Consider the following 254,550-nt stretch of genomic DNA (forward strand, 5'->3'; position numbering starts at 1 on the left):
CTACTTACAGCCTCCCCATCTACTTACAGCCTCCCCATCTATTTACACCCCATATCAGGAGACCCCCGGACAGCCTCCCCATCTATTTACAGCCTCCCCATCTACTTGCAGCCTCCCCATCTACTTGCAGCCTCCCCATCTACTTACAGCCTCCCCATCTACTTACAGCCTCCCCATCTACTTACAGCCTCCCCATCTACTTACAGCCTCCCCATCTACTTACAGCCTCCCCATCTACTTGCAGCCTCCCCATCTACTTGCAGCCTCCCCATCTACTTACAGCCTCCCCATCTACTTACAGCCTCCCCATCTACTTCCATCTTCTGCTACGGACACAAGGACAGAGACACGGAACATTCATTATATATTGTTATGTCAGGTGATACAGCAATACAGGTGGAAGCCATGTGTCTGATCTCATTGTCCTATGTACGACCATCATGGCTGTGTGACACTACTGTCCAGTCCACCAGAGTTCATGACATGTAGATTATGTTTTAGCCCTCACATCCGACTGTCCGCAATGTGGGGACTCCAAGGTCCATTCATCATTAGAGTTCTATTGACCTACTTCTCTTCCTTCATGGGCCTTGTGCCCATCTATGGCCGAGCCCCATCCACCTGTTGTGTCCTGACAGTAAAGCGGTTCACATGCACTGGGATGGGCACCACGATTTTTGGGTTGCGGACAGGCTCGCCTGTGCGGCTGCTGACATTCCCAGCTTTGATACGTTTCCATTTGGCTCTGCGGTTCTGAAACCAAATCTTCACCTGTACCTCACTGAGCTTGAGGCTGTGGGCGATCTGAGACCTCTCGGTGAGAGACAGGTACTTCTTGCAATGGAACTCTTTCTCCAGCTCCAATAACTGCTCGCTGGTGAATGCTGTCCTACGTCTCCGGCTTTTCCCTGGAGTTCCTGTCCCATCTCTCCCCTGCTCCGGAGAGACGCTCTTTCCCTTTATCCTGGGCCTGTCCGGGCTGTGGTCCAAGAGATTCTCTTCACAGCTGTCCCCACTGCTATCTTCATCATGGTCACTACAGCCTGGATCCGAGCTCTTCCCCTCCAGCTTCTCCTCATCGGAGCTGTACAACTTCCCATCACCTGTAGGTACAAAGTAAAGGTGGGATCAGGTCAGGCCAAGTAATGAGTAGCAGGGACTGTACAGCATACCATGGGACACAGCAGATAGTTACACATAGGGTGGATCTTACTCCTAGATCACCTGTCCGAATGGTGGGAAGGAGGAAGCAGATGCTCTATGGTCCTGTCCTCTAATACATGACTATGGTCCTGTCCTCTAATACATGACTATGGTCCTGTCCTCTAATACATGACTATGGTCCTGTCCTCTAATACATGACTATGGTCCTGTCCTCTAATACATGACTATGGTCCTGTCCTCTAATACATGACTATGGTCCTGTCCTCTAATACATGACTATGGTCCTGTCCTCTAATACATGACTATGGTCCTGTCCTCTAATACATGACTATGGTCCTGTCCTCTAATACATGACTATTGGTCAGAGCTGTGGAGAGACCTAGTAACTACCGAGCCGCTGGCTCCTCCCGGCCATTACAGCACCATTGTGTAGATTTGGTTTAGATTTACAGGAGATGTATTCTCCAACAATATATCGGTATGTTCCTATGTCTTACACCAATAACCAGAAATGGGCAGCCCCGTTACCACGGAATATCTGTCATTGGTAAATGAGGTACCAGGGCATGTATAAACGCAGAGGTGCAGATCAGAATTAGGACAGATGGAATACATCGATATTGGGAATAGATATCCCTCCCCCTGATTGTAAATCAGGGAACTAGATGTGCTAGATATTGTTATATGTATCTGGCACAGAAGGTATTAGGGCTAATAGTCTATATAAATAACTGAGACATGAGCCTAGAACATCGTGATGTAACGTCTCACTGAGCAGGGATATCCCAGAACATTGCTTATTGTACCTACTATCCAAATAGAAACTGGAGAAGAAGAAGAATGGTGGAGCTTCAGATGACCTGTTTATTAATGTAGCCTAGAGCTGGGGCAGCCAACCCTAGCCCTCGAGAGCTACCAACAGTGCATGTTTTCCAGGTCTCCTCACAGAATCACAAGTGAGCTAATTAGCTCCATCTGTCTATCTTTTAAAACGTGTCAGTGATTAATGAGTGCAGCTGTGCAGCAGCTAGGTTGTCTGGAAAGTGTGCACTGTTGGTAGCTCTCGAGGGCTAGGGTTGGCTACCACTGGGCTAGATAGTGACAGCACGCAGTTATGTGGCACATAGTGACAGCACCCAGTTATATCGCACACAGTGACAGCACCCAGTTATGTCGCACACAGTGACAGCACCCAGTTATGTCGCACACAGTGACAGCACCCAGTTATGTCGCACACAGTGACAGCACCCAGTTATATCGCACAGTGACAGCACCCAGTTATATCGCACAGTGACAGCACCCAGTTATGTGACACACAGTGACAGCACCCAGTTGTATCGCACACATTGACAGCACCCAGTTATATCGCACACAGTGACAGCACCCAGTTATATCGCACACAGTGACAGCACCCAGTTATGTCGCACACAGTGACAGTACCCAGTTATGTCGCACACAGTGACAGCACCCAGTTATATCGCACACAGTGACAGCACCCAGTTATGTCGCACACAGTGACAGCACCCAGTTATGTGGCACACAGTGACAGCACCCAGTTATGTCGCACACAGTGACAGCACCAAGTTATGTCGCACACACAGTGACAGCACCCAGTTATGTCGCACACAGTGACAGCACCCAGTTATGTGGCACACAGTGACAGCACCCAGTTATGTGGCACACAGTGACAGCACCCAGTTATATCGCACACAGTGACAGCACCCAGTTATATCGCACACAGTGACAGCACCCAGTTATATCGCACAGTGACAGCACCCAGTTATATCGCACAGTGACAGCACCCAGTTATGTGGCACATAGTGACAGCACCCAGTTATATCGCACACAGTGACAGCACCCAGTTATGTGGCACACAGTGACAGCACCCAGTTATATCGCACAGTGACAGCACCCAGTTATGTCGCACACAGTGACAGCACCCAGTTATGTCGCACACAGTGACAGCACCCAGTTATGTCGCACACAGTGACAGCACCCAGTTATGTCGCACACAGTGACAGCACCCAGTTATGTCGCACACAGTGACAGCACCCAGTTATGTCGCACACAGTGACAGCACCCAGTTATGTCGCACACAGTGACAGCACCCAGTTATGTCGCACACAGTGACAGCACCCAGTTATGTCGCACACAGTGACAGCACCCAGTTATGTCGCACACAGTGACAGCACCCAGTTATGTCGCACACAGTGACAGCACCCAGTTATGTCGCACACAGTGACAGCACCCAGTTATATCTCACACAGTGACAGCACCCAGTTATATCGCACACAGTGACAGCACCCAGTTATGTCGCACAGTGACAGCACCCAGTTATGTCGCACACAGTGACAGCACCCAGTTATGTCGCACACAGTGACAGCACCCAGTTATGTCGCGCACAGTGACAGCACCCAGTTATGTCGCGCACAGTGACAGCACCCAGTTATGTCGCACACAGTGACAGCACCCAGTTATATCGCACACAGTGACAGCACCCAGTTATATCGCACACAGTGACAGCACCCAGTAATGTCGCACACAGTGACAGCACCCAGTTATGTCGCACACAGTGACAGCACCCAGTTATGTCGCACACAGTGACAGCACCCAGTTATATCGCACACAGTGACAGCACCCAGTTATGTCGCACACAGTGACAGCACCCAGTTATGTCGCACACAGTGACAGCACCCAGTTATATCGCACACAGTGACAGCACCCAGTTATATCGCACAGTGACAGCACCCAGTTATATCGCACAGTGACAGCACCCAGTTATGTGACAGAACTTGTTCATGTCGATGTTTGGTGTTGACCTATTGACTGTCGAATTAAAGACAATGTAGATCCTTTATATGGGGGGACGGTCCCCCGCATGCTTATTAGCAGTACAGATATAGGGCAAGATGTACAACCAACCAATCAGCTCCTGTCATGTTACAGGCTGAGTTTGACAAATAAAAGTTAGGAGCTGATTGGCTGGTGGTTTATCACTCTCCATTTTATCACTTTTCAAGGCTCAGTACATCTTGCCCCATGTGACCCCAGGGCATGGTACTCTCCCAGAATGGCCAGGAGGGTCCCGGAAATAGGTCCCCCTACCAGTCTCCCAGAAAGGGCAACCCTCCCAGAGAGCCGCCCGGCTCCCGCCTTCCCCCCCCCTCCCTCGGTAGGGGGTCCATGGGTCAAATGATCTAAATTGCATAATGTTAGTCCTGAAATAACGGCACTGTGGGTGGCATGGCTAAAGTGACATTGCACATTATGCCACACACAGCAATGCCCATTACATATTATGCCATATACCAAAATACCCATTACACCACACACCATAATGCCCATTACCCATGATTCCACACACCGTAATGTCCATTATATATTATGTCACATAGCTGTGCTTACCCATATGCTCATTGCCAGCAGTTACATTCTCCTTGCCGGGGGGTTACAAGCTCCTTTTCAAGGGGGGCGATTACATGCTCCTTGCAACAGGGATGACATGCTCATTGCGACTGGGATTACATGCTCTTTTGCCATAGGGATTACAAGGTCTTTGCCCCAAATAAGGGCATAGACGTAAAGACCAGTGGTTCCCAAAAAGTGTGCCCCCAATATACAGAGAAGCCTTGACGCGGCTTGGGGGCATATCATACACCTGCGCAGGTATATGTAACCAATATCTCTGCATTCTATTATCATGTAGTGTTCTAGACTGGTTACTAATACTATTCAATGTGCCGGGGGAACCAATGTCTTGTTACTTACTGTGTGCCGTGGCTCCCTGGGGTGCCTCGGGACACTTGCAGGGGTGCCTCGGGTTGTTGGTCCAGGACCAATTAAAATGATTTATGATCAATTATTTCTGGACAAGACCAGTGCTGGTGGCTGCCAATCATAAAATGTGTCCAATCAGAACCAAATCCTGCCCTTTACCACAGAACTGAACCTAAGAAGCACATATACACACAATCTACTTACTTTGTATATATATATATATATATATATTTTATGGGCCATGGAGTGCCGTGGAAATATTCTGATACTCTAGGGTGCTGTGATTCATAAAAAGGTTGGGAATCCCTGTGTCACCAACCAACTAGTCGCCTTTTCAGATACGTCAATATGAGCAGCTCCGGCCGTGACTGGGGTCCACTTCGGACACACGAGTCCCCTCTATGAGGTATACTGCCACCAGCAGGCTTGATTTAGCGCTGTCAAAATTGCACAAGATACGCCTTGCTCGCACCTGACCACACAATACAGTATAAAACAAAGGTAACGCTGACCACTCTTCTTTGGCTTAAAGGTCCTAAGAACACAGAATCAGAAATTGGGAATATGTATTATTTATTCCTAGAAATACTACAGAGCTTTAGTGATAAAAATGGTTACAAGATATTACAATGATTGTTAATGGTACACACATGGATACAACTCAAACAAAATAAAAGGGAAAAATGACAGAACACTGGGCCAGATTCTCTAAGCTTCAAAAGTGATAAAATGAAGAGTGATAAACAGCCAGCCAATCAGCTCCTACCTGCCAGGTCACAGACTGTGTTTGAAAAATGGTACTGGTTCTGTAGTGGGGGGGATTTTCACCTGAATCAAACGGGTCGCTTCCAGCCAGCTTGCTGTTCCCCCAAGAAATAACAAGCTGCTATATGAGTGGTTTGTACACATTCCCCAAGTGATAAGAGACCTTTAGTGGAGGGGCGGAGCACCTTTGGTTTGTTGCCTGGACACTATTGCTCTAACCCCAATCTGGTTTATGAGGGGTCTCAGATCTTATCTGACATCCTAACTTCAGAGAATTCTACAGATGGTCACTCTAAGGGAATGTCCACAGTGCTTACACTCGGCAGGGGTCACATTAAGGTTACACACATACTACATGACATGCCCTGATCTCACACATAATAATAGCAGACATGGTTGTACAAACAAGACCAGACATACATTGATCTCACACATAATAATAACAGGAGGCATGCTTTATTCCATCCATCACCTGATCGGATCGCGACACCCTGGTATAGACATACAAACAGGAGGGGGGATAGATGGATGGGAGGGTAGGAACATATAGAGAGGGACAGATGGGAGGGGCATAGATAGCGTGACAGATGGGAGGGGGTATAGAGTGAGTGACAGATGGGAGGGGGTATAGAGTGAGTGACAGATGGGAGGGGGTATAGAGTGAGTGACAGATGGGAGGGGGTATAGAGAGAGTGACAGATGGGAGGGGGTATAGAGTGAGTGACAGATGGGAGGGGGTATAGAGTGAGTGACAGATGGGAGGGGGTATAGAGTGAGTGACAGATGGGAGGGGTTATAGAGTGAGTGACAGATGGGAGGGGGTATAGAGTGAGTGACAGATGGGAGGGGGTATAGAGTGAGTGACAGATGGGAGGGGGTATAGAGTGAGTGACAGATGGGAGGGGTTATAGAGTGAGTGACAGATGGGAGGGAGTATAGAGTGAGTGACAGATGGGAGGGGGTATAGAGTGAGTGACAGATGGGAGGGGGTATAGAGTGAGTGACAGATGGGAGGGGGTATAGAGTGAGTGACAGATGGGAGGGGGTATAGAGTGAGTGACAGATGGGAGGGGGTATAGAGTGAGTGACAGATGGGAGGGGGTATAGAGTGAGTGACAGATGGGAGGGGGTATAGAGTGAGTGACAGATGGGAGGGGGTATAGAGTGAGTGACAGATGGGAGGGGGTATAGAGTGAGTGACAGATGGGAGGGGGTATAGAGTGAGTGACAGATGGGAGGGGGTATAGAGTGAGTGACAGATGGGAGGGGGTATAGAGTGAGTGACAGATGGGAGGGGGTATAGAGTGAGTGACAGATGGGAGGGGGTATAGAGTGAGTGACAGATGGGAGGGGGTATAGAGTGAGTGACAGACTGGAGGGGGTATAGAGTAAGTGACAGACTGGAGGGGGTATAGAGTGAGTGACAGATGGGAGGGGGTATAGAGTGAATGACAGATGGGAGGGGGTATAGAGTGAGTGACAGATGGGAGGGGGTATAGAGTGAGTGACAGATGGGAGGGGGTATAGAGTGAGTGACAGACGGGAGGGGGTATAGAGAGAGTGACAGACGGGAGGGGGTATAGAGTGAGTGACAGACTGGAGGGGGTATAGAGTGAGTGACAGATGGGAGGGGGTATAGAGTGAGTGACAGATGGGAGGGGGTATAGAGTGAGTGACAGATGGGAGGGGGTATAGAGTGAGTGACAGATGGGAGGGGGTATAGAGTGAGTGACAGATGGGAGGGGGTATAGAGTGAGTGACAGACGGGAGGGGGTATAGAGTAAGTGACAGACTGGAGGGGGTATAGAGTAAGTGACAGATGGGAGGGGGTATAGAGTGAGTGACAGATGGGAGGGGGTATAGAGTGAGTGACAGATGGGAGGGGGTATAGAGTGAGTGACAGATGGGAGGGGGTATAGAGTGAGTGACAGATGGGAGGGGGTATAGAGTGAGTGACAGATGGGAGGGGGTATAGAGAAAGTGACAGATGGGAGGGGGTATAGAGTGAGTGACAGATGGGAGGGAGTATAGAGTGAGTGACAGATGGGAGGGGGTATAGAGTGAGTGACAGATGGGAGGGGTTATAGAGTGAGTGACAGATGGGAGGGAGTATAGAGTGAGTGACAGATGGGAGGGGGTATAGAGTGAGTGACAGATGGGAGGGGGTATAGAGTGAGTGACAGATGGGAGGGAGTATAGAGTGAGTGACAGATGGGAGGGGGTATAGAGTGAGTGACAGATGGGAGGGGGTATAGAGTGAGTGACAGATGGGAGGGGGTATAGAGAAAGTGACAGATGGGAGGGGGTATAGAGTGAGTGACAGATGAGTGACAGATGGGAGGGGGTATAGAGAAAGTGACAGATGGGAGGGAGTATAGAGTGAGTGACAGATGGGAGGGAGTATAGAGTGAGTGACAGATGGGAGGGAGTATAGAGTGAGTGACAGATGGGAGGGGGTATAGAGAAAGTGACAGATGGGAGGGGGTATAGAGTGAGTGACAGATGGGAGGGGGTATAGAGTGAGTGACAGATGGGAGGGGGTATAGAGTGAGTGACAGATGGGAGGGGGTATAGAGTGAGTGACAGATAGGAGGGAACAGATAGAGAGGGATGGATGGGAGGGGGTATAGAGTGAGTGACAGATGGGAGGGGGTATAGAGTGAGTGACAGATGGGAGGGGGTATAGAGTGAGTGACAGATGGGAGGGGGTATAGAGTGAGTGACAGATGGGAGGGAGTATAGAGTGAGTGACAGATAGGAGGGAACAGATAGAGAGGGATGGATGGGAGGGAGTATAGAGTGAGTGACAGATGGGAGGGAGTATAGAGTGAGTGACAGATGGGAGGGAGTATAGAGTGAGTGACAGATGGGAGGGAGTATAAAGTGAGTGACAGATGGGAGGGAGTATAGAGTGAGTGACAGATGGGAGGGAGTATAGAGTGAGTGACAGATGGGAGGGGCAGATGCTATGGGGTCGGTAGTTTTAGAGGCCCTGGTTTGTTATTTGAATATCTTCCGTTACTGTAGCTTACACAGCCCCCACCCCCACAACAATGAACAAGGCCACTCACCCGAATCAGACCCTGAGCTGTTTGGGGACCAATTGTAGGAAATCTGTGATCACCATCAGCAGCCCTCTTACAGGCCAGACCCCCCCCCCCCCCCCCCGGACTGTCTCTCAACGCAGCCTCCAGTCCCCTGAGGATCGGCCCCCACTGTAGCCTCCAGCCCCATCCAGGACCAGCTCCTGCGGAAGACCCCAGACCGCGGAAGACCAACTCCCACCGTGGCCTCCAGACCTCCCAAGGACTCGTTCCCACTGCAGTTGTAGGGGGTTGGGATCATTAGGTCGACACCATTAGGTCGACATGGTTCTAGGTCGACATGGTTCTAGGTCAAAAGGTCATTATTTCGACAGGTCATTATTTAGACAATGTGTAGGTCGACAGTAAAAAGGTTGACATTGGGGTTTTCACAGTTTTTTTAACCTGAATGCCAAGACAGTCGACATGGACACAGTTTAGAGTGCACCGCATCCCCTCACATCGCTCGCTTCGCTCGGCACACTATTTTATTCTCCCAACACACCCCAAGTGGATGGTAGGGCATGAAATACCACCTGTCGGCACGTCAGCTCAAAATACAGTGAAAACCCCCATGTCGTCCTAGACACTGTCGAACTAATGACCTGTCGAACTAATGACCTTTTGACCTAGAACCATGTCAACCTTTTCCCATGTCGACCTTTTCCCATGTTGACCATTATGCTGTAGACCAAATGACCGTATCCCAGTTTTAAGCCCCCTCCCCAAACTTATGCTGGCTGTCCAACCAGTCCAGTTCCTGGCTCTGCACGCTGTCTGACACCTGCAGTAGTGCAGGTGGTGTGTGGCTGACAGACTCTACAAGCACAAGCAGTGAGCTTCTGTCAGCTGCGCACCACTGGTGCAGCCGATAGCTTCCCTCCCTCCCTCCCAATAACTAGACAGCCGGAGCCTCTACCTGGCCTGGGGATGATAAATAAAAATATTTCAAAAAATAGAAAATATAGAGGTAGCAGGGGATTGTCTGGGTGTGGCCAGTACTGTCTGGGTGTAAGCAGTGCAGTATGAGTGTGGCCAGTACTGTCTGGGTGTGAGCAGTGCAGTATGGGTGTGGCCAGTACTGTCTGGGTGTGAGCATTGCAGTATACGTGTGGCCAGTGATGTCTGGGTGTGAGCAGTGCAGTATGGGTGTGGCCAGTACTGTCTGGGTGTGAGCAGTGCAGTATGGGTGTGGCCAGTGAGGCCTGTGTGTGAGCAGTGCAGTATGGGTGTGGCCAGTGAGGTCTGGGTGTGAGCAGTGCAGTATGGGTGTGGCCAGTGAGGTCTGGGTGTGAGCAGTGCAGTATGGGTGTGGCCAGTGATGTCTGGGTGTGAGCAGTGCAGTATGGGTGTGGCCAGTACTGTATGGGTGTGAGCAGTGCAGTATGGGTGTGGCCAGTGAAGCCTGTGTGTGAGCAGTGCAGTGTGGGTGTGGCCAGTGAGGTCTGGGTGTGAGCAGTGCAGTATGGGTGTGGCCAGTGATGTCTGTGTGTGAGCAGTGCAGTATGGGTGTGGCCAGTACTGTCTGGGTGTGAGCAGTGCAGTATGAGTGTGGCCAGTACTGTCTGGGTGTGAGCAGTGCAGTATGGGTGTGGCCAGTACTGTCTGGGTGTGAGCATTGCAGTATACGTGTGGCCAGTGATGTCTGGGTGTGAGCAGTGCAGTATGGGTGTGGCCAGTACTGTCTGGGTGTGAGCAGTGCAGTATGGGTGTGGCCAGTGAGGCCTGTGTGTGAGCAGTGCAGTATGGGTGTGGCCAGTGAGGTCTGGGTGTGAGCAGTGCAGTATGGGTGTGGCCAGTGAGGTCTGGGTGTGAGCAGTGCAGTATGGGTGTGGCCAGTGATGTCTGGGTGTGAGCAGTGCAGTATGGGTGTGGCCAGTACTGTATGGGTGTGAGCAGTGCAGTATGGGTGTGGCCAGTGAAGCCTGTGTGTGAGCAGTGCAGTGTGGGTGTGGCCAGTGAGGTCTGGGTGTGAGCAGTGCAGTATGGGTGTGGCCAGTGATGTCTGGGTGTGAGCAGTGCAGTATGGGTGTGGCCAGTACTGTCTGGGTGTGAGCAGTGCAGTATAGGTGTGGCCAGTGATGTCTGGGTGTGAGCAGTGCAGTATGCGTGTGACCAGTACTGTCTGGGTGTGAGCAGTGCAGTATAGGTGTGGCCAGTGATGTCTGGGTGTGAGCAGTGCAGTATGGGTGTGGCCAGTACTGTCTGGGTGTGAGCAGTGCAGTATGTGTGGCCAGTGAGGCCTGTGTGTGAGCAGTGCAGTATGGGTGTGGCCAGTGAGGTCTGGGTGTGAGCAGTGCAGTATGGGTGTGGCCAGTGAGGTATGGGTGTGAGCAGTGCAGTATGGGTGTGGCCAGTACTGTCTGGGTGTAAGCAGTGCAGTATGAGTGTGGCCAGTGATGTCTGGGTGTGAGCAGTGCAGTATGGGTGTGGCCAGTACTGTCTGGGTGTGAGCAGTGCAGTATGAGTGTGGCCAGTGATGTCTGGGTGTGAGCAGTGCAGTATGGGTGTGGCCAGTACTGTCTGGGTGTGAGCAGTGCAGTATGGGTGTGGCCAGTGAGGCCTGTGTGTAAGCAGTGCAGTATGGGTGTGGCCAGTGAGGTCTGGGTGTGAGCAGTGCAGTATGGGTGTGGCCAGTGATGTCTGGGTGTGAGCAGTGCAGTATGGGTGTGGCCAGTACTGTCTGGGTGTGAGCAGTGCAGTATAGGTGTGGCCAGTGATGTCTGGGTGTGAGCAGTGCAGTATGCGTGTGACCAGTACTGTCTGGGTGTGAGCAGTGCAGTATAGGTGTGGCCAGTGAGGTCTGGGTGTGAGCAGTGCAGTATGGGTGTGGCCAGTACTGTCTGGGTGTGAGCAGTGCAGTATGGGTGTGGCCAGTACTGTCTGGGTGTGAGCAATGCAGTATGGGTGTGGCCAGTGAGGCCTGTGTGTGAGCAGTGCAGTATGGGTGTGGCCAGTGAGGTCTGGGTGTGAGCAGTGCAGTATGGGTGTGGCCAGTGATGTCTGGGTGTGAGCAGTGCAGTATGGGTGTGGCCAGTACTGTCTGGGTGTGAGCAGTGCAGTATAGGTGTGGCCAGTGATGTCTGGGTGTGAGCAGTGCAGTATGGGTGTGGCCAGTGAGGCCTGTGTGTGAGCAGTGCAGTATGGGTGTGGCCAGTGAGGTCTGGGTGTGAGCAGTGCAGTATGGGTGTGGCCAGTGAGGTCTGGGTGTGAGCAGTGCAGTATGGGTGTGGCCAGTGATGTCTGGGTGTGAGCAGTGCAGTATGGGTGTGGCCAGTACTGTATGGGTGTGAGCAGTGCAGTATGGGTGTGGCCAGTGAAGCCTGTGTGTGAGCAGTGCAGTGTGGGTGTGGCCAGTGAGGTCTGGGTGTGAGCAGTGCAGTATGGGTGTGGCCAGTGATGTCTGGGTGTGAGCAGTGCAGTATGGGTGTGGCTAGTACTGTCTGGGTGTGAGCAGTGCAGTATAGGTGTGGCCAGTGATGTCTGGGTGTGAGCAGTGCAGTATGCGTGTGACCAGTACTGTCTGGGTGTGAGCAGTGCAGTATAGGTGTGGCCAGTGATGTCTGGGTGTGAGCAGTGCAGTATGTGTGGCCAGTGAGGCCTGTGTGTGAGCAGTGCAGTATGGGTGTGGCCAGTGAGGTCTGGGTGTGAGCAGTGCAGTATGGGTGTGGCCAGTGAGGTATGGGTGTGAGCAGTTCAGTATGGGTGTGGCCAGTGATGTCTGGGTGTGAGCAGTGCAGTATAGGTGTGGCCAGTGATGTCTGGGTGTGAGCAGTGCAGTATGCGTGTGACCAGTACTGTCTGGGTGTGAGCAGTGCAGTATAGGTGTGGCCAGTGATGTCTGGGTGTGAGCAGTGCAGTATGTGTGGCCAGTGAGGCCTGTGTCTGAGCAGTGCAGTATGGGTGTGGCCAGTGAGGTCTGGGTGTGAGCAGTGCAGTATGGGTGTGGCCAGTGAGGTATGGGTGTGAGCAGTTCAGTATGGGTGTGGCCAGTACTGTCTGGGTGTAAGCAGTGCAGTATGAGTGTGGCCAGTGATGTCTGGGTGTGAGCAGTGCAGTATGGGTGTGGCCAGTGAGGCCTGTGTGTGAGCAGTGCAGTATGGGTGTGGCCAGTGAGGTCTGGGTGTGAGCAGTGCAGTATGGGTGTGGCCAGTGATGTCTGGGTGTGAGCAGTGCAGTATGGGTGTGGCCAGTGAGGTCTGGGTGTGAGCAGTGCAGTATGGGTGTGGCCAGTGATGTCTGGGTGTGAGCAGTGCAGTATGGGTGTGGCCAGTACTGTCTGGGTGTGAGCAGTGCAGTATAGGTGTGGCCAGTGATGTCTGGGTGTGAGCAGTGCAGTATGGGTGTGGCCAGTGAGGCCTGTGTGTGAGCAGTGCAGTATGGGTGTGGCCAGTGAGGTCTGGGTGTGAGCAGTGCAGTATGGGTGTGGCCAGTGAGGTCTGGGTGTGAGCAGTGCAGTATGGGTGTGGCCAGTGATGTCTGGGTGTGAGCAGTGCAGTATGGGTGTGGCCAGTACTGTATGGGTGTGAGCAGTGCAGTATGGGTGTGGCCAGTGAAGCCTGTGTGTGAGCAGTGCAGTGTGGGTGTGGCCAGTGAGGTCTGGGTGTGAGCAGTGCAGTATGGGTGTGGCCAGTGATGTCTGGGTGTGAGCAGTGCAGTATGGGTGTGGCCAGTACTGTCTGGGTGTGAGCAGTGCAGTATAGGTGTGGCCAGTGATGTCTGGGTGTGAGCAGTGCAGTATGCGTGTGACCAGTACTGTCTGGGTGTGAGCAGTGCAGTATAGGTGTGGCCAGTGATGTCTGGGTGTGAGCAGTGCAGTATGTGTGGCCAGTGAGGCCTGTGTCTGAGCAGTGCAGTATGGGTGTGGCCAGTGAGGTCTGGGTGTGAGCAGTGCAGTATGGGTGTGGCCAGTGAGGTATGGGTGTGAGCAGTTCAGTATGGGTGTGGCCAGTACTGTCTGGGTGTAAGCAGTGCAGTATGAGTGTGGCCAGTGATGTCTGGGTGTGAGCAGTGCAGTATGGGTGTGGCCAGTGAGGCCTGTGTGTGAGCAGTGCAGTATGGGTGTGGCCAGTGAGGTCTGGGTGTGAGCAGTGCAGTATGGGTGTGGCCAGTGATGTCTGGGTGTGAGCAGTGCAGTATGGGTGTGGCCAGTACTGTCTGGGTGTGAGCAGTGCAGTATAGGTGTGGCCAGTGATGTCTGGGTGTGAGCAGTGCAGTATGCGTGTGACCAGTACTGTCTGGGTGTGAGCAGTGCAGTATAGGTGTGGCCAGTGAGGTCTGGGTGTGAGCAGTGCAGTATGGGTGTGACCAGTGCATACCCTCCAACATCTGAGGGGAAGAATTCGGTACACAATAGGAAAGGGGGCGTGACCACTGGGAAAGGAGGTGTGGCCACTGGGAAAGGGGGCGTGGTAAAGCCTCCTTTCCTATACTTTCAATAGTAAGGTTTGTGTGCAGCCTGGCTGAGCACCCTGCCCAGCACCTGAGCTCATGTCACATGGGCCCTTATTCTGATCGGTGCGGATATATCCGCGTGCGTTCGGGCCGCCGATGTTTTGTGTCTGCGCATGTGCAGAGGCGTCTCTGCGCATGTGCGAGCGGGGCGTACGGCCAAATCCCGCATGATATGTGAACACTCCGAACAGGGGGTGGAGAGGGGCGTGAAGGGCTATTTGGGCTCATTACCATATGCATACGCCCCGCGTTTCATGGGAGTTCCCATGCAAACGCTGGGCGTACGTATGGTAATGCGGCCGTGACGCACGTGTAGGGGGCGGACATATGACATCGCCGGATGTCAGCTGCCCACCCAGATCCCTGCTTTTGCACGGAGAAATGTCCTTGTGGTCTGAGGTTGCGGGAGCTGGTGGACCACTCGGTCCTGCATTCGATGGTCTGCGACCATCGAATGATGGGGGAGGTTCCCTTAGATGGAGGAGGCGTATTCCATGAAAAATACACGTGCGGTCCGTTCGGCCAGCTTCTTACCGCATACGGACGGAGTTGGCGATCCGTATGGAAGGCGGGGTTTCGCACGCACGGTCCTGGCCGCATAATCGGCTCCGGCCGCACCGATCAGAATAAGGGCCATGGTTTGGTGGGCTGTTGGCATATTAAATAAGTATATTTAATATACATTTAATAAATAAGTATATTAAATATACTTATTTAAAATGCCAGCAGCCCACCAAGCCACCACGTGACATGAGCTGCAGCCTGCAGCAGGTCATGCGTCACACCACGATTTTAGAAGAGTCACTCGTCAAAACACGGAGCCGTGGAAAGTAACAGCCAGAGCCACACTTGCTGCACTTCACTTACAGTGTGTGCTGGCAGCTGACTCCGACCTCCGATGATATCGCTGGCGGCCGTGCAAGATGATCCCCCCCACAGTGTGTCTGGCGAGCGCCGGGGCTGGCCACCGTACCCCTCACTCAGTCAGCACTGCAGTTGATTTGCGCCTTTCCCATGAGTGTCAGGGTGCGCGTTGCCGGCGAGTGACGTCATGACGCACGTCACCGGCCCGCGCATTGCACTATTGGGAACAGGGTGAGCAGGGGGAGGAGAGGAGATAGTTTAGCCGGCGCAGTCTGTTGGTCCAGGCAGCCCACGGAGCCGGGGAAAGGATGAAGGTTAGCTACATTATGCGGCGAATGTGACCGCTGAAAAAGAGGTGTTGTGTGCAGATACGTGTGTTGTGTGTGTGTGTATGTGTTGTTCTCTATACTTACCCTCTTCCGGCCCGGCCACCCCGTTAATCATGATTCCCGCTGACTCCCCGCAATCCACCGATGCACAATCACTCCCCGGCAGCAGCGTTCAGTCCCCCTCCTCCGGCACTCGCCTCGGACAATGTACACAATTAGCATAGTGCTGCTGGGGGAGCAGGAAAACCATGTGATTCTCCCCCAGCGGCAATGCGCTGAATTATGTACATTGTACATTACGTACACTGCTGGCGCCGGGGAGTGACCGTGCATCGGTGGATTGCGGGGAGTCAGCGGGGATGGTGATGGGACATGGGCGCGGTGGGCGGCCCGGAGGAGAGTAAGTATAAAGCACAACACACACACAATCAACAACTGTATTATCCCGCCGCCGGCTACGCTGACAACGTACCTTAGACTACATTGAAAACATAGCATAACCGCGCGCCGTGATAATACACAAGCTTTTTTTCAACTGTAGGCAGGTATGTGGGGTTATATGATTGTTCTGCTCAATGTTAGACGCTCTGGAATACCTGGCGCCCATGGGTAGTACCTTCCATCCAGGGTGCGGGTCATACACTTGTTCCACCGCATCCCATCGCATCTTGTGGTGCCTAAAGTACCCTCTTCCAGCACCAGATGTTGCATGCCATCTGCGATGGCACATTGGGTTCTGAAAGAGGGCGGGCAGTTTCAGTAGCTCAGCACTGTGAAGGAGTGGTAGCGGGTGGCGGGGGTCAGTGGTGGCAGCAGAATTTGAAAACATAGTTTAAAACACTGGGTGACCCTCAGATATCTTGCAGTGCTGCACTTCGTTACTGCTCCACTTACCATGTATCGGCCCGGTGCCGCACTCCGTTACTGCTCCACTTACCATGCATCGGCCCGGTGCCGCACTCCGTTACTGCTCCACGTACCATGCATCGGCCCGATGCTGCACTTCGTTACTGCTCCACTTACCATGCATTGGCCCGGTGCCGCACTCCATTACTGCTCCACGTACCATGCATCGGCCCGATGCTGCACTTCGTTACTGCTCCACTTACCATGTATCGGCCCGGTGCCGCACTCCGTTACTGCACCACTTACCATGCATCGGCCCGATGCTTCACTTCGTTACTGCTCTACTTACCATGCATCGGACTGGTGCCGCACTCCGTTACTGCGCCACTTACCATGCATCGGCCCAGTGCCGCATTCTGTTACTGCTCCACTTACCATGCATCAGCCCGATGCTGCACTTTGTTACTGCTCCACTTACCATGCATCGGCCCGATGCCGCACTCCACTAGTGCTTCGCTCATTATGCATCGGCCCGGTGCCTCACCATCCACTACTGCTCCACTTGCCATGTGTCAGCCCAGTGCCTCACCATCCACTACTGCTCCGCTCACCATGCGAATTGGCCCGGTGCCTCACCAACCACTACTGCTCCACTCGCCATGAATCGTCCCGGTGCATCACCATCCACTACTGCTCCGCTCACCATGCATCGGCCCGGTGCCTCACCATCCACTACTGCTCCGCTCACCATGCATTTGCCCAGTGCCTCACTTTGTCAACCATTTCCAGGAGTTACCAAAGTACATGCAGCAGGTCATATGTTACACAAGGGAGGAGCCTATGTTATACCACTGCCATAGAGTCTGCTAATAATGCAGCCCTGGGACTTTCTGACCATTGCATAGTCCACCTTCTCCCGATGTACACTAAGAAGATAAGGTCTGCAAAGGTCCAGGCCGGCTTCACCTGCACAGACTGTTGAGTCTTTGTTACCTCTGCTACTGACCTAGATGATGTAGTTACATCCTCAGTCAGCTTCTGTGAGGATCTGTGTGTACCATCCTACAACAACAACAAGCCATGGTTCGGCCGTCATCTCAGAAAGCTCCAGCAGGCAGCAGTGGGGAAAGGGCCCTGTACAATAAGGCCAGGAACTGCAAAAAAGCGATACACCAACAAGCTGATGAATAACCTCTCAGCCAATGACCTCTGGCAGTCTGGAAAGGCATGCAAGCCATTACCAGCTTTAAGAAATCACAAAGCTGAACAAGTTCTACTATAGATTCGACAAGGAAACACCGAGCATCATCCTTTCTCCCCATCACCCTGACCATCAGTTCCAGATGCTTCAGGTGGACCAAGGTGAGGTAGAAGCATTTGTTCAAAAGGCTCAAACTAAAAAAGGCTGACGACCCAGACAGAGTGTTGCCCTCTACTCTAAAGACCTGTGCTGCACAGCTTTCCCTCATCTTCACGGAGATCTATAACGCCTCAGATGAAATGTGCATGGCCCCCGTCTGCTTCAAATGCTCAATTATTGTCCCAGTCCCCAAGAAATCATCTGCGAAGGACCTAAATGACTACAGACCAATTTCACTGACACCAGTGGCCATGAAATCATTCGAAAGACTGGCACTGAGCCATCTGAGAGAAGCGACCAACTCCCATCTTGACTCTCTGCCGTTTTTGCCTACCGAGCAAATAGAAGCATCGAGGATGCAGTCAGCCTAGTGCTGCACTATATCCTTCCCACCTGGACCACCCCAGGCACCTACGCGAGCGTCCTATTCATCGACTTCAGCTTGGCATTTAATACAATTGCCCCCTGTATCCAGCAGCCCAAACTTATCTTCCTAGGAGTCCCAGAACCAACATGCTCCTGGATTGTGGACTCACCATGCATCGGGCCGGTGCATCAATCCACTAATGCTCCACTCACCATGCATCGGGCCGGTGCATCAATCCACTACTGCTCCACTCACCATGCATCGGGCCGGTGCATCAATCCACTAATGCTCCACTAACCATGCATCGGGCCGGTGCATCAATCCACTGATGCTCCACTCACCATGCATCGGGCCGGTGCATCAATCCAGTAATGCTCCACTCACCATGCATCGGGCCGGTGCATCAATCCACTAAAGCTCCACTCACCATGCATCGGGCCGGTGCATCAATCCACTGATGCTCCACTCACCATGCATCGGGCCGGTGCATCAATCCAATAATGCTCCACTCACCATGCATCGGGCCGGTGCATCAATCCACTACTGCTCCACTCACCATGCATCGGGCCGGTGCATCAATCCACTACTGCTCCACTCACCATGCATCGGGCCACTGCATCAATCCACTAATGCTCCACTCACCATGCATCGGGCCGGTGCATCAATCAAATAATGCTCCACTCACCATGCATCGGGCCGGTGCATCAATCCACTAATGCTCCACTCACCATGCATCGGGCCGCTGCATCAATCCACTAATGCTCCACTAACCATGCATCGGGCCGGTGCATCAATCCAGTAATGCTCCCCTAACCATGCATCGGGCCGGTGCATCAATCCACTACTGCTCCACTCACCATGCATCGGGCCGCTGCATCAATCCACTAATGCTCCACTCACCATGCATCGGGCCAGTGCATCAATCCACTAATGCTCCACTCACCATGCATCGGGCCACTGCATCAATCCACTACTGCTCCACTCACCATGCATCGGGCCGCTGCATCAATCCACTAATGCTCCACTAACCATGCATCGGGCCGGTGCATCAATCCACTAATGCTCCACTCACCATGCATCGGGCCGGTGCATCAATCCACTACTGCTCCCCTAACCATGCATCGGGCCAGTGCATCAATCCACTACTGCTCCACTCACCATGCATCGGGCCGGTGCATCAATCCACTAATGCTCCACTCACCATGCATCGGGCCGGTACACCAATCCACTAATGCTCCACTCACCATGCATAGGGCCAGTTCATCAATCCACTACTGCTCCACTCACCATGCATCGGGCCAGTGCATCAATCCACTAATGCTCAACTCACCATGCATCGGGCCGGTGCATCAATCCACTACTGCTCCACTCACCATGCATCGGGCCAGTGCATCAATCCACTAATGCTCCACTCACCATGCATCGGGCCACTGCATCAATCCACTAATGCTCCACTCACCATGCATCGGGCCGGTGCATCAATCCACTAATGCTCCACTCACCATGCATCGGGCCGGTGCATCAATCCACTACTGCTCCACTCACCATGCATCGGGCCAGTGCATCAATCCACTAATGCTCCACTCACCATGCATCGGGCCACTGCATCAATCCACTAATGCTCCACTCACCATGCATCGGGCCGGTGCATCAATCCACTAATGCTCCACTCACCATGCATCGGGCCGGTGCATCAATCCACTAATGCTCCACTCACCATGCATCGGGCCGGTGCATCAATCCACTAATGCTCCACTCACCATGCATCGGGCCGGTGCATCAATCCACTACTGCTCCACTCACCATGCATCGGGCCGGTGCATCAATCCACTAATGCTCCACTCACCATGCATCGGGCCGGTGCATCAATCCACTGATGCTCCACTCACCATGCATCGGGCCACTGCATCAATCCACTAATGCTCCACTCACCATGCATCGGGCCGGTGCATCAATCCACTAATGCTCCACTCACCATGCATCGGGCCACTGCATCAATCCACTAATGCTCCACTCACCATGCATCGGGCCACTGCATCAATCCACTAATGCTCCACTCACCATGCATCGGGCCACTGCATCAATCCACTACTGCTCCACTCACCATGCATCGGGCCAGTGCATCAATCCACTAATGCTCCACTCACCATGCATCGGGCCACTGCATCAATCCACTACTGCTCCACTAACCATGCAACGGGCCAGTGCATCAATACACTAAGGCTCCACTCACCATGCATCGGGCCACTGCATCAATCCACTAATGCTCCACTCACCATGCATCGGGCCACTGCATCAATCCACTAATGCTCCACTCACCATGCATCGGGCCACTGCATCAATCCACTAATGCTCCACTCACCATGCATCGGGCCACTGCATCAATCCACTAATGCTCCACTCACCATGCATCGGGCCGGTGCATCAATCCACTAATGCTCCACTCACCATGCATCGGGCCACTGCATCAATCCACTAATGCTCCACTCACCATGCATCGGGCCACTGCATCAATCCACTAATGCTCCACTCACCATGCATCGGGCCGGTACACCAATCCACTAATGCTCCACTCACCATGCATAGGGCCAGTTCATCAATCCACTACTGCTCCCCTAACCATGCATCGGGCCGGTGCATCAATCCACTACTGCTCCACTCACCATGCATCGGGCCGGTGCATCAATCCAGTAATGCTCCCCTAACCATGCATCGGGCCAGTGCATCAATCCACTACTGCTCCCCTAACCATGCATCGGGCCGGTGCATCAATCCACTACTGCTCCACTCACCATGCATTGGGCCGGTGCATCAATCCACTAATGCTCCACTCACCATGCATCGGGCCGGTGCATCAATCCACTAATGCTCCACTCACCATGCATCGGGCCGGTGCATCAATCCACTACTGCTCCACTAACCATGCATCGGGCCAGTGCATCAATCCACTAAGGCTCCACTCACCATGCATCGGGCCACTGCATCAATCCACTAATGCTCCACTCACCATGCATCGGGCCACTGCATCAATCCACTAATGCTCCACTCACCATGCATCGGGCCACTGCATCAATCCACTAATGCTCCACTCACCATGCATCGGGCCGCTGCATCAATCCACTAATGCTCCACTCACCATGCATCGGGCCGGTGCATCAATCCACTACTGCTCCACTCACCATGCATCGGGCCACTGCATCAATCCACTAATGCTCCACTCACCATGCATCGGGCCAGTGCATCAATCCACTAATGCTCCACTCACCATGCATCGGGCCACTGCATCAATCCACTAATGCTCCACTCACCATGCATCGGGCCGGTGCATCAATCCACTACTGCTCCACTCACCATGCATCGGGCCGGTGCATCAATCCACTACTGCTCCACTCACCATGCATCGGGCCAGTGCATCAATCCACTAATGCTCCACTCACCATGCATCGGGCCGGTGCATCAATCCACTACTGCTCCACTTACCATGCATCGGGCCGGTGCATCAATCCACTAATGCTCCACTTACCATGCATCGGGCCGGTGCATCAATCCACTAATGCTCCACTCACCATGCATCGGGCCGGTGCATCAATCCACTACTGCTCCACTCACCATGCATCGGGCCACTGCATCAATCCACTAATGCTCCACTCACCATGCATCGGGCCACTGCATCAATCCACTAATGCTCCACTCACCATGCATCGGGCCGCTGCATCAATCCACTAATGCTCCACTAACCATGCATCGGGCCGGTGCATCAATCCAGTACTGCTCCACTCACCATGCATCGGGCCAGTGCATCACCATTGTGATGAGAGGTCACTGGTGGGGCAAAGGGGGTGGTGAGCGGCTGCTGGTGGGGCACAGAGGGAGGTGAGAGGCCACTGGTGGGGCACAGGGGTAGGTGAGTGGCCGCTGGTGGGGCACAGGGGGAGGTGAGTGGCCGCTGGTGGGGCACAGGGGGAGGTGAGAGGCTGCTGGTGGGGCACAGGGGGAGGTGAGAGGCTGCTGGTGGGGCACAGGGGTAGGTGAGAGGCTGCTGGTGGGGCACAGGGGGAGGTGAGAGGCTGCTGGTGGGGCACTGGGGTAGGTGAGAGGCTGCTGGTGGGGCACAGGGGAAGGTGAGAGGCTGCTGGTGGGGCACAGGGGTAGGTGAGAGGCTGCAGGGACAAAGGAGGAGGTGAGAGGCTACTGGTGGTGCACAGTGCTTGGGGGGGATTAGAGGCTGCTGGTGGGGACATAGGGGTAGGTGAGAAGCTGCAGGGACACAGGTGTAGGTGAGAGTCTGCTGGTGGGACACAGGGGTAGGTGAGAGGCTGTTTGTGGGGCACAGGGGTAGGTGAGAGGCTGCTGGTGGGGCACAGGGGTAGGTGAGAGGCTGCTGGGAATCAGGGGTAGGTGAGAAGCTGCAGGGACACAGGTGTAGGTGAGAGTCTGCTGGTGGGGCACAGGGGGAGAGAAGAGGCTGCCATAGGTATGGTGCCTTGCAGACAGCGATACAGACAAGTGTACAGTGCCATACAATCAGAACACAAATGGGTACAGTGCCTCCAGACAGCAAAATAGCCATTGGTACAGAGTCCTCAGGACAGTGTGACCACAATGGGTACAGAACTCTGCATATAGTGGAACAGACATGGGCACAGAGCCCTAATGTCAACAGAATATACATGGGTATGAAGCCCTACAGACAGTGGAACAGACATGCTCTCACTAACCTACCCTCTCACCTTCGGTTCCTCATGGCTGTTAATCTCTCAACTTCACTTTCTCCAACTGCTCCTCCCCCCTTCCATCCCATACCTATCCTGACCACTCGCCCCCACACCCCCACCCTCCCAACGACCCCCCCTCACTTCTGCAATCCCAAAAACCTTATCCACATAAATACACAACCCACCCCCCCTCTTTCCTGTGCACTATGGAACGCCAGATCCATCTGCAACAAACTCCCTGCCATCCATGACCTATTCATCTCTAGAGCATTCCACCTCCTTGCTATCACCGAGACCTGGCTCTCCACCTCTGATTCTGTCTCTCCAGCTGCTCTCTCCCACGGTGGCCTCTCTTTCTCTCACACTCCCAGGCCTGACGGTCGCCAAGGTGGCGGTGTGGGATTTCTCCTCTCAGCCTCATGCACCCACAGTGTCATTCACCCTGAACCCTCTCTCCTTTTCTCCTCCTTTGAGTCTCACTCTATCCGTCTGTACTACCCCTACCACCTCCGTGTCGCTGCAATCTACCGCCCCCCTGGCCCTATCTCCCAATTTCTTGACAACTTCGCCGCCTGGCTTCCACACTTCCTCTCCTCTGACCTGCCATCTGTCATTCTTGGTGACTTTAACATCCCCTTGGATAACCCCGCTGATCCTGGCACCTCCAAACTCCTCTCTCTCTCTGCTCCTCTCTTGGCCTATCTCAGTGGACTACCTCTCCCACCCACATCCAAGGACACTCCCTCGATCTCGTCTTCTCTCGCTCTTGTTCCCTTACTGACTACACTATCTCGGCTTTTCCTCTTTCTGACCATCACCTCATCTCCTTCTCCCTCACTGCTTCCCCCTCTCCCACCCCCCCTCCCAAGCGCATTGTCTCACGGCATAACGTCAACACACTTGATCTTGCTGCCTTCTCAAACACGCTGAGTCCTCTTCTCGCCCCAATCGCCCTCATGTCCTGCCCGAACCTCGCCGCCTCCCTCTATAATTACACCCTATCTTCGGCATTGGACTCTGCCTGCCCTCCCTCCTCTATCCCCTTTCGATGCTCCAACCCCCAACCGTGGCACTCGCCTATCACCCGATTCCTTAAAAAGTGCTCTCGCACTGCTGAGCGCTGCTGGAAGAAATCACGCTCCCTTGCAGATTATCTCCATTTCAAATTCATTCTTTCCTCCTTCAGCTCTGCCCTTGCTCTGGCCAAGGAATCCTACTTTAAGTCCCTCATCCTTTCCCAATCATCCAATCCCCGCAGGCTCTTCGCCACCTTCAACTCCTTGCTCTCCCCCCCCCCCTCCTCCAGCTCTTCCGTCCTCCATCGTAGCCGCTGATTTTGCTACCTACTTTTCAACCAAAATCTCCTCTCTCAGGACTGCCATCACTGCTGCCATGACCTCACCCTCTCCCTCCTCCCCTCCTACATCTCCACTTCCCTCCTTCCAACCCCTGTCCACTCTATCCTTCAATCCGCTTCTCCCTCCACCTGCCCGCTCGATCCTATCCCCTCCAATATTATCCGTCCTCTCGGTCTGTCAGTCTGCTCTCACCTGGCTCACCTCTTTAATCTTTCCCTATCCTCTGGGATCTTCCCTTCCTCCTTCAAACACGCTCTTGTCTCCCCAATTCTCAAAAAAACAAATCTGGACCCCAACTCTCCATCCAACTACAGGCCCATCTCCCTCCTCCCTTTTGCCTCCAAGCTCCTAGAACGTCTGACCTATAATCGTCTCCTAAGCCACCTTACTGCTAACTCCATTCTAGACCCCCTCCAATCCGGGTTCCGCCCTTTACATTCCACTGAAACTGCCCTGACTAAAGTCACTAACGATCTACTATCGGCTAAATCCAAAGGCCTCTTCTCTATCCTCATCCAGCTTGATCTGTCGGCTGCCTTTGACACTGTTGACCACCCTCTCCTGCTCAACACCCTCCGCTCTTTTGGCATCACTGGCACAGTCTTCTCCTGGTTCACCTCATACCTCTCAGATCGCTCCTTCTCCGTCTCCACTCCGAGCTCCTCCTCTCCCACTACCCCGCAGCCAGTCGGTGTTCCCCAAGGGTCAGTCCTTGGCCCTCTCCTCTTCTCCCTCTACACCACCTCTCTGGGCACCCTCATCAGCTCCTATGGTTTTCATTACCACCTTTATGCTGATGATACCCTAATCTATCTCTCCTCCCCCGACTTATTCCCATCACTCCTGTCCAAGGACTTCGAATGCCTCACGGCCATCTCAGCCTGGATGACCCAACGCTTCCTGAAACTAAACATGGCTAAAACTGAACTTCTAATCTTCCATCCCCCGAACATCCCCTCTTCTCCCACTATCCCCATCAGCATTGGTGAAACCGAGATCACGTCCACCAACCAAACGCGCTGCCTCGGTGTCATCATTAACTCCTCCCTCTCTTTCACCCCCCACATTCGTGCTCTCTCACAGTCTTGCCACTTTCACCTACGCAACATCTCACGCATCAGACCATTCCTCTCCACTGACGCAACCAAAATTCTCATTCACTCTCTTGTCATCTCCCGCCTTGACTACTGCAACATCCTTCTCTCTGGGCTACCTCTCACCCGCCTCGCACCTCTCCAATCCATTCTTAACGCTGCTGCTAGGCTCATCTTCCTCTCCCGCCGCTCTACCTCCGCCTCCCCCCTCTGTCTATCTCTTCACTGGCTCCCCATTCCTTTCCGAGTTCTCTTTAAACTCCTCACCACCACCTACAAGGCTCTCTCCTCCTCCACAGCTCCCTACCTCTCTTCACTGATCTCTATCCACACTCCCTCCCGTCCTCTTCGCTCCATCGCTGACCGCCGACTGACCTCTCACCTAATCACCTCCTCCCACTCCCGTGTCCAAGACTTCTCTTGCGCTGCCCCCCTGCACTGGAACAACCTCCCGCCACCCATCAGGCTTTCTGATTCCCTTACCTCCTTCAAGCGCTCCCTCAAAACCCACTTTTTTCGACTAGCCTATCCCTCCTCCTAACCTTTTTTTATCCTCCTATCCTGCCTCCGTTCCCCTCCGTTCCTACTTATCCTATTGTATTTCGTTCGTCCACAACCTATTTTTAGCATGTTAACTCTTATGAGCAGGGCCCTCCTTCCTCACGTACTCACCCTACCTCATTACCTCACCTGTGCTCCTGTCCTGTTTTTCCCTTCCTCTACTTCATCTTCAGTCTCCTCGACAATTTTGACACCTACTTCTGAACTGATGCTGATTTTAGTTCTACCAGCTATACCCCTATTTATACTGTATTTTTCAACACACCCTGTACGTTACCTTGTCATTTGTTTTTTTGTTTGCTATGTACGGCGCTGCGGACACTTTGCGGCGCCTGATAAATAAACGTACTACTACAGTGGAACAGACATGGGTACAGAGCCCTACAGACAGTGGAACAGACATGGGTACAGAGACCTACAGACAGTGGAACAGACATGAGAACATAGCGCTACTATGAGTGCATTAGCCATGGGTACAGAGCCCTACAGTCAACAGAACAGACATGGGTACAGAGCCCTACAGACAGTGCAACAGCCATAGGCATGGAGCCCTTCAGGCATCAGAAAAAGACATGGTAAAGAGCCCTAATGTCAACAGAATATACATGTGTACAGAGCCCTACAGACGGCAGAACTGACATGGGTACACAGCCTTACAGTGCAACAGCCATGGGTGCAGAGCCCTTCAGTCAACAGAACTGACATGAGTTTGGAGCCCTACAGGCAGTGGAACAGTTGTATGTATGGAGCCATTTAGACAGTAGAACAGCCATGGGTATGGAGCCCTCTGGACAGTGAGACAGCTATGGGTACAGAGCTCTACAATAAGTGGAACAGCCATGGGTACAGAGCCCTACAGTCAACAGAACTGACATGGGTACAGAGCCCTACAGTCAACAGAAAATACATTTGTACAGAGTCTTACAGACAGTGGAACAGCCCTGGAGCCCTACAGTCAACAGAACTGACATGGGTACATAGCCCTACAGACAGTAGAAGGGGCAGACTAGATGGGTCAAATGGTTCTCATCTGCCATCAAATTCTGTTTCTAGAAAAACCATGGGCACAGTGCCCTACAGTCAACAGAACTGACTTGGGTACATAGCCCTACAGACAGTAGAAAAGCCATGGGAACAGAGCCATACAGTCAACAGAATTGACATGGGTACGGAGCCTTATAGACAGTGGAACAGCCATGGGAATGGAGCCCTATTGTTAGTGGAACAATCGTGGGTATGGAGCCCAACTGGCAGTGGAACATTTGTGGGTATGGAGCCCTACTGTCAACACAACTGACATGGGTACAAAGTCTTATAGAGAGTGGAACAGCCATGGGTGTGGAGCCCTACTGTCATTTGAACAATCTTTGGTACAGAGCCCTACAGACAGTGGAACTACCATAGGTTCGGAGCCCTATAGTCAACAGAACTGACATGGGTACGCAGCCCTACAGGCAGTGGAACAGACCTAAGTAGGGAGCCCTACAGGCAGTGGAACAGACATGAGTAGGGAGCCCTACAGACAGTGGAACAGCCATGGGCACAGAGCCCTATAGATAGAGGAACATCCATGGGTATGGAGCCCTACAATCAGCAGAACCAACATAAGTACTAAGCCCTATACACAATGGAACAGCCATGGGTACAGAGCCCTCCAGAAGGTGTGACAGCCATTGGTATGGTGCTCTACAAACAGTGGAATAGACATGGGTACAGAGCTCTACAGTCAGTGGAGCAGCAATGGGCACGGAGCCCTTTAGACAGTGGAACATCCATGGGTATAGAGCTCCACAGACAGTGGAACAGCCGTGGGTACTGAGCCCTACTGTCAGCAGAACAGACATGGGTACAGAGACCTACTGGCAGTGGAACAGCCATGGGTGCAGAACAGCAATGAGCATGGATCCCTACAGTCAACAGAACTGACATGGGTAAGGAGCCCTATAGATAGCGGAACAGACATTGTACAGAGCCATACAGACAGTGGAACAGCCATGAGTACAAAGTCCTACAGTCAACAGAACTGACATGTGCAATGAGACCTAGAGATATCGGAACAGACATGGGTACAGAGCCCTACAGCCAGCAGAACAGACATGGGTACAGAGCCCTACAGCCAGCAGAACTGACATGAGTACAGAGCCTTACAAACAGTAGAACAGACATGTGTACAGAGCCTTACAGCCAGCGGAACAGACATGGGTACAGAGCCCTACAGCCAGCAGAACAGACATGGGTACAGAGCCCTACAGACAGCAGAACAGACATGGGTACAGAGCCCTACAGCCAGCAGAACAGACATGGGTACAGAGCCCTACAGCCAGCAGAACAGACATGGGTACAGAGCCCTACAGCCAGCAGAACAGACATGGGTACAGAGCCCTACAGCCATCAGAACAGACATGGGTATAGAGCCCTACAGCCATCAGAACAGACATGGGTGCAGAGCCCTACAGCCATCAGAACAGACATGGGTACAGAGCCCTACAGCCTTTAGAACAGACATGGGTACAGAGCCATACAGACAGTGGAACAGCCATGAGTACAAAGTCCTACAGTCAACAGAACTGACATGAGTACTGAGCCCTACAGCCAGCAGAACAGACATGGGTACTGAGCCCTACAGCCAGCAGAACAGACATGGGTACAGAGCCCTACAGACATCAGAACAGACATGGCTACTGAGCCCTACAGCCATCAGAACAGACATGGGTACTGAGCCCTACAGCCAGCAGAACAGACATGGGTACTGAGCCCTACAGCCAACAGAACAGACATGGGTACTGAGCCCTACAGCCAGCGGAACAGACATGGGTACTGAGCCCTACAGCCAGCAGAACAGACATGGCTACTGAGCCCTACAGCCATCAGAACAGACATGGGTACTGAGCCCTACAGCCAGCGGAACAGACATGGGTACTGAGCCCTACAGCCAGCAGAACAGACATGGGTACAGAGCCCTACAGCCAGCAGAACAGACAGATTTTTTTATATTTCTGCTAACAAATGGCCCAAAATTACCTCAAAGTAGATGAAGAACCAAATCAAACAAATGAGATGGAAAAACATTAGACTTTTTTTAATTGTGGAAATTGATCCAAGTCACGTCTGTGAGCGTCAGTAAGTAGTTTGCGATACTTTAGACTTTTCAGTCAGGTTTTTAGTGTACGGGATGACGGTCAGGTGGAAGTGGACGATCCGCCTTATTAAAAGAACAGGGATCTATCACAGTCTGATGGTCACATCACATTGGTGGAAGTGGATCATGCATGAAAACCTCAGAAGAAGAGCTATCAATGCTCATCGTGCTGGGAAAGGTTATTAAACCATGGACTCCACCAATCACCAGTCCGACAGACCAAAGGTGATCTCTAAGCAACTGAAGGCCTTTCTCACTGCTGCCATTCATGTTCATGAGGACACTGAACAACCATGGTGTGCATGGCAGGATTACAAGAAGAAAGCCGCTGCACTCCAAACAGAACATTGCTGCCCGTCTGCGGTTTGCTGAAGATCCCCTGGACAAGCCAGAAGGCTCCTGGTGTTAGGAGAACCCTGCATTCCAGCATAGAACCCTCATATCATGTGATACACGGTGGTGGTGCTATCATGGTCTGGGCCGGCCTTGCTGCATCTGGACCTGGACAACTTGCCATCATTGATGGGACAATGAATTCTGAATTATACCAGAATATTCTAAAGGAAAATGTCATCTGTCCATGAGCTGCACCTCCAGAGAACGTGGATCATGCAGCAAGACAACAGCCCCAGGTGCATGAGTCATATGGCCACAGAATGGCCACAGAAGAGTCAATGTCCTGACCTTAGTCCAATAGAAACATTGTGGAAGGACCCGACATGAGCAGCTCATGGGGGGAAAACCCCAACATAACAGAGATGGAGAGGATTGGGGTATAATGGCTCCTAGCCCATGTCCAGGACAAATCCCACAATGACCAGAGATGATGTAGTTATTGCTGCACAAGGGGTCACCCCGGATACTGACAGCAAAGGGTCCCCGACTCCTGTCTTATCGGATCATTGTCATCATTGGTTTGATTTAGTTCTTTATTTATAGGTCTTGTGTGATAATCAGAGGCCAAATGTCAGCAGAAATACAGAAAATCCTGAAGGATACACAAACGTTCACGCACCACTATATACTGTACTGCTCACCATTGTATACAGTATCGCTCACCACTATATACTGTACTGTTCACCATTGTATACAGTATCGCTCACCACTATATACTGTAGCGTTCACCATTGTATACAGTATCACTCACCACTATATACTGTAGCGTTCACCATTGTATACAGTATCGCTCACCACTATATACTGTAGCGTTCACCATTGTATACAGTATCGCTCACCACTATATACTGTAGTTTTCACCATTGTATACTGTAGCGTTCACCACTATATACTGTAGTGTTCACCATTGTATACAGTATCGCTCACCACTATATACTGTAGCGTTCACCACAATATACAGTATCACTCACCACTATATACTGTACTGTTCACCATTGTATACAGTATCGCTCACCACTATATACTGTAGTTTTCACCATTGTATACTGTAGCGTTCACCACTATATACTGTAGTGTTCACCATTGTATACAGTATCGCTCACCACTATATACGGTACTGTTCACCATTGTATACTGTAGCGTTCACCACTATATACTGTAGTTTTCACCATTGTATACTGTAGCGTTCACCACTATATACTGTAGTGTTCACCATTGTATACAGTATCGCTCACCACTATATACTGTACTGTTCACCATTGTATACTGTAGCGTTCACCACTATATACTGTAGTTTTCACCATTGTATACTGTAGCGTTCACCACTATATACTGTAGTGTTCACCATTGTATACAGTATCGCTCACCACTATATACTGTAGCGTTCACCACAATATACAGTATCACTCACCACTATATACTGTACTGTTCACCATTGTATACAGTATCGCTCACCACTATATACTGTAGTTTTCACCATTGTATACTGTAGCGTTCACCACTATATACTGTAGTGTTCACCATTGTATACAGTATCGCTCACCACTATATACTGTACTGTTCACCATTGTATACAGTATCGCTCACCACTATATACTGTACTGTTCACCATTGTATACAGTATCGCTCACCACTATATACTGTAGCGTTCACCATTGTATACAGTATCGCTCACCACTATATACTGTAGCGTTCACCATTGTATACAGTATCGCTCACCACTATATACTGTAGCGTTCACCATTGTATACAGTATCGCTCACCACTATATACTGTAGTTTTCACCATTGTATACTGTAGCATTCACCACTATATACTGTAGTGTTCACCATTGTATACAGTATCGCTCACCACTATATACTGTACTGTTCACCATTGTATACTGTAGCGTTCACCACTATATACTGTAGTTTTCACCATTGTATACTGTAGCGTTCACCATTGTATACAGTATCGCTTACCACTATATACTGTAGCGTTCACCACAATATACAGTATCACTCACCACTATATACTGTACTGTTCACCATTGTATACAGTATCGCTCACCACTATATACTGTAGTTTTCACCATTGTATACTGTAGCGTTCACCACTATATACTGTAGTGTTTACCATTGTATACAGTATCACTCACCACTATATACTGTACTGTTCACCATTGTATACAGTATTGCTCACAACTATATACTGTAGTTTTCACCATTGTATACTGTAGCGTTCACCACTATATACTGTAGTGTTCACCATTGTATACAGTATCGCTCACCACTATATACTGTACTGTTCACCATTGTATACAGTATCGCTCACCACTATATACTGTACTGTTCACCATTGTATACAGTATCGCTCACAACTATATACTGTAGTTTTCACCATTGTATACTGTAGCGTTCACCACTATATACTGTAGTGTTCACCATTGTATACAGTATCGCTCACCACTATATACTGTACTGTTCACCATTGTATACAGTATCGCTCACCACTATATACTGTACTGTTCACCATTGTATACTGTAGCGTTCACCACTATATACTGTAGTGTTCATCATTGTATACAGTATCGCTCACCACTATATACTGTAGCGTTCACCATTGTATACAGTATCGCTCACCACTATATACTGTAGCATTCACCATTGTATACGGTATCGCTCACCACTATATACTGGAGCATTCACCATTGTATACAGTATCGCTCACCACTATATACTGTAGCGTTCACCATTGTATACAGTATCGCTCACCACTATATACTGTACTGTTCACCACTATATACTGTAGCGTTCACCATTGTATACAGTATCGCTCACCACTATATACTGTGGCGTTCACCATTGTATACAGTATCACTCACCACTATATACTGTACTGTTCACCATTGTATACAGTATCGCTCACCACTATATACTGTACTGTTCACCATTGTATACAGTATCGCTCACCACTATATACTGTAGTGTTCACCATTGTATACAGTATCGCTCACCACTATATACTGTACTGTTCACCATTGTATACAGTATCGCTCACCACTATATACTGTACTGTTCACCATTGTATACAGTATCGCTCACCACTATATACTGTAGCGTTCACCATTGTATACAGTATCGCTCACCAATATACACTAGAGCGTTCACCATTGTATACAGTATCGCTCACCACTATATACTGTACTGTTCACCATTGTATACAGTATCGCTCACCACTATATACTGTAGCGTTCACCATTGTATACAGTATCGCTCACCACTATATACTGTAGCGTTCACCATTGTATACAGTATCGCTCACCTCTATATACTGTAGCGTTCACCATTGTATACAGTATCGCTCACCACTATATACTGTACTGTTCACCATTGTATACAGTATCGCTCACCACTATATACTGTAGTGTTCACCATTGTATACAGTATCGCTCACCACTATATACTGTAGCGTTTACCATTGTATACAGTATCGCTCACCACTATATACTGTAGCGTTCACCATTGTATACAGTATCGCTCACCACTATATACTGTAGCGTTCACCATTGTATACAGTATCGCTCACCACTATATACTGTACTGTTCACCATTGTATACAGTATCGCTCACCACTATATACTGTACTGTTCACCATTGTATACAGTATCGCTCACCACTATATACTGTACTGTTTACCACTGTATACTGTAACGTTCACCACAATATACAGTATCACTCACCACTATATACTGTACTGTTCACAACTATATACTGTTCCGTTCACCACTTTATACTGTACTGTTCACCATTGTATACTGTATCACTCACCACTATATACTGTACTGTTCACCATTGTATACTATAGTGCTCACCACTATATACTGTAGCATTCACCATTATATACTGTAGAGTTCACCACTATATACTGTAGAGTTCACCACTGTATACGGTAGTGTTCACCATTTGATACTGTATCACTGACCACTGTATACTGTAGATTTCACCATTTTATACTGTAGTGCTCACCACTATATACTGTACTGTTCACCATTGTATACTGTAGTGCTCACCACTATATACTGTAGCATTCACCATTATATACTGTAGAGTTCACCACTATATACTGTAGAGTTCACCACTGTATACGGTAGTGTTCACCATTGTATACTGTATCACTGACCACTGTATACTGTAGATTTCACCATTGTATACTGTAGTGCTCACCACTATAAACTGTAGCATTCATCACTGTATACTGTAGTGCTCACCAGTATACTGTAGTGTTCACCACTATATACTGAATCACTCACCACTGTATACTGTAGCATTCACCACTGTATACTGTAGCACTCACCATTGTATACTGTAGCATTTGTCACTGTGTACTGTAGCGCTCATCACTGTAGAATGTAGCATTCACCACTGTATACTATACCGCTCACCACTGTATACTATAGCCTTCACCACTGTATACTATAGCATTCACCACTGTATACTATACCGCTCACCACTGTATACTATACCGCTCACCAATGTATACTGTAGCTTACCACTATATACTGTAGAACTTACCACTGTATACTATAGCACTCACCATTGTATACTGTAGCTTACCACTGTGTACTGTAGCCTTCACCACTGTATACTATAGCACTCACCACTGTATACTATAGCATTCACCACTGTATACTATACCGCTCACCACTGTATACTATAGCATTTACCACTGTATACTATACCGCTCACCAATGTATACTGTAGCTTACCACTATATACTGTAGAACTTACCACTGTATACTATAGCACTCACCACTGTATACTGTAGCACTTACCACTGTATACTATAGCACTCACCATTGTATACTGTAGCATTCACCATTGTATACTGTAGCATTCACCACTGTATACTGTAGCACTCACCATTGTATACTGTAGCATTCACATGTACTATATAAACCCATCCCCCAAACAGCACGAAGTTTTAAAAATTACTAATCATATTCAATAAATAGTGATAAATAGGTATACAATAGTGATCTCTATTGTACACCTGCCACTCACCTGCACCCTGAGACTGCTGGGTATTGTACACCTGCCACTCACCTGCACCCTGATACTGATGGGTATTATACACCTGCCACTCACCTGCACCCTTATACTGCTGGGTATTATATACCTGCCACTCACCTGCACCCTGAGACTGCTGGGTATTGTACACCTGCCACTCACCTGCACCCTGAGACTGCTGGGTATTATACACCTGCCACTCACCTGCACCCTGATACTGATGGGTATTATACACCTGCCACTCACCTGCACCCTGAGACTGCTGGATATTATACATCTGCCACTCACCTGCACCCTGAGACTGCTGGGTATTATACACCTGCCACTCACCTGCACCCTGAGACTGCTGGGTATTATACACCTGCCACTCACCTGCACCCTGAGACTGCTGGGTATTATACACCTGCCACTCACCTGCACCCTGAGTCTGCTGGGTATTATACACCTGCCACTCACCTGCACCCTGAGACTGCTGGGTATTATACACCTGCCACTCACCTGCACCCTGATACTGCTGGGTATTATATACCTGCCACTCACCTGCACCCCGAGACTGCTGGGTATTATACACCTGCCACTCACCTGCACCCCGAGACTGCTGGGTATTATATACCTGCCACTCACCTGCACCCCGAGACTGCTGGGTATTATACACCTGCCACTCACCTGCACCCTGATACTGATGGGTATTATACACCTGCCACTCACCTGCACCCTGAGACTGCTGGATATTATACATCTGCCACTCACCTGCACCCTGAGACTGCTGGGTATTATACACCTGCCACTCACCTGCACCCTGAGACTGCTGGGTATTATACACCTGCCCCTCACCTGCACCCTGATACTGCTGGGTATCATACACCTGCCACTCACCTGCACCCTGAGACTGCTAGGTATTATACACCTGCCACTCACCTGCACCCTGAGACTGCTGGTTATAATATACCTGCCACTCACCTGCACCCCGAGACTGCTGGGTATTATACACCTGCCCCTCACCGGCACCCTGAGACTGCTGGGTATTATATACCTGCTACTCACCTGCACCCCGAGACTGCTGGATATTATATACCTGCCACTCACCTGCACCCCGAGACTGCTGTGTATTATACACCTGCCACTCACCTGCACCCTGAGACTGCTGGGTATTATATACCTGCCACTCACCTGCACCCCAAGACTGCTGGGTATTATACACCTGCCACTCACCTGCACCCTGAGACTGCTGAATACACCTGCCACTCACCTGCACCCCGAGACTGCTGGGTATTATATACCTGCCACTCACCTGCACCCTGAGACTGCTGGTTATTATATACCTGCCACTCACCTGCACCCTGATACTGCTGGTTATTATACACCTGCCACGCACCTGCACCCTGACACTGCTGGTTATTATATACCTGCCACTCACCTGCACCCTAAGACTGCTGGGTATTATACAGCTGCCACTCACCTGCACCCTGAGACTGCTGGTTATTATATACCTGCCACTCACCTGCACCCTGAGACTGCTGGTTATTATATACCTGCCACTCACCTGCACCCTGAGACTGCTGGGTATTGTACACCTGCCACTCACCTGCACCCTGAGACTGCTGGTAATTATACAGCTGCCACTCACCTGCACCCTGAGACTGCTGGGTATTATACACCTGCCACTCACCTGCACCCTGAGACTGCTGGGTATTCTATACCTGCCACTCACCTGCACCCTGAGACTGCTGTGTATTATACACCTGACACTCACCTGCACCCTGAGACTGCTGGGTATTATACACCTGCCCCTCACCTTCACCCTGAGACTGCTGGTTATTATATACCTGCCACTCACCTGCACCCTGAGACTGCTGGGTATTATACAGCTGCCACTCACCTGCACCCTGAGACTGCTGGTTATTATATACCTGCCACTCACCTGCACCCTGAGACTGCTGGTTATTATATACCTGCCACTCACCTGCACCCTGAGACTGCTGGGTATTGTACACTTGCCACTAACCTGCACCCTGAGACTGCTGCGTATTATATACCTGCCACTCACCTGCACCCCGAGACTGCTGGTTATTATATACCTGCCACTCACCTGCACCCTGAGACTGCTGGTAATTATACAGCTGCTACTCACCTGCACCCTGAGACTGCTGGGTATTATACACCTGCCACTCACCTGCACCCTGAGACTGCTGGGTATTCTATACCTGCCACTCACCTGCACCCTGAGACTGCTGTGTATTATACACCTGCCACTCACCTGCACCCTGAGACTGCTGGGTATTATACACCTGCCACTCACCTGCACCCTGAGACTGCTGGGTATTATACACCTGCCACTCACCTGCACCCTGAGACTGCTGGGTATTATACACCTGCCCCTCACCTGCACCCTGAGACTGCTGGATATTATATACCTGCAACTCACCTGCACCCTGAGACTGCTGGATATTATATACCTGCAACTCACCTGCACCCTGAGACTGTTGGTTATTATATACCTGCCACTCACCTGCACCCTGAGACGGCTGGTTATTATATACCTACAGTACCACTCACCTGCACCCTGAGACTGACGGATATTATATACCTGCCACTCACCTGCACCCTGATACTGCTGGGTATTATATACCTGCCACTCACCTGCACCCTGAGACTGCTGGGTATTATACACCTGCCCCTCACCTGCGCCCTGAGACTGCTGGGTATTATACACCTGCAACTCACCTGCATCCTGATACTGCTTTGTATTATACACCTCCCACTCACCTGCACCCTGAGACTGCTGGGTATTATACACCTGCCCCTCACCTGCACCCTGAGACTGCTGGGTATTATATACCTGCCACTCACCTGCACCCTGAGACTGCTGGTTATTATATACCTGCCACTCACCTGCACCATGAGACTGCTGGGTATTGTACACCTGCCACTTGCCTGCACCCTGAGACTCCTGGTTATTATATACCTGCCACTCACCTGCACCCTGATACTGCTGGGTATTATACACCTGCCACTCACCTGCACCCTGAGACTGCTGGTTATTATACACCTGCCACTCACCTGCACCCTGAGACTGCTGGTTATTATACACCTGCCACTCACCTGCACCCTGATACTGCTGGGTATTATATACCTGCCACTCACCTGCACCCTGAGACTGCTGGGTATTATACAGCTGCCACTCACCTGCACCCTGAGACTGCTGGGTATTATATACCTGCCACTCACCTGCACCCTGAGACTGCTGGGTATTATATACCTGCCACTCACCTGCACCCTGATACTGCTGGGTATTATACACCTGCCACTCACCTGCACCCTGAGACTGCTGGGTATTATACACCTGCAACTCACCTGCACCCTGATACTGCTGGGTATTATATACCTGCCACTCACCTGCACCCTGAGACTGCTGGTTATTATATACCTGCCACTCACCTGCACCATGAGACTGCTGGGTATTGTACACCTGCCACTCACCTGCACCCTGAGACTGCTGGTTATTATATACCTGCCACTCACCTGCACCCGAGACTGCTGGGTATTATACACCTGCCCCTCACCTGCACCCTGAGACTGCTGGGTATTATATACCTGCCACTCACCTGCACCCGAGACTGCTGGGTATTATACACCTGCCCCTCACCTGCACCCTGAGACTGCTGGGTATTATATACCTGCCACTCACCTGCACCCCGAGACTGCTGGGTATTATACACCTGCCACTCACCTGCACCCCAAGACTGCTGGATATTATACACCTGCCACTCACCTGCACCCTGAGACTGCTGGATATTATACACCTGCCACTCACCTGCACCCTGAGACTGCTGGGTATTATATACCTGCCACTCACCTGCACCCTGAGACTGCTGGATATTATACACCTGCCACTCACCTGCACCCTGAGACTGCTGGGTATTATACACCTGCTACTCACCTGCACCTTGAGACTGCTGGGTATTATATACCTGCCACTCACCTGCACCCTGAGACTGCTGGTAATTATACAGCTGCTACTCACCTGCACCCTGAGACTGCTGGGTATTATACACCTGCCACTCACCTGCACCCTGAGACTGCTGGGTATTCTATACCTGCCACTCACCTGCACCCTGAGACTGCTGTGTATTATACACCTGCCACTCACCTGCACCCTGAGACTGCTGGGTATTATATACCTGCCACTCACCTGCACCCTGAGACTACTGGGTATTATATACCTGCCACTCACCTGCACCCTGAGACTGCTGGTTATTATACACCTGCCACTCACCTGCACCCTGAGACTGCTGGGTATTGTACACCTGCCACTCACCTGCACCCTGAGACTGCTGGTTATTATACACCTGCCACTCACCTGCACCCTGAGACTGCTGGTTATTATATACCTGCCACTCACCTGCACCCTGAGACTGCTGGGTATTATATACCTGCCACTCACCTGCACCCTGAGACTGCTGGGTATTATATACCTGCCACTCACCTGCACCCTGAGACTGCTGGATATTATATACCTGCCACTCACCTGCACCCTGAGACTGCTGGATATTATATACCTGCCACTCACCTGCACCCTGAGACTGCTGGGTATTATATACCTGCCACTCACCTGCACCCTGATACTGCTGGGTATTATATACCTGCCACTCACCTGCACCCTGAGACTGCTGGTTATTATATACCTGCCACTCACCTGCACCCTGAGACTGCTGGTTATTATATACCTGCCACTCACCTGCACCCTGAGACTGCTGGGTATTGTACACCTGCCACTCACCTGCACCCTGAGACTGCTGGGTATTATACACCTGCCACTCACCTGCACCCTGAGACTGCTGGTTATTATATACCTGCCACTCACCTGCACCCTGAGACTGCTGGTTATTATATACCTGCCACTCACCTGCACCCCGAGACTGCTGGGTATTATACACCTGCCACTCACCTGCACCCTGAGACTGCTGGTTATTATATACCTGCCACTCACCTGCACCCTGAGACTGCTGGGTATTATATACCTGCCACTCACCTGCACCCTGAGACTACTGGGTATTATATACCTGCCACTCACCTGCACCCTGAGACTACTGGGTATTATATACCTGCCACTCACCTGCACCCTGAGACTGCTGGTTATTATACACCTGCCACTCACCTGCACCCTGAGACTGCTGGGTATTGTACACCTGCCACTCACCTGCACCCTGAGACTGCTGGTTATTATATACCTGCCACTCACCTGCACCCTGAGACTGCTGGGTATTATATACCTGCCACTCACCTGCACCCTGAGACTGCTGGTTATTATATACCTGCCACTCACCTGCACCCTGAGACTGCTGGTTATTATATACCTGCCACTCACCTGCACCCTGAGACTGCTGGGTATTATATACCTGCCACTCACCTGCACCCTGAGACTGCTGGGTATTATACACCTGTCACTCACCTGCACCCTGAGACTGCTGGGTATTATACACCTGCCCCTCACCTGCACCCTGAGACTGCTGGGTATTATACACCTGCCCCTCACCTGCACCCTGAGACTGTTGGGTATTATATACCTGCCACTCACCTGCACCCTGAGACTGCTGGGTATTATACACCTGCCCCTCACCTGCACCCTGAGACTGTTGGGTATTATATACCTGCCACTCACCTGCACCCTGAGACTGCTGGATATTATATACCTGCCACTCACCTGCACCCTGAGACTGCTGGGTATTATACACCTGCCACTCACCTGCACCCTGAGACTGCTGGGTATTATACACCTGCCACTCACCTGCACCCTGAAACTGTTGGGTATTATATTACTGGCATGTACATAGTTACCCCTCCTCTCAGTGCCAGATTCCTACCTGTGTTGGGGAACGCTGCCCATATACCCATCACATGATGTTGGCATGGCTCAGTGGGCACTTACCTGTCATACTGGGGTAGGTTCCTGCTGGCTCCGAACTTTTCTCCTCCGCCTTGTGCTCTTCCACTGAGTCTGGGGAGTCTCCGCAGGGTTCCTGAGCATAGAAGCCATCAGACAAGTCCCTGAAGCTGGGGAGGGCAGTAGTGAGGGTCATCATGGAAGGTAGTCCCGGGCCCAGGCTGGCACAGAAGGTGCTGTTCAGGCGTCCAGAGAAGGAGTTCATCGGGCCAGTGGGGGGAAGCGGTGATGGAGGAATAACCAAGGGTCTATAGGGCATAAACATGGGGTATCCAGTGTACAGCACATGCCCAGGCTGAGATGGGGGGGTCCCAATGAGAGAGTCTATGGAGAAGGCACTGCCCACCCCACTGGGTCGATGCATTGTCCTAGTTGCCCCTCCAGTGGGCAGCAGACGCAGAGAAGGTCTCCGGCTGTGGCAGTAACTGTCTGCATGTGAGGAGCTCAGTGTCAGGAGGAGGAGGAGGAGATGCTCCGGGGGGAGGCTGATTATCTTATCACTCCTTCCTCATCACTTCACCACTCAGCCCCCTGCCATCTCTGCCTGCCTGATGCCAAGGAGGAACAATGCCAGAAGGGCCCCAGCTACTGTGTTACACTAAAGTCCCCTCTCCTGCATACTGTGCTATCCTGCTGCCAGATAGTCCCCAACTACTGTGTGACACTAAAGCCCCCTCTCGTGCCATCTCTGCCTGCCTGATGCCAAGGAGGAACAATGCCAGAGGGTCCCCAGCTACTGTGTGACACTAAAGCCCCCTCTCCTGCATACTGTGCCATCCTGCTGCCAGAGAGTGCCCAGCTACTGTGTGACACTAAAGCCCCCTCTCCTGCATACTGTGCCATCCAGCTGCCAGAGAGTCCACAGCTACTGTGTGACACTAAAGCCCCCTCTCCTGCAATCTCTGCCTGCCTGCTGCCAGAGAGTCCCCAACTATTGTGTGACACTATAGCCCCCTCTCCAGCATATTGTGCCTGCCTGCTGCCAGAGAGTCCCCAACTACTGTGTGACACTAAAACCCCCTTTTCTGCATACTGTGCCATCCTGCTGCCAGAGGGTCCCCAACTACTGTGTGACACTAAAAACACCCCTCCTGCATATTGTGCCTGCCTGCTGCCAGAGGGTCCCCAACTACTGTGTGACACTAAAAACACCCCTCCTGCATATTGTGCCTGCCTGCTGCCAGAGGGTCCCCAACTACTGTGTGACACTAAAACCCCTCTCCTGCATACTGTGCCTGCCTGCTGCCAGAGAGTCCCCAACTACTGTGTGACACTAAAGCATACTTGCCTACTTTTGAAAAGTAGTTTCAGGGAGATTATGGTTGGTAGCAGAATTTTGCACAGCGCCCCATTGAGGGGGCGTGTCATGCTCCAATCAAAGGGCGTGTCTAGTTCCATATATGGAGAGATTGTGAAGAGATTGTGAACGTGGCACCTAGAAGCGTGGATGTGTACTGCTACATCTGGGAGGAATCTTTTATAATGACTTATATCCAAATGTAGATGAGCCCCAAAGCAGTTAGTAAGAGATACTGTACTTGGTAATGTGCTGTGAAATGGTGCTGATGATTTAATGTAAATGTATCTATCTCTCATTCCCTTTTTTCCCCAAAAATATAACAGTGTAATGTGGGCTAGGTGACATGAGGGAGATTGCTAGACTAATGAGGGAGAGAGGGAGATTTCTGCTATGTCAGGGAGTCTCCTGCAGAATGCAGGAGGGGAGGTAACTATGATGTAACAGTGTAATGTGTGCTAGGTGACATGAGGGAGATTGCTAGACTAATGAGGGAGAGCGGGAGATTGCTGCTATGTCAGGGAGTATCCTGCAGAATGCAGTAGGGGAGGTAACTATGATGTAACAGTGTAATGTGGGCTAGGTGACATGAGGGAGATTGCTAGACTAATGGGGGAGAGAGGGAGATTGCTGCTATGTCAGGGAGTATCCTGCAGAATGCAGTAGGGGAGGTAACTATGATGTAACAGTGTAATGTGGGCTAGGTGACATGAGGGAGATTGCTAGACTAATGAGGGAGAGAGGGAGATTTCTGCTATGTCAGGGAGTCTCCTGCAGAATGCAGGAGGGGAGGTAACTATGATGTAACAGTGTAATGTGGGCTAGGTGACATGAGGGAGATTGCTAGACTAATGAGGGAGAGATGGATATTGCTGCTATGTCAGGTAGTCTCCTGCAGAATGCAGGAGGGGAGGGAACTATGATGTAACAGTGTAATGTGTGCTAGGTGACATGAGGGAGATTGCTGGACTAATGAGGGAGAGAGGGAGATTGCTGCTATGTCAGTGAGTCTCCTGCAGAATGCAAGAGGGTAGGTAACTATGATGTAACAGTGTAATGTGTGCTAGGTGACATGAGGGAGATTGCTAGACTAATGAGGGAGAGAGGGAGATTGCTGCTATGTCAGGGAGTCTCCTGCAGAATGCAGGAGGGGAGGTAATTATGATGTAACAGTGTAATGTGGGCTAGGTGACATGAGGGAGATTGCTAGACTAATGAGGGAGAGAGGGAGATTGCTGCTATGTCAGGGAGTCTCCTGCAGAATGCAGGAGGGGAGGTAACTATGATGTAACAGTGTAATGTGGGCTAGGTGACATGAGGGAGATTGCTAGACTAATGAGGGAGAGAGGGAGATTGCTGCTATGTCAGGGAGTCTCCTGCAGAATGCAGGAGGGGAGGTAACTATGGTGTAAGTGTAATGTGGGCTAGGTGACATGAGGAAGATTGCTAGACTAATAAGGAAGAGAGGGAGATTGCTGCTATGTCAGGGAGTCTCCTGCAGAATGCAGGAGGGCAGGTAACTATGATGTAACAGTGTAATGTGGGCTAGGTGACATGAGGGAGATTGCTAGACTAATGAGGGAGAGAGGGAGATTGCTGCTAAGTCATGGAGTCTCCTGCAGAATGCAGGAGGGGAGGTAACTATGATTTAACAGTGTAATGTGGGCTAGGTGACATGAGGGAGATTGCTAGACTAATGAGGGAGAGAGGGAGATTGCTGCTAAGTCATGGAGTCTCCTGCAGAATGCAGGAGGGGAGGTAACTATGATGTCACAGTGTAATGTGGGCTAGGTGACATGAGGGAGATTGCTAGACTAATGAGGGAGAGAGGGAGATTGCTGCTATGTCAGGGAGTCTCCTGCTGAATGCAGGAGGGGAGGTAACTATGATGTAAGTGTAATGTGGGCTAGGTGACATGAGGGAGATTGCTAGACTAATGAGGGAGAGAGGGAGATTGCTGCTGTGTCAGGGAGTCTCCTGCAGAATGCAGGAGGGGAGGTAACTATGGTGTAAGTGTAATGTGGGCTAGGTGACATGAGGGAGATTGCTAGACTAATGAGGGAGACAGGGAGATTGCTGCTAAGTCATGGAGTCTCCTGCAGAATGCAGGAGGGGAGGTAACTATGATGTAACAGTGTAATGTGGGCTAGGTGACATGAGGGAGATTGCTAGACTAATGAGGGAGAGAGGGAGATTGCTGCTATGTCAGGGAGTCTCCTGCAGAATGCAGGAGGGGAGGTAACTATGATGTAACAGTGTAATGTGGGCTAGGTGACATAAGGGAGGTTGCTAGACTAATGAGGGAGAGAGGGAGATTTTTCCTAACCAGATTTACCCCTCCCTGTTGGCACCTGAATGACATTACCTCTGATTGAGCAGCTTGCCAATAAAAGTGTTGTGCAGCTGAGAGAGGCATAGATGGGTCAGCATTAGGAGGGATTGCTGACACCTGAGTGCCATTGGAGAAGCCAGGGGTAGCTCCAGGTAAGCTGGCTCTCAGACGTTATACGCCATTATCATGTGGCCTTACACTGGGCTATTAGGCCCAAAAATTTGTTATTGTGCATGGGATGGGTTTGGGAGTGTGATTCCCTCTTTGTTGGTAGGGCTGGTCTGCTCCAGGTTAGCACACCCGAACACTTTATTAACATTTATGTTTTTTCCTATCACATTGTATGTATTATTTTAACCACACCTTCACCTTCTTACATAGCACTTATGTGCTTCTTATTAACCCCTACTAATTTTCATTTGTGTGCTGCCCTGGAGTAGTCAGCCTGTGCCGGCCTATTGGGGGCCCACACCCCAGACCCATACCCAGTGTTAGGGACCCCCAGTGACAGAGATGCCTTGACGTACGGCCTGGGGGCTTAGCCCTATATCTGCAGATATATGCAACCAAGATCTCTGTATTATCTGATTATTATATGTATATTTCTCATTCAGTGTGCAATTGGGATACAAACTGTTTTTTTTCCTAACCCCTATATAATCATGACATACACCCCTGTATAATCATGACATACACCCCTGTATAATCATGACATACACCCCTGTATAATCATGACATACACCCCTATATCCTCATCACATACACCCCTCTATAATCATCGCATACACCCCTCTATAATCATCGCATACACCCCTATATAATCATCACATACACCCCTCTATAATCATCACATACACCCCTCTATAATCATCACATACACCCCTCTATAATCATCACATTCACCCCTCTATAATCATCACATTCACCCCTCTATAATCATCACATTCACCCCTATATAATCACACACACCCCTCTATAATCATCACACACACCCCTATAAAATCATCACACACACCCCTCTATAATCATCACATACACCCCTCTATAATCATCACATACACCCCTCTATAATCATCACATACACCCCTCTATAATCATCACATACACCCCTCTATAATCATCACATACACCCCTCTATAATCATCACATACACCCCTATATAATCATCACATACACCCTTATATAATCATCACATACACCCCTATATAATCACATACACCCTTATATAATCATCACATACACCCCTATATAATCACATACACCCCTATATAATCACATACACCCCTATATAATCATCACATACACCCCTCTATAATCATCACATACACCCCTATATAATCATCACATACACCCTTATATAATCATCACATACACCCCTCTATAATCATCACATACACCCCTCTATAATCATCACATACACCCCTCTATAATCATCACATTCACCCCTCTATAATCATCACATACACCCCTCTATAATCATCACATACACCCCTATATAATCATCACATACACCCATATATAATCATCACATACACCCCTATATAATCATCACATACACCCCTATATAATCATCACATACACCCCTATATAATCATCACATACACCCCTATATAATCATCACATACACCCCTATATAATCATCACATACATCCCTATATAATCATACACCCTTATATAATCATCACATACACCCCTATATAATCACATACACCCCTATATAATCATCACATACACCCCTATATAATCATCACATACACCCCTATATAATCACATACACCCCTATATAATCATCGCATACACCCTCATATAATCATCGCATACACCCCTCTATAATCATCGCATACACCCCTATATAATCACATACACCCCTCTATAATCATCACATACACCCCTATATAATCATCACATACACCCTTATATAATCATCACATACACCCCTCTATAATCATCACATACACCACTCTATAATCATCACATACACCCCTATATAATCATCGCATACACCCTTATATAATCATCGCATACAACCCTATATAATCATCACATACACCCCTATATAATCATCACATACACCCCTATATAATCATCACATACACCCCTATATAATCATCACATTCACCCCTCTATAATCATCACATTCACCCCTCTATAATCATCACATTCACCCCTCTATAATCATCACATTCACCCTTATATAATCATCACATACACCCTTATATAATCATCACATACACCACTCTATAATCATCACATTCACCCCTCTATAATCATCACATTCACCCCTCTATAATCATCGCATACACCCCTATATAATAATCGCATGCACCCCTCTATATAATCATCGCATACACCCCTATATAATCATCGCATACACCCCTATATAATCATCGCATACACCCCTATATAATCATCACATACACCCCTCTATAATCATCGCATACACCCCTATATAATAATCACATGCACCCCTATATAATTATCACATACACCCCTATATGGGTGCCATTTTTATATACATCTAATGATTCCGCATTTGTTTCCTAGAACAGCGCCCACTAAGCTATTTGCTAAGTCAGGTATGAGTAGGGAATCACATGGTATGGGCCATTGTAGTGCGATGCAATGCGATTTTTTCATGTAATATTAGGCATACAATAATATGATTGTATGTCATTAAATGAGTTTTTTTACGCATCCCCCCACTATCCATGCCACCCCGAAGCCTGGCGAGCGGCGGAGGTACGTCTTATGACTCTTTCATACCCCCACTATCCACGTCGGCGTGACGTTGATTTTATTTAGTGTGGCGTCCCGCGAGGGGACGCGGAATACATGTAAAGTTATCCGCGTGCGCTCGCCACACTATATTAAATAAACTCCATGCCGATGTGGATAGTGGGGGTATGAAAACGTTGGAGGACACGTGTAACGATCAGATCAGGTGATCGATCAAAATAAAGCATGCCTCCTGTTATTATTAGGTGTGAGATCAATGTATGTCTGATATTGTTTGTACAATCATGTCTGCTATTATTATGTGTGAGATCAGGGCATGTCATGTAGTATGTGTGTAACCCTAATGTGACCCCTGCAGAGTGTAAGCACTGTGGACATTCCCTCAGAGTGACCATCTGTAGAATTCTCTGAAGTTAGATGTCAGATAAGATCTGAGACCCCTCATAAACCATGGAGAACAGAGCTTGTGTCCCCCCCCCCCCCCCATATAGTTTAGACCTCTTATCAGTGAGGCCTGCCAGTTATCAATCCCTTTGGAAACAGCAGACAAATTCTTCATGTGAAAGGTCCCCTATCTATGGACATTCCCTAGTGATCAGCAAGAGAAGGGTTAAAAATCCCAAGGGTGGGAGGGATGAGGGAGGCTGCAGATAAAACCTCTGTACCTTTGAATAGACTGTTGTACTTCTTTGGGATCAGCATCGAGCTGGAAGTGACCGTTGATTTCTTGTGGCGACCCCCCCCCTCCCCCCCACGCCAGAATTTATATTTACATGTAAGATACAGTTCTGTCATTTCTTTTATACCCTTTTATTTCTGAATTGCATTTATCTTGTGTGAACTTTAAAACTCATTGTAATATCTTGTAACCATTTTTATCACTTAAAGCTCTGTAGTATTTCTAGGAATAAATAATACATATTTCCAGTTTCTGATTCTGTGTTCTTAGGACTTATAAGCCTCAGAAGAGTGGTCAGCGTTACCTTAGATTTTATACTGTACTGTGTGGTCAGGTGCGAGCCAAGCTGCTCCTTGCGCAGTTTCAAGCGCTAAAATTAGGTTTTGGCTGGTGGCAGTGTACCTCAAAGAAAGGACCCGAGTGTCCAAAGTGAACCCCAGTCACGGCTGGGGCTGCTCAGATTGATGTATCGGAGCAGGCGACTGGTGGGTCCGTGACAACGCGTACCGCCGCTGCTCGCCACGCCATGTGCGTAAAACATCATTGGATGTCCTACATCATATCATTCAGATCGCCTGAAGCCTACTAAGGCTCTCTGACCTCAAGTGACAGTTAGTGGTTTTGTAGGTGTAGTCTAAGTGGAGACAGTTATTAGACACCAACTATCCTCCGCTAAGGAGAAGAGAAAGGACATAGGCTGAAGCCTATGATATTGTAAAGGAGTTTTTTGGAAACTGCCTTAAGCCCACAGGCTCCTTTCTTAGGGGGTTATTCTGTTTGGTACGGTGGAACCGTATACGGGCGGATCTGGATTTTTTTCCATCTGCGCGTGCGTATCTTTCGCAATGCGCATGTGCGGCGACCCCACACCGCTCACGGACAAGTCTCTATGCGAAAAAACCTGTCCGCAAAAACACGGTCATTGTGGGCGGCATGTGGGCGTTTTTATGGGAGTGGCCGGAATAATGAGGAAAACGGGGCATAAACATGGGAGTACACGGGGGTGTGCACACAATGCATGGTGCCACAACCGCCTCGATCGGTGAACGCGCCGTGCATTTTGGCCCAAAAACAGGTGGACACCAAAGATAGCTCCTGACCACCCCTAGAGATACCGCATGAGAGCGGACGCCTGGGTCTGCTAATTAACGCTGATTACTACACCTGAATGTAATAAGCAATGCTGCAGGCTATTAAGTGGAAACCATGATTTCACTACCTGCAAGCCACACACAGCACTCAAACACATTGGAAGCATATCTTTCTACACTTCTCTACATGTAAAGGTTGGTTTCATTTTAGGTAAGATTCATTCTAAGACCTGCTTATATATGCCACGGTAGTTATTTTATAACCATCTACACCCATTCAGTAAGTGTTTTTGTATACTTTAAAAAGCAGGACACTCAATTCACAGAAGTCGACGTGAACTTTTTCACTGTCACACAAACATACCAGTTTTTTATTATGAAACAGACACATAAACCACCTCTAAGAGCAACAAGGATGTTTTTGGACTCAATTTCTACTTGCAATGGTGGAGCAATGTCCTAAGGCCATGGCCACTATTTTGCACACAATCTGTATTTTTTCCCCCAAGAACATACATTATGCACTTTTATATCTGCTATGAATTGTATGTAAGATGCCACCAAGCACATTATTGCAATCACATATCTCTAACAAAGGATCCCAACATCTGCCTATCACACTCTAAAGCAGGCATGTCCAACGTTGGCCCTCCAGATGTTTTGAAACTACACATCCCAGCATGCTTTGCAATAGTTTTAGCATCCTCTATTAGCAAAACAGTGGCAAAGCATGCTGGGATGTGTAGTTTCACAACATCTGGAGGGCCAACGTTGGACATGCCTGCTCTAAAGTCTTACTTTGAACAATAGTAGAACATGTTTGCATGTGGCATACGCTCAGATATACGGAAAGTGTCGGTGGGAAAACGGACGAGGTCCGTCCGTGCACTGTGGCGTACGCTCTGATGTACGCCAGATATCGGTGGCTAACAGGGAGATCCGTCCGTACACGGTGGCGTGCGCTCAAGTGAACGCCACTCCCCATTGTCTGTGTCTGTGACCATCCGTGTGCAGCTGTTCTGTGGGCGGACTTACGCTCACCTTGAGCGTATGGGAAACGTATGGTGTGATGGACCGTATGTACGTTTCACCATACCAAACAGAATAACCCCCTTATAGACACAGAAACTGAACTAAACTTTTTTTCTCTGCACATCACCCAGGAAGACCGTAGATCCCCAAAAGGGAGCTATGGAGGTTAAAGGAACCCTAAAGGGCCACCTGAACCCCTGTCGGGGATCTTCTAAGGGTGACACGACTTTGAAAAATTCCCACAGCAGGGGACCTCTTTTAGTTGTATCAGCAACACCAAGTAAATTTACCACCCAAGTAAAGTTACATTTTAACCCTCACCACAAAGCAGATTGCAAAATAGAAATACATTTATTTACATAGACTCTAGTTTTCCATCGCTTTGTTTCTACCTAATTCCACACCACAAATTAAACACGGACCACACAGGTAACAATCCAACCCACCCAGTAAGGGAGTGCATTAGGCAGCGCCAGAGCCCAACCAAACAAGTACTGTCTTTTTGTAGTTGGCTGTCAGAAACCGCGTGCACATGTGCCAGTGTTCCATACCTGCTTGCTGGTGTGTCTTGTGGGGCAGGCCCCTGTCCTGTGCCATCTCCGGGTACTCTCCATGGCGGGATCTGAGTGGCATTACCCTTAACTCTTGCCAGTGTCCCGTTTTGGTCCCAGGCTGGGCCATGCCACATGGGCGCCGCCATGACACCTACAATCACATGACTCTGTTGTCCAATGATTTCCCTGTGACCTTGATACTCTGACCTGTGCACTGATCCATGTGACCAAAGGTGTGCACAGGTACTTCCTGGACTTAATTGCTGCTGCGACTTGCAGCCAATCACAGGACAGCAGGGGGGATATAACTGAGGCCTCTGGCCCATTTTCTCTGCCTTTAACAACATGTCTGATTCCTGTGTGTATCCAGTCCTCAGCGTTCCAAGGCTCCAGGATCCTGTCCAGAGTCCCTGTGGTTACACTGTGTAAAACCCTGTGCAAACTGCTGCTGATATTGAATCTCCCTGGCTCTCCGCACCTGCCAGGTTCCCTTCCTCGCTGTCTACCATCTCCAGCTCCCAAGGGAAGAGGATAGAGCACTACAGCATCCCTAATCAGAGTTTGCTGCTGCCCTTAAAGTCGACACCTCGCTGATGGTATGGCCCATACCATCAGCGAGGTGTCGACTCCCAGGTCCTCAACAAGCTCCTGTTGACTCCCAGGTCATCAAGACCCCTCCCCTCCGGCTCCCATTCCGTTAACTTCCCTCCGGCTCCCAGGCCCTCTACAGTACAGTGTCTACTCCCTTGATGCCAACACTCCGTGTCAGCTTCCAGGCAATCAACCCTCCATGTCAGCTTCCAGGCCATCAACCCTCCATGTAGGCTTCCAGGCCATCGACTACTCATCGGCCTCCCAGGCCCACACAGACCAAGGTTCCACGCTCCAAGTTCCAAGCTCACTGCCACTAGTCACTGTCCATCTCCTGTGACTGGCCAGTTAGCTGTGAAGAACTTGGGTCATAGGGCCGCGACCTCGCCACCAAACACAACGGAGTCCAAACCTCCTTGCAGGGGTCCCTGGTGAAAATCGTTGGTGGTGTTAGACTCCGCACCTCTGATCAGAGTCTCCTCAACTCCCCCCACCTAGCTGTGTCCGCAGTGTCAGGGTTACTCCTATGAACTGACCTTACCAAAAGCCTCCCGTGTTCCAGTTCCCAGCATCCACCACTGGGCCACTGCTGCCACAGCCGGCAACAACAGAGACCCAAGCCCTAGGCATTCTATAATGATATGTTTAGTGTGGCGCAGTGACGTGCACTGTTCTCAGTCTGTAATGATATGTTTAGCGTGGCGCAGTGATGTGCGCTGTTCTCAGTCTGATATGTTTAGCGTAACGCAGTGACGTGCGCTGTTCTCAGTCTGTAATGATATGTTTAGCGTGACGCAGTGACTTGCGCTGTTCTCAGTCTGTAATGATATGTTTAGCGTGACGCAGTGACGTGCGCTGTTCTCAGTCTGTAATGATAGGTTTAGCGTGGCGCAGTGACGTGCGCTGTTCTCAGTCTGTAATGATATGTTTAGCGTGACGCAGTGACGTGCGCTATTCTCAGTCTGTAATGATATGTTTAGCGTGGGGCAGTGACGTGCGCTGTTCTCAGTCTGTAATGATATGTTTAGCGTGGCGCAGTGACGTGCGCTGTTCTCAGTCTGTAATGATATGTTTAGAGTGACGCAGTGACGTGCGCTGTTCTCAGTCTGTAATGATAGGTTAAGCGTGACGCGGTGACGTGCGCTGTTCTCAGTCTGTAATGATATGTTTAGCGTGACGCGGTGACGTGCGCTGTTCTCAGTCTGTAATGATATGTTTAGCGTGACGCAGTGACTTGCGCTGTTCTCAGTCTGTAATGATATGTTTAGCGTGACGCAGTGACGTGCGCTGTTCTAAGTCTGTAATGATAGGTTTAGCGTGGCGCAGTGACGTGCGCTGTTCTCAGTCTGTAATGATATGTTTAGCGTGACGCAGTGACGTGCGCTATTCTCAGTCTGTAATGATATGTTTAGCGTGGGGCAGTGACGTGCGCTGTTCTCAGTCTGTAATGATATGTTTAGCGTGGCGCAGTGACGTGCGCTGTTCTCAGTCTGTAATGATATGTTTAGAGTGACGCAGTGACGTGCGCTGTTCTCAGTCTGTAATGATAGGTTAAGCGTGACGCGGTGACGTGCGCTGTTCTCAGTCTGTAATGATATGTTTAGCGTGACGCGGTGACGTGCACTGTTCTCAGTCTGTAATGATATGTTTAGCGTGGCGCAGTGACGTGTGCTGTTCTCAGTCTATAATGATAGGTTTAGCGTGACGCAGTGACGTGCGCTATTCTCAGTCTGTAATGATATGTTTAGCGTGACGCAGTGACGTCCGCTGTTCTCAGTCTGTAATATGTTTAGCCTAACGCAGTGACGTGCGCTGTGCTCAGTCTGTAATGATATGTTGAGAGTTACGCGGTGACGTGCGCTGTTCTCAGTCTGTAATGATATGTTTAGCGTGACGCAGTGACGTGCGCTGTTCTCAGTCTGTAATATGTTTAGCGTAACGCGGTGACGTGCGCTGTTCTCAGTCTGTAATGATATGTTTAGCGTGACGCAGTGACGTGCGCTGTTCTCAGTCTGTAATGATATGTTTAGCGTGGCGCAGTGACGTGCGCTGTTCTCAGTCTGTAATGATATGTTTAGCGTGACGCAGTGACGTGCGCTGTTCTCAGTCTGTAATGATATGTTTAGCGTGGCGCAGTGACGTGCGCTGTTCTCAGTCTGTAATGATATGTTTAGCGTGACGCAGTGACGTGCGCTGTTCTCAGTCTGTAATGATATGTTTAGCGTGGCGCAGTGACGTGTGCTGTTCGCAGTCTAATGATATGTTTAGCGTGACGCAGTGACGTGCGCTGCTCTCAGTCTGTAATAATGTTTATCGTGACGTGGTGACGTGCGCTGTTCTCAGTCTGTAATGATATGTTTAGCGTGGCGCAGTGACGTGTGCTGTTCTCAGTCTGTAATGATATGTTTAGCGTGACGCAGTGACGTGCGCTGTTCTCAGTCTGTAATTATATGTTTAGCGTGACGCAGTGACATGCGCTGTTCTCAGTCTGTAATCATATGTTTAACGTGGCGCAGTGACGTGCGCTGTTCTCAGTCTGTAATGATAAGTTTAGCGTGACGCAGTGACGTGCGCTGTTCTCAGTCTGTAATATGTTTAGCGTGACGCAGTGACTTGCGCTGTTCTCAGTCTGTAATGATATGTTTAGCGTGACGCAGTGACGTGCACTGTTCTCAGTATGTAATGAGAAGTTTAGCGTGACGCAGTGACGTGCACTGTTCTCAGTATGTAATGATAATTGTACAGGGTGACATTGTGGCAGGAATACTCTGCAGAGTTCCGTTGTTACAAACCTCAGACTCCTCCATGTGGAATGAAGTCCCAGTGAGCGAAGGGTTAATGGACCAGGGGACTCTGGGTACTCCTGGGGATAGCAGATGGGGGTATTATTCCCTGTGCCCCAGGAATGAGGCCCATTCCATTGTGTGTATCAGGGTTAATAATTGCTGCAGAGTGCGCGGCGGTGCAGGAGTTAATGGTGCCCCATCCCAGGCGCTGATTTGTGTCTTCCTGCCTCTGATTAGACCTATTCAACTGTCCCTCTGATTACTGGAGAGGGGGCTACGCTGATTAGCACAGAGGGTCAGAGATGCTAATTACTGCAGTAATTACTGACGAGTCTTCTGCCCTCATAGGACCTGTGTCTGTCTGACCCTGGCTAATGTCTCAGCAGGGATGAGGGGGTGCTCGGTAACATATATAGGGGTGAAGAGGGGGAGTGGGGGCAGCGCGGTGCAAGGAACAAAGTCTAATTACAGAACATCTTATACAAAGGTAACGCCAGCATTGGCTGCTACAGTGACTCAGTGCCACCTACCTGTATATGGAGGGACATCACCTACCTGTACACAGTGACTCAGTGCCACCTACCTGTATACGGAGGGACATCACCTACCTGTACACAGTGACTCAGTGCCGCCTACCTGTATACGGAGGGGACCTACCTGTACACAGTGACTCAGTGTCACCTACCTGTATACGGATGGACATCACCTACCTGTACACAGTGACTCAGTGCCACCTACCTGTATATGGAGGGACATCACCTACCTGTACACAGTGACTCAGTGCCACCTACCTGTATACGGAGGGACATCACCTACCTGTACACAGTGACTCAGTGCCACCTACCTGTATACGGAGGGACATCACCTACCTGTAAATGGAGGGACATCACCTACCTGTACACGGTGACTCAGTGCCACCTACCTGTATACGGAGGGACATCACCTACCTGTACACAGTGACTCAGTGCCACCTACCTGTATACGGAGGGACATCACCTACCTGTACACAGTGACTCAGTGTCGCCTACCTGTATACGGAGGGACATCACCTACCTGTATACAGTGACTCAGTGCCGCCTACCTGTATACGGAGGGACATCAGCTACCTGTATACGGAGGGACATCACCTACCTGTACACAGTGACTCAGTGCCACCTACCTGTATACGGAGGGACATCAACTACCTGTACACAGTGACTCAGTGCCGCCTACCTGTATACGGAGGGACATCAGCTACCTGTATACGGAGGGACATCACCTACCTGTACACAGTGACTCAGTGCCACCTACCTGTATACGGAGGGACATCAACTACCTGTACACAGTGACTCAGTGCCACCTACCTGTATACGGAGGGACATCACCTACCTGTATACGGAGGGACATCACCTACCTGTACACAGTGACTCTATGCCACCTACCTGTATACGGAGGGACATCACCTACCTGTATAGTGACTCAGTGCCACCTACCTGTATACAGAGGGACATCACCTACCTGTACACAGTGACTCAGTGTCGCCTACCTGTTTACGGAGGGACATCACCTACCTGTATACAGTGACTCAGTGCCGCCTACCTGTATACGGAGGGACATCACCTACCTGTATACAGTGACTCAGTGCCACCTACCTGTATACGGAGGGACATCACCTACCTGTACACAGTGACTCAGTGTCGCCTACCTGTATACAGTGACTCAGCGTTGCCTACCTGTATACGGAGGGACATCACCTACCTGTACACAGTGACTCTGTGCCACCTACCTGTATACGGAGGGACATCACCTACCTGTTCACAGTGACTCAGTGCCGCCTACCTGTATACGGAGGGACATCACCTACCTGTACACAGTGACTCAGTGCCACCTTCCTGTATACGGAGGGACATCACCTACCTGTACACAGTGACTCAGTGTCGCCTACCTGTATACGGAGGGACATCACCTACCTGTATACAGTGACTCAGCGTTGCCTACCTGTATACTGAGGGACATCACCTACCTGTACACAGTGACTCTGTGCCACCTACCTGTATACGGAGGGACATCACCTACCTGTTCACAGTGACTCTGTGCCACCTACCTGTATACGGAGGGACATCACCTACCTGTACACAGTGACTCAGTGCCGCCTACCTGTATACGGAGGGACATCACCTACCTGTATACGGAGGGACATCACCTACCTGTACACAGTGACTCTGTGCCACCTACCTGTATACGGAGGGACATCACCTACCTGTACACAGTGCTGCCTACCTGTATACGGAGGGACATCACCTACCTGTACACAGTGACTCTGTGCCACCTACCTGTATACGGAGGGACATCACCTACCTGTAGACAGTGCTGCCTACCTGTATACGGAGGGAGATCACCTACCTGTATACAGTGACTCTGTTCCGCCTACCGGTATACGGAGGGACATCACCTACCTGTATACGGAGGGGAGGGGGAGGCCCAAACAGTTTTTTTTTTTTATATTATTTAATTTTTTTACACTGAAGCCTGCACGGATCTGACGGATATGACTGATCTGGGCAGGTTCGGCTCCGACCCCGATGCCACCAGGTCTTATGGTTGACAACGCAAGCTCCAAGGCAGGAAGACAGCAAGGGGAAACACTGATTAAAACCCTAAAACGGAACGGGGTATCCCCAGAGGCCCCAGAGGAGCAACAATGCTCAGGAGATGTCACACAAATAATAGCAGACCGCACTGGTAGTAATAATAACACAATACACGGTGTGGGTGCAACAATGCACAAATGATGGTATATAAATAAATGACAATAGCAACAATGCACAAACGATGGGATATAAATAAATGATAATTGCAACAATGCACAGATGATGGTCTAAAACACTAACAACCTCTGTCCCAACTCCTTGTACTACAAGGGACGAAGCCCACACTGCAGATACCCAAGGAAAGTAAAGGATAATGAAGGAGGCAATAGGGCAGAGGGACTGATGCAAGGACAAGGTGTCCCCCCCCCCCCCCCCCAGACGTCAGCCGCATTGTGGGACGCTTGCCGGGCGGAAGTTCGCCCCGACGCCCGGTAGGAGGAAGTGAAAGAACGGAAACTCGGGGACGTTGCCTGGCAATGTCCCTGAAGCACTGCACCCGCCGCCTGTCCCGGACCTGTTAGCCGCAGAAGAGGATCCAGGATGGCAGCGGCTAATACTTTTTATTGATGTTTTATCATATATGAATTTGGAATAAATATTGTTATAATCCTTAATTTGCTCCTCCAGATAGTTAGCGCAGATAAGCACCTGACCTATGCAGATCAGCGGCCACATGTGACATAAGGTAACTGCGGGGCACTCACTCCTCTGTGTGTCCTACTTCTGCGGGGGCCCCACAGCGCAGTTGTGTCTTTATATGGGGTGTATTGGCGGGTCTTCGTTTTCAGTTAAGCTGGGGCTAGTAATCTGGTGTCGCCAGTACTATTTTTCTGGAAAAATAGGTCCAGGAACTCCAGGTCTGGGGGTGGATCAATTAAATAAAAAAATAATATATATAATAAAGAGAGGGAGGGAGAGATAGATGTATATATTGTATTTAGAAACAAAGGCACTCACAGGTGACTTTAAAATAAAACTTATCTTATGGAAAGTACATTTTTAGTTCCTGATGATGTCATATTTAATAAGAGGTTCTGGAACTGAGTTCCTGCTGGTTCCTGCTGAAAAATAGCACTGGGTGTCGCCCTCTCGGATGCATTTCACATATTCTAATCCGCTCATAGTTAATGAAAGATGTGACCTTTATTCCAAGTGGAGTTAGAAGGTTGTTTAATCTAATGACGGACGCCATAACATTCTGCGGTGATACCAGGATCACCAGATACCAGGACTGCCGCTCTATGAATGGATAAATAGATGTTGTAGCTACAGTATAAGTGAGCGATATAGAAGGTCAGATACACTGTGATACGGTTACGCTTTGTGTTACTGCCATCTTGTGGTCGTAGTATAGTACTGCATATGCCCATTTATGTAATTGTGTAATAAATCTCAGTATTTTTATTATTATTATTATTACCAGTTATTATATAGCGCACACATAGTCCGCAGCGCTGTACAGGGAATATTATTACCAGTTATTATATAGCGCACACATATTCTGCAGCGCTGTACTATTATTACCAGTTATTTATATAGCGCACACATAGTCCGCAGCGCTGTACAGAGACTATTATTACCAGTTATTATATAGCGCACACATATTCCGCAGCGCTGTACAGGGAATATTATTACCAGTTATTATATAGCGCACACATAGTCCGCAGCGCTGTACAGAGATTATTATTACCAGTTATTATATAGCGCACACATATTCTGCAGCGCTGTACAGGGAATATTATTACCAGTTATTATATAGCGCACACATAGTCCGCAGCGCTGTACAGAGATTATTATTACCAGTTATTATATAGCGCACACATATTCTGCAGCGCTGTACAGAGACTATTATTAACAGTTATTATATAGCGCACACATATTCTGCAGCGCTGTACAGGGAATATTATTACCAGTTATTATATAGCGCACACATAGTCCGCAGCGCTGTACAGAGACTATTATTACCAGTTATTATATAGCGCACACATATTCCACAGCGCTGTACAGAGATTATTATTACCAGTTATTATATAGCGCACACATATTCCGCAGCGCTGTACAGGGAATATTATTTCCAGTTATTATATAGTGCACACATATTCCCCAGCGCTGTACAGAGACTATTATTACCAGTTATTATATAGCGCACACATATTCCGCAGCGCTGTACAGAGAATATTATTACCAGTTATTATATAGCGCACACATATACCGCAGTGCTGTACAGAGAATATTATTACCAGTTATTATATAGCGCACACATATTCCGCAGCACTGTACAGAGACTATTATTACCAGTTATTATAAAGCGCACACATATTCCGCAGCGCTGTACAAAGACTATTATTACCAGTTATTATATAGCGCACACATATTCCGCAGCGCTGTACAGAGACTATTATTACCAGTTATTATATAGCGCACACATATTCCGCAGCACTGTACAGAGAATATTATTACAAGTTATTATATAGCGCACACATATTCTGCAGCGCTGTACAGAGACTATTATTACCAGTTATTATATAGCGCACACATATTCCGCAGCGCTGTACAGAGAATATTATTACCAGTTATTATATAGCGCACACATATTCCACAGTGCTGTACAGAGACTATTATTACCAGTTATTATATAGCGCACACATATTCCACAGTGCTGTACAGAGACTATTATTACCAGTTATTATATAGCGCACACATATTCCACAGCGCTGTACAGAGACTATTATTACCAGTTATTATATAGCGCACATATTCCGCAGCGCTGTACAGAGACTATTATTACCAGTTATTATATAGTGCACACATATTCCGCAGCGCTGTACAGAGATTATTATTACCAGTTATTATATAGCGCACACATATTCCACAGCGCTGTACAGAGACTATTATTACCAGTTATTATATAGCGCACACATATTCCGCATCGATGTACAGATAATATTATTACCAGTTATTATATAGCGCACACATATTCCGCAGCGCTGTACAGAGAATATTATTACCAGTTATTATATAGCGCACACATATTCCGCAGCGCTGTACAGAGACTATTATTACCAGTTATTATATAGCGCACATATTCCGCAGCGCTGTACAGAGACTATTATTACCAGTTATTATATAGTGCACACATATTCCGCAGCGCTGTACAGAGATTATTATTACCAGTTATTATATAGCGCACACATATTCCACAGCGCTGTACAGAGACTATTATTACCAGTTATTATATAGCGCACACATATTCCGCATCGATGTACAGATAATATTATTACCAGTTATTATATAGCGCACACATATTCCGCAGCGCTGTACAGAGAATATTATTACCAGTTATTATATAGCGCACACATATTCCGCAGCGCTGTACAGAGACTATTATTACCAGTTATTATATAGCGCACACATATTCCGCAGTGCTGTACAGAGAATATTACTACCAGGTATTATATAGCGCACACATATTCCGCAGCGCTGTACAGAGACTATTATTTCAGGAGAATTGTGGTTGTCCGCACAGACTAATATCAGTTTCTTTTGGTTCGATATTTCCAGATATATATTTTTGTTTATTTAGGTATATAATCTATATCTCTTTTGGCTCTGGAGGTGCTCCCTGGGAATATATTTGTAAGTACTAGAAGGAAGAAAAGGATTCCCAATTCGGGGCACTCCTTCAATTATTGTATATTATTTCTGTTGAGAGTATCTACCGACAAATTAAAGATTAAAATATACCTTTTATTTAGATTACTTTAAAAATTGCTGCAAGCCAGCGAAGTATAGACAAACATTTATTATGTGCAAATTCTGAAAAGAGAAAAGGAATAAAGTGATTAAAAATGTTGCACTGTGTTGGTGTTGATTACTCTATGTATATAGCCAATTGGTTATGTTTCCCAGTATTACTGTATTTGCAAATATGTTGCTAGATGTTTAGGATATTGTTACTGGGAGAGCTCTTAAGGATATTATGATACAATATATCCACAATTAAATGCAATAGTGTGGTGACAGAGCGATGTTATTTAATAGCACTTTGAGTTGTATACACTACCCAATTACACAGCAAATGTAAATGAGAAATTTTTCTGTCAGAGTAACTGCACTTATTAAACGTTGCTGTTAAGTGCATAGACAATCATGCATCAATGTACCCTCGTGATGTCACGGCAATGAGGCTGCCAATTGCGCCTTTTTATGGGGTACACACTATCCAATAAGTTGGTCCCACATGTAATGGAGGTAATTCACTATATTTAGCAATTATAATTTATTGCTGCAATTTGACATCTGGCGCATAGGTAGCTTCATATATTAGTACATTCTCTGAATGTCAAGCTATAGCCCTGTTCAGTGAGTTTTCATTCACTCAGGGGTACACACTGTCCGATCAGTTGTCCCCACGTATAATAGGAGTGAAGTCAGTGTAGAGCGTTTTGCGTCAAAAAGGGCAATGTTTTTCAATTATTGTGTGCTAGGATATTTATTACACTGTTAATGCTTTATTTCATTTATCAGCTCTACATACAGTCGGAGCGATTTATGTTGAGAGTCATTTCTTCAGGTATGGCAGTGTTCTGCGGCTATTAAGTTTGCTGTTTTAGCATTTTAACGCATGTATGGCTTCACATATGAGATAGTTTCATAGTATCTGGTAGTGGTACTAATCTTAATTCACTCGGGGGTACACACTATCCAATTGACTGGCCCCACATACAAGTCTGGAGCACTCTGTTAGGAATAGCCGTATTGTAATTGCTATGCGCTATGATATCGTAATGACATAAGTTATCACAGTCGTCTGGTTGTCTTCTTATACCATTATAGTGTTAGTGCATTTGAACAATTTTGCATATAGTATCGGCAATTGTTCGCTTCTATAAAAGAAGGCCGTATTCTGCAGCTATTAAATTGCTGCTTGACATGTAACGCATAGATAGCTTCACACATAAATTGATCTAGTAGTGTCAGGTAGTGATGCTAATCATTGAATCTTTATTCACTAAGGGGTACACACTATCCAATTAGTTGGCCCCACGTGCAATAAGACTAAAGAATGGAAAGAGCGCTTATGTCAAGAGTAACAATATTTTACAACTGATGCACGCTGTGGTAATATAGGGGCAGATTTATTAAGCTTGGAGAAGAGATAAACTGGAGATAAAGCAGAGAAAAGGTAAAAGGAGATAAAGCAGCAGCCAATCAGCTGTGTTTGAAAAAGACAGTTGGGAGCTGATTGGCTGCTGCTTTATCTCCTTTTACCTTTTCTCCGCTTTATCTCCAGTTTATCTCTTCTCCAAGCTTAATAAATCTGCCCCCTTAGGTCATAAATTAGCCCAATTGCATGAGTGTCTTCATGTACTGTTGCCGTGATAGTACATTCACATCAGCTCTATATGCAGTGTAAGCAGTTTCCAATGAGAGTCGCTTCTATAGGAATGACAGTATTCTGCGGCTGTTAAATTTGTATTCAATATCCAATGTACAGGTAGTTTCACACTTTATTACAGTCTCATAATGTCTGGCAGCGGTACTAGTAATTGTATCTTTTGGCTCCAGAGTATACACTGTCCAATTATTTAGCCCCACGTGCAATCGGAGTGAAATCTGTCAGGAGCGAGTCTGTCACAATGGTAGTGTTTTATAACAGTTATATGTTGCGGTATTGTGGTCATTTAAACTGACACACTTATATGAGTGTCTTAGTATACTGTTACAGTGTTAATACACTGTTCCAATTGTCAATCCGAAATATAGTATACGTACGCAGTTTCCGTTGAAAACTGCTTCTGTCAAAATGACATTATTTTGCGGCTATTACGTATCGTAACAGAGTAATACAACACACTATATATATATAATTTAGGGTGATCCCATCATGTCACAGTGCAATTTAAGGTTTAAAATATGAGAGAGAGAAAGAGCAGCATCACTCCTTAGAAAGAGGGGTGAGCTGCGTGCCAATGCGCATTTCGCGTTAGACAGAGGGGTGAGCTGCGTGCCAATGCGCATTTCGCGTTAGCTTTTTCATAGGCAAACCCGGCTGTCGGCTTGAGGGAGGTTTTATAGCAGGTAAAGGGACCTCCGTTTCCTTTTTGTTTGATTGACATTCCTGTCAACCAATCCGCTGATTTCTTGAACGAGGCATATGTCTATTGCGCTGATTAGGATGTATGTGGATGTATTTTTTAGTTGATAATTATCTGGACCACTTGGGATGTAATTCACCCTTGATTATTTCATCATCATTCATGTGTTGTATTCCCTACCTTATTTTTCTTTCGATTTAATTATTGATTTGTATACTATAATTTTATTCTTTCAGCTAGTATATGCAGTTCATTTGTGAGTGTTTTTTATATATATATATATTAGTATATAAAAAACTTGAAAATTGTGTTGTGCTAATAGTGACAGTGTTTAAATCAATATCAAACTATGTGCAAAAAAGTATAGTGCAAAATAATTTTTAAAATGATACATTTCCATGTGTGAAATTACACAGTTAGTGGTTAGTAAATTATTTGTAAAGTATATAAAGTGAGCAGATATTTATTATCTGAATTTATTGAAAAACATTGGTGAATACAGATATTTATTATCTGAATTTTGGGTACAGAGTGGATTCCTGTTGAGAAAATGTGTATCTAAAGTGTAATTGCAAATAAAATAAAATATTCTTGTGACATATTCATTATTGGTGATATCATATTTGTGAAAAGTGTATATTATTGGGTTTTTTTTTTTTTTATTTAGCTTTATCCGATTAATTTAGATTTTTTGTATATATATTTTCTTCTGTTTCTCTATATTTCCCATTATCTATTATCCATGATGGTTGTTCTTTTTATTTATTATGATAGGAATACATTGTAATTTATATGGTCGTTAAGGCCTTTAGGTTCTAGGCCATCCAATAGTAAAGTCCAGTAACTTTCTTTTTTTTTAAGTTCCTGGGTGAGATTACCCCCTCGTATTCCCAAATGCATTTGTTCCAGACCGAAGGCTCTCAAGTTTTTTGGATTAGATTCATGTTTGTCGTGATAATGCCTGGCCACCGATGTTAGTTGTTTACATTTTCTCTGGTCTTCCCTACTGTTCCTAATTGAGCCGATATGCTCCAGAACTCTGTTTTAACGGCCTTGTGGTCATCCCCACATATTTTTTATTGCATTCGCATACTAAACAGTATACGAGTCCTGTTGTTTTGCAATTAATGTAGTCCATGATGGTATGTGTTTGACCGTATTTGTTCTGGAATTCAGTAGTTTTCTGCATGTAGCTGCAAGCTTTGCAGCCACCGCATTTATATGATCCTTTGATTTTTTTTGTCAGTTCGTTTGGGTTTGGCAAAATGACTCCTGACTAATTTGTCCTTTAAGTTATTTGCTCTTCTCCAGCTTATGGGAATTCTGGGGCCCAGAGCTGCATCCAAATCAGGATCAGTCTTAAGAACATTTAAATGTTTTTGAATTGTCTGTTGTATTTGCTGCCATTCAGAACAGAAATCTCCAATGAAGCGGATTGGTTGTGGGTCAGTATTTTGGGCTTTCCTCTTGTAGAGGAGGTGATTCCTATCTGTGTTCCTAGACTCATATTGGGCCTTTTTTATCGATCTTTTGCTATAGCCTCTATTAATGAGTCTCTCTGTCAGTTCCTGTGATCTAATAACATACTGTTCCAGGTCTGTACAGTTCCTCCTTAATCGAAGGAATTCACCTCTGGGGATCCCACTTAGGACTGGTGGGAAGTGAGCACTTGATTTGTGCAACAAGCTGTTGGTTGCTGTGTGTTTTCTATGCAAGTCTGTGACAATCCTGCCATCATTTGTCTTGTGAATCTTTAAATCCAAGAACGTCACCATTTCTTTACTAAGTTCACATGTAAGTCTCAAATTGAGATTATTTTTGTTCAAAACATCGATGAATGTAATCCACTTCTCTTGTGGGCCATCCCACAGTATGAATAGGTCGTCGATGTATCTCATCCAGACTAAAATGTGTTGGATGTATTCATCATGTTTTTCATTAAAGACTATTGTCTCCTCCCACCACCCAAGGTATATGTTAGCATAGGTGGGGGCACAAGCCGCCCCCATAGCTGTGCCCCTCACCTGTAAAAAGTATTTATCATCAAAGACAAAGTAATTTTTTGTGAGAACAAATGTTAGTAATCTGATCAAAAATTAATTGAAGTCGGTATCTTGTTCTTTATGTAGGAAGTGTGAGACTGCTCTGATCCCATTCTCGTGTGCTATGCTCGTGTAGAGTGATTCTACATTCTACAAAAGCATGACACTTTTATCTACATTGATCTCATCCAACTTGCATAACACATCCCTTGTGTCCTGTGTGTAAGATGGTAGTGACACAACAAACTTTCTGAGATGTGTATCAAGAAAAATGCTCGCTTGTTCTGTGAGGTTTTTAATTCCCGATATAATGGGGCATCCCGGGGGCTTGGTTTCATGCTTGTGAATTTTAGGGAGCATGTAAAATGTTGCCACTACCGGGTCTGATACCTCCAAGAATTGATATTCCGTCTTTGTGATAATTCCTTGTTGGTGGGCTCTCTGGATGATATTCTGATACTGTGACTTGAAGTTCTCTGTTGGATTAAAGAGTAGGCGTTTGTAGCAGCTTAAGTCATCAAGCTGTCTCATTGCTTCTGTGCAATAGGCTTCTCTATCCCATAACACTATATTTCCACCCTTATCGGATGCTTTTATCAACAGATCATCCCATGTTTGTTTTTCCTTCAATGCTTTATGTTCTTCTTTACTCAGATTGGATGGGTGTGAGGTTTTGATTTTGTTGTTCTTGCAAATTTGGTCAAGATCTTTCGAGACTAGGCTAATAAATGTTTGAACCACTGGGCATATGTTGTTTTGTGGGCAGAAGGAACTCTTTTTCTTGCATATAGATCTATTCGAGCTAGGTTCTTCACTGCTCTCATTTTCCAATTGTTGTAAATAGTCTATGGCTTGTATTTCTTCTGATGTCAGAGGTTCATTCTCCTGTTCCTTCTCAAGAGGTCTACTAGTAGATTTCCATTGTGACTGGGTCGCATAGAATTTTGTGAGTAGAAACTTTCTGCCAAATAGATGCAGATCTTTCTCCCACTTAAAGCGATCACAATGTGTTTCTGGGGAGAAGGTTAGGCCTTTACTTAGGACTTGTATATGCGAATTGTCAAGTGTCCTAGTTGTCAGGTTAATTACCCTCAAACTATCTCCCCTTTCGTATGTACTTAGTTCTTCTTGTAATTCCTTTTGTACTTTGAGTTCTCTCGCGGTGCCCATCTGCCTTGGTTCCGTGTATTTCTTTTTGCCCCTCCTGATCTTCTTCCTCCTGATCTTCTTCCTCCTGGACCTATTGGTGGAGTTGTATCTTGAATTTGTTCTAAAAAATCTTTTGAACCATGGCCTGGGAGGTTGTCTCTTAGGGAAAAGGATCTATTGCCATCATCCGTTCCCGTTGATTCTTGGTCTGAGGATGTGTAACCTTGAGAAGGTCTCCTTCCCATTCTGTTGTCCCTTGGGTTGGTGTAGGCATGCCATTTGAAGACCTAATTGGACGCATAGTCCTTTTTGTCCCTTGCAAATTTGGATTTTTTTCTTTCCACTTTCTTTTTCTTGTTCTGCCAAATCTTTTTTGTATTTTTCAAATGTCTGTTGAAATTGCAGATCTTGTTTTAGCACAGAATATTATTACCAGTTATTATATAGCGCACACATATTCCGCAGCGCTGTACAGAGACTAGTATTACCAGTTATTATATAGCGCACACATATTCCGCAGCGCTGTACAGAGAATATTATTACCAGTTATTATATAGCGCACAGATATTCCGCAGCGCTGTACAGAGACTATTATTACCAGTAATTATATAGCGCACACATATTCCACAGCGCTGTACACAGAATATTATTTCCAGTTATTATATAGCGCACACATATTCCACAGCGCTGTACAGAGACTATTATTACCAGTTATTATATAGCGCACACATATTCCGCAGCGCTGTACAGAGACTATTACCAGTTATTATATAGCGCACAGATATTCCGCAGCGCTGTACAGAGATTATTATTACCAGTTATTATATAGCGCACACATATTCCACAGCGCTGTACACAGAATATTATTACCAGTTATTATATAGCGCGCACATATTCCACAGCGCTGTACAGAGATTATTATTACCGGTTATTATATAGCGCACACATATTCCGCAGCGCTGTACAGAGACTATTATTACCGGTTATTATATAGCGCACAGATATTCCGCAGCGCTGTACAGAGACTATTATTACCAGTTATTATATAGCGCACAGATATTCCGCAGAGCTGTACAGAGACTATTATTACCAGTTATTATATAGCGCACAGATATTCCGCAGCGCTGTACAGAGATTATTATTACCAGTTATTATATAGCGCACACATATTCCACAGCGCTGTACACAGAATATTATTACCAGTTATTATATAGCGCGCACATATTCCACAGCGCTGTACAGAGATTATTATTACCGGTTATTATATAGCGCACACATATTCCGCAGCGCTGTACAGAGACTATTATTACCAGTTATTATATAGCGCACACATATTCCGCAGCGCTGTACAGAGACTATTATTACCAGTTATTATATAGCGCACACATATTCCACAGCGCTGTACAGAGACTATTATTACCAGTTATTTATATAGTGCACACATATTCTGCAGCGCTGTACAGAGACTATTATTACCAGTTATTATATAGCGCACACATATTCCACAGCGCTGTACAGAGAATATTATTACCAGTTATTATATAGCGCACACATATTCCGCAGCGCTGTACAGAGACTATTATTACCAGTTATTATATAGCGCACAAATATTCCGCAGCGCTGTACAGAGAATATTATTACCAGTTATTATATAGTGCACACATATTCCGCAGCGCTGTACAAAGTATAGTTGAACATTCACATCAGTTCCTGCCCCTGTGGAGCTTGCAAACTATATTCCCTACCACATGTACACACACACACAGACATTCTAGGGTTAGCCAATTAGCCTACCAGTATATTTTTGGATTGTGGGAGGAAACCGGAGTACCCGGAGGAAACCCACGCAAGTACAGGAAGAATATACAAACTCTGCACAGTTAGGGCCGTGGTGGGAATCGAACCCATGACCTCTGTGCTGTGAGGCAGTAATGTAACCATTACACTGTCCGTACTGCCCCGTATATATAACACATGGTGGGGATAGAACCCATGACCTCAGTGCTGTGAGACAGTAATGTAACCATTACACTGTCCGTACTGCCCCGTATATATAACACATGGAGGGGATAAAACCCATGACCTCAGTGCTGTGAGGCAGTAATGCTAACCATTACACCGTCCGTACTGCCCCGTATATATAACACATGGTGGGGATAGAACCCATGACCTCAGTGCTGTGAGGCAGTAATGTAACCATTACACCGTCCGTACTGCCCCGTATATATAACACATGGTGGGGATAGAGCCCATGACCTCAGCGCTGTCAGGCAGTAATGTAACCATTACACCGTCCGTACTGCCCCGTATATATAACACATGGTGGGGATAGAACCCATGACCTCAGTGCTGTGAGGCAGTAATGTAACCATTACACCGTCCGTACTGCCCCGTATATATAACACATGGTGGGGATAGAGCCCATGACCTCAGCGCTGTGAGGCAGTAATGCTAACCATTACACCATCCGTACTGCCCCGTATATATAACACATGGTGGGGATAGAACCCATGACCTCAGCGCTGTGAGGCAGTAATGCTAACCATTACACCATCCGTACTGCCACGTAAATATAACACATGGTGGGAATAGAACCCATGACCTCAGCGCTGTGAGGCAGTAATGTAACCATTACACCATCCGTACTGCCCCGTATATATAACACATGGTGGGAATCAAACCCATGACCTCAGTGGTGTGATGCAGTAATGTAACCATTACACCATCTGTACTGCTGCCCCGTATATATAACACATGGTGGGGATAGAACCCATGACCTCAGCGCTGTGAGGCAGTAATGTAACCATTACACCATCTGTACTGCCCAGTATATATAACACATGGTAGGAATAGAACCCATGACCTCAGTGCTGTGAGGCAGTAATGCTAACCATTACACCGTCCGTACTGCCCTGTATATATAACACATGGTGGGGATAGAACCCATGACCTCAGCGCTGTGAGGCAGTAATGCTAACCATTACACCGTCCGTACTGCCCCGTATATATAACACATGGTGGGAATCAAACCCATGTCCTCAAAGCTGAGAGGCAGTAATGCTAACCATTATACCATTCGTACTGCCCGTATATATAACGCATGGTGGGAATAGAACCCATGACCTCAGCGCTGTGAGGCAGTAATGCTAACCATTACACCATCCGTACTGCCTGTATATATAACACATGGTGGGGATAGAACCCATGACCTCAGCGCTGTGAGGCAGTAATATAACCATTACACCGTCCGTACTGCCCCGTATATATAACACATGGTGGGGATAGAACCCATGGCCTCAGTGCTGTGAGGCAGTTATGTAACCATTACACCATCCGTGCTGCCCCGTATATATAACACATGGTGGGGATAGAACCCATGACCTCAGCGCTGTGAGGCAGTAATGTAACCATTACACCATCCGTACTGACCCGTATATATAACACATGGTGGGGATAGAACCCATGATCTCAGTGCTGTGAGGCAGTAATGTAACCATTACACCATCCGTACTGCCCCGTATATATAACACATGGTGGGAATAGAACCCTTGACCTCAGTGCTGTGAGGCAGTAATATAACCATTACACCGTCCGTACTGCCCCGTATATATAACACATGGTGGGGATAGAACCCATGATCTCAGTGCTGTGAGGCAGTAATGTAACCATTACACCATCCGTACTGCCCCATATATATAACACATGGTGGGGATAGAACCCATGACCTCAGTGCTGTGAGGCAGTAATGTAACCATTACACCGTCCGTACTGCCCCATATATATAACACATGGTGGGGATAGAACCCATGACCTCAGTGCTGTGAGACAGTAATACTAAAAATTACACCATCCGTACTGCCCCGTATATATAACACATGGTGGGGATAGAACCCATGACCTCAGCGCTGTGAGGCAGTAATGCTAACCATTACACCATCCGTACTGCCCCGTATATATAACACATGGTGGGAATAGAACCCATGACCTCAGTGCTGTGAGGCAGTAATGTAACCATTACACTGTCCGTACTGCCCCGTATATATAATACATGGTGGGGATAGAACCCATGACCTCAGCGCTGTGAGGCAGTAATGCTAACCATTACACCATCCGTACTGCCCCGTATATATAACACATGGTGGGGATAGAACCCATGACCTCAGTGCTGTGAGGCAGTAATGTAACCATTACACCATCCGTACTGCCCCGTATATATAACACATGGTGGGGATAGAACCCATGACCTCAGCGCTGTGAGGCAGTAATATAACCATTACACCGTCCGTACTGACCCGTATATATAACACATGGTGGGGATAGAACCCATGATCTCAGTGCTGTGAGGCAGTAATGTAACCATTACACCATCCGTACTGCCCCGTATATATAACACATGGTGGGGATAGAACCCATGACCTCAGTGCTGTGAGGAATTAATCCTAACCATTACACCATCCGTACTGCCCCGTATATATAACACATGGTGGGGATAGAACCCATGACCTCAGCACTGTGAGGCAGTAATATAACCATTACACCGTCCGTACTGCCCCGTATATATAACACATGGTGGGGATAGAACCCATGACCTCAGTGCTGTGAGGCAGTAATGTAACCATTACACCATCCGTACTGCCCCGTATATATAACACATGGTGGGGATAGAACCCATGACCTCAGTGCTGTGAGACAGTAATACTAAAAATTACACCATCCGTACTGCCCGTATATATAACAGCATACAAAGTCAAAGGTGCAGGTGCACAAATTAAACTCCCAATCTAAAAAATTTTTGCAATAAAATTTTGCATTTTTAGCGAGGTTCTTCGCTTATTTATGGCCATAAGTAACGGCTTGCCCACCGCGTCCAGGTGACCTCCTTAGTCGGGCAAGTCCCTAACATTTTGGGGGGTACAAATCTAGGGCACAGGGCACCCCAAAATGGTGCAGCCGAGTGACCCCAGGGCAACACAAGACTGAAAGAAATATATAGTGAAACAAAGTGAGGATAGGTTAGTGAGAGAGGCTGCTAAAGATAGCAGGGGTAAGTAAGTGAGAGGTAAAAAAATGAGAGATAAAGTAGTGAGAGGTAAAGGTGAGAAATGAAATACATTGAAATAAAACACACAATAGGGATGAAAGTGAATATGAAAATAAGTGTTAATTTGTGTTGCTCCTGAGGCCAAACAGCCACACCAGTCCAGGGGGGCCCACAACCCAGAAATGCACCCCCCTATCTGATAATCCATTAAACATTTGTGCAGGTCTCACCTTGCTCTGCATGCAGTCTAAGAAATGTCAGGAACCTAATTAAAACCAATATATAGGACAGGTGGGCGTGGGTGCTACCACCAGGCGCAGAAGGGGTCTCTGGCCTTCTAATGTGTATGGAAATACACGGCATTAGATATACAGGGGTGGGGTCCTGGGGTGCACACCAATTGAGAGGTGCGACCCTGCGGAGACCTTTCAGTAGAACTGCATACAAAGTCAAAGGTGCAGGTGCACAAATTAAACTCCCAATCTAAAAAATTTTTGCAATAAAATTTTGCATTTTTAGCGAGGTTCTTCGCTTATTTATGGCCATAAGTAACGGCTTGCCCACCGCGTCCAGGTGACCTCCTTAGTCGGGCAAGTCCCTAACATTTTGGGGGGTACAAATCTAGGGCACAGGGCACCCCAAAATGGTGCAGCCGAGTGACCCCAGGGCAACACAAGACTGAAAGAAATATATAGTGAAACAAAGTGAGGATAGGTTAGTGAGAGAGGCTGCTAAAGGTTACTTATGCTTACTTATGGCCATAAATAAGCGAAGAACCTCGCTAAAAATGCAAAATTTTATTGCAAAAATTTTTGGTACTCTTAACCTAGCACGGCGCCCATCGCGGGCATATTTATGTGTGCCCGCGACGCGACCGACGCGATGCTCACGATTTCCCATTGAAACCCATGTTAAACATGGAAATCGCGTCGGTCGCGTCGCGGCCGGCCATAAATGTGCACACGATGGCCGCGACGCGATGCCCAGGATTTGCCATAGTAATTAATGTTAAAAGACCCGATGGACACGATTTTAATGTTAAATGGCTCAATGGACCCGATTTTAGCATAGGAAACAATGTTAAATGGGCCTTAGAGCCCAAATACTTACCCTGAATTTAGAAATGGCCCCCCCAATTTTTTACGCCACCCCACGATCCACGTGAACCCGAAGCGTGGCGAGCGCAGCGAGCCCGCGAGGGGCGGCGGTACGCGTCCTCCGATCTTTTCATACCCCCACTATCCACGTCGGCGTGGAGTTGAGAATAGAATAGTGTGGCGAGCGTAGCGAGCCACCGAGCCCGAAGCGTAGCGAGCCCCGCGAGGGGACGCGGATACCTTCACAGCTAGACGCGTCCCCTCGCGGGCTTCACAGGTGTCCGTGGCGACGCGGACACCTGTGAAGCCCGCGAGGGGACGCGTTTACCTGTGAAGGTATCCGCGTCCCCTCGCGGGGCTCGCTGCGCTCGCCACGCTTCGGGCTCGGTGGCTCGCTGCGCTCGCCACACTATTCTATTCTCAACTCCACGCCGACGTGGATAGTGGGGGTATGAAAAGGTCGGAGGACGCGTACCGCCGCCCCTTTGCGGGCTCGCTGCGCTCGCCACGCTTCGGGTTCACGTTGATCGTGGGGTGGCGTACTAAATTGGGGGGGCCATTTCAGAGTTCAGGGTAATTATTTGGGCTCTAAGGCCCATTTAACATTGTTTCCTATGCTAAAATCGGGTCCATTGAGCCATTTAACATTAAAATCGTGTCCATCGGGTCTTAACATTAATTCCTATGGCAAATCGTGGGCATCGCGTCGCGGCCATCGTGTGCACATTTATAGCCGGCCGCGACGCGACCGACACGATGTCCATGTTTAACATGGGTTTCAATGGCAAATCGTGAGCATCGCGTCGCGTGCGGGCATGTTTAGCCCGCATACGACGCGACCGACACGATTTTTTACCTCACGATGCCCACGATCAAGATCGTGGGCACCGTGCTAGGTAAAGAGTACCAAATTTTTTAGATTGGGAGTTTAATTTGTGCACCTGCACCTTTGACTTTGTATGCAGTTCTACTGAAAGGTCTCCGCAGGGTCGCACCTCTCAATTGGTGTGCACCCCAGGACCCCACCCCTGTATATCTAATGCAGTGTATTTCCATACACATTAGAAGGCCAGAGACCCCTTCTGCGCCTGGTGGTAGCACCCACGCCCACCTGTCCTATATATTGGTTTTAATTAGGTTCCTGACATTTCTTAGACTGCATGCAGAGCAAGGTGAGACCTGCACAAATGTTTAATGGATTATCAGATAGGGGGGTGCATTTCTGGGTTGTGGGCCCCCCTGGACTGGTGTGGCTGTTTGGCCTCAGGAGCAACACAAATTAACACTTATTTTCATATTCACTTTCATCCCTATTGTGTGTTTTATTTCAATGTATTTCATTTCTCACCTTTACCTCTCACTACTTTATCTCTCATTTTTTTACCTCTCACTTACTTACCCCTGCTATCTTTTAGCAGCCTCTCTCACTAACCTATCCTCACTTTGTTTCACTATATATTTCTTTCAGTCTTGTGTTGCCCTGGGGTCACTCGGCTGCACCATTTTGGGGTGCCCTGTGCCCTAGATTTGTACCCCCCAAAATGTTAGGGACTTGCCCGACTAAGGAGGTCACCTGGACGCGGTGGGCAAGCCGTTACTTATGGCCATAAATAAGCGAAGAACCTCGCTAAAAATGCAAAATTTTATTGCAAAAATTTTTTAGATTGGGAGTTTAATTTGTGCACCTGCACCTTTGACTTTGTATGCAGTTCTACTGAAAGGTCTCCGCAGGGTCGCACCTCTCAATTGGTGTGCACCCCAGGACCCCACCCCTGTATATCTAATGCCGTGTATTTCCATACACATTAGAAGGCCAGAGACCCCTTCTGCGCCTGGTGGTAGCACCCACGCCCACCTGTCCTATATATTGGTTTTAATTAGGTTCCTGACATTTCTTAGACTGCATGCAGAGCAAGGTGAGACCTGCACAAATGTTTAATGGATTATCAGATAGGGGGGTGCATTTCTGGGTTGTGGGCCCCCCTGGACTGGTGTGGCTGTTTGGCCTCAGGAGCAACACAAATTAACACTTATTTTCATATTCACTTTCATCCATATTGTGTGTTTTATTTCAATGTATTTCATTTCTCACCTTTACCTCTCACTACTTTATCTCTCATTTTTTTACCTCTCACTTACTTACCCCTGCTATCTTTTAGCAGCCTCTCTCACTAACCTATCCTCACTTTGTTTCACTATATATTTCTTTCAGTCTTGTGTTGCCCTGGGGTCACTCGGCTGCACCATTTTGGGGTGCCCTGTGCCCTAGATTTGTACCCCCCAAAATGTTAGGGACTTGCCCGACTAAGGAGGTCACCTGGACGCGGTGGGCAAGCCGTTACTTATGGCCATAAATAAGCGAAGAACCTCGCTAAAAATGCAAAATTTTATTGCAAACATTTTTTAGATTGGGAGTTTAATTTGTGCACCTGCACCTTTGACTTTGTATGCAGTTCTACTGAAAGGTCTCCGCAGGGTCGCACCTCTCAATTGGTGTGCACCCCAGGACCCCACCCCTGTATATCCGTATATATAACACATGGTGGGAATAGAACCCATGACCTCAGTGCTGTGAGGCAGTAATGTAACCATTACACTGTCCGTACTGCCCCGTATATATAATACATGGTGGGGATAGAACCCATGACCTCAGCGCTGTGAGGCAGTAATGCTAACTATTACACCATCCATACTGCCCCGTATATATAACACATGGTGGGGATAGAACCCATGACCTCTGTGCTGTGAGGCAGTAATGCTAACCATTACACCATCCGTACTGCTCCGTATATATAACACATGGTGGGCATAGAACCCATGACCTCTGTGCTGTGAGGCAGTAATGCTAACCATTACACCATCCGTACTGCTCCGTATATATAACACATGGTGGGCATAGAACCCATGACCTCTGTGCTGTGAGGCAGTAATGCTAACCATTACACCATCCGTACTGCCCCGTATATATAACACATGGTGGGGATAGAACCCATGACCTCAGCGCTGTGAGGCAGTAATGCTAACCATTACACCGTCCGTACTGCCCTGTATATATAACACATGGTGGGGATAGAACCCATGACAATGCTTCTTTATTGAAGATTGCAACCTTTTGTACAAAAATATATATACCATTTCATATACAGTATAAAATATAATTTCACATAAATTTACAAACATCAATTTGATCCATATCCCCATACCTTCCCACCATCCCCCCACCCCTCTTTTTTTTTTTTTTCCACCTTCACCTCCACCACCTAACAATCTTATACAAAATAAACTTTCCTATTCTGTACTTTCTCCTGATCCTGAGCTCCACCATTTCTCCTTTTCCAAAACATCCACCCTGACTCATACCCTCTCATACTCATACCTCCCCATACATCTCTCCCTCCACTCCACTTTAAAACTTACCATCATTTTTACCTTATCCTCCCGTCCTTCCATCTTCATTCATTCTCACTACATTCATTCCTATCATACCTCCCCTCCACCTTCACCACTATACCCATCACCTTTAATACAGAACACATTCATTAACCTTACCCACAAGACGCCTTTCATCTCTTCATTTACTCCCCCCAACCATTTTCTCCACCTACATTTATTTTTTAAGTGAAGGATCTGGTACTAGCAAAACATGTAAGTAAAACATTCTTTTATTTCATATTCCATATTCCCCCCATTTTGTGTGAAAATAAAAAGAACAGAGTCCTAGTATGTTCCAGGTTCTACTATTTGCCACCTACTAAGGAGGTTTCAGCCGGCCCCACAAGCGAGACCAGCTGATGGCATCCAGCTTCTCCTTTTCCATTTCCATCATTACCTTCACCTCATGTAGAATAAGACCCACCACCGTCCTAACAGGGAGGATCTTTTGTCTCAATATAACATGACACCGTGCATTCTACGTGTGATACCTGACTGCTAAACTAATCATATAAATTGTGCATAAATCAAAATTCCCATAACCTTTGAATGCCCCATAGACCCACTCCGGGTAACTTAGCCCCGAAAGACAAGGGATCCCTAGAGCAACTGAGACATCTTGATAAATTTTTACATTGAAGGGACATTTAAGAAAGAAATGGTCCATTGTCTCCTCCTCCCCAGGACATTCCTCACGTGGACAATCACGGGTATTGGCACCTCTAAACTTAATATTCCCTTTAACGTAAAGTCTCCCTTGGAAAGAAAGCCAGGCAATGTCTCTAAACTTCAGTGGGATCCTCTGCTCATTAAGCAGTTTCAACCCAGCTGAACAGACATCCCCTGGGCAATCTCTCAAAGCCAGTGGAGCATAAAAGTAGGTCTGCAAGATCCTCTTCCCCATCTCCTTTCTCGAGAGATCTCTCACATCACCCACCTTCAAACTCCACTTGGTAATCATCTTTATGGATTGAATCACGTAAATCGGAAGGTAACCTCGCCTGGTCCAAGGTCTTCCCATCCGACCACCATCTATCCATGTTCTAGAATAAGGAGACATCCATTCCATGAAACCATGTACCCATCGAGGGGTGTTGTCTAAAAATAGACCTCCCACATTTAATTTCAAAAAAGTTGTTACAAAAAGGACTATAGGATTGACCATTTCCTTGTCCCCTTCTGCCCTCGATCTGTACGTGATTCCTCTCTTGACTATGTTCATCTTGTTTCCCCAGAACATCTGAAAAAACACGGAACATAATCTAGACCACAAAGACTGAGGCAAAAAACAGACATAGCTGATGTAAAGGAACATTGGTATCAAATAAGTTTTGCAAATGTCAACCCTTTCTCTCAGGGAGAACTTGCACCCTTTCCAGAAATTGACCTTCTTGGTGACATCATCTAGCTTTCTTCCCCAATTTAGCAAGGAATAATCTCAGTGATCAAATTGGATGCCTAATATTTTGATACTATCTTTAGGCCTGGGGAGGGTGTCCGGGAGAGAAAATTCTTTCCCTCCCTCCCCCATCCAGAAAACTTCACACTTGTCCTGATTTATCTTCGAACCAGACGCCTCAGAAAAATCAGTCACTAGTTGGTTACACTCCGGTGAAAGCTGCACCCCTTCCAACCTGCTGCTCTCAATCCTCCTCACGAAAGGATCAATTGCAAACACGTATAAAAGAGGGCTCAGGGGGCAACCCTGACGCACACCCGAGCTTACCCCAAATTTGGGCCCTACCCAACCATTCACAAGCGGGAAGCTCTCGGCCTCTTTATAAAGAATCTTTAACCAATTGACCATTTTTGACGGAAAGCCATACCTTTCAAGTAATTTCCAAAGATACTCATGATTGACACGGTCAAAAGCTTTAGATTGATCCAAGGCCAGCAGGAATTTTCCTTCCCCCCCAGCCCTGCACCGCTCTACGGCTTCCCGGACACCAAGGACCGCACTAAAAGTGCTACGCCCCTTCACTGTACAGTGCTGGGAGGGGGAGAGAAGCCTCTCAGAAAACTCCATTATTCTGTTAAAGAAAACTTTTGCCAAAATCTTCCTGTCCGTATTAAGAAGAGCGATGGGGCGCCAATTCTCAATACGGGCTGGGTCTTTTCCTTTAGACAATAAGTTTAGAGCCGACCGTCTCATGGAAGGAGGCAGATTTCCTTCCTCCAAACTTGCATTGAACACATCCGTGAGACGGGGAGCTAATACATCAGAGAATTCCTTATATAACTCCGATGTTAGACCATCCGGTCCAGGTGACTTTTTTGATGTCAAACCGTCAATTGCTTCTCTAACTTCCTCTACTCCAATCTTATTGTCCAAACACTCAAGAGAGCCATCTGGCTCCATCAGACCTGGTGTCTCCCTCAGAAAAGTCTCCATCCTCTCTCTTGATAGGTGCTTGCTCATACAAAAGATCAGAATAATAGGCTCTAATGACTTCCAGGATGCCTTCCCTCCTCTCCTGAAGCACACCCCTTCCATCATATAGGCCACTGACTTCTCTTGCCTCGACGGCTTTTCTACAATTCTGGTAGGGATCCGGTGAGTGGTATGTACCATAATCCCTCTCCAGAATTAAAGATGCCAATCGGTTATATTGAAATTCCTTCATCTGAGCCTTCACCTGGGAGATTTCCCCACCATCTCCACCCTCAGAGATCAAGAAATCCAATTTCCTTTTAAGAACATAGTAGGCACTCTTTTTTTTCAATCCTCTGTTTTTAATTAGTCTTTTGAAAAAACCTTGGACCTTCTTTTTCATTTCCTCCCACCACTCTGATTTACTCCATCCTGCCTCCAACAGTGATTCATGATCCTCAAAGAGACCTCTGAGAGACTGCTTCACACTCTCTTCCTTTAGGAGCTCTGAGTTCAGCCTCCTCAGACCCCTCCCTTTCTGGATGGATTGTGAAGCATTCAATGAAAAACTAAGAAAGCAGTGATCTGAAAATTCTACTGGCTTCACCTTGGAAGGCAGAGTTTTCGAATTTGTTTTGACAAAAAATCTATCTATTCTACTATTCTGACCGCTATAAAAAGTGTACCCAGTGAGGTCCGGAGTATGCCTAATATGGACATCCACCAGACCAGCCTCTCTAACCAATCTAACTAAATAATTTGCATCATAGCCCAAGGTCCTACTGCTTCTGGTACCTCCTCTGTCTTTGGTTCTTACAACAGTGTTATAATCACCACCAAAAACAACCTGTTGGGCTGTGAATAAGAATGGTTTTATCACCTCAAAAAGACATTTCCTATCCCAAGCTTTTTGGGGACCAAAGATATTGATCAGCCTTAGGTCATGTCTTCTAAAGGTGACATCCCAAACCATACATCTTCCTACTTCAATTTCTATGATTCTGTGCACGGTTACCATGCCGAAAAAAGTACCGCCACCCCAGTATACGGCTCGGCCGCAAGAGACCAGAATGAGGGCCCCCTACTCCATTCCCTTTTAGCCTTATGCAAGGCTTCTAGGGTCCTCAGTCTGGTCTCCTGGAGGAAAAAGATGTCTACCTCTGCTGTTCTAAAAAAATCAAAAGCCATGAACCGAGCTCGCTCAGAATGTATAGAAGCCACATTAATTGTGGCACATCTTATGGGGTGAGGATCCATGCAAAAAACCATAGTGTAGGGCAATACCAAATCCTTTACTTATTTACACCAGACCCACCACCATCCTTACATTCACCAACACATCCATATCCTCAGCCATACCCTCAGACAAACCATCATTCCTTTTTACAGGATCAGGAGGCCTGTCTGAGACATTTAGCAAGTTGACTCTGTTTCTTTCCGGGTCACCTTGCTCTCCTTCATCCCTTGTCACCACCTCTCTGTGTATTGTTTCATGCTCCCCTTCTCCCTTTTTCTCTTTTGAACTAATTAATTTTACCACTTTCCCTGTTTTCAAGGCTACTTTTTCTATTTTCTCCCCCTTTCCTTCTTCCTTCTTACTTTTCTTCCCTTGTGTTTTCCCTTTCTTATTTGCTTTTTTCTTCTTTCTCTTCCCTACTTCTTTCTCAACTTTCCTAAGAGCTAAAGTCTCCCCTTCCTTATAGACTTCCTCCTCCTCCTCCTCCTCCTCACTATCCTCATCTTCTTCAGAAAAAACTAGAAACCTGTTGGATATGCTCACTATCTCTTCATCCCCTTTCCTTTTTGTGGCACTTTGCCTCTTCCTCATTTGAAACTGTTCCTCCCTTTCTGATTCTTTGTCTCTTTCCCAAACTACCAGAGTCTCCTCTTCTACTGTAGCCTTTTTGAATTTCCCCTTTGTTCCCGCTCCAGGTGTTCTATCCATATGGCGCATAGATTCTGGGCATCTACTGTAGGGATGCCCCTTAAGGCCGCACAAGTTACATAGTACTATGTTACACGACCTCGAAGGGTGACCTGCCTCGTTGCAGAGGGAGCATTTTACGTTTCCACATTCACTGCTCATATGCCCCTCCTCGCCACAACGAAAGCAGGTCCTTGGCTGGCCTGGATAGAACACCTGTATACGGTCTCTCCCGATATAAGCAGCCGAAGGGAGATGTTTTGTCCTTCCTTCAACTTGGTGTAATCTTATCTGCACAGACCATGCACCTCCCCAGACTCCTAAGATGTGTCCAACCTTAACCATGTCCCCTATCCAGATGCATTGTCTACTCAACCAGTACTTTATGTCGTCAGCTGGGATAGTTTCATCCCTCACCAATATCCTTGCTCTGACATTCTCTGGTTTTGACACTGATAAAATTTCATAGCCCTTATAAGCTTCTTCAAATTTTCTTACTTGCCATTGGTCTACAACCTCATTCATTTTCCTCATAAAAACAAAACTGAGATCAAAAATTTGAGACCTTTCTGGATGGATACATGCCGTTAGGTCATGAGCACTGCAATCCAGAGTAAAGATTAAATTAAGAAATTTTTCTTTTGTGGGGACCGGATCTGACTTAACCCACTTAAACTGTATCACATTTCTCCTTCTCTGAATTACACTCTGGCTCATGACCTGACTTTGTCTGTCTTCATTTCTTTTATTTGTTTGTTTTATCATATTGGCATAAGATATAGGTGCTGGCATTTGAATTGGGTCCGGAGTTCCAAGCTCAGAAACTCCACAACCCTCACCGGCTTTTACCTGCACTTTCTTTGTACGGATGTTTTCTGCAATCAACTTGAAAGCAGCCCCAGCTCTTTCAGGTACTAGTACATCCCCATATACAGTTTGCATTATTTGTGCCTCATCAGCCTTTAAATTTGCCTTATTTAAACATTTTTGGCCCTGTGCCAACTTTTCAGCTTCACACAATTTTACATTTCTGGTAGAAACATTATCATTACACTCGGCCGTTTCTTTAACACCTTTAAAACATTTTTGGGCATTAGCAGTAACATTGCTCGGTCCGGGCATCTGCCCATCATCCTTCATCGCACAATTTGTATCCATGTTTTCACTGTCCATATTTCCCCCTCCCCCAGCTGTCCCTGCAAGGTTGGGAGTACTGTCTGCAATGTAGACATAACTTTCCCCTTTACCTGCACCCACAGCCGGAGTTAGAGCACTGTCCCGTATCATACAGTTTTTTTCATTGGTTTCAGACTTTGCACCAGAGTCTCCCCGGGACACAACATTTGCAACTTTCATACTTACTGTGTCCCGGGGGACCTGCTTCATCTTTTCGGTGCCTTCCACCTCAGCTGCTAGCTGCAATCTCTTTTCCTCTGAGTCCATTTGCATGGGCTTCTCATTCTGCAGCTGCATCTCCATGCTGCTGGTTTTTTCCATCAGTTGATCTGGACTTGCAGGGAATAGGCCGCCTCCTCTGCAGCTGCTCTCCATTACCTCATCTGCATCAGCTAGAGCAAGGGAATCCTGAAGCTCCTGGCTTGCAATTAACCCTTTCTCCGCCTGAGGTAAATCTTTGCTTTTTCTTTCACCTTTCATTTTTTTTGCAATATGAGTCTTTAATTTTGACAAGATTTTTGAATTTGTAACAATCTTATCTCTCCATACATGGCGCTCCCATGAAAGGCAAGAATTTTTCTTTTTCTTTGCTTTATAGACTCTTTGGTAAACTTTTTTCGCCTCTTTATTTAATTCCTCCAGACCCATTTTCTCAAAAGCATTATCTTCTTCTGCACTTAAGTCTTCATCCTCAGACTGCATTTCTTCCTCAGACTCTTCTGACATCATTTCACCAGGTCCCCCCGCAGCGACTGCTATGTCACCACCAGCGTTTGCATTCCCGCCGGGTTCTTCCATCATTTCCCCCCGTGGCTGGCTTGCCACAGGGGTACCTCCGGATTCATCCGGGGGGACATTTTCCATTGTACTCACTGTATCTTTGTCTGAGGCTCCTGCTGCAGGTGTTGCAACAGCAGGGATGTTCTTCCTCTTGGACTGGTTCTCAACTGCACGGCCTCCTCCACGTACCATAGAAAGGTACAGCAGGCCCTTGCCTGCAAGCTTCCCCCACCAGGGTCCCCTGGCTTGGGGATTCCCAGAGGAGGAGCTACTGCAAAAGTCTGAGTCTCTACCTTCTCTGGAGCACCTGCAACACACACCCTCCTTGCAGATCACCTCAGCGCTGTGAGGCAGTAATGCTAACCATTACACTATCCGTACTGCCCTGTATATATAACACATGGTGGTGATAGAACCCATGACCTCAGCGCTGTGAGGCAGTAATATAACCATTACACCATCCGTACTGCCCCATATATATAACACATGGTGGGAATAGAACCCATGACCTTAGCACTGTGAGGCAGTAATGCTAACCATTACACCATCCGTACTGCCCCGTATATATAACACATGGTGGGGATAGAACCCATGACCTCAGTGCTGTGAGGCAGTAATGTAACCATTACACCATCCGTACTGCCCCGTATATATAACACATGGTGGGGATAGAACCCATGACCTCAGCGCTGTGAGGCAGTAAAATAACCATTACACCATCCGTACTGCCCCGTATATATAACAAATGGTGGGAATAGAACCCATGACCTTAGCACTGTGAGGCAGTAATGCTAACCATTACACCATCCGTACTGCCCTGTATATATAACACATGGTGGGAATAGAACCCATGACCTCAGTGCTGTGAGGCAGTAATGTAACCATTACACCGTCCGTACTGCCTGTATATATAACACATGGTGGGGATAGAACCCATGACCTCAGCGCTGTGAGGCAGTAATGTAACCATTGCACCGTCCGTACTGCCCCGTATATATAACACATGGTGGGGATAGAACCCATGACCTCAGTGCTGTGAGGCAGTAATGTAACCATTACACCGTCCGTACTGCCCCGTATATATAACACATGGTGGGGATAGAACCCATGACCTCAGTGCTGTGAGGCAGTAATGCTATAACCATTTCACCGTCCGTACTGCCCTGTATATATAACACATGGTGGGGATAGAACCCATGACCTCAGTGCTGTGAGGCAGTAATGTAACATTACACCGTCCGTACTGCCCCGTATATATAACACATGGTGGGAATAGAACCCATGACATCAGTGTAGTGAGGCAGTAATGCTATAACCATTACACCGTCCATACTGCCCCATATATATATATAACACATGGTGGGGATAGAACCCATGACCTCAGCGCTGTGAGGCAGTAATGCTAACCATTACACCATCTGTACTGCCCAGTATATATAACACATGGTAGGAATAGAACCCATGACCTCAGTGCTGTGAGGCAGTAATACTAACCATTACACCATCCGTACTGCCCTGTATATATAACACATGGTGGGAATAGAACCCATGACCATGAGGCAGTACTGTAACCATTACACCATCCGTACTGCTGCCCCGTATATATAACACATGGTGGGGATAGAACCCATGACCTCAGTGCTGTGAGGCAGTAATGTAACCATTACACCAGTGATTTTCAACCTTTTTACCTTGCGGCACACTAAATAAGATTTTATATTTGCCAAGGCACACCATGAGATCCCCACAGGGCAAAAAATATTGGCCCCCACAGGAAAGAAATCCAACCTATTGGCCCCCATATAAAAAAAAACAATCACACTGGTCCCCACAGGTAACAAAAATAAAATACATTGGCCCATTACATGAAAAGAAGAGACCAGTATATAACAGTTGAACTGGTGGTGGCTGTAAACTGGTTTGGGCATCTCTAGATCTGGGGGCACACTTGAGAACAGCTCAAGGCACACTAGTGTGCCACGGCACAGTGGTTGAAAAACACTGCATTACACCATCCGTACTGCCCCGTATATATAACACATGGTGGGGATAGAACCCATGACCTCAGTGCTGTGAGGCAGTAATACTAACCATTACACCATCCGTACTGCCCTGTATATATAACACATGGTGGGGATAGAACCCATGACCTCAGTGCTGTGAGGCAGTAATGTAACCATTACACCATCCGTACTGCCCTGTATATATAACACATGGTGGGGATAGAACACATGACCTCAGTGCTGTGAGGCAGTAATGTAACCATTACACCGTCCGTACTGCCCCGTATATATAACACATGGTGGGGATAGAACCCATGACCTCAGTGCTGTGAGGCAGTAATACTAACCATTACACCATCCGTACTGCCCTGTATATATAACACATGGTGGGGATAGAACCCATGACCTCAGTGCTGTGAGGCAGTAATATAACCATTACACCATCCGTACTGCCCTGTATATATAACACATGGTGGGAATAGAACCCATGACCTCAGTGCTGTGAGGCACTAATCATTACACCACCCGTACTGCCCCGTATATATATATATATATATATATATATATATATATATAACACATGGTGGGAATAGAACCCATGACCTCAGCGCTGTGAGGCAGTAATATAACCATTACACCGTCCGTACTGCCCTGTATATATAACACATGGTGGGGATAGAACCCATGACCTCAGTGCTGTGAGGCAGTAATGCTATAACCATTACACCATCCGTACTGCCCTGTATATATAACACATGGTGGGGATAGAAACCATGACCATGAGGCAGTAATGTAACCATTACAACGGCCATACTGCCCGTTTATTATAATAATTATATATATAGTTAGTAATCATTTCTCTTATTTTGTAGTCTTCTAGCTTCATTTTCTGACTTCCCTTCAGCCTGCCCTTTATAAGGGGGTCACTGCGTATAACTGGGGTATCAGCCTGTATAAGGGGGTCGCTGTGTATAACTGGGGTATAGCCTGTATAAGGGGGTCGCTGTGTATAACTGGGGTATCAGCCTGTATAAAGGGGTCACTGTGTATAACTGGGGTATCAGCCTGTATAAGGGGGTTGCTGTGTATAACTGGGGTATCAGCCTGTATAAGGGGGTCGCTGTCTATAACTGGGGTATAGCCTGTATAAGGGGGTCGCTGTGTATAACTGGGGTATCAGCCTGTATAAGGGGGTCGCTGTGTATAACTGGGGTATCAGCCTGTATAAGGGGGTTACTGCGTATAACTGGGGTATCAGCCTGTATAAGGGGGTCGCTGTGTATAACTGGGGTATCAGCCTGTATAAGGGGGTCGCTGTGTATAACTGGGGTATCAGCCTGTATAAGGGGGTCGCTGTGTATAACTGGGGTATCAGCCTGTATAAGGGGGTCGCTGTGTATAACTGGGGTATCAGCCTGTATAAGGGGGTTACTGCGTATAACTGGGGTATCAGCCTGTATAAGGGGGTCGCTGTGTATAACTGGGGTATCAGCCTGTATAAGGGGGTTACTGCGTATAACTGGGGTATCAGCCTGTATAAGGGGATTACTGTGTATAACTGGGGTATCAGCCTGTATAAGGGGGTCGCTGTGTATAACTGGTGTATCAGCCTGTATAAGGGGGTCGCTGTGTATAACTGGGGTATCAGCCTGTATAAGGGGATTACTGTGTATAACTGGGGTATCAGCCTGTATAAGGGGGTCGCTGTGTATAACTGGGGTATCAGCCTGTATAAGGGGGTCGCTGTGTATAACTGGGGTATCAGCCTGTATAAGGGGGTCGCTGTGTATAACTGGGGTATCAGCCTGTATAAGGGGGTCGCTGTGTATAACTGGGGTATCAGCCTGTATAAGGGGGTCGCTGTGTATAACTGGGGTATCAGCCTGTATAAGGGGGTCGCTGTGTATAACTGGGGTATCAGCCTGTATAAGGGGGTCGCTGTGTATAACTGGGGTATCAGCCTGTATAAGGGGGTCGCTGTGTATAACTGGGGTATCAGCCTGTATAAGGGGGTCGCTGTGTATAACTGGGGTATCAGCCTGTATAAGGGGGTTGCTGTGTATAACTGGGGTATCAGCCTGTATAAGGGGGTCGCTGTGTATAACTGGGGTATCAGCCTGTATAAAGGGGTCGCTCTGTATAACTGGGGTATCAGCCTGTATAAGGGGGTCGCTGTGTATAACTGGGGTATAGCCTGTATAAGGGGGTCGCTGTGTATAACTGGGGTATCAGCCTGTATAAGGGGGTCGCTGCGTATAACTGGGGTATCAGCCTGTATAAGGGGGTCGCTGCGTATAACTGGGGTATCAGCCTGTATAAGGGGGTCGCTGTGTATAACTGGGGTATCAGCCTGTATAAGGGGGTCGCTGTGTATAACTGGGGTATCAGCCTGTATATAGGGGTCGCTGTATAACTGGGGTATCAGCCTGTATAAGGCGGTCACTGCGTATAACTGGGGTATCAGCCTGTATAAGGGGGTCGCTGTGTATAACTGGGGTATCAGCCTGTATATGGGGGTCGCTGTGTATAACTGGGGTATCAGCCTGTATAAGGGGGTTACTGCATATAACTGGGGTATCAGCCTGTATAAGGGGGTTACTGCGTATAACTGGGGTATCAGCCTGTATAAGGGGGTTAACTGCGTATAACTGGGGTATCAGCCTGTATAAGGGGGTTGCTGTGTATAACTGGGGTATCAGCCTGTATAAGGCGGTCACTGCGTATAACTGGGGTATCAGCCTGTATAAGGGGGTCGCTGTGTATAACTGGGGTATCAGCCTGTATATGGGGGTCGCTGTGTATAACTGGGGTATCAGCCTGTATAAGGGGGTTACTGCGTATAACTGGGGTATCAGCCTGTATAAGGGGGTTACTGCGTATAACTGGGGTATCAGCCTGTATAAGGGGGTTACTGCGTATAACTGGGGTATCAGCCTGTATAAGGCGGTTACTGCGTATAACTGGGGTATCAGCCTGTATAAGGGGGTTACTGCGTATAACTGGGGTATCAGCCTGTATAAGGGGGTTACTGCGTATAACTGGGGTATCAGCCTGTATAAGGGGGTTACTGCGTATAACTGGGGTATCAGCCTGTATAAGGGGGTTACTGCGTATAACTGGGGTATCAGCCTGTATAAGGGGGTTACTGCGTATAACTGGGGTATCAGCCTGTATAAGGGGGTTACTGCGTATAACTGGGGTATCAGCCTGTATAAGGGGATTACTGTGTATAACTGGGGTATCAGCCCGTATAAGGGGGTCGCTGTGTATAACTGGGGTATCAGCCTGTATAAGGGGGTTGCTGTGTATAACTGGGGTATCAGCCTGTATAAGGGGGTCGCTGTGTATAACTGGGGTATCAGCCTGTATAAGGCGGTTACTGCGTATAACTGGGGTATCAGCCTGTATAAGGGGGTTACTGCGTATAACTGGGGTATCAGCCTGTATAAGGGGGTTACTGCGTATAACTGGGGTATCAGCCTGTATAAGGGGGTTACTGCGTATAACTGGGGTATCAGCCTGTATAAGGGGGTTACTGCGTATAACTGGGGTATCAGCTTGTATAAGGGGGTTACTGCGTATAACTGGGGTATCAGCCTGTATAAGGGGGTTACTGCGTATAACTGGGGTATCAGCCTGTATAAGGGGGTTACTGCATATAACTGGGGTATCAGCCTGTATAAGGGGGTTACTGCGTATAACTGGGGTATCAGCCTGTATAAGGGGGTTAACTGCGTATAACTGGGGTATCAGCCTGTATAAGGGGGTTGCTGTGTATAACTGGGGTATCAGCCTGTATAAGGGGGTTGCTGTGTATAACTGGGGTATCAGCCTGTATAAGGGGGTCGCTGCGTATAACTGGGGTATCAGCCTGTATAAGGGGGTCGCTGCGTATAACTGGGGTATCAGCCTGTATAAGGGGGTCGCTGTGTATAACTGGGGTATCAGCCTGTATAAGGGGGTCGCTGTGTATAACTGGGGTATCAGCCTGTATAAGGGGGTCGCTGTGTATAACTGGGGTATCAGCCTGTATATAGGGGTCGCTGTGTATAACTGGGGTATCAGCCTGTATAAGGGGGTTGCTGTGTATAGCTGGGGTATCAGCCTGTATAAGGGGGTTGCTGTGTATAACTGGGGTATCAGCCTGTATAAGGGGGTCGCTGTGTATAACTGGGGTATCAGCCTGTATAAAGGGGTCGCTCTGTATAACTGGAGTATAGCCTGTATAAGGGGGTCGGCCGCTGTGTATAACTGGGGTATAGCCTGTATAAGGGGGTCGCTGTGTATAACTGGGGTATCAGCCTGTATAAGGGGGTCGCTGTGTATAACTGGGGTATCAGCCTGTATAAGGGGGTCGCTGTGTATAACTGGGGTATAGCCTGTATAAGGGGGTCGCTGTGTATAACTGGGGTATCAGCCTGTATAAGGGGGTTGCTGTGTATAACTGGGGTATCAGCCTGTATAAGGGGGTCGCTGTATATAACTGGGGTATCAGCCTGTATAAGGGGGTCGCTGTGTATAACTGGGGTATAGCCTGTATAAGGGGGTCGCTGTGTATAACTGGGGTATCAGTCTGTATAAGGGGGTCGCTGTGTATAACTGGGGTATAGCCTGTATAAGGGGGTCGCTGTGTATAACTGGGGTATCAGTCTGTATAAGGGGGTCGCTGCGTGTAACTGGGGTATCAGCCTGTATAAGGGGGTCGCTGTGTGTAACTGGGGTATCAGCCTGTATAAGGGGGTCGCTGCGTATAACTGGGGTATAGCCTGTATAAGGGGGTCGCTGTGTATAACTGGGGTATCAGCCTGTATAAGGGGGTCGCTGTGTATAACTGGGGTATCAGCCTGTATAAGGGGGTCGCTGTGTATAACTGGGGTATCAGCCTGTATAATGGGGTCACTGCGTATAACTGGGGTACAGCCTGTATAAGGGGGTCGCTGTGTTTAACTGGGGTATCAGCCTGTATAAGGGGGTCACTGCGTATAACTGGGGTACAGCCTGTATAAGGGGGTCGCTGTGTATAACTGTGGTATCAGTCTGTATAAGGGGGTTACTGATGTCATTACTTTGTACCCTATACATCAAAGATGTCATAACAGTGCATTATACTTATGTTACTGATACCATTGTATTATGGGCCCAATTGAGACTTGATTGTGGTTGTACAAATTCAAATGTTTAAGGATGGTAGTGCACATGTGTAAGGATGGTAGTGCACATGCATAAGGATGGTAATGCACATGCATAAGGATGGAAGTGCACATGCGTAAGGATGGTAGTGTAGTGCACATGCATAATGATAGTAGTGTAGTGCACATGTGTAAGGATGGTAGTGTAGTGCACATGTGTAAGGATGGTAGTGTAGTGCACATGTGTAAGGATGGTAGTGTAGTGCACATGTATAAGGATGGTAGAGTAGTGCACGTGTATAAGGATGGTAGTGCACATGTGTAATTATGGTAGTGTAGTGCACATGTGTAAGGATGGTAGTGTAGTGCACATGTGTAAGGATGGTAGTGCACATGTGTAAGGATGGTAGTGTAGTGCACATGTATAAGGATGGTAGAGTAGTGCACGTGTATAAGGATGGTAGTGCACATGTGTAATTATGGTAGTGTAGTGCACATGTGTAAGGATGGTAGTGTAGTGCACATGTGTAAGGATGGTAGTGCACATGTGTAAGGATGGTAGTGTAGTGCACATATGTAAGGATGGTAGTGTAGTGCACATGTGTAAGGATGGTAGTGCACATGTGTAATTATGGTTGTGCACATGCATGAGCCCGAACAGTAACAAAATTCAGTATGTTGGTTGTCAGGCGTTTGTTTCTTGTCACCCGGCCGTTATCTGGGAGAGTCACCCGGCCGTTATCTGTGAGAGTCACCCGGCCGTTATCTGGGAGAGTCACCCGGCCGTTATCTGGGAGAGTCACCCGGCCGTCACCTGGGAGTGTCACCCGGCCGTCACCTGGGAGAGTCACCCGGCCGTCACCTGGGAGAATCACCCGGCCGTCACCTGGGAGAGTCACCTGGGAGAGTCACCCGGCCGTCACCTGGGAGAGTCACCCGGCCGTCACCTGGGAGAGTCACCCGGCCGTCACCTGGGAGAGTCACCTGGGAGAGTCACCCGGCCGTCACCTGGGAGAGTCACCTGGGAGAGTCACCCGGCCGTTATCTGGGAGAGTCACCCGGCCGTTATCTGGGAGAGTCACCCGGCCGTTATCTGGGAGTGTCACCCGGCCGTTACCTGGGAGAGTCACCCGGCCGTTACCTGGGAGAGTCACCGGGCCGTCACCTGGGAGAGTCACCGGGCCGTCACCTGGGAGAGTCACCGGGCCGTCACCTGGGAGAGTCACCGGGCCGTCACCTGGGAGAGTCACCCGGCCGTCATCTGGGAGAGTCACCCGGCCGTCATCTGGGAGAGTCACCCGGCCGTTATCTGGGAGAGTCACCCGGCCGTTATCTGGGAGAGTCACCCGGCCGTTATCTGGGAGAGTCACCCGGCCGTTATCTGGGAGAGTCACCCGGCCGTTATCTGGGAGAGTCACCCGGCCGTTATCTGGGAGAGTCACCCGGCCGTTATCTGGGAGAGTCACCCGGCCGTCACCTGGGAGAGTCACCGGGCCGTCACCTGGGAGAGTCACCGGGCCGTCACCTGGGAGAGTCACCGGGCCGTCACCTGGGAGAGTCACCCGGCCGTTATCTGGGAGTGTCACCCGGCCGTTATCTGGGAGAGTCACCCGGCCGTTATCTGGGAGAGTCACCCGGCCGTTATCTGGGAGAGTCACCGGGCCGTCACCTGGGAGAGTCACCGGGCCGTCACCTGGGAGAGTCACCGGGCCGTCACCTGGGAGAGTCACCGGGCCGTCACCTGGGAGAGTCACCCGGCCGTCACCTGGGAGTGTCACCCGGCCGTCACCTGGGAGTGTCACCCGGCCGTTACCTGGGAGTGTCACCCGGCCGTTACCTGGGAGTGTCACCCGGCCGTTACCTGGGAGTGTCACCCGGCCGTTACCTGGGAGTGTCACCCGGCCGTTACCTGGGAGAGTCACCCGGCCGTTACCTGGGAGAGTCACCCGGCCGTCACCTGGGAGAGTCACCCGGCCGTTATCTGGGAGTGTCATGGAAATGGCAGGCGTTTCAGGAAAGGTGTGTTACATGAACTCTCATCCCATTTTGCCTGTTTCTATCATAGCTGCCGAATAAGTCCCCCCCACAGGCCGGACTGCACCGTTTGGAGAGGGGGACACAACGTCATTGGTAATGTGCGAGCAGTATAGTGAAGCACATACACACGTTTCTGTTTGCATTGCGGGACGGGACCAGTAAAGTTACAACTTATGCTGAATCGGAGGCGGAGTCCTGGAGACCTCAGAGGAGGGTTTCCAGCTGCCCAGCAGCAGTGCTTGTCAGACCATACTAGTTGCCAATGAATTTCTGGTCCGGTATCCTGGCCACAATGAAGAAGTCAGTTTCTTCCATACTTAACAAATATTTATTATTCTTACAAATCGGTAAATTTAGATCAGTTCGAGGATAAAACGCGTTATCTCACATACTGGGACCAAGGGTCACTCTGTTAATTGGGTGAAATCATATTCTCTGTGTCAGGAAGGAAATGAGGAAAAATACAGATCGGGCATCATTTGGTTATTTGTGAGGTCGTTACCTTACCATCATACACACACAGCGGGATACATAAGGTTGGAGTGTTAGGAGATCGGGGGAACAGTCAGTACAGAACACCTTCAAAACGCAACTGTAGGAATTCCAAGAGTGAAGGTGGCAGTGGCAACATGGGCAGTGCCTGGGCGAGACTTCCCTCCAAATGAAATCGTAGAGCACAGCGACAGAGGTGTTGTAGAGAGCGTGGGCTGCGAGACAGCGAGAAAACCGACTGGAAGAATTGGGAGTGCTTCTAGAATGAGGAAAAGATAAATGTGGTAAGCTCGGAGCTGGAAAGTCAGAACAGAGGCAAAAAGGAGACTGTCAGAGTTACAGGGACAGCAAGAGAGTTACAGAGACCGTGTCAGGGTTACAGGGACAGCAAGAGAGTTACAGAGACCGTGTCAGGGTTACAGGGACAGCAAGAGAGTTACAGAGACCGTGTCAGGGTTACAGGGACAGCAAGAGAGTTACAGAGACCCTGTCAGGGTTACAGGGACAGCAAGAGAGTTACAGAGACCGTGTCAGGGTTACAGGGACAGCAAGAGAGTTACAGAGACCGTGTCAGGGTTACAGGGACAGCAAGAGAGTTACAGAGACCGTGTCAGGGTTACAGGGACAGCAAGAGAGTTACAGACACCGTGTCAGGGTTACAGGGACAGCAAGAGTGTTACAGAGACCGTGTCAGGGTTACAGGGACAGCAAGAGAGTTACAGAGACCGTGCCAGGGTTACAGGGACAGCAAGAGTGTTACAGAGATCGTGTCAGGGATACAGGGACAGAAAGAGTGTTACAGAGATCGTGTCAGGGTTACAGGGACAGCAAGAGAGTTACAGAGACCGTGTCAGGGTTACAGGGACCGCAAGATTGTTACAGAGATCGTGTCAGGGTTACAGGGACCGCAAGAGTGTTACAGAGATCGTGTCAGGGATAAAGGGACAGCAAGAGAGTTACAGAGACCGTGTCAGGGTTACAGGGACAGCAAGTGAGTTACAGAGACCGTGTCAGGGATACAGGGACAGCAAGAGAGTTACATAGATCGTGTCAGGGTTACAGGGACAGCAAGAGAGTTACAGAGATCGTGTCAGGGTTACAGGAACAGCAAGAGAGTTACAGAGACCGTGCCAGGGTTACAGGGACAGCAAGAGAGTTACAGAGACCGTGTCAGGGTTACAGGGACAGCAAGAGAGTTACAGAGACCGTGTCAGGGTTACAGGGACAGCAAGAGAGTTACAGAGACCGTGTCAGGGTTACAGGGACAGCAAGAGAGTTACAGAGACCGTGTCAGGGTTACAGGGACAGAAAAAGTTAAAGACACTGTGTCAGTGTTACAGAGACAGCAAGAGGAGTTACAAAGATCGTGTCAGGGTTACAGGGACAGCAAGAGAGTTACAGAGACCGTGTCAGGGTTACAGGGACAGCAATAGAGTCACAGAGACCGTGTCAGGGTTACAGGGACAGCAAGAGAGTTACAGAGACCATGTCAGGGTTACAGGGACAGCAAGAGAGTTACAGAGACCGTGTCAGGGTTACAGGGACAGCAAGAGATACAGAGATCATGTCAGGGTTACAGGGACTGCAAGAGTGTTACAGAGACCGTGTCAGGGTCACAGGGACAGCAAGAGAGTCACAGAGACTGTGTCAGGGTTACAGGGACAGCAAGAGTGTTACAGGGACTGTGTCAGGGTCACAGGGACAGCAAGAGTGCTACAGAGACCGTGTCAGGGTTACAGGGACAGCAAGAGAGTCACAGAGACTGTGTCAGGGTTACAGGGACAGCAAGAGAGTTACAGAGACCGTGTCAGGGTTACAGGGGCAGCAAGAGAGTCATAGCAGCAAGATTTCCGAGAAAGGTGTCAGACTCGGGACATTTATAATATTAAACAAAGAGTAACAGTATAGGGCAATGCAGGTAATGGGGGGGGGTACCAAAGTACAGCAGTTACAAAGGTGGGGCTGCAGCACAGTCCAATATTCAAAGAGGGGGGTCACACCTAAGGCCACCCCAAACACCACTGTCCTGGACTCACTGACAGTTGATGTGACCCCCTCTTTGAATATTGGACTGTGCTGCAGCCCCACCTTTGTAACTGCCACTGGCAGGGAAGTCCAGGAACAGAACATTTTGTACCTAATGGAATGGATCATGTTGGAGGGTATGGGATAGGTAACCAATTACAAGGACGCATAGTAACACACTGTGACACAGACTGACCTGTTGTTCTTCCTCTGGTACAGCCTCAGCCCAGTCCTCTGTTCCCCTCAGCCTACTGTATGTGTTCAGCAGAACCTCAATGGTGCGCGGGGACGAGCAGCAATAACGCAGGACCTGGAGTTTGGGGAGACACGTGAGTAACACAGAACCCGGAACGTGGGGAGACGCATGAGTAACACAGAACCCGGAACGTGGGGAGACACGTGAGAAACACAGAACCCGGAACGTGGGGACACACGTGAGTAACAAAGAACCCGGAACGTGGGGAGACGCATGAGTAACACAGAACCCGGAACGTGGGGAGACACGTGAGAAACACAGAACCCGGAACGTGGGGAGACACGTGAGTAACAAAGAACCTGGAACGTGGGGAGACACGTGAGAAACACAGAACCCGGAACGTGGGGAGACACGTGAGTAACACAGAACCCGGAACGTGGGGAGACAAGTGAGTAACACAGGACCCGGAACGTGGGGAGACGCGTGAGTAACACAGAACCCGGAACGTGGGGAGACACGTGAGAAACACAGAACCCGGAACATGGGGAGACACGTGAGTAACAAAGAACCCGGAACGTGGGGAGACGCGTGAGTAACACAGAACCAGGAACGTGGGGAGACGCGTGAGTAACACAGAACCCGGAACGTGGGGAGACACGTAAGAAACACAGAACCCGGAACGTGGGGAGACACGTGAGTAACACAGAACCCGGAACGTGGGGAGACAAGTGAGTAACACAGAAACCGGAATGTGGGGAGACACGTGAGTAACACAGAACATGGGGAGACGCGTGAGTAACACAGAACCCGAAACGTGGGGAGACACGTGAGTAACACAGAACATGGGGAGACGCGTGAGTAACACAGAACCCGGAACGTGGGGAGACAAGTGAGAAACGCAGGACATGGGGAGACGCGTGAGTAACACAGAACCCGGAACGTGGGGAGACACATGAGTAACACAGAACATGGGGAGACACGTGAGAAACACAGAACCCGGAACGTGGGGAGACACGTGAGTAACACAGAACCCGGAACGTGGGGAGACACGTGAGTAACAAAGAACCTGGAACGTGGGGAGACACGTGAGAAACACAGAACCCGGAACGTGGGGAGACACGTGAGTAACACAGAACCCGGAACGTGGGGAGACAAGTGAGTAACACAGAAACCGGAATGTGGGGAGACACGTGAGTAACACAGAACATGGGGAGACGCGTGAGTAACACAGAACATGGGGAGACGCGTGAGTAACACAGAACCCGGAACGTGGGGAGACAAGTGAGAAACGCAGGACATGGGGAGACGCGTGAGTAACACAGAACCCGGAACGTGGGGAGACACATGAGTAACACAGAACATGGGGAGACGCGTGAGTAACACAGAACCCGGAAAGACACGTGAGTAACGCAGGACCAGGAATGTGGGGAGACACGTGAGTAACGCAGGACCAGGAATGTGGGGAGACACGTGAGTAACGCAGGACCAGGAATGTGGGGAGACACGTGAGTAACGCAGGACCAGGAATGTGGGGAGACACGTGAGTAACGCAGGACCAGGAATGTGGGGAGACACGTGATTAACGCAGGACATGGAATGTGGGGAGACACGCGAGTAACGCAGGACTAGGAATGTGGGGAGACACGCGAGTAATGCAGGACCAGGAATGTGGGGTGACAAGCGTGTAACGCAGGACCAGGAATGTGGGGAGACGTGAGTAACGCAGGACCAGGAATGTGGGGAGACACGTGAGTAACGCAGGACATGGAATGTGGGGAGACACGTGAGTAACGCAGGACCAGGAATGTGGGGAGACACGTGAGTAACGCAGGACATGGAATGTGGGGAGACACGTGATTAAAGCAGGACCAGGAATGGGGGGAGACAAGTGAGTAACGCAGGACCAGGAATGTGGGGAGACGTGAGTAACGCAGGACCAGGAATGTGGGGAGACACGTGAGTAACGCAGGACATGGAATGTGGGGAGACACGTGAGTAACGCAGGACCAGGAATGTGGGGAGACACGTGATTAAAGCAGGACCAGGAATGGGGGGAGACACGTGAGTAACGCAGGACCAGGAATGTGGGGAGACACGTGAGTAACGCAGGACCAGGAATGTGGGGAGAAACGTGAGTAATGCAGGACATGGAAGTTGGGGAGACACGTGAGTAACGCAGGACCAGGAATGTGGGGAGACGCGTGAGTAACACAGAACCCGGAAAGACACGTGAGTAACGCAGGACACGGAATGTGGGGAGACATGCGTGTAACGCAGGACCAGGAATGTGGGGAGACACGTGAGTAACGCAGAACATGGAATGTGGGGAGACACGTGAGTAACGCAGGACATGGAATGTGGGGAGACACGTGAGTAACGCAGGACATGGAATGTGGGGAGACGTGAGTAACGCAGGACCAGGAATGTGGGGAGACACGTGAGTAACGCAGGACCAGGAATGTGGGGAGACACGCGTGTAACGCAGGACCAGGAATGTGGGGAGACACGTGAGTAACGCAGGACCGGAAATGTGGGGAGACACGTGAGTAACACAGAACCAGGAATGTGGGGAGACACGTGAGTAACGCAGGGCCAGGAATGTGGGGAGACACGTGAGTAACGCAGGACCAGGAATGTGGGGAGACACGTAAGTAACGCAGGACCGGAAATGTGGGGAGACACGTGAGTAACGCAGGGCCAGGAATGTGGGGAGACACGTGAGTAACGCAGGACCAGGAATGTGGGGAGACACGTGAGTAACGCAGGACCAGGAATGTGGGGAGACACGTGAGTAACGCAGGACCAGGAATGTGGGGAGACACGTGAGTAACACAGGACCAGGAATGTGGGGAGACACGTGAGTAACGCAGGACATGGAATGTGGGGAGACACGCGAGTAACGCAGGACTAGGAATGTGGGGAGACACGCGAGTAATGCAGGACCAGGAATGTGGGGTGACACGCGTGTAACGCAGGACCAGGAATGTGGGGAGACGTGAGTAACACAGGACCAGACTAGAATCAGGAATGTGGGAAGACACGTGAGTAACACAGGACCGGGAATGTGGGGAGACACGTGAGTAACGCAGGACCAGAAATGTGGGGAGACACATGAGTAACGCAGGACATGGAATGTGGGGAGACACGTGAGTAGCGCAGGACCAGGAATGTGGGAAGACACGTGAGTAACGCAGGACCAGGAATGTGGGGAGAAACGTGAGTAACGCAGGACCAGGAATGTGGGGAGACACGTGAGTAACGCAGGACATGGAATGTGGGGAGACACGTGAGTAACGCAGGACATGGAATGTGGTGAGACACGTGAGTAACGCAGGACCAGGAATGTGGGGAGACACGTGAGTAACGCAGGACCAGGAATGTGGGGAGACACGTGAATAATGCAGGACCAGACCAGAATCAGGAATGTGGGGAGACACGTGAGTAACACAGGTCCAGCAATGTGGGGAGACACATGAGTATCGCAGGACATGGAATGTGGTGAGACACGTGAGTAACGCAGGACCAGGAATGTGGTGAGACACGTGAGTAACGCAGGACCAGGAATGTGGGGAGACACGTGAGTAATGCAGGACCAGGAATGTGGGGAGACACGTGAATAACGCAGGACCAGGAATGTGGGGAGACACGTGAGTAACGCAGGACATGGAATGTGGGGAGACACGTGAGTAACGCAGGACATGAAATGTGGTGAAAAACGTGAGTAACGCAGGACATGGAATGTGGGGAGACACGTGTGTAACGCAGGACATGGAATGTGGGGAGAAACGTGAGTAACGCAGGACATGGAATGTGGGGAGACAAGTGAGTAACGCAGGACCAGGAATGTGGGGAGACATGTGAGTAACGCAGGACCCGGAATGTAGGAAGACACGTGAGTAACGCAGGACCAGGAATGTGGGGAGACACGTGATTAACGCAGGACATGGAATGTGGGGAGACACACGAGTAACGCAGGACCAGGAATGTGGGGAGACACGCGAGTAATGCAGGACCAGGAATGTGGGGAGACACGCGAGTAATGCAGGACCAGGAATGTGGGGTGACACGCGTGTAACGCAGGACCAGGAATGTGGGGAGACGTGAGTAACGCAGGACCAGGAATGTGGGGAGACACGTGAGTAACGCAGGACCAGGAATGTGGGGAGACACGTGAGTAACGCAGGACATGGAATGAGGTGAGACACGTGATTAAAGCAGGACCAGGAATGGGGGGAGACACGTGAGTAACGCAGGACCAGGAATGTGGGGAGACGTGAGTAACGCAGGACCAGGAATGTGGGGAGACACGTGAGTAACGCAGGACCAGGAATGTAGGGAGACACGTGAGTAACGCAGGACATGGAATGAGGTGAGACACGTGATTAAAGCAGGACCAGGAATGGGGGGAGACACGTGAGTAACGCAGGACCAGGAATGTGGGGAGACGTGAGTAACGCAGGACATGGAATGTGGGGAGACACGTGAGTAACGCAGGACATGGAATGTGGGGAGACACGTGAGTAACGCAGGACATGGAATGTGGGGAGACACGTGATTAAAGCAGGACCAGGAATGGGGGGAGACAAGTGAGTAACGCAGGACCAGGAATGTGGGGAGACGTGAGTAACGCAGGACCAGGAATGTGGGGAGACACGTGAGTAACGCAGGACATGGAATGTGGGGAGACACGTGAGTAACGCAGGACCAGGAATGTGGGGAGACACGTGAGTAACGCAGGACATGGAATGTGGGGAGACACGTGATTAAAGCAGGACCAGGAATGGGGGGAGACACGTGAGTAACGCAGGACCAGGAATGTGGGGAGACACGTGAGTAACGCAGGACCAGGAATGTGGGGAGACACGTGAGTAACGCAGGACATGGAAGTTGGGGAGACACGTGAGTAACGCAGGACCAGGAATGTGGGGAGACGCGTGGGTAACACAGAACCCGGAAAGACACGTGAGTAACGCAGGACCCGGAATGTGGGGAGACACGCGTGTAACGCAGGACCAGGAATGTGGGGAGACACGTGAGTAACGCAGGACATGGAATGTGGGGAGACACGTGAGTAACGCAGGACATGGAATGTGGGGAGACACGTGATTAAAGCAGGACCAGGAATGGGGGGAGACACGTGAGTAACGCAGGACCAGGAATGTGGGGAGACACGTGAGTAACGCAGGACCAGGAATGTGGGGAGACACGTGAGTAACGCAGGACATGGAAGTTGGGGAGACACGTGAGTAACGCAGGACCAGGAATGTGGGGAGACGCGTGAGTAACACAGAACCCGGAAAGACACGTGAGTAACGCAGGACCCGGAATGTGGGGAGACACGCGTGTAACGCAGGACCAGGAATGTGGGGAGACACGTGAGTAACGAAAGGGCATGGAATGTGGGGAGACACGTGAGTAACGCAGGACATGGAATGTGGGGAGACACGCGTGTAACGCAGGACCAGGAATGTGGGGAGACGTGAGTAACGCAGGACCAGGAATGTGGGGAGACACGTGAGTAACGCAGGACCAGGAATGTGGGGAGACACGTGAGTAACGCAGGACCGGAAATGTGGGGAGACACGTGAGTAACACAGAACCAGGAATGTGGGGAGACACGTGAGTAACGCAGGGCCAGGAATGTGGGGAGACACGTGAGTAACGCAGGACCAGGAATGTGGGGAGACACGTAAGTAACGCAGGACCGGAAATGTGGGGAGACACGTGAGTAACGCAGGGCCAGGAATGTGGGGAGACACGTGAGTAACGCAAGACCAGGAATGTGGGGAGACACGTGAGTAACACAGGACCAGACTAGAATCAGGAATGTGGGAAGACACGTGAGTAACACAGGACCGGGAATGTGGGGAGACACGTGAGTAACGCAGGACCAGAAATGTGGGGAGACACATGAGTAACGCAGGACATGGAATGTGGGGAGACACGTGAGTAGCGCAGGACCAGGAATGTGGGAAGACACGTGAGTAACGCAGGACCAGGAATGTGGGGAGAAACGTGAGTAACGCAGGACCAGGAATGTGGGGAGACACGTGAGTAACGCAGGACATGGAATGTGGGGAGACACGTGAGTAACGCAGGACATGGAATGTGGTGAGACACGTGAGTAACGCAGGACCAGGAATGTGGGGAGACACGTGAGTAACGCAGGACCAGGAATGTGGGGAGACACGTGAATAATGCAGGACCAGACCAGAATCAGGAATGTGGGGAGACACGTGAGTAACACAGGTCCAGCAATGTGGGGAGACACATGAGTATCGCAGGACATGGAATGTGGTGAGACACGTGAGTAACGCAGGACCAGGAATGTGGTGAGACACGTGAGTAACGCAGGACCAGGAATGTGGGGAGACACGTGAGTAATGCAGGACCAGGAATGTGGGGAGACACGTGAATAACGCAGGACCAGGAATGTGGGGAGACACGTGAGTAACGCAGGACATGGAATGTGGGGAGACACGTGAGTAACGCAGGACATGAAATGTGGTGAAAAACGTGAGTAACGCAGGACATGGAATGTGGGGAGACACGTGAGTAACGCAGGACATGGAATGTGGGTAGACACGCGTGTAACGCAGGACATGGAATGTGGGGAGAAACGTGAGTAACGCAGGACATGGAATGTGGGGAGACAAGTGAGTAACGCAGGACCAGGAATGTGGGGAGACATGTGAGTAACGCAGGACCCGGAATGTAGGAAGACACGTGAGTAACGCAGGACCAGGAATGTGGGGAGACACGTGATTAACGCAGGACATGGAATGTGGGGAGACACACGAGTAACGCAGGACCAGGAATGTGGGGAGACACGCGAGTAATGCAGGACCAGGAATGTGGGGAGACACGCGAGTAATGCAGGACCAGGAATGTGGGGTGACACGCGTGTAACGCAGGACCAGGAATGTGGGGAGACGTGAGTAACACAGGACCAGGAATGTGGGGAGACACGTGAGTAACGCAGGACCAGGAATGTGGGGAGACACGTGAGTAACGCAGGACATGGAATGAGGTGAGACACGTGATTAAAGCAGGACCAGGAATGGGGGGAGACACGTGAGTAACGCAGGACCAGGAATGTGGGGAGACGTGAGTAACGCAGGACATGGAATGTGGGGAGACACGTGAGTAACGCAGGACATGGAATGTGGGGAGACACGTGAGTAACGCAGGACATGGAATGTGGGGAGACACGTGATTAAAGCAGGACCAGGAATGGGGGGAGACAAGTGAGTAACGCAGGACCAGGAATGTGGGGAGACGTGAGTAACGCAGGACCAGGAATGTGGGGAGACACGTGAGTAACGCAGGACATGGAATGTGGGGAGACACGTGAGTAACGCAGGACCAGGAATGTGGGGAGACACGTGAGTAACGCAGGACATGGAATGTGGGGAGACACGTGATTAAAGCAGGACCAGGAATGGGGGGAGACACGTGAGTAACGCAGGACCAGGAATGTGGGGAGACACGTGAGTAACGCAGGACCAGGAATGTGGGGAGACACGTGAGTAACGCAGGACATGGAAGTTGGGGAGACACGTGAGTAACGCAGGACCAGGAATGTGGGGAGACGCGTGGGTAACACAGAACCCGGAAAGACACGTGAGTAACGCAGGACCCGGAATGTGGGGAGACACGCGTGTAACGCAGGACCAGGAATGTGGGGAGACACGTGAGTAACGCAGGACATGGAATGTGGGGAGACACGTGAGTAACGCAGGACATGGAATGTGGGAAAACACGCGTGTAACGCAGGACCAGGAATGTGGGGAGACGTGAGTAACGCAGGACCAGGAATGTGGGGAGACACGTGAGTAACGCAGGACCAGGAATGTGGGGAGACACGTGAGTAACGCAGGGCCAGGAATGTGGGGAGACACGTGAGTAACGCAGGACCAGGAATCTGGGGAGACACGTAAGTAACGCAGGACCGGAAATGTGGGGAGACACGTGAGTAACGCAGGGCCAGGAATGTGGGGAGACACGTGAGTAACGCAAGACCAGGAATGTGGGGAGACACGTGAGTAACACAGGACCAGACTAGAATCAGGAATGTGGGAAGACACGTGAGTAACACAGGACCGGGAATGTGGGGAGACACGTGAGTAACGCAAGACCAGGAATGTGGGGAGACACATGAGTAACGCAGGACATGGAATGTGGGGAGACACGTGAGTAGCACAGGACCAGGAATGTGGGAAGACACGTGAGTAACGCAGGACCAGGAATGTGGGGAGAAACGTGAGTAACGCAGGACATGGAATGTGGGGAGACACGTGAGTAACGCAGGACATGGAATGTGGGGAGACACGTGAGTAACGCAGGACATGGAATGTGGTGAGACACGTGAGTAACGCAGGACCAGGAATGTGGGGAGACACGTGAGTAACGCAGGACCAGGAATGTGGGGAGACACGTGAATAATGCAGGACCAGACCAGAATCAGGAATGTGGGGAGACACGTGAGTAACACAGGTCCAGCAATGTGGGGAGACACATGAGTAACGCAGGACATGGAATGTGGTGAGACACGTGAGTAACGCAGGACCAGGAATGTGGTGAGACACGTGAGTAACGCAGGACCAGGAATGTGGGGAGACACATGAGTAATGCAGGACCAGGAATGTGGGGAGACACGTGAATAACGCAGGACCAGGAATGTGGGGAGACACGTGAGTAACGCAGGACATGGAATGTGGGGAGACACGTGAGTAACGCAGGACATGGAATGTGGTGAAAAACGTGAGTAACGCAGGACATGGAATGTGGGGAGACACGTGAGTAACGCAGGACATGGAATGTGGGTAGACACGCGTGTAACGCAGGACATGGAATGTGGGGAGACACGTGAGTAACGCAGGACATGGAATGTGGGGAGACAAGTGAGTAACGCAGGACCAGGAATGTGGGGAGACATGTGAGTAATGCAGGACCCGGAATGTAGGAAGACACGTGAGTAACGCAGGACCAGGAATGTGGGGAGACACGTGATTAACGCAGGACATGGAATGTGGGGAGACACGCGAGTAACGCAGGACCAGGAATGTGGGGAGACACGCGAGTAATGCAGGACCAGGAATGTGGGGAGACACGCGAGTAACGCAGGACCAGGAATGTGGGGAGACGTGAGTAACGCAGGACCAGGAATGCGGGGAGACACGTGAGTAACGCAGGACATGGAATGTGGGGAGACACGTGAGTAACGCAGGACCAGGAATGTGGGGAGACACGTGAGTAACGCAGGACATGGAATGTGGTGAGACACGTGATTAAAGCAGGACCAGGAATGGGGGGAGACACGTGAGTAACGCAGGACCAGGAATGTGGGGAGACGTGAGTAACGCAGGACCAGGAATGTGGGGAGACAAGTGAGTAACGCAGGACATGGAATGTGGGGAGACACGTGAGTAACGCAGGACCAGGAATGTGGGGAGACACATGAGTAACGCAGGACATGGAATGTGGGGAGACACGTGATTAAAGCAGGACCAGGAATGGGGGGAGACACGTGAGTAACGCAGGACCAGGAATGTGGGGAGACACGTGAGTAACGCAGGACATGGAAGTTGGGGAGACACGTGAGTAACGCAGGACCAGGAATGTGGGGAGACGCGTGAGTAACACAGAACCCGGAAAGACACGTGAGTAACGCAGGACCCGGAATGTGGGGAGACACGCGTGTAACGCAGGACCAGGAATGTGGGGAGACACGTGAGTAACGCAGGACATGGAATGTGGGGAGACACGTGAGTAACGCAGGACCAGGAATGTGGGGAGACACGCGTGTAACGCAGGACCAGGAATGTGGGGAGACGTGAGTAACGCAGGACCAGGAATGTGGGGAGACACGTGAGTAACGCAGGACCAGGAATGTGGGGAGACACGTGAGTAACGCAGGACCAGGAATGTGGGGAGACACGTGAGTAACGCAGGACATGGAAGTTGGGGAGACACGTGAGTAACGCAGGACCAGGAATGTGGGGAGACGCGTGAGTAACACAGAACCCGGAAAGACACGTGAGTAACGCAGGACCCGGAATGTGGGGAGACACGCGTGTAACGCAGGACCAGGAATGTGGGGAGACACGTGAGTAACGCAGGACATGGAATGTGGGGAGACACGTGAGTAACGCAGGACATGGAATGTGGGGAGACACGCGTGTAACGCAGGACCAGGAATGTGGGGAGACGTGAGTAACGCAGGACCAGGAATGTGGGGAGACACGTGAGTAACGCAGGACCAGGAATGTGGGGAGACACGTGAGTAACGCAGGACCGGAAATGTGGGGAGACACGTGAGTAACACAGAACCAGGAATGTGGGGAGACACGTGAGTAACGCAGGGCCAGGAATGTGGGGAGACACGTGAGTAACGCAGGACCAGGAATGTGGGGAGACACGTGAGTAACGCAGGACCGGAAATGTGGGGAGACACGTGAGTAACGCAGGGCCAGGAATGTGGGGAGACACGTGAGTAACGCAAGACCAGGAATGTGGGGAGACACGTGAGTAACACAGGACCAGACTAGAATCAGGAATGTGGGAAGACACGTGAGTAACACAGGACCGGGAATGTGGGGAGACACGTGAGTAACGCAGGACCAGGAATGTGGGGAGACACATGAGTAACGCAGGACATGGAATGTGGGGAGACACGTGAGTAGCGCAGGACCAGGAATGTGGGAAGACACGTGAGTAACGCAGGACCAGGAATGTGGGGAGAAACGTGAGTAACGCAGGACATGGAATGTGGGGAGACACGTGAGTAACGCAGGACATGGAATGTGGGGAGACACGTGAGTAACGCAGGACATGGAATGTGGGGAGACACGTGAGTAACGCAGGACATGGAATGTGGTGAGACACGTGAGTAACACAGAACATGGGGAGACGCGTGAGTAACACAGAACCCGGAACGTGGGGAGACACATGAGTAACACAGAACATGGGGAGACGCGTGAGTAACACAGAACCCGGAAAGACACGTGAGTAACGCAGGACCAGGAATGTGGGGAGACACGTGAGTAACGCAGGACCAGGAATGTGGGGAGACACGTGAGTAATGCAGGACCAGGAATGTGGGGAGACACGTGAGTAACGCAGGACCAGGAATGTGGGGAGACACGTGAGTAACGCAGGACCAGGAATGTGGGGAGACACGTGATTAACGCAGGACATGGAATGTGGGGAGACACGCGAGTAACGCAGGACTAGGAATGTGGGGAGACACTCGAGTAATGCAGGACCAGGAATGTGGGGTGACAAGCGTGTAACGCAGGACCAGGAATGTGGGGAGACGTGAGTAACGCAGGACCAGGAATGTGGGGAGACACGTGAGTAACGCAGGACATGGAATGTGGGGAGACACGTGAGTAAGGCAGGACCAGGAATGTGGGGAGACACGTGAGTAACGCAGGACATGGAATGTGGGGAGACACGTGATTAAAGCAGGACCAGGAATGGGGGGAGACACGTGAGTAACGCAGGACATGGAATGTGGGGAGACACGTGAGTAACGCAGGACATGGAATGTGGGGAGACACGTGAGTAACGCAGGACATGGAATGTGGTGAGACACGTGAGTAACACAGAACATGGGGAGACGCGTGAGTAACACAGAACCCGGAACGTGGGGAGACACATGAGTAACACAGAACATGGGGAGACGCGTGAGTAACACAGAACCCGGAAAGACACGTGAGTAACGCAGGACCAGGAATGTGGGGAGACACGTGAGTAACGCAGGACCAGGAATGTGGGGAGACACGTGAGTAATGCAGGACCAGGAATGTGGGGAGACACGTGAGTAACGCAGGACCAGGAATGTGGGGAGACACGTGAGTAACGCAGGACCAGGAATGTGGGGAGACACGTGATTAACGCAGGACATGGAATGTGGGGAGACACGCGAGTAACGCAGGACTAGGAATGTGGGGAGACACGCGAGTAATGCAGGACCAGGAATGTGGGGTGACAAGCGTGTAACTCAGGACCAGGAATGTGGGGAGACGTGAGTAACGCAGGACCAGGAATGTGGGGAGACACGTGAGTAACGCAGGACCAGGAATGTGGGGAGACACGTGAGTAACGCAGGACATGGAATGTGGGGAGACACGTGAGTAACGCAGGACATGGAATGTGGGGAGACACGTGATTAAAGCAGGACCAGGAATGGGGGGAGACAAGTGAGTAACGCAGGACCAGGAATGTGGGGAGACGTGAGTAACGCAGGACCAGGAATGTGGGGAGACACGTGAGTAACGCAGGACATGGAATGTGGGTAAACACGTGAGTAACGCAGGACCAGGAATGTGGGGAGACACGTGAGTAACGCAGGACATGGAATGTGGGGAGACACGTGATTAAAGCAGGACCAGGAATGGGGGGAGACACGTGAGTAACGCAGGACCAGGAATGTGGGGAGACATGTGAGTAACGCAGGACCAGGAATGTGGGGAGACACGTGAGTAACGCAGGACATGGAAGTTGGGGAGACACGTGAGTAACGCAGGACCAGGAATGTGGGGAGACGCGTGGGTAACACAGAACCCGGAAAGACTCGTGAGTAACGCAGGACCCGGAATGTGGGGAGACACGCGTGTAACGCAGGACCAGGAATGTGGGGAGACACGTGAGTAACGCAGGACATGGAATGTGGGGAGACACGTGAGTAACGCAGGACATGGAATGTGGGGAGACACGCGTGTAACGCAGGACCAGGAATGTGGGGAGACGTGAGTAACGCAGGACCAGGAATGTGGGGAGACACGTGAGTAACGCAGGACCAGGAATGTGGGGAGACACGTGAGTAACGCAGGGCCAGGAATGTGGGGAGACACGTGAGTAACGCAGGACCAGGAATGTGGGGAGACACGTAAGTAACGCAGGACCGGAAATGTGTGGAGACACGTGAGTAACGCAGGGCCAGGAATGTGGGGAGACACGTGAGTAACGCAAGACCAGGAATGTGGGGAGACACGTGAGTAACACAGGACCAGACTAGAATCAGGAATGTGGGAAGACACGTGAGTAACACAGGACCGGGAATGTGGGGAGACACGTGAGTAACGCAGGGCCAGGAATGTGGGGAGACACGTGAGTAACGCAAGACCAGGAATGTGGGGAGACACGTGAGTAACGCAAGACCAGGAATGTGGGGAGACACGTGAGTAACACAGGACCAGACTAGAATCAGGAATGTGGGAAGACACGTGAGTAACACAGGACCGGGAATGTGGGGAGACACGTGAGTAACGCAAGACCAGGAATGTGGGGAGACACATGAGTAACGCAGGACATGGAATGTGGGGAGACACGCGTGTAACGCAGGACCAGGAATGTGGGGAGACGTGAGTAACGCAGGACCAGGAATGTGGGGAGACACGTGAGTAACGCAGGACCAGGAATGTGGGGAGACACGTGAGTAACGCAGGGCCAGGAATGTGGGGAGACACGTGAGTAACGCAGGACCAGGAATGTGGGGAGACACGTAAGTAACGCAGGACCGGAAATGTGGGGAGACACGTGAGTAACGCAGGGCCAGGAATGTGGGGAGACACGTGAGTAACGCAAGACCAGGAATGTGGGGAGACACGTGAGTAACACAGGACCAGACTAGAATCAGGAATGTGGGAAGACACGTGAGTAACACAGGACCGGGAATGTGGGGAGACACGTGAGTAACGCAGGGCCAGGAATGTGGGGAGACACGTGAGTAACGCAAGACCAGGAATGTGGGGAGACACGTGAGTAACGCAAGACCAGGAATGTGGGGAGACACGTGAGTAACACAGGACCAGACTAGAATCAGGAATGTGGGAAGACACGTGAGTAACACAGGACCGGGAATGTGGGGAGACACGTGAGTAACGCAAGACCAGGAATGTGGGGAGACACATGAGTAACGCAGGACATGGAATGTGGGGAGACACGTGAGTAGCGCAGGACCAGGAATGTGGGAAGACACGTGAGTAACGCAGGACCAGGAATGTGGGGAGAAACGTGAGTAACGCAGGACATGGAATGTGGGGAGACACGTGAGTAACGCAGGACATGGAATGTGGGGAGACACGTGAGTAACGCAGGACATGGAATGTGGTGAGACACGTGAGTAACGCAGGACCAGGAATGTGGGGAGACACGTGAGTAACGCAGGACCAGGAATGTGGGGAGACACGTGAATAATGCAGGACCAGACCAGAATCAGGAATGTGGGGAGACACGTGAGTAACACAGGTCCAGCAATGTGGGGAGACACATGAGTAACGCAGGACATGGAATGTGGTGAGACACGTGAGTAACGCAGGACCAGGAATGTGGTGAGACACGTGAGTAACGCAGGACCAGGAATGTGGGGAGACACATGAGTAATGCAGGACCAGGAATGTGGGGAGACACGTGAATAACGCAGGACCAGGAATGTGGGGAGACACGTGAGTAACGCAGGACATGGAATGTGGTGAAAAACGTGAGTAACGCAGGACATGGAATGTGGGGAGACACGTGAGTAACGCAGGACATGGAATGTGGGTAGACACGCGTGTAACGCAGGACATGGAATGTGGGGAGACACGTGAGTAACGCAGGACATGGAATGTGGGGAGACAAGTGAGTAACGCAGGACCAGGAATGTGGGGAGACATGTGAGTAACGCAGGACCCGGAATGTAGGAAGACACGTGAGTAACGCAGGACCAGGAATGTGGGGAGACACGTGATTAACGCAGGACATGGAATGTGGGGAGACACGCGAGTAACGCAGGACCAGGAATGTGGGGAGACACGCGAGTAATGCAGGACCAGGAATGTGGGGAGACATGCGAGTAATGCAGGACCAAAAATGTGGGGTGACACGCGTGTAACGCAGGACCAGGAATGTGGGGAGACGTGAGTAACGCAGGACCAGGAATGCGGGGAGACACGTGAGTAACGCAGGACATGGAATGTGGGGAGACACGTGAGTAACGCAGGACCAGGAATGTGGGGAGACACGTGAGTAACGCAGGACATGGAATGTGGTGAGACACGTGATTAAAGCAGGACCAGGAATGGGGGGAGACACGTGAGTAACGCAGGACCAGGAATGTGGGGAGACGTGAGTAACGCAGGACCAGGAATGTGGGGAGACAAGTGAGTAACGCAGGACATGGAATGTGGGGAGACACATGAGTAACGCAGGACATGGAATGTGGGGAGACACGTGATTAAAGCAGGACCAGGAATGGGGGGAGACACGTGAGTAACGCAGGACCAGGAATGTGGGGAGACACGTGAGTAACGCAGGACATGGAAGTTGGGGAGACACGTGAGTAACGCAGGACCAGGAATGTGGGGAGACGCGTGAGTAACACAGAACCCGGAAAGACACGTGAGTAACGCAGGACCCGGAATGTGGGGAGACACGCGTGTAACGCAGGACCAGGAATGTGGGGAGACACGTGAGTAACGCAGGACATGGAATGTGGGGAGACACGTGAGTAACGCAGGACATGGAATGTGGGGAGACACGCGTGTAACGCAGGACCAGGAATGTGGGGAGACGTGAGTAACGCAGGACCAGGAATGTGGGGAGACACGTGAGTAACGCAGGACCAGGAATGTGGGGAGACACGTGAGTAACGCAGGACCAGGAATGTGGGGAGACACGTGAGTAACGCAGGACATGGAAGTTGGGGAGACACGTGAGTAACGCAGGACCAGGAATGTGGGGAGACGCGTGAGTAACACAGAACCCGGAAAGACACGTGAGTAACGCAGGACCCGGAATGTGGGGAGACACGCGTGTAACGCAGGACATGGAATGTGGGGAGACACGTGAGTAACGCAGGACATGGAATGTGGGGAGACAAGTGAGTAACGCAGGACCAGGAATGTGGGGAGACATGTGAGTAACGCAGGACCCGGAATGTAGGAAGACACGTGAGTAACGCAGGACCAGGAATGTGGGGAGACACGTGATTAACGCAGGAAATGGAATGTGGGGAGACACGCGAGTAACGCAGGACCAGGAATGTGGGGAGACACGCGAGTAATGCAGGACCAGGAATGTGGGGAGACATGCGAGTAATGCAGGACCAGGAATGTGGGGTGACACGTGTGTAACGCAGGACCAGGAATGTGGGGAGACGTGAGTAACGCAGGACCAGGAATGCGGGGAGACACGTGAGTAACGCAGGACATGGAATGTGGGGAGACACGTGAGTAACGCAGGACCAGGAATGTGGGGAGACACGTGAGTAACGCAGGACATGGAATGTGGTGAGACACGTGATTAAAGCAGGACCAGGAATGGAGGGAGACACGTGAGTAACGCAGGACCAGGAATGTGGGGAGACATGAGTAACGCAGGACCAGGAATGTAGGGAGACAAGTGAGTAACGCAGGACATGGAATGTGGGGAGACACATGAGTAACGCAGGACATGGAATGTGGGGAGACACGTGATTAAAGCAGGACCAGGAATGGGGGGAGACACGTGAGTAACGCAGGACCAGGAATGTGGGGAGACACGTGAGTAACGCAGGACATGGAAGTTGGGGAGACACGTGAGTAACGCAGGACCAGGAATGTGGGGAGACGCGTGAGTAACACAGAACCCGGAAAGACACGTGAGTAACGCAGGACCCGGAATGTGGGGAGACACGCGTGTAACGCAGGACCAGGAATGTGGGGAGACACGTGAGTAACGCAGGACATGGAATGTGGGGAGACACGTGAGTAACGCAGGACATGGAATGTGGGGAGACACGCGTGTAACGCAGGACCAGGAATGTGGGGAGACGTGAGTAACGCAGGACCAGGAATGTGGGGAGACACGTGAGTAACGCAGGACCAGGAATGTGGGGAGACACGTGAGTAACGCAGGACCAGGAATGTGGGGAGACACGTGAGTAACGCAGGACATGGAAGTTGGGGAGACACGTGAGTAACGCAGGACCAGGAATGTGGGGAGACGCGTGAGTAACACAGAACCCGGAAAGACACGTGAGTAACGCAGGACCCGGAATGTGGGGAGACACGCGTGTAACGCAGGACCAGGAATGTGGGGAGACACGTGAGTAACGCAGGACATGGAATGTGGGGAGACACGTGAGTAACGCAGGACATGGAATGTGGGGAGACACGCGTGTAACGCAGGACCAGGAATGTGGGGAGACGTGAGTAACGCAGGACCAGGAATGTGGGGAGACACGTGAGTAACGCAGGACCAGGAATGTGGGGAGACACGTGAGTAACGCAGGACCGGAAATGTGGGGAGACACGTGAGTAACACAGAACCAGGAATGTGGGGAGACACGTGAGTAACGCAGGGCCAGGAATGTGGGGAGACACGTGAGTAACGCAGGACCAGGAATGTGGGGAGACACGTGAGTAACGCAGGACCGAAAATGTGGGGAGACACGTGAGTAACGCAGGGCCAGGAATGTGGGGAGACACGTGAGTAACGCAAGACCAGGAATGTGGGGAGACACGTGAGTAACACAGGACCAGACTAGAATCAGGAATGTGGGAAGACACGTGAGTAACACAGGACCGGGAATGTGGGGAGACACGTGAGTAACGCAGGACCAGGAATGTGGGGAGACACATGAGTAACGCAGGACATGGAATGTGGGGAGACACGTGAGTAGCGCAGGACCAGGAATGTGGGAAGACACGTGAGTAACGCAGGACCAGGAATGTGGGGAGAAACGTGAGTAACGCAGGACATGGAATGTGGGGAGACACGTGAGTAACGCAGGACATGGAATGTGGGGAGACACGTGAGTAACGCAGGACATGGAATGTGGTGAGACACGTGAGTAACACAGAACATGGGGAGACGCGTGAGTAACACAGAACCCGGAACGTGGGGAGACACATGAGTAACACAGAACATGGGGAGACGCGTGAGTAACACAGAACCCGGAAAGACACGTGAGTAACGCAGGACCAGGAATGTGGGGAGACACGTGAGTAACGCAGGACCAGGAATGTGGGGAGACACGTGAGTAATGCAGGACCAGGAATGTGGGGAGACACGTGAGTAACGCAGGACCAGGAATGTGGGGAGACACGTGAGTAACGCAGGACCAGGAATGTGGGGAGACACGTGATTAACGCAGGACATGGAATGTGGGGAGACACGCGAGTAACGCAGGACTAGGAATGTGGGGAGACACGCGAGTAATGCAGGACCAGGAATGTGGGGTGACAAGCGTGTAACGCAGGACCAGGAATGTGGGGAGACGTGAGTAACGCAGGACCAGGAATGTGGGGAGACACGTGAGTAACGCAGGACATGGAATGTGGGGAGACACGTGAGTAAGGCAGGACCAGGAATGTGGGGAGACACGTGAGTAACGCAGGACATGGAATGTGGGGAGACACGTGATTAAAGCAGGACCAGGAATGGGGGGAGACAAGTGAGTAACGCAGGACCAGGAATGTGGGGAGACGTGAGTAACGCAGGACCAGGAATGTGGGGAGACACGTGAGTAACGCAGGACATGGAATGTGGGGAGACACGAGAGTAACGCAGGACCAGGAATGTGGGGAGACACGTGAGTAACGCAGGACATGGAATGTGGGGAGACACGTGATTAAAGCAGGACCAGGAATGGGGGGAGACACGTGAGTAACGCAGGACCAGGAATGTGGGGAGACACGTGAGTAACGCAGGACCAGGAATGTGGGGAGACACGTGAGTAATGCAGGACATGGAAGTTGGGGAGACACGTGAGTAACGCAGGACCAGGAATGTGGGGAGACGCGTGAGTAACACAGAACCCGGAAAGACACGTGAGTAACGCAGGACCCGGAATGTGGGGAGACATGCGTGTAACGCAGGACCAGGAATGTGGGGAGACACGTGAGTAACGCAGGACATGGAATGTGGGGAGACACGTGAGTAACGCAGGACATGGAATGTGGGGAGACACGTGAGTAACGCAGGACATGGAATGTGGGGAGACGTGAGTAACGCAGGACCAGGAATGTGGGGAGACACGTGAGTAACGCAGGACCAGGAATGTGGGGAGACACGTGAGTAACGCAGGACCAGGAATGTGGGGAGACACGTGAGTAACACAGAACCAGGAATGTGGGGAGACACGTGAGTAACGCAGGGCCAGGAATGTGGGGAGACACGTGAGTAACGCAAGACCCGGAATGTGGGGAGACACGCGTGTAACGCAGGACCAGGAATGTGGGGAGACACGTGAGTAATGCAGGACATGGAATGTGGGGAGACAAGTGAGTAACACAGGACCAGGAATGTGGGTAAACACGCGTGTAACGCAGGACCACGAATGTTGGGAGACACGTGAGTAAGTAGCAGAGGGGATTTGTATCATGCACAGGACAAAAACAAAGATAGAGCTAGATATTTAATAAAAAACCAACGTGATCTAGTTTGATATCGATAACGTACGATAGTTACTTATGTTGGAGGTGCCCCCAGGAATCAAGTACCAGGATACTTAAGGGAGGGAGAAACAGCCAAACACTAGAGAGTGGGCAGCTGTTCACAGAAAGGATTCCTTGTGGGAGGCACACTTTTATATTATAAGAGATAATGAATAAGATAAAACATAGCTTTTAATTCCAATTATTTAAAATATTGGCTCACATAACACATAATAGACAGTTACTAATGAACATATTTGATAAACAATTAATGCTTATAGGGTTGTGATCAAAGATTTGTTGCCACTGAATATTGGGAAGCATTTCCGTCTGAGCAGTGGCAGTTGCTCAGACCACCAACTGGCACCACCAACTGCCACTGCTCAGACGGAAATGCTTCCCAATATTCAGTGGCAACAAATCTTTGATCACAACCCTATAAGCATTAATTGTTTATCAAATATGTTCATTAGTAACTGTCTATTATGTGTTATGTGAGCCAATATTTTAAATAATTGGAATTAAAAGCTATGTTTTATCTTATTCATTATCTCTTATAATATAAAAGTGTGCCTCCCACAAGGAATCCTTTCTGTGAACAGACACGTGAGTAACGCAGGACCAGGAATGTGGGGAGACACGCGTGTAATGCAGGACCAGGAATGTGGGGAGACACGCGTGTAACGCAGGACCAGGAATGTGGGGAGACACGTGAATAACGCAGGACCAGGAATGTGGGGAGACACGTGAGTAACGCAGGACATGGAATGTGGGGAGACACGTGAGTAACGCAGGACCAGGAATGTGGGGAGACACGTGAGTAACGCAGGACCAGGAATGTGGGGAGACACGTGAGTAACGCAGGACCAGGAATGTGGGGAGACACGTGAGTAACGCAGGACCAGAAATGTGGGGAGACACGTGAGTAACGCAGGACCAGGAATGTGGGGAGACACGTGAGTAACGCAGGACCAGGAATGGGGGGAGACACGTGAGTAACGCAGGACCAGGAATGTGGGGAGACAAGTGAGTAACGCAGGACCAGGAATGTGGGGAGACACGTGAGTAACGCAGGACCAGGAATGTGGGGAGACACGTGAGTAACGCAGGACCAGGAATGTGGGGAGACACGTGAGTAACGCAGGACATGGAATGTGGGGAGACACGTGAGTAAAGCAAGACCAGGAATGGGGGGAGACACGTGAGTAACGCAGGACCAGGAATGTGGGGAGACACGTGAGTAACGCAGGACCAGGAATGTGGGGAGACATGTGAGTAACGCAGGACTTGAATGTGGGGAGACAAGTGAGTAACGCAGGACCAGGAATGTGGGGAGACACGTGAGTAACGCAGGACCAGGAATGTGGGGAGACACGTGAGTAACGCAGGACCAGGAATGTGGGGAGACACGTGAGTAACGCAGGACATGGAATGTGGGGAGACACGTGAGTAAAGCAAGACCAGGAATGGGGGGAGACACGTGAGTAACGCAGGACCAGGAATGTGGGGAGACACGTGAGTAACGCAGGACCAGGAATGTGGGGAGACATGTGAGTAACGCAGGACTTGAATGTGGGGAGACACGTGAGTAACGCAGGACATGGAATGTGGGGAGACACGTGAGTAACGCAGGACCAGGAATGTGGGGAGACGTGAGTAACGCAGGACCAGGAATGTGGGGAGACACGCGTGTAACGCAGGACCAGGAATGTGGGGAGACACGTGAGTAACGCAGGGCCCGGAATGTGGGGAGACACGCGTGTAACGCAGGACCAGGAATGTGGGGAGACACGTGAGTAACGCAGGGCCCGGAATGTGGGGAGACACGCGTGTAACGCAGGACATGGAATGTGGGGAGACAAGTGAGTAACACAGGACCAGGAATGTGGGGAGACACGTGAGTAACGCAGGACCAGGAATGTGGGGAGACGCGTGAGTAACGCAGGACATGGAATGTGGGGAGACACATGAGTAACGCAGGACCAGGAATGTGGGGAGACACGTGAGTAACGCAGGACCAGGAATGTGGGGAGACACGCGTGTAATGCAGGACCAGGAATGTGGGGAGACACGCGTGTAACACAGGACCAGGAATGTGGGGAGACACGTGAGTAACGCAGGACCAGGAATGTGGGGAGACAAGTGAGTAACGCAGGACCAGGAATGTGGGGAGACACGTGAGTAACGCAGGACCAGGAATGTGGGGAGACACGCGAGTAACGCAGGACATGGAATGTGGGGAGAATGCAGGACCCGGAATGTGGGGAGACACGCGTGTAACGCAGGACCAGGAATGTGGGGAGACACGTGAGTAACGCAGGACCAGGAGTGTGGGGAGACACGTGAGTAACGCAGGACCCGAAATGTGGGGAGACAAGTGAGTAACGCAGGACCAGGAATGTGGGGAGACACGTGAGTAACGCAGGACCAGGAATGTGGGGAGACACGTGAGTAACACAGGACCCGGAATATGGGGAGACACGCGTGTAACGCAGGACCAGGAATGTGGGGAGACACGTGAGTAACGCAGGACCAGGAGTGTGGGGAGACACGTGAATAACGCAGGACCAGGAATGTGGGGAGACACGTGAGTAACGCAGGACATGGAATGTGGGGAGACACGTGAGTAACGCAGGACCAGGAATGTGGGGAGACACGTGAGTAACGCAGGACCAGGAATGTGGGGAGACACGTGAGTAACGCAGGACCAGGAATGTGGGGAGACACGTGAGTAACGCAGGACCAGAAATGTGGGGAGACACGTGAGTAACGCAGGACCAGGAATGTGGGGAGACACGTGAGTAACGCAGGACCAGGAATGGGGGGAGACACGTGAGTAACGCAGGACCAGGAATGTGGGGAGACAAGTGAGTAACGCAGGACCAGGAATGTGGGGAGACACGTGAGTAACGCAGGACCAGGAATGTGGGGAGACACGTGAGTAACGCAGGACCAGGAATGTGGGGAGACATGTGAGTAACGCAGGACATGGAATGTGGGGAGACACGTGAGTAAAGCAAGACCAGGAATGTGGGGAGACACGTGAGTAAAGCAAGACCAGGAATGGGGGGAGACACGTGAGTAACGCAGGACCAGGAATGTGGGGAGACACGTGAGTAACGCAGGACCAGGAATGTGGGGAGACACGTGAGTAACGCAGGACTAGGAATGTGGGGAGACACGTGAGTAACGCAGGACATGGAATGTGGGGAGACACGTGAGTAAAGCAAGACCAGGAATGTGGGGAGACACGTGAGTAACGCAGGACCAGGAATGTGGGGAGACGTGAGTAACGCAGGACCAGGAATGTGGGGAGACGTGAGTAACGCAGGACCAGGAATGTGGGGAGACACGCGTGTAACGCAGGACCAGGAATGTGGGGAGACACGTGAGTAACGCAGGGCCCGGAATGTGGGGAGACACGCGTGTAACGCAGGACCAGGAATGTGGGGAGACACGTGAGTAACGCAGGGCCCGGAATGTGGGGAGACACGCGTGTAACGCAGGACATGGAATGTGGGGAGACAAGTGAGTAACACAGGACCAGGAATGTGGGGAGACACGTGAGTAACGCAGGACCAGGAATGTGGGGAGACGCGTGAGTAACGCAGGACATGGAATGTGGGGAGACACATGAGTAACGCAGGACCAGGAATGTGGGGAGACACGTGAGTAACGCAGGACCAGGAATGTGGGGAGACACACGTGTAATGCAGGACCAGGAATGTGGGGAGACACGCGTGTAACACAGGACCAGGAATGTGGGGAGACACGTGAGTAACGCAGGACCAGGAATGTGGGGAGACAAGTGAGTAACGCAGGACCAGGAATGTGGGGAGACACGTGAGTAACGCAGGACCAGGAATGTGGGGAGACACGCGAGTAACGCAGGACATGGAATGTGGGGAGAATGCAGGACCCGGAATGTGGGGAGACACGCGTGTAACGCAGGACCAGGAATGTGGGGAGACACGTGAGTAACGCAGGACCAGGAGTGTGGGGAGACACGTGAGTAACGCAGGACCCGAAATGTGGGGAGACAAGTGAGTAACGCAGGACCAGGAATGTGGGGAGACACGTGAGTAACGCAGGACCAGGAATGTGGGGAGACACGTGAGTAACACAGGACCCGGAATATGGGGAGACACGCGTGTAACGCAGGACCAGGAATGTAGGGAGACACGTGAGTAACGCAGGACCAGGAGTGTGGGGAGACACGTGAATAACGCAGGACCAGGAATGTGGGGAGACACGTGAGTAACGCAGGACATGGAATGTGGGGAGACACGTGAGTAACGCAGGACCAGGAATGTGGGGAGACACGTGAGTAACGCAGGACCAGGAATGTGGGGAGACACGTGAGTAACGCAGGACCAGGAATGTGGGGAGACACGTGAGTAACGCAGGACCAGAAATGTGGGGAGACACGTGAGTAACGCAGGACCAGGAATGTGGGGAGACACGTGAGTAACGCAGGACCAGGAATGGGGGGAGACACGTGAGTAACGCAGGACCAGGAATGTGGGGAGACAAGTGAGTAACGCAGGACCAGGAATGTGGGGAGACACGTGAGTAACGCAGGACCAGGAATGTGGGGAGACACGTGAGTAACGCAGGACCAGGAATGTGGGGAGACACGTGAGTAACGCAGGACATGGAATGTGGGGAGACACGTGAGTAAAGCAAGACCAGGAATGTGGGGAGACACGTGAGTAAAGCAAGACCAGGAATGGGGGGAGACACGTGAGTAACGCAGGACCAGGAATGTGGGGAGACACGTGAGTAACGCAGGACCAGGAATGTGGGGAGACACGTGAGTAACGCAGGACTAGGAATGTGGGGAGACATGTGAGTAACGCAGGACTTGAATGTGGGGAGACACGTGAGTAACGCAGGACATGGAATGTGGGGAGACACGTGAGTAAAGCAAGACCAGGAATGTGGGGAGACACGTGAGTAACGCAGGACCAGGAATGTGGGGAGACGTGAGTAACGCAGGACCAGGAATGTGGGGAGACGTGAGTAACGCAGGACCAGGAATGTGGGGAGACACGCGTGTAACGCAGGACCAGGAATGTGGGGAGACACGTGAGTAACGCAGGGCCCGGAATGTGGGGAGACACGCGTGTAACGCAGGACCAGGAATGTGGGGAGACACATGAGTAACGCAGGGCCCGGAATGTGGGGAGACACGCGTGTAACGCAGGACATGGAATGTGGGGAGACAAGTGAGTAACACAGGACCAGGAATGTGGGGAGACACGTGAGTAACGCAGGACCAGGAATGTGGGGAGACGCGTGAGTAACGCAGGACATGGAATGTGGGGAGACACATGAGTAACGCAGGACCAGGAATGTGGGGAGACACGTGAGTAACGCAGGACCAGGAATGTGGGGAGACACGCGTGTAATGCAGGACCAGGAATGTGGGGAGACACGCGTGTAACACAGGACCAGGAATGTGGGGAGACACGTGAGTAACGCAGGACCAGGAATGTGGGGAGACAAGTGAGTAACGCAGGACCAGGAATGTGGGGAGACACGTGAGTAACGCAGGACCAGGAATGTGGGGAGACACGCGAGTAACGCAGGACATGGAATGTGGGGAGAATGCAGGACCCGGAATGTGGGGAGACACGCGTGTAACGCAGGACCAGGAATGTGGGGAGACACGTGAGTAACGCAGGACCAGGAGTGTGGGGAGACACGTGAGTAACGCAGGACCCGAAATGTGGGGAGACAAGTGAGTAACGCAGGACCAGGAATGTGGGGAGACACGTGAGTAACGCAGGACCAGGAATGTGGGGAGACACGTGAGTAACACAGGACCCGGAATATGGGGAGACACGCGTGTAACGCAGGACCAGGAATGTGGGGAGACACGTGAGTAACGCAGGACCAGGAGTGTGGGGAGACACGTGAGTAACGCAGGACCAGGAATGTGGGGAGACATGTGAGTAACGCAGTACATGGAATGTGGGGAGACACGTGAGTAATGCAGGACCAGGAATGTGGGGAGACATGTGAGTAACGCAGGACCAGGAGTGTGGGGAGACACGTGAGTAACGCAGGACCAGGAATGTGGGGAGACATGTGAGTAACGCAGGACCAGGAGTGTGGGGAGACACGTGAGTAACGCAGGACCAGGAATGTGGGGAGACACGTGAGTAACGCAGGACATGGAATGTGGGGAGACACGTGAGTAACGCAGGACCAGGAATGTGGGGAGACACGTGAGTAACGCAGGACCAGTAATGTGGGGAGACACGTGAGTAACGCAGGACATGGAATGTGGGGAGACACGTGAGTAACGCAGGACCAGGAATGTGGGGAGACAAGTGAGTAACGCAGGACTAGGAATGTGGGGAGACACGTGAGTAACGCAGGACCAGGAATGTGGGGAGACACGTGAGTAACACAGGACCCGGAATGTGGGGAGACATGTGAGTAACACAGGACCAGGAATGTGGGGAGACACGCGAGTAACGCAGGACATGGAATGTGGGGAGAACGCAGGACCCGGAATGTGGGGAGACACGCGTGTAACGCAGGACCCGGAATGTGGGGAGACACGCGTGTAACGCAGGACCAGGAATGTGGGGAGACACGTGAGTAACGCAGGACCAGGAGTGTGGGGAGACACGTGAGTAACGCAGGACCCGGAATGTGGGGAGACAAGTGAGTAACGCAGGACCAGGAATGTGGGGAGACACGCGTGTAACGCAGGACCAGGAATGTGGGGAGACACGTGAGTAACGCAGGACCAGGAGTGTGGGGAGACACGTGAGTAACGCAGGACCCGGAATGTGGGGAGACAAGTGAGTAACGCAGGACCAGGAATGTGGGGAGACACGTGAGTAACGCAGGACCAGGAATGTGGGGAGACACGTGAGTAACACAGGACCCGGAATGTGGGGAGACACGCGTGTAACGCAGGACCAGAAATGTGGGGAGACACGTGAGTAACGCAGGACCAGGAATGTGGGGAGACACGTGAGTAACGCAGGACCAGGAATGTGGGGAGACACGTGAGTAACGCAGTACATGGAATGTGGGGAGACACGCGTGTAACGCAGGACCAGGAATGTGGGGAGACACGTGAGTAATGCAGGACCAGGAATGTGGGGAGACATGTGAGTAACGCAGGACCAGGAATGTGGGGAGACACGTGAGTAACGCAGGACCAGGAATGTGGGGAGACAAGTGAGTAACGCAGGACTAGGAATGTGGGGAGACACGTGAGTAACGCAGGACCAGGAATGTGGGGAGACACGTGAGTAACACAGGACCCGGAATGTGGGGAGACATGTGAGTAACACAGGACCAGGAATGTGGGGAGACACGCGAGTAACGCAGGACATGGAATGTGGGGAGAACGCAGGACCCGGAATGTGGGGAGACACGCGTGTAACGCAGGACCAGGAATGTGGGGAGACAGGTGAGTAACGCAGGACCAGGAATGTGGGGAGACACGTGAGTAACACAGGACCAGGAATGTGGGGAGACACGCGAGTAACGCAGGACATGGAATGTGGGGAGAACGCAGGACCCGGAATGTGGGGAGACACGCGTGTAACGCAGGACCAGGAATGTGGGGAGACACGTGAGTAACGCAGGACCAGGAGTGTGGAGAGACACGTGAGTAACGCAGGACCAGGAATGTGGGGAGACAAGTGAGTAACGCAGGACCAGGAATGTGGGGAGACACACGTGTAACGCAGGACCAGGAATGTGGGGAGACACGTGAGTAACGCAGGACCAGGAGTGTGGGGAGACACGTGAGTAACGCAGGACCCGGAATGTGGGGAGATACGTGAGTAACGCAGGACCAGGAATGTGGGGGGACACGTGAGTAACACAGGACCCGGAATGTGGGGAGACACGCGTGTAACGCAGGACCAGGAATGTGGGGAGACACGTGAGTAACACAGGACCAGGAGTGTGGGGAGACACGTGAGTAACGCAGGACCAGGAATGTGGGGAGATACGTGAGTAACGCAGTACATGGAATGTGGGGAGACACGCGTGTAACGCAGGACCAGGAATGTGGGGAGACACGTGAGTAATGCAGGACCAGGAATGTGGGGAGACATGTGAGTAACACAGGACCAGGAATGTGGGGAGACACGTGAGTAACGCAGGACATGGAATGTGGGGAGACACGTGAGTAACGCAGGACATGGAATGTGGGGAGACACGTGAGTAACGCAGGACCCGGAATGTGGGGAGACAAGTGAGTAACGCAGGACCAGGAATGTGGGGAGACACGTGAGTAACGCAGGACCAGGAATGTGGGGAGACACGTGAGTAACGCAGGACCAGGAATGTGGGGAGACACGTGAGTAACGCAGGACCCGGAATGTGGGGAGACAAGTGAGTAACGCAGGACCAGGAATGTGGGGAGACACGTGAGTAACACAGGACCCGGAATGTGGGGAGACACGCCTGTAACGCAGGACCAGGAATGTGGGGAGACACGTGAGTAACGCAGGACCCGGAATGTGGGGAGACAAGTGAGTAACACAGGACCAGGAATGTGGGGAGACGCGTGAGTAACACAGAACCCGGAAAGACACGTGAGTAACGCAGGACCCGGAATGTGGGGAGACACACGTGTAACGCAGGACCAGGAATGGGGGAGACACGTGAGTAACGCAGGACCAGGAATGTGGGGAGACACGTGAGTAACGCAGGACCAGGAATGTGGGGAGACACGTGAGTAACACAGGACCCGGAATGTGGGGAGACACGCGTGTAACGCAGGACCAGGAATGTGGGGAGACACGCGTGTAACGCAGGACCAGGAATGTGGGGAGACACGCGTGTAACGCAGGACATGGAATGTGGGGAGACACGTGAGTAACGCAGGACCAGGAATGTGGGGAGACATGTGAGTAACGCAGGACCAGGAGTGTGGGGAGACATGTGAGTAACACAGGACCAGGAATGTGGGGAGACACGTGAGTAACGCAGGACCAGGAATGTGGGGAGACACGCGTGTAACGCAGGACCAGGAATGTGGGGAGACGTGAGTAACGCAGGACCAGGAATGTGGGGAGACACGTGAGTAACGCAGGACATGGAATGTGGGGAGACACGTGAGTAACGCAGGACCAGGAATGTGGGGAGACACGTGAGTAACGCAGGACATGGAATGTGGGGAGACACGTGAGTGATGCAGGACATGGAATGTGGGGAGACACGTGAGTAACGCAGGACATGGAATGTGGGGAGACACGTGAGTAACGCAGGACATGGAATTTGGGGAGACACGTGAGTAATGCAGGACCAGGAATGTGGGGAGACACGTGAGTAACGCAGGACCAGGAATGTGGGGAGACACGCGTGTAACGCAGGACCAGGAATGTGGGGAGACACGTGAGTAACGCAGGACATGGAATTTGGGGAGACACGTGATTAACGCAGGACCAGGAATGTGGGGAGACACGCGTGTAACGCAGGACCAGGAATGTGGGGAGACACGCGTTTAACGCAGGACCTGGAACGTAAGGAGACGCTCCTCGTAGTACAGTCACTCACCTTTATACCCTACATTATGTTTCTTGTGGTACAGTACTTACCTTTATCTTACATTTCACTGCTCGTGGTACAGTCCCTAACCTTTGTGGTACGGTCCCTAAGCGTTAAACCTTACATTATGCTCCATATACTACAGTCTTTTCTCTTTACCATACCTACATTATGGGCCTTGTGGCATGCTCCCTTAACTTTATCTTACATTAAGTCCCTCAGGGTACGGTCCCTTAGCTTTATACCCTACATTACGCTCCATGTGGTACGGTCCCTTGCCTTTTATAGGATGGGTGCCGGATGTCGGAATCCTGACTGCTCCCTCGTGGGGGTCCACGACCCCCATAGAGGGAGAATAAAATAGGTGGCGAGCGCAGGGAGCCGCAAGGGGCTTCATTGCGCTCCCCCCGCTGTGCAGTCGGGATTCCGACGTCTGACTAATGACTGTCGGAATCCTGACCGTCGGGGATTTATACCACACCCTTATAGGATTTATTTTACTCTTCGTGGTACGGTCCCTTACCTTTATACCCTACGTTAGACTCCTTGCGGTACGGTCCCTTAGCTTTCGTACATTATGATCCTTGTGGTACGATCCCTTAGCTTTCTTACATTACGCTCCTTGTGGTACGGTCCCTTAGCTTTATACGCTATGTTAGACTCCTTGTGGTATGGTCCCTTACCTTTATACACTATGTTAGACTCCTTTTGGTACGGTCCCTTAGCTTTCTTACATTAGACTCCTTGTGGTACGGTCCCTTACCTTTATACACTATGTTAGACTCCTTTTGGTACGATCCCTTAGCTTTCTTACATTAGACTCCATGTGGTACGGTCCCTTACCTTTACAACCTACGTTAGACTCCTTGTCGTACGGTCCCTTAGCTTTCTTACATTACGCTCCTTGTGGTACGGTCCCTTAGCTTTCTTATATTACACTCCTTGTGGTACGCTCCCTTACCTTTACACCCTACGTTAGACTCCTTGTGGTACGGTCCCTTACCTTTATACACTATGTTAAACTCCTTGTGGTACGGTCCCTTAGCTTTTTTTACATTACGCTCCTTGTAGTACGGTACCTTACCTTTAAACCCTACGTTAGACTCCTTGTGGTACGGTCCCTTACCTTTATACACTATGTTAGACTCCTTGTGGTACGGTCCCTTAGCTTTCTTACATTACCCTTCTTGTGGTACGGTCCCTTAGCTTTATTACATTACGCTCCTTGTGGTACGGTCCCTTAGCTTTCTTACATTACCCTTCTTGTGGTACGGTCCCTTAGCTTTATTACATTACGCTCATTGTAGTACGGTCCCTTAGCTTTATTACATTACGCTCCTTGTGGTACGGTCCCTTAGCTTTATTACATTACGCTCCTTGTGGTATCGTCCCTTAGCTTTCTTACATTACGCTCCTTGTGGTACGGTTCCTTAGCTTTCTTACATTACGCTCCTTGCCGTACGGTCCCTTACCTTTATACCATGCGTTAGACTCCTTGTGGTATCGTCCCTTAGCTTTCTTACATTACGCTCCTTGTGGTACGGTCCCTTACCTTTATACACTAAGTTAGACTCCTTGTGGTACGGTCCCTTAGCTTTCTTACATTACGCTCCTTGTGGTACGGTCACTTAGCTTTCTTACATTACGCTCCTTGTGGTACGGTCCCTTACCTTTACACCCTACGTTAGACTCCTTGTGGTACGGTCCCTTAGCTTTCTTACATTACACTCCTTGTGGTACGGTCTCTTACCTTTATACACTAAGTTTGACTCCTTGTGGTACGGTCCCTTAGCTTTCTTACATTAGACTCCTTGTGGTACGGTCCCTTAGCTTTCTTACATTACGCTCCCTGTGGTACGGTCCCTTACCTTTATACACTAAGTTTGACTCCTTGTGGTACGGTCCCTTAGCTTTCTTACATTAGACTCCTTGTGGTACGGTCCCTTAGCTTTATTACATTACGCTCCTTGTGGTACGGTCCCTTAGCTTTATTACATTACGCTCCTTGTGGTACGGTCCCTTACCTTTACACCCTACGTTAGACTCCTTGTGGTACGGTCCCTTAGCTTTCTTACATTGCGCTCCTTGTGGTACGGTCCCTTACCTTTATACACTAAGTTTGACTCCTTGTGGTACGGTCCCTTAGCTTTCTTACATTTGACTCCTTGTGGTACGGTCCCTTAGCTTTCTTACATTAGACTCCTTGTGGTACGGTCCCTTAGCTTTCTTACATTACGCTCCCTGTGGTACGGTCCCTTACCTTTATACACTAAGTTAGACTCCTTGTGGTACGGTCCCTTAGCTTTATTACATTACGCTCCTTGTGGTACGGTCCCTTACCTTTATACCATGCGTTAGACTCCTTGTGGTATCGTCCCTTAGCTTTCTTACATTACGCTCCTTGTGGTACGGTCCCTTAGCTTTCTTACATTACGCTCCTTGTGGTACGGTCCCTTACCTTTACACCCTACGTTAGACTCCTTGTGGTACGGTCCCTTAGCTTTCTTACATTACGCTCCTTGTGGTATGGTCCCTTAGCATTCTTACATTACGCTCCTTGTGGTACGGTCCCTTAGCTTTCTTACATTATGCTCCTTGTGGTACGGTCCCTTACCTTTACACCCTACGTTAGACTCCTTGTGGTACGGTCCCTTAGCTTTCTTACATTACGCTCCTTGTGGTACGGTCCCTTACCTTTATACACTAAGTTAGACTCCTTGTGGTACGGTCCCTTAGCTTTCTTACATTAGACTCCTTGTGGTACGGTCCCTTAGCTTTCTTACATTACGATCCCTGTGGTACGGTCCCTTACCTTTATACACTAAGTTAGACTCCTTGCGGTACGGTCATTTAGCTTTCTTACATTACGCTCCTTGCGGTACGGTCCCTTAGCTTTCTTACATTACGCTCCTTGTAGTACGGTCCCTTAGCTTTATTACATTACGCTCCTTGTAGTACGGTCTCTTAGCTTTCTTACATTACGGTCCTTGTGGTACGGTCCCTTAGCTTTATTACATTACGCTCCTTGTGGTACGGTCCCTTAGCTTTATTACATTACGCTCCTTGTGGTACGGTCCCTTAGCTTTCTTACATTACACTCCATGTGGTACGGTCCCTTAGCTTTATTACATTACGCTCCATGTTGTACGGTCCCTTAGCTTTCTTACATTACGCTCCTTGTGGTACGGCCCCTTAGCTTTATTACATTACGCTCCTTGTAGTACGGTCCCTTAGCTTTATTACATTACGCTCCTTGTAGTACGGTCCCTTAGCTTTCTTACATTACACTCCATGTAGTACGGTCCCTTAGCTTTCTTACATTACACTCCATGTAGTACGGTCCCTTAGCTTTCTTACATTACGCTCCTTGTGGTACGGTCCCTTAGCTTTATTACATTACGCTCCTTGTAGTACGGTCCCTTAGCTTTATTACATTACGCTCCTTGTAGTACGGTCCCTTAGCTTTATTACATTACGCTCCTTGTAGTACGGTCCCTTAGCTTTCTTACATTACGCTCCTTGTAGTACGGCATACCTCCCAACTTTCGTGCCGAAGAAATAGGGACACTCGTGCGGAAAGGGGGCGGGGCGTATGTAAATGAGGGCGCGGCTTATGCTTATTAGCCGCAACCTCATTTTTATACGAGAATAGACGCTGTGCGCATGCGCACAGCGTCTATTCGATTAGATTGGGGGGTCTCCAAACTGCCACCCCCCGCAGCGGGACAATGCCTGCCGCGGGTGGGACAGCGGGACAGGACCCGAAAATCGGGACTGTCCCGCTGTAATCGTGACAGTTGGGAGGTATGTGTACGGTCCCTTAGCTTTCTTACATTACGCTCCTTGTAGTACGGTCCCTTAGCTTTCTTACATTACGCTCCTTGTAGTACGGTCCCTTAGCTTTCTTACATTACGCTCCTTGTAGTACGGTCCCTTAGCTTTCTTACATTACGCTCCTTGTAGTACGGTCCCTTAGCTTTCTTACATTACGCTCCTTGTAGTACGGTCCCTTAGCTTTATTACATTACGCTCCTTGTAGTACGGTCCCTTAGCTTTATTACATTACGCTCCTTGTAGTACGGTCCCTTAGCTTTATTACATTACGCTCCTTGTAGTACGGTCCCTTAGCTTTATTACATTACGCTCCTTGTAGTACGGTCCCTTAGCTTTCTTACATTACGCTCCTTGTGGTACGGTCCCTTAGCTTTCTTACATTACGCTCCTTGTAGTACGGTCCCTTAGCTTTCTTACATTACGCTCCTTGTAGTACGGTCCCTTAGCTTTCTTACATTACGCTCCTTGTAGTACGGTCCCTTAGCTTTATTACATTACGCTCCTTGTGGTACGGTCCCTTAGCTTTATTACATTATGCTCCTTGTGGTATCGTCCCTTAGCTTTCTTACATTACGCTCCTTGTAGTACGGTCCCTTAGCTTTGTTACATTACGCTCCTTGTAGTACGGTCCCTTAGCTTTCTTACATTACGCTCCTTGTAGTACGGTCCCTTAGCTTTATTACATTACGCTCCTTGTAGTACCGTCCCTTAGCTTTCTTACATTACACTCCATGTAGTACGGTCCCTTAGCTTTCTTACATTACGCTCCTTGTGGTACGGTCCCTTAGCTTTATTACATTACGCTCCTTGTGGTACGGCCCCTTAGCTTTATTACATTACGCTCCTTGTAGTACGGTCCCTTAGCTTTCTTACATTACGCTCCTTGTAGTACGGTCCCTAAGCTTTATTACATTACGCTCCTTGTAGTACGGTCCCTTAGCTTTCTTACATTACGCTCCTTGTGGTACGGTCCCTTAGCTTTCTTACATTACGCTCCTTGTGGTACGGTCCCTTAGCTTTATTACATTACGCTCCATGTGGTACGGTCCCTTACCTTTATTACATTACGCTCCTTGTGGTACGGTCCCTTAGCTTTCTTACATTACGCTCCTTGTGGTACGGTCCCTTAGCTTATAACATTACGCTCCTTGTGGTACGGTCCCTTAGCTTTCTTACATTACACTCCTTGTAGTACGGTCCCTTAGCTTTATTACATTACGCTCCTTGTAGTACGGTCCCTTAGCTTTCTTACATTACGCTCCTTGCAGTACGGTCCCTTAGCTTTCTTACATTACACTCCTTGTAGTACGGTCCCTTAGCTTTCTTACATTACGCTCCTTGCAGTACGGTCCCTTAGCTTTCTTACATTACGCTCCTTGTAGTACGGTCCCTTAGCTTTCTCACATTACACTCCATGTAGTACGGTCCCTTAGCTTTATTACATTACGCTCCTTGTAGTACGGTCCCTTACCTTTATTACATTACGCTCCTTGTGGTACGGTCCCTTAGCTTTCTTACATTACGCTCCTTGTGGTACGGTCCCTTAGCTTTATTACATTACGCTCCTTGTGGTACGGTCCCTTAGCTTTATTACATTACGCTCCTTGTGGTACGGTCCCTTAGCTTTCTTACATTACACTCCATGTGGTACGGTCCCTTAGCTTTATTACATTACGCTCCATGTTGTACGGTCCCTTAGCTTTCTTACATTACGCTCCTTGTGGTACGGCCCCTTAGCTTTATTACATTACGCTCCTTGTAGTACGGTCCCTTAGCTTTATTACATTACGCTCCTTGTAGTACGGTCCCTTAGCTTTCTTACATTACACTCCATGTAGTACGGTCCCTTAGCTTTCTTACATTACACTCCATGTAGTACGGTCCCTTAGCTTTCTTACATTACGCTCCTTGTGGTACGGTCCCTTAGCTTTCTTACATTACGCTCCTTGTAGTACGGTCCCTTAGCTTTATTACATTACGCTCCTTGTAGTACGGTCCCTTAGCTTTATTACATTACGCTCCTTGTAGTACGGTCCCTTAGCTTTATTACATTACGCTCCTTGTAGTACGGTCCCTTAGCTTTCTTACATTACGCTCCTTGTAGTACGGCATACCTCCCAACTTTCGTGCCGAAGAAATAGGGACACTCGTGCGGAAAGGGGGCGGGGCGTATGTAAATGAGGGCGCGGCTTATGCTTATTAGCCGCAACCTCATTTTTATACGAGAATAGACGCTGTGCGCATGCGCACAGCGTCTATTCGATTAGATTGGGGGGTCTCCAAACTGCCACCCCCCGCAGCGGGACAATGCCTGCCGCGGGTGGGACAGCGGGACAGGACCCGAAAATCGGGACTGTCCCGCTGTAATCGTGACAGTTGGGAGGTATGTGTACGGTCCCTTAGCTTTCTTACATTACGCTCCTTGTAGTACGGTCCCTTAGCTTTCTTACATTACGCTCCTTGTAGTACGGTCCCTTAGCTTTCTTACATTACGCTCCTTGTAGTACGGTCCCTTAGCTTTCTTACATTACGCTCCTTGTAGTACGGTCCCTTAGCTTTCTTACATTACGCTCCTTGTAGTACGGTCCCTTAGCTTTATTACATTACGCTCCTTGTAGTACGGTCCCTTAGCTTTATTACATTACGCTCCTTGTAGTACGGTCCCTTAGCTTTATTACATTACGCTCCTTGTAGTACGGTCCCTTAGCTTTCTTACATTACGCTCCTTGTGGTACGGTCCCTTAGCTTTCTTACATTACGCTCCTTGTAGTACGGTCCCTTAGCTTTCTTACATTACGCTCCTTGTAGTACGGTCCCTTAGCTTTCTTACATTACGCTCCTTGTAGTACGGTCCCTTAGCTTTATTACATTACGCTCCTTGTGGTACGGTCCCTTAGCTTTATTACATTATGCTCCTTGTGGTATCGTCCCTTAGCTTTCTTACATTACGCTCCTTGTAGTACGGTCCCTTAGCTTTGTTACATTACGCTCCTTGTAGTACGGTCCCTTAGCTTTCTTACATTACGCTCCTTGTAGTACGGTCCCTTAGCTTTATTACATTACGCTCCTTGTAGTACCGTCCCTTAGCTTTCTTACATTACACTCCATGTAGTACGGTCCCTTAGCTTTCTTACATTACGCTCCTTGTGGTACGGTCCCTTAGCTTTATTACATTACGCTCCTTGTGGTACGGCCCCTTAGCTTTATTACATTACGCTCCTTGTAGTACGGTCCCTTAGCTTTCTTACATTACGCTCCTTGTAGTACGGTCCCTAAGCTTTATTACATTACGCTCCTTGTAGTACGGTCCCTTAGCTTTCTTACATTACGCTCCTTGTAGTACGGTCCCTAAGCTTTCTTACATTACGCTCCTTGTGGTACGGTCCCTTAGCTTTCTTACATTACGCTCCTTGTGGTACGGTCCCTTAGCTTTATTACATTACGCTCCATGTGGTACGGTCCCTTACCTTTATTACATTACGCTCCTTGTGGTACGGTCCCTTAGCTTTCTTACATTACGCTCCTTGTGGTACGGTCCCTTAGCTTATAACATTACGCTCCTTGTGGTACGGTCCCTTAGCTTTCTTACATTAAACTCCTTGTAGTACGGTCCCTTAGCTTTATTACATTACGCTCCTTGTAGTACGGTCCCTTAGCTTTCTTACATTACGCTCCTTGCAGTACGGTCCCTTAGCTTTCTTACATTACACTCCTTGTAGTACGGTCCCTTAGCTTTCTTACATTACGCTCCTTGCAGTACGGTCCCTTAGCTTTCTTACATTACGCTCCTTGTAGTACGGTCCCTTAGCTTTCTCACATTACACTCCATGTAGTACGGTCCCTTAGCTTTATTACATTACGCTCCTTGTAGTACGGTCCCTTACCTTTATTACATTACGCTCCTTGTGGTACGGTCCCTTAGCTTTCTTACATTACGCTCCTTGTGGTACGGTCCCTTAGCTTTATTACATTACGCTCCATGTGGTACGGTCCCTTAGCTTTCTTACATTACGCTCCTTGTGGTACGGTCCCTTAGCTTATAACATTACGCTCCTTGTGGTACGGTCCCTTAGCTTTCTTACATTACACTCCTTGTAGTACGGTCCCTTAGCTTTATTACATTACGCTCCTTGTAGTACGGTCCCTTAGCTTTCTTACATTACGCTCCTTGCAGTACGGTCCCTTAGCTTTCTTACATTACACTCCTTGTAGTACGGTCCCTTAGCTTTCTTACATTACGCTCCTTGCAGTACGGTCCCTTAGCTTTCTTACATTACGCTCCTTGTAGTACGGTCCCTTAGCTTTCTCACATTACACTCCATGTAGTACGGTCCCTTAGCTTTCTCACATTACACTCCATGTAGTAAGGTCCCTTACCTTTATCAGTGCCCCTGGCCACACCCGCACAGCTCCGTGGTTCAGCAGGGCACGCACAATGACTTCTGGCTGGTTCTGCAGCTTGTAGGAGGTGACCTGTAGTATGTTCTGCATAGCGGTATTCCCACTGTAACTCATGGCATTCACCTCTGCCCCATGTGCCAACAGCATCTCCACCACCTGAGGGTTGGCACTCTTGCATGCCAGGTGAAGTGGGCTTTGCTGATCATTGTCTCGAGCTTTGATGTTGGCACCCTCTTGAATGAGCCGTTGGCACACCTGATGGTACCTCTCCAATTCTGCAGGTGCCTGGGACTGGCTGCAGGCCACTATTAAAGGTGTCTCTCCTTGTACATCTCTCTTGTCTATGGCGGCTCCATGGTGGAGGTAAAGGTCCACATTTTCCGGCAAACCATGGCGTGCCGCCACATGTAGTGGAGTTATCCCCTCGTCGTCTGTCTGGGTGTTAATGTAGGCACCGTATTGTAAAAGCAACTTGGCGCAACTGGAACATGAACAAAGAAATCAGGAGGTTCTGTAAATTATTCATTTATAATCTTCTCTGTGCTCCCTGGACTGTATCTGTGTACTGTATACACTGTCGCTCTCTCTGGCTTCCCTGCAGCGTATCTGTGTAATGTACACACTGTCGCTCTCTCTGGCTTCCCTGCACCATCTCTGTGTACTGTACACATTGTCGCTCTCTCTGGCTTCCCTGCACCGTCTCTGTGTACTGTACACCCTGTCGCTCTCTCTGGCTTCCCTGTACCGTCTCTGTGTACTGTATACACTGTCCCTCTCTCCGGCTTCCCTGCACCGTATCTGTGTAATGTGCACCCTGTCGCTCTCTCTGGCTTCCCTGTACCGTCTCTGTGTACTGTACACATTGTCGCTCTCTCTGGCTTCCCTGCACCGTATCTGTGTACTGTACACCCTGTCCCTCTCTCCGGCTTCCCTGCACGGTCTCTGTGTAATGTACACACTGTCGCTCTCTCTGGCTTCCCTGCACCGTATCTGTGTAATGTACACACTGTCGCTCTCTCTGGCTTCCCTGCACCATCTCTGTGTACTGTACACATTGTCGCTCTCTCTGGCTTCCCTGCACCGTCTCTGTGTACTGTACACCCTGTCGCTCTCTCTGGCTTCCCTGTACCGTCTCTGTGTACTGTATACACTGTCCCTCTCTCCGGCTTCCCTGCACCGTATCTGTGTAATGTACACACTGTCGCTCTCTCTGGCTTCCCTGCACCATCTCTGTGTACTGTACACATTGTCGCTCTCTCTGGCTTCCCTGCACCGTATCTGTGTACTGTACACCCTGTCCCTCTCTCCGGCTTCCCTGCACGGTCTCTGTGTAATGTACACACTGTCGCTCTCTCTGGCTTCCCTGCACCGTATCTGTGTAATGTACACACTGTCGCTCTCTCTGGCTTCCCTGCACCGTATCTGTGTAATGTACACACTGTCCCTCTCTCCAGCTTCCCTGCACCGTATCTGTGTACTGTACACACTGTGGCTCTCTGTGCTTCCCTGCACCGTATCTGTGTACTGTACACACTGTGGCTCTCTGTGCTTCCCTGCACCGTATCTGTGTACTGTACACACTGTCGCTCTCTCTGGCTTCCCTGCAGCGTATCTGTGTACTGTACACACTGTGGCTCTCTCTGTGCTCCCTGCACCGTCTCTGTGTACTGTACACACTGTGGCTCTTTCTGTGCTTCCCTGCACCAGATCTGTGTACTGTACACACTGTGGCTCTCTCTGTGCTCCCTGCACCGTCTCTGTGTACTGTACACACTGTCGCTCTCTCTGGCTTCCCTGCACCGTATCTGTGTACTGTACACCCTGTCGCTCTCTCTGGCTTCCCTGCACCGTATCTGTGTACTGTACACCCTGTCCCTCTCTCTGTGATTCCCTGCACCGTCTCTGTGTACTGTACACCCTGTCCCTCTCTCCGGCTTCCCTGCACCGTCTCTGTGTACTGTACACCCTGTCCATCTCTCTGTGCTTCCCTGTACCGTATCTGTGTACTGTACACATTGTCGCTCTCTCTGGCTTCCCTGCACCGTATCTGTGTACTGTACACCCTGTCCCTCTCTCCGGCTTCCCTGCACGGTCTCTGTGTAATGTACACACTGTCGCTCTCTCTGGCTTCCCTGCACCGTATCTGTGTAATGTACACACTGTCGCTCTCTCTGGCTTCCCTGCACCGTATCTGTGTAATGTACACACTGTCCCTCTCTCCAGCTTCCCTGCACCGTATCTGTGTACTGTACACACTGTGGCTCTCTGTGCTTCCCTGCACCGTATCTGTGTACTGTACACACTGTGGCTCTCTGTGCTTCCCTGCACCGTATCTGTGTACTGTACACACTGTCGCTCTCTCTGGCTTCCCTGCAGCGTATCTGTGTACTGTACACACTGTGGCTCTCTCTGTGCTCCCTGCACCGTCTCTGTGTACTGTACACACTGTGGCTCTTTCTGTGCTTCCCTGCACCAGATCTGTGTACTGTACACACTGTGGCTCTCTCTGTGCTCCCTGCACCGTCTCTGTGTACTGTACACACTGTCGCTCTCTCTGGCTTCCCTGCACCGTATCTGTGTACTGTACACCCTGTCGCTCTCTCTGGCTTCCCTGCACCGTATCTGTGTACTGTACACCCTGTCCCTCTCTCTGTGATTCCCTGCACCGTCTCTGTGTACTGTACACCCTGTCCCTCTCTCCGGCTTCCCTGCACCGTCTCTGTGTACTGTACACCCTGTCCATCTCTCTGTGCTTCCCTGTACCGTATCTGTGTACTGTACACACTGTGGCTCTCTCTGTGCTCCCTGCACCGTCTCTGTGTACTGTACACACTGTCGCTCTCTCTGGCTTCCCTGCACCGTATCTGTGTACTGTACACCCTGTCGCTCTCTCTGGCTTCCCTGTACGGTCTCTGTGTACTGTACACCCTGTCCCTCTCTCCGGCTTCCCTGTACCATATCTGTGTACTGTACACCCTGTCCATCTCTCTGTGCTTCCCTGTACCGTATCTGTGTACTGTATACACTGTCCCTCTCTCTGGCTTCCCTGCACCGTCTCTGTGTACTGTACACCCTGTCCCTCTCTCTGGCTTCCTTGTATCGTCTCTGTGTACTGTACACCCTGTCCCTCTCTCCGGCTTCCCTGCACCGTCTCTGTGTACTGTACACCCTGTCCATCTCTCTGTGCTTCCCTGTACCGTATCTGTGTACTGTACACACTGTGGCTCTCTCTGTGCTCCCTGCACCGTCTCTGTGTACTGTACACACTGTCGCTCTCTCTGGCTTCCCTGCACCGTATCTGTGTACTGTACACCCTGTCGCTCTCTCTGGCTTCCCTGTACGGTCTCTGTGTACTGTACACCCTGTCCCTCTCTCCGGCTTCCCTGTACCATATCTGTGTACTGTACACCCTGTCCATCTCTCTGTGCTTCCCTGTACCGTATCTGTGTACTGTATACACTGTCCCTCTCTCTGGCTTCCCTGCACCGTCTCTGTGTACTGTACACCCTGTCCCTCTCTCTGGCTTCCTTGTATCGTCTCTGTGTACTGTACACTCTGTCCATCTCTCTGGCTTCCCTGCACCGTTTCTGTGTACTGTACACACTGTCTCTCTCTCTGGCTTCCCTGCACCGTCTCTGTGTACTGTACACCCTGTCCCTCTCTCTGGCTTCCTTGTATCGTCTCTGTGTACTGTACACCCTGTCCCTCTCTCTGGCTTCCCTGCACCGTCTCTGTGTACTGTACACACTGTCACTCTCTCTGGCTTCCCTGCACCATCTCTGTGTACTGTACACCCTGTCCCTCTCTCTGGCTTCCCTGTACCGTCTCTGTGTACTGTACACCCTGTCCCTCTCTCTGGCTTCCCTGCACCGTATCTGTGTACTGTACACCCTGTCCCTCTCTCTGGCTTTCCTGCACCGTATCTGTGTAATGTACACCCTGTCCCTCTCTCCGGCTTCCCTGTACCGTCTCTGTGTACTGTACACCCTGTCTCTCTCTCTGGCTTCCCTGCACCGTATCTGTGTACTGTACACCCTGTCCCTCTCTCTGGCTTTCCTGCACCGTATCTGTGTAATGTACACCCTGTCCCTCTCTCTGTGCTTCCCTGCACCGCATCTGTGTAATGTACACACTGTGGGTCTCTCCGGCTTCCCTGTACGGTCTCTGTGTACTGTACACCCTGTCCCTCTCTCCGGCTTCCCTGTACCGTATCTGTGTACTGTACACCCTGTCCCTCTCTCTGGCTTCCCTGTACCGTCTCTGTGTACTGTACACACTGTCCCTCTTTTTGGCTTCCCTGCACCGTATCTGTGTAATGTACACCCTGTCCCTCTCTCTGTGCTTCCCTGCACCAGATCTGTGTACTGTACACCCTGTCGCTCTCTCTGGCTTCCCTGCACCGTATCTGTGTAATGTACACCCTGTCGCTCTCTGGCTTCCCTGCACCGTATCTGTGTAATGTACACCCTGTCCCTCTCTCTGGCTTCCCTGCACCGTATCTGTGTACTGTACACCCTGTCCCTCTCTCTGTGCTTCCCTGCACCGTATCTGTGTACTGTACACCCTGTCCCTCTCTCCGGCTTCCCTGCACGGTCTCTGTGTACTGTACACCCTGTGGCTCTCTCTGGCTTCCCTGCACCGTATCTGTGTACTGTACACCCTGTCCCTCTCTCTGTGCTTCCCTGCACCGTATCTGTGTACTGTACACCCTGTCCCTCTCTCCGGCTTCCCTGTACCGTATCTGTGTACTGTACACCCTGTCCATCTCTCTGTGCTTCCCTGTACCGTCTCTGTGTACTGTATACACTGTCCCTCTCTCTGGCTTCCCTGCACCGTCTCTGTGTACTGTACACCCTGTCCCTCTCTCCGGCTTCCCTGTACCGTCTCTGTGTACTGTACACCCTGTCCCTCTCTCTGGCTTCCCTGCACCGTATCTGTGTACTGTACACCCTGTCCCTCTCTCTGGCTTTCCTGCACCGTATCTGTGTAATGTACACCCTGTCCCTCTCTCTGTGCTTCCCTGCACCGCATCTGTGTAATGTACACACTGTGGCTCTCTCCGGCTTCCCTGTACGGTCTCTGTGTACTGTACACCCTGTCCCTCTCTCCGGCTTCCCTGTACCGTATCTGTGTACTGTACACCCTGTCCCTATCTCTGGCTTCCCTGTACCGTCTCTGTGTACTGTACACACTGTCCCTCTCTCTGGCTTCCCTGCACCGTATCTGTGTAATGTACACCCTGTCCCTCTCTCTGTGCTTCCCTGCACCAGATCTGTGTACTGTACACCCTGTCGCTCTCTCTGGCTTCCCTGCACCGTATCTGTGTAATGTACACCCTGACGCTCTCTGGCTTCCCTGCACCATATCTGTGTAATGTGCACCCTGTCCCTCTCTCTGGCTTCCCTGCACCATATCTGTGTACTGTACACCCTGTCCCTCTCTCTGTGCTTCCCTGCACCGTATCTGTGTACTGTACACCCTGTCCCTCTCTCTGGCTTCCTTGTATCGTCTCTGTGTACTGTACACTCTGTCCATCTCTCTGGCTTCCCTGCACCGTTTCTGTGTACTGTACACACACTGTCTCTCTCTCTGGCTTCCCTGCACCGTCTCTGTGTACTGTACACCCTGTCCCTCTCTCTGGCTTCCTTGTATCGTCTCTGTGTACTGTACACCCTGTCCCTCTCTCTGGCTTCCCTGCACCGTCTCTGTGTACTGTACACACTGTCCCTCTCTCTGGCTTCCCTGCACCATCTCTGTGTACTGTACACCCTGTCCCTCTCTCTGGCTTCCCTGTACCGTCTCTGTGTACTGTACACCCTGTCCCTCTCTCTGGCTTCCCTGCACCGTATCTGTGTACTGTACACCCTGTCCCTCTCTCTGGCTTTCCTGCACCGTATCTGTGTAATGTACACCCTGTCCCTCTCTCCGGCTTCCCTGTACCGTCTCTGTGTACTGTACACCCTGTCCCTCTCTCTGGCTTCCCTGCACCGTATCTGTGTACTGTACACCCTGTCCCTCTCTCTGGCTTTCCTGCACCGTATCTGTGTAATGTACACCCTGTCCCTCTCTCTGTGCTTCCCTGCACCGCATCTGTGTAATGTACACACTGTGGGTCTCTCCGGCTTCCCTGTACGGTCTCTGTGTACTGTACACCCTGTCCCTCTCTCCGGCTTCCCTGTACAGTATCTGTGTACTGTACACCCTGTCCCTCTCTCTGGCTTCCCTGTACCGTCTCTGTGTACTGTACACACTGTCCCTCTCTTTGGCTTCCCTGCACCGTATCTGTGTAATGTACACCCTGTCCCTCTCTCTGTGCTTCCCTGCACCAGATCTGTGTACTGTACACCCTGTCCCTCTCTCTGGCTTCCCTGCACCGTATCTGTGTACTGTACACCCTGTCCCTCTCTCTGGCTTTCCTGCACCGTATCTGTGTAATGTGCACCCTGTCCCTCTCTCTGGCTTCCCTGCACCGTATCTGTGTACTGTACACCCTGTCCCTCTCTCTGTGCTTCCCTGCACCGTATCTGTGTACTGTACACCCTGTCCCTCTCTCCGGCTTCCCTGCACGGTCTCTGTGTACTGTACACCCTGTGGCTCTCTCTGGCTTCCCTGCACCGTATCTGTGTACTGTACACCCTGTCCCTCTCTCTGTGCTTCCCTGCACCGTATCTGTGTACTGTACACCCTGTCCCTCTCTCCGGCTTCCCTGTACCGTATCTGTGTACTGTACACCCTGTCCATCTCTCTGTGCTTCCCTGTACCGTCTCTGTGTACTGTATACACTGTCCCTCTCTCTGGCTTCCCTGCACCGTCTCTGTGTACTGTACACCCTGTCCCTCTCTCCGGCTTCCCTGTACCGTCTCTGTGTACTGTACACCCTGTCCCTCTCTCTGGCTTCCCTGCACCGTATCTGTGTACTGTACACCCTGTCCCTCTCTCTGGCTTTCCTGCACCGTATCTGTGTAATGTACACCCTGTCCCTCTCTCTGTGCTTCCCTGCACCGCATCTGTGTAATGTACACACTGTGGCTCTCTCCGGCTTCCCTGTACGGTCTCTGTGTACTGTACACCCTGTCGCTCTCTCTGGCTTCCCTGCACCGTATCTGTGTAATGTACACCCTGACGCTCTCTGGCTTCCCTGCACCGTATCTGTGTAATGTGCACCCTGTCCCTCTCTCTGGCTTCCCTGCACCATATCTGTGTACTGTACACCCTGTCCCTCTCTCTGTGCTTCCCTGCACCGTATCTGTGTACTGTACACCCTGTCCCTCTCTCCGGCTTACCTGCACGGTCTCTGTGTACTGTACACCCTGTGGCTCTCTCTGGCTTCCCTGCACCGTCTCTGTGTACTGTACACCCTGTCCCTCTCTCTCTGGCTTCCTTGTATCGTCTCTGTGTACTGTACACTCTGTCCATCTCTCTGGCTTCCCTGCACCGTTTCTGTGTACTGTACACACTGTCTCTCTCTCTGGCTTCCCTGCACCGTCTCTGTGTACTGTACACCCTGTCCCTCTCTCTGGCTTCCTTGTATCGTCTCTGTGTACTGTACACCCTGTCCCTCTCTCTGGCTTCCCTGCACCGTCTCTGTGTACTGTACACACTGTCCCTTTCTCTGGCTTCCCTGCACCATCTCTGTGTACTGTACACCCTGTCCCTCTCTCTGGCTTCCCTGTACCGTCTCTGTGTACTGTACACCCTGTCCCTCTCTCTGGCTTCCCTGCACCGTATCTGTGTACTGTACACCCTGTCCCTCTCTCTGGCTTTCCTGCACCGTATCTGTGTAATGTACACCCTGTCCCTCTCTCCGGCTTCCCTGTACCGTCTCTGTGTACTGTACACCCTGTCCCTCTCTCTGGCTTCCCTGCACCGTATCTGTGTACTGTACACCCTGTCCCTCTCTCTGTGCTTCCCTGCACCGCATCTGTGTAATGTACACACTGTGGGTCTCTCCGGCTTCCCTGTACGGTCTTTGTGTACTGTACACCCTGTCCCTCTCTCCGGCTTCCCTGTACCGTATCTGTGTACTGTACACCCTGTCCCTCTCTCTGGCTTCCCTGTACCGTCTCTGTGTACTGTACACACTGTCCCTCTCTTTGGCTTCCCTGCACCGTATCTGTGTAATGTACACCCTGTCCCTCTCTCTGTGCTTCCCTGCACCAGATCTGTGTACTGTACACCCTGTCGCTCTCTCTGGCTTCCCTGCACCGTATCTGTGTAATGTACACCCTGTCGCTCTCTGGCTTCCCTGCACCGTATCTGTGTAATGTACACCCTGTCCCTCTCTCTGGCTTCCCTGCACCGTATCTGTGTACTGTACACCCTGTCCCTCTCTCTGTGCTTCCCTGCACCGTATCTGTGTACTGTACACCCTGTCCCTCTCTCCGGCTTCCCTGCACGGTCTCTGTGTACTGTACACCCTGTGGCTCTCTCTGGCTTCCCTGCACCGTATCTGTGTACTGTACACCCTGTCCCTCTCTCTGTGCTTCCCTGCACCGTATCTGTGTACTGTACACCCTGTCCCTCTCTCCGGCTTCCCTGTACCGTATCTGTGTACTGTACACCCTGTCCATCTCTCTGTGCTTCCCTGTACCGTCTCTGTGTACTGTATACACTGTCCCTCTCTCTGGCTTCCCTGCACCGTCTCTGTGTACTGTACACCCTGTCCCTCTCTCCGGCTTCCCTGTACCGTCTCTGTGTACTGTACACCCTGTCCCTCTCTCTGGCTTCCCTGCACCGTATCTGTGTACTGTACACCCTGTCCCTCTCTCTGGCTTTCCTGCACCGTATCTGTGTAATGTACACCCTGTCCCTCTCTCTGTGCTTCCCTGCACCGCATCTGTGTAATGTACACACTGTGGCTCTCTCCAGCTTCCCTGTACGGTCTCTGTGTACTGTACACCCTGTCCCTCTCTCCGGCTTCCCTGTACCGTATCTGTGTACTGTACACCCTGTCCCTATCTCTGGCTTCCCTGTACCGTCTCTGTGTACGGTACACACTGTCCCTCTCTCTGGCTTCCCTGCACCGTATCTGTGTAATGTACACCCTGTCCCTCTCTCTGTGCTTCCCTGCACCAGATCTGTGTACTGTACACCCTGTCCCTCTCTCTGGCTTCCCTGCACCATATCTGTGTAATGTACACCCTGTCGCTCTCTGGCTTCCCTGCACCGTATCTGTGTAATATGCACCCTGTCCCTCTCTCTGGCTTCCCTGCACCGTATCTGTGTACTGTACACCCTGTCCCTCTCTCTGTGCTTCCCTGCACCGTATCTGTGTACTGTACACCCTGTCCCTCTCTCCGGCTTCCCTGCACGGTCTCTGTGTACTGTACACCCTGTGGCTCTCTCTGGCTTCCCTGCACCGTATCTGTGTACTGTACACCCTGTCCCTCTCTCTGTGCTTCCCTGCACCGTATCTGTGTACTGTACACCCTGTCCCTCTCTCCGGCTTCCCTGTACCGTATCTGTGTACTGTACACCCTGTCCATCTCTCTGTGCTTCCCTGTACAGTCTCTGTGTACTGTATACACTGTCACTCTCTCTGGCTTACCTGCACCGTCTCTGTGTACTGTACACCCTGTCACTCTCTCCGGCTTCCCTGCGCCGTCTCTGTGTACTGTACACACTGTCACTCTCTCCGGCTTCCCTGTGCCGTCTCTGTGTACTATTCACCCTGTCGCTCTCTCCGGCTTCCCTGCATCCTCTCTGTATACTGTACACAGTGTCGCTCTCTCCGGCTTCCCTGTGCCCTCTCTGTGTACTGTACACACTGTCACTCTCTCCGGCTTCCCTGCGCTGTCTCTGTGTACTGTACACACTGTCGCTCTCTGGCTTTCCTGCACAGTCTCTGTGTACTGTGCACACTGTCGCTCTCTCTGGCTTCCCTGCGCAGTCTCTGTGTACTGTGCACACTGTCGCTCTCTCTGGCTTCCCTGTGCTGTCTCTGTGTACTGTACACACTGTCACTCTTTGGCTTCCCTGCACTGTCTCTGTGTACTGTGCACACTGTCCTTCTCTCTGGCTTCCCTGTACTGTATTTGTGTACTGTCCACACTGTGGCTCTCTCCGGCTTCCCTGTACCGTCTCTGTGTACTATACACCCTGTCGCTCTCTCCGGTTTCCCTGCATCCTCTCTGTGTACTGTACACAGTGTTGCTCTCTCCGGCTTCCCTGCGCCCTCTCTGTGTACTGTACACACTGTCACTCTCTCCGGCTTCCCTGCGCTGTCTCTGTGTACTGTACACACTGTCGCTCTCTGGCTTCCCTGCGCAGTCTCTGTGTACTGTACACACTGTCGCTCTCTCTGGCTTCCCTGTGCTGTCTCTGTGTACTGTACACACTGTCACTCTTTGGCTTCCCTGCACTGTCTCTGTGTACTGTGCACACTGTCCCTCTCTCCAGCTTCCCTGTACTGTCTCTGTGTACTATACACCCTGTCGCTCTCTCCGGCTTTCCTGCGCTGTCTCTGTGTACTGTACACACTGTCGCTCTCTCTGGCTTCCCTGCATCCTCTCTGTGTACTGTAAACACTGTCGCTCTCTCCGGCTTCCCTGCATCCTCTCTGTGTACTGTAAACACTGTCGCTCTCTCCGGCTTCCCTGCGCTGTCTCTGTGTACTGTATACACTGTCACTCTCTCTGGCTTCCCTGCACCATCTCTGTGTACTATACACACTGTCTCTCTCTCCGGCTTCCCTGCGCTGTCTCTGTTTACTGTATACACTGTCACTCTCTCTGGCTTCCCTGCGCCATCTCTGTGTACTGTACACACTGTCACTCTCTCCGGCTTCCCTGCACCCTCTCTGTGTACTGTACACAATGTTGCTCTCTCCGGCTTCCCTGTACTGTCTCTGTGTACTGTAGACACTGTGGCTCTCCGGCTTCCCTGCATCCTCTCTGTGTACTGTACACACTGTCCCTCTCTCTGGCTTCCATGGACTGTATTTGTGTACTGTCCACACTGTGGCTCTCTCCGGCTTCCCTGTACCGTCTCTGTGTATTGTACACCCTATTGCTCTCTCCGGCTTCCCTGCGCCGTCTCTGTGTAATGTACACACTGTCGCTCTCTCCGGCTTCCCTGCATCCTCTCTGTGTACTGTACACACTGTCGCTCTCTCCGGCTTCCCTGCATCCTCTCTGTGTACTGTCCACACTGTGGCTCTCTCCGGCTTCCCTGCGCTGTCTCTTTTTACTGTATACACTGTCACTCTCTCTGGCTTCCCTGCGCCGTCTCTGTGTACTATACACCCTGTCGCTCTCTCCGGCTTCCCTGCATCCTCTCTGTGTACTGTACACAGTGTGGCTCTCTCCGGCTTCCCTGCGCTGTCTCTGTGTACTGTACACACTGTCGCTCTCTGGCTTCCCTGCGCCTTATCTGTGTACTGTACACACTGTCACTCTCTCCGGCTTCCCTGCGCTGTCTCTGTGTACTGTACACATTGTCGCTCTCTGGCTTCCCTGCACTGTCTCTGTGTACTGTGCACACTGTCGCTCTCTCTGGCTTCCCTGTGCTGTCTCGGTGTACTGTATACACTGTCACTCTCTCTGGCTTCCCTGCACCATCTCTGTGTACTGTACACACTGTCTCTCTCTCCGGCTTCCCTGTACTGTCTCTGTGTACTGTACACACTGTGGCTCTCCGGCTTCCCTGCATCCTCTCTGTGTACTGTACACACTGTCCCTTTCTCTGGCTTCCATGCACTGTATTTGTGTACTGTCCACACTGTGGCTCTCTCCGGCTTCCCTGTACCGTCACTGTGTACTATACACCCTGTCGCTCTCTCCGGCTTCCCTGCGCCGTCTCTGTGTACTGTAAACACTGTCGCTCTCTCCGGCTTCCCTGCATCCTCTCTGTGTACTGTACACACTGTCGCTCTCTCCGGCTTCCCTGCATCCTCTCTGTGTACTGTACACACTGTCGCTTTCTCCGGCTTCCCTGCATCCTCTCTGTTTACTGTATACACTGTCACTCTCTCTGGCTTCCCTGCACCATCTCTGTGTACTGTACACACTGTCTCTCTCTCCGGCTTCCCTGCGCCGTCTCTGTGTACTATACACCCTGTCGCTCTCTCCGGCTTCCCTGCATCCTCTCTGTGTACTGTACACAGTGTGGCTCTCTCCGGCTTCCCTGCGCTGTCTCTGTGTACTGTACACACTGTCGCTCTCTGGCTTCCCTGTGCCCTCTCTGTGTACTGTACACACTGTCACTCTCTCCGGCTTCCCTGCACTGTCTCTGTGTACTGTACACACTGTCGCTCTCTGGCTTCCCTGCACTGTCTCTGTGTACTGTGCACACTGTCGCTCTCTCTGGCTTCCCTGTTCTGTCTCGGTGTACTGTATACACTGTCACTCTCTCTGGCTTCCCTGCATCCTCTCTGTGTACTGTACACACTGTCCCTCTCTCTGGCTTCCATGCACTGTATTTGTGTACTGTCCACACTGTGGCTCTCTCCGGCTTCCCTGTACCGTCTCTGTGTACTATACACCCTGTCGCTCTCTCCGGCTTCCCTGCACCGTCTCTGTGTACTGTACACACTGTCGCTCTCTCCGGCTTCCCTGCATCCTCTCTGTGTACTGTACACACTGTCGCTCTCTCCGGCTTCCCTGCATCCTCTCTGTGTACTGTCCACACTGTGGCTCTCTCCGGCTTCCCTGCGCTGTCTCTGTTTACTGTTTACACTGTCACTCTCTCTGGCTTCCCTGCACCATCTCTGTGTACTGTACACACTGTCTCTCTCTCCGGCTTCCCTGCGCCGTCTCTGTGTACTATACACCCTTTTGCTCTCTCCGGCTTCCCTGCGCTGTCTCTGTGTACTGTACACAGTGTGGCTCTCTCCGGCATCCCTGCGCTGTCTCTGTGTACTGTACACACTGTCGCTCTCTGGCTTCCCTGCACTGTCTCTGTGTACTGTGCACACTGTCGCTCTCTGGCTTCCCTGTTCCATCTCTGTGTACTGTACACACTGTCACTCTCTCCGGCTTCCCTGCACTGTGTCTGTGTACTGTACACACTGTCACTCTCTCCGGCTTCCCTGCACTGTCTCTGTGTACTGTACACACCGTCACTCTCTCCGGCTTCCCTGCGCCGTCTCTGTGTACTGTACACACCCTCACTCTCTCCGGCTTCCCTACACTGTAATTGTGTACTGTACACACTGTCACTCTCTCCGGCTTCTCTGTACTGTCTCTGTGTACTGTACACACTGTCACTCTCTATGGCTTCCCTGCACTGTCTCTGTGTACTGTACACACTGTCGCTCTCTCTGGCTTCCCTGCACTGTCTCTGTGTACTATACACACTGTCGCTATCTCCGGCTTCCCTGTACCCTCCCTGTGTACTGTACGCACTGTCACTCTCTCCGGCTTCCCTGCACCCTCTCTGTGTACTGTACACACCGTCACTCTCTCTGGCTTCCCTGCGCCGTCTCTGTGTACTGTACACACCGTCACTCTTTCCGGCTTCCCTGCACTGTCTCTGTGTACTGTACACACTGTCACTCTCTCCAGCTTCCCTGCGCCGTCTCTGTGTACTGTACACACCGTCACTCTTTCCGGCTTCCTTGTACTGTCTCTGTGTACTGTACACACTGTCGCTCTCTCCGGCTTCCTTGCGCCATCTCTGTGTACTGTACACACTGTCGCTCTCTCTGGTTTCCCTGCGCCATCTCTGTGTACTGTACACACTGTCACTCTCTCCGGCTTCCCTGCACTGTGTCTGTGTACTGTACACACTGTCACTCTCTCCGGCTTCCCTGCACTGTCTCTGTGTACTGTACACACCGTCACTCTCTCCGGCTTCCCTGCGCCGTCTCTGTGTACTGTACACACCCTCACTCTCTCCGGCTTCCCTGTTCTGTCTCGGTGTACTGTATACACTGTCACTCTCTCTGGCTTCCCTGCATCCTCTCTGTGTACTGTACACACTGTCCCTCTCTCTGGCTTCCATGCACTGTATTTGTGTACTGTCCACACTGTGGCTCTCTCCGGCTTCCCTGTACCGTCTCTGTGTACTATACACCCTGTCGCTCTCTCCGGCTTCCCTGCACCGTCTCTGTGTACTGTACACACTGTCGCTCTCTCCGGCTTCCCTGCATCCTCTCTGTGTACTGTCCACACTGTGGCTCTCTCCGGCTTCCCTGCGCTGTCTCTGTTTACTGTTTACACTGTCACTCTCTCTGGCTTCCCTGCACCATCTCTGTGTACTGTACACACTGTCTCTCTCTCCGGCTTCCCTGCGCCGTCTCTGTGTACTATACACCCTTTTGCTCTCTCCGGCTTCCCTGCGCTGTCTCTGTGTACTGTACACAGTGTGGCTCTCTCCGGCATCCCTGCGCTGTCTCTGTGTACTGTACACACTGTCGCTCTCTGGCTTCCCTGCACTGTCTCTGTGTACTGTGCACACTGTCGCTCTCTGGCTTCCCTGTTCCATCTCTGTGTACTGTACACACTGTCACTCTCTCCGGCTTCCCTGCACTGTGTCTGTGTACTGTACACACTGTCACTCTCTCCGGCTTCCCTGCACTGTCTCTGTGTACTGTACACACCGTCACTCTCTCCGGCTTCCCTGCGCCGTCTCTGTGTACTGTACACACCCTCACTCTCTCCGGCTTCCCTACACTGTAATTGTGTACTGTACACACTGTCACTCTCTCCGGCTTCTCTGTACTGTATTTGTGTACTGTACACACTGTCACTCTCTCCAGCTTCCCTGCACTGTCTCTGTGTACTGTACACACTGTCACTCTATATGGCTTCCCTGCACTGTCTCTGTGTACTGTACACACTGTCACTCTCTCCGGCTTCCCTGCACCCTCTCTGTGTACTGTACGCACTGTCACTCTCTCCGGCTTCCCTGCACCCTCCCTGTGTACTGTACGCACTGTCACTCTCTCCGGCTTCCCTGCACCCTCTCTGTGTACTGTACACACCGTCACTCTCTCCGGCTTCCCTGCGCCGTCTCTGTGTACTGTACACACCGTCACTCTTTCCGGCTTCCCTGCACTGTCTCTGTGTACTGTACACACTGTCACTCTCTCCAGCTTCCCTGCGCCGTCTCTGTTTACTGTACACACCGTCACTCTTTCCGGCTTCCTTGTACTGTCTCTGTGTACTGTACACACTGTCGCTCTCTCCGGCTTCCCTGCGCCATCTCTGTGTACTGTACACACTGTCGCTCTCTCTGGTTTCCCTGCGCCATCTCTGTGTACTGTACACACTGTCGCTCTCTCCGGCTTCCCTGCGCCATCTCTGTGTACTGTACACACTGTCGCTCTCTCTGGTTTCCCTGCGCCATCTCTGTGTACTGTACACACTGTCACTCTCTCCGGCTTCCCTGCACTGTGTCTGTGTACTGTACACACTGTCACTCTCTCCGGCTTCCCTGCACTGTCTCTGTGTACTGTACACACCGTCACTCTCTCCGGCTTCCCTGCGCCGTCTCTGTGTACTGTACACACCCTCACTCTCTCCGGCTTCCCTGTTCTGTCTCGGTGTACTGTATACACTGTCACTCTCTCTGGCTTCCCTGCATCCTCTCTGTGTACTGTACACACTGTCCCTCTCTCTGGCTTCCATGCACTGTATTTGTGTACTGTCCACACTGTGGCTCTCTCCGGCTTCCCTGTACCGTCTCTGTGTACTATACACCCTGTCGCTCTCTCTGGCTTCCCTGCATCCTCTCTGTGTACTGTACACAGTGTGGCTCTCTCCGGCATCCCTGCGCTGTCTCTGTGTACTGTACACACTGTCGCTCTCTGGCTTCCCTGCACTGTCTCTGTGTACTGTGCACACTGTCGCTCTCTGGCTTCCCTGTTCCATCTCTGTGTACTGTACACACTGTCACTCTCTCCGGCTTCCCTGCACTGTGTCTGTGTACTGTACACACTGTCACTCTCTCCGGCTTCCCTGCACTGTCTCTGTGTACTGTACACACCGTAACTCTCTCCGGCTTCCCTGCGCCGTCTCTGTGTACTGTACACACCCTCACTCTCTCCGGCTTCCCTACACTGTAATTGTGTACTGTACACACTGTCACTCTCTCCGGCTTCTCTGTACTGTATTTGTGTACTGTACACACTGTCACTCTCTCCAGCTTCCCTGCACTGTCTCTGTGTACTGTACACACTGTCACTCTCTATGGCTTCCCTGCACTGTCTCTGTGTACTGTACACACTGTCACTCTCTCCGGCTTCCCTGCACCCTCTCTGTGTACTGTACGCACTGTCACTCTCTCCGGCTTCCCTGCACCCTCCCTGTGTACTGTACGCACTGTCACTCTCTCCGGCTTCCCTGCACCCTCTCTGTGTACTGTACACACCGTCACTCTCTCCGGCTTCCCTGCGCCGTCTCTGTGTACTGTACACACCGTCACTCTTTCCGGCTTCCCTGCACTGTCTCTGTGTACTGTACACACTGTCACTCTCTCCAGCTTCCCTGCGCCGTCTCTGTGTACTGTACACACCGTCACTCTTTCCGGCTTCCTTGTACTGTCTCTGTGTACTGTACACACTGTCGCTCTCTCCGGCTTCCCTGCGCCATCTCTGTGTACTGTACACACTGTCGCTCTCTCTGGTTTCCCTGCGCCATCTCGGTGTACTGTACACACTGTCGCTCTCTCCGGCTTCCCTGCACTGTCTCTGTGTACTGTACACACTGTCGCTCTCTCTGGCTTCCCTGCGCCATCTCTGTGTACTGTACACACTGTCACTCTCTATGACTTCCCTGCGCCGTCTCTGTGTACTGCACACACCGTCACTCTTTCCGGCTTCCCTGTACTGTCTCTGTGTACTGTACACACTGTCACTCTCTATGACTTCCCTGCGCCGTCTCTGTGTACTGCACACACCGTCACTCTTTCCGGCTTCCCTGTACTGTCTCTGTGTACTGTACACACCGTCCCTCTCTCCGGCTTACCTGCACTGTCTCTGTGTACTGTACACACTGTCGCTCTCTCTGGCTTCCCTGTACTGTCTCTGTGTACTGTACACACCGTCCCTCTCTCCGGCTTCCCTGCACTGTCTCTGTGTACTGTACACACTGTCGCTCTCTCTGGCTTCCCTGTACTGTCTCTGTGTACTGTACACACCGTCCCTCTCTCCGGCTTCCCTGCACTGTCTCTGTGTACTGTACACACTGTCGCTCTCTCTGGCTTCCCTGTACTGTCTCTGTGTACTGTACACACCGTCCCTCTCTCCGGCTTCCCTGCACTGTCTCTGTGTACTGTACACACTGTCGCTCTCTCCGGCTTCCCTGTACTGTCTCTGTGTACTGTACACACCGTAACTCTCTCCGGCTTCCCTGCGCCATCTCTGTGTACTGTACACACCGTCACTCTTTCCGGCTTCCCTGTACTGTCTCTGTGTACTGTACACACCGTCCCTCTCTCCGGCTTCCCTGCACTGTCTCTGTGTACTGTACACACTGTCGCTCTCTCTGGCTTCCCTGCACTGTCTCTGTGTACTGTACACACTGTCACTCTCTCCGGCTTCCCTGTACTGTACACACTGTCGCTCTCTCCGGCTTCCCTGTACTGTCTCTGTGTACTGTACACACCGTAACTCTCTCCGGCTTCCCTGCGCCATCTCTGTGTACTGTACACACCGTCACTCTTTCCGGCTTCCCTGTACTGTCTCTGTGTACTGTACACACCGTCCCTCTCTCCGGCTTCCCTGCACTGTCTCTGTGTACTGTACACACTGTCGCTCTCTCTGGCTTCCCTGTACTGTCTCTGTGTACTGTACACACCGTCCCTCTCTCCGGCTTCCCTGCACTGTCTCTGTGTACTGTACACACTGTCGCTCTCTCTGACTTCCCTGTACTGTCTATGTGTACTGTACACACCGTCACTCTCTCCGGCTTCCCTGTACTGTCTCTGTGTACTGTACACACTGTCACTCTCTCCGGCTTCCCTGTACTGTCTCTGTGTACTGTACACACCGTCACTCTCTCTGGCTTCCCTGCGCCATCTCTGTGTACTGTACACACTGTCGCTCTCTCCGGCTTCCCTGCACTGTCTCTGTGTACTGTACACACTGTCACTCTCTCCGGCTTCCCTGTACTGTCTCTGTGTACTGTACACACCGTCCCTCTCTCCGGCTTCCCTGCACTGTCTCTGTGTACTGTACACACTGTCGCTCTCTCTGGCTTCCCTGTACTGTCTCTGTGTACTGTACACACCGTCCCTCTCTCCGGCTTCCCTGCACTGTCTCTGTGTACTGTACACACTGTCGCTATCTCCGGCTTCCCTGTACTGTCTCTGTGTACAGTACACATCGTCACTCTTTCCGGCTTCCCTGTACTGTCTCTGTGTACTCTACACACTGTCGCTCTCTCCGGCTTCCCTGCGCCATCTCTGTGTACTGTACACACTATCGCTCTCTCCGGCTTCCCTGCGCCATCTCTGTGTACTGTACACACTGTCACTCTCTATGGCTTCCCTGCACTGTCTCTGTGTACTGTACACACTGTCACTCTCTCCGGCTTCCCTGCACCCTCTCTGTGTACTGTACACACCGTCACTCTCTCCGGCTTCCCTGCGCCATCTCTGTGTACTGTACACACCGTCACTCTTTCCGGCTTCCCTGTACTGTCTCTGTGTACTGTACACACTGTCGCTCTCTCTGGCTTCCCTGTACTGTCTCTGTGTACTGTACACACTGTCGCTCTCTCTGGCTTCCCTGTACTGTCTCTGTGTACTGTACACACCGTCACTCTCTCCGGCTTCCCTGCGCCGTCTCTGTGTACTGTACACACTGTCGCTCTCTCCGGCTTCCCTGTACTGTCTCTGTGTACTGTACACACCGTCACTCTCTCCGGCTTCCCTGCTCCATCTCTGTGTACTGTACACACTGTCGCTCTCTCAGGCTTCCCTGCGCCATCTCTGTGTACTGTACACACTGTCGCTCTCTCCGGCTTCCCTGCGCCATCTCTGTGTACTGTACACACCATCACTCTCTCCGGCTTCCCTGTACTGTCTCTGTGTACTGTACACCCTGTCCCTCTCTCCGGCTTCCCTGCGCCATCTCTGTGTACTGTACACACTGTCACTCTCTCCGGCTTCCCTGCGCCATCTCTGTGTACTGTACACACTGTGGCTCTCTCCGGCTTCCCTGCGCCATCTCTGTGTACTGTACACACTGTGGCTCTCTCCGGCTTCCCTGTACTGTCTCTGTGTACTGTACACACTGTCGCTCTCTCCGGCTTCCCTGCGCCGTCTCTGTGTACTGTACACACTGTCGCTCTCTCCGGCTTCCCTGCACTGTCTCTGTGTACTGTACACACTGTCGCTCTCTCCGGCTTCCCTGCGCCGTCTCTGTGTACTGTACACACCATCACATTCTCTAACTTACATAATATGCAGGGAAAGACGTCACGTAAGAAGCTGTGGCATTACCAGTCTGCTGACCCTTCTTTAGCTAATGGACGGTAATGGAGCGTCTCCCACTCATCCTCTAACAGCTCTTCCTGGGCACCCACCTTAGGCTTTAACCCTCTTAGCACAAGTGTTACTGAATGAGTCACTCACTACAGTGTAGGTCACTGTGTACACAGGGGTGGTGGGCAACCCAGATGGAAACAGAATTCTGAGACGCTTCCCTAAACTTTTTCATACCCTCTTCAAAATTTGTATTTTTGAGCTGGCCTGAAATTCAGTCAATTTGCAATTGAAACATATACTTTATCCTCTTATCCAATCTTATATGACTGGTATGAGATCAATTTCTCACCTCATTACACATCGGTCTCATCCAGGTGAATAGAAGACAATTGTATACATAAGTATGTGACATCATTGCACAGGTGTACACGGGGAAGGCGTTTGTAGCCAGATCTATGACCACCATTAGACACTGCTGCATTCTGCAGGTCCCACAATGTGGAACAAAGGCTTGTGCACTAGACAATGGACACCACACACATGTTCTTTATGACCCACTCCCCTCTCCCCTCGCCCTTCCCAAATGGACTGACTTACTGGTAAGAGTCTGTTGTCTTGCAGTGGTGGAGTGGGAACAACCCCTCTTGGCACTCGGCATTTGGATTGGCTCCGTAGCTTAGCAGGACTCTCACACATTCGCTTTGGGCATTTTCACAAGCCCCATGTAAGGCAGTTTCTCCACTTGGAGCAAAGTCCACATCAGCACCTTTCCTGAGGAGCAGCTGGAGGCAATCTGTGTAGCCACGACTTGCAGTAATGTAGAGAGGACAGGTGAGCTCCTCTTCATATGTCAGAGACCAGATCCCTGGGGAAGAGAGAGGGACACGTCCTCATAAGTCAGAGACCAGATCCCTGGGGGAAGAGAGACGGACACATCCTCATACGTCAGAGACCAGATCCCTGGGGGAAGAGAGACGGACACATCCTCATACGTCAGAGACCAGATCCCTGGGGAAAGAGAGAGGGACACATCCTCATACGTCAGAGACCAGATCCCTTAAGGAGGAGAGAGACAGACACATCCTCATACGTCAGAGACCAGATCCCTGGGGAAAGAGAGAGGGACACGTCCTTTTAAGTCAGAGACCAGATCCCTGGGGGAAGAGAGACGGACACATCCTCATACGTCAGAGATCAGATCCCTGGGGGAAGAGAGACGGACACATCCTCATACGTCAGAGACCAGATCCCTGGGGGAAGAGAGAGGGACATGTCCTTATAAGTCAGAGACCAGATCCCTGGGGGAATAGAGATGGACACATCCTCATACGTCAGAGACCAGATCCCTGGGGGAATAGAGACGGACACATCCTCATACGTCAGAGACCAGATCCCTGGGGAAAGAGAGAGGGACACGTCCTTATAAGTCAGAGACCAGATCCCTTAAGAAGGAGAGAGACAGACACATCCTCATACGTCAGAGATCAGATCCCTGGGGGAAGAGAGACGGACACATCCTCATACGTCAGAGACCAGATCCCTGGGGGAAGAGAGACGGACACATCCTCATACGTCAGAGACCAGATCCCTGGGGGAAGAGAGATGGACACATCCTCATACGTCAGAGATCAGATCCCTGGGGGAAGAGAGACGGACACATACTCATTCGTCAGAGACCAGATCCCTGGGGAAAGAGAGAGGGACACGTCCTTATAAGTCAGAGACCAGATCCCTTAAGGAGGAGAGAGACAGACACATCCTCATACGTCAGAGACCAGATCCCTGGGGGAAGAGAGACGGACACATCCTCATACGTCAGAGACCAGATCCCTGGGGGAAGAGAGAGGGACATGTCCTTATAAGTCAGAGACCAGATCCCTGGGGGAAGAGAGACGGACACATCCTCATACGTCAGAGACCAGATCCCTGGGGGGACGAGAGAGGGACATGTCCTCATAAGTCAGAGACCAGATCCCTGGGGGAAGAGAGACGAACACATCCTCATACATCAGAGATCACATCCCTGGGGGAAGAGAGACGGACACATCCTCATACGTCAGAGACCAGATCCCTGGGGGAAGAGAGAGGGACATGTCCTCATATGTCAGAGACCAGATCCCTGGGGAAAGAGAGAGGGACACATCCTCATAAGTCATAGACCAGATCCCTCGGGGAAGATGGGGGAACATGTCCTTATAAGTCAGTCACCAGATCCCTCGGGAAATAGAGACAGATACATCCTCATAAGTCAGAGACCAGATCCCTGGGGGAAGAAGGGGGGACATGTCCTCATAAGTCATAGACCAGATCCGTGGGGAAAGAGAGAGGGACACATCCTCATAAGTCAGTGAACAGATCCCTAGGGAAAGAGAGGGGGACACATTCTCATAACTCAGAGACCAGATCCCAGAAGGAAGAGGGTGGGAAACATCCTCAGAAGTTAGACACCAGGGAGAAGAGCTAGAGGGGGACACGTCCTCATAAGTCAAAGACCAGATCCCTGGGGAAGATGTGGGGACACATACTCCCCTGAGCTCCTGCTGCACTGACACTATGGCCCCAACCACCACTGGGCACCTGCTGCACTGACTCTACGGCCCCAACCACTACTGGGCACCTGCTGCACTGACTCTACGGCCCCAACCACTACTGGGCACCTGCTGCACTGACTCTATGGCCCCAACCACTACTGGGCACCTGCTGCACTGACTCTACAGCCCCAACCCCTACTGGGCACCTGCTGTACTGACTCTATGGCCCCAACCACCACTGGGCACCTGCTGCACTGACTCTACAGCCCCAACCACTACTGGGCACCTGCTGCACTGACTCTACAGCCCCAACCACTACTGGGCACCTGCTGCACTGACTCTACAGCCCCAACCACTACTGGGCACCTGCTGCACTGACTCTATGGCCCACCACCACTGGGCACCTGCTGCACAGACACTCTCTCTCAGCTAAGTATCTGACCACCTTCTCTGCCAATCAACTTCCTTCCCCACTCTCTCCTCTGTATCTATCCCCCTCTCCCCAGCATCTACCTCTCTCTGAATTGTATGACCTGCTCCTCTCCCTAGCATCTCTCCTCCTCTCTCATCAGCATCTATCCCCCCTCATCCCACATCTGTCCCCCCTCTCCTCACATCTATCCCCCCTCCTCCCACATCTGTCCCCCCTCTCCCCACATCTATCCCCCCTCCTCCCACATCTGTCCCCGTCTCTCGGGCTAATGGGAAATATAGTGACTTTGTGGCTTATATACCTTTAGCAGCTAAGTATACAGTTTTAAGGTGCATCCAATAACACCCAACAAAACAGCAAACTGGAATAGATTAAAAAAAACCTGTTGTTCTGCGCTTAGGTAGTTCCCATACATTTAATCACCAACAGTGGATGAGAGGACTTGGAATAAATGTCACCATACATTTCCTTCCATTGGATGAACCAAATGTTCCTTGTATATGGATCACTTTAGAGTTAGATCCTCCTCAACTGGAAATACATGTAAGTGAAAGAGAAAACAAATAGCACCGACCATATAACACTACTGAATTGTAATAAAGATGCACACTCACAATAATAGAGATAAAAGCATGGGTACAGACGGGGCTGCCCTGCTTTTGGGACAGTCTTGCCTCCTGTGTCGCCCCAGATTCTGGATATCCATGCTTGTTTTATCTCTATTATTGTGAGTGTGCATCTTTATTACAATTCAGTAGTGTTATATGGTCGGTGCTATTTGTTTTCTCTTTCACTTACATGTATTTCCAGTTGAGTAGGATCTAACTCTAAAGTGATCCATGTACAAGGAACATTTGGTTCATCCAATGGAAGGAAATGTATGGTGACATTTATTCCAAGTCCCCTCTCTCTGCCCAGCATCTGTGCTCTCCTCTCTGCCCAGCTTCTGTACTCTCCTCTCTCTGCCCAGCATCTGTACTCTCCTCTCTCTGCCCAGCATCTGTACTCTCCTCTCTCTGCCCAGCATCTGTACTCTCCTCTCTCTGCCCAGCATCTGTACTCTCCTCTCTGCCCAGCTTCTGTACTCTCCTCTCTCTGCCCAGCTTCTGTACTCTCCTCTCTCTGCCCAGCATCTGTACTCTCCTCTCTCTGCCCAGCTTCTGTACTCTCCTCTCTCTGCCCAGCTTCTGTACTCTCCTCTCTCTGCCCAGCATCTGTACTCTCCTCTCTCTGCCCAGCTTCTGTACTCTCCTCTCTCTGCCCAGCATCTGTACTCTCCTCTCTCTGCCCAGCATCTGTACTCTCCTCTCTGCCCAGCATCTTTACTCTCCTCTCTCTGCCCAGCATCTGTACTCTCCTCTCTCTGCCCAGCATCTGTATTCTCCTCTCTCTGCCCAGCATCTGTACTCTCCTCTCTCTGCCCAGCATCTGTACTCTCCTCTCTCTGCCCAGCATCTGTGCTCTCCTCTCTGCCCAGCTTCTGTACTCTCCTCTCTCTGCCCAGCTTCTGTACTCTCCTCTCTCTGCCCAGCTTCTGTACTCTCCTCTCTCTGCCCAGCATCTGTACTCTCCTCTCTCTGCCCAGCTTCTGTACTCTCCTCTCTCTGCCCAGCATCTGTACTCTCCTCTCTCTGCCCAGCATCTGTACTCTCCTCTCTCTGCCCAGCATCTGTACTCTCCTCTCTCTGCCCAGCATCTGTACTCTCCTCTCTCTGCCCAGCTTCTGTACTCTCCTCTCTCTGCCCAGCTTCTGTACTCTCCTCTTTCTGCCCAGCATCTGTACTCTCCTCTCTCTGCCCAGCATCTGTACTCTCCTCTCTCTGCCCAGCATCTGTACTCTCCTCTCTCTGCCCAGCTTCTGTACTCTCCTCTCTCTGCCCAGCTTCTGTACTCTCCTCTTTCTGCCCAGCATCTGTACTCTCCTCTCTCTGCCCAGCTTCTGTACTCTCCTCTTTCTGCCCAGCATCTGTACTCTCCTCTCTCTGCCCAGCATCTGTACTCTCCTCTCTCTGCCCAGTATCTGTACTCTCCTCTCCCTGCCCAGCTTCTGACTGTCTCCCTCCGATTGTTTTCTCCTTATACCCCATCTATTATATCTACAATACATCCTTATACCACCATTTTCCAGCAACAGCCACTTTTCCCCTGTCCCCTTCTCCTGCCTCCCCTTTCTTATTCCTCTTCTCTCTTCACACCTCCTGCAGGCACTTTACCATAACTTACATTTTATGTGTAATGGGTACTACTGTAGGCACTATATATTTAAATGCTACTGTGGGTGTTATGTATAAGGGGCACTACTATTGTGAACATTGTTTTTAAGTAACTCTCCTACAGTATAGAAGTTATATATAAGGGGAACTACTACTGTGGGTATTATGTGTATAAGGGGCAATGCTGTGGGCTTTGTGTATAAGGGACACTACTATGTGGTGTATTGTGAATCAGGAGCACTATGTGCGATGTAATGTGAATAAGATTGTGCTGTAGTTTGGTGCTATTGAATTGCTTCTACTGTTCAGCTATGTCCCTTCCTTATGATACCGCACTCATTATTTGTGTGCGATGTCCCTTTATTAAATGTGGGAGGGAGGGTGCAAATATATAGTTCGCTGGAGGGGGCGTCCGACACCCTAGCACTAGCCCTGCTTGTAGTGCTGTGCTTATAGTGGTGCCTGCAGGATAGTGTGCTGTGACTGTAGCTGCTGACTGGCTGCCACGGCACTGAAGGTGTTAATCCCATCTATAAAGTGACAATGGATGCTAGGTGCCAAGTCAGACTTTATTATCAGCGCTAGGCACTGAGGGCAGGATGTACTAATATACATCGCCGCCCTTCGCCTGACAGACGCCGCATATGTACTAACATATGCGGCTAACATCGGGTTTCGGTGACGGTGACCCCCGCGATACCTGTGATGTGGTCTGTGGGGGTCTCCGTCACATCCCGGCGGCTGCCAGTGTCCCCCTGCGTCTCCTCCTCCCCCTGCAGCCAGATGTTCTCCCGGCTGTGACACCTGCTGGAGGAGATCAAAGGAGGACGGGAGGGGGGACGGGGGTGCGTGGACGGCGGGCGGCGATAGAAGCCCATAGGGTGGCGATACCCTGCCAAGCGAAAACGGGGCGGACGGGAAATGGTAAATAGGAAAATGCGGAAAATCCGTTTTACCGCATTTTCCCTTTAGTACATCCCGCCCTATGTATTTAAAATATGTATGTGTGTGTGTGTGTGTGTGTGTGTGTGTGTGTGTGTATATATATATATTACTGTATGTGTGTGTATATATATAATACTGTGTGTGTGTGTGTATATATATAATACTGTGTGTGTGTGTGTGTGTGTGTGTGTGTGTGTGTGTGTGTGTGTGTATATATATAATACTGTGTGTGTGTGTGTGTGTGTATATATATAATACTGTGTGTGTGTGTGTGTGTGTGTGTGTGTGTGTGTGTATATATATATATATATATATATATATATATATATATATATATATATATATATATTACTGTAGGTGTATTGAAAAAAAATGATTATTTTTAAAAGTGGGCAGAAAACGCAAGTGTTCCCCTGTCTGCTTGTCTGAGCAGATGACGTCCACACCCGCCCCGAATTTGTGTCAATCCATGCAGCCGCCGTGTTACTCCTGGGTCATGTGGTGGCTGTGAGTGCCGGGCACAGTAGGATCAATCATTAGATGGTAAGTTACCGTGGTTCCATGTGGTAGGAGTCTGGTGGTGGCCACATTGTACCCGCCCACTGCACAGGTGGTTACTGACAGTAAGATGGAATCCCCTATTGGCTAAGTCGCATGAAACTAGATCCCTATCTGTGACAGCAAGGGTGTAGCCAGCGGGGGCAGGCGTCCGGTCACAGTGCCCGCAGGTGGTGTGCTGTGCTTGTAATACATCAGACACATACAATACAGAGAGAGCCCCAGAGCCTAGGGTGGTGTGCTGTGCTTGTAATATATCAAAGACACATACAATACAGAGAGAGCCCCAGAGCCTAGGGTGGTGTGCTGTGCTTGTAATACATCACAGACACATACAATACAGAGAGAGCCCCAGAGCCTAGGGTGGTGTGCTGTGCTTGTAATACATCACAGATATATACAATACAGAGAGAGCCCCAGAGCCTAGGGTGGTGTACTGTGCTTGTAATACATCACAGATATATACAATACAGAGAGAGCCCCAGAGCCTAGGGTGGTGTGCTGTGCTTGTAATACATCACAGACACATACAATACAGAGAGAGTCCCAGAGCCTAGGGTGGTGTGCTGTGCTTGTAATACATCACAGACACATACAATACAGAGAGAGCCCCAGAGCCTAGGGTGGTGTGCTGTGCTTGTAATACATCACAGACACATACAATACAGAGAGAGCCCCAGAGCCTAGGGTGGTGTGCTGTGCTTGTAATACATCACAGACACATACAATACAGAGAGAGCCCCAGAGCCTAGGGTGGTGTACTGTGCTTGTAATACATCACAGATATATACAATACAGAGAGAGCCCCAGAGCCTAGGGTGGTGTACTGTGCTTGTAATACACCACAGACACATACAATACAGAGAGAGAACCCAGAGCCTAGGGTGGTGTGCTGTGCTTGTAATACATTAGACACATACAATACAGAGAGAGCCCCAGAGCCTAGGGTGGTGTACTGTGCTTGTAATACATCACAGATATATACAATACAGAGAGAGCCCCAGAGCCTAGGGTGGTGTGCTGTGCTTGTAATACATCACAGACACATACAATACAGAGAGAGCCCCAGAGCCTAGGGTGGTGTGCTGTGCTTGTAATACATCACAGACACATAGAATACAGAGAGAGCCCCAGAGCCTAGGGTGGTGTACTGTGCTTGTAATACATCACAGACACATACAATACAGAGAGAGCCCCAGAGCCTAGGGTGGTGTGCTGTACTTGTAATACATCACAGACACATACAATACAGAGAGAGCCCCAGAGCCTAGGGTGGTGTACTGTGCTTGTAATACATCACAGACACATACAATACAGAGAGAGCCCCAGAGCCTAGGGTGGTGTGCTGTACTTGTAATACATCACAGACACATACAATACAGAGAGAGCACCAGAGCCTAGGGTGGTGTGTTGTGCTTGTAATACATCACAGACACATACAATACAGAGAGAGCCCCAGGGCCTAGGGTGGTGTACTGTGCTTGTAATACATCACAGATATATACAATACAGAGAGAGCCCCAGAGCCTAGGGTGTTGTGCTGTGCTTGTAATACATCACAGACACATACAATACAGAGAGAGCCCCAGAGCCTTGGGTGTTGTGCTGTGCTTGTAATACATCACAGACACATACAATACAGAGAGAGCCCCAGAGCCTAGGGTGTTGTGCTGTGCTTGTAATACATCAGACACATACAATACAGAGAGAGCCCCAGAGCCTAGGGTGGTGTGCTGTGCTTGTAATACATCACATACACATACAATACAGAGAGAGCCCCAGAGCCTAGGGTGGTGTGTTGTGCTTGTAATACATCACATACACATACAATACAGAGAGAGCCCCAGAGCCTAGGGTGGTGTGTTGTGCTTGTAATACATCAGACACATACAATACAGAGAGAGCCCCAGAGCCTAGGGTGGTGTGCTGTGCTTGTAATACATCACAGACACATACAATACAGAGAGAGCCCCAGAGCCTAGGGTGGTGTGCTGTGCTTGTAATACATCACAGACACATACAATACAGAGAGAGCCCCAGAGCCTAGGGTGGTGTGCTGTGCTTGTAATACATCACAGACACATACAATACAGAGAGAGAGCCCCATAGCCTAGGGTGGTGTGCTGTGCTTGTAATACATCACAGACACATACAATACAGAGAGAGCCCCAGAGCCTAGGGTGGTGTGCTGTGCTTGTAATACATCACAGACACATACAATACAGAGAGAGAGCCCCATAGCCTAGGGTGGTGTGCTGTGCTTGTAATACATCACAGACACATACAATACAGAGAGAGCCCCAGAGCCTAGGGTGGTGTACTGTGCTTGTAATACATCACAGATATATACAATACAGAGAGAGCCCCAGAGCCTAGGGTGGTGTACTGTGCTTGTAATACACCACAGACACATACAATACAGAGAGAGAACCCAGAGCCTAGGGTGGTGTGCTGTGCTTGTAATACATTAGACACATACAATACAGAGAGAGCCCCAGAGCCTAGGGTGGTGTACTGTGCTTGTAATACATCACAGATATATACAATACAGAGAGAGCCCCAGAGCCTAGGGTGGTGTGCTGTGCTTGTAATACATCACAGACACATACAATACAGAGAGAGCCCCAGAGCCTAGGGTGGTGTGCTGTGCTTGTAATACATCACAGACACATAGAATACAGAGAGAGCCCCAGAGCCTAGGGTGGTGTACTGTGCTTGTAATACATCACAGACACATACAATACAGAGAGAGCCCCAGAGCCTAGGGTGGTGTGCTGTACTTGTAATACATCACAGACACATACAATACAGAGAGAGCCCCAGAGCCTAGGGTGGTGTACTGTGCTTGTAATACATCACAGACACATACAATACAGAGAGAGCCCCAGAGCCTAGGGTGGTGTGCTGTACTTGTAATACATCACAGACACATACAATACAGAGAGAGCACCAGAGCCTAGGGTGGTGTGTTGTGCTTGTAATACATCACAGACACATACAATACAGAGAGAGCCCCAGAGCCTAGGGTGTTGTGCTGTGCTTGTAATACATCAGACACATACAATACAGAGAGAGCCCCAGAGCCTAGGGTGGTGTGCTGTGCTTGTAATACATCACAGACACATACAATACAGAGAGAGCCCCAGAGCCTAGGGTGGTGTACTGTGCTTGTAATACACCACAGACACATACAATACAGAGAGAGCCCCAGAGCCTAGGGTGGTGTGCTGTGCTTGTAATACATCACAGACACATACAATACAGAGAGAGCCCCAGAGCCTAGGGTGGTGTGCTGTGCTTGTAATACATCACATACACATACAATACAGAGAGAGCCCCAGAGCCTAGGGTGGTGTGCTGTGCTTGTAATAGATCAGACACATACAATACAGAGAGAGACCCAGAGCCTAGGGTGGTGTGCTGTGCTTGTAATACATCACAGACACATACAATACAGAGAGAGCCCCAGAGCCTAGGGTGGTGTACTGTGCTTGTAATACATCACAGATATATACAATACAGAGAGAGCCCCAGAGCCTAGGGTGGTGTGCTGTACTTGTAATACATCACAGACACATACAATACAGAGAGAGCCCCAGAGCCTAGGGTGGTGTACTGTGCTTGTAATACATCACAGACACATACAATACAGAGAGAGCCCCAGAGCCTAGGGTGGTGTGCTGTACTTGTAATACATCACAGACACATACAATACAGAGAGAGCACCAGAGCCTAGGGTGGTGTGTTGTGCTTGTAATACATCACAGACACATACAATACAGAGAGAGCCCCAGGGCCTAGGGTGGTGTACTGTGCTTGTAATACATCACAGATATATACAATACAGAGAGAGCCCCAGAGCCTAGGGTGTTGTGCTGTGCTTGTAATACATCACAGACACATACAATACAGAGAGAGCCCCAGAGCCTTGGGTGTTGTGCTGTGCTTGTAATACATCACAGACACATACAATACAGAGAGAGCCCCAGAGCCTAGGGTGTTGTGCTGTGCTTGTAATACATCAGACACATACAATACAGAGAGAGCCCCAGAGCCTAGGGTGGTGTGCTGTGCTTGTAATACATCACATACACATACAATACAGAGAGAGCCCCAGAGCCTAGGGTGGTGTGTTGTGCTTGTAATACATCACATACACATACAATACAGAGAGAGCCCCAGAGCCTAGGGTGGTGTGTTGTGCTTGTAATACATCAGACACATACAATACAGAGAGAGCCCCAGAGCCTAGGGTGGTGTGCTGTGCTTGTAATACATCACAGACACATACAATACAGAGAGAGCCCCAGAGCCTAGGGTGGTGTGCTGTGCTTGTAATACATCACAGACACATACAATACAGAGAGAGCCCCAGAGCCTAGGGTGGTGTGCTGTGCTTGTAATACATCACAGACACATACAATACAGAGAGAGAGCCCCATAGCCTAGGGTGGTGTGCTGTGCTTGTAATACATCACAGACACATACAATACAGAGAGAGCCCCAGAGCCTAGGGTGGTGTGCTGTGCTTGTAATACATCACAGACACATACAATACAGAGAGAGAGCCCCATAGCCTAGGGTGGTGTGCTGTGCTTGTAATACATCACAGACACATACAATACAGAGAGAGCCCCAGAGCCTAGGGTGGTGTACTGTGCTTGTAATACATCACAGATATATACAATACAGAGAGAGCCCCAGAGCCTAGGGTGGTGTACTGTGCTTGTAATACACCACAGACACATACAATACAGAGAGAGAACCCAGAGCCTAGGGTGGTGTGCTGTGCTTGTAATACATTAGACACATACAATACAGAGAGAGCCCCAGAGCCTAGGGTGGTGTACTGTGCTTGTAATACATCACAGATATATACAATACAGAGAGAGCCCCAGAGCCTAGGGTGGTGTGCTGTGCTTGTAATACATCACAGACACATACAATGCAGAGAGAGCCCCAGAGCCTAGGGTGGTGTGCTGTGCTTGTAATACATCACAGACACATAGAATACAGAGAGAGCCCCAGAGCCTAGGGTGGTGTACTGTGCTTGTAATACATCACAGACACATACAATACAGAGAGAGCCCCAGAGCCTAGGGTGGTGTGCTGTGCTTGTAATACATCACAGACACATACAATACAGAGAGAGCCCCAGAGCCTAGGGTGGTGTGCTGTACTTGTAATACATCACAGACACATACAATACAGAGAGAGCCCCAGAGCCTAGGGTGGTGTACTGTGCTTGTAATACATCACAGACACATACAATACAGAGAGAGCCCCAGAGCCTAGGGTGGTGTGCTGTACTTGTAATACATCACAGACACATACAATACAGAGAGAGCACCAGAGCCTAGGGTGGTGTGTTGTGCTTGTAATACATCACAGACACATACAATACAGAGAGAGCCCCAGGGCCTAGGGTGGTGTACTGTGCTTGTAATACATCACAGATATATACAATACAGAGAGAGCCCCAGAGCCTAGGGTGTTGTGCTGTGCTTGTAATACATCACAGACACATACACATACAATACAGAGAGAGCCCCAGAGCCTTGGGTGTTGTGCTGTGCTTGTAATACATCACAGACACATACAATACAGAGAGAGCCCCAGAGCCTAGGGTGTTGTGCTGTGCTTGTAATACATCAGACACATACAATACAGAGAGAGCCCCAGAGCCTAGGGTGGTGTGCTGTGCTTGTAATACATCACATACACATACAATACAGAGAGAGCCCCAGAGCCTAGGGTGGTGTGTTGTGCTTGTAATACATCACATACACATACAATACAGAGAGAGCCCCAGAGCCTAGGGTGGTGTGTTGTGCTTGTAATACATCAGACACATACAATACAGAGAGAGCCCCAGAGCCTAGGGTGGTGTGCTGTGCTTGTAATACATCACAGACACATACAATACAGAGAGAGCCCCAGAGCCTTGGGTGGTGTGCTGTGCTTGTAATACATCACAGACACATACAATACAGAGAGAGCCCCAGAGCCTTGGGTGGTGTGCTGTGCTTGTAATACATCACAGACACATACAATACAGAGAGAGCCCCAGAGCCTAGGGTGGTGTGCTGTGCTTGTAATACATCACAGACACATACAATACAGAGAGAGCCCCAGAGCCTAGGGTGGTGTGCTGTGCTTGTAATACATCACAGACACATACAATACAGAGAGAGCCCCAGAGCCTAGGGTGGTGTACTGTGCTTGTAATACACCACAGACACATACAATACAGAGAGAGCCCCAGAGCCTAGGGTGGTGTGCTGTGCTTGTAATACATCACAGACACATACAATACAGAGAGAGCCCCAGAGCCTAGGGTGGTGTGCTGTGCTTGTAATACATCACATACACATACAATACAGAGAGAGCCCCAGAGCCTAGGGTGGTGTGCTGTGCTTGTAATAGATCAGACACATACAATACAGAGAGAGACCCAGAGCCTAGGGTGGTGTGCTGTGCTTGTAATACATCACAGACACATACAATACAGAGAGAGCCCCAGAGCCTTGGGTGGTGTGCTGTGCTTGTAATACATCACAGACACATACAATACAGAGAGAGCCCCAGAGCCTTGGGTGGTGTGCTGTGCTTGTAATACATCACAGACACATACAATACAGAGAGAGCCCCAGAGCCTTGGGTGGTGTGCTGTGCTTGTAATACACCACAGACATATACAATACAGAGAGAGCCCCAGAGCCTTGGGTGGTGTGCTGTGCTTGTAATACATCACAGACACATACAATACAGAGAGAGCCCCAGAGCCTTGGGTGGTGTGCTGTGCTTGTAATACATCACAGACACATACAATACAGAGAGAGCCCCAGAGCCTTGGGTGGTGTGCTGTGCTTGTAATACATCACAGACACATACAATACAGAGAGAGCCCCAGAGCCTAGGGTGGTGTACTGTGCTTGTAATACACCACAGACACATACAATACAGAGAGAGCCCCAGAGCCTAGGGTGGTGTGCTGTGCTTGTAATACATCAGACACATACAATACAGAGAGAGCCCCAGAGCCTAGGGTGGTGTGCTGTGCTTGTAATACATCACAGACACATACAATACAGAGAGAGCCCCAGAGCCTAGGGTGGTGTGCTGTGCTTGTAATACATCACAGACACATACAATACAGAGAGAGCCCCATAGCCTAGGGTGGTGTGCTGTGCTTGTAATACATCAGACACATACAATACAGAGAGAGCCCCAGAGCCTAGGGTGGTGTACTGTGCTTGTAATACACCACAGACACATACAATACAGAGAGAGCCCCAGAGCCTAGGGTGGTGTACTGTGCTTGTAATACATCAGACACATACAATACAGAGAGAGCCCCAGAGCCTAGGGTGGTGTGCTGTGCTTGTAATACATCAGACACATACAATACAGAGAGAGCCCCAGAGCCTAGGGTGGTGTACTGTGCTTGTAATACACCACAGACACATACAATACAGAGAGAGCCCCAGAGCCTAGGGTGGTGTACTGTGCTTGTAATACATCAGACACATACAATACAGAGAGAGCCCCAGAGCCTAGGGTGGTGTGCTGTGCTTGTAATACATCAGACACATACAATACAGAGAGAGCCCCAGAGCCTAGGGTGGTGTACTGTGCTTGTAATACACCACAGACACATACAATACAGAGAGAGCCCCAGAGCCTAGGGTGGTGTGCTGTGCTTGTAATACATCACAGACACATAGAATACAGAGAGAGCCCCAGAGCCTAGGGTGGTGTACTGTGCTTGTAATACATCAGACACATACAATACAGAGAGAGCCCCAGAGCCTAGGGTGGTGTGCTGTGCTTGTAATACATCAGACACATACAATACAGAGAGAGCCCCAGAGCCTAGGGTGGTGTGCTGTACTTGTAATACATCACAGACACATACAATACAGAGAGAGCCCCAGAGCCTAGGGTGGTGTGTTGTGCTTGTAATACATCACAGACACATACAATACAGAGAGAGCCCCAGAGCCTAGGGTGGTGTGCTGTGTTTGTAATACACCACAGACACATACAATACAGAGAGAGCCCCAGAGCCTAGGGTGGTGTGCTGTGCTTGTAATACACCACAGACACATACAATACAGAGAGAGCCCCAGAGCCTAGGGTGGTGTACTGTGCTTGTAATACATCAGACACATACAATACAGAGAGAGCCCCAGAGCCTAGGGTGGTGTGCTGTGCTTGTAATACATCACAGACACATACAATACAGAGAGAGCCCCAGAGCCTAGGGTGGTGTGCTGTGCTTGTAATACATCACAGACACATACAATACAGAGAGAGCCCCAGAGCCTAGGGTGGTGTGCTGTGCTTGTAATACATCACATACACATACAATACAGAGAGAGCCCCAGAGCCTAGGGTGGTGTGCTGTGCTTGTAATACATCACAGACACATACAATACAGAGAGAGCCCCAGAGCCTAGGGTGGTGTGCTGTGCTTGTAATACATCACAGACACATACAATACAGAGAGAGCCCCAGAGCCTAGGGTGGTGTGCTGTGCTTGTAATACATCACAGACACATACAATACAGAGAGAGCCCCAGAGCCTAGGGTGGTGTGCTGTGCTTGTAATACATCACAGACACATACAATACAGAGAGAGCCCCAGAGCCTAGGGTGGTGTGCTGTGCTTGTAATACATCAGACACATACAATACAGAGAGAGCCCCAGAGCCTAGGGTGGTGTTCTGTGCTTGTAATAGATCAGACACATACAATACAGAGAGAGCCCCAGAGCCTAGGGTGGTGTGCTGTGCTTGTAATACATTAGACACATACAATACAGAGAGAGCCCCAGAGCCTAGGGTGGTGTGCTGTGCTTGTAATACATCACAGACACATACAATACAGAGAGAGCCCCAGAGCCTAGGGTGGTGTGCTGTGCTTGTAATACATCACAGACACATACAATACAGAGAGAGCCCCAGAGCCTAGGGTGGTGTACTGTGCTTGTAATACACCACAGACACATACAATACAGAGAGAGCCCCAGAGCCTAGGGTGGTGTACTGTGCTTGTAATACATCACAGATATATACAATACAGAGAGAGCCCCAGAGCCTAGGGTGTTGTGCTGTGCTTGTAATACATCACAGACACATACAATACAGAGAGAGCCCCAGAGCCTAGGGTGGTGTACTGTGCTTGTAATACATCACAGATATATACAATACAGAGAGAGCCCCAGAGCCTAGGGTGGTGTGTTGTGCTTGTAATACATCAGACACATACAATACAGAGAGAGCCCCAGAGCCTAGGGTGGTGTACTGTGCTTGTAATACATCAGACACATACAATACAGAGAGAGCCCCAGAGCCTAGGGTGGTGTGTTGTGCTTGTAATACATCACAGACACATACAATACAGAGAGAGCCCCAGAGCCTAGGGTGGTGTGCTGTGTTTGTAATACATCAGACACATACAATACAGAGAGAGCCCCAGAGCCTAGGGTGGTGTGCTGTACTTGTAATACACCACAGACACATACAATACAGAGAGAGCCCCAGAGCCTAGGGTGGTGTGCTGTGCTTGTAATACATCACAGACACATACAATACAGAGAGAGAGCCCCATAGCCTAGGGTGGTGTGCTGTGCTTGTAATACACCACAGACACATACAATACAGAGAGAGCCCCAGAGCCTAGGGTGGTGTGCTGTGCTTGTAATACATCACAGACACATACAATACAGAGAGAGCCCCAGAGCCTAGGGTGGTGTGCTGTGCTTGTAATACATCACAGACACATACAATACAGAGAGAGCCCCAGAGCCTAGGGTGGTGTACTGTGCTTGTAATACACCACAGACACATACAATACAGAGAGAGCCCCAGAGCCTAGGGTGGTGTGCTGTGCTTGTAATACATCAGACACATACAATACAGAGAGAGCCCCAGAGCCTAGGGTGGTGTGCTGTGCTTGTAATACATCAGACACATACAATACAGAGAGAGAGCCCCAGAGCCTAGGGTGGTGTGCTGTGCTTGTAATACATCAGACACATACAATACAGAGAGAGCCCCAGAGCCTAGGGTGGTGTGCTGTGCTTGTAATACATCACAGACACATACAATACAGAGAGAGCCCCAGAGCCTAGGGTGAAGCCAAGCTGTGCAGACAGACAAGGAAGGGTCACAGCACAGGGTGACAATAAGGCTGCCCAATCATTGGACGCTATGATGTGCAGCCCCCTTTGTATCTCCGCACGGGGCCAATACTATAATAACCTTGGTGCCGGACTCCCAGCCTCCGCCACGGTCACACACCGGCTGTAGTACATGGCAGGATAGCCAAGCATTATGTCGTCATGCATGAGTCAACATGACTGAAGGTCGACATGGAGTTAGGTCAACAGGGTCATTGGGTCAACACAAGCGTTATGTCGACATGGGGAAAGTCAACAGTCAAAAAGTCAACATGGGCTTTTTCCTTTTTTTTAACCGAATGTCGACGTAGTCTTCATGGACACTATAAAAGTGCACTGCTGCGCTCGGCACACTATTTTATTCTCCCACCACGTCCTAGTGGTTTGTAGGGCATGAAGTACCGCCTGTCGGCACATGTCGGCTCAAAACAAGTGAAAAACCCCATGTCGACCTTGCTTATCGACCTAAATCTATGTCAACCTCCATGCATGTCATCCTTCTGTGGTCGACCTGGTGACCATCTCCCCTCACTCATAGGGCCTTATTCTGATCGGTGCGGATATTCCCGCATGCGGACGGACCGCCGATGTTGATCGTCTGCGCATGTGCAGGCGATTTCGCCGCACGGATTCTTTATACGCCGCACAGGGGGCGTAGAGGGGCGTGAGGGGCTACTTAGCCTCATTACCCTATGCATACGCCCCGCGTTTCATGGGCGTTCCCATGCAAACGCGGGGCGTATGCATGGTAATGAGGCCGTGACGCGTGGGTACGGGGCGGGCATCTGACATCGCCGGATGTCAGCTGCCCGCCCCCATACATGATTTCACACGGACAAGTGTCCGTGTGGTCTTGTGTTACGGGACCTGGTGGAGCGTGCGGCCCTGCATTCGATGTTCGGCGACCATCGAATGCAGGGGCTGCTCCCAAGACGGAGGAGGCGTATCCCCGTCCAATTTCATGCGGATCGCCACATATCCGCGTACGGACGGCAGGTGGCGATCCGTATGGAAGGCGGGGATTCGCCTGCACGCTTGCGGCCGCATATTCTGATCGGGCCGCACCGATCAGAATAAGGCCCATAGTGAGGTCACCTACTCAGAGCCTGGTACCGATAGTTCCTCCATTCCTCCACATCACTGGTATCAAACAGAGAGTTGGGGTGAATGAGGCGGTCTGTGTCCTCCAGCAGCTCCTGGACGGCATCTGTCTGCCCTGATAGAAGGGACAACCAGTAATCCAGAGCTGGACCAGTGGCCTTCCGCGTCACAATCACCTCACACATGGCCGCCTGTCTCTCTCTCTGTCCCCGGTCCCGTCCTCTGTCTGCTTCCTATATTTAGTAATGTCCTCTAGAGTTACAGCACTCTCCCAGAATCCTGCTCGCGGTCTCTAATGACAGTGTTTGGATGTCTAATAGACTGTCCTATATGAGTATTGGAAATCCATAGACCACTGAGGACCTCTCTCCCACTGTGGCCTGCAGATCATAGGCTGAAGCACCAGAGAGGTATCACTAACAGATTACAGCTTGCCCACATTAACGCCAAACTCCACCTCAACAACCAGCCATTGTCCCCTAAAGTCCTCTGCAGCTAACGTAAAGGGACATGGGGGCGCATTTATCAACATATTGCGATGCCGCCGCAGTGGCATCGCCGGAGATCGCATTGCAGTGTTGAAGTACACCGCCTGGATGTACAGATGGAGCCGGGCGCTTCTTTGCAGGGGGTGGCGATGGCGACGTCCCTGCGAAGCCCTGCCCGAAAGCCGGGGGGTCTACGCATGCGCGGTTATGCGCTGACCCCCGCCGACCCCTCTGACCGCACTGCCCCGCTCGGCAGTGCGATCCCGCAGCCATAGGCTACAATGGGCTATCGCCAGATCAGAATGGCGATAGCCCAGGGGTGCGATGCCAGGCTGCCCGATGTTGATACATCGGGCAGCTTTGCATCCCCCATAGAAACCTATGGGGGATGCGGCCGGCGGCGGTGCAGGGGGGGTCGCAGCAGGGATCGGAGATTGCTGCTGCGGTCCCCTTTAATACATTTAGGTGATACTTAATATTTGCGGCTAAACCCCGAAAACGGGTGTTTTCTGGGATTTAGCCGCAAATATGGTTTGATAAATGGGCCCCATGGTCAGTAACAACAGTGAACTCTTTCCCACAGAGACTCTTTAAGGCCCAGACTGTGCGGGGCGCAGGGTTAGCAGGAGTTGTGGTGACTTTGTTAATGTACCTGTAGTTCCATTGGTACTTGTGTAGTTTCACGGCGCCCGATATATCGCATGCGATATCAGCCGATATATTCGTAACCACGCCTTATATAAGTGTATTCATATTAGTAACCGCGCCTAATATAAGTGTTTTCATATTAGTAACCACGCCTTATATAAGTGTATTCATATTCGTAACCACGCCTAATATAAGTGTATTCATATTAGTAACCACGCCTTATATAAGTGTATTCATATTAGTAACCACGCCTTATACAAGTGTATTCATATTAGTAACCACGCCTTATATAAGTGTATTCATATTAGTAACCACGCCTTATATAAGTGTATTCATATTAGTAACCACGCCTTATATAAGTGTATTCATATTAGTAACCACGCCTAATATAAGTGTATTCATATTAGTAACCGCGCCTTATATAAGTGTATTCATATTAGTAACCGCGCCTAATATAAGTGTATTCATATTAGTAACCACGCCTAATACAAGTGTATTCATATTAGTAACCACGCCTTATATAAGTGTATTCATATCAGTAACCACGCCTAATATAAGTGTATTCATATTAGTAACCACGCCTTATATAAGTGTATTCATATTAGTAACCACGCCTAATATAAGTGTATTCATATTAGTAACCACGCCTTATACAAGTGTATTCATATCAGTAACCACGCCTTATATAAGTGTATTCATATTAGTAACCACGCCTAATATAAGTGTATTCATATTAGTAACCACGCCTTATATAAGTGTATTCATATTAGTAACCACGCCTTATATAAGTGTATTCATATTAGTAACCGCGCCTAATATAAGTGTATTCATATTAGTAACCACGCCTAATACAAGTGTATTCATATTAGTAACCACGCCTTATATAAGTGTATTCATATTAGTAACCACGCCTAATATAAGTGTATTCATATTAGTAACCACGCCTTATACAAGTGTATTCATATCAGTAACCACGCCTTATATAAGTGTATTCATATTAGTAACCGCGCCTAATATAAGTGTATTCATATTAGTAACCACGCCTTATATAAGTGTATTCATATTAGTAACCACGCCTTATACAAGTGTATTCATATTAGTAACCACGCCTAATATAAGTGTATTCATATTAGTAACCGCGCCTTATATAAGTGTATTCATATTAGTAACCACGCCTTATACAAGTGTATTCATATTAGTAACCGCGCCTAATATAAGTGTATTCATATTAGTAACCGCGCCTTATATAAGTGTATTCATATTAGTAACCGCGCCTAATATAAGTGTATTCATATTAGTAACCGCGCCTTATACAAGTGTATTCATATTAGTAACCGCGCCTTATATAAGTGTTTTCATATTAGTAACCGCGCCTTATATAAGTGTATTCATATTAGTAACCACGCCTAATATAAGTGTATTCATATTAGTAACCACGCCTTATACAAGTGTATTCATATCAGTAACCACGCCTTATATAAGTGTATTCATATTAGTAACCACGCCTAATATAAGTGTATTCATATTAGTAACCACGCCTTATATAAGTGTATTCATATTAGTAACCGCGCCTAATATAAGTGTATTCATATTAGTAACCACGCCTTATATAAGTGTATTCATATTAGTAACCACGCCTTATATAAGTGTATTCATATTAGTAACCGCGCCTAATATAAGTGTATTCATATTAGTAACCACGCCTAATACAAGTGTATTCATATTAGTAACCACGCCTTATATAAGTGTATTCATATTAGTAACCACGCCTAATATAAGTGTATTCATATTAGTAACCACGCCTTATACAAGTGTATTCATATCAGTAACCACGCCTTATATAAGTGTATTCATATTAGTAACCGCGCCTAATATAAGTGTATTCATATTAGTAACCACGCCTTATACAAGTGTATTCATATCAGTAACCACGCCTTATATAAGTGTATTCATATTAGTAACCGCGCCTAATATAAGTGTATTCATATTAGTAACCACGCCTTATATAAGTGTATTCATATTAGTAACCACGCCTTATACAAGTGTATTCATATTAGTAACCACGCCTAATATAAGTGTATTCATATTAGTAACCGCGCCTTATATAAGTGTATTCATATTAGTAACCACGCCTTATACAAGTGTATTCATATTAGTAACCGCGCCTAATATAAGTGTATTCATATTAGTAACCGCGCCTTATATAAGTGTATTCATATTAGTAACCGCGCCTAATATAAGTGTATTCATATTAGTAACCGCGCCTTATACAAGTGTATTCATATTAGTAACCACGCCTTATATAAGTGTTTTCATATTAGTAACCGCGCCTTATATAAGTGTATTCATATTAGTAACCGCGCCTTATATAAGTGTTTTCATATTAGTAACCGCGCCTTATATAAGTGTATTCATATTAGTAACCGCGCCTTATATAAGTGTATTCATATTAGTAACCGCGCCTTATATAAGTGTTTTCATATTAGTAACCACGCCTAATATAAGTGTATTCATATTAGTAACCGCGCCTTATATAAGTGTATTCATATTAGTAACCGCGCCTAATATAAGTGTATTCATATTAGTAACCGCGCCTTATATAAGTGTATTCATATTAGTAACCACGCCTTATATAAGTGTATTCATATTAGTAACCACGCCTTATATAAGTGTATTCATATTAGTAACCACGCCTAATATAAGTGTATTCATATCAGTAACCACGCCTAATATAAGTGTATTCATATTAGTAACCACACCTTATATAAGTGTATTCAAGTGTATTCATATTAGTAACCACGCCTTATACAAGTGTATTCATATTAGTAACCGCGCCTAATATAAGTGTATTCATATTAGTAACCACGCCTAATATAAGTGTATTCATATTAGTAACCACGCCTAATATAAGTGTATTCATATTAGTAACCACGCCTAATATAAGTGTATTCATATTAGTAACCGCGCCTTATATAAGTGTATTCATATTAGTAACCACGCCTTATACAAGTGTATTCATATTAGTAACCGCGCCTAATATAAGTGTATTCATATTAGTAACCACGCCTAATATAAGTGTATTCATATTAGTAACCACACCTTATATAAGTGTATTCATATTAGTAACCGCGCCTTATATAAGTGTATTCATATTAGTAACCACGCCTAATATAAGTGTATTCATATTAGTAACCACGCCTAATATAAGTGTATTCATATTAGTAACCACGCCTAATATAAGTGTATTCATATTAGTAACCACGCCTTATATAAGTGTATTCATATTAGTAACCACGCCTTATATAAGTGTATTCATATTAGTAACCACGCCTAATATAAGTGTATTCATATTAGTAACCACGCCTAATATAAGTGTATTCATATTAGTAACCACGCCTTATATAAGTGTATTCATATTAGTAACCACGCCTTATATAAGTGTATTCATATTAGTAACCACGCCTTATACAAGTGTATTCATATTAGTAACCACGCCTTATATAAGTGTATTCATATCAGTAACCACGCCTAATATAAGTGTATTCATATTAGTAACCACACCTTATATAAGTGTATTCAAGTGTATTCATATTAGTTACCGTGCCTTATATAAGTGTATTCATATTAGTAACCACGCCTAATATAAGTGTATTCATATCAGTAACCACGCCTTATATAAGTGTATTCATATTAGTAACCACGCCTAATATAAGTGTATTCATATCAGTAACCACGCCTTATACAAGTGTATTCATATTAGTAACCACGCCTAATATAAGTGTATTCATATTAGTAACCACGCCTTATATAAGTGTATTCATATTAGTAACCACGCCTTATATAAGTGTATTCATATTAGTAACCACGCCTTATACAAGTGTATTCATATTAGTAACCACGCCTAATATAAGTGTATTCATATTAGTAACCACGCCTAATATAAGTGTATTCATATTAGTAACCACGCCTAATATAAGTGTATTCATATTAGTAACCACGCCTAATATAAGTGTATTCATATTAGTAACCACGCCTAATATAAGTGTATTCATATTAGTAACCACGCCTTATATAAGTGTATTCATATTAGTAACCACGCCTTATATAAGTGTATTCATATTAGTAACCACGCCTAATATAAGTGTATTCATATTAGTAACCACGCCTAATATAAGTGTATTCATATTAGTAACCACGCCTTATATAAGTGTATTCATATTAGTAACCACGCCTTATATAAGTGTATTCATATTAGTAACCACGCCTTATATAAGTGTATTCATATTAGTAACCACGCCTTATATAAGTGTATTCATATCAGTAACCACGCCTAATATAAGTGTATTCATATCAGTAACCACGCCTTATATAAGTGTATTCATATTAGTAACCACGCCTTATATAAGTGTATTCATATTAGTAACCACGCCTAATATAAGTGTATTCATATCAGTAACCACGCCTAATATAAGTGTATTCATATCAGTAACCACGCCTAATATAAGTGTATTCATATTAGTAACCACACCTTATATAAGTGTATTCATATTAGTAACCACGCCTTATATAAGTGTATTCATATTAGTAACCACGCCTTATATAAGTGTATTCATATCAGTAACCACGCCTAATATAAGTGTATTCATATTAGTAACCACGCCTTATACAAGTGTATTCATATTAGTAACCACGCCTTATACAAGTGTATTCATATTAGTTACCGTGCCTTATACAAGTGTATTCATATTAGTAACCACGCCTTATACAAGTGTATTCATATTAGTAACCACGCCTTATATAAGTGTATTCATATTAGTAACCACGCCTAATATAAGTGTATTCATATTAGTAACCACGCCTAATATAAGTGTATTCATATTAGTAACCACGCCTAATATAAGTGTATTCATATTAGTAACCACGCCTAATATAAGTGTATTCATATTAGTAACCACGCCTAATATAAGTGTATTCATATCAGTAACCACGCCTAATATAAGTGTATTCATATTAGTAACCACGCCTTATACAAGTGTATTCATATTAGTAACCACGCCTTATACAAGTGTATTCATATTAGTAACCACGCCTTATATAAGTGTATTCATATTAGTAACCACGCCTTATATAAGTGTATTCATATTAGTAACCACGCCTTATATAAGTGTATTCATATTAGTAACCACGCCTAATATAAGTGTATTCATATTAGTAACCACGCCTTATATAAGTGTATTCATATTAGTAACCACGCCTTATATAAGTGTATTCATATCAGTAACCACGCCTAATATAAGTGTATTCATATTAGTAACCACGCCTTATATAAGTGTATTCATATTAGTAACCACGCCTTATATAAGTGTATTCATATCAGTAACCACGCCTTATACAAGTGTATTCATATTAGTAACCACGCCTTATACAAGTGTATTCATATTAGTAACCACGCCTTATACAAGTGTATTCATATTAGTAACCACGCCTTATACAAGTGTATTCATATTAGTAACCACGCCTTATATAAGTGTATTCATATTAGTAACCACGCCTAATATAAGTGTATTCATATTAGTAACCACGCCTAATATAAGTGTATTCATATCAGTAACCACGCCTAATATAAGTGTATTCATATTAGTAACCACGCCTAATATAAGTGTATTCATATCAGTAACCACGCCTAATATAAGTGTATTCATATTAGTAACCACGCCTAATATAAGTGTATTCATATTAGTAACCACGCCTAATATAAGTGTATTCATATTAGTAACCACGCCTTATACAAGTGTATTCATATTAGTAACCACGCCTTATATAAGTGTATTCATATAAGTAACCACGCCTTATACAAGTGTATTCATATTAGTAACCGCGCCTTATATAAGTGTATTCATATAAGTAACCACGCCTTATATAAGTGTATTCATATTAGTAACCACGCCTTATATAAGTGTATTCATATTAGTAACCACGCCTTATACAAGTGTATTCATATTAGTAACCACGCCTATTTTATGTGTATTCGTATTTTCAGCATTTATTCCTATTGATATTCTTAGTAAATTTCCCCCTGAGTGTCATTTAGTTCGCCTTTACCCTACTGGGACATTGGTCTTTCTCCTGCACTTAGTTAAGACGTTCACACGCTGCAATTTTTGCTAGTGGACGACTTTGACTATGTCTTTTGTCTATAGAAGGAGGTAGAAGGCCGGACAATAATCTGCAGCCTAGTCAGAATTGTCTGCACAGTCTATTTGTCTCTGTTATATTAACGTGGCCGCACATTGATATCGGCGTGGAATTTAATCTCTAGGATTGTCAGATGTATCCGTAGAAGAGACACCTCCTGCATGTCCAGCACGTGACTGGTGTCACAAGCTGGGGTCCATAACTGCAGCCGTCAATCGCAATGTTGGTCACAGATGGTCAACCGAGTGACCGAGTGTGTGGCTGGCCAATGGTACTGGGGGTAGGGAAGCCAAGAAGTCTGTATGGGGAATCGCAGACCCGTATCTCCCCACCGAATTACCCATTTTTAGGAATGCAGCCCTCCTTCCCCTTACCAAACCCACTCCACAGTGACACTGTCAGTTATTCAGACAGACCTTCCTGATAAATGGGAATCTGTGTGCCTCCTGCTCCTAATCTGTAGATATATACTGTGTATACTGTAGGTACTAATATATACCATCATCTAACCAGGGGTGTAGACATCATTTTACATAGAGTAATAGGGAGCAAAGTTGGGAAATAGGCTTCCAAGGCCTTACTGTTTCAGAATTAATTCAAATGTCATCATCTAAATATATTATTCGCATATAAATTCCATCAGAGGTTACACCTGACATCATAATATTACCACCGCTACACACATGCACTACAAAGAAGTATAAAGCAACACAGCCAGAAGTCCGTCCTCACCATATAATAACCAGCCTCCAGTGTCCACCATATAGTACACAGCATCTCACCAACCGCCATCCATTCCACACAGCATCCCACTAACCACCATACACTACACACAGCATCCCCCCAACCACCATACAGTACACACAGCATCCCCCCAACCACCATACAGTACACACAGCATCCCACCGACCACCATCCAATACACAAATCATCCCAATAACCACCATACAGTAAACACAGCATCCCACTAACCACCATACACTACACAAAGCATCCCACCAACCACCATACAGTACACACAGCATCCCCCCAACCACCATACAGTACACACAGCATCCCACCGACCACCATCCAATACACAAATCATCCCAATAACCACCATACAGTAAACACAGCATCCCACCAACCGCCATACAGTACACACAGCATCCCACCGACCACCATCCAATACACAAATCATCCCAATACCATACAGTACACACAGCATCCCACTGACCACCATACAATACACAAATCATCCCAATAACCACCATACAGTACACACAGCATCCCACCAACCGCCATACAGTACACACAGCATCCCACCAACCACCATACAGTACACACAGCATCCCACCGACCACCATCCAATACACAAATCATCCCAATACCATACAGTACACACAGCATCCCACTGACCACCATACAATACACAAATCATCCCAATAACCACCATACAGTACACACAGCATCCCACCAACCGCCATACAGTACACAAAGCATCCCACCAACCACCATACAGTACACACAGCATCCCCCCAACCACCATACAGTACACACAGCATCCCACCGACCACCATCCAATACACAAATCATCCCAATAACCACCATACACTACACACAGCATCCCCCCAACCACCATACAGTACACACAGCATCCCACCGACCACCATCCAATACACAAATCATCCCAATACAATACAGTACACATAGCATCCCACTGACCACCATCCAATACACAAATCATCCCAATAACCACCATACAGTACACACAGCATCCCCCCAACCACCATACAGTACACACAGCATCCCCCCAACCACCATACAGTACACACAGCATCCCACCGACCACCATCCAATACACAAATCATCCCACTAACCACCATACACTACACACAGCATCCCACCAACCACCATACAGTACACACAGCATCCCAATACCATACAGTACACACAGCATCCCACTGACCACCATCCAATACACAAATCATCCCAATAACCACCATACAGTACACACAGCATCCCACCAACCACCATACAGTACACACAGCATCCCCCCAACCACCATACAGTACACACAGCATCCCACCGACCACCATCCAATACACAAATCATCCCATCAACCACCATACAGTACACACAGCATCCCACCAACCGCCATACAGTACACACAGCATCCCACCGACCACCATCCAATACACAAATCATCCCAATACCATACAGTACACACAGCATCCCACTGACCACCATCCAATACACAAATCATCCTAATAACCACCATACAGTACACACAGCATCCCACCAACCGCCATACAGTACACACAGCATCCCACCAACCACCATACAGTACACACAGCATCCCACCGACCACCATCCAATACACAAATCATCCCAATACCATACAGTACACACAGCATCCCACTGACCACCATACAATACACAAATCATCCCAATAACCACCATACAGTACACACAGCATCCCACCAACCGCCATACAGTACACACAGCATCCCACCAACCGCCATACAGTACACACAGCATCCCACCAACCACCATACAGTACACACAGCATCCCACCAACCGCCATACAGTACACACAGCATCCCACCGACCACCATCCAATACACAAATCCTCCCATTAAACACCATACAGTACACACACAGCATCCCACTGGATGTCATACAAAACACACTGAATTACACTGACCGCCATACAGTACACACAGCATCCCATTGACCTCTATACAGTACACATAGCATCCCACTGATCGTCATACAAAACACACATCATCCCTTTGACCTCCATGCAGTACACACAGCATCCCACTGAGTGTCACAAAACACAGCATCCCACTGACCACCATCCAATAAGCAAAACATTCCACTAACCACCATACAATACAGAAAGAATCACGCTGACCTCCATACAGTACACACAGCATACCACTGACCACAATAAAGTACACACAGCATCCCACTGTCAGAAAAAAAGACATCATCTCACTGGCCGCCGCACAGCCCAGACAGCATCCCACTGACCGCCATACAGTACGCACAGCATCCCACTGACCGCCATACAGTACGCACAGCATCCCACTGAATGCCATATAGAACACACATCATCCCACTTACCACTGTACAGTACAGACAGCATCCCAATAAATGCCATGCAGAACACTCAGTATCCCGCTGACCACCATCCAGAACATTAAAGCAATGGCCACATAGCACCTACAAGGGGTGGGTGATAATGGGCATCATCTGGGTCCACCCTTGCCTCCTCAGCTACTCTGCCCACATACTCCAGCACCCAGAGAACAAACATATAAGGCAGCTTCTGGGCTCGTGTAAGATATGGGACAACATCTAGTATATACATAATGGGAAGACATAGTGCTTTGATACGGCATTGGGAGTGTGAAATATGCAACAGGCAGCCTGTGGACGTAGATTATAAGCACAACAGATGTAATACATCAGACACATACAATACAGAGAGAGCCCCAGAGCCTAGGGTGGTGTGTTGTGCTTGTAATACATCACAGACACATACAATACAGAGAGGGTGAAGCCAGCGAGGACAGGCATCCGATCACAGTGCCCACAGGTGGTGTGCTGTGCTGGTAATACATCAGACACATACAATACAGAGAGAGCCCCAGAGTCTAGGGTGGTGTGCTGTGCTTGTAATACACCACAGACACATACAATACAATACAGAGAGAGCCTAGGGTGGTGTACTGTGCTTGTAATACATCAGACACATACAATACAGAGAGAGCCCCAGAGTCTAGGGTGGTGTGCTGTGCTTGTAATAGATCAGACACATACAATACAGAGAGAGCCCCAGAGCCTTGGGTGGTGTGCTGTGCTTGTAATACATCACAGACACATACAATACAGAGAGAGCCCCAGAGCCTTGGGTGGTGTGCTGTGCTTGTAATACATCACAGACACATACAATACAGAGAGAGCCCCAGAGCCTAGGGTGGTGTACTGTGCTTGTAATACATCACAGACACATACAATACAGAGAGAGCCCCAGAGCCTAGGGTGGTGTACTGTACTTGTAATACATCACAGACACATACAATACAGAGAGAGCCCCAGAGCCTAGGGTGGTGTACTGTGCTTGTAATACACCACAGACACATACAATACAGAGAGAGCCCCAGAGCCTAGGGTGGTGTGCTGTGCTTGTAATACATCAGACACATACAATACAGAGAGAGCCCCAGAGCCTAGGGTGAAGCCAAGCTGTGCTTGTAATACATCAGACACATACAATACAGAGAGAGCCCCAGAGCCTAGGGTGGTGTACTGTGCTTGTAATACATCAGACACATACAATACAGAGAGAGCCCCAGAGCCTAGGGTGGTGTGCTGTGCTTGTAATACATCAGACACATACAATACAGAGAGAGCCCCAGAGCCTAGGGTGGTGTGCTGTGCTTGTAATACATCAGACACATACAATACAGAGAGAGCCCCAGAGCCTAGGGTGGTGTGCTGTGCTTGTAATACATCACAGACACATACAATACAGAGAGAGCCCCAGAGCCTAGGGTGGTGTGCTGTGCTTGTAATACACCACAGACACATACAATACAGAGAGAGCCCCAGAGCCTAGGGTGGTGTGCTGTGCTTGTAATACATCACAGACACATACAATACAGAGAGAGCCCCAGAGCCTAGGGTGGTGTGCTGTGCTTGTAATACATCACAGACACATACAATACAGAGAGAGCCCCAGAGCCTAGGGTGGTGTGCTGTGCTTGTAATACATCACAGACACATACAATACAGAGAGAGCCCCAGAGCCTAGGGTGGTGTGCTGTGCTTGTAATACACCACAGACACATACAATACAGAGAGAGCCCCAGGGCCTAGGGTGGTGTGCTGTGCTTGTAATACATCACAGACACATACAATACAGAGAGAGCCCCAGAGCCTAGGGTGGTGTGCTGTGCTTGTAATACATTAGACACATACAATACAGAGAGAGCCCCAGAGCCTAGGGTGGTGTACTGTGCTTGTAATACATCAGACACATACAATACAGAGAGAGCCCCAGAGCCTAGGGTGGTGTGCTGTGCTTGTAATACATCAGACACATACAATACAGAGAGAGCCCCAGAGCCTAGGGTGGTGTGCTGTGCTTGTAATACATCAGACACATACAATACAGAGAGAGCCCCAGAGCCTAGGGTGGTGTGCTGTGCTTGTAATACATCACAGACACATACAATACAGAGAGAGCCCCAGAGCCTAGGGTGGTGTGCTGTGCTTGTAATACATCACAGACACATACAATACAGAGAGAGCCCCAGAGCCTAGGGTGGTGTGCTGTGCTTGTAATACATCACAGACACATACAATACAGAGAGAGCCCCAGAGCCTAGGGTGGTGTGCTGTGCTTGTAATACATCACAGACACATACAATACAGAGAGAGCCCCAGAGCCTAGGGTGGTGTGCTGTGCTTGTAATACATTAGACACATACAATACAGAGAGAGCCCCAGAGCCTAGGGTGGTGTGCTGTGCTTGTAATACATCACAGACACATACAATACAGAGAGAGCCCCAGAGCCTAGGGTGAAGCCAAGCTGTGCAGACAGACAAGGAAGGGTCACAGCACAGGGTGACAATAAGGCTGCCCAATCATTGGACGCTATGATGTGCAGCCCCCTTTGTATCTCCGCAAGGGACCAATACTATAATAACCTTGGTGCCGGACTCCCAGCCTCCGCCACGGTCACACACCGGCTGTAGTACATGGCAGGATAGCCAAGCATTATGTCGTCATGCATGAGTCAACATGACTGAAGGTCGACATGGAGTTAGGTCAACAGGGTCATTGGGTCAACACAAGCGTTATGTCGACATGGGGAAAGTCAACAGTCAAAAAGTCAACATGGGCTTTTTCCTTTTTTTTAACCGAATGTCGACGTAGTCTTCATGGACACTATAAAAGTGCACTGCTGCGCTCGGCACACTATTTTATTCTCCCACCACGTCCTAGTGGTTTGTAGGGCATGAAGTACCGCCTGTCGGCACATGTCGGCTCAAAACAAGTGAAAAACCCCATGTCGACCTTGCTTATCGACCTAAATCTATGTCAACCTCCATGCATGTCATCCTTCTGTGGTCGACCTGGTGACCATCTCCCCTCACTCATAGGGCCTTATTCTGATCGGTGCGGATATTCCCGCATGCGGACGGACCGCCGATGTTGATCGTCTGCGCATGTGCAGGCGATTTCGCCGCACGGATTCTTTATACGCCGCACAGGGGGCGTAGAGGGGCGTGAGGGGCTACTTAGCCTCATTACCCTATGCATACGCCCCGCGTTTCATGGGCGTTCCCATGCAAACGCGGGGCGTATGCATGGTAATGAGGCCGTGACGCGTGGGTACGGGGCGGGCATCTGACATCGCCGGATGTCAGCTGCCCGCCCCCATACATGATTTCACACGGACAAGTGTCCGTGTGGTCTTGTGTTACGGGACCTGGTGGAGCGTGCGGCCCTGCATTCGATGTTCGGCGACCATCGAATGCAGGGGCTGCTCCCAAGACGGAGGAGGCGTATCCCCGTCCAATTTCATGCGGATCGCCACATATCCGCGTACGGACGGCAGGTGGCGATCCGTATGGAAGGCGGGGATTCGCCTGCACGCTTGCGGCCGCATATTCTGATCGGGCCGCACCGATCAGAATAAGGCCCATAGTGAGGTCACCTACTCAGAGCCTGGTACCGATAGTTCCTCCATTCCTCCACATCACTGGTATCAAACAGAGAGTTGGGGTGAATGAGGCGGTCTGTGTCCTCCAGCAGCTCCTGGACGGCATCTGTCTGCCCTGATAGAAGGGACAACCAGTAATCCAGAGCTGGACCAGTGGCCTTCCGCGTCACAATCACCTCACACATGGCCGCCTGTCTCTCTCTCTGTCCCCGGTCCCGTCCTCTGTCTGCTTCCTATATTTAGTAATGTCCTCTAGAGTTACAGCACTCTCCCAGAATCCTGCTCGCGGTCTCTAATGACAGTGTTTGGATGTCTAATAGACTGTCCTATATGAGTATTGGAAATCCATAGACCACTGAGGACCTCTCTCCCACTGTGGCCTGCAGATCATAGGCTGAAGCACCAGAGAGGTATCACTAACAGATTACAGCTTGCCCACATTAACGCCAAACTCCACCTCAACAACCAGCCATTGTCCCCTAAAGTCCTCTGCAGCTAACGTAAAGGGATATGGGGGCGCATTTATCAACATATTGCGATGCCGCCGCAGTGGCATCGCCGGAGATCGCATTGCAGTGTTGAAGTACACCGCCTGGATGTACAGATCGAGCCGGGCTCTTCTTTGCAGGGGATGGCGATGGCGACGTCCCTGCGAAGCCCTGCCCGAAAGCCGGGGAGTCTACGCATGCGCGGTTATGCGCTGACCCCCGCCGACACCTCTGACCGCACTGCCCCGCTCGGCAGTGCGATCCGGCAGCCATAGGCTACAATGGGCTACCGCCATATCAGAATGGCGATAGCCCAGGGGTGCGATGCCAGGCTGCCCGATGTTAATACATCGGGCAGCTTCGCCTCCCCCAGAGAAACCTATGGGGGATGCGGCCGGCGGCGGTGCAGGGGGGATCGGAGATTCCTGCTGCGGTCCCCCTTTGATACATTTAGGAGATACTTAATATTTGCGGTTAACCCCCGAAAACGGGATTTAGCCGCAAATATGGTTTGATAAATGGGCCCCATGGTCAGTAACAACAGTGAACTCTTTCCCACAGAGATTCTTTATGGCCCAGACTATGCGGGACATAGGGAAAGCAGAAGGTGTGGTGACTTTGTTGATGTAACTGTAGTTCCATTGGTACTTGTGTAGTTTCACGGCGCCCAATATATCGGATGCGATATCAGCCGATATATCGGATGTGATATCCGCCGATATATCGATACGATCCGAAGCGATTTTTGACCTGTTCATAACCCCACTATCCACTATATGGAGTTGATTTCATATAGTGTGGCGAGCGTGGCGAGCCCCGTGAGGGGATGCGGACTACTGCGCTCGCCACACTATATAAAATCAACTCCATGCATAGTGGATGGTGGGGTTATGAACAGGTAAAGAATTGCTTTGGATCGCATCGATATATGTGCCGATACCGCATCCAATATATCGGGTGCCGTGAAAATACACAAGTTCCATTTTATTTTTTTCCATTTTCCATTTCCATTTTCTTGGGAACCAACATGACCCCATGGGCAGGGGCGAAAATGAGGGGGAAGGGAGTGGAACTGAGTTCCACCTCTACCGCAGACCTAAACAGTAATTCCCAGCAGCTTCTATTCTGGCACGGCGTATGTTATGTCATGCCATCACCACTGCTGAAGTGAATAAGAGCCACTAAGAGGAACAGGTTCTGTGCTTGCTGAAAATAGGGTGAGAGGGGCTGGAGGAACTCAGAGGTGGGGATGCTGCTGGAGGGACATGGACAGATGTGTATAAGCCTAATATAAGTGTATTCATATTAGTAACCACGCCTAATATAAGTGTATTCATATTAGTAACCACGCCTTATACAAGTGTATTCATATTAGTAACCACGCCTTATATAAGTGTATTCATATTAGTAACCACGCCTAATATAAGTGTATTCATATCAGTAACCACGCCTTATATAAGTGTATTCATATTAGTAACCACGCCTTATATAAGTATATTCATATCAGTAACCGCGCCTTATATAAGTGTATTCATATTAGTAACCACGCCTAATATAAGTGTATTCATATTAGTAACCACGCCTAATATAAGTGTATTCATATTAGTAACCACGCCTTATATAAGTGTATTCATATTAGTAACCACGCCTAATATAAGTGTATTCATATTAGTAACCACGCCTTATATAAGTGTATTCATATTAGTAACCACGCCTTATATAAGTGTATTCATATTAGTAACCACGCCTAATATAAGTGTATTCATATCAGTAACCACGCCTTATATAAGTGTATTCATATTAGTAACCACGCCTTATATAAGTGTATTCATATTAGTAACCAAGCCTAATATAAGTGTATTCATATTAGTAACCACGCCTAATATAAGTGTATTCATATTAGTAACCACACCTTATATAAGTATATTCATATCAGTAACCACGCCTAATATAAGTGTATTCATATTAGTAACCACGCCTAATATAAGTGTATTCATATCAGTAACCACGCCTAATATAAGTGTATTCATATTAGTAACCACGCCTTATATAAGTGTATTCATATTAGTAACCACGCCTAATATAAGTGTATTCATATTAGTAACCACGCCTAATATAAGTGTATTCATATTAGTAACCACGCCTTATATAAGTGTATTCATATTAGTAACCACGCCTTATATAAGTGTATTCATATTAGTAACCACGCCTTATATAAGTGTATTCATATTAGTAACCACGCCTTATATAAGTGTATTCATATTAGTAACCACGCCTAATATAAGTGTATTCATATTAGTAACCGCGCCTTATATAAGTGTATTCATATCAGTAACCGCGCCTTATATAAGTGTATTCATATTAGTAACCACGCCTAATATAAGTGTATTCATATTAGTAACCACGCCTAATATAAGTGTATTCATATTAGTAACCACGCCTAATATAAGTGTATTCATATTAGTAACCACGCCTAATATAAGTGTATTCATATTAGTAACCACACCTTATATAAGTGTATTCATATTAGTAACCACACCTTATATAAGTGTATTCATATTAGTAACCACGCCTAATATAAGTGTATTCATATTAGTAACCACGCCTTATATAAGTGTATTCATATCAGTAACCACGCCTAATATAAGTGTATTCATATTAGTAACCACACCTTATATAAGTGTATTCATATTAGTAACCACACCTTATATAAGTATATTCATATCAGTAACCACGCCTTATATAAGTGTATTCATATTAGTAACCACGCCTAATATAAGTGTATTCATATTAGTAACCACGCCTTATATAAGTGTATTCATATTAGTAACCACGCCTAATATAAGTGTATTCATATCAGTAACCGCGCCTTATATAAGTGTATTCATATCAGTAACCACACCTTATATAAGTATATTCATATCAGTAACCACGCCTAATATAAGTGTATTCATATCAGTAACCGCGCCTAATATAAGTGTATTCATATCAGTAACCACGCCTTATATAAGTGTATTCATATTAGTAACCACGCCTTATATAAGTGTATTCATATTAGTAACCAAGCCTAATATAAGTGTATTCATATTAGTAACCACGCCTAATATAAGTGTATTCATATTAGTAACCGCGCCTTATACAAGTGTATTCATATTAGTAACCGCGCCTTATACAAGTGTATTCATATTAGTAACCGCGCCTTATATAAGTGTTTTCATATTAGTAACCGCGCCTTATATAAGTGTATTCATATTAGTAACCACGCCTAATATAAGTGTATTCATATTAGTAACCGCGCCTTATACAAGTGTATTCATATTAGTAACCGCGCCTTATATAAGTGTATTCATATTAGTAACCACGCCTAATATAAGTGTATTCATATTAGTAACCGCGCCTTATATAAGTGTATTCATATTAGTAACCGCGCCTTATATAAGTGTATTCATATTAGTAACCACGCCTTATACAAGTGTATTCATATTAGTAACCACGCCTTATATAAGTGTATTCATATTAGTAACCACGCCTTATACAAGTGTATTCATATTAGTAACCACGCCTTATATAAGTGTATTCATATTAGTAACCACGCCTTATATAAGTGTATTCATATTAGTAACCACGCCTTATACAAGTGTATTCATATTAGTAACCGCGCCTTATATAAGTGTATTCATATTAGTAACCGCGCCTTATACAAGTGTATTCATATTAGTAACCGCGCCTTATACAAGTGTATTCATATTAGTAACCGCGCCTTATACAAGTGTATTCATATTAGTAACCGCGCCTTATACAAGTGTATTCATATTAGTAACCGCGCCTTATATAAGTGTATTCATATAAGTAACCACGCCTTATATAAGTGTATTCATATTAGTAACCACGCCTTATATAAGTGTATTCATATTAGTAACCACGCCTTATACAAGTGTATTCATATTAGTAACCACGCCTTATATAAGTGTATTCATATTAGTAACCACGCCTTATACAAGTGTATTCATATTAGTAACCGCGCCTTATATAAGTGTATTCATATTAGTAACCACGCCTAATATAAGTGTATTCATATTAGTAACCACGCCTTATACAAGTGTATTCATATTAGTAACCACGCCTTATATAAGTGTATTCATATTAGTAACCACGCCTATTTTATGCGTATTCGTATTTTCAGCATTTATTCCTCTTGATATTATAGTAAATTTCCCCCTGAGTGTCATTTAGTTCGCCTTTACCCTACTGGGACATTGGTCTTTCTCCTGCACTTAGTTAAGACGTTCACACGCTGCAATTTTTGCTAGTGGACGACTTTGACTATGTGTTTTGTCTATAGAAGGAGGTAGAAGGCCGGACAATAATCTGCAGCCTAGTCAGAATTGTCTGCACAGTCTATTTGTCTCTGTTATATTAACATGGCAGCACATTGATATCGGCGTGGAATTTAATCTCTAGGATTGTCAGATGTATCCGTAGAAGAGACACCTCCTGCATGTCCAGCACGTGACTGGTGTCACAAGCTGGGGTCCATAACTGCAGCCGTCAATCGCAATGTTGGTCACAGATGGTCAACCGAGTGACCGAGTGTGTGGCTGGCCAATGGTACTGGGGGTAGGGAAGCCAAGAAGTCTGTATGGGGAATCGCAGACCCGTATCTCCCCACCGAATTACCCATTTTTAGGAATGCAGCCCTCCTTCCCCTTACCAAACCCACTCCACAGTGACACTGCCAGTTATTCAGACAGTGGAAGAGGGAAACTACAGACCTTCCTGATAAATGGGAATCTGTGTGCCGCCTGCTCTCCTGCTCCTAATCTGTAGATATATATACTGCAGGTACAAATATATACCATCATCTAACCAGGGGTGTAGACATAATTTTACACAGAGTAATAAGGAGCAAAGTTGGGAAAATAGGCTTCCAAGGCCTTACTGTTTCAGAATTAATTCAAATGTCATCATCTAAATACATTATTCGCATATAAATTCCATCAGAGGTTACACCTGACATCATAATATTACCACCGCTACACACATGCACTACAAAGAAGTATAAAGCAACACAGCCAGAAGTCCGTCCTCACCATATAATAACCAGCCTCCAGTGTCCACCATATAGTACACAGCATCTCACCAACCGCCATCCAATCCACACAGCATCCCACTAACCACCATACACTACACACAGCATCCCCCCAACCACCATACAGTACACACAGCATCCCACCGACCACCATCCAATACACAAATCATCCCAATAACCACCATACAGTAAACACAGCATCCCACCAACCGCCATACAGTACACACAGCATCCCACCGACCACCATCCAATACACAAATCATCCCAATACCATACAGTACACACAGCATCCCAATAACCACCATACAGTACACACAGCATCCCACCAACCGCCATACAGTACACACAGCATCCCACCAACCACCATACAGTACACACAGCATCCCACCGACCACCATTCAATACACAAATCATCCCAATAACCACCATACAGTAAACACAGCATCCCACCAACCGCCATACAGTACACACAGCATCCCACCGACCACCATCCAATACACAAATCATCCCAATACCATACAGTACACACAGCATCCCACTGACCACCATACAATACACAAATCATCCCAATAACCACCATACAGTACACACAGCATCCCACCAACCGCCATACAGTACACACAGCATCCCACCAACCACCATACAGTACACACAGCATCCCACCGACCACCATCCAATACATAAATCATCCCAATAACCACCATACAGTACACACAGCATCCCACCAACCGCCATACAGTACACACAGCATCCCACCAACCACCATACAGTACACACAGCATCCCACCGACCACCATCCAATACATAAATCATCCCAATAACCACCATACAGTACACACAGCATCCCACCAACCGCCATACAGTACACACAGCATCCCACCGACCACCATCCAATACACAAATCCTCCCATTAAACACCATACAGTACACACACAGCATCCCACTGGATGTCATACAAAACACACTGAATTCCACTGACCGCCATACAGTACACACAGCATCCCACCGACCACCATCCAATACATAAATCATCCCAATAACCACCATACAGTAAACACAGCATCCCACCAACCGCCATACAGTACACACAGCATCCCACCGACCACCATCCAATACACAAATCATCCCAATACCATACAGTACACACAGCATCCCACTGACCACCATACAATACACAAATCATCCCAATAACCACCATACAGTACACACAGCATCCCACCAACCGCCATACAGTACACACAGCATCCCACCAACCACCATACAGTACACACAGCATCCCACCGACCACCATCCAATACATAAATCATCCCAATAACCACCATACAGTACACACAGCATCCCACCAACCGCCATACAGTACACACAGCATCCCACCAACCACCATACAGTACACACAGCATCCCACCGACCACCATCCAATACATAAATCATCCCAATAACCACCATACAGTACACACAGCATCCCACCAACCGCCATACAGTACACACAGCATCCCACCGACCACCATCCAATACACAAATCCTCCCATTAAACACCATACAGTACACACACAGCATCCCACTGGATGTCATACAAAACACACTGAATTCCACTGACCGCCATACAGTACACACAGCATCCCATTGACCTCCATACAGTACACACAGCATCCCACCGACCACCATCCAATACATAAATCATCCCAATAACCACCATACAGTAAACACAGCATCCCACCAACCGCCATACAGTACACACAGCATCCCACCGACCACCATCCAATACACAAATCATCCCAATACCATACAGTACACACAGCATCCCACTGACCACCATACAATACACAAATCATCCCAATAACCACCATACAGTACACACAGCATCCCACCAACCGCCATACAGTACACACAGCATCCCACCAACCACCATACAGTACACACAGCATCCCACCGACCACCATCCAATACATAAATCATCCCAATAACCACCATACAGTACACACAGCATCCCACCAACCGCCATACAGTACACACAGCATCCCACCAACCACCATACAGTACACACAGCATCCCACCGACCACCATCCAATACATAAATCATCCCAATAACCACCATACAGTACACACAGCATCCCACCAACCGCCATACAGTACACACAGCATCCCACCGACCACCATCCAATACACAAATCCTCCCATTAAACACCATACAGTACACACACAGCATCCCACTGGATGTCATACAAAACACACTGAATTCCACTGACCGCCATACAGTACACACAGCATCCCATTGACCTCCATACAGTACACATAGCATCCCACTGATCGTCATACAAAACACACATCATCCCATTGACCTCCATGCAGTACACACAGCATCCCACTGAGTGTCACAAAACACAGCATCCCACTGACCACCATCCAATAAGCAAAACATTCCACTAACCACCATACAATACAGAAAGAATCACGCTGACCTCCATACAGTACACACAGCATACCACTGACCACAATAAAGTACACACAGCATCCCACTGTCAGAAAAAAAGACATCATCTCACTGGCCGCCGCACAGCCCAGACAGCATCCCACTGACCGCCATACAGTACGCACAGCATCCCACTGAAGGCTAAACAAAACACACCAAATCCCACTGAATGCCATATAGAACACACATCATCCCACTTACCACTGTACAGTACAGACAGCATCCCAATAAATGCCATGCAGAACACACAGCATTCCACTGATCACCATAATAAACACTCAGTATCCCGCTGACCACCATCCAATACACACAGCATCCCACCAACCACCATATAGTACACAGCATCTCACCAACCGCCATCCAATCCACACAGCATCACACTAACCACCATACACTACACACAGCATCCCCCCAACCACCATACAGTACACACAGCATCCCACCGACCACCATCCAATACATAAATCATCCCAATAACCACCATACAGTACACACAGCATCCCACCAACCGCCATACAGTACACACAGCATCCCACTGAAGGCCATATAGAACACACATCATCCCGCTTACCACTGTACAGTACAGACAGCATCCCAATATCCCGCTGACCACCATCCAGAACATTAAAGCAATGGCCACATAGCACCTACAAGGGGTGGGTGATAATGGGCATCATCTGGGTCCACCTTTGCCTCCTCAGCTACTCTGCCCACATACTCCAGCACCCAGAGAACAAACATATAAGGCAGCTTCTGGGCTCGTGTAAGATATGGGACAACATCTAGTATATACATAATGGGAAGACATAGTGCTTTGATACGGCATTGGGAGTGTGGAATATGCAACAGGCAGCCTGTGGACGTAGATTATAAGCACAACAGATGTAATACATCAGACACATACAATACAGAGAGAGCCCCAGAGCCTAGGGTGGTGTGTTGTGCTTGTAATACATCACAGACACATACAATACAGAGAGGGTGAAGCCAGCGAGGACAGGCATCCGATCACAGTGCCCACAGGTGGTGTGCTGTGCTGGTAATACATCAGACACATACAATACAGAGAGAGCCCCAGAGCCTAGGGTGGTGTACTGTGCTTGTAATACATCAGACACATACAATACAGAGAGAGCCCCAGAGCCTAGGGTGGTGTGCTGTGCTTGTAATACATCAGACACATACAATACAGAGAGAGCCCCAGAGCCTAGGGTGGTGTGTTGTGCTTGTAATACATCAGACACATACAATACAGAGAGAGCCCCAGAGTCTAGGGTGGTGTGCTGTGCTTGTAATACATCAGACACATACAATACAGAGAGAGCCCCAGAGCCTAGGGTGGTGTACTGTGCTTGTAATACATCAGACACATACAATACAGAGAGAGCCCCAGAGCCTAGGGTGGTGTGCTGTGCTTGTAATACATCAGACACATACAATACAGAGAGAGCCCCAGAGCCTAGGGTGGTGTGTTGTGCTTGTAATACATCAGACACATACAATACAGAGAGAGCCCCAGAGTCTAGGGTGGTGTGTTGTGCTTGTAATACATCAGACACATACAATACAGAGAGAGCCCCAGAGCATAGGGTGGTGTGTTGTGCTTGTAATACATCAGACACATACAATACAGAGAGAGCCCCAGAGCCTAGGGTGGTGTACTGTGCTTGTAATACATCAGACACATACAATACAGAGAGAGCCCCAGAGTCTAGGGTGGTGTACTGTGCTTGTAATACATCAGACACATACAATACAGAGAGAGCCCCAGAGTCTAGGGTGGTGTGCTGTGCTTGTAATACATCACAGACACATACAATACAATACAGAGAGAGCCCCAGAGCCTAGGGTGGTGTGCTGTGCTTGTAATACATCACAGACACATACAATACAGAGAGAGCCCCAGAGCCTAGGGTGGTGTGCTGTGCTTGTAATACATCACAGACACATACAATACAGAGAGAGCCCCAGAGCCTAGGGTGGTGTACTGTGCTTGTAATACATCAGACACATACAATACAGAGAGAGCCCCAGAGTCTAGGGTGGTGTGCTGTGCTTGTAATACATCAGACACATACAATACAGAGAGAGCCCCAGAGCCTAGGGTGGTGTGCTGTGCTTGTAATACATCACAGACACATACAATACAGAGAGAGCCCCAGAGCCTAGGGTGGTGTGCTGTGCTTGTAATACATCACAGACACATACAATACAGAGAGAGCCCCAGAGCCTAGGGTGGTGTACTGTGCTTGTAATACATCAGACACATACAATACAGAGAGAGCCCCAGAGTCTAGGGTGGTGTGCTGTGCTTGTAATACATCAGACACATACAATACAGAGAGAGCCCCAGAGCCTTGGGTGGTGTGCTGTGCTTGTAATACATCACAGACACATACAATACAGAGAGAGCCCCAGAGCCTAGGGTGGTGTGCTGTGCTTGTAATATATCAGACACATACAATACAGAGAGAGCCCCAGAGCATAGGGTGGTGTGTTGTGCTTGTAATACATCAGACACATACAATACAGAGAGAGCCCCAGAGCCTAGGGTGGTGTACTGTGCTTGTAATACATCAGACACATACAATACAGAGAGAGCCCCAGAGTCTAGGGTGGTGTACTGTGCTTGTAATACATCAGACACATACAATACAGAGAGAGCCCCAGAGTCTAGGGTGGTGTGCTGTGCTTGTAATACATCAGACACATACAATACAGAGAGAGCCCCAGAGTCTAGGGTGGTGTGTTGTGCTTGTAATACATCACAGACACATACAATACAATACAGAGAGAGCCCCAGAGCATAGGGTGGTGTGTTGTGCTTGTAATACATCAGACACATACAATACAGAGAGAGCCCCAGAGCCTAGGGTGGTGTGCTGTGCTTGTAATACATCACAGACACATACAATACAGAGAGAGCCCCAGAGCCTAGGGTGGTGTACTGTGCTTGTAATACATCAGACACATACAATACAGAGAGAGCCCCAGAGCCTAGGGTGGTGTGCTGTGCTTGTAATACATCAGACACATACAATACAGAGAGAGCCCCAGAGCCTAGGGTGGTGTACTGTGCTTGTAATACATCAGACACATACAATACAGAGAGAGCCCCAGAGCCTAGGGTGGTGTGCTGTGCTTGTAATACATCAGACACATACAATACAGAGAGAGCCCCAGAGCCTAGGGTGGTGTTCTGTGCTTGTAATAGATCAGACACATACAATACAGAGAGAGCCCCAGAGCCTAGGGTGGTGTACTGTGCTTGTAATACATCACAGACACATACAATACAGAGAGAGCCCCAGAGCCTAGGGTGGTGTGCTGTGCTTGTAATACATCACAGACACATACAATACAATACAGAGAGAGCCCCAGAGCCTAGGGTGGTGTACTGTGCTTGTAATACATCAGACACATACAATACAGAGAGAGCCCCAGAGCCTAGGGTGGTGTGCTGTGCTTGTAATACATCAGACACATACAATACAGAGAGAGCCCCAGAGTCTAGGGTGAAGCCAAGCTGTGCAGACAGACAAGGAAGGGTCACAGCACAGGGTGACAATAATTGGATGCTATGAGGTGCAGCCCCCTTTGTATCTCCACATGGGCCCAATAATGAACCTTCAGCTGGATTTGCTCCTCACAATGAGACCAAAATTGGAAGTGTGGTGACATTGACTCCAGGATGTCCCCCTGGTCACACACCTAGTACAAAGCAGTAACACACACTCATAGTGAGGTCACCTACTCAGAGCGGTTGGGTTGTACCGATAGTTCCTCCATTCCTCCACATCACTGGTATCAAACAGAGAGTTGGGGTGAATGAGGCGGTCTGTGTCCTCCAGCAGCTCCTGGACGGCATCTGTCTGCCCTGATAGAAGGGACAACCAGTAATCCAGAGCTGGACCAGTGGCCTTCCGCGTCACAATCACCTCACACATGGCCGCCTGTCTCTCTCTCTGTCCCCGGTCCCGTCCTCTGTCTGCTTCCTATATTTAGTAATGTCCTCTAGAGTTACAGCACTTACCAGGTTCCTCTCCCAGAATCCTGCTCGCGGTGATAGTGTTTGGATGTCTAATAGACTGTCCTATATATGTATAGCTGTAATAATGAGGCACATGAGATCTTTCAAAGCCGTCTATCTGTGATAAATGTAACCACTGAATGCATCACACGCATGTATTAATGATCACATGTAGTGACATAGCTCTGTTCCTGTGAATCCCTTTACTTCACTTTGCTGGGTGAATAAAATAATCTGAGCGTGTCACTATGCCTCCAACCAGCAGCTGCCTGCCTCCAACCTGCAGCTGCCTGCCTCCAACCTGCAGCTGCCTGCCTCCAACCCGCAGCTGCCTGCCTCCAACCCGCAGCTGCCTGCTTCCAACCAGCAGCTGCCTGCCTCCAACCAGCAGGAGCAGTGATCCGCTAGGGAAGACAATCATCTGATCCTTTGCTCTGCTGCAACGCCTGGCATTGTGAAGTGAGATGCCAACTTTACAGCATCACTTTACTGCATGGGGGCACAGCAGGAGCACAGTGCTGATTGGCCTGTATAAGAAATGACGACATTGGAGAACTGACCGGGCTGTATCCAGAATGATGACACTGGAGTGCTGTCTGGCCTGTATCCAGAATGATGACTCCGAGGTACTGAGCGGGTTGTATCCAGAATGATGACTCTGAAGTAGCGATGGTGCTGTATCCAGAGTGATTACACTGGGGTGCTGACCAGGCTGTAGCTCCAATTATGACACAGGAGTGCTGGCTGGGCTGTATCCGGAATGATGACACTGGAGTGCTGTCCAGACTGTATATGGAATAATGACACTGGAGAGCTGACTGGGCTATATCCAGAATGACAACACTGGAGTGCTGATAAGTCTGTATATGTAATGATGACACTGGAGTACTGACCAGGCTACTGTATATCCAGAATGATGACACTGGAGTGCTAACCAGGCTGTATCCAGATTGATGACACTGGATTGTTGTCTGGGCTGTATCAGGGATGATGACACTGGAGTGCTGACCAAGCTGTATCTGGAATGATGACTCTGGGGTGCAGAGTGGGCTGTATCCAAATGATGACACTGGAGTGCTGACCAGGCTGTATATGGAATGATTACACTGAAGTGCTGACCAGGCTGTATCCGGAATGATGACACTGGAGTGTTTGTCTGGGCTGTATCTGAAATTATGACTCTGGAGTGCTGTCCAGAATATATATATATATTGTAATGATGACACAGGAGTGTTGTCCGGGCTGTATCAGGGATGATGACACTAGAGTGCTGACCAGGCTGTATCCAGAATGATGACACTGGGTGCTAAGCAAGCTGTAGCCAAATTATGACTCTGGAGTAGCAACCAGGCTGCATCCGGAGTAATAACACTGGAGTACTGACTGGGCTGTATCCAGAGTGATTACACTGGGGTGCTGACCAGGCTGTAGCTGCAATGATAACACTGGAGTGCTGACCGGGCTGTATCCAGATTGATCAAACTGAAATGTTGTCCGGGCCGTATCTGGAGTGATGACACTGGAGTGCTGAGCAGGCTGTATCCGGAATGACGACTGTGGCTGTATCCGGAGTGATAACACTGGAATACTGACTAGGCTGTATCTAGAGTGATTACACTGGGGTGCTGACTGGGCTGTAGCTGCAATTATAACACTGGAGTGTTGTCCAGGCTGTATCCAGATTGATAACACTGAAGTGCTGACCAAGCTGTATCCAGAATGACAGCACTCGAGTGCTGTCCAGGCTGTATATGGAATGATGACACTGGAGTGCTGACCAGGCTGTATCAGGAATAACACTGGAGTGTTGTTCGGGCTGTATCCAAATGATGACTCTGGAGTAGTGACCAGGCTGTATCTGGAGTTATAACATTGGAGTACTGCCTGGGCTGTATTGAGAGTGACTACACTGGGATGCTGACTGGGCTGTAGCTGCAATGATAACACTGGAGTGCTGACCAGGATGAATCCAGATTGCTGTGTTGTCCAGGCTGTATCCGGGATGATGACACTGGAGTGTTGTCCAGGCTGTAGCTGGGATGATGAAACTGGAGTGTTGATGGGGCTGATTTTGGGATGATGACACTCGAGTGCTGACCGGGCTTGACCCAAAATGATAATATTGGATGATCCCCAGGAAAATTAGATTTAAAAAATGTTAAATCTCTCTTTTTTAGATCCATAGAGGACACAGGGCTTGACGTTGGGTACAACACTGGACAGTAGGACCAGGCATCAAACAGTTAAACTTTCAACTCTGGGCAGCCCAGGCACCCAGGGCAGCCCAGGCACCCAGTAAGTTAGCAAGCCCAAGCCAGGAGCAAGAAGAAGAAAGAAGATCAGGCAAGCCATAGGTCCAAACACAGAGGAAAGTTAAACCAGAGAGGCAAAAACAGGTGCATCAGGGAGGGGTGCCTGCATCCCCAAATAGGCCTCACCAGGAGAAGAATGATGATCCTGGAAGGCCAGAACCACTTTGGGAAGGTGATTGGGCCACTTCCGAAGAACTGCTCGATCAGGATGGAAAATAAAAATGGAGTATGGCATGAACGTGCCCCAAGTCAAATACCCTCTAAGCTGATACAATAGTGAGGAAAAACTAGAGTCAGCCATGGCATATCCGCAGAGATCAATGGTTTAAAAGGCGGAGATGGAGGAGCCCAAAGGCTTAAAAAAAACGGGGGCTATACGTAAACGACACCTTGTAAAAAGGTGCAAATGTCAGCCATGAATGCCAGCTTTCTGTGAACATGGGCCGAGAGTGCAGATACCGCTACCTTCAGAAAGGAAAGACGCCATCATGCATGGAAACCAGCCAGGAGAGCTTAAACAACCTTGGGTTATCGCTCCTAGCCTAACACCAAGTAAAGTAAGCCCACCAAACCCGGTAATACACACATGAAGGCTTATGGGCATTGAACATAGGGGGTAATTCAGACCTGCATGCAAGGCTATGTATATTAGCTGCTTAGTAAGCAGGTAAACGCCGCCTCGCAGAACGCACCACCTCCTCGGCCAGCCAATCCCCACGCTACTTACACATCCGCAGATGGGTACTCACCATCAAATGATTTTCCTCTGTCTGTAAAGAAAAGCCTATACTTATGGTCCACGAACCATAAGCTGGAATTTTGCAAATTTGGCGAGGCACCATCAGGTCTACATCTGGCATGCCCCAGAAACATACTAGCTGCTGAAAAACATCTGGATGCAGAGCTCATTCTCTGAACTAAATTGGAAACTTAGGAAGTCCATTTCACAATTCTGGACCAATGATATGAACACCACTGACAGCCGGAACATTGCGTTTTGCCCAATTGAAAATGCAGATCACTTCCTCCATTGTGCCTTGTCTAAATGCCGCCCTGCATGTGACAGCTGTCACGTTGTCCTTCTGCACCAGGACCGAGCGATACTAAAACAATAGCCGGGCCAGACAAAGAGCTCGGAACATTGCTCTGAGATCCAGGAGGTTGATAGGGAGACAACTCTCCTGAGGCATTCAAAGACACAGGAAGGACTGCTGGCTGCTGACTACTCCCCAACCGCACAAGCTTGCGTCTGTCCTCTCTCCAGAGGTTTGGATCTCCCACAATCATCTGAATCTGGATGTGTAGATGGGACTTCTACCTGAAGAGAATCTCCTGCTGAAGCAGATGGGATTGGAACAGGACATATTCCACAATGTCGAGGGTGGAAACCAGTGACCCCAGAATCCGTATGCAGGAGTGGATGGACACTCTCCTGTGACTTGAGGGGTCTGAAGTTTGTCCTCCAGGAAGAAGACCCATTGCACCCAAGAGTTTAAAAGAGCCCCAAATGGAGCATTTCCTGAATTGGGTTCACTGACTGCTTTGGCCAATTGACAATCCAGCCATGAGACCAGATAAAGAACATCACCAGATGGAGATGTGAGAACCTCCGGTGACTGCGCTACGATGATCAGATTATCTAGGTACAGTATGGAAGAATCCTGATTCCTTTGTTCCTAAGATGAGCAGTTCTAACAGCCATGATCTTCGTGAAGACATGAGGAGCTGCAGCAAGACAAAAAGTTAATGCAGGAAACAGATAGTGATTGTTCCTGAGTGCAAAGTAGAGATGTGCAGGCTCTGATTTACTCTGATTTCAAAGCAGGATCTTATTGGCTATCCCAAATCACATGACAGTTGTTGACAGTTGATAGCCAAAAAGATCCTGCTTTGAAATCAGAGTAAATCAGAGCCTGCACATCTCTAGTGAAAAGCATAGAAAACTGTGATGGGCACATGCAGATAGGTGTCCTGGGTGCCCAAAGTGGCCATGAAATCTCCCAGCTCCAGCGATAAAATGATGGAAAGAAAAGATTCCATCTGGAACCTTGGGATCCAAAGATACTTGTTCAATAATTTGAGGTTGCGTAACAAAACAAAATTACGCATAAGGCTTCTGAACAAAGAACCACTACCTCTCTGTGGCCTGGGAACAGGAAAGATGACTTTGGAAGCCAGAAGATAACTGATGGACTCTGAGAGCTCTTGCTTTGATCTGTTTGGAAACCCCTTCGGAAAGTAAGGGTGTAGCCTCTGGAGACCATGTCGAGCATACAAGCATCATCATGGTTCTTTCATCAAGGTCTGATAAATGCAAAAGCTTGCCTCCCACACTACCACCTGACTCGCCTCCACCTGGGATAGTCAGTCAGCGTTACGCATTTCGTGTAGTCAGTCAGCATTGATTCACCGCTTATTACATTGCGTCAGTTATGGCTGCTGATCCATTAACCATTTTTAACCTGCCGCAGACGGAGGAGGAGTCGGTGGAGTTTTTCCAACGCCACCACTTGCTACCGGAGACACAGACCTGTGTCAATGGGCATCCTATGAGGCTCAACATAAAGGAGTGTATTTGGCGCTGCCACATAAGAAGCTGTGGGACGAAGGTCCGTCTCCGGGCCACACAATGGTTTCGCAGATGTCACCTGACCTTTCTAACCCTTTCTACGGTTCATATTTTCGTGGGTGGAGGAGCTGACAAGCATTCAGTTTTGTGAGCGCCACCTCAAGATTTCTAAAACCGCCTTTATATATAACAATCTGATGCGGGAGGCGTGTACCCTCCATCTGATGTCCCAGCCCCAACGCCGGATTGGCGGACCTGGCAAAACTGTTGAGGTGGATGAAAGTCTGTTTTTCCAGTGTAAGAGCCACATTGGACGTGTCCTACCACAGTAGAGGCTCTTCGGTGGGATATCGCGTGAGACCGGTGAATGCTTCATCACAGCTGCGATGCCAGGACCCTGATGTCTGCCATCAAAGCACACATAGAGCCAGGTACCACCATCTGTTCGGACTGTTGGCGTGCATACAATATGGAAGAACTTGAGCTGGCTGGGTACCACCACCTGTGCGTTAACCACGTTATAACTTTGTGGATCCAGACACTGGGGTCCATACCCAGAATATCGAGAGTCTGGGGCTCCTGCAAGTGGAGGAATAAGAGGCAGAGGGGCACTGCACACCAGTACCTGGACTCATACTTGCAGGAATTTATGTGGGGCAAAACCCTAGGGGCGGAGGACTTGTCCTACCTGCCGACAAAGCAGCCGACGCCGAGGATGACACAGCTGTGTCAACATCAGCTGCATCTAGAGGGGCTGCTGTGCCGGAGGAATAAGTGTTTTGGACCTTTCTGGGACTTTGTTGCTGTTCTACATTATTATTTAACAATGTTAAATGGTTAACACGTGTCATCATTATTGCTTCAGATGGATGACATGACAGGTGTGAATGTGTTCCTGAAACCCGCCACTATCCACGTCAGCCCGAAGGGTGGCCAGCGTCCGACCTGTTCATACACCCCCTATCCACGTCGGCATGGAGTTGATGTTATAAAGTGTGGCGAGTGCAGCGAGCCACTTTGCCCAAAGTGTGGCGAGCATAGCGAGCCCCGCGCGGGGACGCGGAAACCGAGCCCCAAGCGTGAGGAGCGCAGCGAGCCCCGCGGATTACTTGACGTGTATTCCGTGTCCCCTCGTGGGACTCACCACACTTTTCCACATGCCCTTGCTGCTCTTGACACACTTTATAAAATCAACTCCACACCGACGTGGATAGTGGGGTATGAACAGGTCGGGAGGACGCGTACTTTATCTGCTCGCCACGCTTCGGGCTGGTGTGGACAGTGGTGGTTTGAAAAGGAGGCATTTGCCAGTATGTAACATGGACCCGACCCCCCCCCCCCCCCCCTTTGTGCACGAGATGCACGTACTAGCGAACCCCTAACCGCCTCCTTGAAGTGAACATGGACAGGGTTGTCGTACCCTGCTGCAAGAATTACTGAGATGCACAAGCGTCTGGAGTGCCTCTCTGCCGGTATCGGCCAGCGCAGGGGATCTGGCGGTTACCAGCGCTGTGTGAGAGGTGCTCACTAGGCTTTCCAGGGACACCAGGCTGTGCGAGAGCTGCAACTCGCGGGGACAGTACAGTGACTACGCTGCCTGATGGGGACCCTACGCTAGGCAGCCGTTAGGCTACACTGACAACGTAGCATAGCCTGACGCCGTGAAACTACACAAGTATCTATGGGACAAATCACACCATTCATAGCTGCACCCCCACCAGGCGGCCGAAGTAACAGCAATCTGCAGATATGTGATATCATACCTGTATCACCTGCCAGAGATCCACTCACCTCACAGCAAACCTAACTACTCATGAGCCTTCCACTCAACTCACCCAATCATCCACTCACTTCACACCTACCTACCAGCCCTCCACTCACCTCACACCTACATACCCACTATCCACTCTTCTCACACCTTACGAACCAACTTGCCTACCCACCAAATGCCGCACCACACCTACACACCAGCCTACCATTCACCATGCAAACTTCCACCTGCCTCACACCACATCTACCCTCCAACCTTTCACTCACCCTGCAACCCACCAGTCTTCAACCTGCCTCACACCACACCTACATACCCACTAGACTTCCACTGACCTAATGCCACACCACACCTATTTTCCACTCCACTCACCCTGCAACCTACCTACCCACCACAGCCTTCCACTCACCTCACCCAGATGCCAGTGTTCTACTGGCTTCATGCCACATATAATAACCAGCCCCAACCAATTCACCACCCACCAACCAACCTCACTCATTTCACCACACACAGCCAACAGCCTTCCACTCTCTTCACATTTGGAACTGGATGATAGGTCAACATTGTTTAGGTTAATAGTCAATAGGTCAACAAGAAGTCGACATAAAGAGACCGGATGCCTGCTCGTGCTGGCTACGCCCGTCAGGTCCACAGAAAGCAGATCCTGGTCTCTTGGGACCTGGCCAGTAGGGGATTTACTGGTTACTGACTCCACTCACTACGCAGTCGGCGGGGATATCGCTGCCACCGCCAGACTCCTACCACGTGGCATCTGGAACCACGGATACCTCCTCAGGCCCACACACCTGGCCTGAGTACTACCTGGTAGGGTGTATGCGTCACACCTGGTTGGTGTTGGCTGGTTCCCCACTGGGCACTGACCAGACCTCAGCAGTGGTAGCTGGCAGAGGGCGGAACTTGGAGATGCCAGATTCTTTACCCAGTACAGGCGGAGAATGGGACTACTTTTGTAGTATTCCTGTTGAGGCAAAGGTGTATATTCTCCCAAATATAAGTCCTGAGAAGAACTCTCTTATTGGTAGGGAGCACGGCCTACAGAAGATGTTGATACATGAAAAAGGTCAAGATGGTCTAAGAAAAACTCATGTGTCGATCTATTGACCAATGGTGGTTGTCCTAGACATACCCCATAACAGCCCCTGTGTTACACACCTGCCCTCAGACTCACCGGTCTGCTCGCTGCTCCAGCGCAGGTCGTGGTTCCATGTAGGGACGAGCAGGTTGGTAGAGTTCTCTGCAGCCACGTAATCCCTCAGGGTATCCAGATTACCACTGTAGAGTGCATTGTGGATGATGGGGTCTGTGCAGAGAGAGGGGGGCTGCTGAGCCGCTCTGACTGGGGGCTGTTTATAGAGTGAGGATCTCAGAGCGAGACGGGTTTTCTTACGAACTTCCCATCTATCCAGTTCCTCGGCCTCTAACTGAAGAGAACGCAAAGCGCAGCTGGAGAAAGGGAAGGAATGCGAGGACATTGTACACTCCCTCCTCTGCGGCCCTATATCACCTGTACACGCCCCCTCTGCGGTCGTATATCTCCTGTACACGCCCCCCTCTGCGGTCGTATATCACCTGTACACGCCCCCCTCTGCGGTCGTATATCACCTGTACACGCCCCCCTCTGCGGCCCTATATCACCTGTACACGCCCCCTCTGCGGCCCTATATCACCTATACACGCCCTCTCTGCGGCCCTATATCACCTGTACACGCCCTCCTCTGCGGCCCTATATCACCTGTACACGCCCCCTCTGCGGCCCTATATCACCTGTACACGCCCCCTCTGCGGCCCTATATCACCTGTACACACTCCCTCCTCTGCAATCACCTGTACACACCCCCCTCTGCGGTCAGAGATCACCTGAACATGCCCCCCTCTGCGGTCACCTGTATGCGCCCTCGTCTGCGGTCACCTGTAAGAGCCGCCGCCCCCCCCCCCCCCCCCCCCCTGCGTCAGATCTCTCTGTACACACGCCTCTAGTCAGAGATCACCTGTACGCGCCCTCGTCTGCGGCTGTGGTCACCTGTAAGAGCCCCCCCTGCGTCAGATCTCTGTACACACAACGACTCTACAGTCAGAGATCACCTGTACGCGCCCTCCTCTGCAGTCACCAGAACCGCTCACTGTTACTCTAACATGTCACTGATGCACTAGAAATGATCCCTATGCCTGGACTACGCTGTGTAACACCTCTCTGCAGTTCCTGCACTACAATACGGACGTCTGTTCCGGATTACTGGCACTATTCAGGTCACAAAACTTCCCCCCGACCCGTCAGCTTCAGCCTGGTGTCACTGTCCGCTATAAATAACACAGGAATGTCATGTACACAGCGTGTTCCCAGATGCACACAATGTCATTAGTTATCAGCGTGACGCCCTCCGCAGCAATCTCCCAGTGCACACTGCAACCCCCCCACCCCCATACAGACGGCTGCATATCGCGTCTCTACAAATGTAAGCGTTTATTACATGTATGTACACACAGATGTGTCAGCGCTGAATGTATAGAGTGTTATAGGGATTTATTAGCAGTCACATCGTCCAAGCTCTCCATATGCCAAATACATAATAATGTGGCCCCCAGGGCCTGAACGTGGGGCCAGTGACCGGCGGAGAGCCCAGAAACCACCTGCAGAACAAAGTTTCTCTTTATTTTTCTTTCCATTACAGATAAATAATTTGCTTAAAAAACAAAAGAAACATACTCCATACATGTGCGATCAGATGAGAGCGCGCAGACACACGCGTGTAACCGTCCACGCGTGTCCCGCTAGGCCAGCCGCAAGCTCCCACTTGTCACCACCAACTGTCCGGCCTTACAGAGCGATGCATTAGTCTCTTGCTGATGAAGATGGCGACAGCGGCTCAGTTCCCCTTGCGTGGTGGCTCCTCGTCGCCCAATCTGGACTTCAGATGATGCTTGTAGGATAAGATGTCCCCCGTCCATTTGGTAACGGCTTGTTTCTCACACACCCAGATTTCCTGGGCCACCTGCACAGCCAATCACAATAAGGAAAGCATTAGTGTCACAAGCAGTGAGCTGGACGAATGTCACAAATCGGCCACCGGCCATGACCATACCTGCTGAATCAGCCGGAAATCGTGGCTAACAAGCATCATTCCTCCCTCAAACTCATTGATGGCATCTGCCAGGGCATCGATGGTCTCAATGTCCAAATGATTGGTGGGTTCATCCAGGAAAAGCATGTGAGGATTTTGCCAGGCCAACCAGGCAAAGCAGACTCTGCACTTCTGTCCGTCAGAGAGGTTGCGGATAGGACTCACCTAGGCAGCAGACAGATAAGGCGAGATGGTAAGACTGCGGATCTTACACTCGGGCACAGCCCATACATACAGACCGTGGCAGATGAGACCGCCTGTGCTTCAGAAGGTTACTTACCGGCTTATGTCAGGCCACAGGTAGGAGTTAGAGGATTGGAGAGGGGACCCTATGTCTCTGGGGTAGAAGTACCCCCAAGCTTGTGCCTCCAGGGCCCCCATCTCACCCCGAAGCTCCACATCTGTAGTGAGCCCCGGGCAATGTTCCGTAACCTTCCATATGCATGTAATATGAGCTGCCATTACCATGACCGCTATAAGGGAGACGGCATTGTGGAAATGACGGGCACACCACAGGTAGGTGACCAGCTTCTGCTTAATGTCCCCTGAATCAGATGACAACCCAAGATGACCCCAGAAGGAACCGGTTGGTCCTCTGGAAAATGTCAGCTATGAGGCATGAAGAAAGCACCAATGGCCCCAGACGCGGTGTGTCTGAATGGTCACGTATTCACACATCTGCAAGCCCGGTCCTATGTCTATAGAGATAGAGAATGGTAATACCCCTTGGCTCTGCAGACACTGGCACTAATGATGACAAGCTCTGGTGCCCCCACGGGCTAATGCGGAGATGGGCATCCCCAACCTCTAGGGGTAAGTACAGGGTACAACGGTGAAAAGGTGCAATAGAGGAGCAGCCCATGGACCCAGCAGATTGCAGGGAGGGTCGGGTGTCCTACAGGAGAACCTGAAAGTCCGCTTTGGCCGAGCAGAAAGGTTTCTTCCAGCAGTGTTGGCTCAGGGCCTTCTGCTGGGAGCCAGAGATAAATCTGGTCTCATTTTGGAGCAGAATATTGTTCTTGCCACCATCTGCAGATCCAATACTGATCTCCCTAAGTGTTTATCAGCCAAACCCCAAGTTCCAGGGAACAGTTTACAGGCACAGAGTTAGCCAGGTGACATGTGTGACCATTCTACTAACTGCTCAGCCATCGGGGAACAAGACGTCCCACTGACCAGCTGCAAACCTCAGGGTGCTGTGTACGGCTGCCAGAAGACAAAGGTTCCGACCATGGACACAGACATGACACAAGAGTGGTGGGAATACTTGTATACACCAATACTGGAGTGTCCTATCGCCCATGTAACGGACTATTATGCCATAATCCCATCAGGTGCCAATTACACTGCTCCTTTCCTTACATCTATTGCACCTACACAATCAGGAGCCAATTCCCATCCCCTCAGGCAGCGGAGTACCGACCACCCGATGGTCCCCACACAGAGGTGACCAGAGAGGACTCATCGCTATCTACCTGCTGTTTTCCTGTCAGTCCGTATCTGCCAATGATCTTTCTCATCTCCTCCTTCTCCTTTATATCTGGGTAACACTTCATCATGTATTCCAGGGGCGACAGGTCAAGTTCAAGCTGCTCCGTTAAGTGCTGATGGTATCGGCCAATCTTCACGTGAGAATGTTTTCTGATCATCCCATCTGTGGGCAGCAACTGTACAGAGCAGATCAAGTACAACGGTCAGACATACAGTGACCTCTCGCCGGACGTCTAACGTGGGTGGAAGATCAGTGTGACCTCTCACCGACCATCTGTAACATGGGTGGGTGATTAGTGTGACCTCTCACCGGCCATCTGGGTGTGGATCAGTGTGACCTCTCGCCGGCCATCTGTAACGTGGGGGATCAGTGTGACCTCTCACCGGCCATCTGGGTGTGGATCAGTGTGACCTCTCGCCGGCCATCTGTAACGTGGGGGATCAGTGTGACCTCTCACCGGCCATCTGGGTGTGGATCAGTGTGACCTCTCGCCGGCCATCTGTAACGTGGGGGATCAGTGTGACCTCTCACCGGCCATCTGTAACGTGGGGGATCAGTGTGACCTCTCACCGGCCATCTGTAATGTGGGTGGGGGATCAGTGTGACCTCTCACCAGCCATCTGTAACGTGGGGGATCAGTGTGACCTCTCGCCGGCCATCTGTAACATGGGTGGGGGATCAGTGTGACCTCTCACCGGCCATCTGGGTGTGGATCAGTGTGACCTCTCGCCGGCCATCTGTAACGTGGGGGATCAGTGTGACCTCTCACCGGCCATCTGTAACGTGGGTGGGGGATCAGTGTGACCTCTCGCCGGCCATCTGTAATGTGGGTGGGGGATCAGTGTGACCTCTCGCCGGCCATCTGGGTGTGGATCAGTGTGACCTCTCACTGGCCATCTGTAACGTGGGTGGGGGATCAGTGTGACCTCTCGCCGGCCATCTGTAATGTGGGTGGGGGATCAGTGTGACCTCTCGCCGGCCATCTGGGTATGGATCAGTGTGACCTCTCGCCGGCCATCTGTAACGTGGGGGATCAGTGTGACCTCTCGCCGGCCATCTGTAATGTGGGTGGAGGATCAGTGTGACCTCTCGCCGGCCATCTGGGTGTGGATCAGTGTGACCTCTCACTGGCCATCTGTAACGTGGGGGATCAGTGTGACCTCTCTCACCGGCCATCTGTAACGTGGGTGGGGGATCAGTGTGACCTCTCGCCGGCCATCTGTAATGTGGGTGGGGGATCAGTGTGACCTCTCGCCGGCCATCTGGGTGTGGATCAGTGTGACCTCTCACTGGCCATCTGTAACGTGGGTGGGGGATCAGTGTGACCTCTCGCCGGCCATCTGTAACGTGGGGGATCAGTGTGACCTCTCACCGGCCATCTGTAACGTGAGTGGGGGATCAGTGTGACCTCTCGCCGGCCATCTGTAACGTGAGTGGGGGATCAGTGTGACCTCTCGCCGGCCATCTGTAACGTGAGTGGGGGATCAGTGTGACCTCTCGCCGGCCATCTGTAATGTGGGTGGGGGATCAGTGTGACCTCTCGCCGGCCATCTGGGTGTGGATCAGTGTGACCTCTCACTGGCCATCTGTAACGTGGGTGGGGGATCAGTGTGACCTCTCGCCGGCCATCTGTAACGTGGGGGATCAGTGTGACCTCTCACCGGCCATCTGTAACGTGAGTGGGGGGATCAGTGTGACCTCTCGCCGGCCATCTGTAATGTGGGTGGAGGATCAGTGTGACCTCTCGCCGGACGGCTGTAACGTGGGTGGGGGGGGGATCAGTGTGACCTCTCGCCGACAATCTGGGTGTGGATCAGTGTGAACTCTCGCCGGACGTCTGTAACGTGTGGGGGGGGGGGGGGGGGGGATCAGTGTGACCTCTCGCGGGCCATCTGGTTGTGGATCAGTGTGACCTCTCGCGGGCCATCTGTAACGTGAGTGGGGGATCAGTGTGACCTCTCGCGGGCCATATGTAACATGGGGTGGGGGCGTGGATCAGTGTGAGCTCTCACCGGCCATCTGTAACGTGGGTGGGGGAATCAGTGTGTCCTCTCGCGGCCAACTGTAACATGGGGTGGGGGATCAGTGTGAGCTCTCGCCGGCCATCTGTAACGTGGGTGGGGGATCAGTGTGTCCTCTCGCGGCCAACTGTAACATGGGGTGGGGGTGTGGATCAGTGTGACCTCTCGCCGGCCATCTGGGCGTGGATCAGTGTGACCTCTCACCGGCCATCTGTAACATGGGGTGGGGGATCAGTGTGACCTCTCACCGGCCATCTGTAACATGGGGTGGGGGATCAGTGCGACCTCTCACCGGCCATGTGTAACGTGGGTGGGGGATCAGTGTGACCTCTCGCCGGCCATGTGTAACGTGGGTGGGGGATCAGTGTGACCTCTCGCCAGTCATCTGTAATGTGGGGGGGGATCAGTGTGACCTCTCGCCAGTCATCTGTAATGTGGGTGGGGGGTCAGTGTGGTGTGTGTGTGTGTGTGTGGGGGGGGGGGGAGATCAGTGTGACAGATCCTCTGTCGTCTGTAACATGGGGGACGGGGCTGGGCTACTTGTGAACAAATATCCTCACCTCCCCCGTCAGTAGTTTCAATAAGGTCGATTTTCCGGCCCCGTTGGGACCCACCAGGGCCACACGAGTATCCAAGTCTATTCCAAACTCCAAGTTCTTGTAGATGAGAGGCTAAGAGCGAGAGAGAAATTAGACTTGTTCCACTGTTGTACTAGCAGGGATAAACGTCCTACCATCATCCACTCCTTACCCCATCCACAGCGTAGCGGAAGCTGACGTTCTGCACCATGATTACTGGCGGAGGAATCTTTCCACAGGATGGGAAGAAGAACGAGAGCGTCTTAAACAGAAGAGAAATGCAGGTTAGAGAAATGATCATTTACTATACACACTGCGCAGGTCCATGTAACACAGATATACCCTGATACATATCTGCTGGAGCCACATCAAACAGATCCTCTTAGCAATCTTCCCCGGAACGGTATATCTGTGCCGAACAGCGCAATGTGACAGGACCCACGGGGAGACTGAGGCAATGTGATAGAGATTTGTGTCTTATCTGTTAAATCTCTTTCTTCGAGGACATCAGGGGCCACAGGGCTTAACAGTGGGTAGAGAGCGGATGTGCGCCCATTCCAGAACCAGAAAGGTTAAATTTCTTGGCTGCTCCCAGGTCAGCCAGACCCCTCCCCTCCTCTACCCCGCCTCCAGGGCAAGCTACTTTCAGTTTTGATCAAGCCAGGCAGGAGACAAGATAGAAGTTAGAGAAACACCTGTCAATTGTTTGGATATCTATTTATTTCCCTTTCCTGTTTTATACAATTCAATTACCTTTTCCTGCAGATCCTGTGACAATTATTTTGCTTTCCCCATGATTCAGAATCCAGACACGTCAGTGCAGTGCTGGATGAAAGATGCAAGGGTCTTTCAGGAGACCAGAAACTCACTGACCTTTTATGCACACACGCTGATTACAAGCAAACAGGTCACAGGTGAGGATGGTTACCTTTAGTAGCCACTCAAACCCGATTGCGCCAACTTGTGTGCATGTTATATGGCCAAAATCTCCAGAGTACTGTATGTAAACTTTTGATCAGGGTCATTTGTAGTTTTTGTTGTCATTATGATTTAGAAAGAGTAAACACAGTTGTGTGACAATAACTGGTGTAACCCAACCACTAACCATGAGTGACAAGTTTGTGAGTTATCATTTATATTCTGTGACAAATGGCCAGAAAATCACACATTCTGCTGCTAGGGCATATAAACTAATAAGCACAATTGTAACAGTGGGACGATCTAAAGCAGCCACCTAAGGGTGGGGACGTGCCTGTGCCGCGGCCAGTACAATCTGGCCAAATGCTGAGTCCCGGGAGGGAAACACGTCAAATGCATAGAAGCGTAAGACGATATTAACGGACGGCCAAGTCTTGCAAAGTTCATCTGCTGTTGCATTGCCCCTAACAGCCCAAGATGCATCCACAGACCTTGTGGAATGAGACCGGACCACCGCAGGAACCGGGAGGGAGGGGCCCAAGTAAGCCTGCCTGATAACAGACCTCAGCCAATAGGCAATAGTCTGCTTAGTAGCAGGCCAACCCCTCTACTGAAATCCATAAAGGACAAAGTCTGATTTCCAAAGTGTTCTAGTGTGACGCACATAGATGCGCAAAGCACGGAGCACATCCAGGGAAGGCTGCTCAGGAGAGGTATCCGGCCTATGAAAGGCAGGGACCACACCCAGGGAAGGCCGCTCAGGAGAGGTATCCGGCCTGTAACGATCAGATCAGGTGATCGATCAAATTAACGTATGCCTCCTGTTATGATTATCTGTTTGATCAATGTATGTCTGATATTGTTGTAGAGTTATGTCTCCTGTGAGTATTGGAATCAGGACAGGTCTTTTATTATGTGGGTAAACTGTAGGTGACCCTGGTTTGAGTTTGAGGCCTGTATTCCCTCTGTTTGACATCTGTGGACTCCTCTGGAGTTAGGATGTAAGATAAAGATCTGAGACCCCTCAAACCAGATTTGGGGGGGGGGGGGGGGGGGGGGGAGCAATAGTGTACAGCCAACAGGCCAAAGTTGCTCTGGCCCTCCACTAAATTACCTCTGATCACTTGAGGAATGTAAAAAATCTACTTCAAAGCAGGGACAAATTCTTTATGGGAAAGATCCTATATCTAGGGACCTTCACTAGGCTCAGCAAGGGAATGGTTAAAAATCCCAAGGGTGGGAGGGATGAGGGAGGCTGCAGATAAAATCTCTGTACCTTGGGATAGTGAGTGGTCACTACCTGGGGGTCTAGCAAACAGGCTGTAAGCGACCAGAGATTTCTTGTGGAGAACCTCCCCACGTCAGGATTGGTACTTAAGTGTAGGATACGGTTCTGTCATTTTTCCCTTTTATTTTATTTCTGAAATTGCATTTAATCGTGTGTGTACTTTTAAAATTATTGTAATATTTTGTAACTATTTTCTAAAGCTCTGTAGTATTTCTAGGAATAAATAATACATATTCTCAGTCCTGGTTCTGTGTTCTTAAGACTCATTAGCCTCAGAAGAGAACGCTACGTTACCATTTGTATATTGTATTGTGCGGTCAGGTGCGAGCCAAGCCGCCCCTTGTGCAGTTTCAAGCGCTAAAATCAGGTTTTGGCTGGTGGCAGTGTACCTCAAGTAAAGGACCCGAGAGTCCAAAGTGAACCCCAGTCACGGCCGGAGCTGCTCAGATTGACGTATCGGAGCAGGCGACCGGTGGGTCCGTGACACGGCCTATGAAAGGCAGAGACCACACCCAGGGAAGGCCGCTCAGGAGAGGTATCCAGCCTATGAAAGGCAGGGACCACACCCAGGGAAGGCCGCTCAGGAGAGGTATCCGGCCTATGAAAGGCAGGGACCACACCCAGGGAAGGCCGCTCAGGAGAGGTATCCGGCCTATGAAAGGCAGGGACCACACCCAGGGAAGGCCGCTCAGGAGAGGTATCCGGCCTATGAAAGGCAGAGACCACACCCAGGGAAGGCCGCTCAGGAGAGGTATCCGGCCTATGAAAGGCAGGGACCACACCCAGGGAAGGCCGCTCAGGAGAGGTATCCGGCCTATAAAAGGCAGGAACCACACCCAGGGAAGGCCGCTCAGGAGAGGTTATCCAGACTATGAAAGGCAGGGACCACACCCAGGGAAGGCCGCTCAGGAGAGGTACCCGGCCTATGAAAGGCAGGGACCACACCCAGGGAAGGCCGCTCAGGAGAGGTATCCAGACTATGAAAGGCAGGGACCACATCCAGGGAAGGCCGCTCAGGAGAGGTATCCGGACTATGAAAGGCAGGGACCACACCCAGGGAAGGCCGCTCAGGAGAGGCATCCGGCCTATGAAAGGCAGGGACCACATCCAGGGAAGGCCGCTCAGGAGAGGTGTCCGGCCTATGAAAGGCAGGGACCACACCCAGGGAAGGCCGTTCAGGAGAGGTGTCCGGCCTATGAAAGGCAGGGACCACACCCAGGGAAGGCCGCTCAGGAGAGGTATCCGGACTATGAAAGGCAGAGACCACATCCAGGGAAGGCCGCTCAGGAGAGGTGTCCGGCCTATGAAAGGCAGGGACCACACCCAGGGAAGGCCGCTCAGGAGAGGTATCCGGCCTATGAAAGGCAGGGACCACACCCAGGGAAGGCCGCTCAGGAGAGGTATCCGGCCTATGAAAGGCAGGGACCACACCCAGGGAAGGCCGCTCAGGAGAGGTATCCAGCCTATGAAAGGCAGGGACCACACCCAGGGAAGGCCGCTCAGGAGAGGTATCCAGCCTATGAAAGGCAGGGACCACACCCAGGGAAGGCCGCTCAGGAGAGGTATCCGGCCTATGAAAGGCAGGGACCACAATCTCCTGGTTGACATGAAACTTGGATACCACATTGGGGAGGTGTGAAGGAACGCTTCGAAGCACCGCCAGGATGAAAGACTAGTAAAGGAGACTGACAGGACAGACCCAACAGGTCAGACACCCTCCTGGCCGAAGCAATGGCCAACAGGAAAACAATTTTCCAGGTAAGCCAGCAAAGGTCCACCGACTGCAAGGGTTGAAATGGGGCAACCGGGGGGGAACAAATAGTTTGTCCCCTGCAAGAAAGTGCAGACATCCTGCAACAAAGCCAACCGCATGCGAAACAGAATGGAGAGAACCGAGACCTGTACCTTCAAAGAAGACAGGCGGAGGCCAGCCTCCAAACCCCATTGCAGAAAGGACTGAATCCTAGACCATCTGTAAATCCTAGGATTAAAAAGACGAATGCAACTCCCGGAAAAGGTAAGCCAGCCAGATGCGTTATAAGCACCAGGCGAAGAAAGCTTACGGGCCCTGAGCATAGTTGATATGACCCTTGAGCCTTTGGCTCTCATCATGGAGGTCTCAACAGCCACCCCGTCAAAGACAGCGCTGCAGGTTCGGATGTAGACACGGACCTTGTGTAAGCAGGTCTGGCCATAGAGGTAGACAGATCAGAGGGGCCACTGACAGGGCCTGCAGATCCAAGAACCAGATCATCCTCTTGGGCCAATGTGGGGCCACCAGGATGAAAGTGCCCCTTTCCACATTCAACATGCAAAGAACTCTGAGGAGGAGCGAGATGGGGGGAAATGCATGCATCAGAGTCAACGACCACGGGGCTGACGGGGCGTCTACCATGAAGGCCTCTGCATCTCGAGACCAGAACCCGTACAGGGTGACCAATTGATTGTGGCGTGGGGACATCAAGTCAACTTCTGGTCTGCCCCAACGGTCTACCAACATCTAGAACACCTCCTGATGGAGGGCCCGTTCGCTGGCATTCAAAGTCCGACGGCTGAGAAAGTCCGCTTCCCAATGGAGGACCCCCGGAATAAAAGACTGCCGATACGGCTGGGATCTTGCCCTCCGCCCATCAGAAGATGCGGGAGGCTTCCACCATGGCCGCCCGACTCAGCATGCCCCCCTGGTGGTTGATATAAGCCACCGTTGTCGCGTTTTACAACTGGACTTGGACAAGGGGACCTCAAAGCCAAGGCTCGACCTGGTGGAGATACCACAGGACTGCCCTCACTTCGAGAACATTAATGGACAGCAGGAATTCCTGTGAATTCCACAGCCACCAACCAAGTCAGTGTGAAAATAAGAAAAGAAAGGGTTTTTTTTATAAGGCAGCCCCCTCTCTAGTGTGTGTTGGCTCCTGCCAGCACAACTAAAACTGAAAGTAGCTGGGGGCGGGGTAGATGAGGGGAGGAGCCTGGCTGTCCTGTGAACAGCCAAAAAGTTTAACCTTTCTGGTGCTGGAATTGGTCGCTCTCCCGCTCTCTACCCATTGTTAGCCCTCTGGCCCCTGACATCTCCCAAAGAATAAATACAACACTTGTATATTGTGTGCAACAGTCTCTTACATGTACTAGAAGTGCTACAATGCAACAGCTGCAGCTCCGATACAAGTGCTGCTCCGTATACAGCCTCAGTCGCACGAAGTATACAGGTGTCACATATCACATCACTCAGCTCCGTATACAGCCTCAGTCACACGCAGTATACAGGTGTCACATATCACATCACTCAGCACAGTCTGCTCCGTATACAGCCTCAGTCACACCCAGTATACAGGTGTCACATATCCCATCACTCAGCGCAGTCTGCTCCGTATACAGCCTCAGTCACACACAGTATACAGGTATCACATCACATAGCGCAGTCTGCTCCGTATACACCCTCCGTCACACATAATGGAGCACAGAATTGAAGGTTACCTTGTCATTGACCACTTTCTCGGTCAGACCAGAGGACATCATCTTCTGCAAAGTCTTCTCTTTGCTCTGTGCCTGACGCGCTAATTTAGCGCTACCGTGACCAAACCGAGCAATATAATTCTATATACACCAGGGAGAGAGAAATACGTTATCCAATGTAGCTCCAGTACCAACCCAGACAGTCCCAACATATGAAAAGCCCCTATCCCGTGTCCCCTGCACATGTACGAGGACTCCTTCCCGTGTCCCCCGCACATGTACGAGGACTCCTTCCCGTGTCCCCCGCACATGTACGAGGACCCATTCCCGTGTTCCCAGCACATGTATGAGGACTCCCTCCCGTGTCCCCTGCACATGTACGAGGACACCTTCCCGTGTCCCCCGCACAGCATGCGTGAGGACCCCTTCCCGTGTTCCCAGCACACGTATGAGGACTCCTTCCCGTGTTCCCAGCACACGTATGAGGACTCCTTCCCGTGTTCCCAGCACATGTATGAGGACTCGCCTTCATATGTGAAATCTGATCCTGCTCCCAATTAAATCTCTTCATCTGATTCTCCTCCAGCTCCTCACGGGTTTTCACATACTGGTCGTAATTGCCCTGTGAGGATTATATAATAAGGAAAGGACTATAATACACAGCAGGGGTGCGTCATCGCCACCTGCAGGCTGCACATGTGCGACACACTCACCGTGTAATATTTCAGTTTCCGGTTGTGCAAGTGCATAATGTTCGTACAAACACCATTGAGGAAATCCTGAGAGTGAGACACAAGGACCAGGATTCTGCGGAAGCTGCAAACAGGAGGAGAGCTGGTATGTACACAGTACTGCCATACACTATACCTCCCATGCACTACTATACCTCCCACGCACTACTATACCTCCCACGCGCTGCCATACACTGCTAAACACTGCACTGCTACACCTCCCACACGCTGCCATACACTGCACTGCTACACCTCCCACACGCTGCTATACACTATACCTCTCATGCACTGCTATACCTCCCACGCGCTGCCATACACTGCACTGCTACACCTCCCACGCGCTGCCATACACTGCACTGCTACACCTCCCACGCGCTGCTATACACTATACTGCTACACCTCCCACGCGCTGCCATACACTGCACTGCTACACCTCCCACGCGCTGCCATACACTGCACTGCTACACCTCCCACGCGCTGCCATACACTGCTAAACACTGCACTGCTACACCTCCCACACGCTGCCATACACTGCACTGCTACACCTCCCACACGCTGCTATACACTATACCTCTCATGCACTGCTACACCTCCCACGCGCTGCAATACACTGCACTGCTACACCTCCCACGCGCTGCCATACACTGCACTGCTACACCTCCCACACGCTGCCATACACTATACTGCTACACCTCCCACGCGCTGCCATACACTGCACTGCTACACCTCCCACGCGCTGCCATACACTGCACTGCTACACCTCCCACGCGCTGCCATACACTGCACTGCTACACCTCCCACACGCTGCCATACACTATACTGCTACACCTCCCACACGCTGCCATACACTGCACTGCTATACTATACCTCCCACGCGCTGCCATACACTGCACTGCTACACCTCCCACGCGCTGCCATACACTGCACTGCTACACCTCCCACGCACTGCCATACACTGCACTGCTACACCTCCCACGCACTGCCATACACTGCACTGCTACACCTCCCACACGCTGCCATACACTGCACTGCTACACCTCCCACGCACTGCCATACACTGCACTGCTACACCTCCCACACGCTGCCATACACTGCACTGCTACACCTCCCACGCGCTGCCATACACTGCACTGCTACACCTCCCACGCGCTGCCATACACTGCACTGCTACACCTCCCACGCGCTGCCATACACTGCACTGCTACACCTCCCACGCACTGCCATACACTGCTACACCTCCCACGCGCTGCCATACACTGCACTGCTACACCTCCCACGCGCTGCCATACACTGCACTGCTACACCTCCCACGTGCTGCCATACACTGCACTGCTACACCTCCCACGCGCTGCCATACACTGCACTGCTACACCTCCCACGCGCTGCTATATACACAGTACTGCTATACACTATACCTCCCATGCACTGCTACACCTCCTACACGCTGCTATACACTATACCTCCCACGCATTGCTATACACTATACTGCTATACCTCCCACGCATTGCTATACACTATACTGCTATACCTCCCACACGCTGCCATACACTGCACTGCTACACCTCAGACACCGCAGACACCGCTACCATCACATATATGACAGTGTTACTAACGATTTGAGTTCTTCCTCCAGCCACACGCACGCCTCCAGATCCAGGTGATTGGTTGGCTCATCAAGAAGTAACATGAAGGGGCGGATGAAGAGGGCTCTGTAGGGGGAACAGAACAGTACTAAGACCACGCTGAGGAGGAAGAACAGCCACAGATATCAGGACAGACCAGTACCTGGCAAGGGCCACCCGCATACGCCAGCCTCCACTGAAATCCTTCAGCTTCTTCCGCTGCATGGCCGGGGTAAAGCCAAGCCCATGCAGGATCCGAGAGGCCCGCACCTCAGCCTTAGCGGCGTCCAGTTCCTCCAGTCGCTCATACAGCTCCAGCAGCTTCTCACACTCAGCTGTAGGAGGAGGAGAGGGTGAGTACGGGGCGGGACACACACACACACCGCTGAGAGCGACCTCTCACCATCTACATGCGCCAGGCGCTCCGCCTCCTTCTCCAGCAAGGTGCGCTCCGTGTCTACCTCCATCACACAGTGCAGAGCAGTCTTATCACTGGGGGGCATCTCCCGCGTCAGGTGATAAATATCAATGTGTTCTGGGATCGGCACCTCGCGTCCACCGATTGCTGACAGCAGCATGGACTTCCCTGGGGAGGAAGATGGGACAATGATGGGGGTTACACGGGGTGGCCAGGTGTAAGAAAGCATCGCTGCTAGCTCCAGGCTACGGATCTGACACAGGAACAAGATTTATGCCTCACCGATTAAAACTCTTTCTTAGAGGACGGCAGGGGCCACAGTGCTAACACTGGGTAGTGAGTGGGAGAGCAACCATTCCAGCACCAGAAAGGTTAAACTTTTCCCAGGCTCCTCCCCTCCTCTACCCCACCTTCAGGCCACCGGCGGAGTAGAGGAGGTGATGTCAGCTGCCAGCCCCCCGCACCACCTTACATTACCATGGAATGCTGGGTGTTCCCATATGGTAATAAGGAAGCCCGGCGCCCTCCGCACGCTATCTAGGGTGCATGCACCCAGCAAACTGAAAGTTCACCGTTGGTGCACGCGCCCTACGTCTGCACATGATCAGAAACGCGAATGCACTGAGGACCGAAGGAATAAGAATAACCCCCTAAACCCTGTAACAGTCATACACACGGAATAAGAATAACCCCCTAAACCCTGTAACAGTCATACACACGGAATAAGAATAACCCCCTAAACCCTGTAACAGTCATACACACGGCTCCTGCTACTCCTGTGATACTGGCATTTCTGTACTACACGCACATTGTTCTGACTGCTCTATACCCGTAATGTGACACACGCTGTATATATCAGTAGCACATGTGCAATTTACACACGTTTGGTATATCATTCTAACAATTATAGACTCATATTTGGGGTTTATTACTGCTATAAACCAGCCGGACCGGTACTATATGCCTCAATCGTGTGGATAATTAATTTATGCCACATTTACTACATTGCTCCTAATTATACAAATATAAGTGGGGACGTAGGATATTTACAGAACTGACGCCTCTAGTCACTTCTGTATACTGGCGGCCAGTGCTTCTGTGCACAATAACCGAGCAGCACATAGTAACTACTTATTGTGAACTACAAGGCGGCAGACAGAAAGTAACACTTCACTATTAGCCACAAAGACGCTGGTCCAAATATTACAACGGTCATTGTACAAATAGAGGGCAATTAAAGTGTGCCACCTGCCTGCCACCTCACCCTTTTAAACACCGTCATGGTCTCCAACTTCCCCAGCATCACTATATGTTGTATATGTTCTTTTTTATATTTCGCAGTCTTTTAAACAGCAATTCAATAAAAGAGAATTTTTCAGAACCAAGAATTTAGGTGGCGCACATTAAGGACAAACTCTCTCTCTGTGTATCTACCTCCCAATGTCCAGTGGTAGCACTTCCACATAGCATACATGTCACGCTATATTTATTCTGAGGGTCCTCACTCCTTATATTTGTCCTGTGCGACTGGCAGCGTACCCCTTTTTGCCCAGAACTATGGATCGCAAGGTCTCCATCCTGAACTTTGGGACCCAGACGACACGGATGGGGCAGAGTGACCCGTTGGGCTCCGGACCAAGAAGAGGCTGGTTTACCACTAAGGCGCAGGGAGCGGAGCAATGACCCCGGATGACAGCAGCTGCTGGAGGCCTGCTCCAGAGCTTGGCGCTTATCCAAGTCCCTTGGAGAACTTGTTGAAAAGATCGAGCTTGGTGGACAACGCCAGAAGGTTATGGAGTAGCCTCGGGAGACCACATCCTGAACCCATGCGTCTGTCATGGATTCCAGCCAGATGTCTGAGAACCCCAGCAGGCGACCCCCCCACCCTGGGATCCTCCAGGAGGAGTGTCGCCCCGTCATGCTGAGGGCTTATCCTCTGGCTTAGTCAGGTTGTCTGGTGGCTCAGGGACACTTGCCCTTGGCAGACTGAGTTCTTGTAAAAGAATGTCCCATACCGCTGCCCTGGAAACGAAAGGACTGGAAGGCCGAATGGCGACGTGGATTAGGGGTGGATGGTAGGAAAGCGGCCTTGGACGCAGCCACCGTAATCACGAATTTGTCTAGTTCCGACCCGAATAAGAGGGAACCCTCAAAGGGAAGTGCTTCTAGGGTTTTCTTAGAGTCAGAGTCAACCTTCCAGGAGCATAGCCAGAGAGACCGACGTGCCGCCACAGCCGAAGCGGACACTCTGGAGTGCAGCCTGAAGCATGGTGTCAATAGTAGGCAACAGGTCATCTCCCCTCCTCTGCAGCAGGATGATCTGAATTACAGCTCCTCAGGCAGTGCTCCAATTCAGATCATCTTCAGGCATCGATTCCATTCAGGATATCCACCCTGTCAATATTGGAGTCCTACGTGACCCAGTGTTTCAATCTTGGCATAGAACCTCCATCGCATTATATGTATGTATATTATTTTTATTTTTATCTTGAAATCGAAGTGACAGATATCTTGAGGATTTTGCCGTATAGCATCATCTAATACTGGGGTAGCCAACTCCACACCTCGAGGGCTACCAACAGTGCATGTTTTCCAGGTCTCCTCACAGAATCACAAGTGATGTATCTATCTCCAACTGCAGATCTTTTATAATGTGTCAGTCAGTGATGAGTGCACCTGCGAGGGGGAGCTGGAAATTGGGCACTGTTGGTAGCTCTCGAGGACTGGAGTTGGCTACCCCTGATCTAATAGATCTATGAGATACCCCACCTCATTGTAGATCGTTGGATATGTTGGGGAAAAAATCCGTCCTAAGGATATTCGGGCATCATGTTTCTGATTCCTTACCCATATATCTGAACCCCTGATGAAGTCTTATTAAAGACGAAACGCGTAGGGTTAGAACCATTGTCTTGAAAGGAATGATCAGACGCGAATCATGAGATTTTAATAAAAATACAAAATTGTACTGTTATTAGTTGTACTTATCTCTCTGTATTTATCCAAATCATTGGCGGATAACATCAGCCTCTGTATATTCCATCTCTACCCTTACACTGTCTCCCACTAACAGGGGGATCTATAGAGAAGCTGCTCAACCGTTTAGGTCGCACTTAGGGTCATTCTGTGAGAGACAGATATAATAGAGCCGACAGGAGAAAAAATGAGATTTATGTCTTACCTGGTAAATCTCTTTCTTCGAGGACATCAGGGGCCACAGCGTTACAGTGGGTAGTAAGGAGATGGGAGAGCACCAGCACCCTAGAGGTTAAACTTGAACTGCCTCCCAGGCAGCCGGGCTCCTCCCCTCCTCTACCCCGCCTCCAGGCCAGGAAGCTCAGTTTTTTTAACAAGCCAAGGCAGGAGACAAGATAGAAGGAAGAGAAGCACCGCACAGAAACACATTCTGAACATGTTAGTACCCTCAACCGAGGGATAATATAACATAATCATAACTTAACCATAACGGAAGTAAAGCAGGCGCGGCAGGGAGGGATCCCTGTGGCCCCTGATGTCCTCGAAAAAAGAGATTTACCAGGTAAGACATAAATCTCATTTTCTCCTTCGGGAGACATCAGGGGCCACAGCGTTACAGTGGGACGTCCTAAAGCAGCCACCTATGGGTGGGGACGCGCCTGTGCCGCAGCCAACACACTCTGGCCAAAGGCCGAGTCCTGGGAGGCAAACGTGTCAAAAGCGTAAAAACGCAAGACAGTAATGGCGGACGACCAAGTCGCCGCCCTGCAAATTTGCTCAACTTTAGCACCGCCTCTTACAGCCCAGGACACCTCCACAGACCTAACGGAATGTGCCTGAATCCCTGCCGGAACTGGGAGGGAGGTGTCCAAATATGCCTGCCAGAGCGACTCTAGCGGGCAGTAGTTTGCGTAGAGGTGGGCCACCCTCTCATCCGAACACCATATAGTACAAAGAGAGAGAGAGTCTGACTAGTGCAACAGCCTAGAACGGTGCACATAGCACATAAATACGCCCCGGCCGGACAACGTCCAAGGAGGACCAAGCCGTAGTAACAACAGACTGTCTAAATGCCGGAACAATAATGTCCTGGTTGACCTGAAAGCCGGACACCACTTAAGGTAGTTGAGAAGGGACGGTAGGAAAAACCGCCCGGTTATAACCAAGAACCAAGGACTTACAGGACAGAGCTGACAGGTCAGAGACTCCCCTGGCCAAAGCTATCGCCAACAAGGAAACAATCTTCCAGGCGAGTCAACACAGGTCCACCGACCGCAAGGGCACAAAAGGTGGGCCCTGAAGAAGTCAGGATTAGAGAGATCCCAGGGGGCAACTGGGGTAACTAAGGGAGGCTGGATATGCAAGACATCCTGCAGGAATGTACAGACATCCGTCGACAGAACAAGATGTGCAAGGCTGAAATCCGAACCTTTAAAGATGATCAACGCAACCCAGCCTCCAGACCCTTCTGCAAGTAGGACAGAACCCTAGCCAGGTAGTAAGTCCCGGAATCTGAAGCGTAGGGTTCGCAGCAGGAAAAGTAAGCCCTCCATATGCGATGGTACACCCCATCTAGGGAGGTTTCCTCGCCCTGAGCATGGTGGAGTGAAACCCGCTGGGTCTTACCCGGGAGGTCTCAACAGCCACCCCGTCAAAGCCAAGTGCCTCAAAGCCGAAAGAGAGAGGCGGACCATGAGAGCATGCCTGTGTCCAGGGGTAAGCGAATAGGAGGGGCTACTGACTGCAGATCCGAAAACCAGATCCGTCTGGGCCAAGGTGGAGCAACCAGAATCAATGTGCCGCCCTCCGGCTTCAGCTTGCGAGACATTCGCAAAAGGAGGAAAGTGGTGGAAAGGCGCCATCAGTGTGGACGGCCACGGAGCGGACAGGGCGTCTACCAGGCAAGCCCCCCCCTCCGGGTCGCAAGACCAGGACCCGCACAGTGGTGGTTTGAGGGTATGGCGAGAGGCTGTCAAGGCCACCTCGGTTGGGCCCCACCGTTGTACCAGCATCTGAAACATCACTCTAAGGAGGGTCAAGTCGTCGGCATCACAGGTCTGACGGCCGAGGAAGACCGCCACCCAATTCTGGACTACCAGGATAAAAATTTCTGAAAAAGCAGGGATCATCTCTGAAAGATGCCGGATGCTTCTGTCATAGTGGGCTGACAACTAGTGCCACCCTGGTGGTTAACATATGCCACCCTTGTCGCAATGTCCGACTGGACTTGCACCGGCCAACCCCTAAGTTAGGGTTCCGCCAAGCGGACTGCCCGGAAGATTGTCTTTAGTTCGAGGACGATGATGGAGGGCTGGGCCACTAGAGTGGTCCAGAGACCCTGGAACGACCTTTGAGAAGTGACCACCCCCCAAACACGGGAGGCTAGCATGCATGGCTCCAGTAGCGAGGTCCCGTCCAGAAGCCCCCAGGAAAGGGGGGCCCTGCTGGAGACCAGGCGAACTTCTGGGCATGGATATTGTGGGAGGAAACCGGAGTACCAGGAGTAAACCCATGCAAGTCTGGGGAGAATATACAAACTCCGCACAGTTAGGGCCATGGTGGGAATCGAACCCATGACCTCAGCGCAGTGAAGCAGTAATGTTAACCACTACACTATCCGTGCTGCTCCTTGGACAGTATTGTAGAGGGTTGGTATGGAACTGAGCCTATTCTGCCAATTCGAAGGCCGATCCACCAACCCCAGGGACCCCACGCAGGCATGCACAGACACCTGCCAGGGGGACAAGAGATGTCTGATCCTGGACTGTAGAGCCAGATGGCAATCCCCCAGAAGGGATATCCTCTGCCGAATGGTATCTAAACCGGCCCCCATATTTGGCACTGGCCCAAATAAAAAGGAACCCTCAAAAGGGACTTTGAGTTCAGGCCTTCCAAGAGCACAGACACTGGTATGTGTGTGCAGCTATGGCCGAGGGTGACCCTCTGGAGGCGATTGGTGTAATTTCCAGAGCCGTCACCTGATACTCAATAGAAGGCAGCAGGGTTTCCTCCGACACCCCTTATGCAGCGTCCGCTGTGAGAGAAGTTGCTCACGCAACTAAGGCCTTAGCCACCCAAGCAGATGCCTGGGGCAGGAGTGCGTCCACTTTAGGGACAGTCTCCCAGGGGACTATGTCCTCCTGTGGAAGGGGGTAAAAGGAAGGGAAACCGCCGATGGCAAGCTAAACTTCCTGTTAGGAATCTCCCAACTGATGACCTTAGTCGAGTTCAGAGATTTACGGAATAAACCCAGAATACACCTAGGGAGACACCCAAAGGTGTAGGCGGCTCAGCGGGGTCGTTTAAGGTAAGGACCTATTTGACAGCTGAGACCAAGGTCGGCACCTCAAGACGAGGTGGGGGGGATTCACCTTATCACAGGCCCCCCATCTTCCATACCGTCGTCGACGGTCCCCTCTAGACAAGGCTAATCCCAGGTGTCCTCCTCTCTGTGTCTGCTGACGGAGGAGTCTGGATGACGGGGGTATCTGCGTCTACCTGCAGGTACAGAGCGCTTCCACTGTGCGGGGAGCTACACCCGCCAAGGATGGGGACGGCATTTCTGGGGACCTTGTCTGGAGGCAGATAAGCACTCAGCCAAGGGATGAGGCTGCTACTGCTACTAGCTGCACCGGCAACGGAGTAAAGAACGTGGCCCAAGCAGGCTCCTGTTTTCTAGAGGAGGCTGTACCTGTGGGCCTCGCCCAGGCATTGTAGCAGCCTGCGTATAAGCCGTACTGTACTAGTAATGGGGGCATAGGCCAACATTACAGGATGTACAAGACATCCGCGCCGGAGCCCCAGAGTCACTGGGACTGGTACTCCTGGAAGACGTTGCAGTATTATAGCACTGTGAACCGGCTGCTAAAGCACAGGTAAGACAATGTACTACAAGTATAGAAGGCATACAATGCCATAGAATAGGCGGGTAGCCTATATGGTACCGCTAACACAGTATTCTCTGACCAACAGAGATAGTGTTCAAGCCATACACCGTAAGCTGGTACTACGTATACCTTGCGGTGGCGTAGACATTTGGCCCATTTGTACGGCTAACACAGCATACTTCTGTTTTAAATTTTGCATTGTGGGAAGAAACCGGAGTACACGGAGTAACCCCACTAAAACACGGAGAGAACGTACAAACTCTGCACAGTTAGGGTCATAGTGGGAATTGAACCCACGACCCGAGCTGTGCTGCCCCCACAGTACGCAGTAAGCTAGTACTAGGCACATATAGCAATCATTGGCAGGCAGCCTTTCTGACAGGCAGTGATAGTGTTACACAGTGCACAGCCAGCCTGCGATATACATACAATGCAGTGATATAGACAGTGCAGTGATATACATACAATAGACAGCTGCCGTGATATAGACCGGCAGTCTATACGGTACAGACAATGCAGTATGCATCTGAGCCAGCTTGTAATAGACATACAAAGCAGTGATATAGACATACAGTGCAGTTATATATACAGGTGCAGTGGATATACTGGCAGTCTATATGGAACAGACAACGCAGTCTGCATCTGACAGTCAGCTTGTATCTGACAGGTAGATAAACTCTGCACAGTCTGGGTCATGTTGGGAATCGAACCCATGACCTCTGCACTGTGATGCAGCAATGCTAACCATTACACCATCCGCTCTGTCCTTTATGCTTCCGACAGGCAGTGATGGTGTTAATTCACAGGATACAATGTTGCACTTGGCTCTGCTGTGCCCACAGTTTGAACTCTGTCTGCTCTGTAACCTGACTCCTGGAGGAGATTATTACAGGGGAGCCTAGGCAGTGAAGGAGTGGAACCCCAGACTGGCTTGATAAGCTCTCTGTGTCCCTCCACACATGTTAAGTCAGCATGACCTAACCAGCAATACATGGCCATATAGTACAGTGTAACACAGATTAAACTGACAGGCAGCTAAACTGTTAACAAACAATGCAGCATACAAGGGCAATGCAATTAATGGCACAAGGCTCCTTTCAGAGCACAGTACTGTACAGTATCCCGAAGGAGGGGTACAGGGGGGACATGCCCAAATGACCTGGCAGTGAAGGAGTGGAACTCCGGGTGGCTATGAGCTCCTCCGTGTCCCTCCTCACATGTCGCAGGCAGGCAGGAAGGGATCTCAGTGGCGGGAACTCTCTGTGCGCCAAGCACAGTTCCCTGCCTACTGTCCCCGGGTGGAGAGGCTGATGTGGGGGGAGCCTTCTCCCCCTGCTGACAAATGGCCCCCAGGGAGGTGTCCACATGCGGCGCAGGTAAAAATGGCGGGGATCCGGCGCTACCGGGCGGCCCCGCATACCTGGCGCCGCTGCCCACAAACCGTTTCCCTGGTGGTCCAGCGGGAGCGGGTGGCGAACCAGCCGTCCGCTTGTCAGCGCAGTCGGCGGTCCCCCCCGCCGAACTGCTGCAGCCGCAATGCCCAGCAAGCGCAATCGCGCGCGCTCCCAGCGGGGAGCGCGTTACCTTTGTCAGGTCCCCGGCGTCCGGTGGCGGCTGTGGCTCCCCAGTGCCCGGGGGCCGCTGCAGGTCCCCACCCTCGAGTGGCGATGCAGCTCCGGACCCGGGTGATGGAGCAGCAGCGCAGGTGTCTGTGCAGACCCCCAGTGCTGCTGCTCTGTCACTGACACAAGTCAGTGTAAAAGAAAAATGAAAAATAAAATATAAAAATCAAGTTAGGCTGCTAAATAGCAGCCCCTCTATTAGGTGCATCTGGCTCCTGCCAGCACCCGAAAAAACTGAGCTTCCTGGCCTAGAGGCGGGGTAGAGGAGGGGAGGAGCCCGGCTGCCTGGGAGGCAGTTCAAGTTTAACCTCTAGGGTGCTGGTGCTCTCCCATCTCCTTACTACCCACTGTAACGCTGTGGCCCCTGATGTCTCCCGAAGGAGAAAGTAGAAATAGAAGGTGCCCATACACGTTGTGATAAGCAGCGTGCAATGCGATGCGCACTCCCGCGGGCGTCGCACAGAACAAAAAGTATGTGCTGCACATACTTTTTGTATTGCCCACGGATCGCATCGCATGCAAAACACCCGATAACGCGTCGCAAGCTGCTTATCACAACGTGTATGGGCACCTTTACAGACTAGCACATCATTCACATACAACGCAGATTATAGCAGTACAATGCTGGTACAAATAACTGCCACTGCACTCCCGTCACCTACTGTGCCTCTGTGGGCGGGGCCACTCCCGTCACCCACTGTGCCTCTGTGGGAGCGGCCACTCCTGTCACCTACTGTGCCTCTGTGGGAGCGGCCACTCCTGTCACCTACTGTGCCTCTGTGGGAGCGGCCACTCCTGTCACCTACTGTGCCTCTGTGGGAGCGGCCACTCCCGTCACCTACTGTGCCTCTGTGGGAGCGGCCACTCCCGTCACCTACTGTGCCTCTGTGGGAGCGGCCACTCCCGTCACCTACTGTGCCTCTGTGGGAGCGGCCACTCCCGTCACCTACTGTGCCTCTGTGGGAGCGGCCACTCCCGTCACCTACTGTGCCTCTGTGGGAGCGGCCACTCCCGTCACCTACTGTGCCTCTGTGGGAGCGGCCACTCCTGTCACCTACTGTGCCTCTGTAGGCGCGGCCACTCCTGTCACCTACTGTGCCTCTGTGGGAGCGGCCACTCCTGTCACCTACTGTGCCTCTGTGGGAGCGGCCACTCCTGTCACCTACTGTGCCTCTGTGGGAGGGGCCACTCCTGTCACCTACTGTGCCTCTGTGGGCGGGGCCACTCCTGTCACCTACTGTGCCTCTGTGGGAGCGGCCACTCCTGTCACCTACTGTGCCTCTGTGGGAGCGGCCACTCCTGTCACCTACTGTGCCTCTGTGGGAGCGGCCACTCCTGTCACCTACTGTGCCTCTGTGGGAGCGGCCACTCCTGTCACCTACTGTGCCTCTGTGGGAGCGGCCACTCCTGTCACCTACTGTGCCTCTGTGGGAGCGGCCACTCCTGTCACCTACTGTGCCTCTGTGGGAGCGGCCACTCCTGTCACCTACTGTGCCTCTGTGGGAGCGGCCACTCCTGTCACCTACTGTGCCTCTGTGGGAGCGGCCACTCCTGTCCCCTACTGTGCCTCTGTGGGAGGGGCCACTCCTGTCCCCTACTGTGCCTCTGTGGGAGGGGCCACTCCTGTCCCCTACTGTGCCTCTGTGGGAGGGGCCACTCCTGTCCCCTACTGTGCCTCTGTGGGAGGGGCCACTCCTGTCCCCTACTGTGCCTCTGTGGGAGCGGCCACTCCCGTCACCTACTGTGCCTCTGTGGGCGGGGCCACTCCCGTCACCTACTGTGCCTCTGTGGGCGGGGCCACTCCCGTCCCCTACTGTGCCTCTGTGGGCGGGGCCACTCCCGTCCCCTACTGTGCCTCTGTGGGAGGGGCCACTCCCGTCACCTACTGTGCCTCTGTGGGAGGGGCCACTCCCGTCACCTACTGTGCCTCTGTGGGAGGGGCCACTCCTGTCCCCTACTGTGCCTCTGTGGGAGCGGCCACTCCTGTCCCCTACTGTGCCTCTGTGGGAGGGGCCACTCCTGTCACCTACTGTGCCTCTGTGGGAGGGGCCACTCCTGTCACCTACTGTGCCTCTGTGGGAGGGGCCACTCCTGTCACCTACTGTGCCTCTGTGGGAGGGGCCACTCCTGTCACCTACTGTGCCTCTGTGGGAGGGGCCACTCCTGTCACCTACTGTGCCTCTGTGGGAGGGGCCACTCCTGTCACCTACTGTGCCTCTGTGGGGGCCAATAGGATGTGAGTGCGGTAGACAGTGTTACAGGAGAGACTGTACCCAACACTATCCCTCATTAGAACAGATAAGGAGGTAACATACATGAATCAGTGACTGTGGGGCAGACACACACATAAATATGGCAGTGTGCACTGCTGCTGCGTTCCTACCAGTGCCATTCAGCCCGATCAGTCCATATCTTCGGCCAGAATTCAGCTCTAGCGTGGTGTCACTCAGCAGCTCCTGCCCATGGAACGTCAGGGACATGTTGATGATGTGCACATCGGTACTGTTGGGGTGTGAGGCCAGAACCCCAGTAACCGCCCGAGCAGCAGCTTTCCGAAGCTCAAACTCCTCCATCTGGGGCGCCTCATCATTTCCATCTGTGAAGAGAACATGTATGTTAGAAGTGGTTTCCATGTAGACATTATCCCTTATGGAGAGAGATCACCCCAGCGGCTCTCAGCCACCCTGCACAGAAGCATCTGGAGGGATCACCGCTACTGTAGGTCCAAGGTAAATGACGGAACACTGATCATACCATGGTTCTGTGCCACAACAGACACACTCAGAACTGGCATAGGTCATTTTACTGATTGACGCTCCCACACATCTGGCACCAAGCAATAGGAATTTCTGCTCTGCAGCATTAAGACTCTGAAGGGGTTTATTTACCAAGATGCTATGCCCATAGCAACCAATCAGAATCTACTTTATTTAGCACCTTCTACAAATGAGATGTATATCTTACCTGTTAAATCTCTTTCTTCAAGGATGTCAGTGGCCACAGGGCTAACGCTGGGTAGTGAGTGGGAGAGCGAGCAATTCAGCACCCGAAAGGTTAAACTTCTTCCTGCCTCCCAAGCAGACTAGGCTCCTCCCCTCCTCTACCCCGCTTCCAGGCAATTCAGTATTAACAAGCCAAGGCAGAAGAAGGACAAGATAGAAGGAAGAGAGGCACCGCACAGAAACACAGTCTGAACAAAAACTAATTTGCACAACAGAGGAACTAGGCCGCAACAACTTTAACAGAACTAAAGCAGGAACTAAAATGCGGCCCCTGACGTCCTCAACAAAGAGGAAAGAGTCTTAACAGGTAAGACAAAACGGTACTTGTTTCCTAGCAGGGCGCCCAGATTCCTTACGTATGCAAACGTAGTGAAATTGAATCTCATGGTACGTTTTTACCATGCGATGTGTGCGATGCGATATTTGATTGTACAAGCACCCATGCCATAAGATGTGACGAGTGCTTACAATGAGATGTGACGGGTGCTTACAATGAGATGTGATGCTATGTGTGCATAGTATGTGATGGGTGCTTACAATTGTAAGCACCTGCACCATTGTTTAGCGTCAACCCCAGTATCCACGCCACCCCGACGCGTGGCGAGCTCAGCGAGCCCCGCGAGGGGTGGCGGAACGGGTCCTCCGACCTTTTCATATCCTCCACTATCCACGTCGGCGTGGAGTTGATTTTAGATAGTGTGGCGAGCGCAGCGAGGGGACGCAGAATACATGTAAAGTTATCCGCTGCGCTCACCACACCATCTAAAATCAACTCCACGCCGACGTGGATAGTGGAGGGTATGAAAAGGTCGGAGGACACATTCCGCCGTCGCTCGCCATGCTTCGGGGTGGCGTGGATACTGGGGTTGACGCTAAACAATGGCGTAGGTGCTTACAATTGTAAGCACTCATCACATCACATACTATGCACTCACCACATCACATACTATGCACTCACCACATCACATACTATGCACTCATCACATCACATACTATGCACTCACCACATCACATACTATGCACTCACCACATCACATACTATGCACTCACCACATCACATACTATGCACTCACCACATCACATACTATGCACTCACCACATCACATACTATGCACTCACCACATCACATACTATGCACTCACCACATCACATACTATGCACTCACCACATCTTATACTATGCACTCACCACATCTCATACTATGCACTCACCACATCACATACTATGCACTCACCACATCACATACTATGCACTCACCACATCACATACTATGCACTCACCACATCACATACTATGCACTCACCACATCTCATACTATGCACTCACCACATCTCATACTATGCACTCACCACATCACATACTATGCACTCACCACATCACATACTATGCACTCACCACATCACATACTATGCACTCACCACATCACATACTATGCACTCACCACATCACATACTATGCACTCACCACATCACATACTATGCACTCACCACATCACATACTATGCACTCACCACATCACATACTATGCACTCACCACATCACATACTATGCACTCACCACATCACATACTATGCACTCACCACATCACATACTATGCACTCACCACATCACATACTATGCACTCACCACATCACATACTATGCACTCACCACATCACATACTATGCACTCACCACATCTCATGGCTTGTACAATCAGAAATGCGATCCTATGCAATATTTCATTGTATAAGCAGTCCTCCTGTGCAGTTACCATGGACATCGCACAGCACTATAGATGGTACGCGATGCGATGCTCCTACGCAGAATAGCACACTAAGCTATTAGCTATTAGCTTACTGGGCGCCCTGCAAGGAAACAAGTACCGACAAATCTCCTTTTATTCTTTGAGACACATCAGGGGCCACAGGCTAATGCTGGGACTTCCTAAAGCAGCCACCTAAGGGGATCCAGTATGAAAACCCGGCGGTCGGGATCCGGACTGCCGAAATCCCGACAAGGGGGGGGGGGGGGCGGGACGTGGATCGCCTCCCCTTGCGGGCTTGCTGCGCTCGCCACACAGCGGGCCCGGTGCCTCGCTACGCTCGGCACGCTAATTTATTCTCCCTCCAGGAGTGTCGTGGACACCCACGGAGGGAGAAACTGTCGGGATATCGGCGGTCGGGATTCTGAACGCCGGGATCCCTACCACCGGGATTTAAACTGCAACCCACCTAAGGGTGGGGACGCGCTTGTGCCACAGCATGTACACTCTGGCCAAAAACCGAGTCCTGGGAGGCAAACGTATCAAATGCGTAAAGCGCAAGAAAATATTGACGGACGACCAAGTCGCCGCTTTACAAATCTGCTCAGCTGTTGCACCGCCCCAAACAGCCCAAGTGGAGTGTGCCCTGACACCTGAAGGAACCAGGAGGGAGGCGCCCAAGTATGTCTGCCTAAAGACAGAGCGAATCCACGGGCAATCGTTTGCTTAGTAGCCGGCCAACCTCTCTTTTGAAACCCATAGAGCCCAAAGAGAGAGTTTGATTTCCAGAAAGATTTAGTGCAATGCACATAGATGCGTAGGGCACGGAGCACATCTGCGCAGGAAAAGCATACCTTCCCCGAAAGGCTGGGACCACAATCTCCTGGTTTACATGAAACATAAACACCACTTTAGGGAGGTGAGAAGGAACAGTTCTAAGTACTGCCTGATCAGAATGGGAAATTAGAAATGGGGACCGCAGGACAAGGCTGACTGGTCAGACACCCTGCTGGTGGAAGCAACTGCCAACAGGAAAACAGTCTTCCAGGTGAGCCAACAAAGGTCCACTGACCATAAGGGCTCAAACGGTGGGGCCTGAAATGCAGCAAGTTCCAGGGAAAGGTTCCATGGGGCTACCGGGGGAACAAAGGGAGGATGCACTGCACGAATGTGTGGACATCCAGCATCGCCAACTTCCTACGGAACAAAATGGACAAAGCCTAAACCTGTACCTTCAAAGAAGATAACAGCAATCCAGCCTCCAGGCCCTTCTGTAAGAAGGACAGAATCCTGGCCAAGCGGTAAGTACAAGACCAGGAAAAGTAAGCCCGCCAGATGTGATGGTAAGCACCGGCTGAAGGCGGCTCACATGCCCTTTGAGATTACAGGGAGGTCTCAACAGCCACCCCGTCAAAACCAGATGCCACACATCCAGGTGTAGACACAGTCCTTGAGAGAGCAGGTCTGGACGTACACATATCTGTCTGGGCCAACTGGGAGCCACCAGGATCAGTGTGCCGCCCTCAACTTGCGGATCACTCTCAGGAAGAGCGAAATGGGAGGGAAGGCGTACATCAGAGCAAACTGCCACGGAGCTGACAGGGCATCCACCATGCAAGCCCCTGGGTTTCGAGACCTGGACCCGTATAGGGTGACCTTGTGGTTGTGGCGCAATGCCATCAAGTCCTCCACGGGTCTGCCCCAACATTGTACCAGCATCTTGGACACCTCCGGATGGAGGGCCCATTTGCCGGAATCCGGCATCTGGCAGCTTAGGAAGTCCGCTTCTCAATTGAAGACTCCCGGGATAAAATAAATAAAATCGCTGAGATCTCTGCCCATTAAAAAATGCGGGATGTCTCCACCATAGCAGCCAGACTTCGAGTGCCAGCCTGGTGGTTGATATAAGCCACCGTCGTCGGATTGTCAGACTGGACCTGCACAGGGCGACCCGCAAGCCACGGTTCGGCCAAGCAAAGGACCTGGAAGACTGCCCTCAATTCAAAGACATTAATCAATAAGTCGGGTTTCCTGAGCGTTCCAAAGTCCCTGGAATTTACTGCCCCCCCCCCCCCTCCCCCCCGAACAGAAGCTGGCATCTGTTGTGAGGAAAGTCCACTGGTGGATCCAAATTGTTCTCCCTGCTGTGAGGTTCTTTGGGCAGCAGACATCGCAACCAGGGTGTCCGTATACTTCCATATCTAGACAACCTGTTAATTCTGGCACAATCTGCAGAAGTTCTCAAGGAACATCTGAACACAGTGGTGACATTCCTAGAAGGTCACGGCTAGATCATCAATTGGCCCAACTCATCCATGATTCCTGTACAGTCTATGATCCATTTGGGAGCTCAGTTGGATACAGTACATCAAAGAACCTCACAGCAGGGACAACAATTTGGATCCACCAGTGGACTTTCCTCACAACAGATGCCAGCTTCTGCGGATGGGGGGGGGGGGGCAGTAAATTCCAGGGACTTTGGAACGCTCAGGAAACCCAACTTATCGATCAATGTCTTTGAATTGAGGGCAGTCTTCCAGGCCCTTTGCTTGGCCATGACCTTCGTAAACACCCGAGAGGCGGTAGACAGTCCAAAAGGCAGAGCCTGAAAATTAAAGTGACAGCCCTGCAGTGCAAACTGCAGAAACTGTTTATGTTTCGGCCTGATTTGCAGATCCGTATCCTGGATGTATAGGGAAGCCATGTAGTCTCCTTGTAAGGCCAAGACGATGGACCTTAATGTTTCCATTCGAAACTTGAACAAACTTGTTGAGTCTTTTTAAGTTGAGAATGGGACGGTATGACCCGTTGGGTTTCCGGACTAGAAAGAGGCTGGCATACAATCCCATGTGCTATGACGCCGGATTGCAGGAGCTTTTGGATGGATTGCTTCAGAGCTATGAACTTTTCTAAGTCCTTTGAAGGGCTTGTGAAAATGAAAGCGTTTGGTGGATGACGCTTGGGTTTGGAGGACCTGGCAACCTGGGGTTGGGTTTTTGAAAAAGAATGTCACCTGCCCTGGAAGTGAAAGGACTGTAAGGCAACACAGAGACGTGGTGTAGGAGCAGACGGTAAGAAAGCAGCCTTAGAAGCTGCCACCGTAGCCACAATTTTATCCAGTTCAGACCCAAACGGAAGGGAACCCTCAAAGTGAAGCACTTCTAAGGTTTTCTTAGAGACAGGGTCCACCTTCCAAGAGCACAGCCATAAGGATCTCCGTGCTGCAACTGACAGGTCTAGTGCAATAACAATTCACAATACAATAACCCGCTTTTCCCCCCGCTAACAAGACAAGCCAACGCGTGTTTCGCAAAAGGATTTTTCAAGGCTTACCGGGTCGGTGAACATTGAAAAAGCCTTTTGTGAAACGCGTGTTGGCCTGTCTTGTTAGCGGGGGAAAAGCAGGTTATTGTATTGTAAATTGTTATTGCACTAGACCTGTCAGTTCCGTGTATCCATTCAGCCTTAGCGGTGTGCCGGTCACTTCTCAGTGACGGCATTCAACAACTAGACGGCTGCACAGATAACAGGAGATAGAGAGGCTGTTTTAATCACCCCATCTCGCAGCATCTATTGTAACACTGGGATTGGGATGCACTGTCCTCCCAGTACTATAATATTAAACCAATACATTTGCCTACTATATATATTTTGGTGATAGGAGGTGACAGGAGCGACCAGGCCGCTGCCCGCACCTGGTCTCCTCCCACCTTAGGCGATGTGGCTAAATTAGGGACATGATTCCCCTTTATTGATGCACACTGCCAAGTACTGATTGGGTACTGCAACAATTATATAACAATTATACTGTGATTCGGTACACACCACAATCTTATAGATCCTGCAGATCGTAGATTTTAATCCCCGTTACGTTAATTTATTTCCTTTTTAGAAAGTCCTGTGTGATTTTTGTTGTATGTTTGATTTTATATTTTCGCAAACAATTTTTAAATAAACTAATAAAAGTTACATTTTATATTTTCTTCTCTTGTGCACCGCAAAACAGACTTTCTGTTGTTTCCCCGATACTACCTTCCTACTGTCTGGCGGTAGCACACCTCATCCCATGTGTAATACTATTACAATATTGATAAAGAGGTAATCTGACTATATTAAGTAGAATTCCTGTGCGATCGACCACCCTTCTGCTTCTAGTCTCCGTGCTGCAAGTGCCGAAGATGACACTGGAGGTCAGGGTGCCAATATCAAGCGCTGCCTCCCCTAAATAGAGGGTGGCCTGATGCACCATTTCAATGGTAGGTAGGTTCTCTGCGGGCACACCGTCGGCTGCAAGAGTAATTGCCCATTCCACAATGGGCTTAGCCACCCAAGCTGATGCCAGGGCAGGCCTAGCTACTGCACTTGCAGTGGTGTAAATGAGTTTTAGGAAGTTTTCCAACTTCCGATCGGCTGGGTCTTTCAGAGACACAGTTGGGATGGGCAGCGTAGATGATCTCAATAGTTAGCCACATGTGCATCACCCTTAGGAGTTGTTTCCCAGCGGACCCTAACCTCCTGAGGGAGGGGGTAAAGGGATGCAAAACATCTAGACAGGGTAAACTTCCTGTTTGGTACCTCCCAAGCCTTTTTTCCAAGTCATTGGATTTAGGGAATAAAGCTACAGTCCGCTTAGGGCATTTAACAATAGGGACCAAGCATTTAAATTAAGGGCTTCTTCTACTGCTGTGACTAAGGCCGCCACATCAATTAATGATGGGGCATCCTCTTTGGCTGAGGCGTCCTCCTAGTCAGCATCAGCAGGTTCCCCCTCCTCATCATCATCCTGTTCATCCTCCCAGTCAGAGTCATGCTGACGGAGGAGCGGAGAGGAAGAGCTTTCCCTGACCATAGCCCTGGGCTTATCAGGTCTACCCTGTAAGGTTTTTCTTTTTGTAGGCCCTGAACAGAGCCAGATAATGAGCTCACTCATGGTGGCTCCAATCCAGCCAAGGATGAGGATGGCATCATAGGCTGCTGGGGTGGGGCAGATGAGAGCCTATCTACCAGCTGCGCCATCATCTGAGTAAGCGACGTGGCCCAGGCAGGCTCCTGAGAGAAGGCTGGAGCTGCAGGCGTCATCTGCGCATAAGCCGGACAGGACGGACATAGTCCTGGGGGATAGGCCAGCATTACAGGATGTACAAGACAGCAGTGCTGGGGCCCCTGTCTTACTGGATTTACCCCTAGCAGACATAACCAGGCTCTGTATACACGGAACACAGTGAGATAGACAGGCAGCTTATAGGTACAGATAACACAGTATAGTATAGTGCCGACAGGCAGTGATAGTGGTAATGCAGTACACAATACACAGCAAGCATACTGACATACAATGCAATGACAGACCGGCAGCTTATAGGTACAGAAAACACAGTGTAGTGCCGACAGGCAGTGACAGCGGTAATGCAGTACACAATACACAGCAAGCATACTGACATACAATGCAATGACAGACCGGCAGCTTATAGGTACAGAAAACACAGTGTAGTGCCGACAGGCAGTGACAGCGGTAATGCAGTACACAATACACAGCAAGCATACTGACATACAATGCAGTGACAGACAGGCAGCTTATAGGTACAGAAAACACAGTGTAGTGCCGACAGGCAGTGACAGCGGTAATGCAGTACACAATACACAGCAAGCATACTGACATACAATGCAGTGACAGACAGGCAGCTTATAGGTACAGAAAACACAGTGTAGTGCCGACAGGCAGTGATAGCGGTAATGCAGTACACAATACACAGCAAGCATACTGACATACAATGCAATGACAGATCAGCAGCTTATAGGTACAGAAAACACAGTGTAGTGCCGACAGGCAGTGACAGCGGTAATGCAGTACACAATACACAGCAAGCATACTGACATACAATGCAGTGACAGAAATGGCACTAAGCTCCTAAAGCAGCTATTGCTGACTGGAGCACAACTCTGTAACCTGTGTCCTGTGAGGAGAGGTACAGGGAGGACAGGCCCAGGCTTTCTGGCAGTGAAGGAGTGGATCTCCATGTCCCTGCTACACGTGCTGAGGGCAGGAGGGATCAGTGGCAGGAATCACTATGTGATGTGCCGCCTACTGTCCCAGGGGGAGTGGCTGTGTGAGTAGAGCCACTCCCCTTGCTAACAAATGGCTGCCAGGGAAATGACCTCAAGCAGAGGCAGTAAAATGGCAGGGATCCAATGTGCGCCAGGTGGCTGCTGCTCACACACCTTTTTCCCTGGTGGTCCAACAGAAGCAGGAGTCTGACCAGCCATCCGCTTGGGCTGCACATCCGTTACTAGCCTCGCGTGCACACTCCCAGTGGGGTGCGTGTTACTTGTCATCAGTATCCCTGTGCCTGGCTGCGTTCTCACACACCGATACATAGTGCTGCAGCCACCAGGTCTGGGTAATGGAGCAGCAGCGCTGGTATCTAATACACCCGTTGCCCTGCTGCTCTGTCACTCACCCAGTCAGAATTTATGCCTGGTACACCCCAGAACGATTGAGATCAGGTGTTTTGAGGCCAAATCGTTCAGGTGTGTACCCTACATAAGGCTGCTTAGTGCAGCTGTAAGGTACATGTTGGCTCCTGCCAGCACCAAAAAAACGGAATTACCTGGCCTGGAGGCGAGGTAGAGGAGGGGAGGAGCCTGGCTGTCTGGGAGGCGGGGTAGAGGGGAGCAGCCAGGCTGCCAGGCTAGAGGAGGGGAGAAGCCAGCCAGCCAGGCTAGGGGAGGAGCCAGGCAGCCAGGCTAGAGGAGGAGCCAGGCAGCCAGGCTAGAGGAGGAGCCAGGCAGCCAGGCTAGAGGAGGAGCCAGGCAGCCAGGATAAAGGAGGAGCCAGGCAGCCAGGCTAGAGGAGGAGCCAGGCTAGAGGAGGGTAGAGGAGCCAGGCTAGAGGAGGGTAGAGGAGCCAGGCTAGAGGAGGGTAGAGGAGCCAGGCTAGAGGAGGGTAGAGGAGCCAGGCTAGAGGAGGGTAGAGGAGCCAGGCTAGAGGAGCCAGGCTAGAGGAGCCAGGCTAGAGGAGCCAGGCTAGAGGAGCCAGGCTAGAGGAGGGTAGAGGAGCCAGGCTAGAGGAGGGTAGAGGAGCCAGGCTGCCAGGGTAGAGGGGAGGAGCCAGGCTGCCAGGGTAGAGGAGGGGAGGAGCCAGGCTGCCAGGGTAGAGGAGGGGAGGAGCCAGGCTGCCAGGGTAGAGGAGGGGAGGAGCCAGGCTGCCAGGGTAGAGGAGGGGAGGAGCCAGGCTGCCAGGGTAGAGGAGGGGAGGAGCCAGGCTGCCAGGGTAGAGGAGGGGAGGAGCCAGGCTGCCAGGGTAGAGGAGGGGAGGAGCCAGGCTGCCAGGGTAGAGGAGGGGAGGAGCCAGGCTGCCAGGGTAGAGGAGGGGAGGAGCCAGGCTGCCTGGGAGGCAGGGGAAGTTTAACCTCTAGGGTGCATGAATTCTCGCTCTCCCATTCCACTACTCAGTGTTAAGCCTGTGGCCCCTGATGTGTCCCGAGGAATAAAACAAGAATAATCTGATTGGTTGCACACAGCAAGATCCCATCTTAGTAAATACACCAGTCAGTTCCTGCTGTGGTGGGAGTTTGGGGGGTCGTCCAGGACTCACCAGCAGCCAGGCTGCCATTAGATGGCTGCGTATCGGCCTCCTCTGAAGCACACTCATCATTCTCCTTCTTGGGCCTCTGACGAGCCTTCGCGGCCTCCTTCTTCTTGGCTGCCTTCTTCTTAGCCAAGTCAGAGGGCATGTCTGCAGCGTAGTCAGATGATGGGACAACCTAGGGGTCAGACGGGAGCAGAGGTCACTGATGTACTAACAACGTCAGCTGAGGATTTAACTGTCTGCTAATGGAAGCAAGTAATCAGCCACCTGCTCCAAAACGCTGGAAAATGGAGAACACAACCATTGGGGAAATGTGTTACATCAGACGGCTTTCCCTAACTGTCTGACCGAACGACATCCATCTCCCAGGGTCTGGGGGCAAATAGAGGATTGTCATAAGGGGTCTAATACAGCCGGCCCCATAATCCCCTACATTAGCACGGTTGAGTTCTCAGCAGATAAAGATTTAGGTCTGTATCCAGTTTTATCCAAATCCTCATCGACACATCTCCTTCCCCCAATTAAATATGCTACCACACACACACACACCCTTCCCCCCCCCCATGCCCACATGACACACGCCACCGCACAGCTCCCTCCCATGCCCACATTACGCACGCTACCACATATCCTTCCCCCCAATGCCCACATAACACCCGCAACCACACATCCTCCCCCCCAATGCCCACATAACAAACGCAACCACACATCCTCCCCCCCAATGCCCACATAACAAACGCAACCACACATCCTCCCCCCCAATGCCCACATAACACACGCAACCACACATCCTTCCCCCCAATTAAATAAGCTACCACACCCCCTCCCCAATGCCCACATGATAAGCCACCGCACAGCTCCCTCCCATGCCCACATTACGCACGCTACCACATATCCTTCCCCCCAATGCCCACATAACACCCGCAACCACACATCCTTCTCCCCAATGCCCACATAACAAACGCAACCACACATCCTCCCCCCCAATGCCCACATAACAAACGCAACCACACATCCTCCCCCCCAATGCCCACATAACACACGCAACCACACATCCTCCCCCCCAATTAAATAAGCTACCACACCCCCTCCCCAATGCTCACATGATAAGCCACTGCACAGCTCCCTCCCATGCCCACATTACGCACGCTACCACATATCCTTCCCCCCAATGCCCACATAACAAACGCAACCACACATCCTCCCCCCCAATGCCCACATAACAAACGCAACCACACAGCTCCCTCCCATGCCCACATTAAACATGCTACCACATATCCTTCCCCCCAATGCCCACATCATACACACAACCTTCCCCAATGCCCACATAACACACGCAACCACACATCCTCCCCCCCAATTAAATAAGCTACCACACCCCCTCCCCAATGCCCACATGATAAACCACCGCACAGCTCCCTCCCATGCCCACATTACGCACGCTACCACATATCCTTCCCCCCAATGCCCACATAACAAACGCAACCACACATCCTCCCCCCCAATGCCCACATAACAAACGCAACCACACAGCTCCCTCCCATGCCCACATTAAACATGCTACCACATATCCTTCCCCCCAATGCCCACATCATACACACAACCTTCCCCAATGCCCACATAACACACGCAACCACACATCCTTCTCCCCAATGCCCACATCACAAATACAACCGCACATCTACCCCCAATACCCACATCACACGCATCCTCCCCCCCAAATGCCCACATCACCTGCTTAGGCAAGCATATAGCTCCTCCCTACCCACACAGACAATACCCCTGGTAACCTCAACTCTCATACAGACACCTCAACCACTATACCTGCCTGCTCACCTATCTCTACCCGTATCGCCCCATAAACCACCATATCGCCCTCTCACCCACCGTATCCTCCATATGCCCCTCTATTTCATTACATCACTGTATCAAATTGTAGCCCCTCCCCCCCACAATGTAAGTGACTTACTAGCGGCCCCCTCAGTATCTCACACCATAGGGGTATTCATCACACACCGTACCACCCCTCACCCATCATATCTAGTGTTCATTCTAGCACCCCCTATTTATCTGCTGCAGTGCTTCTAGCACAGTGTGGTCTGTATATCAGCACTGATATGCAAACCAGACCTGTGCTAGAAACACCACAGCAGACAGTGACACCACAGGCAGGGAACAGGAAGTGCATGGGTTTACAAAGTTGGCAGGTGCTAGAATGAACACTAATATCTCCCCCTCACCCATCATATATCCCCCCCACCCATCACATCCCTCACCCACCATATATCTCCATCACTCATCACCCATATGCCCCCCTCACCCACCATATCCCTCCGTCACTTATCACCCATCATATCCCTCACCCATCACCCACCATATCCCTCCCTCACCCACCACATATCTCCATCACTCATCACCCATATGCCCACCTCACCCACCATATCCCCCCCACCCATCATATATCTCCATCACTCATCACCCATATGCCCCCCTCACCCACCATATCCCCCCCACCCACCACATATCTCCATCACTCATCACCCATATGCCCCCCTCACCCACCATATCCCCCCCACCCACCACATATCTCCATCACTCATCACCCATATGCCCCCCTCACCCACCATATCCCTCCGTCATCATCACTCACCCACCCCCACTTTTTTATTACATCACTGTCAGAATGTACCCACCCACCCACACTGTAAGTCACTTACTAGCGGCCCCCCTCGCATATCACGCACTATCCCCCCTCGTACCGGCAGCAGAGGCTCCCGGCTCTCACCTCTCTCCCGGCGTCTGTCTCTCAGACTCACACTATCCCCCACGTGCCACCGGCTCAGAGACCAATCAGCGTCATCCTTACTGTGAAGCTGGCGCTAAGAGCGCTCTGCATCCTGGGAGTTGTAGTTTTATTTTTCATCTCCCTGATAAAGATGACTGTAACGTCACTACAACTACCAGCATGCTCCGCGGCTCTGAGCACGGGCCATGTCAAGTCTGACGTCATTCAGTGCTAACGCTGCGCGGCTGCGGCGGGAGTGTGTGCTCCAGGAATGTCTTCCTCCCTTCAACAAGTGTCACGCTCACACACAGTGCCCCCACACCCAGTGCCACACCAATCACTGTCCCACCTCACACGGTGTCACCACAATCACTGCCCCCACACCCAGTGTCACACCAATCACTGCCCCACCTCACCCGGTGTCACACCAATCACTGCCCCACCTCACCCGGTGTCACCACAATCACTGCCCCCACACCCAGTGTCACACCAATCACTGCCCCACCTCACCCGGTGTCACACCAATCACTGCCCCACCTCACCCGGTGTCACCACAATCACTGCCCCACCTCACCCGGTGTCACACCAATCACTGCCCCACCTCACCCGGTGTCACCACAATCACTACCCCCACACCCAGTGTCACATCAATCACTGCCCCACCTCACCCGGTGTCACACCAATCACTGCCCCACCTCACTCGGTGTCACACCAATCACTGCCCCACCTCACCCGGTGTCACACCAATCACTGCCCCACCTCACCCGGTGTCACCACAATCACTGCCCCACCTCACCCGGTGTCACACCAATCACTGCCCCACCTCACCCGGTGTCACACCAATCACTGCCCCACCTCACCCGGTGTCACCACAATCACTGCCCCCACACCCAGTGTCACACCAATCACTGCCCCACCTCACCCGGTGTCACACCAATCACTGCCCCACCTCACCCGGTGTCACCACAATCACTGCCCCACCTCACCCGGTGTCACACCAATCACTGCCCCACCTCACCCGGTGTCACCACAATCACTACCCCCACACCCAGTGTCACATCAATCACTGCCCCACCTCACCCGGTGTCACACCAATCACTGCCCCACCTCACTCGGTGTCACACCAATCACTGCCCCACCTCACCCGGTGTCACACCAATCACTGCCCCACCTCACCCGGTGTCACCACAATCACTGCCCCACCTCACCCGGTGTCACACCAATCACTGCCCCACCTCACTCGGTGTCACACCAATCACTGCCCCACCTCACCCGGTGTCACCACAATCACTGCCCCACCTCACCCGGTGTCACCACAATCACTGCCCCACCTCACCCGGTGTCACACCAATCACTGCCCCACCTCACCCGGTGTCACACCAATCACTGCCCCACCTCACTCGGTGACCGGTGTCACACCAATCACTACCCCACCTCACTCGGTGTCACACCAATCACTGCCCCACCTCACCCGGTGTCACCACAATCACTGCCCCACCTCACCCGGTGTCACCACAATCACTGCCCCACCTCACCCGGTGTCACACCAATCACTGCCCCACCTCACCCGGTGTCACACCAATCACTGCCCCACCTCACTCGGTGACCGGTGTCACACCAATCACTGCCCCACCTCACTCGGTGACCGGTGTCACACCAATCACTGCCCCACCTCACCCGGTGTCACACCAATCACTGCCCCACCTCACTCAGTGACCGGTGTCACACCAATCACTGCCCCACCTCACCCGGTGTCACACCAATCACTGCCCCCACACCCAGTGTCAGTGTCACACCAATCACTGCCCCCCTCACTCGGTGTCACACCAATCACTGCCCCACGCCTCACCCGGCATACCTCCCAAGGGCCTTGAGAAAGCTGGGTAACCAGTGAAACACGTGTCGGTTAAATGTCAACTGAAATGTCTGTCAGCTAAATGTTGATTGTGTGTCGGCATAGGAGAAAAATAGCATAAAATTTTCAAAGTGAAATATTTTTTTTTTTTTTCCAGCAGAAGGCAGCAAATACTCACAAATAGGAGTTATGTTGTGTTGGATATGAGATGCTGTTCATGTTAGGAGATCTATAGGAGTTGAAACACCTTTTTTGCCACCTAGCATAAAATATTTGGCAGGTGATATTTAAGTGTTTTGGGTCTTCCTGCTACAATAACAACAGGAATACCCAATAGACAGCAAAGCCCCTATGTATATTTTATGAAGTGTGAGACACACAGGAATATACTATAGATGGTGTGATACACACAGGAACAAGAATATTTGATAGGTGGCAATTAAGCCATATGCTTGCCTCATGCACAGTATATGGGCCCTTATTCTGGTTGGTGCGGCCAGAGCCGCACACGGTGCTCCGGCCGCACAAACCAATCCCCGCCCACGAGACGGATCGCCACGGCCGTCCGTACACGGACGGCTGGCGATCCGCATAAAAATGGTGGAGGCGTACGCCTCCACCATGGTGGGAGCTGCCCCCTGCATTCGATGGTCGTCGACCATCGAAGGCAGGTCCGCACGCCCCAGCAGCTCCCGCAAGCTGAGACCACACGGACAATCGTCCGTGTGAAAGCTTGTATGGGGGCTGAGAGCTGACATCCGGCGACGTCAGCTTTCCGCCCCCATGAGTTGCGTCATACCCTCATTACCATGCATACGCCCCGCGTTTGCATGGGAACGCCCATGAAACGCGGGGCGTACACATAGGGAAATGAGGGTATGAAGCCCCTCACGCCCCTATACGCCCCCTTTGCGGCGGACGAAATACGTCTGCGGCGAAGGGGGCTGCACATGCGCAGATTGACCTCTGCGCATGTGCAGACTAAAAACATCGGCGGTACGGCCGCACGCGGGCCGTACCGTCCGATGCAGAATAAGGGCCATGGTGTGGTCTGAAACACAATTTTAATTGGACCAATTGAACACTGACACATGTCCCACTAAGTACTGGATATTCTGCCCCTGATAGGTGGGGATAATAACAGAATATCAGGGCTGTGTAACAAACTCCATAGTATCTCATGTGGAAACTACTAGCCCGGATTCATTATATAATAATAAAGATATAATCCAGGGCTGGTAAACCCTTCATTACCGACACCAATCTATGCTGAATAAATTAGACATTTTTCAGAGTGACATTAATATTTTAATACACAGTTTTCTTTCTTTATTATCACCTTGATACACAATCTGTGTATGTACGTCTATATGTTTATTTTTTAATTCTTATAAATTTCACTGTTACCTCCCATAAAAAATGTATAAGGGAGTCTTAGAATATTGAACATTAAAAGTTAAATTTTAAAGAAACCTCTTCTTGTGCGTTCCCGAAAACAGTCCCTTTCCTCTTTTTGTATATTCTATAATAACCTCTGACTGTTGGAAACAGCACCCCCACAAATAACAAAAAATATATTCTGGGGATATAAAACCTTCCTAGGTACCTTAAAAATATTAGTGTGCAGGTGTAAACTTGGCTCCCCAAAGGAGCTAATATCTCTCTTATCTACAATCAGCCAAGAGACTCAATGCCAGGCAGGCTAGGTGAGCATTGTTCTTTGCCCGCTTTAATTTCATTATCACCTTCAGGCCAAGCTCTAGAAACACCAAGGCCGATGCTCTGTCCAGGAGATTCACAGTGGTCCAGGAGAGAACTCCCTTCAGGAATCCATTATTTTTCCGGATTCTCGGATTGTAGTAGGAGTCACTCCAGGGGTTGTTTGACAGGGTACTCCGGGTTCAGTCTGGAGCACCTAATACCACTCCTTCGGGAAAGCTTTGTACCTCCTGGACTCCGGGGAGTTTCATTCCTCTAAAAGGGCAGGTTCTCTGAAAACACTGGATTTATTGTCCCGGTTGGTTTGGTGGTCGTCGGATGTGGATTGGTATGGCCAAGGATGTGGATAATTTTGTCTTATCTTGTGACACTTGTGCGAGAAATGAATCTCCTCCTGCTGCACCCTCGGGTCAGTTGCTTCCTTTGCTGGTTCCTTCTAAGCCTTGGACACATATCTCGATGGATTTTATTGTTGAATTACCTCGGTCCTCAGGGTATGATACCATCTGGGTGGTGATGGAACGTTTTAGTAAGATGGCCCATTTTATTCCCCTGGCTGGTCTCCCCTCTGCTGAGAAGCTAAGCAGAATTATTTATTTCTCACATCTTTTTCCTTCATGGCATTCAGTTAGATATTGTCTCAGACAGGGGCGTCTAGTTTGTAGCCGATTCTGGAGGTCTGTTTGTTCAGCCCTGGGTGTCAACCTGAGTTTATCCTCGGGTTATCATCCACAATCCAACGGCCAGACCAAACGGGTCAATCAGACACTTGAGCAGCTCCTACGGTGTTACATCTCTAAATGCCAGATTAACTGAGTGGAAAATCAGGTATGTAATAGTGATATACATTAATGACTATAATAGTGATATAGAACATATAATAGTGATATACAGTAATGCATTTAATAGTGACTAGGTGATTCATCGCGCCCTACGGGCCCTCTTCACACCGGCATATGGGGCTGCACCCCCTTAATTTGTGAACGTTTGTATTGTGAGAAATATGGTTAGAATTGTATGTAAGATGCCTGTATTGCAACTTGAGTTATAGGTGAAATGTGTTAAATAGAGAGCATATGATTTGGAAGTGGGTGTGTATTGTTTTGTTTAATTAAAAAGAGGTTACAGAGTAAGATGTACATTGATTGTGTGGAGTGTACAGTGATGTTTGTGTGTGCGTGCGTGTTGTTTAGGTGTGTGTGCAATAGTATAGTAGGGTGTTTTTGAGTCAGCGGCTCCCCACTGGCGGAGGTCACGACACAGGAAAAAAGGAGGCTGGGTAGTGATAGGGGTGTGTGGGCATAAGGGGGGGGGGTAAAGAGGAGGGTGGGGGACACTGTGCACCTTCTGCCAGTGGGTGAGGGTCCAGCATGGCAGTGAGTCAGTGTCTCCTCTTACTGGGTGGGTGCATGAGAGCAGGAGGCTGGGTGGTAAAGCATGATAGGGGAATGTGGGCAACACAGGGTGAGCGGGTCCCCACTGGCGGAAGTTACGGGGCAGGAGAACAGGAGGCAGGGCAGTGATAGGGTTGTGAGGGGATGTGGGGTAGTAAAGGTTTTTGGCTGTTGCAGAGTAGGGATGGGCATTGGTGCAGACGCCATAGATGGTTGGCATTGATGGCGATTATGCCATCGATAGTAGTAAAATATTACTTGGATAACCATCGATTGTTGTAGCTATCGATGGTGACACCTGTGGTGACACCTTTCTTATCAGTTACCTAGCTCCCCACAGGTGATAGCAATCATACATTATCCATACCTCCCAGCATGCCCCTCTCCAGGAGGACACAATGCTCTGCTCCTGGACTTCCCCGGTAATGTAGGATTGCCAGCACCTGTGGTGACACCTTTCTTATCAGTTACCTAGCTCCCCACAGGTGCTGGCAATCGTACAGTATCCATACCTCCCAGCATGCCACTCTCCAGGAGGACACATTGCTCTGTTCCTGGGCTTCCCTGGTAATATATGATTGCCAGCACCTGTGGTGACACCTTTCTTATCAGTTACCTAGCTCCCCACAGGTGCTGGCAATCATACATTATCCATACCTCCCAGCATGCCCCTCTCCAGGAGGACACAATGCTCTGTTCCTGGGCTTCCCTGGTAATGTATGATTGCGAGCACCTGTGGTGACACTTTCTTATCAGTTACCTAGCTCCCCACAGGTGCTGGCAATCATACATTATCCATACCTCCCAGCATGCCCCTCTCCAGGAGGAAACAATGCTCTGTTCCTGGGCTTCCCTGGTAATGTATGATGCCAGCACCTGTGGTGACACCTTTCTTATCAGTTACCTAGCTCCCCACAGGTGCTGGTAATCATACATTATCCATACCTCCCAGCATGACCCTCTCCAGGAGGACACATTGCTCTGTTCCTGGACTTCCCCGGTAATGTATGATTGCCAGCACCTGTGGTGACACCTTTCTTATCAGTTACCTAGCTCCCCACAGGTGCTGGCAATCATACAGTATCCATACCTCCCAGCATGCCCCTCTCCAGGAGGACACATTGCTCTGTTCCTGGACTTCCCTGGTAATATATGATTGCCAGCACCTGTGGTGACACCTTTCTTATCAGTTACCTAGTTCCCCACAGGTGCTGGCAATCCTACATTATCCATACCTCCCAGCATGCCCCTCTCCAGGAGGACACAATGCTCTGTTCCTGGGCTTCCCTGGTAATGTATGATTGCCAGCACCTGTGGTGACACCTTTCTTATTAGTTACCTAGCTCCCCACAGGTGCTGGCAATCCTACATTATCCATACCTCCCAGCATGCCCCTCTCCAGGAGGACACAATGCTCTGTTCCTGGGCTTCCCTGGTAATGTATGATTGCCAGCACCTGTGGCGACACCTTTCTTATCAGTTACCTAGCTCCCCACAGGTGCTGGCAATCATACATTATCCATACCTCCCAGCATGCCCCTCTCCAGGAGGACACAATGCTCTGTTCCTGGGCTTCCCTGGTAATGTATGATTGCCAGCACCTGTGGCGACACCTTTCTTATCAGTTACCTAGCTCCCCACAGGTGCTGGCAATCATACATTACCAGGGAAGTCCAGAAGCAGAGCATTTTCTCCCGCATGGATAGGGTCAGGTAGGCAAGTATGCTATAATAGTGATATAGAACATATAGTGATATAGAACATATGGTACTTGTGTATTATCACGTCGCCCATCGCTTCGCATACCATAACGCATACGATGGTATGCAATGCGATATCGCGCGATGTTGTACAATGTCATACAATGCGCCACCGCCCACTATAAACGTGAACCCGAAGCGTGGCGAGCATAGCGAGCCCGCGAGGGGCGTCGGTACGCGGCCTACGACCTTTTCATACCCCCACTATCCACGTCGGCGTGGAGTTAATTTCATAAAGTGTAGCGAGCCCCGCGAGGGGACGTGCATAACTTCACAGGTATACGCGTCCCCTCGCCACGCTTCGGGCTCGGTGGCTCGCCACACTATATAAAATCAACTCCACGCCGACGTGGATAGTGGGGGTATGAAAAGGTCGTAGGACCTCGCCACGCTTCGGGTTCACGTTTATAGTGGGGGGGTGGCGTGGGGGTGCATTTAACATTGTAAGCACCCATTACGGTGCTTAAAAGCACCCATTAGGGTGCTTATAGAATTTTTAATCGAATAGGGGTCTAAAATCACATCGCATCGCATGCCATTGGGTGTATGGCATGCGATGCGATCAAAAATCGGGCGACTAATTATCGTGGGCGCCGTGCTAGTACACAAGTACCGAACATATAATAGTGATATACAGTAATACATATAATAGTGATATAATACATATAATAGTGATATACAGTAATACATATAATAGTGATATAATACATATAATAGTGATAATACATATAATAGTGATATAATGGGCCGCGACCGACGCGATCAACACGATTTTAACTTTAAAAATCATTTAACATTATTCTCTATGGGAAAATCGCGTTGATCGCGATTTTCTCTTTTACCAGCAAATAAACTGGTGATTGACAGAAAATCGGGTCCATCGCATGCCTTAAGTGCATTAAACTTAAGGCATGCGATCAACCCAACGGGCGCCGTGCTAGGAAACAAGTACCGTGATATACAGTAATACATATAATAGTGATATACAGTAATACATATAATAGTGATATATCTATATAATAAGTTGAAGAGTCTGTGTGCGTGTGTGCGTGTCCGTTGCATTGCGGGTACACCGTGGCACTCAGCGCTGCCAAATTTGTCAACAAGGTACCTCTGGACCTGGTGGTGTGCACCTCGAAGCCGTTTTTGGGAAATTTCACTTAGAAATTTAAAAAACACCAAGTTTAAATTTGCCTTCATTGATGATCTGGGGAAAAAGATTGACGATCGGGGAAACCGTAGTCGAAGGAACAACTCCACACCTGATTTCATTGCTGTCATTGAGTATGAATGACACATTCTAACATTATGGTGAAGGCTTTAAACAATTATTAGGAATAACTGAGGATATACATAGACCACACATCACACACACGTACATATTGTACACACACACACAGTACACCACATATGCACACAACACACATATATAAATAGGTAGCGCACCTCACACACTGATACCCCTTTCCCATCGCACTTTTAAAACGGTAAATTGCCGTTTTTTTCCCTTTTTAAAACGTTTAAGCCTGCACTGTGAATACACCACAGCCGATTTACCGTTTAAAGTTAACTGGCATTTCAAACCGTGTAAAAAGCAGAGTCCTACACGGTTCCTTGCCGTTTTTTGTGCAATGTGAATGTGTACAATGCTATGCATTCACAGTGCAGGCTTAAACGTTTTAAAAAGGGGAAAAAAACGGCAATTTACCGTTTTAAAAGTGCGTTGTGATAGGGGTATAAACCGGTATTTAAAACGGTAATCTGCGGCAATGTAAGGCTCTGACCCGTTTTAATTACCGTTTTAAAATACCGGTTTTTAAAACGTGTCGGCGATGTGAAAGTGGTATTACACATTGGACAGATACACACAACAAAACACACACATAACACACCACATGCAGTACAACACAAACCCATATACACTACAACACACACCCAAAAACAGTACAACAAACACACAGAACACACACACTTAAACATTGTGCAGATACAGAAACACACAGAACACACACACTTAAGCATTGTCAGGATACGCACAGCACACTACACGCACATATATAGGTAACGCACCTCACATTCAGCAGATACACATAACACAACACACACACATAACACACCACTCATGGTACAACACACACCCACATTCACTACAACACGCACCCAAAAACAGTACAATACAAAGAACACACACAAACATTGCACAGATACACACAGCACACTACACACACACACATTTATACGTAACACACCTTACGCACTTACACATTGGGCAGATACACACAACACACACATAACATACCTCTAACAGCACAACACACACCCACATTCACCACACACACACCCAAAAAAACAGTACAACACACAAAACACATACTTAAACACTGCACAGATACACAAATGCACAACACACACATACTGTATATACATAGCACACCTCACACTCTTACGCATTGGACAGATACATACAACACAACACACACAACCACATACACTACAACACACACACAAAAACAGTAACACACACAAACACATTAAAAAAATAATTTGCCATTTGTTTAACAGTCTGTACCGGCTAATAAAAACTGTACCTAATGTACCAGCTTTTCTTTTTTTCCCATATCCATCTCTGCGCACCCCGGCCAGTTGTACTGAGAAATCTTTGTCCTGGCCAATGCACCCATTGATCAATACAAAGTGGGTACACTGCACTCACCCTGTTAGTCAGTTGGATATCAGGCACTGCTCTGCCTTAAGGGTTTCCCAGACTCTTTTGGTTCATAGATAATGTTTGGTCGATGGGCATGAGCGCTGCATGCATTTGTTTGAATGTTATGAGTGTAAGAAGTTGAAGAATAAGACTGAGATGAAGATTTGTCACGTTATAGTGTACAATTTACTCAATAAATCGTGAAAAAAAATATGTGTACATAGAAGTACAATCAAGAAATGAAAGTAGGATTAAAAAATAAATTCTGATTCAAACTGATAATTGTTTGGATGGCGGTGGGTTGCGAAACAAATCTATAGGTGGAGGGGGTATGGATATTGTGGGCATAATTGGTGTTTGGTACACCTACAGGGGGTTCCCAGTTGATGAGAAATTTTCACTTCAGTGTCACCATAGGGGTATTTCCAATTGGTGTTCTGGTGGTCTTTTAGGGACCCCTATACAATCCCGTTGGTCTCTTCTCCTGGAGCCTACGGTCTCCCTCAGTGATTGACTATCATTAAGGGAGACTGTAAGCTCAAGGAGGAGAGACCTACGGGATTGTAAAGGGTCCCTAAAAGACCACCTGGACCCCAATTGGGAATCCCACTATGGTGACACTGTGACCGTGACACTGTACTGAAAATCCCATCAATTGAGGACCCCCTGCCCACAATATCCATACCCCCTCCACCTATAGATTTTTTTCGCACCCCACCCCCATCCAAACAATTATCAGTTTGAATCAGAACTTATTTTATAATCCTACTGTCATTTTTTAATTGTACTTCTATGTACACGTATATATTTTTTCACAATTTATCGAGTAAATTGTACACTTTGTAACATGGCAATTCTTTTTCTCAGTCTTATTCTTCAACTTCTTACACTCAAACCTTATCAATGCACCCATTTATGATTGCGATGGCTGGATCGGTGAATTGGCCCGGTGGGTGTAGGGAAGAATTTGGCCCATTGCACCCATTCCCAGTGGTGCATTACAGTGGTGCGGGTAGCGTGCGTCGCGTCATGACATCATGTGGCCAGGCCCGTGGACCTGCTCCCACACTCAGTGGCTGCCCCACTGTTTGGTAGAGATGCCCGGTGCATGTGCTTTACAGATCCCCAGACCTCAGAGACTGCTGCAGGCAGGTTCGGTGAGGGGAGTGGCAGTGGCAGGGAGCCGTGAATTTTTAATTAATTATGGCGGGGTAAGTAACGCCCACCCCGGTCCCTTCGCACTCAGCGCCTGTAATTACACACCCTAGAAACTGTACCATTGAAAGTATAGAATTGGAGGTGTGGCCACGTCCCTTTCTGATTTTGTACCGATTTCTGACCCTCAGATGTTGGAGGATATGTCATACAGTAGGTGCTAAATCTCAGGGGTGGATGTGGAATTCATCAACACATACAAGTTATCAACTCAGGAGCGTTGTGTTTCAAACAACACCACACCTGATGTCATTGCCATCATTAAGTATCAATGCAAACACATTCTAACATTATGGTGGAATCTATAACAAATTACAATCTTAGGTCTTTGGCACAGCATACTGTAAGATGACATTTTTCAGCAATTTTGGAAATAAAGAAACCCCAAGGGTTTTCCTGGGCAACGCCGGGCGGGTCAGCTAGTAAGTAATATAATACATATAGTGATATACAGTAATACATATAAGTGATATAATACATATAGTGATATACAGTAATACATATAAGTGATATAATACATATAGTGATATACAGTAATACATATAAGTGATATAATACATATAGTGATATACAGTAATACATATAAGTGATATAATACATATAATAGTGATATACAGTAATACATATAAGTGATATAATACATATAGTGATATACAGTAATACATATAAGTGATATAATACATATAATAGTGATATACAGTAATACATATAATAGTGATATAATACATATAATAGTGATATACAGTAATACATATAATAGTGATATAATAATACATATAATAGTGATATACAGTAATACATATAAGTGATATAATACATATAGTGATATACAGTAATACATATAAGTTATATAGAACACATAATAGTGATATACAGTAATACATATAATAGTGATATACAGTAATACATATAGTGATATACAGTAATACATATAATAGTGATATACAGTAATACATATAATAGTGATATAATAATACATATAATAGTGATATAGAACATATAATAGTGATATAATAATACATATAATAGTGATATACAGTAATACATATAATAGTGATATAATAATACATATAATAGTGATATAGAACATATAATAGTGTTATAATAATACATATAATAGTGATATACAGTAATACATATAAGTGATATAATACATATAGTGATATACAGTAATACATATAAGTGATATAATACATATAATAGTGATATACAGTAATACATATAAGTGATATAATACATATAGTGATATACAGTAATACATATAAGTTATATAGAACATATAATAGTGATATACAGTAATACATATAATAGTGATATAATACATATAATAGTGATATACAGTAATACATATAATAGTCATATAATAATACATATAATAGTGATATACAGTAATACATATAAGTGATATAATACATATAGTGATATACAGTAATACATATAAGTTATATAGAACACATAATAGTGATATACAGTAATACATATAATAGTGATATACAGTAATACATATAGTGATATACAGTAATACATATAATAGTGATATACAGTAATACATATAATAGTGATATAATAATACATATAATAGTGATATAGAACATATAATAGTGATATAATAATACATATAATAGTGATATAATAATACATATAATAGTGATATAATAATACATATAATAGTGATATAATAATACATATAATAGTGATATACAGTAATACATATAAGTAATATAATACATATAGTGATATACAGTAATACATATAAGTGATATAATACATATAGTGATATAATAATACATATAATAGTGATATACAGTAATACATATAATAGTGATATACAGTAATACATATAATAGTGATATTATAATACATATAATAGTGATATAATAATACATACAGTATAATAGTGATATACAGTAATACATATAAGTAATATAATACATATAGTGATATACAGTAATACATATAATAGTGATATCCAGAAATATGTAATAGTGATATATAGTAATACATATAATAGTGATATACAGTAATACATATAAGTAATATAGGGGCAGATGTATTAAACCTTAACAGGAGATAAATACAAGGGTGATAAGGAGAGATAAACGTCCAGCCAATCAGCTCCTTACTGACTTTTTTCAAACACAGCCTGTAACATGGCAGTTAGCAGGTGATTGGCTGGACGTTTATCTCTCCTTATCACCCTTGGATTTATCTATTTTTAAGGCTTAATACATCTACCCCATAGGCCCTTATTCAGATCTGATCACAGTACACATTTGTTCTCAAAATAGGCAAAACAATGTGCACTGCAGGTGGGGCAGGTGTAACATGTGCAGAGAGAGTTAGATTTGTGTGAGTTATTTTGTTTCTGTGCAGGGTAAATACTGGCTGCATTATTTGTACACTGCAATTTAGATTTCAGTTTCAACACACCCCACCCAAATCTAACTCTCTCTATACATGTTACATCTGCCCCACCAGCAGTGTACATGGTTTTGCCCATTTTGAGAACAAATTTGCACTGCAATCAGATCTGAATAAGGGCCATAATACATATAATAGTGATATACAGTAATACATATAATAGTGATATAATAATACATATAATAGTGATATAGAACATATAATAGTGATATACAGTAATACATATAATAGTGATATACAGTAATACATATAATAGTGATATAATAATACATATAATAGTGATATAAAACATATAATAGTGATATACAGTAATACATATAAGTGATATAATACATATAGTGATATACAGTAATACATAAGTGATATAGAACATATAATAGTGATATACAGTAATACATATAATAGTGATATACAGTAATACATATAATAGTGATATAATACATATAATAGTGATATACAGTAATACATATAAGTGATATAATACATATAGTGATATACAGTAATACATATAAGTGATATAGAACATATAATAGTGATATACAGTAATACATATAATAGTGATATAGAACATATAATAGTGATATACAGTAATACATATAAGTGATATAATACATAGAGTGATATACAGTAATACATATAAGTTATATAGAACATATAATAGTGATATACAGTAATACATATAATAGTGATATAGAACATATAATAGTGATATACAGCACACCCTCCAACATTTCCAGGGCATAAATCGGTACATATATTCGTGGACGGGGGCGTGGCCACTGGTAAAGTGGGTGTGGTCACATGAAGTGGGCGTGGTCACACCCCCTTTTCTAATTATGTGTACTTTTTTCAAGATGCCTCTTGGACCCCACCCTCCACATTCACCACTGCTTACGTGTCTGGAGGAAGAAAGTGGCAAAGTGCTTCGGCACTGCAGACCCGTGACCAGGGCCCTTATTCTAGTTCACTCTTTCTGACAAAATCCTTCTTAGATGGACAAAACCATGTGCACTGCAGGTGGGGCAGATGTTACTTGTGCAGAGATAATTAGATTTGGGTGGGGTTTTACTTTAAAGTAAGATCTATATTGCAGTGTAAAAATAAAGCAGCCAGTATTTACCCTGCACAGAAACAAAATAACTCACCCAAATCTAATTCTCTCAGCACATTTTAAATCTTCCCCCCTGCAGTGCACATGGTTTTGTCCATCTAAGAAAGATTTTTTCAGAAAGAGTAAACTAGAATAAGGGCCCAGGTCCCCCTCCCCGAATCTGGGATCCATCTGGAAGAAGGCTCCGGCCACGGAAGCCACCCGGCCCCTCTGTGGTCGCGGACGGATGACGTCACGTCCGCAACCAGAAACTAGAGCCCTCACAGGCTCACACTCTCACAGGCAGCTCTCAATGCCACCCAGGCAGCCCCTCTGTGGTCGCGGACGTATGACACATCACGCCCGCGACCACAAACTACAGCACCGGCACCTATAGTAAGAGCCGCAGAGCGGGGTAACAGCGCACGCTGTTACCCCGCTCCTCCTTTGACCCCAAACACATGGAGCCGGACTCCGGAGACAATGGAGAAGTGGCGACTCCATTGCCTCCGGCACAAAACCGGTACAATCGGTACATCCATTTTTAGCCGGTACAGACCGTTAAAAAAACGGTACTGTACCGGCTAAAACGGTACAGTTGGAGGGTATGATACAGTAATACATATAATAGTGATATAGAACATATAATAGTGATATACAGTAATACATATAATAGTGATATAGAACATATAATAGTGATATACAGTAATACATATAATAGTGATATAGAACATATAATAGTGATATACAGTAATGCATATAATAGTGATATACAGTAATACATATAATAGTAATATAATAGTGATATACAGTAATACATATAATAGTGATATACAGTAATACATATAATAGT

The 254,550-nt window shown here is 49.4% G+C and overlaps 3 protein-coding genes across 6 annotated transcripts; all 3 read right to left on the reverse strand.

Moving 5' to 3' along the window:
- Positions 1-347: 347 nt before the first annotated feature.
- On the reverse strand, positions 348-40,828 carry GBX1 (gastrulation brain homeobox 1). Its single transcript, XM_083186520.1, has 2 exons — positions 40,250-40,828; positions 348-1,103 (listed from the first exon to the last, which is right to left on the reverse strand). The coding sequence occupies exons 1-2, from the start codon at positions 40,626-40,628 to the stop codon at positions 601-603; spliced, it is 882 nt and encodes a 293-aa protein (XP_083042646.1). The 5' UTR covers positions 40,629-40,828; the 3' UTR covers positions 348-600.
- A 49,787-nt stretch (positions 40,829-90,615) lies between these two features.
- ASB10 (ankyrin repeat and SOCS box containing 10) lies at positions 90,616-201,779 on the reverse strand. 2 transcript variants are annotated; one of them, XM_083186179.1, is made up of 5 exons: positions 201,464-201,779; positions 150,125-150,392; positions 130,133-130,637; positions 92,985-93,098; positions 90,616-91,022 (listed from the first exon to the last, which is right to left on the reverse strand). In XM_083186179.1, the coding sequence occupies exons 1-5, from the start codon at positions 201,765-201,767 to the stop codon at positions 90,837-90,839; spliced, it is 1,377 nt and encodes a 458-aa protein (XP_083042305.1). In that variant the 5' UTR covers positions 201,768-201,779; the 3' UTR covers positions 90,616-90,836. The 2 variants fall into 2 exon arrangements, with proteins under 2 accessions (XP_083042305.1, XP_083042304.1); XM_083186178.1 differs by lacking the exon at positions 201,464-201,779 and adding an exon at positions 193,350-193,799.
- Positions 201,780-202,924: 1,145 nt separating this feature from the next.
- Positions 202,925-239,685, reverse strand: ABCF2 (ATP binding cassette subfamily F member 2). Of its 3 annotated transcripts, none has more exons than XM_083186523.1 (14): positions 239,537-239,685; positions 236,758-236,926; positions 226,807-227,019; positions 215,924-216,106; positions 215,684-215,855; positions 215,512-215,607; positions 213,881-213,983; positions 213,694-213,789; positions 213,189-213,308; positions 207,678-207,767; positions 207,488-207,598; positions 204,890-205,081; positions 203,376-203,579; positions 202,925-203,285 (listed from the first exon to the last, which is right to left on the reverse strand). In XM_083186523.1, exons 2-14 carry the CDS (start codon positions 236,894-236,896, stop codon positions 203,160-203,162), a joined length of 1,845 nt encoding a protein of 614 aa, XP_083042649.1. In that variant the 5' UTR covers positions 236,897-236,926; positions 239,537-239,685; the 3' UTR covers positions 202,925-203,159. The 3 variants fall into 3 exon arrangements, with proteins under 3 accessions (XP_083042649.1, XP_083042650.1, XP_083042647.1); XM_083186524.1 differs by having other exon boundaries at positions 239,511-239,611; XM_083186521.1 differs by lacking the exon at positions 239,537-239,685 and adding an exon at positions 239,469-239,489.
- Between the last annotated feature and the right edge of the window lie 14,865 nt (positions 239,686-254,550).

This window comes from Crinia signifera, chromosome 5, assembly GCF_055691185.1.
Source record: "Crinia signifera chromosome 5, ASM5569118v1, whole genome shotgun sequence".
Taxonomy (NCBI): Eukaryota; Metazoa; Chordata; class Amphibia; order Anura; family Myobatrachidae; genus Crinia; species Crinia signifera.

Bases quoted from the DNA above. Each gene is read 5' to 3' on its own strand.
- GBX1 (XM_083186520.1), bottom strand. From the start codon at position 40,628: ATGCATCGACCCAGTGGGGTGGGCAGTGCCTTCTCCATAGACTCTCTC. The intron at 1,104-40,249 runs GTAAGTGCCCAC...TTGTACCTACAG, and splicing joins AACCTACCCCAGTATGACAG to GTGATGGGAAGTTGTACAGC.
- ASB10 (XM_083186179.1), bottom strand. From the start codon at position 201,767: ATGTCCTCGCATTCCTTCCCTTTCTCCAGCTGCGCTTTGCGTTCTCTT. The intron at 130,638-150,124 runs GTAAGTCAGTCC...TTCATGTTCCAG, and splicing joins AAGACAACAGACTCTTACCA to TTGCGCCAAGTTGCTTTTAC. The intron at 93,099-130,132 runs GTAAGGGACCTT...CCCAAACTCCAG, and splicing joins GGCCAGGGGCACTGATAAAG to GTCCTGCGTTATTGCTGCTC.
- ABCF2 (XM_083186521.1), bottom strand. The intron at 205,082-207,487 runs GTGAGGATATTT...TGCTCTGTACAG, and splicing joins TGAAACTACTGACGGGGGAG to TTGCTGCCCACAGATGGGAT. The intron at 203,580-204,889 runs GTAGATAGCGAT...TCTGCTGCCTAG, and splicing joins GACTGACAGGAAAACAGCAG to GTGAGTCCTATCCGCAACCT.